Here is a 288,358-nt window from a genome sequence, read left to right on the forward strand (position 1 = left end):
AAGACTACAAGAGGAGTTACTCCAAAGCAACTCAGCACTCACAGATCTGGATTAGCAGACCTTCATTTTAACAGGTCTTGGCAAATGAAGCAAGCTGGACATAACCAGAACATGAGAAATTCAAATACTGGGGTTTTAGGAGAAGTAGTCTAAAAATATGTTGTAACTGTGCTCTTGCCAAAGACGCACTTACTGTGTGGGCCAAAAGCTGCAGAAAGTCGTCAACATTCAACCAGCTGCTTAGAGAACATAGAATATTTAGTATCTCTAGTTACACACACCAAGTGCAGAAGTCACCCAGGATATCACAAGGCCAATGGATGAGAGAGCTTCTTAAATAAACACTCTCTAGGAAATGAATGTTTATGTTGTTGGCTCCATGGCTCAATCCTGACACCATGGCCACTCCATTTATATGACCATCTTTCTCTTTCCAAAATGGTGTATCATGGTGGCTAGCTAGCGCTAAATGAATGAGTCATCTATGACACCTGGCATTTCTATATCTCTGTGATGAGATGCTTTCTGGCAGGCACTGACATACAATAAATCTTTTGTGCATCACCTATATGGCCATATAGGTAATGCCTCTACCTAATCTTGTTTATATTTAATAATCTGGTCCATTATTTTTAGGTTCTTTACCATCCAGCCATGCTATCAGTCTTAACCTAGTAATATCTGTGCAGTCTGACCTTTGGCAACTTCTCCATCTGTGGCAGTTACTGCAGCTGCATACTGATCAGTGGGACTGTCTCCATTCTTTTTGAAGACCACCCATGCATGTGGGAGACATGGAGCCACCATGTAGATTTAACTCACATGCTTAAACTGAATCAACCAGTATGTAAACCTAGCTTATTTTTCTTCTTCAGTTGCTTGTGGGCCATCACTTACCATATGACCCAAGTGTCACCTGGAGAAGGGGTAACATGGATCCGTGCATGCTGACAATGGGATCTAAGCCACTTGTTCACGTGCCTCACTAGTATTTAGTCCTGCTCAGGCTCAATTTTAGATGGACCCATTTTGATATTTACTGGAGTCCAGTCGTGAGTTTTTCCCCAATGGCATGATTCTCTCCCTATGGCATAAACTTCAGACAGAGATGGGCATTTTATGTAGTCTCTCTCCTATCTAGGCTTTCCATTAGCTACATACTATCTCTTTCCTCAACAAAGAGCCTCTCTCACACCATCAGGTCAATTGGACTTGATGGCTAACGCATCAAGACAGCTTGTCCTGACCTGCCGCAGAGCTCTCTCCTGCTCTAGACTGCACAGAAGGCAGCCATCTGTAACGTTCCCTGGCCTAAGGACCAGGGCAGTACACCTGTGTGGAGTACGTTCTTTCACAACTTAAAGAGGCTTAACTGGCTGTGCTCTATGGGAGAGAAAGGATGCTGGGAAGTAAAACAATTGCTTTTTGTTTTAAAAGGAGCATCCAGGCATGCCAGGACCACTGGGTCCCTAGCACGCTTCGAGATGGAAAGTCTCTGAGTTTTCACACAATATGTCAGCTTTCCAACATTGTAACAAAATACTTGAGAAAAACAGTTTAAAGATTTGTTTTAGCACAAGATTTCAGAAACTTCTGTCTGTGGCTTCTTAGCTGGTCACACAATTGTTCCCCTTAAGTCGTAATGTGGGGGTGTTGTGTTAGTCAGGGTTCTCTAGAGTAACAACTTATAGAATGAATGAATGAGAGAGAGAGAGAGAGAGAGAGAGAGAGAGAGAGAGAGAGAGAGAGAGAGAGAGACTTAGAGGATTTATTAGAATGATCTACAGACTATGGCTGTATCCAACAACAGCTGCCTCTGAACAGAATGGCCAAGGTTCCAATAGTTGTTCAGTGCAGGAGGCTGGATCTCTCAGCTGGTCTCCAGAACATATTGGAATCTCAAAGAAGTAGGCTCTCATGCCAGCGAAGGAATGAATGGATTTGCCAGTGAGAGCAAGCAGGAAAGAGGACAAGCTTCCTTTTTTCATGTCCTTTATACAGCATCCAGCAGAACGTGCAGCCCAAATTAAATGTGGATCTTCCCACCTCAAAAGTTCTGGGTTAGAAGTGGGTCTTCCCACTTCACATGATTTAACTAAGAAAAAAAATCCTTCTCAGGTGTGCCCAGCCATTTGAGTTTTAGTTAATTTCAGGTGTTGTCAAGTTGATAACCAAGAATAACCATCGCAGGCATTTTATCATGTGATATAAAAGTAACTAATCTGAGAACTAGGAGCAGAGACTCTTCTTAATTATTCTCTCCCTTTGCAAAGATATGAAACATCCACTGGAGTCTAACGTGCTCCTGGTCAGCTCCTCCTCAGCCCCTTTCTCTGCTGTCATTGGCACTTTATCTGATAAATCTTCTGTCTTTTATTAATTAAGACTGTCATGCAACGATTTCACACATGTGTAGCATTCTGGGTCCTCTCTTCTACACACCCTGTCTCTATCTGCTCACATTTCAATCAACCCATCTCTCTCTCTGCTTACCAATCTCTTTCCTAAAATCATGGCATTTTGTTTTTGTTTTTTCTTTTTGATGTTTGCCTCATTTAATTTAACCAGGGCTATCTGCATGATCACTGGATTGGAACCATCCCCTGGAGCCTGGAGGAGTCATCACTGGATACGAAACTGAAGATAATGCTTTCCCCTCTTCCTGATTCTATCAGTAGCAAATAATTCATCAGGGAGGGCGAGTGTCCCCGGAGCCTCCCTTCTATGCATGCCTGGGTTCTCTCTCTCTCTCTCTCTCTCTCTCTCTCTCTCTCTCTCTCTCTCTCTCTCTCTCTCTCTCTCTCTGTGTGTGTGTGTGTTTGTTTTCTTTTTCTTTTTCTTTTTGGCTTTTCAAGACAAGGTTTCTCTGTGTAACAGCCCTGGCTGTCCTGGAACTCACTCTGTAGACCAGGCTGGCCTCGAACTCATAAAGATTCACATGTCTCTGTTTGAGTGCTGGGTTTAAAGGCATGCACCACCACTGCCCCTGCGATCTTTTATTCAATAAATCCTTTTATACAATGAACAGGATTTTTAATCCCCTTAGGAGACCTGAAAGCCACCACTGGAACAGTAGTGTTGGGAGACAAGTGGTAAGATGAGGCTGCAGACCGAAGCTGATGGTAGGTAAGGCAGACATACAGTTGGGTTTATTTGCTAGCCTGAGATTGGGGCCATCTGGTAACTATTGAAATCCAGGGAACTACCATGATCATAATGACTGCAAGGGCGGGAGGACATTAAAGTGGATTGAGTCATAGGAAGCTGTGGAAATCAGTCACACACCCTGACTTTTTTAGGGACAAAATATAGAGTCAGCCATCACCAGCGCTTCTTAACTCCTGTAACAGTGGGCAGGAGAAAAAGAGGCTGGTAGCAATCATGTCATGAAAACATGTCTATCTTCTGCTCAGTTCTCCCACTTGAGATGATTTTCAGGTTCAGGACCCAGCAGGGAGCTTACAGGGAAGTTAATTTTTATGTAAGTTAATTTTTTTTTTAAAAAGAAAATGATAATTCTGAAACTTTGGGACTTTGAGAAGTTAAGAGAGAGGCCATCAGAAAGATTAAAGGATACCCCCCCCCCCCCCGCCAGAGGTACAGTCTGAAAAATGAGAAAATGAAAGACCTGGTGTCCAAAAGTTTTTAGAAGATTTAGGCACCCCTTTTAAGTACAGTTAGTTACTTAAGGAAATGGTTAAAAAGAATTAACTTACGTAAAATATAATTGCATCATTTCCTCTAACTCTCCTCCGTCCTGCCTGTCCATGGCCTCTCAAGGACTTCTCAAGTTCACAGCCTTCCTCTTCTTTAGCCGTTGTTATTAAATTATCTCTTTCTCTTAATGCTACCTCATCTAAGCGAATTTTCTTGACCTTATTGTTTTCTGTTCCTTTAATCAATCCTGATTGTCTCTAAAATGCTTTTTCTGTAACACACTCATTCCCACCTGTTATTGCACACTTCTGCATTTGGTCATTTGGACACAGTTTTATATGGCCTCATTAGAGTGTAATTGCGTGAGTTCAGGAGCCTACTTTGTCTGCTGCACTGGCATATCTTCAAAATTCTGTAAATACTGCCTGGTAGTACATGCTTAATAGAAAAGTATTAAATTAAAAAAAAACAAAACAAACAAACTCTAAGGCAGGCCATATAGTCACACTCTAAAGAATGTTCTTAAGGTGAAAAATGGGGGTAAAGAAAAGCTGCCCCATGAATCCCACACAATCAGTCAAGCATTATAATCCCCACTTTATAGAGGAGAAAACTGATTATAGAAGTTAAGGAATATTGACAGGGCCATCCAGGTAGTAAATCAGGAAATTGGGACTTAAATCCACTTCCAAAGTGTGTTATCTCAGCCATTATAAAAGCCTAATTGAAAAACAAAATCAAAAAACCAAAACAACAACAACAAAAAAAAGTAACAAAGACCTTCTACCTTGTAACAGGTTGAGGTTCTGAGGAACATTGAACTGTCAATTTTCAGACACTGAGGATAATGACTGTTGCTATCAATCTGCATAATTGCTAAATTACAAATCAGGCCTTAGGAGTAATCCTGAAACACACTGGTCTCCCAGCCTTCCGTGGGTCTCAGCCATTTTTTGCAACATGAAGTGAGCCTGTTTGCTAATCAGGCCTCAGAAGGGCTTAAACATTCCTCACAGAATATTAGAAATCTGGAGAACCATTAAGTCATTACCAATGCCAAATGGAGAGCTACAGTGTGTTTTTCTGGTATTTTAACCTGTCTAGCATCTAATGACTCAGAAAATGTTTCTCTTATTCAGTCCCTCTCAGGACTTTTTCCCCTCACTGAGAAGCCTCTAATAACCTCCCTTGCCAGGGAAGTGAGTCTCTACAGATACCTGTCAAATGATTTTATGTGGTTAATCTAAAGCATAGACGAAGGTGGGGGAGAACACAGTCACTCTGCAAAGCAAACAAGAAAAGACCCTCAGCTGGGGAGAATTTAATTGGTATTAGTACAACCAGTGCCAGCAGGGCCTTGAGAAATCAAAGGCCAGGGTCTAAAATCAAATGCATGTCAACTTTAATCCTCATCTTTGGTTAACCTAATCAATTACTCAGCCTTCTCTTATACATTTAACAATGCTCTGAAACAGGATCTACAACATATTTGCATGTAAAATACTATTTGAGAAATAAACACAGCCTTTGGGGGAAAACAGAGGTTTCACCCCAGGTGACTCTAAAGACCTCAAAGCCACCAGTGTGAGTCCTGTGGATTGCTGACATACTTCAAAGGGTCCGCCCTTCTAGACTGGGAGGTTTGTTAAATTCCTAGATAATGGAACCTGCTTGGTTTACCAACCAGAGTCTGGCTAGTGTCTTTTGCCAACATCTTCATAGAAATATTTTCATAATAGAAAATCATCTTTCTAATAAGAAACTAAGAGGGTGGGAAAGAAGCTGTGGAAGATGAAGGAAGGAGAGGGGAGAAGTGAAAAAGGAGAGAAGAAAATGGGGAGGAGAGAGATTGGACAAAAAAAATTGTTTTGGGGGGTTGGGTCAGTGGTAGAATGCCTGAGTTCTATCCTTATCCCTTTGCCTGACACACCCTTCCATAAAAAGGATTTCCTTAAAAATCTCTAACACCACTGAAGACCTTTGCCTGAAAAGATTGTTTCAAATAAGTAAAGACATTGAAGAAACCACTACCCATTCTTCAGATAGAATTGATCTTACGACCAAGAATGGCATGGCCTTTGTAGTGTTCAAAGAAATACTGACATCTACTGGCAGGTGCAGAAATCACAAGACCTTTCCAAGGGCCATTATTAGTTCAAGGGAATTGGGATTAAAAATCAATGGGTATAACTCAGCCTTCCTGAGGACTTGAGGTGAGAAATAACCATTAAGATTTTCTCTATTGTTCTCTTATTTATTAAATATGGACAGTTGTTGACCCAGTTGCTAAAATATTTAGCAAGAGAAGCAACCATCCTGGAAAGAGTAGAAAACAAGATTCCATTTCCTTCATGAACTCAGAATAGACCTTGTGGAAATCAACACTTCAAAACACATAAAGAACAAGAAGCAACACTTCTCAGTCAGAAGATAGACTTGTCCCCTATGAGCTGAAGGTCCCAGGATAAAAGGCCACATCTATGTCGAAGATTCTACAAAGTTGATTGACAGATTAGAACTTTGAGATTTCTGTGAATTGAACTGTTAAAAATCTAAAACCAAAATTATCCTGGGCAGTTGTTAGTCCTCCTAATCATCATTCATTGCCCACCTCTTTGTCTGACCTAATATTCTTGGGAGGATCCCATGAAAACCTCTAGAATATATTAATTTAGCAGAGCACTAGCTTCCACTAGACCCAAAGAGAGGAAGGTCATCCGTTAGATAGCATCTAAAAATTATAACAGAATTCTCTCTGCTTTGCTGCAATTCAGCCCACCTGAGGTCACCACCAACTTATTTACTAAATGTTTTTATTGATGACTTTTGAGTTTTTGTTCTATGATAAGTTTGTGTAATGACTTTCATTTGGAACATGTCATTCAGGGCAGCTGAGTCCATGGTCACTCATATATGGCTCAGAATAAACTCTTTTCTTCCCTTTGAAGTGAGAACTGTGATTTTCAGGAACTTCTATCTATTGGCTTTGTCATTTCTGCCAAATTACTTCATATCTCTAAAGTTCCATCTTTTTATCTGAAGAGGGGGATTAAAGATATCTATCCTGGATGACTCTGGTGATAATTAGAGATGATTAGCAAATGCCTTGTTCAGATCAAAAGATCAATAGTGGGAGCTGTTATTACACTTAAAGGATAGAAATATTCTGGAATCATTTCATATTCACTGACCAAGCTATGCTTGAAGAGGACATTTCTCAAATTCTGTTGCATGCACAAAACACCAGAGAATCTTGTTACTAGAGAGGTTGTGGTTCAGCGAGGCAAGGGGCAGAGCCAGAGCCAGAGATTCTGCAAGTTCGATGCTGTTGATGCTGCTCTTCTGGTTCTTGTTCTAAACCCAATGAGTCCATGGGGTCCAACCTCTGCTAGTGATCAGGCAAATCAAGATAATGGTTGCTTTCTTTTGTAAATTTTTGAAACAAAATCCAGTGGGTCTGAAAACATCATTCATTGCAATCCATGGAGGAAGAATGCATAAGAAGTGAATTTACAAGGAGCCGAGTATAGATACACATATCTGTAAACCCAGCTACTAGGATTCCAACTGAGACAGCTCACCACTAGCCTGAGCAACATAGTGAGACAACTTCTGAGAGAGGTTGGGAGTGCTGTGGAGGTGGCTCCATGTGTAAAGTACTTGTGCAAGCATGAGTTCATATCTCTAATACCCATGTAAAAAGCATGATAGTTCATGCCTTTAACCCCAACACAGGGAGTGGTGGAGCCAGAGGATCAATTCCTGGGGCTAACTGCCCAGACAACCTAGCCAAAACAGTAAGCTTCAAGTTCTGTGAGAGAATCTTTCTCAGAAAAAAGATAGCAAAGCAATTGAGGAAGACATCCAAATGTCAACTTCCTGCCTTCTCACACTCCCACACTCATGTGTACTGTATAGGTAAACACACACACACACACACACACACACACACACACACACACACACACACACACACGGAAGGAAGGCAAGCTGTAAGAAAAATGAAGTTCCAAATTAGAAAAATTCATTTTCATTTCTTATCAATTCATGGATTACACTTACCATGAAAGATGGTTTGGTTTTAGCCAGAAGGGTCCTTTAAGAGACAATTGGTAAGTTAAAACATGGCAGTAAATTTATTGTTTCCATTTTAAGTTGGTGCAGAATCCAACACTTATCAACAATTAAGATTACAAGGTTTGGGGTTATTTCTTTTCAAGTTGTTGGTCAGTGTAGTGCCATGGATGCCCCCGACATAACAGGCTACTACTATTGCTTTTAGTTACTCTCCAGAACTTGAGGGTGAGATCTTATTGCTGAAGAAATTTGTAAGACACCAAGTTTGTATCAACCTAGAAGCTTCATCCCTACTGGCTACCTTTCATAGTACTGGAAGGTTCTACATATCCTGCCAAGGGAGAAAGGTCATCAACAATCTTACCAGGCTCTGAACTCTGAGAGCTACATTAGTGACTGGCCTAGAAAGATATGACCACTAATTCAATAGTGGAACAAATGTATGGGAGCAGCCAACCACTTTCTGATTGAATTTAAAGCCCATTCCACAAGGTGGAATTCATGTCTGCTACTGTTAAGTGGACCAAAAACCTGTGGCTGAGTAGGTCACAGGCCCTAAAAGGGAGAACCTAGTACTGTTATTATGCTAAATAGATACAGTAATAAACTTCCTCTTAAGCTCTTATTTCCTCGTACCTATAGATTAGTGCATCTATCAACCCTTATCAGAGAAGTTTCTTTTTTTGCAGTAGATGGTAATTAATATAGTGACTCACAACTGGTCCATATGGAGAAAGTAAGAAATTATGAAATGCTCGACTGCAAATGGGGTATCTATATCACATGTCTCTCCACTTAAGCTTCGGGGATCATCATGGGAGAAGCAACAGAAAAATTGTAAGTGCCACAGGGAGTTGACATTTATGGCAAAACAGTATTTGAAGACCATGACAGGGCTGTTGCCCACATGACTCACAACAGCCAGGACTCCATGCACAAGATCAAATATGATAAAAAATACCAATATGGATAGGGTAGGGATCATGAAGTCCTGGCCCTCTCTGAAGAGCTATTGGCAAGTTTTGGCTGCTGGGAGAGGGAAAGTCCCTTTTATTCAGAGAAGTGGCACCTGAGAGGCTCCTCATGCTCCAGTAAATGGACCTATACCGTGAACACACAGGCAGCCCCAGGGACCCAGTAGGAGTTGGGAGGGAAAAATTGGTGGTGCTATTTCCTTTGCGGTGCAGCTTTTTAATTTCACAAAATCACACTTCTTACACTCTGCTCTTTCCTGAGTGATTAGATTAGATTAGATTAGATTAGATTAGAAAAAAATCTTTGGCTATGGTTATAGCTTGAAATTACTTGTTTTCTTCTAGTAGTTCCAGAGTTTCAGTTCTTACATTAAGGTCTTTTAATGCATTTTAAATTTGTTTTTGTACAAGGTAAGAGAGATCTCTAATTATCCCATAAACAAATGCTCAGTTTTCCTGATGCTGTTTGTTGAACAAGTTGTGTTAATGTTTTCTTTTGCAGTCACAAAAAATTAAATTATGTCATTGTTTCAGAAAAATGAATGGAGCTGAAGATTACAATGTTAAGTGGAAAAATCCAGCCTTATTAAAAAAACATTACTTTTTTGCTCAAATATGGAATCTAGATTAGGTATATACAGTATCTATGATGTGAACGTATAAGGGGGGATATCCAGGAAGAGGAAAAGGACTAGTGGAAGGGAAAGGAAGGACAAAAGGGGTACCTGGGGGGGTGATATGAGTAAAACACATGACTGTATGACTGTAGGACATGTCATAACACCGTGGCTCAGAAAATATGACTGGAGTCATGACATCCTATTGGTGATGAACAAGCCACTGTGCTGTGTGACATTCCCCTGGGAGACATGAACAAATGTTTGCTCAGTTTTCCTGATGCTCCAATAGGACACAGCTTACAGACCTTAAACATATTCAACCTTGGTTCTAACTTAGTGCACCAATAAGTTTATTGGAGTTACAGGAATATAGGTAAAATGCTTCTAATAGGGATTTACAGGATAACTCACAAAATCAGTATTCTTGGATCTCCCCACAGGACCTGTAAACAGTTCAGCCAGTTGAAGAGTCTCTTCTCCCCAGTAATTAATTATTATTACTTAAATAATCTTGGGAAAGAGCCTTATGACTCTTATAAATTTCAAGTTCTTCCTGAGCCTTGCACATTTGCTGGGCTTTTATGTTTCATTTAATTCCTGAGCCTTATAGTCCTCCTTCTTCCCTACAGGAGATCATTAAACTCAGGGGAAATAGCTACACAGCACTCTACCCCCTCATCCTGCTCATACGTTCTTTCTGCCTCCTCTTCTGTGATGTTTGGTTGGAGGGTCTAATATGATAAGTACTGGGCCACAGTGTGTCACAGCTAGAATCACCTATCTTCAAGAGCTTGACCAGTTATGAGTCTCTGTAGTACAATTTCCATTGTAAAAATAAGTCTCCCCCAATGACTATGAACATAAGTAATTTGGCAGCATATCACATTCACTTAGCAAAACAACAGTAGTTATTTCCCTATTGCAGCCTATGACCTTCCCAGTCACAGACATTTGTCATGGCTTACATTGCTAGATGTGAGCTCTCTCCTATGAGGCTGATCTTAAATCTAATCAGAAAGTAGTTGGTTGCATCTATAACAATCATGCCATTATTGCACCAGTGAGCACATCTTCCCTAATATGTTGATACCATAGTTCACAGGTCCATAATCAAGCAGCATTGTTGGTGACTAGTCTCCTCAGCAATCTGTACAGTGCCTTTCAGGGTCTATGAAATCCAGTCCCCAAGTAGGAAGAGTTCACTTCAGTCCTTCTTGACTTCTCCAGGTCCTTTAGCCAAAGCTTGCAGTGTCTTTAAGAATAGAGACTTATCGCCTATTTCAGGCATATAAATAATAGCAGTAGCAATAGCCTTCATGGATTTGGGGGCTTGAGGGCCACTTTGCCTAACAACTCAGAGGTAGCCCACCCCAACAACCATGGGGCTTGTGGGGACAGCCTTTCTACTTACACAGGGTGCCTTTATTTGAACTCCTTATTTGTTGTTTTACTATTTCTCCATATGTGTTTGAAAATCACACTCAAGGACAAATATTCTATAAATAAATCTTTATTATTTATCTGTCTACATATTTATTAATTTACAGAGAATGGGCAGGACTTCTGAAAGGCCAATCAGCATGCATTCTAAAAATATGTTAGCTGTTCTGAGCAGATAAAAATACTTAAAAATAAATGCTAGAAAACTTTATTGTAGCATGAAATGAACTTATCATTTGTATCAATTATTTTTGTCTGAAGACCAACAATGTTAGGGCCAGCAAGATGTCTCAGCAGGGTAAAGTACATGCCACTCAAGGTACTTACAGAAGACCTGAGTTAGGTCCCTTGCACCCATGTGGTAGGAGAGAACTGACTCCTTCAAGTGGTCTTCTAATATCCACACACATGCTGTTGTAATGCCTGCATACATTCATGCGCGCGCGCGCGCGCGCACACACACACACACACACACACACACACACACACACACACACAGAATAAGTAAATGTTTTAAAAGAAGTGCTGAATGTATCTGCATGAGTCCAAACTCTCTCCTTCAGTTTCCATAACATTGTAGTAACTTATCTGTATGTTGAGGAACAGTCCGCACTGGGAACTATGGTTGGCTGGGAAGCCCTTGACCAACCAACCTAGAGATGATCAGCTCCATTGCACCTCCTTCCTCGCTGCAGCTACTGCCAACATCTTGTTCCTTATTGCCTGAGATGCTCAAGGCAGTAAGCACGTGGGGGTAAGGAATTAAAGGGCAATTATCCTCCTTTAAACATTTTTAATTTGAATATCATTTCATTCTCTGTTGAGTCAGGCAAATAGTTATCTCCCTTTCTCAAAAGGTGCCAGCACATATAAAAGCCTGCTCAAAAAATTTATGTCTGTGACTAGCAGCTCACAACGCTCTGCCTAGCCGAAAACTGCTGTGTGCTTTGTAAACCTAGAACTGCATTTCCTAAATGTCAAGTGTTTATTACCTGGAGAAAAGAAAAACAACTATACATTAAAAGAAGGTTCTATGGCTTCCTTGATGAGACATTTTAAGGATCATTAGTTGTCTAAATAGAAATTGTATTTCTGAGAGGGAAGAAAATGAATGATCGTTCTCTAGTTTAAGGGATTCTCCTTTACCTCGCAGTTGAGACAAGCTCTAAACTCAAGCAGCCGTCTGGCATCTGGTGAGTCTTAGGCCCCCTTGAAGTTTCCTTCTCTGCTCTAAAAACAAATACATTAAAAAACATCCAGGTGCAGGGGTGGACTGACTAGGTCTTGGTTTGATTTCCAGTTTTTCAAATGGGCAGAACAATTTCTGTTAATGTAGTCTAAGGGTTGAAACCAATCCATGTCTGGTTTTTACACATGTTCTGTATCTTCTACCATGCCTTCCAAGTGTACATTTGTCAGATGATAATGGCCACTGTGAAAAGATTCTGCTCAAGGTTTGCAGAAAGGAAAATAACTAAAAATAGTAGTAACAATTATCGGTATGTATAAATGTTTTCTATCCAGCAAGCCACCAGACAGCTTCTCATCTGTTTCCTTTCCATCCTTTCTGCTTTTCTGTAGGCGTCTAAATAATATACATGCCTAATTGTCTCAAGGTCCATTTCTGAGATAACAGACTTTACAGACATTCTGTTTGGTTTTGCATGAAAGTAAAGGATATGGGTAATGAAGGAACCCCCATTCCTCATTTGTGTTCTTCATTTTGATTTTGATTTTGTTCTGTGAAGTCTGGGGTATAGTCAGACTTGGAGCTGATATTTTGTGGATACTAACATCAAGACACTGGTTCTATGAGATGTGCTGCTTCAAGGAGAGCCATCCATAATGGGCACATGCACCAGACATTCATGCATAAGCAAACACAGCATCACTTTAGGAAAGAATGTTGCAGCCTCTCCTTCTGCAGAAATGAGAAGGACACCTAGCTGTACCAAGGGTACAATGAATGATATATGTCAGACCCTGGAACTGTTACAAAGTTCTAGCCATTTATCAGTGTTTCATTATTATCGATGTTTGATATATTGGGAAGAATGGTGTCTGATTTATAAGCCACAGAAGAGAAAAATATTGAAGGGAACTAATGAATAATAGTGCTGTAAATAATTAAGGATGGTGAGATTCATTATGCCCCTTTCAAGTCCATGAGATTGTGTTACATAAAAGCTCTCAGAAGAGAGAAAATCTACTGGACTGAGGCAATGTGAGAAGAGAGCAACTACTTCCTATCAAATACACACACCCAACCTGACCAGCAACACTGCCAATCCCAGCACAGTGTTGCTCTATTAGCTGGATCACTGAAGGGAGTTCTTTGTGAAATCACTACCAATAGGGAGGTGGATTGTATCTTAGTTTTAGAGCACTTGCCCAGCATGCACATCGCAAAACAAAAACAAAAAACAGATGCATAGTTCCTGTTAAAAACAGAGCAAGTATGTTTTTAATGTGTCCAGTGGTATAGAGTTTGTGGCAAGAGTAAAGAAGGATCAACATGAAGACTTTCTTCAAGAATAGGAGTTTCCCCTTAGCCTGAGGAATAAAACCAGGGAATGATGACAGAACCCATGGTTAACACTCGAAGAACTCTAAAAAAATTATTCAATATTTTGAGAAAGCCTGAAAGCAACTGCACAATGGACCATGTTACCAGGAGATTAAATCCAATTTATAGCGCTATTCAGAATGAAAATTGGCTCTGTCAACATAACTATTTCTTGCCTCTCTCTTAAATGCCCTAATTGCTTCCTTAACCTTGAGCTCCATTCAATTTACAGTGATTTTTATTAGAAGTTTATTTGAAATAACTTCAAAGTTAGAGGTGAACTTTATGAATTTTTTCAAACTCTTTACATTTCAGAGTTTAAACTTTTAGAGAAGAAAAAAAAAAACCAGTCTCTCAACGGAGCTCAGTTCTTTCTTTATTTTGATTCTCCACAAAAAAACAGAGTCAAAGACAGTCGTGAAAAACTCAGAGTTAAAAGAACAGCTTAAGCTGTGACCCAGAAGGAAATGAGAACCTTGCTTAAATTCTTTATTTTAAAAAAATCCTACGACCTCTACTTTAATCTTACAAAATATCGGTCTTAGTTTTGACTGTTTTCCAGCCTAAACTTTTACCCACTTGCTGATCTTAGACTAAGACAGGATTCTCTAATATTTATTTCCGGTCCTTGGTGGATTCCTTTGTTTTGTTGTTGTTGTTTTTCCAGACAGATTTGTCTGTGTAGCCCTGGCTGTCCTGGAACTCGCTCTGTAGACCAGACTAGCCTTGAACTCCGAGATCCACCTGCCTCTGCCGCTCCAGGGATGGATTAAAGGTGTGCACCACCGCCGCCGAACATTAATCCTTTATAGGACTGCAGAAGAAGTTTGCTTTTGCCTGTTTGGCATCACATTTGTCACTTTTCATCACTGTGACCACAACTTAGAGGAGGAACCATTTACTGTGACCATGAGGTAAGGTATGGCAGATAGTTCATGAAAGCGGGCCTGAACAGGACTGTGAAGGAGGCTGCTCACATCATTACGTACTAGGAGCTATCCAGCAGCCACAAGGCTTCTCCTAAAGACTTACTTCTGCCAGCTAAGTACCGCCCCCTGAAGGTTCCAGAACCACCTATGACTGAGTTCAAAATATGGGCCCGTCAGGGACTTTTGGAATCAAATTATGCACTATGATGTGTATCATTCCCCGTGTGGGGCCTAAAATACACATTGCTTGCAGTAGGTCAAGGTTACAGCTCATTTTTAATCTTGTACTTGCTTTAAACTCTTAGAAACAACTTTAAAGATGTGAAAAAGATGTACTTTTACCAAACAGATAGGATCACAACAGCCCTAAAGTTAAAAACCTTAACTACAGCTATTGCTTAAATATACTTATTTCTTTTGTAAAGACCAGAAGGTGGCGAATAGGAAAGACATTTTGGAAACAAGAAAAACTTTAGATATTCACCCAAATTTATACAAATTTCCCTTCTTTACACCGGATCCTTGCTGTATGCATCATCATTTACTTTTTATTTTTGTTTTCCCTGAGTGATGTCAACTGCCCAAGTCATGTGAACACAAACCCTGGAAATGATATTTTTAACTGATAAAGCAAAATGAATAAAGATAAGGCAAGATGTAGTGAAATAAGAGAATTAAATAAAAGCATGAGGAATCAATGTGTTCATTTATAGTTTACTGCTCTATTCTTGTTTTATTCAGCTAAGATTGGATTTGGGCTTTAACATCTGGTGGAGAGTCCTCCTTGGTGATCAAAAGATGTTAGAAAAGGAAAATGTTTGGCTCAAATAGTTAAATCTGTAGCAACAAGATCTAAGAACAGATTCAGAAGAGTAGAATGTCACACCTTAGGTAGGCTCCACTATGTGCCAGGTTACTTTTAAGATGTTAAGGGTGAAAGTGAGCAATAGGAAGACCTTGTTCTAGGTAACATATTTCCCTCAGTGGTAGAGTACTTACTTGTCTAGCATGCACAAGGCCCTGGAATCAATCTCTTGCCCCACAAATCAAAATCAAAGCAAATATTTCTCTCAGAAATCCTGTCCTTCAGAAGTTTAGACAGTAAGCACCAAATATCTCTCTCTCTCTCTCTCTCTCTCTCTCTCTCTCTCTCTCTCTCTCTCTCTCACACACACACACACACACACACACACACACACACACACATTTTCCTTTCTGAGTCTATGATCATAACATGAAAATTTGAAACAAGATAATAATGGCAATATACACCAAAAGATATTTCAGAGAACATATGGAAGGTGTTTTTAGGAACCTTAGACTGAAGGCATTTGGAATTTATACCTATGATTTAAAACAAGCCAAGGTTCATATTCAAGACAACCCAGGTCTCTGTATCATATGTGAGGGTCTTCTTTGAAAATAAGTGTTTTGTTTTGACTTAAAGTGTCAACTTTTTCTGCTGCAGTTGAAAGTAGAAAGGGCAATGATCCATACAATTGCCTCCCTTTAAATTCTCTCTGGATCTGGCAGCTGTTTTCAACACCTTCCCATTTCTGGCTTGGAAGAACATCCCGATGTCCTTTTTGTTTGCTTGAGGCAGGGTCTCGCTGCACAGCCCAGCCTGGCCGTGAACCCATTTTCTCCACTTGGCTTTCCAAGTGCCAGGGTTGTGGGGTGTGTGCCTCTGCCCCACCCCGATGCTCTCTGCTCTGCTGGCAACGTCAAGCTGGATGCCATTGTTTTCCTCACTTTGCTGTCTCTGCTCTGACCATGGCTTCTGAAACTGTGGGCTGCGTAAGAGGGGGTGGGATCGTGGAAAAGTTGGCACCAGAAAAAGATTCCTGAATACACCACAACCAAAAGTTGATTCAAAATCAAACAGGTAACAAGCCCAAGGTGTCTGTGGCAGCACTCCTCACGCTGCATTCTGTGATTTCACTGTAGCCTGGTTTCTGACCACAGGCTGTCCCATGTCTCCACATGGTCACATGTCTTCAAACCAGAAAGTGCAACAGGAAACACCTTGGCTCAGATGTTATAAACTACAGTGTTAGAGCATAATTTAAAAATTGTGTGAGTGTGTGTATGTATGTGTGTGTGAATGTGTATGTGTGAGTGTATGTATCTATGTGTGTGAGTGTGTGTGTATATGTATATGTGTGTGAGTGTGTGTGTGAGTGTGTGTATGTATGTGTGTGAATGTGTATGTGTGAGTGTATGTATCTATGTGTGTGAGTGTATGTGTGTGTGTATATGTGCATGTGTGTGTGTGTATTTTTGTATGTATGCTACAGAATATCTGGAGGTCAGAGACAATTTGCAGAAACTGGTTTCCAGGAATCACACTCAGTCCTCCAGCTCAGAGGTAAGCACCTTTACCTGATGAGCCGTCCTGCTGGCCCCCTGCAACTGAGTCTTTTATAGTACATACAAAGTTTTCTGTTCTGATAGAAGCAATGACTCAATTATAGGAATCAAAAACTACAGATAGTTTCCTGCTGCCATTTCTCAACATTCAAGAATCAGATTAGCTCGTGTTGTGGTCAAATGTTTGGATTTAAATTTTGGTGTTTGAATGGTAGATTTTATTTCATTAAAAAAATCTAGCAAATTTGATTTGGAATTCATGTGATATTTCAAAATTTTCTGAAATGGCTCTGAACATCCATTATCTTATATAATAGATTTGTATGTATATACATACTATATATATATGACACATATATATATAACATTTTCAGCATTGATGATTATAAAACCAAAATATTGTTGAACTCTGAAAAATGTTAAAGATATACTGCATTCATCAAACATTCAGCCCAAATCTCTTTATATCACCTCATTATTATTCAAACAGCTTTGTCTTTAATAAATGGTAAGATATCTATGTATCAAGGAAGTATTTTTCATTTTTAATTTCCCTGAGTTGCTGTCATTGTTTGATTTGTGTCTTATATTAGGTATCTATATACCTGGAGTCACATACAAATTTCTTGGGCGATGAGGATCTCCTGTGAAAAATCTTAAGAGAGTCTGGTCTAATCAACCTTTGTACCTTCTCAGACCCAGGACTGCCTCATCTCCACGGACTCAGGCCATATCTGGTTCTTCTCTCGTAGGCCATTTACTGTTTTCCTCTTAAACAATAGTGCATTCTTTCCTGAAAATTTGATGATATTTTACTTCATTCCTTAAATGCTATTCTCTTTCAGTCTGATAGCCTAGAACATAACCCTAAGCCTTTGACTTATTTTTGCCTGTGGTAATACAAAGTTTTGATAAAGAAATGTGTTTGAGAGCACATCTCCTTCACTAAAAACAGTTTTGTTGCGTATATGCATTTTCAAGTCAGCATAATTATTGCTAAATAAAGCAAGACTTATAATTAACAATCAAATTCTAAGTTCTCAATGGTGCACCAGACAAATTAATTTGATTTGTTGTTTTTTAATTCTGTGTGGGACGTCTTAAGCTTGGCTCTTTCCCATCCAGTCAGTTCTTCTCTCTACCTGATCTTGCTCGCACTCTAGGTCAGTCAGTCATTCCCACTAATTCTCATTGGCCTCAGGAGAGGCTGTCTTAACCTACCTAGGTCAGGAAATGCCAAAATCTCTGACAAAAACTTCCAGTTTTATCTCCCAGACAACAAAATCAATACCTGAAATGGCTTTGTCTGTCTTTTTTAATTACATTTTACTTACGTGTGTGTGTGTGTGTGTGTGTGTGTGTGTGTGTGTGTGTGTGTGTGTGAGAGAGAGAGAGAGAGAGAGAGAGAGAGAGAGAGGTACACACAACACACACACACACACACACACACACACACACACACACACGAGGTTGGGGTCAGGGTAGGAGGGTGTGGGTGGGGGGATGAGAGGGGAGTGCAGGCCACTGTGTGTGGGTGGAGGTCAGAGGACAATGCCCAGGGTTAATCCTCTCCTTCCACTCTGTGGGTCCTGAGGATAAATCTCACCTTCTCAGCTTGGTGGCAAGTGTCCTCACCTGCTGGGCCATCTCACCAGGCTGGATAAATCTCACCTTCTCAGCTTGGTGGCAAGTGTCCTCACCTGCTGGGCCATCTCACCAGCCTGGTTTGTCTTTCAGAAACTTTTATCTTCCCTCTTTTCCCTGCTACCTCTAAGTTTATAATAAAACTGAACACTCGAGTTCAAACAAACACTGCGAAAGAACCAGCCTGAAAGAACCAGCCCTAGCCTGAAAGAACCCGGGGCGAATGATCTCCCAGCTAATGCAGAAGGGTTTGCTGGGAATTAGCAGGAGAAAAGGCAAATGGAAATGGAAAGGGCAGCCAGACCTGGCGGTACCTGCCAGTCACTCCAGCAGTAGGCGGTTGCAGCAGGAGAACTCACTAATTGAGGCCTTCCTGGACTGCATAGTCAGTTCCAGGTCATCCTGAGCTGTGTAATGAGACCCTTTCTTTAAAAATCGCCAAGAGGCCACCTGAGTATTTTCATGCTGGCCTCTTCTCTTTTTAATTTTTATTATCTTGAATATGTGTTCATTTTCATAAGTATGTGAATATATGTGCATGTGTGTATTGTGTAAATGTGTGTGTATGGTTTCTGTGTATATGTTTATGGTATGTGTATACGGTGGATGTATACATATGTATGTATATATAAATGTGTATGTATACATGTGTATGTAATTGTGTGTACATGTGCGTGCATGTGTGTGTAAGTGGAGTGTGTGTATGGGTGTGTGTTTATGGTTTGTATATGTATGTTTATGGTGTGTGCGTATGCACATGTATGTGTATATGTGTATATGAGTGTATTGTATATGTTCATGTGAGTGTGAGTGTGTGTGTGTGTGTGTGTGTGTAGGTCAGAGGTCAACCTCAGATACCATTCAGGAACTGTCTGCCTTTATTTTTGAGATAAAAGTCTCTCACTGGGCCCTGGGGCTCACTAACTAGGCTGACTGACCAATGAGCCTCGGGGATCCATTTGTCCCACCTTCCCAGCTCTGGAATTAGAAGCATTCACTACTATGACCGTATTTTTGTGTGACTCTGGGGGTTAAGCTCAGCTCCTCATGCTTTCACAGAAAGCACTTTAGAGAGAGACAGAGCCTTCTCCTCAGCCATCGTCTCCTCCTCCTGACTTCACTTTCCACCTCTTTATCCACAGCTTGGAGTCTACAGTCACTGTGGCTGTGGAGATACGTGCAAAACCTCAGGCCAAGTCAAGGACCAGGCCCAGGCAAGATTCTTTTTATTCTTCTATCAACTACATTCATTTCCTACTACTATTGTTGCAAATGCTCACCAGGTTTAAATCATTTTCTGGTCTTGGAGTTCAGATGTCCAAACTGGGTCTCAGTGACTAAAAATTACAGAGTCATACCAGCAGAGTTCCTTCTGGGAGAAAATGCAGTTTCTTGGTTATTCCAGATTTCAGCCTTCATTCCTCGGGTTTGGGTCCTCCTTGAAGCTGGCTTAGTAACATCTTTGAATATTTGTAGGAGGACCAGAGATGACTTAGTGGTTAAGGCAGTGTGCTGCTCTTGCAGAGGACCTAATTTCAGTTCCTAGTACCCACATAGGGTAGTTCACAACTGCCTGTAACTCCAGCTCCAAGGGATCCAGTGCCCTCTGCTGGCCTGTGTAGGCCCTCCCTCACACACATTTGTATATGCACACACAGAGATACACACACAACATATAAATAAAAATAAAGTAAAATTTTAAAAATATATATTAGTCTGCCTCTGAATTTTCTGTCTTCTTAACTCAATTTAAAGGATCCTTGTGGCTATTGGATTCACCCAGATAGCCAAGGGTAATCTCCAATCTCAGGGTCATGTGACTATAGCTTTAATTCCACTTACCACTTTATTTCCTTCTGTAATATCACAGAACATATTTATATTTCTCAAAATGGGAACATTTATAGGAGTTCCTTATTTTATTCACTACATAAGCTGAGTCTGATTCAACAACTGAGATTCTGAACACACACATCCTTGTGTATATCTAATGAAAATTAATGTGCATGTGGAGGTCAGAAGACAACTTTTGGAAGTTGGTTGTTCATATCTTATAGGGCAAGGGCTTTTATCCACTAAGCCACCTCACCATCCCCACATTTATTCTAGAAACATAATTAATGAGCCTTACTCCAGGAAAATACACACACACACACATACACACACACACACACACACACACATACACACACATACACACGCACGCACGCACGCACACACACTTTAAACCAAGTAACAAATATCTTAAATGAGTACCAGAAACTAGAGAAGGGCAAAGAGAAAACAGAGGTTAGTGCTGTTATGATTTGAAACTGAGTGTCCCACACAAAGTGTGCTGATAGTTTTAAGTCAACTTGACACAAGCTAAAGTCATCTGAGCGGAGGGAACCTCAATTAAGAAAATGCCTCCATAAGATTGGGCTATACAGAAGCCTATAGGGCAATAGTTTTCAACCTGTGGATTGTGACCCCCTTGGGGGTCGGATGACCCTTTCACAGAGGTAGTCTAAAACTATCCTGATGGGGGAGGGCCCAGCCCATTGTGGGTGGTGCAATCCCTGGGCTGATGGTCCTGGTGTCTATAAGAAAGCAGGCTGAGCAAGCCACAAGGAGCAAGCCAGTAAGCAGCATCCCCCCGTGGCTTCTGCATCAGCTCCTGCCCCCAGGTTTCTGCCCTGTGTGAATTTCTGCCCTCACTGCTTTTGATGATGAACTGTTAAATGGAACTGTGAGTGAAATAAATTCTTTCCTCCCCATGTTGCTTTTGTCACGGTGTTTCATCAAGAATAGTAGCCCTGAGTAAGACACAAGGATTCTCATGTTTTGGATGCTTCGTCCTCAGCTGATGTGCTACTTTGGAAGAGTGGGGGCCCAGCTGGGGGAGCGGATTGCCAGGCACAGGTTTTCTCTGTTTTCTGTGGTGGTCTCCGATCTCTGTTAGCCATGATGTAAACAGTTCTGCCGGGCTTTCGCTGCATGTGCCTAAGCACCCCAACCATGCCTTCCTGCCATGACAGACTGAAAACCTCCCTCAAAACAGATCTTTCCTTAAGTAGTTTTTTTTATCAGGGATTTTAGCCACAGTAACACTAAACTAATATAGTAATGAACCATGAAAATTAAATGTTACTGAATTTCAGTAAAGAATGGTAGACTATGAAGATTAGAAGTCTGAGATTTATTTCATTTATTTCACAGAAATCTAACTCATCGTTTGATAGTAAGCCTGGGAAGAAAGTGAATCTTAGGGCCTGGAGCCTCAGGAGCTGCACTGATGCTACCTTTCCTAGCAAGACCAGGAAGAGAAAGGTGAGGAATCCTTACACCCTGGTGACCCCAGAGCTTGTTAGATAGTAAGCAAGCAAACAAACAACATTGGATACTTGCTAGAAGCATCCACAGTCTTCAAGGTTAAACTGCATGCTAAATGAGATGCTGTTCCTAAATGAGATAATTATAAGAAAGAAAGAAAGAAAGAAAGAAAGAAAGAAAGAAAGAAACAAAGAGAGAGAGAGAGAGAGAGAGAGAGAGAGAGAGAGAGGGAGGGAGGGAGGGAGGGAGGGAGGGAGGGAGGGAGGGAGGGAGGGAGGGAGAGAGAAAGAAAGAAAAAAAAAACACACAAGACTTCCCGAGAAACAAGTACTTGACAACCAGGCTTATAAGACAGTAGCTTTGCCATAATACTTTAAAACGTCTGTTACAGGAAACTGATTTTCTTCATTTCAGCTGTAAATGAACTCGTCCTCTGTGTCACAAATACCCTACTCAGAATGTGACTGTTCTGACCCTGTGACACTGAGTCTACCACACTGTCCTTGCTCTTCTCTTTTACTAAGTTGCTTGTGTTCCTCTCCCACCTCCGACCTCCCACTTCTCTTCCTAACAACTTTATAAATGACTCAACCTGCCTCTGAAAAGCCTGAGTTGTGTATGTACTGTACAGAGCTGCTTCCTCCACACACCACGAGGGAAATGTCAGCACAAATTATAAAAGACAAAGACTAACCTGGGTGGGGCTGGAGAGAGGGCTCCGTGACTAGAGCACTTGTTCTTGCAGAGAACCCGAGTTCAGGTCCCAGCATCCGCATGCAGTTCATAGCTGTATGCAAATCCAGTTCCATAGAACCTGATGTCCCCTTTTAGCCGCCACGGGCGTGTGTGATGCCTGTGTGTGATGTATATACATGTATACACACAGGCACACACACTTACATACATATACACACAAAGAAATGAATGCATGGAAAAAGAAATCAAGTCAAACCTGAGACTGAAGGAATGAGAGGGAGTCAAAGAAAAATAAAACTATTCCAAAGGTATTCCATTTCTGCTGCATCATGGGAAGCAGCAAAGAAACAGTGTGTGAGGTGTGTAGACACCGCTGTAGTGTTTTCATATAACTGTAAAGGGATAGTATTGGATTATGAAAAGTATTTGTGCACAGACAAAGGAAATCAGTGTGTTTTTCAAAAGTGAAAAATGTTAAGAAATCATGTTCTCTGATTGCTGTCCAATAACATTAAACAAAAAAGAATGCCCCACCTGCTTACTCTGGAGGTAGGAGATCCATTTCAGAGACTTCGCAGGAGGAAAAAAAATCAAAATGAAAGTGTGATCTGTATGGAAAGCAGAGAAGGGAAGGTTGCTGCACTGTAGAATCGATGAGCCCAGTGAAAACGGTGCCTGATGAAAGATGGCGGCCATGGAGGCTGGGCATGGGATGCTCAGCGCCAGCCTCGGAAAAGTTACTGTCCTCAGAGCTGTCATTTGTCACAGGGACAGGGTCCATATTAAATCAGCGAAGACAAAAGGCTTATGGGGCAAAGACCATGAAAAACCAGGTGAAAACTGCAGATGTTCTCACCCAGCAGAGTCACAGGGATGCACTTAATTCTCCCAGAAATGCTGTCAGACGCTGCAGCTGAGTTCTTAGCAGCCAGGGGAGTGCACCTGAGCTTTTGAGGGAGTCTGTCTGTAAGGAATACATTTAGTATCTAAGAGAATGGCCTCAACCTTGCAGAATAAAAGCAGGCTTCACCAGAAATCACATGACTAGCATAATTATCTCACTAAGCTAATCCCATATGGCCCAGAAATTCAATATGCAAAAAAGCTTGGATCAGGTGAATACTCCAAAAGTTCAAAGTTCATCTCCCAGGAGCCACAGAAGGGCCAGACATGAAGACAGTCCTTTCCAGAATGTACAGGGTCAGTTGCAGGATGTACAGAAGTTAGACTTCCTTGGGCAAGTGTCATCCTTGAGTATGAAGCCTACTCCAGAGGGACACAGAGATGTTTGTTGTCCTAGGAACCTAAGTGACAGGGGAAGAAAACGGTAGTGATGCCAGTGTTTGAGAAGGAAGGAAAAAGGAGAGAAGAGAGGAGACAGGAGAGAGAAGAGCGGAGAGAGGGGAGGATGGAGGAAAAGGAGAGATAACGAGGAGAGGCTCAAGACTGACTGGATAATCTTATGATACTTATATACCATTTCATATGTTTGTATGTATAAAGACATGTCTGAAAGGCAAGTCTTCAAACTTAAATGGTAAGGAGTTATAGAATATTAGGATATGGATTTTTAACTCTCCCAGACTTTGTTAATATAAAGCAAATAGTAAATTTGCCTTCTCTGGGTCAGATTTTCTCAAATAAGACTAGTTCTATGAGATATTGATTAGGTAAACTGGATTAAGAATTTCATAATAAAGTAAGTTTGGGAAACACTGAAATAAATGAACATGAATAAGTATTTTTACTTGGCTCTTTCAGGGCTTTCCATATGTTAATATGCACCATAAGTTCTACCAGTATAGAATTTAGCATAGATGTTTCCAGATCTCATTTATTCATAGACTCCCTCACCCCCTCCTTTTTGGGGGGATGAGAAACTTTGAACTCTTGTGCTCTCCTTACCTTCTCTGCGGAGTAAAAGCTACTGAAAGTATTTTGAAAGAGTAAATGTTCGTGGTAAATTAATCTAGAAAAGATGCTAGACACTAATGGTTGTCTTCACAAAGTCATAAATCCTCCCCTGATAGTGGAATATTTCAAGACTGAGATCATTAGGAGAACATCTTTTCTCTGTTCTGTCACTGGGCTGTTCTAGGTGATTTATGGAACTTCACCGCTTTTCAGTTTTCCTCTCTGCAGAGCAGGGGATGAGGGAAAGAAAGAAAGAACTAAAAAAAGATCTGCTGAGTTACAGTGAGAAGGAGGACCCCAGAATCCCAATGATGAACTTTACTACAGTGGTATTGACATGAACAGAGCATCTCTGTGACCTCAAAGAATGGTGTTGGCGCTCATTGTCATTAACTGTTTCAGACATGGTTCCAAATGTGCCATAGGCTTCATTTTGATTTTACTTGTGTCTGGTCCCAGATAGGCCCAGCTCAGATGTTCCCTTCTGTGCATGATATAAATAGACTGATCAGTCTCCTGAATCTTCAGGCTACTGTATCTTTAAACGTCAGTTCAAGTGGTCTAGGAGAAATGTCATGATTGAATGAGGTATGCAAGAGATTTAGAAGATTTCAGAGTGAGGAGGTATACATCCTCCAGACCACACTCACAACCTGATATCTGTGATAAGAGAAAGGAAAATGGAGGGGAGCAGAGTGAGGTGCCCTCTGACTTCAGTGAAGTCTCATCAGGCCCATGGGGATGCCCAGATCAAAGAATGGCTACATTCTGATACCCTAGTGCAGCCAGGAACAGAACAGGGTGGGCAGGGTCTGAGCAAAATCTCTCTAGGGCACTCTGAGCTACTTACTAATGACATTTCATACTGTGGGTGCCCCAGTGGGAGAAAGAGTGACGGAGATCTGTGACACATGCAATGGCTGCCACACTTTTCACATACCATGCTTCCCTTCTGGGTTCATTAGAACTCTTTAGTCTATGTCTTTCTTGACTACCTGGCTTGTTACATTCTTGAGTGCAGGAGACATTTCTGATTGTTCCCTGAATATGTAACAAGTGACCACACACTTGGAGATACCACAAGTCTTGTAGTTCAAAACAAATAACGAGAGGTTGATTTTTTACAGCAATAAATATTCCCCTAATTCACGATGCTCATGAACCTGAGGATTTCCTCTGCTACCGCTATTGCCCTGGACACCTTTGGAGTGTGACATCATACTGTGTCACAGCACTCTATTGACTTCACAGTTAAAGAGACCACATGATTCCTAAATACTTGATTTCTGACAGTAGCATGGAGTTGAGCTAGGCCACTCAGCTGTAGGAGTATAGGCTTTCTCTATGCCACATTCCCCATCTGTTCAACATCAATATGATGCATATTTAATAATTTTATATGTCCTACAAAGTTTACCATGTAGCCTGTTAGGATTCAGCTTACAAGTGTAGCTGGTATTGACTGTGGGAAGTGCTTCATAAGTAGTTCCAGCTTGAACAAAGGACAGAGATGATATATAATTGATTTGGAAAACCCCAGGTAAATCTCTTGATAGTCCCTGCGTGTAATATTGGGGGAGTATGGTTAGGGCATGCAATTAGCTTTTCGTTTTTCAATAAAAATATAGAAGTGCTCATTGGAACTACTGGTGAACTGCCACCTTCCTGAAGAACTCATGAAAAAAAATTATAGGTGTGGGGATCATAAACATGATTTTTACGGTATAGGGTCAATATTGCTCATGTCGGCTGATGGTACCTGTTTAGTAAGTCAGAATTCATTATAATCAGTTACAGAAAGTAGTTCACATGCACCCAAATGTACATATGAATCTATAGAAAGAGAGAGGCATTTCCTTTGAACTACCATATTTCCGGATGCTGGAAGCATTAGAGGATTAAGGCATAGTCTGAAAAAAGAGAGGAAGGTTGGGGAAACGGCTCGGTGGATGAGTGCTTGACACACAACCTTGACAGCCTGAATTTGGATTCTCGGAATTCACATAAAGAGCTAGATTTGGTAGCACACATCCATAATCCTAGCATTCCTAAGGTGATATGGGAGACAAAGACAAGTGAGACCGAACAGCAACTCCTGAAATTGCCTTCTGACCTGTACATATGCACCACAGCATGCACATGCCTGAGAGGGGAAGGGAGAGAGGGAGGGAAAAGAAGCAGAGGGAGAGGGAGAGAGAGAGAGAGAGAAGAGCATTCTTTTCATTGAGTATTATTTCAGTTAAAATCAAACACTTTATGGCCACACCTCCCTGAATGTACCCAAGCTTATCTAAAAAGACACGCTATATTTACTTTGCCAGTCACTCATACCACATTGATGAAATTATGAATCCACAATGTTTTTTGAGTTACCCTAGATCATTTATACTATGGAAAACTCACTAAAAACAGATACAGACAAGGCTGCTTAGAATTGTCTTTCCTAGAGCTCAGGTGAGCTGAAGTTCATGAGTACTGGAGGCTTAGGGAAGTGCTCTAATGAAAATGAATGGGGAACCTTCTATATTCCATTTATTTATTTATTTATTTATTTATTTATTTATTTATTTATTTATTTATTTATTTATGTGAGATATTGTTCCTACTCAAGGTAAGAATTTCACTTTCCCATGAAACCAAGAGGAACACTGACCTATCAGCAATCCAAACTATCCCCAGAAAGCCTTTAAAGATTAGAAGCCAACGAATATCCCTACCAATCCCTGGTCACCAGCCAGATTCCTCCACCAGCGTCCTGTGCCTGTGACCTACAATCTCTCAGTTTCGTTGAGTTGAAAACTTGTTTGTGACATTCTGCATATGATAAAGAGGAACTGTCTACTGGAGCAAATGCTGTTCCATGCGGCCATATTAAACATTCTACCGGGCGCCTCTGGGGTCATACGGAGCCAGCCATTCCCAGCTCTGTCAGACTGCAGAAAATAGAAGCTTACATCCAATTGCCATTTCAGTGCCTGCAATTCCACTAATCCTTCATTTCAGTGGAGGAGCAAAGCTGATTTCATCACAGTTCGCGCTGTCATGCGATGGTGGCGATTGGGAGACTTCTGTCCCACGATAGCTATTCTCAGCTAAAAGAGTAATAATCCTTTAAGAAAATCTGATGGTGTCTCCTTCTTTTATCCCACAGATGTTAGCCTTGCACCCAGTGGATGAAAGCAAATAACACATTGAGGAAAAGCTGTCGCCGGCAAGATTGAGCTGCAGCCTGGTCTGAACATTTGGTTTCACCTCAGGTTCTAGGGTCTGATTGAACGAGTTTCTGAGATTGCAGTTCAGTCCCTAGAGGGCCCTACAGGATAGTAAATCCACATTAAAAAAAGCCATTGTATGTTGAATTCATACTGATTTTATGGGACAGCCTGTTTTCATTTAGATAAGTTCAAACTGCACAGAACGGGATCACTTCTCTCTTGCGGGGGGTTACAAACTTGTGCTTTCCTGAGTGGAATCCTTATTACCCAATGTTTTTCTGGAATCATAAAATGTTTCCTTTTGACAGCAAGCATTTCACTATCCATAGCCTTCACTTTGCCTTGCAGACCAGAAGTGTCATAACCAGAATACCAGTTGGTTCCCAATGGCTTCCCTCATTTCCATGTTAGCAGAGAATTGAGAACCATGGAGGAAGCATCACCTCTCAAGCAACATCATCTGCCCCAGAGATCTCATGTTTCTCCTTCTCCATGGATTTAAAGTTTTTTTTTTTAAATATGTGTTTAATTTCTGTGCCATCCACTGGATTCAGTAGGCCAATAAGAAAGACAGCTCACTGAAAATTTATTAAAACATCAGAGTTAACAGGGGATTCTGACCGCAATGAGTTTTCTATTTCTTTGGGATTTCTAACCATCTGACATGAGACAGTAAAGGCAGAAAATGCTGAGTCCTAGATCTACCAATTAGTACCAAGCACGATGCTGAGCAGGGACTCAGGGAACCCAGGCTTTGGATGCCTGTGATCCTAAAAATCCTGCTGGTGTCTGGTCTTAGTAGTGTTGCCTGTATTGTTTAGACTTTGTCTGTCTGTCTGTCTGTCTGTCTCTCTCTCTCTCTCTCCCTCTCTCTTTCCCTCTGTCTCCCTCCCTCCCTTCCTTTTGTGATTCTGGGTGTGTTACTTTTCTCACTGCTGTGACCATATCAACCTAAGGAAGGATTGATTCATTTTGGCTCACAGTTTGAGGACAGAGCCCATCAAGGCAGGGAGCCATCATGCAGGAACTCGAGGTGGCTGATCACACTGTGTCCAGTTAGGAAGCAGATAGTGATGAATGCTGGTGCTCTTCCCACTTTCTTTATACCCAGTCCAGGACCCTGTAGAATGGTGTCAGCCACACTTCCCACCTAAATTAATCTAACCTACAAATTCCATCACAGTTGTGTCCAGAGATTTGTCTCCTAGGTGATTCCAGATCTTGTCAAGTTGACAGTATTAATCCTCGTACTTGGGATGAATCTCAAGCAATCACTCTACCACTGGCTCTACCCCCACCCCCACCTCTATATGCTTAAAATGGTGGCTGTCATGTCTCTCTTTATGGTGTGGGCTTCACTCGGTGTTCTTCCTCTATGTGCAGTCTCCCCACTCATGTCTTCTTCAGGATAATGTTGTAAGCTATGTTTTTTTTTCCTTCATATTGAGGTAAATAGAATTTTATCAATTGACAAATAAATATGTAAATTTAGGGTATACAGTATGAGTTTTGATATTCAAATGCATTGTGAAATATTTACCACAATCAAGCTAGTGGACAAACACACACACACACACACACACACACACACACACACACGTAACCACTATGCGTATGAACGTTGTTGAGAATTCTTGAATAAATTATTTTGTCAATCATCAAATAAACAATTTGTCACTGTTAAGTAAAATCCACTAAACTACACATTAAGTGTTCAAATATTTTTTAAAAATTAAGTGCTGACATTTAATTAATTACCTAATTTATTTGTTACAAGCTTTCATATATCTGAGGCTGTCCTTAAATTTATTCCACAACTGAAGATGAACTTCAGTTTGGATCATGTATATCCCAAGTGCTGGGATTTCAGGCATGTGCCACTATGCCTGGTTTCTGTGGTGTTGGCAATCAAACCAAGGGCCTTGTGTGTACAAGGCAAGCACTCTACCAACTGACCGTATACTCAGTCCCCAGGTCTTATATTCCTCAAGGTTAGTTCACATTCTTTAGTCAGGTTTTGCTCCCCCTCTGCCCCACAACCATCACTCTGCCATCCACACGTGTGAGTTTGACTATTTAAAAGTCCACATGCATGTGAGATCATTCAGTACTTGTTTCTATAGCACTGTATCATTTTGGTTATTTATTGACATTAAAACATTTTCATACACTGTACTTTGACTTTATTCTTCTCCCTCCTCCAGCTCCTCCCAGATCCCTTCAATTTCCCCACCCACCCCAGTCCATATTTTCTCTTTCTTTCTCAAAACAAAACTTCAGAAAAATCAAAACAAACAATACCCCAAAAGAAAAAATACCCACCAAACAAAAGAGGTAGCACAGACTGGTCTGGATCTTGCTGTACAATAGCCCGGGCTAACCGTGAAGCCCTGATCCTCTTGCCCCAGACTCCTGAGTGCTGGGATTAGAAGTGTGCCGACCGGCCAGCCACAGTTTTCTGTGCCTGCTTCTATTTAACAGTAACTTATCTACACTGTCACAAGTGTCAGGATTTCCATTTCGAAGGCCGAATAGTATTCTGCTTCATGTGTATATATGTATTATGCATTGTGTATATTTATGTATATTTATTTTCCTCATCATTTCATCTGTCTGTGGACATTCAGGTCATTTCCACATCCTGGCTTTGGTCAATGTTTTGGCAGCCATGTTTTGTCCAGTGTGACTACTACCTACAGTGGACATGTGACCTAAAGCAGGCCCATCAGATTTCTTCTCTGAGAGATTAGAATTTAGAAATATTAGGGGCTAGAGAGATGGTTAAATGGGTAGGAAATCTTGTTTCAAAAGTATGAAGGCCTAGCACCCACATGAAAAACCAGGCATGGCTGCATGGATGGGCCTGTAAACCCAACACTGTGAAGAGAGAAAGGTGTCCTTGGGACTCGCTGGCAACATACTTAACTCCAGGATCGGTTAGAGATCCTCTCTCAAAGGAATGAGGTCGAGACTAATAGAGCAGACCACCTCAAATCCCCCTCCCTTTGCATGGGCAGAGGTGTGTGCACCCATCTGTACACAGCATACATGCACCATGTGTGCACCCAGGTACACACAAACAAATACACATAAGAAAGAAAACCTCAGTCCTAAGTCTTTGTTCATGGCTGGAATCAGGATGCGATGGGGTAGCATGTGTCCAAGGGAGAAGTGGCAAAAGTCAAGCCATACACAGAATGACGTAAGAAGCTGCATGCATGGTATCTGTGGCCCAGAGAGAGGGACAACAGCTAAGGCAGTGTCTGTCCAGACATCAGGCACTTTTCCATTCTCTGCTTTAAAAAAATCACCTCATACATGGAGCTCTTAAATATGTCTGAAGCTTTAGCAAATTTCTTTTTTTGGTGTGAGGTATTTTCCTGCTAATGGAAGATAAAATGCTCACACACACTCCAAAGATAATGGGATTTGGATAGAGGGGGAATTGTGAAAGTTAGGTAAGCTATAGATTGTTAGCAACTATCTTCAATAAATGGTAATTATTGGCATTATGCTTCTTTTCCTGTGACTAATCTGGGATTATACTTAATAAAGCCCCATGTTGGAGAGAGATTTTGAATTAAGTTAAACACTTAAGAGGGATAAATAGTACACTGGTAGAAAATATGATTATTATCACTCATGCTGGTATACTTTTCTAGAAACTCAGGTCTGAAATTGCTCTAATGTCTCCTCAGTGGCACTGCTGATGGGTCACAGGGCTATTTAAAAGTGTTTGCATGTCCATATGCATATCTGCATGTGAAGATGTAAGTTAGGTGCATGACTTATAGACGAAAAGCATGTGTTTTCATCTCTTACTAAATTCTGATTGCAGCCATGAGGACATTATCATGTAATGAAGACTGCGATAGATTTAATTAGACGCTTGTTTCATTTATGCAATTAACTAAATAAGCTGGAAATTACCAGTTACACTCACGAATCCTCCAAGTTTCTGTTAAAACCAAGCAGTTAGCAAATTCACGGTGCTTTGAAGTCATGTGGTGGTAACCTCAGAACAAAAGGACACCAGTCTCATTTATTTGAAAAGAGGGAGAGGAGGGACAAAGAGAAGGAAATTGAATTTCTGTATGTAGCAGTAGCAAAAAATTAAAAAAAAAATATATCTACTTTCTGGAGACTGCCGGCTGCTCAGAACAGCCTGGTCTTTTTTTTTTTTTTTTTTTTTTTTTCTGCCTGGTTACCATCTTTGCTAGATTACTAGAGGGCAGATGGCTCTTTCAGTCCATGCAGGGAGAATCCTTATTCTTCATACATGTGTAGCCCTTAGAAGGCAAAACAATAACAACAAGGAACCTCTCAAACTTGCATTTGTCCCTGTCCATTCTCTTTCTGTGGGGTGAGTATGGATGGGAAAATTTAGAGACCGAGTGCTGAAGACAGACACACCCTCAGATGGGAAGAGACAGTGGCTGATGTGTGGGAGTGGCCTGCCAGCCAATTGCAAACAGATAGTCCTAACCTTCCTGAGCTGGAGATAGCCATGACTGGAATCATTACACATCTGGAGATATGTTGGGTATTCTTTCTGACCTTATTCTGAACTATGTGTTTAATGATTTCAATGCATTTGACTTTTTGCTATCGTTTTCTAAGTTTTTTTTTTCCTCATTATTTTCTGATAAAGTGACTGGGCTACGTTCCAAAAAATCTCCTCTAATCCAAATGGCAAGAGACTGAGAATGCTGCCACCTAGTCATAGTCCATGAAATTAGATATCTGGGGAAAGTCATCGGGCAAACACTCTGCTTCTGGGTTTGCATCTGTTTACATAAAAATGCACCCAGTCTATGCTGAATATTATACAACACAAACAAAGAAAAGTCAATAACAGCCACAGAGCCAAGAGAAAAAACGACAAGGAGCCAGATAGATCTTTGATGTGCATCAAGAATTTAAGCCCAAGGCATAATTACCAAAAATTTTAATAATAATAAATTTTACTTTAAAAGCAAACACCTATGCGTTAATTTCATCTCTCTCAAATGTTAACATTTTCAAAATCTTTCCAGTTTACTATTTCTTTCTTTTTCTTCCTTTCTTTCTTTCTTTCTTTTTTTTTTTTTTTTTTTTTTTTTTTGGTTTTTCGAGACAGGGTTTCTCTGTGTAGCTTTGTGTTTCTATTTCTTTGTAACCAGTTGCCACTAATTTATTTTTAGGGGAAAAAGTTTTCTTGAAGTATAAACTCCTGAAAGCTATCAAAGGTGACACTGCATTAGAACAATATTACAGTCGTAGAAGACAGGCTAGCTAATGAAAATTCATGGAGAAATAAGAACCAGGAGATAGCCATTCATCTGCTTAGAAGAAAGAGGCTTAGGGTACTTTATAATAGGTGCAGGAAAAATATGTTTTCTTTTAGGCTATAGTTTTTCCCTCAGATATTTCAATGTCAATGCAATTTTATAAATAATAACTGACTTTATTTCCCTAGAAGCTGCATTTGCCCATCATCAGCTTTTAGGATTTTCTCTTTAATGCATCACTACTTCATGTGTTAAAGGGTCCAAAAATAATGGGAGATGGGAATAACAATGGCTAAATATATTGAAGTTTTATGTGCTGACTGCAAGACTTTCTAGTTGGCCTAATGTCCCCCACAGCCCTAAGAATAAGCATGGTTAATATGGCTGCCACATTTCAGGAGGTGCCATCCATGGGGGCTGACTGATGTCATAGTACTTCCTAGACTTGTACAGTGTACCGTCTCCACAGCTGGCTGTGGTGGCCCGAATTACCAATCTCACACCCCAGATGAGGAAACAGGATCAGAGAGTAGGAAGTACAAAAAACATTTAAGTGACATCTTGTGCCAAGGACTCTCTTCATTGAGGAGGCAGGATGAAAATCAACTAATTAGGGGAAACGTAGTTAAATTAAATTTAGTGAGTCTGGACTATAACCTCTGTCTATTCCCGGGTATCTATCTGCCTTTAAATGGATGCTGAAAATTCATCATCTACCAGGTGTGGTAAAGGGATATCCTTTCTAAGTCCCCACAATCCTCAGGGCATGACCCCATTATAAGATTACTAAATTATACTATATTTTTCCTTTTGTAAATTATATTTATTTTAGGAAACTGTCCATCTTTTCTTTTCATTAATACTAAGTTGTAAATTCTCTTATGGTTAAAACATGTTGACCTTAATTCTAGAATCTGAGTTTTCTTTTTTTCCTGGTGCTGGCACCTGACTGTAGGGCTTTTCACCTGCTACATACACACTATACTACTGAACTCCACTTCCAGCTAAGTGTCTTGAGAGTACACTGGATGGTGTTGGTGTATCTAGCTACTAGCACAGAGAGTAGCTATTTTATAAATATTTGAAGAATTAACAAGAGAGCAGTTGTTTTTAATGTGATTGTACATATTAGATCTTTAAATTGGTTTTCTATCTCATTGCATATTCAAAAACCCCAAAGCACTTAAGAAGTTAAGCTGAGAGGATGGGCATTTAGGTTGGTCAGTTGGCAGAGTGCTTGCCTAGCAGGCATCAAGCCCTGAGTTCAAACCCCAGCAGGGTTAAACTGGGCATGGTGGTAAACATCTATCGTCTCAGCACTCAGGGTGGAGAGGCAGACAGACCAGAACTTCAAGATCATCCTTGGCTGCAGTGTGTTCCAGACCAGCCTGGGATACAGGAGACCTCTTAAAAAAAAAAGAGGGTGGGGTGGGGTGGGGGGCTGGAGAGATGGCTCAGTAGTTAAGAGCACTTGCTGCTTTTGCAGAGGATTCAAGTTCATTTCCCAGCACACAAATGGCTGCTGAAAACCATCTGTTAACTCCAGTTCAAGACGGCCAGACATCGTCTTCTGGCCTTTGCAGGCACTGCCCGCATTTGGTGCACAGGCACAACATGCAGGCAAAACACCCAAACATAAAATAAAAATAAATAAATCTTTTTAAAAAATAAAACTGAGAGGATATGGAGAAAAACACGATTTAAATCAAATAAGCAACTTTCTATCTTAAACTCATCAAGAAATCTTAGGAGTTGAGCTATATAGAATAATTTGGCAACGAACATATCACATAGCTCACATTAAGATGGATTTAATGGTAAAAAATGTGCTCTCTTATGACAATTCTTGCTGCTCATTTCCTCTGTCTTGGACTAATTGGCCTTCTCAGATTATTTAATGTTGAAGACAAACATATTTATTTAAAGTTATAGCCAATTACTGTAGAAGATTTTTGTGGCAATTTAAGGAAATAATTAGCTGTATCAGAAATTCTTCCAAGAGCCATCTGCTTCTAAAGTGGTCTGTTTTCCTTTTCCTTGTTTCAGGCAAAGTACTGCCCTTTGGCTTCGTGGTTTAGGAGAGTATAGAACTTTAGAGGCTAGGACGACAACCTTGTACAAGCAGGTGTTGCTGAGAACTGGCTGCTTGCCAAGGAGGTACCATCTCCACCTCTAGCAGGGAAGGAAATCTAGGTTCATCAATCCAGTAGGTCTGATGTTTAGTTGAAACATTAGAAACTTCAATAATATGACACCTTTGGGGTCAGGGTTATAACTAAGTGGTATGTACAGAGCTCTGGGTTTAATCCCAGCACCACAAATTAGTAATAACAATAAAACATCTTTCAGCTCTGAGACTATAGTAAAATCAAATAAGAATGACATAATTCCTTGGGAATGTGCCTCAAGCGTAGCAGCTGAGAACGGCCAGTGTCTGAATCGAGTTCATGATGCTGATCATAACCAAGATGCTTTGCACCTAGTGACAAGTCATATCTCTAAAGACCCAATATTATATATGTACTTTTACCATATATCTGTCAAGGATCTTGAGTTAAAATTCGTAAGAGCGTGACATGGTTTTATGTCTTCCTTTGTGAGCTGGCTAGTTTCCTCATTTTTTGGGGAAAGGGAATCTTAATTGAAAAGCACCTCTGTAAGATTAGCCTGTAGGTATGAGGGTAAGTATTTTTTTTAATGATTGGTGTGGGAGGGCCCTGCTCATTGTGAGTAGTACCATTCCCAGGATGGTGGTCTTGGATACTATAATAAAACAACCTGAGTAAGTCATGAGAAGCAAACCAGTAAGTAGCACTCTGCCATGGGATCTGGATTAGCTCCTGCCTCCAGCTTTCTGAGTTTCTGCCCTGATTGCCCTCAGTAATGGACTATGACCTGGAAGTGTTGGTGAAATAAATGCTTTCCTCCCCAAGCTGCTTTTAGTCATGATGTTTTATCATAGCAATGGAAAACCTAATGAAGATACCCTCCATGTATCAATGTTTTACACTCACAGAGTTCTGGTGGGTATGTGGCTTGACAATTGAGTGTCAGAACCGCTCAGTTCTCATCATTCCACATCTGGATGGAAAGAGACTGTGTTCTGAGAATGCATGTCTCAGGGAGACTACAGTGTTCCCTCTTTGGTCAGACCTGTGAAGCAGGACTAAGCCTGCTAGAAGAGGGATGAAGATGTGGGAAACCTGTGGTCTTTAGTAACAATGTTGAACACCCATGATGACAGCGTGACCTCAATATTCGCTAAAGATGCCCCGAAGCCCAAAATACACTTAGAAGACCCAAGTGTATTTTGACTACTCCAGTAAGTTCACTTGATGGAGTTGTTGAGTGGGGGGAGAATCTGCTGTCACCATGCTGGATTTCCTAATTTACTTCTTAGAGGTCAAGAAGGTGGTTAAAATGCTGGCTACAAATGAATCATCATGAAAAGGATTTTCTGAAGTGGTCTCACCTCATTTCCTGACAACTCAAAATGGCACTAACTAGTTGATTACAATATAGCAAACACAACAAAAACACTGTGAAAATACTTTACAGAAACTTCTAAATGATAGACATGTGCATGTGTATATATCTATATCTATATAGTTATTCTTTACTAAGAAGGAGGAGCCTTCTAGCATGTTGCTTAAGAAAGACAGTTATCTTCCCTGAATTCATTGCTAACTTTATTGGGGTTATGTAAAAGGACAGCCCTGTCTTAGTCTTGGGAAACACTTGCTGATTCGGGCCAAAGAATCATGACCTCATCCATTTACTCTCAAATCAAGTGGCAATTCCTTGTGAAGAGGTTAATGAAGAGCTTATTATGTTCTTCCTATAATTTTCTTGTAAATACAAACTATTTCAAAATAAAAGCTACAACGTGTACCTTCCCCAGTCTCTGTTTTCAGCTATGTAGGTTAGTTCAAGTTCCTATTCTTTTGAAATTTCCTCATCTATAAAAGAGGAAAAATTAGTCAATAGCAATTTCAAAGAAGTCAATGAAATCTCAAAGAGATCATGAACTCAGGGAAAATTAGTTACAGTTTAATAAAATCTTAAAAGTTATTTTCTTAGGCTTGAATTTGGTTTTGGTCATTTACAACCAGTTAATTCATTACATGATACCCCCCACTGTGGTAATACCATGTGCAAAAACTATATTTATTTAGTGGACATTTATACAAAATAATACTTAACTTTTGTAAATGCAAGCACTGTAAACATGTCATGACAAGATAACAAGGCAAATTATTTTTTAAAAATATATTAATCCAAAGATATTTACTAACTGAAACCAAATATAGAAGCTGAAGGTATTAACATTTAATTAGACACTGCAGAATTTTAGTAGCCTTTCAAAAAACAGGAAAAACAGACCAAAGAAGAAGACAGACAGACAGAAAGAAAAAGAAAGAAAAAAGAATGAAAGGAAGGGAGGGAGGGAGGGAGGAAGGAAGGAAGGAAGGAAGGAAGGAAGGAAGGAAGGAAGGAAGGAAGGAAGGAAACAGGTATCAGAGGGCTGTTTTCCTAGATACAGCCCAAATGTTAATAATTATTTTCAACATGAGCAGACAAAGAAACTTTTACATCCCCTCAGTGTCATGCAAGTGGAAGAAACATTTCATCAACAGGGAAAATAAATACTGGTGCCTCCCCTTGAGCAGCTTGGCAATGGGGCTGTGATTCAGACCAGCACTGGTCCTCACATTGCTGGTTTTCTTTTTTCTTTTCTGGTTCTTATGGGGTTATATAATTACCCCAGCAGCATTAATGTCTAACCGTAATTTTACCTAGAAATATTTTGAGGAGCTGACAAAAGTTAAACATTAAGATTTTTGAACATCAGGCGCTTTCGCCTTTAAATCATTGAAAACATTTAATTTGTGAAGGTAATCCCTGCAGCACATCTTTTAGCACAAAGAACAAGAAAATAAATAATACTTAAAGTTTTCACCTTCCTCAAAGAAACCCACTCTAGATAATGCAAAACACCAGACTGGCCTCCGATATTTATGGAGTCTTTCTCAAAAATGGCACATTCAATATACAAAATCCTTTCCCCCTGGTAGGCAAAACACATCCAAAACTCCCACAATTCCCATGACAAGGGTCATACTCCTAGTCTTATTTCTGCCGCTGTGATAAACTACCTTATCAAGAAGCAACTTAGGTGAGAATGGGTTCTTTTTAGCTTCTGTTCCCAGGTTTCACATCCAAAGTCAAGAGCAGATGCTTCCTGCTCAGCCAACTTGTTCTACTCATGTAGTCCAGGGCCCAACTCCATGGGTGGTGCTGCCCACTTTCCCGCTGTGATGTGAAGAGAGTCAGCTAAGGCAATTATGACCATCTTCCACAGACATGCCCACAGGTCACCCTGATCTCCAAAGCACTTCTCTCCCTTAGACTCTTTCCCCAGGTAGTTCTATGGTGTGTCAAGGTGACAGTTAAAACTCAGATATGACCAAATATCCTTTTTTATATAATTTGTTTTTATGTGTATGAATGTTTTGCCTGTTTGTTTGTTTGTGGACCATAGGTATGTATGCCTGGTGCCTGTAGTGGCTAGAACAGGCATTGGATTCCCCGGGGCTAGAGTTACAAATGTGGATGCTGGGAATTGAACTTGGGTCCACTGGAAGAACAACCAGTGATCTTTACCACTGACCCACTGAGCCATCTCTCCAGGCTCATCACTATCTCCTTGAATCCCAGAGAGGTAGAAATGTTGCATTTCTATGTTGCCAAGAGGGGCTGTGCATATGTTTTATGTGCTCATTTTCTGAGGTGCATGTGTACATGTGCATGCATATGGAGGCTGGAAAATGACATCAGACATCTTTGTCAATCATTTTCCACCTTATTTTTGAGAATGGTCTCCACTTAACCTGGAGTTCACAGAGCTGGCTCATCAGTATCGCATAGGCAGCTGCCCGCTTCCGTCTTTCTGGCACTGGGATTATATACACGTGATGCCATGCTGGGCATTATATTTATGTTGGTGCTGAGCCTCTGGGTGAAGATGCTCATGCTTGCTTGGCAAGCACCTTACCAGCTGAAGAGGTCTCCAGAGATTTTAAAATCTGAACATCAAACTTTCTACAAGGTTCTCTGCATAACATAAAGAATCCTGTCTATGAAAACCCAATTTAAAAGAACATAGATGATCACACACAATGTCATTAAAAATGGATACTCCTCCTCCCCCCCCCCCCCGAGAATGAACAGGAATGAACTAAGGTGGTCTGGAAAATGCAGGACATGAGATTATATGTTAATAATAAATTTTCCACAAGCTGACACATTAGTGATACAAAATAGAAGAAGAAATTACTAGAGACATTTATTGCTTAGGACTAACCACTCCCTAAAGACTAGGCTATTATGGTGCTCTCAAGATGCAGAGAACTTCATGATTCTTAAAAGAGAAACATGTGAGTACATAATAAAGAGTTGCCAACCCCTAAAGCTATCAGCTTTAGACAACATATTAAAATATATATTTACCCAAAGATCAAAAGCACAGAGTCTACTCTCGAGTTTTAATAGCAATTTCTCAGACTACACTTAAGAGCAAATATTTCATTCCACGTATTTGATGTAAAACTAACCAAGTCATTTTATTAAAAGAAAGGCAAATAAGAACTAGTCCTATATATTCCATTTTGATTTAGCTCAGAAGAGGGATCCATGACCCTAAGGAATTTTTAGAAGGTAGTTTTAAATCAGCATTGCTTCTAAATGACTGTATTTTGGGTCTAGCGACTAATGTTGTGAAAGGAAATCTAAGTATTATAGCATATTCTCTCATTGGCAGGGTGGTATCCTAGTAAATTTCAGGGTGAGAATGGCCATGGAATTTGGAATCAGTGATGCTGGGGTTCAGACACCAGTTTGAACTCTTTAGAGTGACACAAGAAAGTTTTCTTTAACCAACATGGTTGAGGCCCACACAGCATCTCTCCCACTGTTCCTTCTCTGCCAGCATAACCCTGTTATCTATGCACACCTGCCCTCCTTAGACACCTATGTAGCTGGAATAGGACCAAATGTCAAGTTTATATATAAAATCCTTTCATCAGTGACTGATTCAGCTGTGGGCTCATGAACACTTTGAGGCAACTAGAAATAAGGGTTTGCTGGAGTTTGTGAAGAAAGTTAATTCTTTCCATCTCTGACCTGGTCCAGGAGTGGTTCTGTCTGCTTTGGGCATGTCTCAATTTATGATGTAATCCCTGAAGGTATGGCATTTATCCAACAGCTAGACTTAGGTTGAGATCAATACACTGAGCTAAGCTGGGTTGAGATACTCATGGGAAAATGAGGCCAGGACCAGAGGATTAGCTGTTCTCTCTGCACATAGATCTGTGGACCAAGAATGCCAAAGAGCTCAGGACACATTAGTGGGGCTTTTGATATTTGTAGCGGAAAGAACTTGAGTCTTTCATGGTTTCTCATCTGTGAAATCAGAAAGCTACCTTGAGATCTTGGGAAAATTCATAGTAACACATGAAAAGCATTATCTAGAGAGCTTGTCATGGCACAAATCTTTAATGCATGATAACAAAGTTTGGATATTGTCTGCCTGCATTCTACAAACTTGCTATTAGTTTTGTTTACAATTAGCCTTGATTTTTGATTATCCATATTTCCATATCAAATGAGACCAGTAGTATTAACCACCAAAGAACACAGTACTAGGTGAGCTAAAAATGTTAAAGTTCTTTGAGGTCAGCAAAAGACAGAGAATATGATAATAGTTCCATGATATTTTATTGGATTTCTCTCTACACACACACACACACACACACACACACACACACACATACACACACAAACCTTTAAAAGCACCACGGGGTCTTAATTTTCCACACTAAACACTCATTTTTGAAAAAAGAACTCTGGAGTATATAATACAATGGATGCTTCAAAATATAAAATACACATAGTAAAACATATAAAATTATAAAACATATATAAATTGTTATACAAAATATATAGCCAGGCGGTGGTGGTGCACGCCTTTAATCCCAGCACTCAGGAGGCAGAGCCAGGTGGATCTGTGTGAGTTCGAGGCCAGCCTGGGCTACAGAGTGAGTTCCAGGAAAGGCACAAAGCTACACAGAGAAACCCTGTCTTGAATATATATAAACACATATAAAATATATAATTGGTCCTAACATGATAATGTCTCAAGCTAGAATATAAGAATATAAAAACTCTGATAAAGAATATGATGGTAAAATAAAAATCCAATGTGATGATGGTAAAGTTCTAAAATTTTAAACATTGCAGTAATATTTCTCAAATGAATACCACCAGTAAGTAGCAATAAAACTGAACAGTATAAAATTCTGCCTCAGCTCACAGCCTTTGGGCATCCATTCTGTACTTGAATCTTGGTTCTGATACTTGAATATCATATGATATTAGGTAAATTTCTTAGCCTCAATTTTCTCACTTCTGCAATGAAAATAATACAGACAATTGTGATGGCACATGCCACTTGAAAAGTGGAGACAAGAGACCAAGAGTTCAAGGCTAGTATGAGCTACAAAGTCTGCCTCAAAACAAGCAAAGATATTAGAAGCACAGATTGACCTAAAAATCACCATAAAAAGTGCGTCAGAAAGAGAAAAGAAAAAAAAATAATGCACCACAAAGACTTTAGTTTTAAATAAGATAATATAGGTCGAGTTTTTGTGTAGTTGCCAAGTGGACTGTGGAATGAGCCAGCTGTACCACCTTTAGATATGTATCATAAGGTCAGCATATCCAATACTCCCCCTTGCACCAACTGGGAAGAGGTAGGGCCCTGATCCCCAGACTGGACAGTCCAGTTCTCTAGCCATTAGGCCCCAGAGGCACATTCCATGCCCCTCCCCTGGGCAGCAGCACCAATTGGGAAGAAGAGCGACCATAGGAGCCACAGGTCCCATCTGCAGCAATTGGAAGAAGAGCGACCCAGAGCTCCACCTGTATAGATTAAAGGAAGAGATGGGTAAATGGCAGTGTAAGAACACATTAAACAACATAAAGAGCAATAGGGCACCACTGGAACCTAGTGACTCTACAACAGCTAGACCTGAATATCCCAAAGCAGATGATCCAGAAGAAAACAAACTTAAAAACAACTTTGTGAAGATGATAGAGGCCCTAAAAGAGGAAATGAAAAATTCCCTTAAAGAAATGGAGAAAAAGGGTTGGGGATTTAGCTCAGTGGTAGAGTGCTTACCTAGCAATCACAGGGCCCTGGGTTCAATCCTCAGCTCAAAACGAGAGAGAGAGAGAGAGAGAGAGAGAGAGAGAGAGAGAGAGAGAGAGAGAGAGAGAGAGAGAGAAACACAAACAAAAAATTGGAAGAAATCCCTTAAAGAAAGCCAAGAAATTCCCCAAAAAACAATCAAACAGGTGAAGGAAACAGTTCAAGACTTGAAAAATTGAAATAGAGGTAATGAAGAAAACACAAACTGAAAGAATTTGGGAAAAGGAAAATCTGAGTAAACAAACAGGAACTACAGAGGCAAGCATAACCAACAGAATGCAGGAGATCAAAGAAAAAATCTCAGGCATTGAGGATATGATAGAGGATATAGATTCATCAGTCAAAGAAAATGTTAAATCCAGCAAATTTTTAGCACAAAACATCCAGGAAGTCTGGGATACCATGAAAAGACCAAACCTAAGGATGACAGGGATAGAAGAAGAATTCCAGCTCAATGGCACAGAAAATATATTCAACAAAATCATAGAAGAAAACTTTCCCAACCTAAAGAAAGACATGCCCATGATGGTACAAGAAGCGTACAGATCACCAAATAGACTGGCCCACAAAAAAAGTCCCCTTGCCACATAATAGTCAAAACACTAAACATACAGAATAAAGAAAGAATGTTAAGAGCAGCAAAGGAAAAATGTCAAGTAACATATAAAGGCAGACCTATCAGAATTACAACCAACTTCCCAATGGAAACTCAAAGCCAAAAGGTCCTGGACAGATGTTCTGCAGATACTAAGAGACCATGATTCCAGCCTAGATTACTATACTCAACAGAACTTTCAATCACCATAGAAGGAGAAAACAAGATATTCCATGACAAAACTAGATTGAAATAGTACATATCCACAAATCCAACCCTACAGAAAGTACTAGAAGATCAGCATAACTAAGGATGCAGGCCCATTCATGTTCATGACTTCTCTATTTACAATAGGCAGAAAACAGAACCTGCTTAGATGTCCACTAATAATGAATGGGTAAAGAAAAAGTGCTACATATACACAATGGAATCTCATGAGACCATGCAGAAAAATAAATAATGGAATTTTGCAAAAAAAATGTGTGGAGCTGTAAATGATTATTTTGAACAAATAAGCCTGATCCAGAAAGGCAAATACCATGTTTTCTCTCATACGAAGAAGTTAGATTTAAATTTGTATAGGGATGTATATATAAATATATTTACATGTGTGCGTAGATATAGGGCATGAACAGAGAAAGGGAACCATGAGTGATGAGAAAGAGACCGTAAAGGGTAGCAGAATGCATGTGTCATGAAAACACAGTGGTGGAATAAGGATGGAAGAGAGCTAGCCAGACATGGACTTGGGGGAGGAAACAGAAAGGAAACCAAAATGCATCAGATTTGTTTGGGCTGGGGAAGCTGCTCAGTGGAGGAGCATTTGTCTAACATGTGCAAGTCCTGAATTTACCCTCTAGCACTGAAAAAAAAATTGTGGAGAAAAGGATCTAAATAGCATGTGTTTCCCATGTTAAAAACAACTTAAAAAAATAAAAGAAAATGAAACTGAAAGAAAGAAAAATAAACATTGAAGATCCCCTCAGGAATCCAAAGGCTGGTTCTCTGAGATGGTCAATTGAGAAAGAAGAAGACACAAGTATTTCCAAGAAAAAAAGGATGGAGGGAATCACAGCAGACAACACAGCATTAGAGGAAAATGGAAGTTATGAACAACTCTGCAATGCTCAGTTTCGCCACCTACAGTAAGAGGATACACTCTTTTCAGGGCACGCATTATTCTCTAGAAAATAACAGGCTGAATTGTCCCATGTCTATTCAAGAAATTGCTTGAGATTAAATCTTCCCTCATGGAAAATTATATCCCAAGTGATTTTGCTGGTAAATTTTACCAAACATACAAATGGCAAAACAATAAACTTACACAAAATCTTTCAGAATAGCAAAACACATACACACAGTATATGATTAGTATCCATATTTTGTTATTTCAAAACTTATAAAACATTTGACATAAAACAATTAAAATATTGACATAAAAACAGATAAATCAATGAAAGTAGATAGAATCCATAAGTAAATAAGTCTAAATATCCCTTTAGTTTAGTTTACTGGATAAGTTGTAGATATGTGCCAACTATTTTTGATATATGTAAAATACTAACTTTGAACTTTACCTCATACCTTAAATATACACAAAATGTAATTATCTCAAAGTGGCTCACAGACCTAAAATGGAAGAACTAAGCTATAAATCCCCTAAACAAAAACGCAGAAGATCTCAGTGACCTTGGATTTGACAAAGAGTTTGTAATTTCAAACAGAAAGTAGGAAAACTCAGCAGATTAGAATTAAGTAAACTTTAAAATTTCATCAGTCAACTAGTTGTTAAAGATGTTAGTCATACACTGACCATGTGACCTAATCATTCCCACACTAGATTTTGCCCCATAGAAATAACAATGCACAGTCAAGGAAGCTTGGACATGACTGTTGGTGATAACTTTATTAGTAGCATCCACAACCATTAGACAACAAAATTGTATATAAACAGGTGAGGGTATAAACAGATTGTGGTACATTTACATAACAAGATTCCACCCAGAAAATAAAGAAACAAACTACTGATACACAAACAAAAATCAATCTTCATAGTATCATTTTGAGAAAAAGAGCAAGACAGCACATGATTATACATAACATGATTTCATTTGTACAAAATTCTAAAAAAATGTAAACAGTCTATATTGTAAAAATGTAAGCTAGTCTATAGAAAAGCAGACCTTAGGAACAAGGGTAGAAACATCAGGCAGTAAGAAGAACTGATTACAAAATAGCACTAGGAAACATTGGGGGCGGGAGGGGGAAATGGATGTGCCTATTGGTAGTGGAGATGGCTTCATGAGTATGCACAGGTCAAAACTTTGCAGTTTGTACACTTTCAATATACTTGGTCAGTTATATGTCAGTTGTAGCTATGGCCTTGGCTTTTCTTTTCCCTCTGTACTTGCATACTGGGGGGAAATGGCTTTATAGTCAGACATGAGAGTTTGGATGCTACCTTTGCTCCTATAATGCAACCTTATGTAAATTACTTACAGTTTTGTGTCTCAGATTCTATTTTTATGTTAGTAAAATACTTTATATGAGAATAAGAATCTATGTGTCCATGGCTGTGTGATGACATGTTTTATCCCTAAGCTCACTCCCATTACCCTCTCCTAAGTAGACACGCTTCTTGTATTTCGCATATGACTTTGATAAATATGCATTGAAGTATATACTTTTAAGTAACGGAATGCATTGATAAAGCTCATTTCTCCATTATGCTAAAACTTTAAGACCTATCATTATTATATCTCCCTATAGCAAGTTGCTTCTAACAGCTGTATTATTTTTCACATTATATAACCACCAAGCTTAACTCGTTAATTTCCCAAGATGAAAAATTCTTTGTCTAATTGTCTGTCTCAATATTTGTCTCCTAGAAGTTCTCTGGCACATAAAGCCTAAAGTGAGATGGCTGGGCCATAGGACAGCTGTGGGATAAATTTCACTCAGCATTTCCAAACTGCTTTCCAAAATGTGGAATTAATTTATACATCCACCAACACTAGGACTTAATGATGTCACTAACTTTTGCCGAAAAAATAAATGTAGCATTCACTCCAATTTTCACTTCTCAGGATATTAGTCAGTTTGAATACTTCTTGTTCTAATTAGCTACCCAAGTTTTTCTTTAGTAAACCACATCCATGTCAACATTTGCTCATTTAAAATTTTTACTTGTTGATGGCAGTCCCCTGAAATTTTGGTCATGAGGCTATGAGTATTGATAGGTCATTTAATAAGTAGAAATATTGCATTTTAATATAATCACATCTGTCATTTGTTAGCTTAGTTACTTAAAATAATTACCCTTGGTCATGTGTAGAAGTGCAACCTTTATGTATTTTTTTTCTTTTAGCTTTATGCTGTTACTTTGCTATCATCTAATCTATCTGGAGCCTGACTTCTTGTCTCCCATGGTGCTGTAGAGGCATACACTTCTTCCCATGTAATGATCTTTGTTACAAAACTCCCTTTTAAAGAGTTTGACTGTCTGTTGTGACTGGAGAGATGATTCAGCAGTTAAGACCATTGGCTGCTCTTCCAGGGAACACTGGTTCAATTTCCAGCACTCACATGGCTGCCCACAGTTGTCTCTACCCCCAGTTTCAGGGGATCGGATACTCTCACACAGACATACATGCAGGCAAAACATCAATGCACATAAAATAAATTTAAATAAATTGCTTAAAAAGGAGTTTGACTGTCTCCATTACATAAGCAATACATCTTTATCATTCACCACTTGAATATTTTTATAGAAAGATGAATGATCCTAGAAGAGTAATGAGCCAGAGTAATAAAAGTCAAGAGGTATTTTTATCCAGCCTTCAGAACCACACATAAATAGGAAATATTAAACAATCTGTGTTTTTGGATTACGTATAGAGAAGGACTCTTCCTATGTCTATCAGATATAATAGATCCTTGCAATGTCTTCAATGTTTAATAGCAAAATAACATTTTCATATAATATTATGTAAATAAAATATTGTATATGTCACATCAAAACTATACTTCTGCAATAGTTTAAGATCATAGCATACCTCCTAGATGCAATTTTTTTTAAATTTTCCCAAAGTTTCCTAAATTTCCTGAAATGATTCAGAATACTTGACAAGATAAGTCATTTAACTAGCAAGAATTTTTGTAAGCAAGAAAAAAGGTATAAGCAAAAGTGGATCTGATTTATGGCAATTCAGTATTCTATACAAAGAAAGTGCTCAGGGAAAAGAATGTCCTTGATTATCTGTTGAAAGTCCATACATTTACTACGGTTAAATTTACATGTGGTATGAAATCTTTCATGAAACTCAGGCGCTGTCTTTGTCTTTCTTGAGAGTTAAAAAAAAAAAAAAACAAAAAAAAACTATACCTTTATCCACAGAGTCCTTCTCACGTGCAGCACTATCAATGATGAACCAGAATGTGTATTTCTTATTTTCCTTTGGATTTGGTAAGAAATTATTTTGGAATTTTATTGTTCTGTTACATTGTCCAATGATGATGAACAGCAAACAGAAAATAAAATCAAACAACCTAGTATTTCTCTTAGAACCTTGAAACACGTGGTATCCTAAAATTCCTAACTGAAAATCTACCATTACCTAGCACTAGTATTCAGACTACCTATCTTTAATGCCTATAGATAGACTGGAATTTAGTAGCAGAATATCAAATTCAACCCACCTACCAGCAGTTAAGCAATGCTCACCACACAGAGACTCCTTGACAGTGTTATCATATTGTTAATTTATAAGTCTACAAGGAGTTGATGGTCATTGTGTGTGTGTGTGTGTGTGTGTGTGTGTGTGTGTGTGTGTGTGTGTGTTGATGTTGGTGGAAGCTTGAGATAGTATTATACACCATTAAGAAACAAAAAGAACTGAGTTTGGTTTTACAAATTATTTAGCTGATACACAGGAATTACCACAATTCATATGCTGGCATATTTTAGAATGTTTTTAGCCATTTTGATTTTGAGAACCAAAGAGCATTATTGGCAGATCATAGGGAACAGAGGGATAGTGATGATCACCCAGGTAGGAAATATCAAGATGCAAATGAGCCACCCACTCTTGTTAGATATGGACTCTTTTAAAGAGAGTTTGAGTAACAGCCAGAAGCCCCAAATTATGGTAAAATCACAACTACAGACCCATGTGGGATGTAGATTCAAAGTAGGAATGTGTTGGAGACACGCAGGTGGCCTACAATGCATCCAGTGCCCAACACAAAACATAAGATTTTAAGAACAGCATACCAGCTTTGGGAACTGCAAACTATTAGTCATAGTTCTTTTTGCCCCATGGCAGTGAATTGCTGCAAATTTCACACTGATCAAAGCACCAAAAAAGGCTACAAACTCCATCCTGTAGTTCTGTGGACGAGGCACCAGAAGAGCTGACTACAGCACTCAGGGAATCTCAGGGACTCTTCTGACCACAGCCTGTGTTCATCCAGGTAGAGCTGTGAGAAAACTTCAAACACAATCCGGTTTGGCAACACAGACATGAAACAAGAAATGGATCGATGATTTGCATGTGGAGAACTCTGTGCTTTTCAACACAGAAGTTTCAAGAATTTTTTTTTCTACTGAATTTTTGTTGAAACAGAGCTATCACCAGGATCATTAATCTCATGCTATCTTGAGAATTTCTGAAATCCACATGTGTGACACTGAAGAGCTATTTTATATATATATTTAAAATCTCCTGAGTTAAAATAGCATTTTATATGGAAAAACACTAAGTAAGTTCAGAACTTCCTGGCCATACATAATTTTTGCTAGAACATTTTATAACATCTCTACATTGTTTATTTAATAATTTAAGTCAGTATAGTCTACCACTTTTGTTCATCAATCATGTATTTCTAATACTATCAAAAAGACTTTGTTTCTTCTAGCCATAAAATATTTTGAGAAACATTTTTATTAACTATAAAAAGGACAGTTTTCTGATCTACTTTAAAAAATATTTCTTTGCTAATAGCATGATTGAAACATGACCAATGTTGCTAGGAGATATTTAAAGCTAATTAAATCCATTAGCAGCAGCATAAAAGAGCCTCTATTCACCAGAAGAAGAAAGATAATAAATAAATTTGATTTTATGTAACAAAAAGCCTTTTACCTTTTGAAAAATATTTATATATGAACCTTTGATAAATTTAAAAGCTAGTAAGTTTAATTTGCTATAAAAGAACAAAAGAAATGTAAACTTGAAATAACATCACAAATGTCAAATACAAGGTTATATCAGAATGAAGAATTTATGGCACAGTGTTTCCTCAAAAAAAGCATTTGATATACAACAACCTGGCTCAGCTAAGAATTAAAAATGAAATTTATAGTTATCTTGGCATGTGGACCTCATCTTCTATACTCCTACTCGATTTCTTGGAAATATCCATGGATAAGCAGGAATGCATGCACATGAATATTTGTCAAATAACTTAATAAATGTGTTATGACTTACATTAAGGGGTGTCACTGGGACATCAGCAAAGAGTGTAAAATGCTCATATTTGTTTACTCAAATTTTACTCTAGACTGATGCTTACAGGTATAATTTCTCATGAAAACATTCATCTCTCCTGGAGAAATATGCTCAGTGTTTCCATCCTAAGTCTTCCTCTTGAAGCAACTGTGTCCGAATTACTCCCACTTCACCGGTGTGTGCAAAAGCCATCATCCCTACCCACTGTACCCTCTCCCAGTATGGAGTTTGTAGGGCAGCTTTCTGCTCTGCCTTTTAGCACACTTGTTTTGATGATCAGAATCAAGGGAACAGCATTCTCTTCCTGTTACATCCCCTCTACCTAGAATCCTCTTAGTTTGTTAAGTAAGACTTGACTATTTTCTAGTCTTAACTCTGAAACCATCTCTTCTCTGAACTAGTTACAATGACGTTGATTCCACTAGATCAGACGTCACTATTCTTGTCTAGGATCTGTCCAGCACTGTGCTTGTGACAGTCATGACGACAACTGTGGTATCTTATCCATTAATGACATGTACCTGCTTTTCTGCCAGTGGCAGTATCTTCATACCCTCCCACAGAGCCTGGTCCCAGGGCTGGGCATCAAATAGCTGTTCCACATTTTTAAAAACTGGATGAGTAACTCCACAGACAAGATAATAGGTGAGAAGTAGTGAGCACTGTAACTACTTATGTCATTGAGTGGATCCTTTCAGTAGTGGTGGGGGTACGGGGAGAAAAGCAGGTAGTACAAAATGATATGAAACGATAAAGGCAAAGAAAATGTAGACAAAAGGGGCAAGAAAATGCCCCAAATCCAACCAACACCTCAATGCAGCTAACGTCATAAGGAAACTGAACCAAAGACAGGCACAATGCCAAGTAAAAATTTTTTTTTCTTCCTGAATAATCAATGCTTTCTTGTTTAATGATATATTTTTGTATGTACTCTTTTAGAAGAGAGAGAATAATGGGAAGATATTATTAATAAAGGAAGGGCTGTGAGTAAGAAATGTGTCCTCGTGATTCAGACATTCTCTTCAGGAAGGGTCTTTGGCTCATTTCATTACCACTCTGGTAAAAGTGGAAATGGCTATTACAAATAGTAACAAGGAAACATTCAGTGAGTCCCTGCCTCAAATCAAATTCTATGCCAGGAGGCTTTAAAAAAATGACCTCATTTTACTTGTCTGAGACTGATATCATGATCTCCATTTTCAGAGAAAGTTGAAGGTTGGAATGAGTGGTGAGTGGAGGCTGCAAAGTTAGTGGGGAGCTTTGGTCTAGCCAAGTGGGGGAGCTCTTTTGTGATCCCCCACTCTCTGTGCCTTCCTCCTTCAGTGTTTGGCAAAACCACAACTCACCTATCACATCCTATGAAAACTATTCTCATATTAAGAAACGTCAGGGCATTTCACATTTGTTAAATTGCACTTTGAGGATCCCTTTCATATGGAGCTGGAGCATCTGGATATATTCTTTGGGCATCTGGTGGAAACCACGCTTAGGTAACTTGTTGTCATAGTAGTGGTGACTGACAGGTGTTTCTTCTACAGTCTTAGAGAAAGGCCAGAATCCATAGAGCTTCACATTTTCACACAGTTCCACAGCGACACTTGCGATCATCAAGCCTGAGGACAGGCGGTATGCTGTCACCCCTTTAGTTCTCCAGAAGGTAGCAAGATGTCTCAGGTACATGGGATGGAAAAAGAGAACCTTTTGCCTAACTTTAGACTCTTTGAGGGTTTCGTAGACTTTAAAAGAGATGCCTGTGTTGGCCCTGTAGGAAAAGGCTGGCAGGAGAAGGAAGGCATCTCCATAGTTGGAAATATCTTCCAGAAACTTTGCTTTCTTCTCCTTCAAGTTCTTGTATCTGCCAGATTAAAATTAAAATTACAAAATCACAATCATCATCATCATAATAATAATAATAATAATAAAAGCAATAATTTTATATGATGTTAAATATATATCTGGTCAAAAATGCAACCATTTATATCCATTATATTAAAAAGTCAAACCAATGACTTAGAACATCAATCAAGTATCAAGTCAATATCAGTACCTGGTCTTCAATCCTCTTTCTTGATCTACAGAGATTTTATTAGTAGATAGACATTTATTCTATTTTTTATATTACAACCCAGCGACATTATCTAATGTTGCTTTGGCTTTTTAGTACCTTTAAACTTACTTATAACCAAATACCATGGCCTATATATATTTAAAAGTTATAAGCTATGCATCTATTATACATATTTAATCACCAAATAGCTTTGTTTAGAGAGTCTATGCCTGCCTGAAAATATACATGTGTATATTCTGTTATAATTTCCTTCCCAATTTGGCCTATCACCCTCTTATGCTCCACATGACACCTCAGGAAGAACTCTTCTAGTAGTTTTTTAACAATTAGCTTTTGGAAGGCAGCTACACTGTTTAGTTTTCACTCAAATTCTAGAACAATTTGAGGAGTCTATTCAATTACTAATTATTAGCAGTCTCTCTCTCTCTCTCTCTCTCTCTCTCTCTCTCTCTCTCTCTCTCTCTCTTTCTCTTAGCTTTTCTTTTTAGTTTTTCAAGACAGAGTTTCCCTGTGTACCCCTGGCTGTCCCAGAACTCACTCTATAGACCAGGCTGGCCTCAAACTCACAGACATCCACCTGCCTCTGCCTCCCGAGTGCTGGGATTAAAGGTGTGTGCCACCACCTCCTGGCTAGCAGTCTCTTTTTGACAGGAAAAAATGGAGCAAAGTATATGTGGAATGTTTATGAACAAATCAACATTCTGTAGCAGGTACATCACAGAAGCCATGGGACAGTACTCTGAATAACTAACCACAGAAAGTGAAAGCCGACAGTGCTTCGTCCGGCTATGAAGCCTTCCTCCCAAACTTTCATAAACAGTTTTGGCCAAAAAGCACCAAGTACCAAGGGGAAAGTGCACATAACATGAAGACTCTGAAAGAAAATGGAAGAAACCATGTCCCCTAGCTTTTAAGTTGAAGCGATAAATTCTCCTTTGATTAGAAACATGTAGCTCAGGACACTAGAAATACAGCTGAGTCATTCTTCTGATGAAAGTACAGCCTGGATGAGGTGTCAGACTCTGCAGATGTATTCTTTTGTGTGTTTCCCCAGAAGCTGGCTCAGCTGTGCAGCATGTCAGCCTCAGAAGGGGGAGAATTGTGTGAAGGATCAGAAAGTGTTCTGAGGCGTTATGCAACTTGCGGGCACTCACTTCAGTGTTATGATGCTGGGATTGACAGTCACAAGATTCGTTTTGCTTCCAACATCTTTACTAGCATTCCCTGTGATTGGGGGGAGGTTGCATCTGGAATAAGGAAGGAAAAATATTTTTAAAATACAACCTATAAAAAGCAGATGCACACACACACACACACACACACACACACACACACACACATACACACACACACACACACACACACACACACACACATCCGATAAGTGTTGTAATTGCAGAGGAATCCAATGCTGTTATGAGACCTTCAGATCCACCTGATGGCCACTGGAAAATATCAAGAAGTACTGGACTATAAGATGATGTTTCAACATTGTACAACATTTCATGTGATTTTAACATTTTCATTGACAATTTTAAGTATCAAAACCAGATATGACAAATCATTTCTTGCCATGCTTCTAAAGGATTTCAAGGCTTTTTATTAAATTGTGACTTAGATCAACTATACTGATTGATGGTGATTATATTCTCACAATGATCAGTACAAACTGAAAGAATCTGAGGCACTGAAAATACAGTGATAAAGTCTCCCAGAAACAAAGCCTATATAGGAGTAGTAGTATCTTTTGATATCTATATGGATAACTGTCACCAAATTAGGTTATTAATGAAGGACATTTGTGGCAGTTTTCATCCTGCTGTCCTAAACCTGGAATACTAATTTTCCATTGGAAAACCATGAAAGATATTAATTTTGGTATATTCCAATCACAGAAAAAAGGGAATATACTCTAAATTTCAGTGAGACCATCTTTTTGAAGGAGAGCATGGAAAGGGAGAGCTGAGTGTCTCAAAAAGTGCTGTGTACAGCTGACATCATCTGTAATATAGATGGGGCTGCAGGATTCTGCTCCACGTTCTATGAAACACAGTAATAAATGAAATATGTACTTCCCACTTTGATATAAAATATACATCAGAAAAAATGTACTCATTATAGATAGGAGGCCACAGAATGACCTTCACGGTGCCCTCCTGAAACAAGTCACAGACATACATTCTTTTGAAGAATCCAGAGGGGTTTTGCTGTTGTTTGAGATAGGGTCTTACTTACTTTGTAGCCCAGGCTGACTAGAGCTCACTCTGCAGCCCAGGCTGGCCTTAAATTCTCAAAGATCCTTCTGCCTCAGTCTTTCAACTGTTGAGATTACAAGCATGAGCATGTGGTTTCTAACATAACTGGAGACTTCATGGGAAACATCAGGATGTACACACACACGCGTGTGTGTGTGTGTGTGTGTGTGTGTGTGTGTGTGTGTGTGTGCATCCTTTTATATGCATAGGTGTATAATATGTGAAATATTTATATAAAATGCATACACAGACGCAACAGTATAGATATAGCATACGATATAATATAGTTATGGCCATGTTTGTTCCTTATACACTTAATTTGTAGATCCCAATGTTTGAAATGAAAACAAATAGGCAACTTATATGTGTGACCAGCAAGCATAGGCAAAGTAAGCACAGACTTAAAAATCTAAATACATTTTAACGACACCAACCATATGTAGCCCTAATTTTGTTTCCAGTTTGAATGGGCAACTTCAGAAAAGAGTATGTTCAGAAAAATCCCAGCGTCAGCTAAAGTAGAACCTGGAAACCCAGGCCTTGTCTTAAAGTTATCAATCAAATATCTGCTGAGACTTTTTCCTAGACTTTAAGCCTAAACTGTTCTTTCTATGGCTGCTATAAAGTAAAATTAATGTTTTTGCATAATACTCACCACAGATGTTTGGGGAATTTTAAGTCTATAAAAAGCCAATTACATGAACCATAATTTGCCTTCATTGTGACTCCCCCACCACACACAAACACTGAGAATATGAACAATGGCTAACCCATTCCAATACTGGCCGTGTCAACATGAAACATTAAAAGTGTGAAAATTGTTCCATCATGAATTCAATGAGTGTTCAGTAATTTCTGGACCATCATATCGACCATTGTGTAATTACCTCCAATATAAATTACCAACATGAGAAGAAAGTGAGGGAGGAGCTATTTTTAACTTCATGCGTAGTTGTTGTTAATATGTAGAACAAGTAGCATCAAATCCATGGAGACCAAAGGGTCTCGATATACAAAATTGATACTCTCAGAGAGTAAGGATGCAGACATCTGCTGCTCCCTCTTTTAAGTCACATTACAGCTGGACAAATCAGTGATTATTAGCATGAGGCACACACAGAAACCAACTTTGTGTCTGTTTTCATAAGCTACCTTGTATTTAGACAAAACTGCTTTACAAGTCCAGAATTGAGCAGATGCACAATATGAATTAATTTTCAAGCTGGAAAGCAGTGCTGTATGTGACTATAAAATGTCTAGATCAGCATTTTTCCTAGTGTTACTGAAGAGTAAATGCCCTTGCAATGGTCTGTGAGAACCAAGATCTTCCAGGACAGAGAAATGATCCTCCTGGGAGTCTTTCCAAGGGAACCATGATACTCATCCACAGGCTGGAGGCTCTTATAAATCCTGCAGTCCCAAACCTTTCATGGCAATTTCACAGTTTCTTCTTACATATCCTTAGGGTACTGGTGTGACCAAGCTGAGGAACTCACGAGTTCGGTGACCTCAAGGAAAGCATACCTGCATAACCTATAGATGCTAACAATACAATCCCAAAGACAGACAAAACTTGACACATGTGTCTATTTCCCTTTACAACAAACGTCAAGAGCTCCTGGGTTTTCGAGAAGAAACCGTCTTGACAAGACTCACCTGAAAACGAAGTCAGCTTTATCAATTTCCGCTCCACAGAGAGACTTGTTCAGAATTCCCCCATTGCCAACCACTGCACACTGGTTATAGGGGTAGTTCACAAAAGGCTGGGTCTAGTGGGAGAGAGCAGAAACCAATCATGACACATGATTGCTTAAAAATTAGAACCAAGGCTACAATGTGGCTATGGGGAAGAGATCTAATTCCCAGCACCCCCAAGAAAAAAGAAACCACAAGTATTATCAGCTGGACCCCGGAAACTTAACTCTTTATGTGTGCTTAGGAGAAGAAAAAAGAGAAAGAAAAAAACAAAGACAGACTTGGGGGGCAGGGCTTTAAAAAGCAGTACAGGGGCGAGAGGTCTGACTCCTTAAGTAGGAGTATCAGCTGTGAAAACAAGAACTGAGTCCAAATCCTCAGCTCTCATGTCAAACCCAGAGACATGTCGGCAGTCTAGCATGGGGTAGGAGGAGGCAGGGGCATCCTGGGAGCTCCAGTCTGCTGGCCAGCCAGTCTAACTGAAACAGTGAGCTCTGAGTTCCCTAAGAGCCTGTCTCAGAACATAAGGTGGACAGCGATTGAGGAAGGCACCCAACATCTGGTGTCTATGTGTATGAGTGCCCTCAGATATGTGTGCACATACATTACATATAAACACACACAATATCTAGTTAATTAAATAAATAAATGCATAGCATTATGATCAACTTTTTAGAATATAATTTGGAAGCCATCATGTAAGTTTGTTTCATTTCTCTTGGGAGGGATAAACACTACATAAAATGTAATAAAAACATAAGACTTAAAATAATATTATTGTATATAAACTAATATATATTTTTTTTGGTTTCTACAGAGTTTCTCTGTGTAGCCCTGGCTGTCCTGGAACTTGCCCAATGGACCAGGCTGACCTCAAACTCATAGAGATCTGCCTGCATCTACCTTCTGAATGCTGGGATTAAAGGCTTGAGTCACCACCACCCGGCTTAATACAATGTTTCTGTTGAAGCTATTTTACCAAGTAATCCAGGCTGGTTTCAGTATCACTATGAAGCTGAGGGTGGCCTAGGGTGTCTGATCCTCCTTCCCCTACCTTCCATGAACATACCATGCCTCTTACTACAGAGAATAATTAAAGAAAAATGGGAAAATCCCATATTGTGTCTTTCCAACAAACAGGAGCAGTTTAGAATTAAAAAGAGAGAAAACGAAGTTAGAAAATAATCTTTTGTTTTGATGTGTAGAATTAAAGATAATTCATCAAAACTTTCTTTACTTCACTAATCCTTAGACATACAGGCTCAATGAAGTGATTGGATTTATGCTGGCCAATCCTACAGATGGCCACCAGCATGCTTTAGGAATCCTCTAGAATGGCATTTTTTTCATTTCCTCCCAGGACTTACCCATTTTGTTTACCCTAAAACATTGCCCATTTTCCCCACATCCTCCACATGTAAAACCAAACCTTGTCATTCAATGGTACATGTTTTCCTTGCTGCTCTATTTCCCTTCATGTAATAAAGTGTCCTAGGCCCTGCACTTACATCTCACAGTGAGGAGGTCTGTTTGTCCCTCACATCAGAATGTACATCCTCGTGAGCAGAGCACACATTTCTTCATTTTTTGTTTCCCCTGATCTCTCACCCCAGAGCTAGAATAACACAGTGCTCATAGTGTGTTTTCTATAAGCACTTGCTGGTCCAGTGCCTCCGCCATCGTACAGTCCCATTTGTGTGTTAGAGCTGGCTCATTCAACATCACAAAAGATGAGTGGGCAACACTCAGCAGTTCTGTGAGCCAGCCGTTAAATCACCAGGAACACAAAATTGGCCACGATGTTAATATCTAAACCACAGAGTATGGGAAAGGCTACAACACCAAGGCACCCTTCTTCCCAGAGCCAAGACACTGGCACTGCTGGCAAGATCCTAGGTCTGCTGTGGTTCTGAGCTTCTCAGAGTGCTGGCAGACCCCTGAGTCATGATCACAGCCACTTGCTCCTGATACTGTATCTGGGAGATGCCCAACAAGCACACAGAGCTTTCCGTAAGCTTGTCTTTACATTTTAATTGCCACAATACATTTATTGTATGAGAGGCATTGTTCCACATGTATAACTTACTAGCAGATTTAACTCATACAACCACTGTGTGAGCATTTTACAGATGGGAAAGTAGAGGAGCAAGCTGAAGCAACAGCTCTAGACAGGCAGAACTGGGCTACGACCCAGTTAGGCTGCTCCAAGCCACTGCCCAGCCCACAGTTTCTTACTAGCTAGTGGATTAACATGTTTATGAGGCAGTTCATGCCTCTCTAGCCAGAAGGTCCCGTATTGTGTCTGGCTTTTAAATGAATGCTTCGCAGATAGTGAAAGCTATTTCTCATCTTCGAAATTCAAACCCAGGATGGCTCCAGAGTTTTTACTCTATGGTTTCTCAATAAATTCTGAATTTTATAGACAGGGTGGAATGCAATAATGCAAATATGCTCTTTATGGCACAATAGAAAAGATTACTAAGGGAAACACATCTCAAATTAAGTCCTCAAAATAATGACTGTTTTCTCCGGTTTCTTGGTCAACTGGGAAGAAACAGCCGTATGTTTGGGGAGCTGGTGTTCAGTAGGAGCTGAAATAAATTACAAACCTCAGTGTCCCCTAAAATAAACCAGCATTTAGAGGCAGTACTTCACATTTTTTTTTTTTGATGGAAGGGTTTTATGGCAAGCTGCTCTGCATCTGGTGGTCCTAGGAGCTGTGGGCACAGAGGAACAAGGGAGACCATGTGGACCATGGGAAGGAGGGTAGGAAGGAGGTCCATCCTAGCCATGGAAGGGGACAGTGGAAACAACACAAGGTGACATCATTTTACCCAGGTCACCCAGCAGAATTTCTTGTTTGCCAACTAAAAACAAACAACAACAACAAAAAAAAAATCAGGATAATGCGAAATGAGTTCAGTTGTTAATATACAGAATTACCAGCTTGCATCATCTTCTTTTCAGGATGCTGTGTGAAAGGCATACACAGCAGCATCTCTGGACTGGGTGGCAGAAAGCAAGGCAAACACCTGCAAAATGTGCCTGGATGGAGAGATGCTGCTTACCCAACTCTCCCAGGCTTCCCACAAACTTAGAAACACCTAGTTACTAGCCCGATTTCATTTGTTGGTAGTTTCAATTGCATCACAGAAAGGTTTTTATGAGGATCTTGTTTTTGCTTTGGATTTTTTTGGTCTCTTTTTTTTGTGGTTAGGGGATGAAATTCAGACCCTTGCACCTCCTGTGCAAGAGTTCTGCCACTAAACTGTATGGAGTTCCACTTCTTGGTGTTTGGAGATAGTCTCATTTTGTAGCCCAGGCTGTCCTCAAACTCAGGATCTTCCTGCCTCTGCCTCCCAAGTGCAAGAATTACATGCATAAACTACCAAATTTAACTAAGATTTTTTTTTCGTAAACTTTCTTCCCCCCCCCCCAGGCAGGGTTTCTCTGTGTTGTTTTGGTGCCTATCCTGAATCTTGCTCTGTGGACCAGGCTGGTCTCAAACTCACAGTGATCCGCCTGGCTCTGCCTCCTGAGTACTGGGATTAAAGGCATGTGCCACCACTGCCCAGCCGTAAACTTTCTTGAGGTACACATACTTACAACAAACTGCATTCTTTTGTTAATCACTTAAAAACATCAGATTTGTCTTTATTTGAAAATATTTTCTGTTTTATGAGACACCTTTCTGCCCTCTTCATCTAGAAAATTTGCAGTATTTTTGTCTATCATTTTCCAGTTATTTCTCATTTATTCTCAACAAATTGTTCTTTCTCTGAATTGTGACACAAAACTATTGAAATAACTTACATGAGCCACAATAAACTAGTTTTGAGAAGTCAAACATCTAACAAAGAAGGAATTAATTATGAAACCTGTCTACAGATAGCAAGCTGCATAGATGATACAGTGATCCCATCTGATCATATCAATTTGGCCTGATTGATTTTAAATATCATCAAAAAAAGACACCTGTGAATTTATGATCATAAGGTATGAAATGATTCTCATGACAAAAACTCCCTCAATTCTGTACTTGTATTACATGAAAATTACATTTTCCCACTGTGCCGAGCAGCGGAGTACGTGTCACTTACTCATGTTTATTTACAGACATGTAGTGAGTGTATATATGCACTGGGAAATGTTCCAGGAGCTTGGAATACAGCAGTGACCACAGTAGACAATGAACTTTGTCTTGGCGGATATCACATGAACTGACCATGAATTTCTATGTTGTCACGTCACAAAGGTAAATCACTTAAGCCTTTTGTACAAGGATGGCCTTAGCCATCCAAAGTGACAACCCAAAGAATCTGATCCCCGGGGAAATGTGGTAGTCACCTCCCCAGCCCCAGTCAATATAGCTCTGAAACACCATGTCTCAGCTCATTCACTGAAGAGTCAGGGGTAGTGGGGAGGGCTGAAAGAACTTGTCATTCATGACATAAACACTCTTCTTAGGGAGCCACCCTGCATTCAGAATTGCTTCCATAGGGACTCGGGGTGTAGCTCAGTGGTGGAGTCCTTGCCAAGCATGGGCAAGTCCTGGGTTCAGTCTCAAGGAGATATAATATAAATTTAAAAGAACTGTCCAGGAGGCAGTGGCACATGCTTTTAATCCCAGCACTCGGGAGGCAAAGCCAGGTGGATCTCTGTGAGTTCAAGGCCAGCCTGGCCTACAGAACAAGCTCCAGGACAGGCACCAAAACTACACAGAGAAACCCTATCTCGAAAAACCAAAATAAATAAATAAATAGATAGATAAATAGATAGATAGAGATAGATAGATAAAAATAAAAGAACTGAATTCTGCGACAGGCCCACCACTCTACATGATCTATATGCCATAACATAATACGGTAGCTTTAAACTTACTCATTCCCTCCTCCAGGTTACAACCTCAAGCCATCCTTACTCACCACTGGGAACATGTGGAAAAGGTTCTCTCGAATGGGGATTTGCCTCTTGTTTTCCACCTCATAGCTGATGTTCGTCCCCAGTGGAGTGTTGTTCTGGGAAACCACGAAGCTCTGAACCGCGTCACAACAGGAAGCCAGCTTTGCTCTACAAGGGATGAGAAGGGAAGGAAGGTGAGGAATCCGACGAGGACCCCAAACATGGCCGTGACAGTGGATGCAGCTAACGCGGAATCGGGCTGCTGCGTTCAAAAGGAAGACAAGCCGGGCCCCGACGTGACATCACTCCTCTGCAGCCCTGGGTGGGGGCATGGTGACGGGTGGGGTGCACACCCTCAGGGAGAAGCCCACTCCACAGAGGTAACAGCTCTGAACACAACAGTTGCAGAGATGAAAAACTTCTTGCAATGAGATTGCCGAGAGAAGCAGAGAAAGGAGAGAACCCATCCCAGCAGTCCCCTTAACCACTGTCAGGCTTTGGGAGGTTTCAACTGTCCAACAGAAACTCTGCTCCAAGACAATTTCAAGAGGGCAAACCCATTTCATTCGACTTTAGTACAAAACATTGCTATGACTGCATTTTTATTTTTTATTTTTTACATTTTATTTGTATATGCACGGGTGTTTTATTAGCATGTGTGTTTGGGCACCATCTGCATACAGTACTTGCAGAGGCCAGGAGGGGGCATCAGGTCCCCTGGAACTGAAGTTGCAGATGGCTGTGAGCTGCCATGTGGGTGCTGAGAATCAAACCTGGGTCCTCTGGAAGAGCAGCCAGCGCTCTTGAGCACTGGGCCAGCTCTCCAGGCCCAGATTTTTGTTTTTTGTTCGTTTTTTAACTTTTACTCTTCTCTCATACTTTACATCCCTACCATGGTTTTCTCTCCCTCTACTCCTCCCAGACCCTCCCCCCTCGTTCTCTCTCCCAGATCAACTCCTCCTCTGTTTCCCTTAAAAAAAAAAAGAGCAGGCCTTGCAGGGATACCAACTGAACATGGCCTAATAAGATACAATAAGACCAGGTACAAACCCTCATATCACAGCTGGCTGTGGCAAGCCAGTAAGAGTCCCAAGCACAGGCAAAAGAGTCAGAGACACCCCCATTCCCATTGTTGGGAGCCCCAGGTTATACAACCATAAGGTATATGCAGAGGACCTAGCTCAGACCCAGACAGGGTCCGTGATTGTCACTTCGGTCTCTGTGAGCCCCTAAGAATCCGGCTTAGGTGATTCTGTGGGTTGTGTTCTCATGGTGTCCTCAACCCCTCTGGCCCCTACAGTCCTTCCTCCCCCTCTTTTCCGGGTTCTCCTGACTCCACCTAGTGTTAGGCTGTGGGTCTCTGCATCGGCTCTCTGCGGTTGCTGAATGACGCCCTTATGACAACAATTGTCTAGTCTCATTCTTAACTGTATTTTATCATGAGTTACTATTGTTAATCTCTTACTGTGTCTAACTTATAAACTAAACATATATGTGTACAATACTGTTCATATGTAATATATATATATAAACAATGTGTCTATACATACATATATACTATGTATATTCAATAAGTACTATGTATATACCATATATTCCAAGTATTTGTACACATATGATATATATAACATACAATACTATACTATATATTCCATATATACATATCTACTATAAATATACTATATATACACACACATAACATACATATATATTATTCACATACATATACGATGATATAGTTGAGGCCCAGCACTATCTGGGGTTTCAGACAGGCACAGGTTGGGTGGGATCTGAAATGGGTCTCTCAAGGACAACAGTGGAAAATATTATACCATTGTTTTACAATAGGCCTGCCTGAGCTCCTCCCAACCCACCTCTGTCCCTCGGGACTTGGCCTTGTGGTGAGGACTCAGGGCCCTCCTAGTTCTTTCCCACAGACCCTTTCAGCCCTTTCTTCTAGCCCATCTCCATTCCTCTGCGACTTCCCCACCAACCCGCAGAATCACTCTCTAACAAGGTTCCACAGCAGCCACCCGTGGCTGGGACTGAGAGCAGAATACCCACCCATCGAGATGAAACCAGAGATCTACATCAAGATATATACCGCAATCACTACAACTCCAGATGCCTAGACCCCAGGACAGAAACACAAAGGTGAACACCCAAGACAACATGCCGCCCCCAGAAACACACTAGCGGCTGAGGGTGGAGCGCAGCCCTGCACGGTGGCAGGGGGTCAGTCACAAAGGGGTGATGGTGGGCTAGGAAGAATGGCTGACAGGGGCTGCAGGGAGGATCTAGGGGACCATGAGGCCTATTGTAATAGGCCCTGAGCTGAGACATAAGGTAAGTACTTCAAAAGAGAATTATGAGTATGTTCAAGGACTTTAGAGTGGATATGTATAAAGGCCTTAATGAAGATCAAGAAAACACAGTTGGGGGAGATAATGAAAACAGTACAAGAAATGAAAGTAGAACTTAACAACTGTTTTGTAATAATTATGAGATTATGAAAACTAAGCTAAGTAGCATTACAGTCACCTAAGCAATAATGTATCGCCATTTATTTGAGAACAATCGAGAGGTACAGTGATTTTTGAGTGGAACAATTTCAAGGTGGCCATTGCTAGTAGAAATCCCAGAAAGATGTCAATTGCTATCCAATGTAGAAGTCCTGGTTATTATAGCACAGCCCAGTGTCAAAATTTCATGTCTTATATGTTATTTATGCAATTCTTCAGGGATGTAGATGTCAAAGCATTTCTTAATAATTATTCCAGGATTAATCAACCTTAAAGTTGGGGGACACTTCTATTTACACAACTAAGCTATCTTTTTGCTGAAGTCTGTTTTCTCTGTTCATTTTCTTAGGAACTCTTTTCTTTTTTCTTCCCAGACCAACTTTTTATTGAACTTATGCAACTAACAGACTTGTAAACAGTGCCAATTGACAAAGTTATGCTGAAAACTACCGCTTGTGTCCATTAAACACACTTCTCTCTTGAGATTAAAAACAAAAACCCAAAGTAAACAAATACTGAGAGAGAGAATTAAGAGACACATCTTGAGTCTTCTAGGAAGGCAAAGTAAAAAAAAAGCCACAAGGCTTGGTCCCAGGCGCTCACCATGCCTAGAGCTAGAGCGTTACTCCTATGACCCTGTCTCCTCCACCAGTGACTAGGTAGAGGCTCAGGAGCAGGGTCATCTTAGGCATGCTGCAAATACAGCATTTGCTGGTGTTGACACCCTCCTGGGGCTGTGGCGGCAGACAGCTGTGTCAGCCCAATTCCTGGGAGCAGCAGGGGGGTCCTCTGCTGACCTCCAGTCAGCCCACACACCTCAGCGGGGTACCTTGCCCCTTTTCTCCAGTGCCTTCAGCTTTCAGCATTGAGGTTGTCTATTCCCAGTCGGCAATAAAACCTGAGCTGTTTTCCTCACAGGTTCCACCCCTGCTCCCCAACTTAGGGGATCATTGAGGAGGCAGGGGGATTCCCCAGGGATCAGTGACCTGGCTCTCTTGCAGGTTCTTCACCAGCTGTGCAAGCCAGCGTTTCTTGGTGGTGTCATCTTTTAGCACCTGGGCAAAGGTTGTGTCCTTCAGCTGGTCAGGGAGGCATTGTCTGAGTGCTTCACGTGCCCTGGGATTATCTGAGAGTCGAAGGTAGCATCTTACTACATGCTTCAGTAGACGGGCAGACGGTTCTTTGGATAGCTGCAGGACCATTTTACCCAAGATCATGGCAACATGGGAAAAACACTCATCTGTCTGACAAATATAGGCCAAACCAGTGTCATCCAAGAGGATCTTCTGGAGGATAAATGTGGCAACCGTTTTAGAAAGTTCACGTCCAGATTCCATAATGCGCAAACACAAAGGGATGGTTTCTGTTGTCAATAAAAAGTTGATTACTTCTTGTTCGTCTGTTTTAACCAAGGCCCCAATAACTCTGAGGCTGGTGAGCCGAAGATATTCAAAGGGACGAGTTTTGCTGACTGTGTGCAAAAAGGGGTACAAAAAAGTGGGATGTGTGCTGCAAGAAGAGCTGACCTGGTCTCCGGGTGTGAGACCACACACTGCAGCAACGCTAAAGCATTGCAAACTCTGTTAGACTGGCGTGCTGTCGAAGTTGGAGGGTTGATAGATGGATAAATATTTACAATTTCCTGTAAAAGTGCTGCAATAGTACCACATGAATGCCTCAGCATGGGTGCCAGGTCAGGGACAGACTCTCGCTTCTGGCTTAGCTCTAGCAAAGCATTTTCCCTCGTCTCAGGACTGGACAGTTCATTGATCCACTGATAGATCTTCTCTCTGTCCACTTGGGCCAGTGCAGTAGGCACAGGCCCTGCCATCGCCAGGCTGTGCATGTTGGGAGCAGCCACCGCTCTCCTCCTTCCACTGGACGGACGCGCCGTCTGGAGGGACGCGCCGTACCCGTGTACCAGCTTCAGTGGCTGTGCAGCCCATGATGAAGAGCCGCCATCCGCCTCCGGCTTGCTCCTCCCCCTTCGCAGCCCTCTCTTCTTAGGAACTCTTAAAGTAACTGACCAAGCAAACTGATTAACCTTTCAACCTTGTGAGCGTCTGCAGGATTTCCTCTTCCTTTTGTATTTCCCGGATAGTACCCATTTTTCATTACTTTCGTCATCTCATCACTATTGAAACTTGTCCTTTTTCCATATTACTTATGAACTATGTATGCAGTCGCAACCACATACTGCAGAAAAGGCATGTCTCTGCAGTGGGACCTGGCTGTGGTGAGAGTCGTTATAACTGGTCTCTTCCAGTCCTACATTTTTATTGTTGGGTCGATTCTAAATCGCACACTTTTAGACACATTCCTACTGAATTTTGTGCTTTTGAAGTAACACAATGCTCTAATATGCTGTGCTCATTTAAAAATTACCTCCTTCTGAATTCCACCAATTCTCTGAGTATGGAAAGTGTTTTTTGTACCCATGGTCAAGGCTTTTCTTCCTTTTTTTTTTCTTTCTTTTGGTTTTTTGAGACAGGGTTTCTCTGTGTAGCTTTGCGCCTGTCCTGGGACTTACTTTGTAGGCCAGGCTGGCCTCGAACTCACAGAGATCCATCTACCTTTGTCTCCCGAGTGCTAGGATTAAAGGCGGGCACCACCACCGCCCGGTGGTCAAGGCTTTTCTACAACACTCATCTGGTAACCTGCTTCATAAAAATGCTATACACTTCTTAGTTGATTTCTGTTAGCTGCTTATTACTTTCTGTCCCTTAGGATCTAACATTTCTAGAAGATAGTTCACCGAGATAACCAAACCAAATAAGACAATGAAAGCAAGGGAAATAAAAATACTAAGTAGTTTTTTATTCCTTTGTCACTCTGCAAACTCAAAACTTCATATGTACTTATCACTTTAAATGTCTCCTTAATCCAGTATCCTAAGAAAGGGCAATATAATAAATTCTCATTTACTTTTGATAAGTAATTTATTAAAGAATTCAGTGCTTACAAGAATACTACAAAACCACAAACATTAGTCAGAGTTCCCCATTAGTGATTTTTTTATATTAGTAGGTATTTCTGGGATTATACTATTTAAGTGTATTATAATAACATTTTTAAACTTATAGGAAGGTTGGAAGTTGAAAAATGAGTACCCACCAGCTAGAGTCTACAATTAACTCTTTACTAAACATACACTACTGTATCTCTGTCTGTCCATTTTGACTGTTGTAGATGTTTCCATCAATCTAAACTGCAGGTCTTATTATGATTCAACTTTCAACACCTTCCAACCCCAGCGGTGCGGTGGTTTGAATACGAATGGCCACCACAGACTCACGTGTTTGAATGCTTGACCCATAGAGAGTGGCACTATTAGGAAGTGTGGTCTTGTTGGAGTAGCTATGGTCTTGTTTGAGGAAGTGTGTCACTGTGGAGGCAGGGTTTGAGGTCTCCTATTCTCAAACTATGCCCAGTATGGTACACAGACTCCTGCTGAATGTTTGGCCCATAAGGGGTGCGACTGTTAGGAGGTACGGCCTTGTTAAAGGAAGTGTGTCACTGTGCAGGTAGGCTTTGAGATCTCCTATGCTCAAACTACACCCACTATAGCACACAAAAACCTCCTGTTGCCTGTGGATCAAGATGTAGACCTCTCAGCTCCTTCTCCAGTACCATGTCTGCCTGCATGTCACCATGCTTCCCACCATGATGATAATGGACTAAACCTCTGAACCTGTAAGCCAGCCTCAATTAAATGTTTTCCTTTATAAGATTTGCTGTGGTAATTGTGTCTTTTCACAGTAATAAAACTCTAAGACAAGTGACAACCACTTCTGTGGTAATTTTTCACTTTCTACTGGTTCTACTATTAGAGAATACCAAACGCTATATATGCTCTTGTGTAAGATTTCTTCCCACTCAGCAATGTGTGTTTTTCTTCTCCTTTCTGCAGTGGTTGGTATTCTGTTTCATGTGTGTACTAAATTTGTTTAGCCATTGATCTTACATTCTTTAGGAAATCACAATAAAAATGATCATCATTAGATGCATGGTGCATGGTAATTTAGTGGTGCATTCCTCCAAGCCAAGCAATCAGGAGAATGGAGAGTTCAAAGCCAGCCTGAGTTGCATAGTGAAGCCTTGTTTCAAAACAAAAACAAAACAAAGAAAAAGCCCAGTATAAACATCTAATGATGAAAAATGCTCTCCTAGAAAATATCAACATAACAGAATAACATTTCCATGCCTCCCTTTAGGCTTATAGGACTTAACAAACCCCTCATGGTCTATAAGAGAGTGATAACCAAGCATCCTTTGTTTGACCCCAGCTTGTCTATGCAGCAGAGAAGCATCCAGAGGTAGCACTAAACTAAGCTGCTTGTAATCATGAAGGGAGCCAGAAGGCAAACAAAACAACAACAAAGAAACTGTTATTCCATTCCCATCTACCTAAAAAAAAAAAAAAAGTCAGTCCTGATCAGGGGTGATTTGAAGTCAACCATGTGTCAAGATAGGTTTGCTGATTTTTCCTTTCTTGTGAAAAGTGGAAATGGAGACTATTGCTGATGTCTACTTAACATCACTTCTGGGCTACTTACCATCTGCCATGAGAGATTTCACAGCCTTCTACAGTAAACGTCAAGAGCCCCACACCTGTAAGCCCTGTGTACTTTCCTGAGCATTTGCAGACACATGCTATCCCACTCAGGTCCCACAGCTGAAAGGGTGCTAGACAATATTATTATATACATATATATTATAGAGAGAGAGACAATAATATATATATATATATACATTAGTATATACAGTTGATTGTTGCAGAATATTTGTGTACAGGGTGATGATGTGTCTTTGCCAAGGCACCTTCTGATTGATTTAATAAAGAGCTGAATAGCCAATAGCTAGGCAGGAACAGGATAGGAGTACTTCAGAGGAGAGAGAGAACTCTGGGAAGAAGAAAGGTGGAGACACCAGCGAGACTCCAAACGAGTCAGACGTACAGTACAGAGGAGAGGTAACTGAGCAATGTGGCAGAATGTAGATTAATAGAAGCAGATTAATTTGAGTTATAAGAGCTAGCTGAGAAAAAGCCTAAGCTAAGGCCAAGCTTTCATAATTAATAACAAGTCTCCATGTCTTTATTTGGGGGCTGGCAAGCCAAAGACAGTCCAACAAGAAAGCATGCTGCCGTTGATAGAGAAGTGAGCCAAGCACTCTGGCTTAGCCCTGCAATGCCAGCACCCAGGAGGCTATGGCAGATTAGGCAGTCCAAGCCTGGCTATGTGGTAGGTTTGAGGCCAGCATGGGCTACACAGTAAAATCTTGGTGAGGAAAAGGGAAGAAGAGAGGGAGAAGAAGGGAAAACCAAGAAATGTAGATTGTGAGCAACTAAAACTATCTGATGATATTCTCTCCAGTGTAGCAGAACATATAAAAATTAGGGAGAAATGCTGGTGCTTCTTATGCTTCCTGGATTGAGCATCTTCTTTGGGGGACACATTTCAAAGCATTACCATGAGGGAACAGGTACTCACAAACTCATGCTGGCAGCAATTCACCTTGCTGCAAGCTATCCAGGCATGCCTTATAGGCCGCTGTACAGCTTCAACATGTTAAACACCCCCAAACTCTCTGTATATAACTGCAACACTTGAGTTCTGGTTTCCCATGGAGAAGGTACAGAGGCCCGTATAAAACTGTCAGGTGACCCTGTCACTGTGCCCTACACTCTTGCTGGGGGCCACTTCCTCCATACAAAATTTAAAGAAAAGAGAGCATGCTGCCCTCCCCACCTGGAGCATGTGAGTTTCCAGGAGTCAGGAAAGGTCAATCATGAGTTCCTCAGCAGAATTTTGCCCTGGAAAACCCAGCCAAACATGTATAGCCTTGCTCTCTAAAGATGAGCTCTGAAAATGTAAAAACTTATCTTTGCTTCTCAGACGGCCTCATATATACTTTTGAGAAAAGAATGTATGTCTTCAAGATGGTTGAGATGAGATGCCTTTTCCTCTCCATCAGAGGTGCTGCTTCCTTCTATTTTATTTTATTGGGTTTTTTTTTTCTTTATTTCATTGTATCAGTTGTATGGAATCTCAAACAAAATTCTCCTTTAGTTCTAAGAGGAATACTGCTTGAGTTCCTGTGAAAAACCTTCACCATCACTCCTTAGGGCTGACAGTGGGCAGGACAGTCTGCATACTAATGACCTTCCAGCCTGGGCCCAGGGCTCCCCGCTTCCCTTCTGCTTGCTGCTCTGTGAGATTCCCTAATGAGATGCGGGCCACTTAGGGTGAGAAAAAGGCTGCGGGCTCCTTCTAGGTCTTAAAAAAAGCTACATTCCCAGGATTCACTCCTTCTCTATAATTCTAATGAGAGTCTTAAAGGGGGGGGGGGTAAAATATAACAATCCAAACAAAGGCAGAAGATTTATTATTTACCACTCTAACCACTGATAACTAATAATCCAATTTCATTTTGCCCTCACCTAGGGCAAGCAATCCTCCGTCTGCCTCTCTTCTGTTTATTTTCTCTACTTTTCTTACTAAAAAAAAGATTAAAATTTTTTTTTTAATCTATGGATGTCTGTGTGCCTGCTATTTGTGCAAGCAAAGACTAGAAGAGAGCGTTGATCTGGAGTTACAGAAGGTTGTGAGCTGCCATGTGGAAACTGGGAGCCACATTTGGGTTCTCTGCAAGAGCAGCAAGACCTCTCAACCGCTGAGCAGTCTGTCCAGCCCATCTTTCCATTTCTTTCAATTTATAATGAGCAGAAATGTACTGATGCCCCTTTCTTGTTGCCTGCCCCCACCTCACCAAAGACTACCTACAGTTCATTGACTGACCAATAATAACCCACCAGTATCATAGCAAACGTTCAGTGAGGTCTCACCCTGTGCCAGTTTTGTGCCACATTTAAGTCCAACAGAGACCCTACAAACTGTATACAGTTAATATTGTTTTTACAGAGGAGGACAATTAAAAGCTCCCAAGGTTAAGGAAATCACAAATTACATTCATTTGGTCTTGCACATTGAGCAATCATTCTTTTCATTCATTCCTAGATGTATTTAGCACCTATTAAATCTTTAGTATTGTAAGAGGCTGTCTGTACATTGGTAAATAAAACATCACTGTCTCTGTCTTTACAGTGTTCAGAGGCTATTAAGGAGAATTACAAGGATGAGTTTATTACAAGGAAGTAAATGACAAAGCTGAGATTAAAACCCCAAACTCAAGCCTATATTCTACAACCCACTGCCTACCTAAAACCACGGTGTGCAATGTGCCCTGCAAAGAAACTAGAGAAAATTTACATGCATACACTTCTTCTCTGGTCTAAACTTCTGTGTCTCAATAGATTGTTCTAGAATCTTCAAGTTCATGTTTGGAAGAACCTCCTAAAAGTAAAGAGATCCACATGAACTCAAAGGGCTTTCTTACTTCAATTCAAGCCACATAAATTATGCAAGGAACTCCTGCCTGGCCTCTACACACAGGCCTCATGGCTCAGGACTGAGGGGACTATGTGTCTGTATGTGTGTTTGTGTGTGTAGTGGGGTGGGATGAGATGCAGGGAAGGTAGGACAAAGGAAGAACTTAGCCCTGGATGCTGACACTAAGTGATCTCTGAGGTCAGTTTGGGAATGCAGAAGACAGGCAGGTTTTTTAGCTGTCTTTCTGTAAATCAGCGTTGTAGGTCATTATTAAACTTGAATGTGGTCTGAAACTGCATTATTAAAGGAACATCAGCTAGGAGGATAGGGAATGAGACCTTCTACAATGATGAACCTCGGTTGCTGTGTAGGGTCTGTTGGGAAGCTTTTCTTTGGAAGGCACATTAGCCAAGGCCTGTCTGGAGAGAGCAGGCTGAAATCCAAGGCAAGTGAATTCCCCACATCTACACTGGAGCCACAATAGCTATCTTTGAATATTTGAAAGATTGTAATATAAAAGAAGAATACATGAACCCACAAAGCCTCAAGGTACAGAATGAAGAGGGTGGGATCTGAATGCATGAATCCCCCCAAAATGTGAATATGGAAACTATAGCCTTTTGGTATTAGGAGAAAGAGTCTTTGGAAGTTGACTATGGATAGATGAGGTTCTGAAGATGGAGCTGTAAGAATATGAAGTTGGTTCTCTGTGCTACCCAGAGAAGGGACCTAATTAGACCTTAACAGAGCGATGCTGGCACTCTGATTTTGGACTAGCAGCTTCTGGAACTGTGAGGGATAAGTGCTGCTTAAACTCCTCAGTTTGTGGTATTTTGTTACAGCTGCTGGAGCTGACGAGAACAAGGGTCAGTGCATGGCAGCGATCCAGCACACATCTTACTGGGCAGCCAGCAGGTAATCTCCAGAGCCCGAGGCCATGGGAATTAGAACTTGCAAATTATTAAATGCGGACATGGATAAAACATGACCTGCCTTCTGGGCGCTTGCTTACATAAGGGGGCTGTAATTAGCATGTTGGTGTCATTTGACATAATAGAGATTGAGGTGAGAAGGCCTGATGCTACCTGGTTAAAGCCCCACCACTAAACTGGGGCTCAGGGAAAGACCTTATAAAGGCACAGACACCATCCGGCAGATCAGAGCCTCAGTATACATTTGTTGAACTAACGGCCTGGGCTCGGGACAATACTGTATGTTGTCAGAGGATGGAAAGCAACAAGAGACCAGAGAAAGGAAGTGACCGTCAGGCTGATGCAAGAAAACCTTCCAATCAAACATTTACAGGATTGCATTTTCAGTTTTCTTTTTCCTTTTTTCTTTTTAGGAACCTCCATACTGATTTCCATAACCTGGACAAGTTTGCATTCCCACCAGCAGGGAAGTAATCAAGCTAAGCGGCTCCTGGAAATACATCCAAAGGAGTCTAAGTCAGCATGCGACAGAGATAATAGCTCATCTGTGTTTATTGCATCACCACTAACAATAGCCAAGTTGGAACCGACCTAGGTGTCCATCAACCGGTAAATGGATACAGAAAATGTGGCATACAAACACAGTGGGGTTTTATTCAAAAAGAAGAAAGAAATTGTACCATGTGCAGGACATGGATAACACTGTATGTTGTTGTCGTAAGCAAGATAAGCCAGACCCAGAAAAAACAAATCATGTTTTTCTTTTATACGTGGAACCTGCACTGTATGTGAATGATATTTATATGCACAGATACACATCCATACATACACCATGGAAATAGACAGGGGTGGAAGAGAAAGAAGATTAGCAGGAAAAATTAAAGGGGACTGAAAACAGAGAACATGATAGACTTGAACAAAAGTATCCTTATGAAGCCCATCACTTTGCACAATGACACACACTAATAAAATTTTTTCCCTGGGTGGGGATGGAGAGATGGCTTAGCAGTCAAGAGCACTGAGTGCTCTTCCAGAGAACCAGCACCCATGTGGTTACTTGCAACCATCCATAATTCCAGTTCCATTGGATCTGACACTCTTTCTGACCTCTGTGGGCATCATGAATTTGCTCACAGGTCTGTCTGTGGGAACTACACACACGTGATACAGCGACACCCATGTGAGCAAAGCACTTCTACACATAAATTTTTAAAAAAGTTTTCCAAGCCTTAGCTGACACCAAGTAAGTGGTTTAGGGTACAAAGGGGAGAAGACACAGGTCTGAGGAACACTTATTGAGTTCAGAAAACAAAGACAGAGGATAAAGGATGCTAGGGGACAAGGAAACTGCTGAGTGACAAGAGTTTGAGCACAGTGGTTCTCAACCTTCCTGAGGCTGTGACCCTTTAATATGGTTCCTCAGGTTGTGGTGATCCCCAACCATAAAATCATGTTCTCTGCTACTTCATAACTGCTTTTGCTATGGTTATGAATCGTGATGTAAATATCTGATATTAAGGATATCTGATATGCAACCCTGAAAGGGGTCATGACCCACAGGTTGAGAACCATTGTTCTAGGCTCTCTCCAAAGACAGGTGGAATCCGTTCATTTCACAAATACTCTTCAAGAGTACCTCCCATTCCTGGGCTGCTCTGGGACAGGGAACCTGTCAAGCCCATCTCTGTCTCCATCTTGCACCTGTCACAGAACAATTTGGATGAAAAGAAAAACAGAAGACGCCCCAGCCAGAGCAGAGCAAGTGAAGTGATGAATGGTTTGTTAACTATGGTTAGCAGGAAAGGTCAGCCAAATGAGCAATCTCCTTTTCCTCCAAAGGGTCAAGAACCACAGGGAAGAAAATCAATAGACGCTTGTGTAAGCAAAGAACAATTTGATTCTCCTCCCCAGAGAGTCATAGAGAGTACTGTATTCATAAACTTAATAAATTTTTGAAAAGGTAATAGAAAAACACTTTAATGAATGCAGGAGGTTTTTTATTTGGGCTGTTAAATATTCTGCTCTGTTAAGGGCAGAAGATGGGTAGAGCAAACCAAAACTGTAGCGGACTCAAGATGGAAAAGATACGGATGGGCGCAGCACAAGACAAAGAAGGAAAACAGAGAGACACGGGAAGAGTTAGAGAAAGAAAGTACCAAGAAAAGCAGCGGAGGATCAAAGGCAGCACACAGAGACAAGAGAGACATGCCACACATGAAACAGAGAGACAGAAACACGTTTAGAACCACAGAGACAAGAGAGACATGCCACACATGAAACAGAGAGACAGAAACACGTTTAGAACCACAGTTCTACACAGGCAGAACCAAACACAGAAGAGCAGGAGGAGACACCACAGACACCCAGGCAAGAACAGGAAGAGAAGGAATACGAGCCCGAGGCTCCTCTATGTAAACAGATGATAATAGCAAATACAAACAGAATTCCTCTAAGCTTTTATGATATTAACTTATTTAATCCTCAAAACAGCTGCGGAAGGGAAAAACTTGTAATCACCTTCTTCGCCCCAGTTTCAGATGCAGAAGCCGAGTTGGAGGTGGAGTGGCCAGTCTGAGTTCACACGGCTAACCTGACTAGGATTTGAACCCAGGTGGCCAAGCCGATGTCATTACATCCTTCCCTCCTTCTCAATGCTGTCTCACAGGTGTACAGATAAAACCACAGCAGAAACAAACACACAGAGAGAAAAGTCACAGACGGCCCACCTGGCCACTGCCGTAAGACATGGACTGACTTTGATTTCATGGGGAAAATACATCTTGAGAGATTTTGGAAACTGTGATGAAATATTTTTTAAATTTTTATCAGATTTAATATTTAAGCAAATGGCTGGAGGTTGAATGAATCAGAACCAGAACAATATGGTGAATTAAAATTTTATGTTGAAGAAGACAAGAACAGGGGGGGTTGTACGGATTTGAAACATATTAAGAGTAAGAAACGGGTAACATTTGGTGATTGCATAGAAACTGGCAATGACAGCCAGGACCAAGCCTGAGCTTCCAGCTGACATCCCCATGGCCTCCATGGAAGATGCAGACATGATAGAGCAGAGTAGTCTTCAGCCCACAACAAAGCTGGTGACTTACTACAGCTTTAATTCATACTGCATTAAACAGGGCACCCAGCACAAGCAGAAAGGAGGAGCAGAGCTGTAATGTCATTGAAAACAGGAAAGAGATTCAGCAGCCTGGCTGGCTTCAGATACCTTTTGGAAAGGGCTCAGAGCCGGTGCTGATGCTGAATGGAACTCTCTAGAACATCCCCAGTGTTGCCATTGCTTGTTTGTCCCCTGCTATTGACAAACTGTTAAAGTCAACTGTGAATTACGTAAGTGAGGAAAAGCAAGCCTAAAAATACAAAACCAACCAAGATGAGTCTTGAGGTGTACTTCAATCTCCAGACCAAACAAATCCAGGTCGTTACCGCGGCTGGGGTGTGAAGTGGATGTAAAGAAGTCATTTGTGACTGCAGATCTTCACCTCTCCTCCAAATCCAATCTCCCAGGCTCACTCTAGCTCTGCTGCAGACCACTACTGCACCCTCTGCTCTCTTCCTGCCCCACCCCATCCACAGAAGACCACATAGGTCTCTTCTAACCTCCCCTCTCACATTCATCCTCTTATTCCAGCTCCCCATCCAGCAGGCCTTTCCTGGGAATCCACCAGACACACAGGCCAGCAAAGCAGATAGGGCAGTGATGTAGGCTAGCTTCATCTCTTCACTCTCCTTCCTTCCCTGGAAATTCAACCCCCCAGTTTCATCCCCAGTTCAATAGGAGACTACCTGCTGTGGCCTCTCTTCACTCTCTGCCCCGTTCCCAAGGGAGTAAGTACATCCTGGGGGGAAACACCCTGCTTTCCTCCCTCCTGTGGACCCTTCCAACACCCTCAACCTATCCTCATTGCTAAGCATCATCTCCTAATACCTAGAGACACATTGTACCCAGAGCCCCCAGTAGCCATACTAAGCAGGATCTCTGAAACATTCCCTACTAGGCAACACACAGCCTCCAAACTCTTATAAAAGAAAAACATTTCATTGGGGTGGCATACACTTTCAGAGGCTTAGTCCATTATCATCATGGTGTGATACGGTGGTGTGCAGGCAGACATGGTGCTGGAAAAGGAGCCAAGAGTTCTATATCTTGACCTGCAGGCAACAGGAAGTGGTCAAAACTGGGCATAACTTGAATATAGGAGACCTCAAGGCCTGCCCCCAGTGAGGCCATACCTACTCCAATAAAGTCACACCTCCTAACAGTGCCACTCCCTATGATCTTATGGGGGCCAATTACATTCAAATTACCACAGGCCTAGACAAATTATCAGCAGATTAAAAGAGATCACAGGTGCCAATCCAGTATGCTACACCCAGGAAAATGTTCAGTCATGGACATGGAGAAAGAAAGGCATTCCAAGATAAAACCAAATTTAATCAGCATCTATCTACAAATCCATGTCTACAGAAGGTGATCGAAGGGAAACTCCAATGAAAAGAGATTAGCTACATCCAAGAAAACAGAGGGAATAAATAACACCAGACCAGCAAAGTCAAAAGAAGGGAAATAGACATAGACACACACACACACACACACACACACACACACACACACACAACTTACTACCACCACCACCACCAACAAAATAATAAGAATCAACAATCATTGGTCACTGTTATCTCCCAATATCAATGGCCTCAATAAAAAGACACAGACTATCAGAATTGATGTGAAAGCAGGATCCATTCTTCTGCTGTATCCAAGAAACATTAGACATCACTATAGGGTAAGAAGATGGAAAAAGATATTCCAAGAAAATGGACCTAAGAAGAAAGCTGTTATAGCCTTTTTAGTATCTGGCAAAATAGACTTCAAACCAAAACTAATCAGAGAAATAGCAAGGACACTATGTACTCATCAAAGGAAAAAAATCACCAAGAGGACATTTTAATTCTTAACATCTTTCTCCAAACACAAGGGCACCTAAGTTTATAAAAGAAACACTACTACAGTTTAAATCACATATTGACTCTCAGACTGATAGTGGGAGACTTCAATATCCTAGTCTCACCAATAGCCAATAGATAAAGTCATCCAGAAAAAAACTCAACAGAGAAATGCTGGATCTAACTAACATTATAAACCAAATGGAAATAACATGTTTACAGAACATTTCACCCAAACACAAAAGAATATACCTTCTTCTCAGCACCTCATGGAACTTTCTCCAAAATTGACCACATATTTGGACCTAAAGCAAGTCTCATCAGATACAAGAAAATTGAAATAACACCTTGTATCCTATCTGAGCACCATGAACTAAAGCTGGATATCAACAACAAGAGAAACAACAGAAAGCCTACAAACTCACGGAAACTGAACAACTCTCTACTCAACAAAAACTAGGTTAAGACAGAAATGAAGAAAATGAAATACTTTCTAGAATTGAACAAAAAAATACATAACATATATACAAACATGGGACACAATGAAAATAGATATACAACATATATACAGACATGGGACACAATGAAAATAGATATACAACATATATACAAACATGGGACACAATGAAAATAGAAATACAACATATATACAGACATGGGACACAATGAAAATAGAAATACACATATATACAGACATGGGACACAATGAAAATAGAAATACAACATATATAAAAACATGGAACACAATGAAAATAGATATACAACATATATACAGACATGGGACACAAGGAAGGCAGCTCTTAGAGGCAAGTTCTTAGCACTAGGTGCCTACATAGAAGCACAGCAGGCCCAACACACATATGAACTCTCGGGACTGAGGAATGCATAGGGTCTCAGATAAGGTGCTAGAACTGAAAGAAGTGGACCCTTGTCTGGAAGCCTAACCAAGGAGCTATCTCCAAATAGTAATCCATTACAAGTGAAACCCGAGGCCTCAAAGCAGATCAATGCCTCTTTGTAATAAACACTTGCAAGTAAAGATACATGGACAAAAGGGTTTACTGAGTGACTTACTGTGTTACACTATAGCTTCCATGATGAGATTTTTCCTTTTTTCTTTTCTTATTTTTTCTCTTAAATTTTATTTTATTTTGTGGGGGAGGTTGCAAGAGCAGAGGACAGATACAAAGGGACAGGGAAATGAATGGGATTAAGATGCATGATGTGAAAGACACAAAGAATAAATAAAGAGAAAGTTGAAAAGAAAAAAGCTATCTAGGTGACACCATGAAAAAAAGTCAGGTAACTGAATCCCAAAAATTCACCTTTGGGTACAATTGTTATAAAAGCCCTGGGATCCACTTTAATGACTCTCTAAAATTATTCCAAAATAAGAATTCGTTTTGCCAAGGGAGTCTCACTGGGGCACAAACTACTCTTAAGGGTAGATCACATGCCTAGCAGTAGACGGCCAACAGAAAACAAACTCAAGGGTATCTTTGGAGGTTCCTTGTCTCAGAATTTTACCCCAGCACTTTTTGTTTGTTTTAATTTAACTTTTACTTATATTTTATTTATCTATTTTTTTAACTCTACGGTTTTTGTGTGTGAATGGATAGATAGATTATATATATATATATATATATATATATATATATATATATATATATATATATAGAGAGAGAGAGAGAGAGAGAGAGGTAGGTAGGTAGGTAGGTAGATTATGGCTTCTGGTTGTGAATTCCTGAATGTGTGAACAAATGGGTCTCTGTTTCTTGTGCCTTTTCTTGGGATCTTTTCCTTCTGTTTGTGTTGTTTTGCCTATTGTGATTTGTTCGGTTTTATTTTATCTTATTTTATTTTATTATTATTCCATAGATGCCTGTGGATACAAATGGGAGGAGGAACAGGGACGAGTAGATAGAGAGGAAACTGTGGAAACTGTGATCAGACTATCTTGTATGAAAAAAAAAATCTATTTTCAATGAAAGAAAAAAAGAAGAAGCTGTGTGTGCTGGACTTTTGTTGACAGAGTTCACAGTTTTACTTAAGGAGTTTTTTTAGGGAAAGAAAAGGGGGACTAAGAAATGTTCTGTTGCTATTGCTGTTTTGCTGTCCTGGACCCGGCACCATGTGCCATCCTGAATGAAGTCCTGTTCTGTGAAGAATTCAATTATTTTAATGCTGAGTGAATTGACACCAATGTGCTATTCTGCAAAGTATTCTTTTAAAACTATTCTCTCCTCTCTCTCTCTCTCTCTCTCTCTCTCTCTCTCTCTCTCTCTCTCTCTCTCTCTCTCTCTCTCTCTGTGTGTGTGTGTGTGTGTGTTTGCATGTGAGAACACACACAATCCACAGCGCGTATGTAGAGAGAAGCCCGGGGATGACCTCAACTGTTGGTCGTTACCTTCCGCTTGCTTTTGACGCGGGTTCTCTCATTTCCCCTGTGCTGCACATTCTAGAGTAGATGTACCTCAAGCTTCCAGGGAGATTTTCTTGTCTCCTCTTCCCATCTCACCACGGGAGTACTGGGATCATATAAACATGCTAATGGATCCAGTTGTCTTACATGGCTTCTGGGGATTTGAACTAAGATGGCTTAGCTTGTTCAGCAAGTACGTTTTGCCCACTGAGCCAATTCCCTGGCCCTGTGAAACATTTTTTTTAAAGAGAAATAGTTTGGTTTATTTTATATTGATGCTATTTCCTTTTCCAAAAGCTTTCATCATTTTATGAACTTCCACCTACTAGATTAAGTCTGAATTGAATGCACCTGTCAAAAGTAATCCATGCCTGCCTCAAGAGGCTTTGTATTGCTCTCTGGATGGAAGTCCACATCTTGCACAGGTGGAGGATGAGGTAGGTAGGTCATTCCCATGGTCCTTTATGGCAGCTGGCTCGAATTCACAGATGTCCTCTCACTGCTTAGACAGCCAGTACTCATCTCCGGCATTCTTCCAAAACAAATATCAGGATTCCCTGTAAAATTTATCATCTGCTCTTTGGATTTAGTCCCAAACTCAGCTTCTGTTACTGCCTAGCCTCTGGGAACTAGACACATATTCCCCCTTTGGGTCTCTGGTTCCTATATAGATCCTTACTTTGCACATCTGCCCTCGGGCTTTGCCCAACAGCATTTCAAATATAAATGAGCAATCCCCACCTTGTGCTTTCCATCTCCCTTTTATTCCCAATTGTGAGCTAAATAATTCGGGCACACAGAACTCTAGGATCTTTCTATAATTATGCTGATTAATGTTCAGGCATTTCACAGTCACTTCTGTTTAGACATTAGAACAAGGGATCTGATCTTCCATATTGAAGAGGAGGGTCAGACAGCCAATGGCTCCTACAGTGGTAAGTAGAAAATAATGCTCAAGATAATTGTAACTTAGAGAGCTGAGGCTTTATACTTGATGTTCAAGTGACCTATTTTTCCATCCTGAAAGGATCAAAGGATGTTGTAATGGAACAAACTGAATAGAAAGTTTTGTTCCTCATGGCAGATATGGTTAAAAAAAATCTATATGAAATGATCACAGAAGAAAAACTGGGGGGGGGTGTTCATACTTCTCCTTATGCAGAGGAGTGGATCTGAAGTTAGTTAGTTAGTTAGTTAGTCAGTCAGTCATTGCCCTTTTGCTACCCCACAGACATGCCATATCTGTTATCAATACCATGAGTGTTAAATATTCTTAGTGAAATGTTAATAGTAAGCTAACAAATTATTTCAAACTGGAAATAACAACAGCGTCATGTAGTGAGAGGCTAAGAGATAACGGGCTTCCACTGAGTATTTTACTATAGTGAGTACTTCTTTAAATAAAGGTAAGTATCATCTCCATTTTACAAAACAAGGAGACTGGAGATGGGAAGTATACTAGCTTATAATAATGATGATGTCATGAACAGTCAATGGCCAAATGCAAAATGTGCCTTTGTGATAGTCCAGTGGGAGATGGACATAGAAGTTAGTCTACATAGAAAATTCTATGCCAGCCAGGGCTATATGGCAAGATTGTCTCAAAAAGGAAAAGAAAAACAGGGGTTTGGGGAACAAGTTCAAAGCCTGTATAACAAGTGGTTATACATACACTGAGCCATCTCCCTAGCCCAGAATGTGATTTTTTTTTTCATAAGGCTTTCAGAACAATGCAGTGAAAATAGTTTTATCAATAAATGGTACTCAGGTTAATGGATATGAACTTGGAGACCTATCTTATGCCACAATATTAATTCAAAATGGATCATGGGATCAAATGTAAAGGCTTAGCTGAAACTCTTCAAAGAAAATATAAGCTGTTTTAGTTTATTTTCCATCACTGTGACCAAATTACCCGGCACCAGACAAGTTAAGGGGGAAAGACTTACTTTATTCGTACATTAAGAGATTTCAATGTATCATAGCAGCTGATAGTGATGATCACAACAGCATGCTAGAGCAGTTCAGTTTATATCACAGTGGCCCAGGAGTCAGAGGCACAGGAAGTGATCAGAAAGGTTCCAAGAGCAGTTGCCAGTTACTTTCTCCAGCAAAGCCACATCTTGGAAAGTTTCACATTCCCAAAAATATCACCACCATCTTGGACCAAGCAATCAAATCAAAATCCTTTAAATCAGTGGTTCTCAGTGTGTGGGTTGCAACCCCTCTGGAGTCACATATATGTCTTGCATATTAGATTTTTACATTATGATTCATAACAGTATCAAAATTATAGTTATGAAGTAGCAATGAGATAATTTTATGGCTGTGGGTCACCACAACATGAGGAAGTGTATTACAAGGTTGCAGCATTAGGAAGGTTGAGAACAACAGCTCTGAGGAATATTACATATTCAAACCATGAGAGTCTAACACTGTCATCCAAATATTCAAGGCCACCTCATAAGGTAAATGCCTTTAATTCAAGAGTCTCTATCTTACTTTGCTTGCTACCACTACGATAAACACCATAACTAAAAGCAACTTAGGGAAAGAAAATGTTCATCTTATACTTCCAGGTCACACTTCATCACTGGGGGAATTGAGAGCAGGAATTCAAGGTAGGAAGCCAGAGGCAAGAGCTGAAGCAGAGACCATGGAGGATTGTGGCTTATTGGGTTGTTCCTCATGGCTTGCTCCGCCTGATTTCTTATACAGCCCAGGACAATCTGCCCAGGGGTTATGCCATCCTTAGTGAGTTGAGCCCTCATAAACCAAGTAATAAAGTTAACGTTCTACAGACTTGCCTACCAGCAATCTGATGGAGACATTTTCTCAATTGAGGCTCTTTCTTTCCAGAGGATAGGTTTGGTTCAAGTTGACAAACTAACAAGCATAGTCTCTACAGCACTATGATTTCCAGCATTGCTGGAAAGTCCAAAGTTTAAAGATCATCTGAAACCGAAGGCAAACTCTTATCTCTGAGACTGTGAAATGAAAAAGTTACATACTTCCAATATACAGTAAGTAGTCTCATTCCAAAAAAAGGAGGGGAGAGTAGGAACATAGAAAGGGATAAGTTCATAGCAAGATCCAAACTCAGCAGGGCAAGAATAATAAATGCTGGAGTTCCAGGGGCAGCATCAGGGTATATGGTATTGTGATGTGGTCTAGGAGGGGCTTGAGTAGCATCACTCTTACAGCTATAGTATTTGTAGCCTACATGGTCTCTATCTTAAGCAGTCCCCACTCATTCCCTGCAGCTTTCCTTAGGAGATGTTCTATGTTGCTGGAATTCTGCCATCCTGAGGTCTTCACTGAGGCTTAGGCTCCACCCTGGGAGGGTCATGAATCACTCTCTCAGGGTCTCCAGTAAGAGGAGGTTCTGGTAATCCAAAAATCTATTAGACAATGCTCATTTTTCCATACTTCCCAGTGCTTATCACCTATGCCTCTCAACAATTCAATGACTTTCTGGAGTCCTGGAAGATTTCTCACACCACAGGTATCCCCTACAGCCCACAGAGACAAGTCGTTGTGGAGAGGACCAACAGAGCTGTTGACAAGGACTGTCTTGCCAGAGGCTAGGGGAGATCCTCATCTGGCCTTAACAGAGGCCATTTTCCATAAGAACTTTCTCAGTTTTGATGACAAGGGGCTCATCCCAGCCTACCAGCTCTTGGCATCTCTGCCAAGGAACACATCCCTGCCCCTGGTGAGATGGAGAGATCCTATCTCCTTCCAATGGCAGTCACCAGCCCCTCTGCTAACCCATGGGAGAGGGTATGTTTGTGTTTTCCCTCAGAGTGCCACAATGCCAGTATGGGTTCCAGCAAGAGATGCGCACCTGGCCATAGATCAGCCTGCTTCCATCAAGGAGGAAATAACTCAGGATGGGTAATGTGTATACTCCCCTTTCTTGCTCTCACTGCCCCTGTAAAGGCTGAAGACTTGTGGACTCTTGCTTGTAGCTAGAGCTTTCCTGCCTTGCCCACAGTCAGGACAAATCTCTGTCACCCACCAGTCCCACAGCCGCTCAGACCCAACCAAGTAAACACAGAGACTTATATTGCATACAAACTGTATGGCCGTTGCAGGCTTCTTGCTAACTGTTCTTTTTTTTTTTTCTTTTTTTATTTTATTTTATTTTTTTTCCATCACAGGCAATTTATTTTGTTCTATTCATTCACGCTAACTGTTCTTAAAGCTTAAATTAACCCATTTCCATAAATCTATAACTTGCCACGTGGCTCGTGGCTTACTGGCATCTTCACACGCTGCTTGTCCTGGCGGAGGCTGGCAGTGACTCCTTCTGCCTTCCTGTTCTTTCTTTTTCTCCTCTCTGTTAGTCCCGCCTATACTTCCTGCCTAGCCACTGGCCAATCAGTGTTTTATTTATTGAAAAATCAGAGCAATTTGACATACAGAACATCCCACAGCACTTGCTTTTCCTCATTTTGTATGACACCTTTTCAGATGAGGAATGTTAATTTAGCAGGCCAGGAGCTAGCTAAATATATTAAGGGCCCATGGTCAGCTAAGATTTTATATTATTTATCACAGATAACACATGAAAATTTCCGATTAAATCAGACAAGGGCAGAGGTTATGGCCTTTGACTCTTTATTTTTTGAAAAGGCTTGGCATGATTTGGCAAAAGGTTGTTTGATCCCTCCTGGATTTTCACTTACATTTTGATTGGCAAGGTGGTGCTTTTAATCTTTCTCCTTTTTAAGTGCCTCCTACAGTACATCGGACAACAGTGGGCGGTCACTAAGGTGACTCTACAGGTGTTAATGGCTCTTAGAAATCTAACTCATAGCCCTCCACAGGAGGTTATGCATGCCTGGCTTTCTGAAATTCAAAAGGTTACTGCCTGAACCCCTCCACCCAGGATGATTCCCCAGGGATGGAGACTCTTCGAGGGCTGGTAGTCAAAAATGGGTAAGAGCTTGTTTGGCTAAGAGCCTGTTTGGCAAGCCAATCTAATACAGGTGCAGTCCAGTTGCTGAGTCTCCCCAAGGCGAGGTGGGGTCAACAAGGCCAGAGCAAAGAACTCTGACTCCCGCTGAGTGCCCATGCAATAAAATAAAAGGGTGGATATGTAGTAGGATAGGCACGGAGGGCTGAGAAATTGGCTCAAACCAGTTGCCAAGGCATGCACATAATGTACTTCCTTGTGAGCCAACCTGAAGTCTGCCTGAGGACCTAGCAACAGGCACTGTCAGAGTTTCTGATCACTGTCAGAGTTCCTGAGCATGCCCAGCCAATGAGGGATGACTATGCAATGCCACCAGATTTGGACATAGCTTGGGTACTGGGAAAAGAGTATATAAGGCCTTCCCCATTATTGAATAAATGAGTTGCGGTTTGCCTTCAATTGATTCCCAGTGTCTGTGTCATTGACGCCTTGCCTTCTCACCCCCTCCCCCGAGGGAACTGTTAGGATCCAGCAACATCTAATATTTCCGTAATTCCCCAAATAACTTCATGTTGGGCCAAGTTTTCAAATCATGAGTCTATGGGGAAGCCATTACATATTCACACCATACCATAGTCATAAAGCTTGAGTCAGGGAGTATTTTCTTAGATATAAAACCAAAGTATCAGTGACAAAAGGACAAATTGGGTTATATCAAAATTTAAATGTGTTGTGCTTCATAGGACATGGTCACAAAAGAGAAAAAGCAGCCTACAGAACAGGAGAAAATACTTTAAAATCATATATATCATTAGAAATTTGCTACCAGAATCTATAAATTACAGTAGCAACTCAACAGTAAGATGATAGTTCAATTTCAAAATGAGTAAAAGACTGGATTAGACATTGTGTTAATGTAGATACAAAAATGACTACTGAGCACACCAAAGATATTTGACCTCATGAATGCCTAGACAAACCCAAATCAAAACCACAATTCAGAAATGTCATTGAGAAAATTTCAATCTTAACATGCTGTCAGGACTATAAAATGGTACAGTCACTTTGGAAAAGAGATTTCAGCTCTTCAAAATAATAAACACAGAGTTAACATGTGACCAGTAATTCCACTCCTAACTGCACAGTAAGAGACATGAAAACATACATTCACAAACAAAATGTCAAAACAAACCAAATGCTCATTACCTAATGAACAGCTGACAGTCCCAATCATCAACCTGATGAGATCTAGAATCCCCTAGACAAAAGTCTTTGGGCAAACCCCTGGGGTAATGTCCTCCTCTAGGCATGCTTGGGGAGGGGGTGATTATCTCGATTGGATTAATTGAGTTGAGAAGACCCACCCACTGTAGGTGGTACCATTCCCTGGGCTGGTATTCTAGACTGTGTAAAGGTGAGGAAGTGCGCTGAACAAAAACATTCACTAATCTCTGCTTCATGACTGTGAATGTAATATGACTAACTACCTCAAGCTCCTGCTGATATAACTGCCCTCCCACAACCAGCAGTAACCAATGAGCCGAAACAAATGCTTCTCCCTTAAGATGCTTTTGATGAAGTATTTTATCACAGCAAGAAGTAAAGTACCTAAAACGGACAGTAAACAGAACAGCATGTCCACACAACAGGACATTACTTGACAACTTAACAGAGGGAAGTGCTGATTCATGTCACAGTGGGTAGATCTTAAAAACATCACGCTAAGTAGAAGAAGCCAGTAAATAAAGGGCAGCATGTTGACCATGTTGTATAATCCCATATATATTAAAATTTTCCTGAGGGGGCAAACCCATATAACCAGAAATTAAATAATTAGCCGCCAAAGTCATCTGGGAAGGAAAAATAGGAAGTTACTGTCAATGGGAATATATATTTGGGGATGATAAAAATATTCTGGAATTAGTCAGTACTGATTGTTGTATAACTATGTGAATAGGCTAACCACATTGAATTATACTAAATTATTTTGTAAAATAATACAGTGTGCCTTTAAAATTATGCAATATTCAAATCATCATGGCAACATGGGGCAGGCACTCAGTATGTCTCCATTTCCTCCCTCTCCTTTTCAGAGCAGGCCACCAATCCCTCATGGGTGACAGGAGTTAGTGTATCAGGCCAGTGAGTTAGTTCTCCACAGAGGAACTGGGATTTTGAAAATAAAAAAAATAATATTTGGGAGGATGAAAACATGACATGGTGTGATGGTGTACCCCTCCCCCAACCTGCCCAAGGCATTGCATTGAGAAGAAAAAAAAAAGGAAGGACTTGAAACAACTTATGGGTGAGTCATAAAGTAGGAGAGGGAAATGGAACTCAGGAACCTGATAGACAGCAAACGCTCAATAGTGCTATGGACATAACGAAAAATATAAAGTACGATACGGTTTACAGTTTCACTGAGTGTTCAACCTGGTCATACCTCAATCCACTCAAAGTTCTTCGTAACCCGTCAGCCACAGAGAAGCGCAAAACTGTGCTAATGACATGGCTCAGTGGGTAAACACTTGTGTAGCTCTGAAGACCAGGGACCCACATAAAGGTGGAAGCAGAGAGCCAACTCCATCAAGTTTTCCTCTGACCTCCACACTTGTGTTGTGGTATGCACCCCTCTACACACACATCATGCATGTATACACAATTTTAATTAAGTTTTTAAGTCGAGGAAGAGGCTGGAGAAATGACTCAGCAGTTAAAAGTGCTTCTCGATCTTCCAGAGATCCTGAGCTGGGGCGCCAGCACTTATTCCAAGCAATTTACAACTGACTGTAACTCCAGTCCTAGGAGACTTTACAGCATCTTCTGGCCTCCACAGGTAGCACACACACAGGCACCCTCACACAAGTGGTGTGTGCACACACACAAATTTTTTTCTTTTAATGTGAGCCAAAATTCAATAGAATTATTTCAAGTCTCAAAGATGAGAAAAATGTATAAACACCAAACTCAAGCGGCAACAGGTAACTGGGTGTTTCCCTTCTTGGCTTGTTTATGTACCGGTACTTTTAAGTATATGAAAAAAGAGCTCATCTGTTTGAGAAATGAAACCAAGGCAAACTAAAACATGAGAGAATGATTATCAAAGCAAAGGAGCAGAAGCTGATTGTGACGAAAGCCCAGCTGTAAAGGGGCACTGTTCAAACAGTGGCTAGACCTATCTGCAGGGATGCGGCAGCAATGCGTAGCTTGTTGCTACGCAGTGCTGAAGACACTGTAGGCAATGTTATAAAGCCAAGAAGATTTGAATGACAGGGCAGCCTGGAGGGAGGCTTATCCGACATAGGCAAGTAAAGCAATGTAGTTAGTCCTGAGTACAACCTGGCAGACAAGTTTTGAAATGGAATTTAGAAGGCCAGTGAATCCCACATAAGTCTGATGCATTTTTATGGAAAACTTTATATGCCAAAAGCTAAGAAGAGGAACTAGTCATCATACACAAGAGCTGGTTCCTATTATTAAATGCTGCAGAGGTAATGACATGGTGTGGGTTTTGTTGCTTTTCTAAATGCACAGACATGCTGAACGGTGTGACAGATAGAAGATGATATGACAGGGTATTAACAGTGAAAAATGGTCCTGATGCAGAGGAAGCGAAAAGAGGCTTTCTCAGTCTGACAACTGACCCAGAACACCTAGCCTAAAGTGCATGCTTCGGCTTAAATTCGAACAAGAATAAAATATGCATTGCTTTTAGCTGTCATCACAGTCATCATGCACAAATCATAAAGGGCAAACATTTAAAGGAATGGAAAGGTGGAAAATAGTGGCTCAGAAAAAACGAGCATGGTCTTGTATAATCGGAAGCATATAATGGAGAAGACGCTTCCTTCTCGCCAAGAAATCTGTGCTTCAGAACAAACTGCCTGGAACATGAATATGAAGTGCTGGCTGCACAACAAAGAATAAACCCACAAGGTGGTGATGAGAATAAACACTACTGTTGCTTTTGAAGAGATGTTTCAAAGAGAAGTGAAAAACGTGGTGCTAAAACTCAGTTTGGTTTTCCAGTACAATGACTTCTTGCAAGACATCAAGTGACTTATCTGTCTGTTTATCTGCAGATGCAGACATTGTTTAACACCAAGTTCAATTCAATGGTACTTTTATAAATACTTTTAAAAATTATATATATATATACACACACAGATTCTATATGTGTTTATTTTGTTTAACATATACTTTTTAGGCCCGTCAATGAATCTACTAAACAACATTAAGGTCTTCAAATTTTTTTTTTTTGGTTTTTCGAGACAGAGTTTCTCTGTGTAGCTTTGCGCCTTTCCTGGATCTCGCTCTGTAGACCAGGTTGGCCTCGAACTCACAGAGATCCGCCGGCCTCTGCCTCCCGAGTGCTGGGATTAAAGGCGTGCGCCACCACCGCCCGGCAATTTTTTTTAAAGTATATTTATTTATTGTGTGTTTGTGCACATGTGTATGCGCTATGGTATACATGTGGAGATTGGAGGGCAACTTGAAGAAGTCTGTTCTTTCCTTCCACCCTCAGGGTCCTGGGGATTGAACTCAGTTCATCAGGCTTGGTGGCAAGTGCCTTTACAGCGGAACCATCTTATTGGTGAAATTATTTTGGCCACTCCACGTAGTTAAAAGAATATTTATTTAATGGCGTAACTCACAAATTAAGTAATAGGTAGGTTGCAGGGTCTGGGGAAGGTGTATCGCAATCCAGCGGTGTTCTCTGGAGCTCTGCTCAGTCAACCTCCACCATTCAGCGTCTCAGCACAGAGAGTGCACAGAGAGAGCACTGGCCCATCCAGCTCTCAGGTCTCCAGGCACCTCCCCTGGCCCCGCCTCGTAGGTGTGACAGTTGCCAGAGTCTCAATGGGGGTTGGAACTTCCAGATCCAAGCTGGAATGGCTACCACTACACCATCTCACTGTCACCAGCCCTAGGATATTTTCTTATACACTCAACACAAGAATAGGGATGACTTTTAGTATATTTTAATTTAGTCAAACCTAGAGGTTAGCACAAGATTTAATAAAATTGTTCTCATGTAATTCTTGTCGCTAACAAAATAATCAGGCACGAAATACCTACTTTCCAAATCATTTGAAAGGTATCTCATTTGCATGAGTCTTAAACACCAGCACTTCCACAATAGCACTGTTTTCAGCCATTAGGTTTCCATCTTATGTCTCAATAACATGGTTATGTTTTTAATAAGTCAATTGGTACTAGAGAGCCTCCCAGATGTAAATTCAGTATAACAGTACATGTATTTCTAGGAGAGAAAAGGTGACAGTAACATGAGGAATCGGTGTGGTTGTTGTACTTGCTAGCTTTCTGTAACTGATTACACAAATGAGTGGGTTCTTTTAACTTAGGAAAGCTAATGTGGTAATTAACATGCAAGTTACCTAGAAACTAACAGCTGGAGCTCAAAGATCTGTTGGGAGGAAAACTGCTTACCACAAGTTTCCAGAACCTTATAAAAGAGTTTTCAAGGGTGAAATTGAGTAAGTGGGGAAGGGGGAGCATGTTTAATTTCAATGAAACATCTCAGTGTCATACTCAAATATCTCAGTGTCATGTTCAGACATCTCAATGTCATGCTCAGACAATGAGTAGACATTGGTTTATCAAAGTGAGAGGGAAAGCCATGAGGAATGGCAATTTCTCAGGTTGAAATCCAGGTAGGTTTTATGTACTGCCTTGGGGGAGTGGGAAAACTCCTAATAAGAAGATCAGCAAATAGTTTTAAAAGCAGAGACCGTAGACACCTCAATATGGTCGACTTTGTGCAACTATATTGAAGTTGGAGTCAAGAGAAAAGACACAGAGCATCTTCAACTCTTCCTTAAATCTCTCTTGAACTTGGTTCAATGGGAACCTCATAAAAATGATCCACAGGTACAATGCTGACTGTCTAGAGGAGAGGAAGGAGTAAACAGGTTGTCCTGTAATGAGCATGTCTACACAGAAGGGGAATCAACTGTCAAATCCCACAACAGAGGAATCTCCAATGCAAAGAGGTGCTTGGAATGCTTCAGTCCATTGGGAAAGAGTCTAATTATCTGATGATAATTCAGTAATCACGGGTCTTTGATTTTTTTTTTAGATAAGCTGGTCTGAAACTTGCTGTGTAGACCAAGTTGGCCTAGAGCCTGCCTCTGCTTCCTGAGTGCTGAAATTAAAGGCTTTGGGAAACCAATCACATGGACTTTGATTAAGAACCTTTCCTGTAAAAAACTTCTCATTTCCAGGTGAAATCTAAAAGAAGGAACTGATGCCAACACCATGCTTCAAAGTTCTCAGGCTCACAATTAACTGCTAAGTGAGTAAAACTTAGGCATTTATAAAAGAAGAAAAAAAATCATAGTAAAAAAGAAAGTTTGCTGAGAATAGGGACGTTCCTGCACTTGTTTTTCTGGCTTGGAGAGTACATTTTCTCTTAGCTTCAATTTATTTCCAGAATAAGGAAAGGTCTTCTATGCCTACTTGTACCAGGATCACTTCAAACACAGCCTGTCCAAGATGGGGTTCTCTTCTCAAAAAGCATTTTCTTTTGAAAGTTGTTTTGGTCAGCAGTACCATGATTTTCCCAATCACTCACATCTAAACTTTCATATTTAACTTTATTTTTCTTCTCCTTTGATCGGAAATCAAAACTAAAAGGGCCTGCTGACTTTCAATCACACCGACTTATATAATAGACTACTGTAGACACAAGATAAGATAGGCCATGCCCAGAAGAGTTCAAAGTCAAGTGTCCCACTTTGCATTTCATAGATACCATTGATACTTCACAACCTCATTCTCCTGTGGTCACTTGGCTCCAAGCAGCCCCTAACTGCTCTGACTCCACACTCCCACTTAACACTCCAATTCACACAATGGTATACTGACTGAGTACTTTCCCTAATACAAAACATCTGTTGTGTAATTCTTCTGCTAGAAATATCTCTGTAGGTCCTTTGTATCCACAGAATGCCCAGAGTCTTTCCTCTAGTAACCAGCACCCTGTGCATCCTCAGACCCTTCCCACTCTACCAGAAGCATTTCCTTTATACCAAGGACATGTTTATAGCTCCCACTCAGACACACTTTCAATTAATTCCTGGCCTCCTCATTCCCACATTGGTCCCTCCCTCCTTTTCTATGTTTCCTTCTAGAAAACATTTCAAGAAATTATACTTAGAGTGACTTTGTACTGGTTTATCATAGCATTTGTCTAATATAATCTTTCTGACATTAAGTCATAAGTAAATTCATATTTTTTTGTTTATTTATTTTTGTCTTTCTGAACTAACCAAAAATTCCTTGAGGTCAGAAAGAAAGTACATTTTTGTTGATTATTTTCACGTATCCTTCCATTTAGCTATTTGTTGAGGTCTTCTTTGTATACATAGTAATTCCTAAACAAATATTTGTGGGTGAATAAATTGTACCCTTCTCCTAGCAAGTAGCATATTTATTTAAGAGGAAAAAAAACACTTTTAAGCTCTTATATTTTTAGCTCATTTGGCCACAGAAATCCTATAAATTTTAAATAGTCCCCAGGAGTCAACCTTAGAAAGTCTCAACAATTGGGTTTCAGATAGATTTTATTATATATTCACTTGCTCATATTCTTGAGAATTTAATGTCACTTTTGTAATGGCTGCTAAAAGAATGTTATTGCTGTTTTAAACCATACATTTTATTCTTCGGTTTGACATAAAATGCTATAAATAAATCAGATGGAAAACTATTTAGCTACTTGACATCTATAATAACAGGGGGGTGTTTCTATAAGGCCAGATTTATAAATAGGAAGAGGCTCCAAGATTTGGTTATTATAATTTAATTGCACAAACTTCTGTTGAGGGTTTGCATCATTTAGCTAACAAATATGTCCATAAAATAAGCATTATAATATAATACATATTCAAGCAAATGAATAAATGTCACTGTGACTAGTCTCTTGAATTGCAACAAACAATAAGTGGTATAGCCCCAGATGTTTACTTCAATTGGCCCTGAAGGGATGGATAGGCTGCTGGGTAATCACCATGGTTACTGATTCACTCTTTGTATGGGAATGGTACTAAGGCAAAATGGTACCATCTATCATATAGCTCCCATCCATCATAATATACAGCAGGGATGCTCATCATGCAGCTTTAGGTTTAAAGAGACTGCTGATTTCATTTAAGGGGGAGGGGAACTAGTGATGTAGCTCAGCTGGTAGAAATCTTAGCTAGTACACATGAAGGCCCGGGTTCAAAGTCCTGTACCACATAAACACAGTATGGTCGTGGTACACACCTGTAAGCCCAGCACTCCTGAGGTGGAGGCAGGAAGATCAGGAGTCCAAGGTCATCCTTGATTACATAAACAATCTAAGGCCAGCTTGGAACAAAGAGACTTGATCTTTAAAAGAAAGAGGATAAATGGAGTATCTTTAAAGAGAAAATATTATTTTAATTGTGTCCAATTGTGTGTGAGAACTTGCAAAGCCACTTCCAGTCTCTGAATAACACTCCTTTCTTCCAGGGAGGATTTACTTTCTGCTTCTATTAGTTATCTAGGCTAAGGGCAGATCTCCTAAATCCAGCTGAGGATGGAAATAATTCTAATTTAGGTTCCAGTCCTTTTGAGAACTGGCCTTTCCAAGGGATTCTGGAAGCTCTGCTTCGCTTCTCTGTCTCTTGGCCCTTTGACATTCAGCAAGCACCTTGTGAGAAAGGGCAGTCCCAGAGGCTGTGCTCCTTCTTCCTCCTGCTCTCAGCACCCTCCTCCTCCTCTACCTCCTCCCCTGACTCCTCTGCCTCCTCAGCCTCCTCAGCCCCCTGCCTCCTCAGCCTCCTCAGCCTCCTCAGTCCCCTGCCTCCTCAGTGCCCCCCTCCCCTGCCTCCTCAGCCCCCTGCCTCCTCCCCTGCCTCCTCAGTCTCCTCAGTGCCCTGCCTCCTCAGCCCCCTGCCTCCCCTGCTTCTCCCCTGCCTCCTCAGCCTCCTCACTCCCCTGCTTCTCCCTGCCTCCTCAGCCTCCTCACTCCCCTGCCTCCTCCCCTGCCTCCTCAGTCTCCTCAGTGCCCTGCCTCCTCAGCCCCCTGCCTCCCCTGCTTCTCCCCTGCCTCCTCAGCCTCCTCACTCCCCTGCTTCTCCCCTGCCTCCTCAGCCCCTGCCTCTTCTCCCTCCTCAGCCCCCTGCCTCCTCCCCTGCCTCCTCTGCCTCCTCAGCCCCCTGCCTCCTCCCCTGCCTCCTCAGCCTCCTCACTCCCCTGCCTCCTCAGCCCTCCCCCCCCCCCGCCGCCTTCCACCCCCCCCCCCGCCTCCTCAGCCCCCTGCCTCTCCTGCCTCCATAGCTTTCAGGTCCTCACACAGGTGGCCCTGCACCTTCTTTTTCTTGCCTTACTCTGGGGAGGCTTGCTTTGAATTCATGACAGGAAGAAGAGGAGCCCACAGCCCTGCTTTGATGACTGCTGTCACTTTCCCTGTCCGCCCCCCCCCCCTTTTTTCAAGACAGGGTTTCTCTGTGTAGCTTTGGAGCCTGTCCTGGAACTCACTCTGTAGACCAGGTTTTTATAACCCACTGAAGTGTCATCCACTTGGCAAAACAATGCTTCCTGGAGAAATTCGAGCTCCTGAATGTTGCTTGTGTTATAAAAACTAGAGAAAAGTTAGAAGACGATATGTAGAAAGCACAAATAAATGATTCGTTTTCAATTAAAAATTTTTAATTTTGAGTATATATTGCGTGTGGGGGTATAAGTGGTGTGTTAACTTGTGTGTGTGCCTGTATGTGAACATGGAGGCCAGAGGAGGAGGCTGAGTGCCCGACTCTATTACTCTTCATCTTATTCCCTTGAGACAGGGTCTCTCACCAAACTTGGAGCTAGTCTGGTGGCCAGCAAGTTCAGTGATCCTCCTGTCTCCACTTCCCACAGCATTGGGGATATCAGTGCACAGAACCATGCCCAGCTTCTTATGTGAGATTCGAACACAGGTCTTCATGCTTATACAGCAAGCCCTTTAAACTCTGAGCCATCTCCTCAGTCCAGTCTGTTCCAAAGTGATGGGATCACAGTCAGTTCTCTTCCTTCCACACTTTCCCAGAATTCCCTGATGCTATAACACTTTATTTACAAAATAAATATTGAGTAAGTGGAAATGACACAAAGAACTGACATCAATCTAACACACAGTAAATGACATAATAAAAGCTTTCCTTTGAACACTGGTTTCCTTGGAGGTAATTCCAGTAGCAAACTTATAAATGCTTTTATTAGCTATTGGCATAGAGTACAATAGTTTCACAAGACTGTAGAGTTCAGCTTTTCTGGTTTCCCGTTAGCCCCTCCCACCTTTCTGTTTAACAACATGCTGCTTTTATTCCCTAAAAATCCAATGAATGATGCATTTTTTTCACTCATATTATTTATGAAAATTTGTTTTTTACCTGAAATTCTCATACTCTTCTGCTTGTCGTCTCCATGGGCATCTCTGTATGTTTGTGATGATCTGAATGTAGTCATCCTCGGAATACCTGGGAGTTGAATACCAACCAGATTAGACAAGAAAGTCTCACATGGGGACACTTCTATAATCTTCTCATTTTAGCCCTGAAATCAAGCAAAAATCATTAAGTATCATACTAACTCCCAAGCATCTAGGAACATACAGCCTGAAATTTGTTATTATTATTATGCTGGTTTAAGATGTATATACTGCAAACCTCCTAAGCCAAGTTCAGGATTACAACCGGTGAACATGTTCTCTCTGTGTGTCTCCTTTTCTCTGTCTGTCTCTCTCTCACATACACATACACAAAACCAATCATATATTAACTTTAACTGAATGGCAGATAAATTCTTTCTAAATGTTGATCATGAACATATAGTTGTTTTTTTTCAGGTTCTGTTAGTAGCTTCACGTTGGAATATGTAGTTAGAACCCCCTTACACACACACACACACACGTAATCATCTGGTTTTAATTTTCTGTAATACATTCAAAATCCAGACTAGGCTGTGGTGAGAAAGCTGTATATAGGCATAAAAAGCTACAGACAGCGACACAGTCTGATAAGACAGGCATGGGACAAATATCCCAGCGCCCTTAGATCTCTCTCAATCTGAAATTCCACCATTAAGTATTAATTCCTAAAGCACAGAATGCTGTTTCATCTTTAAGGGTGTTCATTTGAAATGCAAATATTCCTCTGAATTGAGGGGAAAAAGAGAAAAACACCTTGAGTTTTCCTTCCATTCCTCTCTCAGCCATCAGGTTGCTGCCATTAAAGATCAAAGCTGTGCAACAGAGCGGGGGGAGGGGGAAGATGCGGGGGGGGGGGCCGCGATGAATGTGAGACTGTGTTGGTGAGTCTGTGGAGAAGAGAAAGGGAACACACAGCTTTACCTGGGAGAAAGAGTCCATTATCCATAAGGACGCAATGAAGATTCTCCAAGGTTATCTCTAAAAGGAAGCATTTCTGACAGGTAGGGGTGTAGTCAACCACAGAACTCCTATGTAGCTGAAATTTACCTTCCCCTTGGGTTTCTCCCTCCAACAATGCTAGCAACAGGAATCAACGTGGTTCCCACTGACTCACAGATGAACCCAGAAAAATCTTCTAAGAACATTGTGAACACTGAAAGCTAAGCAAACAGAGAGCTTCCACCATAAGGATTAAAAATAGTTTAAAGTGCGCAGTTCCCCAACACAGCAGACTCAGACAGATCACTACATGGGTCTAGTACTCTTCTTAGTACACTACACCATAAAAGCCCCATGCTCTGACCCCCAAACTGTCTAGATATTTCCGGGCTGAAGTGTAGAACCTACCTCTACAGAGTTGAAGACAGCCAAAGACCTTTTACAAATGACTGTTAAAACTAAACTTGAAAAAACACCCATTGAGCAATGTAGCGAAAGCATTCTCAATTCTGGATCCTTAAGAGATTCACTGCTGTGACATCTCTCCTGTCTAGAGAAGTCTTATCAATTACTAAGGCATGGCTTTAAATCTTTTCAGAATGTTATCAGGACAAGCAGAGCACTGTATGTACAAAAGCCCATGAACCTTTGTTCACTGAGCTCCATCAGAGAACGAGTTTAAGGGAGAGGGAAGACCAAACATATATCTAATTAAATCAATGAGAATTGCAACTGCATTTGAAGCCAATATAAAGTGTAATTGGAAGATAAAGGAGATAGAAAACTATTGTCTCTTCATCAAACTAAATGCATCAGACTCTAAATTTTATTGGCATGCTATTTATAAGACAAAAGAGAAATGAAATGTTTTATGATATATGGCTGAAATTAGTGAACTTGAAGATTGAACAATAAAAACTATTGAAAATTAAAAACGAATGGGGAAAACTAAAGGAAATGTAAACAAGCTGAGCCTGGTAGTACAAGCCTATAATTCCAGTATGTAGGGGGCACTGAGGGAGAAGGATCCTGAGTTCAAGCTGAGCCAGGCTCCATATCAAGACCCCATATTGCTTTAACATACTGACAAGTAAGTATGAACTTTCAAAAGACGAGAAAAGTTAGCAACAAACAACCTCAAATGGTTTGATATATGTATAATTATAGCCCTCATAACAGAGAGGAAAAGCATCTTTGAAGTCTGATGGGATTTATCACTAAAGCTAACGAAAACTATAAATCTACACCCCTGAGAATTCCAAGAAACACAAAGCACAAGAAACCCGAAGAAAACGACAACGTAAGAATTAATTCTTAGCGGCAGCAAAGAGAAAAACCTTAAATGTAATGAAATCCAACATAATATGTACAAAGAAACCACAGCCTGCAGCGTGCTTCTTGTTAGAAAGAATGGGAGCTGGAAGGCAGTGAACAGTGACATAAACCGCAGAATGGGGCTGAGGGAAAGCTCATTCTAGAATTCCCTACTCAGAAAAGTCTTTCAAAAAATGAAGTTAAAATAAGCACGTTGTCAGCAGCAATGTTGGAGGAAGTCTCCCGGCAGAACAGCCATGAAGGCCAATGGGTGTCCGGGTTGACAAAATGGAATGAAGAACTCTAGGAATAGAACATGTAAACACGCGCAGGAACCTTGTCCTTTCTTTCCTACATGTCTTTAAAAGGCAGCTGAGGGTTGGGAGACGGCTCAGTCGGTAAAGAGCTTGCCTGGCAAGCAAGAGGACCTGGGTGTGATTCCCAGAACCCAGGTAAAATTGACAGTCAGGATGGCACACATGTTTGTAATCTCGGCAGGAAGGTGCAGACAGCAGGACCCCTGTGGCTTGCTGGCTGCCAGTCCAGCCCGTTTGGTGAGGCCAAAGTCATAAGAGACTCTCTCAAAGGAAGTGGACAGCATTCCTAAGTATGATACTCAAGACAGATCTCTGTCCTCTGGCATGTGCACACACACACACACACACACACACACACACACACACACACACACACACACAATTTCTTTAAGTTAAAAAAAAAAAGCAAAGAAAAAATTGACAGTTTAAAGATAGCAATAATAGGTGGAAATGGTTATAGCATTTGTAAAACAAATATAATCATGATTATGGAACCTAGGGGGCAAGGGTGGAGAGGAAGAAGCAGGAACAGAAGATGTAAAAAGCTTCTGAAAGGAGACTACAGTGGGAAATGAGATGTTTGCTCTATCTAAAATAAAGAAAGCCACACAAATTCAGCCATAAAATACTCAAAGCAAGAGGAAGCGGATAAGGCAGGTAAATCTAAAACAAATAGCAAGAGAGTAGAGTAAATACAGCCATATGAAGAATAATAGTAAATGTAAATGATCTAGACACGCCCATCAGAAGGCAGAGAATGATAGACTGACTTTTTTTTTTTTTTTTTTTTTTTTTTTTGAGACAGGGTTTCTCTGTGTAACAGCCCTGGCTGTCCTAGAACTCACTTTGTAGATCAGGCTGGTCTCAAATTCACAGAGATCCACCTGCCTCTGCCTCCCAAGTGTTGGGATTAAAGGCATGCACCACTAGACCTGACTCAGATTGAATTTTTTAAAAAGCAGTAAAGTATATGATTTTTTTTTGCAAGACCAACATCATACAAACAAGCAAACTTTGTAGAAAACAGCAGAATGATAACCACAGTGGAGATAATTAAAACAAAGTATGAGTGGCTAAAGTCACAGTATAATTCAAAAAAGAAATACTACCTTATAAAATCAATATTAATGAGGGAGGACTATTATCGTGAAAACAGGGTAATATCAGAAATAAAACTTATAAACCTGTTGTTACCATGCCTGACCAAGGAAAAGTGAGAGAAGATACAGACAAACGGTGTTGGGGACAACAGCCCAAAGAGCAGCCGTCCTAATGGCCTGCTAATGTGTCCAGAACAGTTTGGCTGACTTAATGTAATGGTTGTACTTACTAAAAGGTAAAACTACCCAAACCTAGTGGATGAATAGTATCATTGCTATTTTAAAACTGCAATGAAAATACTTTCTGAACAGAAAACAGGCACACAAACAGCTTCAGTGGTTTTATCAAACATTTTAGGACTGTTAATACAGACTGTTAATACAAACTATACATCTATGCAAACCCCAAGAAACTTGAAGCGCTGGGTATCTCCCAACTCACTCTATAAGAACAGTATTGCCCTGGCCCCAAAGTCAGGATAAAAATACTGTTTTTAGAAGTACAAATATCCTTTATAAGCCCACATAATAAAAATGTTCAACAAAAGCTTGGTGAATTAAATCCATGGTACATAAGAAGAGAAAATTCCATGGATAAGTGTCAGGAATACAAGGCTGGTTATGAGAAATACCAACCAATGCAACTTACTACATTAAGTAACAATGAAGAAGAATTAGTCATAATTTAACACATGAAAATAAAAACAGCTTTTAGCCCAGCCTAACATTCAACCATCACAAAAATTTTCAACAAATTTAAAAACAGAAGGAATTTTTGCAGTTCAATGACAGGTGCTCATAAAAACAGCCTATGGCTGAAACCATATTCCATGATCAAAGTTCCCAAGAGGAGGAACATGGAAGGGTTCCTACTCTCTCCAACTATCTTCCATTTGCACTGGGGGCCCACCCAGTATAATAATGTAAGAGAAAGAAGCAACGCCACCAGATTAAAAGAAGGAAGTAAAATTGTCTCTACTCAGAGCTCAGAGATGATACCATCATCTATCAAATCTATAGAAAAGCTACTCAAAGGAATAGCTTAGCCAATCTGAAAGACACAAACTCAACACACTTATCAATTACATTGGAAGCGATGACTGGAAGTAAAATTAATATTTACTTTCACTGTGCAACAGCCTGAAATAATTGGAACTAGGACTAGCAAAGTCCCTGTGTAGATTAACATTTAAAAACATGGAGGGATAAATCTGATCAAAAATGTACTAGGCTTATGCAGTAAAAGTACAAGATATTGTAAAGAGAAATTAAAGAACTAAGTAAATGGAGCCATAGCTCATGTCTGTTGGTCAGAAGACTCAAGACTGTCAATTTTTAAACTGTAAAGAGATTTGGTGAAATTAAATAAAAATTACATCAGTGTCTTGTTATTTTTAAGATAAATTAAGGAACTAATGATAACACTCTAGAGAAAAGAGGCAGAAGACCCCCAAGCCTGAGGCCACTTCAGATTACCCAGCATGTTTGCAGGTCATCAGGGATGCATAGTAAGACCCTGTTTCTAAAATTTAAAAAAAAAAAAGGGAGGTCTAGAGTTCCTATGGAAACTGAAAGACCAAGCATAGTCTGCAGAATCAGAAAACTAACAAAGCTAAGTTGCACTTCCGGAATTTGGGGTTCACTGCATCACCCCAGTGACCAGGCGATATCTGAACTATTGAGAGAATGGGAAATCTAGAAATAGGGGTATTCAACAAGACAGCGGCAAAGGAGACAATAATCTTTTCAACAATGATTGCTGGAACAACTCACAGTCATGCCAAATACAAACCAGCAACTCTCATCATGCCCAATATACAAATATTGACTCTAAATGGTTTACTAAGAGCTGTGTGAGAAAAAAAAAATCTCGACTGTGCCTCTGTGTGTGTATGTGTGCACGAGCGTGTGTCCACAAGTGTGTGTGTGTGTGTGTGTGTGTGAGTGATGTGTGTTGCGTGTGTATATAAGAGATGTATGTGTGCATGGGAGGCTCGTGTGTGTGTGTGTGTGTGTGTGTGTGTGAGTGATGTGTGTTGCGTGTGTATATAAGAGATGTATGTGTGCATGGGAGGCTCGTGTGTGTGTGTGTGTGTGTGTGTGTGTGTGTGTGTGTGTGTGTGTATTTGGTGTGATAGGTACATTTGTGTATGTGAGATGCATGTGTGTGTACATGTATGTATGTGGTATACATGTATGCACATGTATGAGCAAGTATGCTTGCCTGTGAGTGTATTATAAATCTACTTCAGGTGTCTTCCTCAGTGACTCTCCACCTCACTTTTTGAGACAAAGTCTCTCACTGGACCTGGAGCTTGTTCTTTCGGCTAGACTGGCTGGCCAGCAAGGCCCTGAGATGGCCTATCTGTTCCCTGAGCACTGCAGTTACAGGCTCAGATCGCCATACCTGCCTATTTAATGTGTGTGCTGGAATGTGGACTAAGGTCCTTGGGCTCACTAAGCAAGCGCTTCACCCACTCAGTCACCTGGCCCAGCTTTATACATAGCATGTACATAGTACACACACTAAAAGAAGAAATCTATAAATTAAACATCAAATAAAAAGATTATATGTGGAAAACATCATAAAGAAAAATTTAAAAGGTGTATGAACCAGGATGTAGTGAACTCTCAAAATTCATAATGACGCAAATAAGCCTATAAAAATATGTAAAAGATTTGAATTGACACTTGTCTAAAGATAATAGGCGGCAACAAAACCAAGCATGGGAAGATACTTAACAGTGTCAGCTGCTAGGAAATTCAAGTGAAAGCCACAATGCTATGCCACAGCACATCAACTAAAATGGCTAAAATTGAAAATATGAATCACACAAAGTTTGGCAAGCGCAGAGCAACCAGAACTCTTGTGCTCATTGTGGGAATGTAAAATAGACGATTACTTTAGTAATCCATTTTGCAGTCCCTTCAAAAGTTAAACATATACATATCGTGAAAACCCTGCTACCATCCTCCCAGGGTGTTTAGTATTCAAGAGAGACAGAAACATGGCCACACAAAGATCCAAACACAATTGATGAAATCAACCTTATTTGTACCAGGCAAAAACTGAAAGCAATCCAATGTAATCCAAAGGGGTTACACAAAATTGTTTTATATACATCTTCATGGAATATGTTGCTTTTGTTCAGCAGTACAAAAGAATGAACTATTGTTATGGCAGCAAAATAATTGCCACAAAGGGGAGAAGCCAGAAACAAACAAACAAACAAACAAAAAATACATGGCACAGACTGCATCAGAAACATGAAAAGTTGACCAGAACAACAAAGTGTCCAGAAGTCACCTGGGGATGGGGTTGGCATTTGGAAGTCGGGAAGCCATGGGAGAGATGGATGTATTGCAAAAACGGCCCAGAAAACTTCTGCAGATTATTGACAGGTTCAAAACCTTTGTAATAGTCATGGTGGATGTGAATGCAAAGATCCTTCAAATTGTACACTCAGTTTGGGGTATACATAACTTATTTATTTCTTAAAGACCTTTTAAAGCGTTTATAATTGCTCTAAAATGATATTTCTGGGATATCTGGAGAAATGGCTCAGAGGGTAAAGGCGCTTGTTTTGCTAGCCTGGTGGCCTGCCTAAGTTAGATCCCCAGAGGTGGAAGGAGAGAACTGATTCCACAAAGTTGTCCTCCACATATATGCCATGACGTGTTTGTCCATACCTGTCTACACATTTCATATGCACAAAAATAAAGTAAAACTTTTAAGAACTGTATTTTCCTATGATGATGATACATGGCAATAAGCAGTATTCTATCAGCCCTTGTTCTGGTTCAAATATCTAAAATTTGGAATTTTATCATGAGCTTGTATATTTTAAATGATACGATTTTTAGAGTTCCTTGGACAGCTAATGCTGGTTCTCATGAACCCTTGGAGTGCCTTGACCAATGTTCCTCAACGGCCCTTCTCACACCTAATTTATAACATCTTGGTTGCCTGCCCTATGTTTTCCCCAAAGAACTTGGCAAATTGATCATCCCAGCCTACCGCAATCTCTAAGACATACTGACATCCTCATTACCTGAGGAAACATGTATTTAAACACAAATGTGAAATGTAACAAGGTCATCAGCTACTCTGAAGAAGCTCAAAGCAACATTTCCTGATCTCAAGCTTTATGCATTCTACTTAATAACTTCCCTAGCTGACTTCCACTGACTTATCCAATTCATAAGTCATTCATATGATGACTGAATTTAGCTTCCTTTTGGAACTCCAAGCAACCATTATAGAATTTGCTCAATTCTTCACACAGGAAATGGAGGAATGGCTTTTGCTGCTATGCAGTGGGGATCTAACCCCCAAGAACACTCCTTTTCACTATGACAGATACTTGACCAAAACCACTGAAGGGAGAAACTGCTTGGGCTCATGGTTTCAGGGAGAATTAGTCTATGTGCCACAAAGGACATAAAAACATTCCGAGTGGCAGAAGTGTGTGATAGAGCCACCTCCTCAGCTCTCAGTGAACCCAGAAGCAGAGAGGACAAAGTAGGGAAGCCAAACTATAGTCCCCAAACCTAAATGCACCCACTTTTGCTGACCAGGATCCCTGTTCCAAAAGTTCCAAAACATCCACCAACAGTGCCACCAGTCAGGGACCAAGTGTTTAAACACAGAAGCCTGTAGGGGACATCTCACTCAGCTCATGGCTCCTATAGCTGTTTGGTTGGCATTTGGACTTGCTAGTAAGTCTTGACCCACGTTGTTGGGAGTAGGGTGAGTACAGGCAGCCTCTTTCCCCTTCCTCCATGTTCTTTTGCTAGCTGGAGCTAGCTCATATGAGCTTGTGATAGCCTGGCTGTTTAATTTTCAAGAATGTTGTGAACAGGTTGTTAAATCACTGGTGGCCTGAAGCTGGCCAGTGTGGGACCATTTCCACCACAGAAGTTGGCAAATGTGAGAATAAATGGCTCTCTTCTGCTCCCTGTTTCCAAGTCCACTGCAGTCCCTCCACTTCCTCCTCGTTATGTGATGTCAGCCTAATTCACAAACATTCCCTCTCCATTTTAGTTCCAGCCTTACAGAGTCCTGCCAAGGAAGCCAGGTGTGGGTGGCTACACCTGACTCATCAAGCAAAACTGATTCAGAGTAGTCCAATGACTCAAACAAAACTACCCTAAAAGATCCAAGTGGCAATCATTACCCTGGGATATTAAAGGTGATTTTATGTTCATTAAGATCTGGTATGAATTCTCTTGAGGTGATTGCATTTTTAATAGTTTTTAATAAAGAAGCAGTCTTGGAACCATTTAAAAATCATTCCTGCCTCTACAACAAGTTTCATCTGTAAACATTAAATTTGCTGTTTTCTACTAAAATAAATGTATGACAGAAACATATATAGTTAGAGGAAGTGTGTCACTAGGGTTGGGGTTTGAGGTTTCAAAAGCCCAATGGCACTCTCTCTCTTACTGCTGCCTGAGGATCTAGACGTCGAACTCTTAGCTCCCTCTCCAGCACCATGTCTGCCTGCATGCCACCATACTTCAGCTGTGATGATAATGGACTAAACCTCTGAACTGTAAGCCAGCCCCAATTAAAAGTTTTCCTTTATAAGAGTTGCCATGGTCATGGTGTCTCTTCACAGCAATAAAACCCTAAGACAGTATTCGAAACATTTTGTTTTTGTGATGCACATCTTCTGTTAAATTGGAGCGGGCTCCAATTTAACTTAATATTTAAAGATGCCAATCATACTTTATCTCACTTTGCTGATAAAGTAGCTGCGTGAAACTATGATTTTATAGTGGGTTTTCAGTTTACAAAGTACAAACACTACCCTAAAGTCTCGAGAAGCAGCTCTGTGGCTTACATTTTTACAAAAATATAAAGCTAAAATATCTGTGGAGGTAAACAGCTTCCTCAATATTGCATTGTAAGTGGATGAGCTAAGAATAAAGCTCTTTTGATTTACATTCTGGCTCTCTTTCTAATATATCATGTCGTATCTCATCTATTTTTATAATGAAACTGAAAATTAATCTCATCAGAAGCATTTTCTGGTCCCAAGACACACAGTAAATCACACTAAATAATGTAGCAAGTTATTTCAATAGAATAAATACTGTCTACTTAAGTCATCATTAATAATACTCAAAATGAGACACATTATAAATAACATAGTAAACGGTATTAAATAAATATCATATCAAGTGTCTCAGTATTTTTTCAATAAATGAGTCTTTGAAGATGAAGATTCACATGCTGTGACTAGTTTTATGTCAATTAAGATAAAATTAGGCCTTTAAAATGCTTTAATTTATGAGTAATTAATTGAAGCATAAAATATGTATTGGGCACTTATTAGGTGCCTTGAAGTTATCCTGGGGTCATTCATTTATTAGTCCCATTCGGCCATCTGTGGTACTCATTTAATTTCTTCTTGTATCTCTTCATGTTGAATGCCAACCTACCATGCCCATTGATATGGGGAGGAGCAGCTCAGGACTATCATGTCAGCTGCTGTGTAATGTTGTGTGACTCAAAATCATTTGCAGCTCAGCTTTGTTGCACAAATCCTAATTGGTCTTAATAAAAACCTAGAGCTAGATATTGGGGTAAATGCTGGAAGATCAGATAGAGACAAAGGAACAGCCATTAGAGAAACTTCTCACCACTATTAAATCCTCAGGCCGAAAGGAAGGAGAGATCCTGTCTCCAGGAATCCTCAGACTAAATGTCTCTGAGTCCTCAGCTGAAAGGGTGCTGAACTCCTGTCTCCTCCTGCCTTATATTCCCTTCTCTGCCCAGCCATATCACTTCCTGTCTTCTGGGATTAAAGGCATATGACTCCCAAGTACTGGGATTAAAGGTGTGTGCCACAACTGCCTGGCTTCTATGTTTAATCTAGTGGCTGCTTCTGTCCTCTCATCTTCAGGCAAATTTTATATGTTAGAGTACAAACAAAATATCATCACATAGCTCTGCATGAAATAAGACCTTTAGGGGCTAGAAAATGACTAGTCTGTAAATTGCTTGCTACCCAAGCATGAGGAACTAGGTTTGATACCCAGAACCCACACAAAAAGTAGGCATGGCAACACACATTGCAGTCTCAGTGCTGGAAGATGAAATAGGAGGATCCCTGTCTAGCTGCATCAGTAAGCATCTGGATCAGTGAGAGACTCTGCCTCAAAGAACAAGGTAGAGAGTGATTGAGGAAGACACCTAATTTTGACTCCTGGCCTCTGTATGAACACTTCCTGACACATGCACACAAACATGTACACACAAACATAAATAAACAAATGCATAAATAAACGCTTATAGTTAATACAGTGCTGTAAGACTTTTAGTCCACTCATCTAATTGTTTCTACTGGGCAATACTTTTTAAAAGCATGGCTGATGAGCACATGGAAGCTAAATGTAAAGGAGCATGTGGCCACTGAATGAGTGGAACCATGTAGCAGCCCTATTACTTATTCTATAACAGAAGACTTTGATTTACATTGGTTTTCAACTCTATATGATGCTGGCTTCCAACGAGAATGCTGTGGGTATTGTCAACCAGCACGCAAGGTAGGTCTCTCAAACTTTCATTCTCTCCATACGTTTAATGTCTCTCTAACAAGTTAAATTAATATTACTGAACAGCTTCAGAGATTAACTCCTAAAAGTACCAATGTACTTGTTTGCAGCCCAGGTGAAGCCTCCAGGGGACTACAGCACATTATTTGAAAATGTCTAACATTGATTTTTTTTTAAATAAAAGGATGATTTATCTATCCTAGGAAATAAAAATTTGGAGGTATCTTTATTTACTATGTAGATCCATGGGAGGAGATCCTACAAGCTGTGACTAACCTAAGCAAACTAGGAGGGACTGTTCTAACTCCTATCCAGGTGGGAAGGTGTGATAAAGGCTGCACTCATTGGTGATGCACACAGTAGGGCTAGGAAAGAGGTACACCAGGAAAAGCTGTTGCCATCCCACATCTATAGCATCCCCAGAAAGAGCTACTGTAGCAGGTGAAGAGGGCCTGTCTTAGTTTGTGATAAACATCATGATCAAAAGCAACTTGGGGAGTAGAGGGCTTATTTCAGCTTACAGTTTGTGGTCCATCGTGGAGCTATGTCAGGGTAGGAATCAAGGCAGGGACCTGGAGGCAGAAACTGAAGCAAAGCCATGGGGGACATCACTCACTAGCTTGTTCCCTATAGCTCAGTGTGCTTTCCTATAGCACCCAAGACAATCTGCCTGGGGGGTCATTGTCCACAATGCCTGGGTCTTCCCACATCAATCCCAATCAATCAAGAAAATGCCCTGCAGGATTGCCTATAGGTCAATTTGATGGAGACATTTTTCCAGATGACCTGAGCTTGTGTCAAGGTGACAAAAAAAAAAAAAATCTAGCCAGCATAAGACCACTTATCAGAAACTGTGGACCAAGATGGAAAATACAGTTATGCCCCGCCTAGCCTAAAGAGAGATCCAGGGTAACGTATTCCACAAATCCTTCTACTTTCTCCTTTTCTTGCCATTTATTTCCTGAATGATCCTATCTAGAGAATCCCAACTAATGCAATCAGTCCTAACTAACTCCAGCAAGAGCATAAAAGGTAAAACACAAGATCAGTCATGGATGGACAGCAAAAACTACAGAAGACCAATGCAAGCCTATTTGCGATGGTATTTCTCAGGAGTACTTGGGAATAGCTGAATTTTGCTTCAGTGGAATCTTTTGTTACAATGTAAAAATAAATCAGGACCTCACAGAAGAAAACAAAGTGTAATCTTCAGTATCTGGGAAAGTTCCTTCTGCACATGCAAATACATCAACAGGATACAAAGAATAAATAAGCAAGAAATGAGCATCCTGTTAAAGATTTTCTATTTACTCTTAAAATATGACTAGTATAAGATTTTTGGAAGGTAAAAATGATGGCCTCTTTTTTAAAATCTTATAGAAAGGAATTTACAGACATATAAGTGGATATTCAGAGATGAAACCAGCAGGCTAGTATCAGATTGTAGAAATATCTTCTATATTGCAAACAGTCTGAGAGAACCAATAAAATATAGTATTTCCTGCCCCTTGAGCGGCATCATATAGGAAGAGTGAGTTACAACAGTCAGAGGGGCAGGAGGGTAAGATTTTTTGGCCTTGTGTGGGTGGCTCTAAACCCTTTGCCTCACATCCACCTGACTCCCACCACAGAGGTGACCCTTCCCTCCTGTGTCTTTTGCATCATCCATTCTCTACGTACTCCTACAGTACTTATCCTTTTATTTGCAAATATTCATTTGATAAATATTTACTGGGCACTTGCTGTAGATTAGTCAGTGTTCTGAGCATCAATAATATAGCAAACTAAACATAAAAATCCATGTTCTCATGATGTTTGTACTGCAATAGGAGAGGGCTGCAGTAAATCTAGTTAAGACATGGATTAGTACTGTGTTTAAGTTTTTCTAGGCACTAAGTAATGGAAAGCAAGCAAGCAAGATAATAGGGGGGGAACAGGATAAGGTGACAATTTTTGTATAGTGGCTAGGAAAGCTCTTAAGGTTAGGAAGAAAAGGTTAGGTGGTGATTTAAAGGAGGTGGTCAGGATGTGCATATATGATGTGCAGGTGTGAGGAGGACATTCTGGGCAAAAAGAAGAACGAAAGGTATGCAGGTACAGTCAAGGACCAAGGTAATCAGGGTGACATTTACCAAGATGTCAGTAGATAGGTCAGAAAGAAGAATAATTCTGATGTCATGGGCCTCACTTAAGTGCCACTCAGACTAACAATCTTGCATCACATAGCACAGGCTTGTTGGAAGTGTAGAACCTCAGGCCTTACCCCAAGTCTACAACCAGAAGCTGTGTTACTACAAAGTCCCCAGGTGAATGTAGGTGTGTTGGTTTGAAAGAAAATGGTCTCCAAAGGCTTCTAGGGAGTGGCATTAGTAGGAATTAGGCCTTGTTGGAATAGGTGTGGCTTTGTGGAAGGAACTGAACCACTAGGGGGTGGGATTTGGGGGTCTCAAATGCTCAAGCCAGGTCCAGTGTCACTCTCTCTTCCTGCTGCCTGAGGACCTAGATGTAGAACTCTCAGCTACCTCTCCAGCACCATATCTGCCCGCATGCTGCCATGCTTCTCACCATGATGACAATGGACTCAACCTCTGAACTGTAAGCCAGCCCAAATTAAATGTTTTCCTTTATAAGGGTTGCTGTGGTCATAGTGTCTCTTCACAGCAATAAAACCCTAAGACAGTAGGCATAGGAAAGCTTTAATGTTAACTGCTTTATTGAAGTATAATTTGCATATGTGATTCACCCATGCAAGTGTATTAGTCAATGTTTTCATTACATTCACATATATATTCAACAATGTTACAATTTTACGGTACTTTTATCACTCCCAAAGAGAAATCCTTGATCTTGCCTATCATCTGTCGCTTTTCATAAATTTGGGCTATTGTCTTCATTTTCATTCATGTCAAATATGGTTTATTTATGTATTGGTTTACTCTTGGGTGCATTAGGCATTAAGAAAAGTGTTGTTTAATTTTCACATATTTGTGAATTTCCAAAGTCATTTTTCTGCTATTGATTTTGAATCTCATTCCACTGTGATTAGCTAGTGCACTTGATATCAGTTCTGTTTTAAATCTACTGCCTTTTTAATGAGCTAGCATATAGACTATTCCAGACATTGTTTCCCATGTTTTGAGAGGCACATTCTGTTGTAGTTAAGCATTCCCAGGTATCTGCTCAATCTACTTGATTTATAGTGTTCTCTGAGCAGGCACTCCTTGTGCCTATTCAGTTGTTCCTTCTACCACTGAAAGTGGGGTAGTAGAGTCTTTCTATTGGCAGATGAGAGATGTGTAGTTCTGAGACAAGGTCTCATTCTGTAGCTCAGTGTCCTGAAACTCACTGTCTAACCCAGACTGGCTTCAAACTCACAGAAACTCACCTGTCTCAGCCATGAAAGTGCTGATATTACAGACATGAGCCACCATGTCCAGCTCTCATTACTATGGTTGAATTACCATTGTCTTAGAACCACATTGAGCTAGGCAAGCTCTCTAATGAAGGCTATGCACCTAGCCTTTGCTTCTTACACTGTAATGCTCTGCTGCTAGATGCATATTTGTAGTTATTATACAATCCTGAGAGATTAGTCTTTCAGTTATCATGAAATCTTTGTCTAATTAACATTATTTTGTTTTAAAAAGACTATTTTGCTGTAAAAATGGTTGTGAACACAACAGTCAGATGACTGTGGCAAGAAGATTGCTAGTTTGTGGCTATCCTGTGCTACATTGGGAGATCTTGTCTCCAAAAATGTCATTTGTCTGATATCACTAAAACTATTCCAGTTCTCATGTGGTTTCTGTTTGGGTGATATCATCTGTTAATTTCAGTCTATTTTATCTTTTGAGTCCAATGTCCGTCTTTTGTAAACAATAGACAGTTGCGCTGTGTCTTTTAATCCTACTTTGACAATCTCTGCTCCATTCAAATGGAATGACACTGTTTATAGTTATATTTGCAGCTGCTGTTTGATTTGTTGGCTGTGTGTGATGACTTTTCTTTTGTGGTACATGCATCACCCCTTTACATCTTTCTTGCCTTGAGGGCATATGTCTAATCTAATAGAAAATTCTAAATATTTTAACCATTTTTACCATCTTAACAACAAAATCAGCTTCCTATTTATGTTATGTTTATGACAATGATGGATAGAAACATTCTTCCTATATGGATCTATTCCCCTTTTTGTGACATTACTATTACATAAAATTATTAATGTTAAGAATCCAAACACACATTGTGTTAATTATTAGCTGATTATTCCCAGCCATTTTCTTAGCACACTATAGCCTTGTTCTGCTATTACTGGTGCATTTTATATATGTATATTTGTAAATGTAAAAAATTTATATATGTAAAAATTTTGTAAAAAAAAAACGGTTCTTATAGTCTATATAAAACACTGACTTTTATTTTAAGTGAAATTAGAAGATATTAGAAGCAAATATATCTAATCTGACTATCAAAAATAATATTTCTCTGTTGTGTTTGTTAAGAATCTCTAAGGGAGCAGTAGGTGAAAGAGAGAATAATTAGGAGAGATGAAAGAGGTTCAGACCATGGTATGTCTCCCTGGCTTGCCTGGATCTCCCTATAAAGATAAGCTGGCCTCAAACGCATAGGTTTGCCTACCTCTGCCTCCTGAATATTGGGGTTAAAAGGCATGAGCCACCACACCTAGTCCAGAACATACTTAGTGTCAAATATGAGGGAAAATGAGGAGAAATCAGCAATAAAAAAATGAGAAGGAAAACCAACATGTTGCAAATATCTGTTTAAATAATTAGCTGTCTTAATATACTGTGAACTGAGAAAAAAAATGACATGAGCTGTGGATGAAGCTCAGTGCTAGACTGCCAGCCTAAGACTCTGGGTTCAATGCCTAGTACTATAATTAAAAAAAAAAATGTCTTTACAGACATTCTCCTGACTCAGGAACTCTCAACCACATATGCTTTAAGAAAGCTCCCACATGAATGAAAGGCGTATTGTATTGACAGGGTACAGACTGAAAACATTTCTCCCTATTCCTATTATAGAGCCAGAAATACACGATTTGCTATATGTCTCTGACGTTAAAATGTAATCTATGACCCGAACATCGAGTTTCAGATATCAATTCTGAACTATGGCAATAATTAGCCACCAACCATGTTCTAACCAAGAGAAGGCCCTGGATCACGCAAGTTGCAACTAAAGTAGTTCTACACAAGGTAATAATACTATGTCAATGTAGTTACAGTATAGAAGTTTAAGTAAAATAAGTATGGAAGAGGAAATGGATAGCGTTTTGGATGAATTCTTCTGAGTAGCTTCACATTATAAAATCAAACACCTTTCTCTGCCAAAATTTGTGAATTATGATCCTGTACTCACTATGAGTGGTATCAGAGAGATCTAAGAACAGAACCTACAAAAATGAATCCTGGCTCAGCCATGATAACTATCTGATGTTCTGCAAGCCAAAGAATCATTTAGAGCTCATTTGTCACATTTGGGGTTTTACAATAAAAATCTACTCTGGTGAATGACCACAAGCATTTAAAATAGCTGGAAGATCATGGAGCCACAAAACAGGAAGTTGTGGTCATCACTGTTGGTGACTAGGGTCATAACAACTGTTGTCATTATGATGAAAATATAATTATCTAAAGCATTATGAATTGAGAATGAATTATGAATTAGTTGTCCATGAGTATGTGGTCAATTAATACAAAGTTTAGTCATTTAAAATGGTAAGCATCTATGATGGCATAGGTCAGGAATTTGTGAGCCACCTAGCTGAGTGGCTATGCATCATCTCTCACTACGTAGCAGCCTCAAGACATTGTTTGGTACTGAAGGTCCACTTCTAAGCCTCTCCCTCACATGGCTGACAAGATGATGCTTGCCCTTGATAGTAGGTGGCAGGTCCTTGTCATGAGGACCGTACTGAGACTCATGGCATGGCAGCTGATTTCTATCACATCAAACAATCCATGGGGCAGCCAAGCAAAGGCCACAGTCTCTCATCACAATCTGGAGAACCACCCATCCCATCTCGCACTAGCCTAATGGTTCTGTGGGATGGCAAGTACCACTAAGATGACCTTCAGAACTGTCTTGGAAGTCTGACTATCACATGTAAAACACATGTGGGAGATTTTGAAAACCAACATTCATTTCCTTTGTAGCTATTCTAAAATTGGAAGTAATTCTAATTATTTTTCAGTGACTTTACATGTGATGCTTTCTATTGTCATAATCTTCCTACTAAAGCCTTTTTATCAAATTACTGATGTGCACACTCATAATAAACCTTAACCAGAAAGTCATTTTTTTCCCATTTTCCTTTGAAACAAACATTTAAAATAATACAGTTTGCACTGTGAAAATGACACCGAGTAACTACGACTGAGTATTAAGGAATTCGGGACCATGATGGTTATCTTTCAATATCAGGAAATCACACACACACACACATATACACACACACACATATACACACACATACACATACACCCACACCCACACCCACTACACACACACACATACACACACACACATATACACACATACATATACACATACACACACACACTACACACACATACACACATATACATACACCCACACACACTCCCCCACACACACACACTCCCCCCCCCACACACACACACGGGGCGGGGGGAGGGGCGGGGAGAGAGAGAGATCTCATTTTCACCCCTTCCTTGACTGGGTCAGCTGATTTTGAATAAGTCATAATCCCATTTTTTCACTTCTTTTTAACCTTATGGAGTCAGATTTCTTCAAAAGATAAGCAAATGTACTAAAACCAAACACTGTGTATTGGTTAGAAGCACTTAAGAAATTATTGCTTCAAGTTCTCCAGTTTGTGATTGTTCATTCTCTTAAGCCCATTAAGGTGCAAGGTATCATTAAACACCCTTTAAAGAGTGTTGAAGAAATATGTTTTGTTGAAAATGAAGAAAGCTGTCACAGAATTCAATATCAGTTCGTGCGCCTCCCAACTTAAATTTTGATACCAGCAGGAGGAGCAGCCCTTGCTTTGTCTCTGAGAGAAATGTAAGATATGGATCTCTTTTTGTGTGCATCCCACACGGGTGCAGGTGCCTGCTGAAGCCAAAAGAGGGCATTAGATCCTCTGTAGCTGGAGTGACAGGCTGTTGTAAGTTGCTCAACATGGGTACTGGGAACCACATCTGGGTCCTCTGAAGGATCCGCAGGCACTCTTAGCCACTGAGCCATCTCTCCAGTCTCTCTTTTTTTTTTTAAACTTAAAATATTTATTAGTATGAATCATACCAATGGGTTAAAATCAAAAGCAACTGATACAAATGAGCACAAGGGAAATGCTTTACCATAGAACAGAGTACAAGATGCGAAGGACTCTCCAGTCTCTTAAGATGTGAATCTTATTTTCTGTTTGTTGACAGGCTTTTTGGTCTTCACTTGCTGTTTTCTGATCTAATTCTCTTCACCAATAACAAGAAGGCATGCTAGATGTTGGGGTCCTTAAAAGCTAATCAGAAAGGACCAGTTTAAAAGGTCAGAGAAGAACAGAGAGACAAAATTGTGTATGCCACCTTCAAAGTCATCATGGATTTAAAGTTGAAGGGATACAAGTCATTTAAAAGATCTTGCATAGGACTAAAAAAATATTTCTTTCCCCCAGACAACTTGAGATTCAGGAATGCTTGCTTTGTTAGCAGGCTGTCAAGTGGAATGCTCACACTCTGGCTGATCTGCTGTAATTGACACCATCTCTTTTCACACAGCAATTCAGGTCATGTTGTTCTCTCCAGGGTAATAAAGAATGACAACGTTTTAGGGGCAGTCTTCAATCCACTTCAGATTTCACCCTGCAGTACAGAACCTCCTTAACAAACACTTCTATGCCGTCCCACGAAGGTGATATCCTTCAGAAAATTCTATTGTAATTGAAAATGGAATGGCATACAAGAATAACGTATATACTGACTAGGTAGTCTATGGTCCAGTCACAGCCCAGCAGTGCCAGACAGAAGTTCTGAATCATAATTCTGAGCATTGTACCTTACCTCAGAAAACTGTCTGAATACAAAGTGGGTCTTTCATGCTTTGATGATTTTGCAGAAAGTTACAAGGCAGTAGCTTATACTTACTTCTGAGGAGGACCACTAATCCTCTCACTAGAGATGCCACATAAAATGCTCAAGAAGTCAAAAAATGTACAAGATTCTTGTTACACTTTCACCTTGCTTTAAAATTTTTTATTTTATTATTTGTATGTAAGGGTTATTTTTCCTGCATGTATGTCTGTGTTCCTCATGAGTATGGTGCCCTTGGGGGTCAGATAAAGGTGTTGGATCCTCTGGGACTGGAATTACAAACAGTTGTGAGTCATTGTGTGGTTCCTGGGGATTGAACCAGGGCCTTCTGGAAGAGCAGATAGTGCTTTTAACCACTTAGCCATATCTCCAGATTGGTTTTTTCTTTCTTTTTTTTTCTCTTTTTTTTTTTTTGAGACAGGGTCTCTAGACCAGGCTGGCCTCAAACTTCCTACAGAGCTGAGGAGAATCTTGAACTTTGGATTCTCTTGTTTCTGTCTCCCAAGTGCTGAGATTACAACCACTATTCACAATTTTATGTGGTACTAGAATCAAACCCAGAGCTTCTTGTGCATGATAGGCAAGCAATCTATTGATGAGCCACATCCTCAACCTAAGCTGTTGTTTATAAGAACTAGATCTTTTCATTTGAAGAGACACCTTAGGAGGCCTGTGCTGGATAGTTTTATGTCAACTTGACACAAGCTAAAGTCATCTGAGAGGAAGGAATCTCAATTAGGAAAATGTGCCCATAAGATCTGGCTATAAGGCATTTTCTTAATTAGTGATTGATAGAGGAAGGCCCAGCCCATCATGAGTGGTGCCATCCCTGGGCTGGTGGTCTTTGGTCCTATAAGAAAGCAGGCTAAGTAAGCCATGGGGAGCAAGCCAGTAAACAGCACTCCTCCATGGCCTCTGCATCAGTTCCTGCCTCTAGCTTCCTTGCCCTGTTTGAGTTCCTGTTCTGACTTCCTTCGTTGATGAGCAGTGATAGGGAAGTATAAGTCAAATAAACTCTTTTGTCCCCAACTTGCTTTTGGTCATGGTGTTTCATTGCAGCAATAGAAACCCTAACTAAGATAAGGCCTATAATTAATATGATTATTGGAATGGTAAAGCTACTGGAAACATATGGAGTAGAGATGCCTGGTTTACATCCGCTGACAGTAGTCTCCTTTTAGAGTGTCAAGTTTTTGTTGCAAGCAGCTCCCTAGATAGACACTACATCCCGAACACCAACCCCACATCAAACCCATTCATGGTTTCTTGACTCAAAGCAGTCAGTAGAATGTGAGTATAACTGGAGTCTTCTGTAAGCAGTATAGAATACAGGATTTTCCTTTGTCTTTCCGGGGCACTGCCTGTTAGAGGTAACTATCAGAATCACTGAGTCAATATTCAGGGGGAAGACTCCCAAGGGAGCTTCCTCATCAGGAAGGAATATTGAACACTGTGAGTTGGCAAATAGAAGTTTGCATTAAGACATTGCGTTCTGAGAGATTTCACTAGAGTAGTTCATCATTCTGGCCAAACAATGGAAACTAAATAAATATAACTATAATTTGTAGAGGGAGTTGTGGACCCACAAAGAAGAGAAAGTTCAAAAATTGTTAGCGTTTAGATGTTAAATGTCCCTCAAATCTTAAACATGAAAGGCTCAGTCCCCAGCTTGGCACCCTTGAGAATGCTAGAACATTTCCTGGTGGAGCCTGATAGGAAGATTTTGGTTACTGGAGGTGAGCCTTTGAAGAGAACTCTGGGATTCTCTTTGACTTTGCATTCCAGCCATGTGGGAAACAGTTTTGCTTTGCCACAACATGCTGCTTTCCCATCAGAGGCCTAAATGCTTTGTATCTGTCTAATCGTGTACAGGAGCATCTACAACTGTGGCCCCAGAATTCTTTTTCTCTTCTTAAGTTCCTTTGTCTTTGGTACTGGTTACAACAAAGAAAATCTGAGTAATAACAACAGAGTCAGAAAAACAGTGGACAGCTTGGACATCCATACCACCATTGTTTCTAGACATATGAGCAAAAGATATGTAAATAATGTTTGCCATAATGAGAAATGGGAAAACTAGCAATGATAAGATTGTATTTTTAATACAGTTTAATATTTCTACCTGGTAGAAAACCCAGTGAAAAGGATTATACTGGAGAAACCTGGAGGCAGTCAGGGGCAATGGATCAGTTAGAAAATCAACCCCCCAAAAGGCACAAGCCCAAAGTAATGAGAAGAGCCACAGAAAGGGAAATTGGCATCAAAAGAGTTAAAACTTCTGGTTTGAGTGATTAATTTTTAATATTTATAGATTATATGGTATAGTAGTTATTTTGCAGACTTAATTAATTTACTTATTCCATAAATGTTTATGAAGCAACTAATTCATGTCTAGGCATGAGAGATAGAACTAAAAACAATGCCCTGCTCACCTAGGAGCTCATGGTTTTAAACAGAGAATAAAGAATCTTGGGGCTGGGGATGTAGTTAAAGTGCCTGCTGTGTAAGCATGAGGGCCACAGTGTGGTTGGTCCCCAGAATCCATTTAAAAAGCAGGAGAGGTGTTGTATGCCTGAACCCCAGTTGCAGGAAGAGGAGGAAATAGACATATTCTTGAAGCACAATAACCAGCCAAATTGGCTAGCAAAGTTGATGAGCTTTGGGTTCAGTGAGAGACCTTGTCTCAGACTGAGAATGGAGAGTGATTGACAAGACATTCAACATGCACCTCTGGCCTTCATGGACAAGCACACAAATGCATGCACAGGTCCACATAACCTCATTAACAAGTACATATAAATATAACACACACACATGCATGCACGTGCATGCGCACGCGCACAAAGAAAGAGACAGAGAGAGAAATTGCCATGCATAAGACTCATTCTACTGATTATCCTAATTCTACTGCTTAATTGTTCTTTTATTCAAAAATGTAGTCAACACTAGGCAGAAAAAAAAGGGTGCTTTTTTTCCTCCCACTGTAATTCTGCCTCCTAAACCCTATTTTAGCAACCTGAAAGGGACAAATTGCCCGATGAAAGAGAAAATTCTAAGTCTTTAACAGACCATGACAAAAATAGGGCTAAATAATTATTTCTAAGAAAATGAAATTGCTTTTTTTTTTTTATCACCATACACTGAATGGCTTTCCCAATTGTCCCCTGCAAGTTTCCTAATTGTCCCCTGGTTGTAGAACGCACAATTCCTGACAATAGACAATACAAATGAAAAAAAAAACAAAAAACATTAGTCTCCTGTGTGCAAGAATAACACTTTCTTAGCAGTGGGCCCTTTGTGCCTGCTCTCCCTAGACCTCTGCTGCACAGAATCCTAGCGCAGGCTAATTATATGGGCTCGTTGAAAATTGTGTGTGTGTAATGGGAAGGCAAGTCCCAGAAGAGCGGCTAGGAAAGGTCTTGCCATCAAACTGCAAACAACAGGGCAAGACTGAGAAAATGCACAGGAGAGCATGTGCCCAGTCATTCTCATTAGCATGCTGCAGTTGACTGCTCTGTCCTAGCACACCCGGAGGTGTCAGTTCCCTGACCTCAGGTCAGAATATTAGAGAACTTCCCCCATGCTGACTCAGTACTGTGCCAGGATGTGCAGACAGGGACTATCCTTCCATTGGGGACTTTAAGAAGTAACACTGGACAACATCAGTGAGAAAGACAGTGAGTGGCAAGGGCCATATGCTGACATGTATTTGAGGGAAGGCGTACACAGATTTCCACAGGGCATGCTGGAGCCAAGAACCATGTTTTCTTCTTTCAGTTTTCTTGTTTCTTAGCCTCATGTGCCTGCTTATGTGACAGGAACTACAAAAGGTTTAGAAGTGAGAGTATCTCTGGAAATGCTAGACCAAAGCCTTGTAACATCCACAGGCCCCAAAACAATACAACAGGTCGGACAGGATCAAAACAGATGTGAAGTGCCATCTACAATGCAGAAGCCACTTTGAGTCTAGTGAGGGGACGGCACAAGGTGAGAAATCTTGACACAGGTGTTCCAAGCAGTCTACAGTAAGCTCAGGCCACTGCGGGACCCACAGAGAACTCAAACTGTGTAACTTAAAGAATTATAGAAGGGACTGCTCTCAAGGGTGAGGGCAGATTTCAGGGACTTTTAACAATATATCACTGAGTTGATAGGAAGGGAGAGGGTAGTGAGGAAGGAGGGAGGGATGGAGGAGGGAAGGAGGGAGAGAGAGACAAGAGATTCAGAGAGAAACAGAGAGACAAGACAGAAACGGGGAGCAGGGAGACAGTCATAAAGTCATGTTCCTCTTTTGACCAGTGATGTGACCTGGAAACCTGGAATGGCTGTGCATGGAGAGCACTCTTGTTCCTTCCCCCTGCTTCTTGATTTCTTATGCATGTTCCCACATGTTTGAATCCAACAAATACCACAAACAGTAAAAGATGAAGCCTGGGTAGGTCCACCTTTCTGAATAACGATAGCTGAAAACTGGGGAGCTATTATGGGCTAGAAGGGTGAGCAGAGCACCAGCATCGGGTGTGGCATAGGGGCCACACAGCATGGGCAATTTCTCCAGGAACCTTAGCACTCATCTGGATCAGAACAGAAAGAGGGTAAGTCACTAACAGTCCATCCTTTGTACAGGATTAGGATGTCCAATGAGATCAACTCAACTCAGAGCCCACTAACATTGTTACACTTTCTAATAGTTTCAAGGATCTTGTCAGGAGGTTCAGACAAAACAAAGAGACGCATGGGACATCAAGGGTTACCATGTTGGTCCTGCCTTCCCTCGGTGGACCTGGTCTAGAACAAGGTTTCAATGAGGTTTCTATGTGAGGTACATGAGAGTCTTCACAAAGCAGGCACCATTGTGAAACATTTCCCTGTTATACCCAAGAAAGTGCACAGCCTGCACAGCATTTTCTAACGGGTCCTGTCTCCTGGATCCTGGTTAACACTCAGCTCTACCTTAGTCAGGAAGCAGCCTGCTGGAGGGCTCAATGTATTAAGTGAAAGTCCTAAACTGGTTTGTACCAAGGTGCAGTTGTAAAGCAGGCTGGACCAGGCCACCTACCTTGGCTTCTCTGCTCAGGTCAGTCTCCCACACACTCAGGAAAAAGAGAAAGTGGATTACCTGCTCAACGTCTTCCTCCCCCAGCACCATTTTTATAATTGAAAGGTAAGGGGAGTATTAACATAAAGAATGGAAGGAAAGCATGAAGATGGACCCTGGGTCAGTCTCCCTGGAACAGATTCCTGGGAAGAAATCAGCTCCATCTCTTACCTGTTACTACCCCCCTCTCCCGCCCCCACCACCCTATCAGCTAAGCACACAGCAAAATGAAACTCAGAACACGTCCTTTCAGGAAGATTTCCCCCTACACACACGCTTCATTTTCTTTTTGGCAGTACTGGGATTGAACCTAGGGCTTGTATGTGTTAAACAAGCCCCTACCACTTGAGATATATCTCCAGCCTCCTTAAGGGGAGTTACAAGCACAACCCAACTCCAAGCTTCATGCACAGAACCTCCTCAGTCCAACACTGCTAGCCTTTCCAGCTATGATCCAAGCAGTGACCCTGATACCAGAATCTCAGGTCACCGATGCCTCTTCCATGCCTCAAGTGTAGAGATCTTGGTTTGCCTGTTCCCTAGTTTGAAAAAGAGGATGTGGTAGATTATTGAAAATTGGAGATTGTAAGCTCCAGTCTGTGAGTGATGGGAGAGCCACAGCTGGGGCCAGAGGTAAACCATGAACTTGAAGTTGTAAGCAAAATTTTGTTCAAGTGAGCATTTTCCCAGGATAATGCCTCAACCACACATCAAATTCAGAAGGGTGTACAGGCTTTAAATTTCAGCTAGAATACATCGGGCATAATAAATGTGGCTCTGGGACAGATAAGCTGAGTCCTACAGCCAGGGGACGACCTTGCTCTGCACGGGTCATCCCTCCCCCATCTTCCTCGACAAGGGGACATTCTCAGAGCCAACAATCCTGCTGTGAGCACAACCTTATTTTCCAAATGATTTCAAATACGCTTCGGAATGCTTTGAATACAAAACACTTACTTAAAATTGAATGTGAAGAGTGGAACTTACCGTCTCGTTTTGTTAAATAAAGACTTCAAGTCAGACTGCATATTTTTGCATTTCTCTGTCAGCTGGGGTGACTTCTCCTCCAGATATGTGCTGTTTCGTGAAAGAAAATGAAAAAAAGATTGATTTAAAATGAAAGTATGTAAGATATTATTAACAAAAATCAGATTTCATTGATAAGGTATATATCCAAATGAAGTCTGGTTTTCATTTCATTATCGAATTTCTCACTGGAAAAGGAAATTGATATTTTCACATCTGATGGGTCTAAATTTTTAAAAAATTACATTGTAAAGTCAAACTGAAAAGAAATCCATGTTGAAGGCATTGTATTTCCATTTATTTTTTGTATTTTTTGTATTTTCATGTTAGTATCTTTAATGAAGACGCTACTGAGTGGTTTTAATCACTCACTGTATGTAAATAGCCTTTTTAAAAAAAATAGCTGTCTTGGGTAAGAGGCTCAGAGACACAGGAAATTAATGTTTGCTCCATGAAGAACACAGGCGGAGCTGGCCTCTGAATGTTGTAACGAGTCCCACATGCTTGCTTTTATGAACTCAGAAAATCAGAGGTAGACATAAGCAAACCAAAAAACAGCATAAGACAAAGGACATGGACTCTAGCACACGAGGAGACACACACACACACACACACACACACACACACACACACGTTGTTCAATTGACTCTCAGAAATAAAGGAATCTCATGGACACAAGCATGCTAACTAACTGACTCTTAGACACAGTGACGGTCATGGACACAGTGTTCAATGGAGACACACTGCGTCCGAGTCAACCAGCAGGGAGCCCAGCAAACAGATTGGAGATCTGGACAAAGACACGACAGACCGCACTTCTTTAGACCCTGGGTATGCGAGGCGAGAGAGAAGGGGGCACGCAGGTAAAGAGGAGAGCAAAATAGATTCACGACTGACTCTACAAGATCTCTCTACGGTGCATTCTGAAACTACTGGGTGTGGGTTACCTGTGGGGTCGCAAAGTCTCTCTGAGGGCCAGCAAGATGGCTCCAAGCCTGGTGACCCCGATTTCAGCTCTTGGAATACGGGGTGGAAGGGGAGACCGACTCCCCTAAACTGTGGTCTGCCGTTCCTCCTCCCACCACTGCCCCTCCTCCACTCTTTCCCTAACAGGACTTCCTGTGCAACTCCCATGTATTATCGCACTCACAGGCATTTGTTTATTGCTAATGTGTAGTGTGTTTTCTTCAGGCAGCACCGTTAATGAAGTGAATTACCCAGTCAGCGATGCTTTAAATTACGATGGCTTTGTAATGTTCAATTGTGGAACGGTGACAACCAGGTGCCAGCAGAACTGTCTCATACACCTTTCCTTAAACTGGAGAGGATCTATCTTAATAAAAACAAACTAGCTTTGCTCAGCTGCAGACCAGACAGGCTGCATACAAATCAGATGAGGGTACCTGATGCACAGTGGAGACGACAGGATGGATTCTGGAGAAGCCAAAAAGGGTCTTTGGGGTTAGTGGGGCTGACCTTGCCTTATGGGCTTCACTCTGGCCTTAGCCTTCAGCCTGTGAGTTTCTCTTTCTTAATTCTTCCCAGTCAAGTAGCTAAAGGGATTAAGTGGGGTATGTATGTATGAGAACATCTGATACACAGAAGCCTATAAATAACTGTTGTCTTCTTGCTCTAAATTCATCACTGAAATCTATCTTCAGGCCACTCAGTTCAGGCCAATTATTCTTATCATCACTGGGGCTACAGACACCTCTCTTTGCAGGGAGTCCCTCAATCCCCGGAGAACAGACAGGGGACCTTTCTACATCCCTTTGCTTTCTGTGTCTCTCTGTCCCTGTTTTTCATTCAAAATCTTCAGTTTCTTCCTTTTCCTCCTCCTTTCTAAAACACTCTGGAGGAAGGGAACAAAGGCCTTCTAAGCTCTGAGATGAAAATACTCATGACTGGATGACAGATTCCATCTTAGGTAGTGGCATGCAGCCCAAAAGGGATGTGACGGTGAGCGCCCTTTAACATCTGATTGGCAGGCAACTTTCGGATAAGTCAAAGGGAGCAGAGAAGGGGAGCAGTCAAGATGAAAAAGTAGGAACTCCAAAGGCTCTGAGTCAGAAGCAACTGGTAAAACAAGCCGTGAGTCCATGCAGGGCTGATGTGTAAGCTGCTCCCCAACCCAGAGACCTGCTCAGAAGAGTCCAGTTCTAAGGACTGGTATCAATAGGGGTGGAGATGAAAGCAGTCCTGGCTATGGCAAGCCACAGAAGCAAATGGCATCATAGTCCTCTACAAGGATCTCATTTTAAGAGATGAATAAGGAGATGTCCACCTGGCACTAGTTCACAGTGTGGTCTGAGCTGCTGGCGAAGAGAAAGAAAGAGGAACAGAATTCAGAGGCACTGTCTAAACCACCCCAAACATCAAGGAGAGATTCTGCAAGCTCCAAGTATGATTTCTGTTTCTGTCCCCTCCAAGTCTTATTACTGCTGTTTAATTCCAGTTCATTGTAATTTTCTGATGAAAACTTCTTATTCAATTATCTCAAACAGAAAATTACGGGCTTATATATTCATGACCAAACTCTACAGCAAGCATCTCTGCCACGCCACCCCCTCCACCACCAGAGAGACATGTCCTGGCTAGCACAGTGATTCTCTCCCAGGAGATGTGCTAGAACATGGAGACTAATTTGGTTTGTAAAGCTTCCCAGACCAACAAGCTGAGATGACTACAATGGTCCTCCTTGACAATGCTCCTCTGTAAGATGGCCATTGCTGCTCACCTGCCTCTGTGCAAGCCTGTCTCACTATGCACCTGTAGCATTTAGCGCATCTGTCACATCTTGCCAGCTCCCTTGATTCCTGCCTCCACTGACATCCCCTCACACCTTGCAAAATAAGTGACTGAAGAAATGCAGCTCCAACCATAGATATCCCTAGACCTGATGCCCATAGGGCTGGGACTTGATAAATCCATGGCATCCAATTTGCTAGGCCTTCTATAGGCCTTAACAATTCTATTTCAAGCCCCAGTTCTCTCAGTGGCCACTCTGCACATTCAGTTCTCCTACTGTCTTGACCATTCACTGCCCTTCTAACATCTCACTCAGTCATGCTGCCTGTTTCAGAGGACACAGTGCTGCTGGGTGTGATTAATCCAAAGCTGTCAGTCCTGACCTTCCATCTGAAAGAAAGGCCTCCTGTCTCACATGTGATAATGCACCTGCCATCCCACCCCTCTACGTCTTCTCTGAGATCAGGTCCTTCCCTACTGCTCCTTCTGAAAGCATCCTTACCCTCTTGCTCTCTACCATTGCCATCATCAATTCACTCCTGTCTCAAAATCAAAAGCAAAATAACTCACTTTGCCATTCCCCTCACTTTATTGCCTATTCTACTCTTCCCTGTTTATAAACTCACCAACTGGCTCTCAGAGAGCATCACTAAGTCAGAGGAGACCTCAGTGCCTCTCTTTCGCTTCCCAACCTGCAGCAGTATCCGGTTCCGCCCACAGTCAGGGCCCGTCTGCAGCTTCTTTTCTGGGTCATCCTGTATGTCTTGGTATTGCCTGTCATTCATTTTCTGATATGACTTTAGAGTCATGACTGGCATTCAGCTACAGCTGTTGTCCTATACATTGCCTCTGGGTCTCCTGCCCTTGCCTCCTGCCTGCTCTCCCTAACCCTCTCCACGGGCCTCTTTCCCCCATTTATTCTCATTGGCCCACAGTGGGCTGTCTCACACGGACACTTGATGGGATCATGCCACTTCTCTGCTCCAAATCTTCCCCCTTGGGACATGCAGCCCGCTCCTGAGTGGGATATCCAAAACATCAGCCACCTAGCTGGTTGGCCTTTGACTGTGAGTTTAATGGCAGTTTGCTAACCACTAAATGATACAAATTTCCCTTTCTCTCCATTCCCTGCAAGTCTGATACCATGAATTCTGACGGCCTTTATTACTTAATAATAGAATTTGTTTGCTTGGTGCCAACAAACAAGCCTTTAGGCACATTTTCATTACTTCAATGTGTCGGGAGGAAGGACTCTTTAATAAGACTTGGGGGAGAAGAGACCAAATGAGGCATTTCTCCTATCAGTGTCATCTCTGTAGGTGCTGGGTTTTTGTGAAAATGCTGTTTTGATAAGTCATCTTTGAGTTGAAAATGGTCATGCTACAAGTCCACCTGGCAAGAAGCTGGGGAGACTGCACTGGTTCTTGCCAAGAATTAAACAGTACAACTCTGATAACGCAGAGAATATCTCTCAAAGGAACGATGGTACACAAGTCTGCAGAATACCGCCATTGGCACTTAACATCCACCACCACCTCTAAAGCACAGAATTAATGTCACCTTCTGAGTGTGACCTGTAATCATGCAATCATGCAATCAGTCCCCCCGCCAAGTAAAACATTCCAAGGAACAATCTGCATGTAAGGCTCTCAGGAACTCCAAGAGCGGCTATGCTCTATTTATGGTAACATAATGGGTGCCACAACATAAAGCTTAAAGTCTAATCAATTTTTCTCTCTCGGAGGAATGGATGCATTAATAATAGGCAGAGAATAGTTTCTAAAAACAGAAGGCTCAAAGAATGAATTTTTTAGGTAAGTATTTCTAATATTCCTTCTTCATCCAAGAGTGATAAGATAGGACAGCATGCTGACCACTAGCGGAAAACCCTACGCAGAGGGGTCTAACAGGCTGGTCAGTCTCTGGGACTCAGGTTATGATGACCGCCAGGGTCCTACCTCTGCACCTAAGATCACCAAGCAAATTCCTTATGGTGTGCTCCCCTACCCCTGTGTGGGATTCTGATAGGAGAAGAGCAAGTGTAATGATTGATCTTGACTTTCAACTCCATAGGAACTAGAATCCACTAAGAGACATGCCTCTGGGTGGTCTGTGAGGGTGTTTGCAGCAAGGGTGAAATGAATGGAGTAGATTCCCCCCACCCCTAAGTGGACAGACCTTTCCAGAAGGCCCAGATACAAAGATTTGCAAGGGGGAAGTTGTTCTGTTTGCATCTTGCTAGTCAGTGCTTCCATCCTTTTGTGGTCGCTGCTGCCGCCATGTTTTGCTTACATTAGAACCCATCTTTTTGTGAAGGCAGGAGCTCATCAGGAATTCTCCAGGTCTTCAGCATCAGCCTGGGACTGCTGAGGCTCAGGGTTGTGGGTTGAGCAGCTACTAGGTTCTCAGATTCTCTAGTTCACAGACAACCATTGCTAGACTAACTGGTTCCTTTGGTATAAGCCAACCTGATAAATCTTTTATAACAAGTGTTCACTCCCTTAGTTCTGTTCCCCTAGCGAAGCCCGTAGCAAGTACCCAGCCCACTGTGTGGTTGGTTACTCCCCACTAACAAAGTGTAGTGCTCTGTCTTGTAAATCATTCTTAGATGTGTGTTGATGAATGTTGCTTCTGAAATGCCCATACTCAAAAACAGATAAAATTGGGGTTCGGTGCCTACAAAGATGAGGGACAAATCCTGATCCTTCTCTTTGCTCGGTCATTCATCAGTAATGTGTAGAGTCCACACCATGTGCCTGGGAGAAGGATGGCACTTGAGATACTCCAGTGAACAGAGCCACGGCACTGCTGCCTTGGAGCAAGCCATCTGCTGAGCAGGATAAGCAACTAAATGTACACATACCATCTGACCAGCAACATGAGAGCCAGCTCTTTTCCATAATCATATTAATTTGAAGAAACCATGAATCTGTGCATTTAATTCAAAATACGGGAACTGCTTTTAAAATGACAACATAGATAGCGACTTATTCTTTTAAACATGAACACTGCTGGCAACCGAAATTTTAAAATATTCTGCAGATCATCTCTGTTTACTTGGCTCTTATCTGTTTCCATTTACCATCAATGAAGATAAATTAGCCACCCCTCAACTATTAAACCAGTTATCAAGATGCATTTTCAAACATTCCCATTATGGAAAGACAGTTTTCAAAATTATAAATTCAGAGCTGTTGTACACATATAAAATGATATACACTAAAGATTTTACTTTGCTCATAAGGGACCCAGTTAAAGGAAGAATCCATAGTATGAACACATTTATAAATCAAGAATATTGAGATGAATGTGTGGAGGTAAAGCTGGTTAAAAAGGGGTAAGATAATTTGCATATTTATAGGAAAAAATTAGTTTGCATGATGCGTATAGCTAAGAGTTCTCAAATAGCTCCCAGAGGATCAGACTAAGATAATTCAGAGTTGTGGGATCTAAACACAGCAAACTTATTAATGAACCTGTTGGCTAGATTTCATGGTCACTGGGAGAGAAAAAGCATCCATAGACTTACTCAGCTGTGAACGCTATGAACTGTAATGCCAATCCACCAGCCAACATGTGCCCACAATGGAAATAGTGGGATCACAGTTATGGGAGCAACCAACTATTCTATGATTGGATTTGGGGCAAGATCCATGGGAGGAAATCATGGAACTATACATCTGGTGACAACCACTGGCTGGGGAGAGCATTGGTCCTATACTATGCAGGGGGCAACATATTATACTTGTTTAACTACCTTAATGTGGCATCAAACTGTCTTCTAACCACAAACATTTACACCCGTAGACAATGCTACTCTGTCTTAATCAGAGAAGCTTCACTCTGCAATGACAGTGGTGAATGCATAAAATAGTAGTTGTTTAAGATGCCGAGCATAAGGAACAGCTGAGTGTTCAGCCCTAAAAAGGACATTTACCAGCCCCTTTAAGACCAACATCTGGACAAAACAACAGAATACAGAATGGAAAAAGATTTTTTAACAACTACACATTGATTGAGGCCTAATATCCAAAAGACATAAAGAACTTTAAAATCTATAAAAAAAAAATCAAGAAAAAAAAAACAATTAAACACTGGAGTATAGATCTAAGCTAAGAATTCTCAATAGAGGAAATTCAAATGGCTGTGAAACACTTAAAAACATGTTCAACATTGTAAATCATCAGGGAAATACAAATCAAAACTACTTTGAGCTGGGCAGTGGTGGTACACGCTTTAATCCCAGAACTGGTGGGGGAGGGGCAGGGACAGTTATATCTCTGCCCAAGGCCAGCTTGGTTTACAAGCAAGTTCTAGGACAGCCAGGGCTACACAGAGAAACACTGTCTCAAAAAATAAAAATAAAAACAAAAACACCAAAACAAACAAACAAAAACAACAAAACTGCAATAGTCTGAAGAAAAAACTGCTTTGAGATTTCATCTGACACCTGTCAGAATGGCCGGGAAACAGAATTAAGCTATGGATGGATTGGGGAATGGGGACTGGGACAGAAGGAGGGGTAGGGAAGATAAGGAAAACTGACGCAATACAGGGAGAGACAGCTAAAATTAAGAGCCATTTGAGTGATGATACAGAAACCTAATACAGGAGAAGCTTCCTAAAATACACACCTATATAAAAGCAATCTAAATGAAATCACCAAGTAATAGGGGAGACAGAGCCCCAACTGGTCATCTCTTGTCACCTAATGAAGCTTCCAGTGCCTGCAATGGGCTACATCTAATTGTGTTGTTGGTCAAAAGACTCCCATGAGAACCCCCAAACAACCCAGGCTGTTGCCAAGACTATAGGTTGCTCTCCACAAACTGACCACAAGGCCCCATTCCTGAAGACACCACCTACACAACTCATTGAACATGGAGAAGCCAAGCTGGTGCTTCTGTAGAGCATTCATCAGTACATTCTGGTGTCTTTGGTACCAGAAGATACACTGCATGCTACCAAAAGAGACACAAACACCAACTCAACCACAAACCCTCTGATCTACAATGGTGTCTTGCCTACAAGATATGCTAGGACAATGGTGGCACAGAGCCTGCAGGGCAACCCAATGCTTAGTTGACTTAAGGTCCACTGTATGAGATGGAACCCATATCTGACACTGCTTGAATGACCAGGAACCTAAGACTATATAGCCTAGTCACTGAGGGTAAAACTAAATATTAAAAGCATGCAGCAATAAAATAATCCCTAATGAAATTCTGCTATACCCATAGATCAGTGCCTTGTTCAACCATCACCAGAGAAGATTCCTCCTGCAGCAGTTGGGAACAAATACAGAGACCCACAGCCAGGTATCATGCAGATCACCAGAGACCTCAGAACACTCAGCTCTAAAGGGATATCTCCATCAAATCTCTCTCTCTCAGAGCTCAGGGAACCCTATGGAAGAGGACTTTTAGGATAGAAAGAGAGAAAATATGTATCAGTTTAAAATAAAATAAATAATTAATAAGATAATAATAAAGACTTAACATGACATTATGAGACAAGGAACCTCCAAAGATACACTGAGTTTGTTTTTTGTTGTTGTTGTTGTTGTTTTTGTAGTTGTTGTTGTTGTTGACCATCTACTGTTCCTCCAGTTAAGATTCCCTTGGAGAAAGCTAAATTGATCTTTTGCAATTGGTTATCAATTGGAGATTGTGTTTGGGTTAGGGATGAGGGCATGTGTCCACTTCTCCTTTCAGCTTAGGACCCCAATTGGTGCAGACCCATGCAGGCCCTGTGCATGCTGTCTCAGTCTCTGTGAATTCATATGTGCATGGACTCTGTTGACTTAGAGACCCCTGTTTTCTTGGTGTCCTCCGTCCCCTCTGGCTCTTAACACTCTTTCTGCATATGGAGGCCAGAGTACAACCTAACATGTCATTTCTCAAGAGCCGCCCATTTTATTTTTTAAAGACAGGGTCTTTCACTGGCCTGCAGCATGTCAAGCAGACCAAAGCAGACGAACAGGGAACCCCAGAGATCTGTCTGTCTCCTACCCTGGCCTCCACCACTAGGATTACAAGTATGGACCACTATGCCCAGCTGGGTTCTGAGGATAAAACACATTTTCTCATGCTCACAAGGCAAGCACTTTACCAGTGCAACCATCTCCTTAGCCCTGTATCAACAAATTCACATATATTAGCATGCTTAAGAATGAAAGACGTAAGAAACATATATGGTATGGTCCTTAGGTACACCTTCCTTAGGTCTGTTTCATTTATTCCTCACCAGAAACCTGTAAGTGAGTTACTGGAAACATTCCAGGAAATGAGGAAAAGAAAGCACCTCTAAAATCCCTCTCCTGGTTAAGAGTGGATTTTCAAATCCATATGCTACAATTCTGTGTGCTCCACCCAGCCCCTTCAGGGAGCCCCATTTTACTGCAGCATCACTACCTCCCCCTTCCGGTGAGTTTTTGAGAGGTGACAAGGACTCTCTTTTTGATTAAACTCCATTACGTCTTACCCTGAACCCTTTTCAATTAGCTCCTATTATCAGGAATACCCTTAAGAGCCCAATTATAGCAATAACCTTGCTAGGTTAGGTTATTCTGCACCCCACATTTTTCCTGAGTATCCCCGCTATCTCCTCAAACTCACTGTCTATTGTCCTAGTTAGTTTTCACTGCCAACCTGGAATAGACTAGAGTCACATGCAAAGGGAGTCCCCCTTGGAACTTTTCTCAGATGAGATTGGACTGTGAGAAGATCTGTGAGAGGTTGTTTTCATTGTCCATTGCTGGAGGAGGGCCCAGCACACTGTGGGCAGCACCACCCCTAGGCAAGTAGTCCTGGGCTGGATAAGAAACGAAGCGCAAGCCTTTGAGCGAGCCAGCAAGCAGCCTTCTTCCATGGTTTCTGGGTCATGTGCCTGCCTTGATTTCCTACCCTGACTTACTTCAGTGATGGGAGGTAATCTGGAAGTGTAAGTCAAACAAACTTTTCCTCACCTAAGTTCTTTTGGTGAGGGTTTATGGCAGCAACAGAAGAACACCTAGAATATCTGATCCCTTGGATCTGCCTTCAGCAAAATCCTAAACTTATACTCTCCTTACCTTAAATGTTTCCTCCTAATCATTTCCCATACATTGACACTCCCCCACAATGTGTGTGTGAGAGAGTGTGTGTGTGTGTGTATGTGTGTGTGTGTGTGTGTGTGTGTGTGTGTGTGTGTATGAGAGAGAGAGATCCTGATACTTATAGTTTTCTGCTTTTCCTTCTGCTTGCAGTTGAACCCATGTTTGTCTACTGTAAAATTCCATGGTAATAACACCCACCATGATAGATATCTAAATAAAATCTGCTTCACCATTGTAATAGGTGTTACGAATGGCTCTGTTTCTTAGAGCCATTTTTCACTTTTACACACTGTAGTTAACAATGGCAACACAGAAGCATTCTTGTTTAAAGGCATGCCAGTGAGTTATTTCCAGTGGAGAGACAGCCCCTGCCATACATGCACACTGAGGAAAAGTTAGCTTTGCCTTGTTTCCATACACATCACTCTTCCTAATTTATAAGTGTGTCTGTTCTATAAACTCTCTTTTAAATCAGTTATAACATCTCACAAGTTTTCCTCACTGGTACATTACATAGAATCCTTACAGTGTTCATTCTCATATCTGTGTGAGATGTGTTCTCCGCCTTCTTATAAAAAATATCTTAAATAAGTGTACTGAAATCATATCTGAATTGAATAAATAGAGTATACTGATCAAGATTAACATTGGTGGTGAAAAGACATTGATTCCCATCTCTATTCTTCCACATATTGTACCTTAACCTTAGGGAAGTTATTTAACCTTTCTCTATCTGGAGATAATAGTATCTCTCACATGGAAGTGAAGCAAAGGCTGTAGGAGAGAGTTCATGAAAAAGCTCAGCACAGTGACGGGAATGGGTAGCCCACGTACTAAGTGGCATTCAGGAGCAGTAGTCCATACTGCACCATCTATCACTGTGTTGCCTGCCTCTTGCAGTAGAGCATATCCAACTGCATCATGCCCTTGTTTCTCCTGGATATTTTTATTAAAAATACAAATTTTATTGTTAAGATAAGAGTTGTATCCATGTCAATGGATGCCCACACACTCTAGAAGAGAATTTGACATTGCTGCTGCCGTGGTTGCTATTATAGCAGAGGCAGCCATCACTGCTACTGTTTCTGGAATTACCATTTCATAATTGCTTACTACAGCTAGCACAGTGGAGACCCTGGCAGCAAAAGTAGCTACCACAGTTAATTAATCTTTCATTCTATTGGGCATGATAAATTTAATTTAATAGTTATATACATTTCGATTGGCTTTGAAAATTATAAATTTATAAACTCAAGTTCCATTTGCTTTTGGGATACCATCTTACAAGGACTCTAATTTGCAGTAAGGCTCGTTAAGGAAGGGAATGGCTCAGTTGCCTTTAGCCTACTGGCTATGGGTGGGTTAGGACCTCTGTTGGTCTTTTCTGTGTCGAACACACAGATTGCAAGCCCAGTGCCACTTTGAGATCTTTGGCAGCAGTTAACTCTGCAGCCAGTTTTCAGAGACGGGTAATGCCTGGGGGGCTCTCACCAACCTAAGATAGAGTGCCTGTGTGGCCTGGGCAGGCGTCTCCATGACGGGTAAGGTGACCTGCTGACATCCCATGCAACCTAAGTCAGAAGCTCATTTATTAGTAAAAGGGAGATCTGTAGGGCCCTGACCCCCGTTTTGGATAACTGTTGCCTTGCTTGCTGACCTTGACCTTGATATCCTCCCTATGCTAATTCCCTCCTGGGTTTCACCCTCCTGAATGCTTAAGGGAAATTCCTTGTCTATGTATCTTGCACAATGGGTGTTAACAGCTTAGATGCAAGATTGTAAAACATCTGTAACAAACTTCTGCCCTCCAGGGTTCTCCCATTGTGCTGTAAGCCTATATTTAAGACCTCCCTCCTTCAATAAACGGCATTTGGCATGAGAGGGAGAGGGAGAGGGAGAGGGAGAGGGAGAGGGAGAGGAGAGAGAGAGAGAGAGAGAGAGAGAGAGAGAGAGAGAGAGAGAGAGAGAGAGAAATACAAATCTTGGTTTAGTAAATGGGGGTGGGACCTAACGTGTTTCATTTCTAATAGACCCCCAGGTTGTGCCGCTCGGCTGGACTGATGAGAGTGGTTCGGGTAACAAGGTCTTAGAAAGCACAGAGTCAAGTTCTTCTGCCCTCAGGTCTCTGTTAATAGTCCATGATGGTTAAAAATTGGGTGCCAACTTGATGGTATTTGTAAGCACCACATGAAAACTTTCTGAGCCTGGGTATGTCTGCAAAGGGTTATCTAGATAAGGTTAACTGATGTGGAGAGATCTACTCTAATGTGGGGAACCATTCCATGGAACAGGGTCCTGAATTGACTGAAAAGGAGAAAGTAAGCTAGGCAGAAGCATTCCTCAGTCTCTGCCTCCTGACTGTGGGTACAATGTGAGCAGCCATCTCAAGTTCCCCACCACAACCACTGAACTCTCCAACTGTGACCCCAAACAAACCTTTCTCCCTTAAGTTCCTACTGTCAGGCATCACAGCAATCAGAAAGGTAACTAATACACAACCTATAGCAAGACGTGGCAGACCAGTAATGTGAGAGACTCTTACAGCTGAAGTGCAGTGTTGGTGGGAAAGCAATAGAACAACTTGGAAATCATGAGAGTGAAATGAGCTACATCACATGTCACTAAATGGGCATTGTTTTCCATAAGAAAAAGCACAACAAAGGAACTAATGTAAGAGGAGTCTTGCGTGCTGAGAACACAACATAATTGCTTTTCTGACTCAGCTACAGGCTTGGTCTCCCAGCAGCTCTGTATCAATGCAAATCTCCAGGCAGCCCTGAACAGAATCTAGTCCTGTGAATGCAGCCCTTGAATGTCCATTATGCAAAATCTTGGTGACAGCTCAAGGACACAGGTCAGCTCTGAGAAGTCATCAAAGGATGCAAGCTCCGGGGATGCCTTTCGATGTCAGTTATAGCCACACTGAAGCATCCATCTTGTTTCTCTAATGACAATCAGCATGTTCTCAACCACTTAAGTGTATTTCTGTGCTAACTGAATAGTTTTTATTCCATCTTGGAGAATCAACCTTTGAGACAAGAACTTCAATAGGAAGATACCTTGTATTTTTATTTTTTCCTTTCCTTTTTGTTGCTCAAACTGGTCTCAAACTTGATATTTAGCCCAGGCTAGCTTCAGACTTGGATGCTCCTGCCTCAACTTCCTGGATGCTGGAATTACAGATGTGCACACCTACAGCAGTGACTGTGTACAGATGTGCACTCCTACAGTAGTGACTCTGTGTACAAGTGTGTACTCCTACAGTAGTGACTTTGTGTACAGATGTGCACTCCTACAGTAGTGACTCTGTGTACAGATGTGCACTCCTATGTTACTGACTCTGTGTACAGGTGTGCACTCCTACAGTAGTGACTCTGTGTACAGATGTGCACTCCTACAGCAGTGACTCTGTGTACAGATGTGCATTCCTATGTTACTGACTCTGTGTACAGGTGTGCACTCCTATGTTACTGACTCTGTGTACAGGTGTGCACTCCTACAGTAGTGACTCTGTGTACAGGTGTGCACTCCTATGTTACTGACTCTGTGTACAGGTGTGCACGCCTATGTTACTGACTCTGTGTACAGGTGTGCACTCCTATGTTACTGACTCTGTGTACAGGTGTGCACGCCTATGTTACTGACTCTGTGTTACTATTGAAAGTTTCTGTGAATGGAGCGGTCTGTTCTTGGATCGCTGTAAGAAAAGATGGGACCAATGTAACCAGGGGAAAAGCTGTGGGTCAACCTGATGGTGCTGTCTAATGAAGGTAGAGACTTCAGGGAAGTCACAGAAACTTGAAGCTACAAGAACTAGCTGCTGACTACACATGTCTGAAAATCTTCTCATGGCTTCATTGAGTTCATCTGTAGAGTTCAGAACAATGATTGCAAAGAAACTTTCAGAAATAATGTTCAAACATTGGGGGGATACCTTGTATTCCAAATAAAGTAAGAAGATTATGTTAAAAAATTAATAAAAATAGCAAATGGAACATCTTGTCTTCCTGTGATTTCAGAAATATCAAATGACATGAAAGATCTTAAAAATGATGATTTCCTGATTCAGGGATGTAAAGACAGCACTAGCTTATTCAGTTATGGGAAACTGCCAATCTTGGCGAGATTTCTGTTTTTTCCATGAAACCTATATTTTATAAGATGATGATCACAATTTGTTGAAGAAAGAATTCCCCTCATCTCAAGTTTTTGGCTAGGATTGAATATAAAAAGAGAGTTGCCGTCTCTGTCCGTGGGTCATGATGGACTGTCCCATACCCGCCTCTGGTGTGACTATTCTATCGTATTTCCTAACTCTCTAATAAATTCAAACCAATGAGTGAATAAATAACCAAACAGAAGTGAGGACTCATGACAACTCATCTAGGGAAAAGTAAATTCTGAGGCCAGTTGCAATTTTAAAAATTGAATATTCTGGGGGGGGGGGGAGGAGGAAGAACTCTTAGAACAAGGGTCTTCTGATGAACTCCTTGCTAATCATAAGAATTAGTTAATCTGATGGGCCCAATCTCTTAGTTCTATTTAAGTGAGATTTTTGTGATATTTAAAATGAAGTATTTAAATTTTCTCATTAATATTTAGTGAAAGTCTAAGGAAAATGTGTAGCCCAATTTACTGTGCTTAGGTACACTGTAATTAAGAAAGGTTAGGAGAGTGTCCCGAGAGACCTATCACTCACAGCCTGAAGCAATATAATTACAGATGAAATCAGACCAGGAAGCAGAGCAAAGACTTAATCTTTGAAAAGATGGAATAAAAGTGACTCAAATGTGGTATTAGGTTCTGAGAAGTGCAGTCAATCAAATGTCATTTCAGGCAACTCAGGAGCAATAAACCTCCTTAACAAATCTGAACTACATCCAAGTGTATTAGTTTCTCATCTGCTTATTCACAATTTCCCAGCCAATACAGTGTCCCAGTGTGACTTCCCTTACAATCTAGGATAATCTGACTCTAGGTAAAATGGAGCGACTTTGTCTTGTTGCGGTTTTATTTGGGGTGGGCTGAGTCTTTCCCTTTCAGCCTTGCTGTCTCCCCTTCTGAGGTGGCAGGGCCCAGAAGCTGTCTCCATTGGTCATCAGGACTTCTTTTCCAGCCCTGTAAGGCTGGCCTCTAAAGCACCTCCTCCCAGGAGGACCTCCATTCAACCGCTTACTACTCCTATTTCCTATCCATCTGAAAAAGGAGTCGAGATCATGCCCAGCAGTGAGTTCTAGTGAGTGTTAATGTCTCATGCTTCAAGATGAACAGATTTGCATTTCAAAAAAAAAAAAACCGCTTTTAAGGAATGTTTTTTTCTACTCCAAGCCCTGATGCTTTTAAGCAAACCCCAGAAGATTCCTGGCTTATCTGTTTAGAGTCACAGCAGCCTTTGGGCCTCTCTCTTTCTCCCTCCTGTATCCCATCATGCCGCTGCTCCAGCCTGCCTGAGTCTGTACTTCCAGACCTTCAGCTGGAAGCCTTTCTCAGCTTTCACTGTCTTACGATTTCTATCGCTGTGAAGACACACCACGACCACAGCAACTCTTATAAAGGAAAACATTTAATTGAGTGGCTCACTTACACCTCAGAGGTTTAGTTCATTATCATCATGAAAGGAAGCAAGGCAGCATTCAGACGGACATGGTGCTGGAGAAAGAGCTGAGAGTTCTTAACATCTCGACTCACAGACAACAGAAAGTGATCTGAGACATTAGGCATGGCTTGAGCATGTATTAGACCTCAAAGTTTGCTTCCACAGTGACAGACACACTTCCTCCAACAAGGCCATACCTACTTCAACAAAATCATACCTTCTAATAGTGCCATACCCTTTAGGGGCCATTTTCTTTCAAACTACCACACCAATGAAGGTTTTGCTGTTTTGTTTTGTTTAATTTTGGAGTTTTCTTTGTATAACCTAGGTTAGCCTAGAACTCATGACATCTCAGCCTTCAGAGTGCTAAGATAACAGGAGCACACCACTATGCTCAGATTAAGACCTTTCTTGGTGAGCTTTAGCCATTATTGTGACCACACTCATACCACCCATAGTTCAGATCTTGTCCTGAAAGACAGCTACTTCTTAGGCTCCAACATGGACCATGCCTTCCACAGTCTCATTCCATCCCATCTACTGGCCAGCTGTCCAGGCCAGCTCCAATCCCTTGCCTAAGACTCAAAGAACTTATTAATCCAGTGAGAAACCCTAAGGTGGAGGTTCTAATCGGGAAGCTGATTCTAAATTTGGAGGCAGAGAGCAGCTCCCCAAGTCACACAATTTTGCAACAGTTATCTGGCCACAGTGTGACATAATAAGGCCATGTGCTGGGATGGGCTTAAGCCAGCTTGCTGCCATCCTCTGAAGGTTCGTGTTCTCCTGAGCCTGGGGTACATATCACTGCTCTATCAAAATGACTGCATCATGGTGTCCAAATTTGAATCAAACCTGTACTCTCCTGACATACGGGGTTCCTAAATAATTTTACAAAAATGGACCCTTAGCCAAAGTAAGTGTATATTCATAAAAGAGAATTAAGAAGAATTTGAAATAAATGCTGACAAGTACTAGCATTTTATCTAAAATATTCCCCCCTCCAACTGTCAAGGACAGAATACATTTTTTTTTTAATTCAGGTAATAAAATACTCAGGATGATAATTTTTATCACAGCTCTGTTTTTTTCCTTCGGGGTTGAATGCTTCCACCTACTTCAACTACTTATTGTCCTTTTTGGTTCTTAACTTTGTTTCTTTCCCAGTAATAATAGATATTTGCTCAACTTCTTAAATCTCTTTATTAGACACAATGGAAGGTAATTTACTAGTCCTATCCCAATCTCCTTCTGTTGGAGAAAAACTGGATGTACGCAGTACTGACTGTCCATCTATCTCTTCAGAGATGAAGTAACTCTTTCCAGTTTCTGGAAAGATGAGATGATGGTCCTTTGATGGGACTTCCATCTAATCACTGCTGACATTTAGAAAACATCAAATGTCTCCCCCATATAGTGTCCCACTCAGAAAGGTCTCGCTCATCAGTCCTCTAATACAGAGCAAAGTATTGACCAAACAATGGCCTACGGCTAAAATAATAAAATCAACAATTGCTTTAAAATTGGTGGGGTGGGGGTAGGGGGCAAAGAATAGAGTCACTCCAGTTCAAGCAAGCCAAGTAGCCAGGTAGCCAAGGCTGCTTCCCATTCAGTCCCTTCCTGTCACAACCTTCAAGTGCTAGGGTCACAGGTATGAGGGTCCATGCCTGCACAGAATAAACAGTTTAACATTTTGTGACACATTTATTCAACTAGTCATAAATCCATCTAAAGTGCCATGCTTTACATAGTATGGTTTTGTCTGTGTGATAACTATACTAGAATATAAGAGAATCAAGCTGTATCTACCACAGCACCTAGTTCACCAGTCTCATAACTCACCTTGATAGTTACCAAGTAATTTTCATTTGATTTTTGAAAGAGCCCTATCAAGAGACTATTTTTTACCACTTGTTCCATGTAATGAATAGAATTTGTACTACCAGTAGTAGTGAATCTTTTTGGTTCAGCTCACTTATTCTTGTATGCTCTCTGCAATGATCCTTTAATCTCATTGAGAATCACGCCCGTCTAACTCATAACGCCTGTCTTCACCTATCTCCTGCAACTTGCACCCTTCAAAAAACACTCCTGACTCTTGACTCCCTTGTTTCTGTTTTTTTTTGTCTTGACTAGCAAGTTTGGAATCCTGAATATATCTAACCCTGTTTCTAGGTCTGTCTCTGAGCAGACAAATTCATAATGCAGAAAAAAAAAAGATTACACAACTCTCTGGGATGATTTCAGTGTAGCTTTTGAAAGGACCAACTAGATGCCATAACAGGATGCTCAGAGATCAGCCCTCAATTTCAGTTTCCTGAAACTTGAGCAAGCAGTTTCTGGGAGGGCTGTGACATGGTCCTTGCAGTAGCTTCCTTTCTGCACGTACTCTGACTGCTCAAGGTTCAGCCAGTTGTTTACTGTCTGGGACCCCTCAACTTAGAGCTACATGGATGAGTCAAGGACAGAGCCTAGGCCACTGAGTCAGGCCCCACAATCAGTATTTGCTAGGCCAGTCAGCCTCCATGGCAGCTCAAGGACAAAGGCTGGTACTTGTCCAAGCCTGCCCAAAAATGGATAACTGTATCCCCCCAACTAACCCTAGTCAATTAAAAGTTACTAACTTCATTGTCACTCGCATAAACCAATCCTGAGTCTGTTCCTATGTAGTCTATAGACCCCAAGATCCCCTTTCTTTAAAAACCCTGCTCCATTGCTACTCAGGGTCTCTCCCGCTCTGCTGTTGCACCAGATGGATGGAGAGTCCCATGTTAACGTGTGACAATACAAAGACTCTGTGCTTTTGAATTAGATTTGGTCTCTTGGTAGTCTTTGGGGGACTCTGGGTACAATACTTTAACCCCATAACCTTCAAACAGTACTTGATGATACCGAGGAATCCTACCATGCTTCCTAAATGAACCCCATACTTCTCATGCACATTTGGCTTTCTTCTCTGTTCTCCTTCAACACCTCACACCCACAACTCCACACTTTGGGCAGATAACCGTACTGCACCCTTTACTGAGAATACAGAAGCCTGCAGAGGGCAGCATGTCCATAAAGCTTACATTGTGTCTGAAATCCTCCCAGTTCTGACCGGGGTGGGCACAGTAGCCTTAACTAAATAGCACAGGACAGGTAGCTGAAGCAACTGAAATTTGTTGTCTGTGCTGGCGAGTTTTATGTCAACTTGACACAAGCTGTAATCCATTTAAGAGGAAAGTCTCAACTGAGAAAATGGCTCCATAAGATCAAGCTGTAGGCAAGCCTATAGAGCATTTTCTTAATCAGTGATTGATGTGGGAAGGGCCTGCCTATTGTAGGTGGTAACACCCTGGACTAGTGGTCCTGGGTTCTATAAGAAGCAAGTCATGAGGAGCGAGCCCGTAAGTAGCACTCTTCCACACCCTCTGCATCAGCTCTTGCCTCCAGGTTTCTGCCCAGTTTGAGTTCCTGTCTTAGCTCCCTTAGTGGACTGTGATTCAAGATATATAAGCCAAATAAACCCTTTCCTCCCCAAGTTGCTTTTGGTCATGGTGTTTCATCATAACAATAATAACCCTAACTAAGATATTGTCTTTAATAGCTCTAGAAGCTGAAATTCCAACATCAACATGCCATGAGGGTTAGTTTCTGATAAGGTCTCTTCCAGGCAGCTGGTCACCTTCCCTCAGTGCCACAACATGGCCTTTCCTTCTTTGCCCATGCATGAGAGATAGTAACAAGGTCCTGACTGTCCTTTTCCTGTAAGAATGCCATTCCAATTGAATCAAGTCTCCACTCACAAAATCTTTTTAAGTTTAATTTAGTCCCAGTTGTGACTTGAGTCTGAAATGCCCCCCACAGCCTGATGTGCCTGAATGCCTGGTCCTCCACCTCCTTTTGGGAGTTGTCAAATCTTTAAGACATACAGCCTGGCTCTTGGAGGGAGGATTTTGGATGTAGGCCTCTGAGAGTTATACTCCAGCTCCTGTAGCTCCCTCTGCTTCTAGCCAGGTGCCATTATGTCACCTGCCACCTTGTGCTTCTACTGACATGGAGTGAATAGACCTCACCATCATGCTTCCTTTGCTATAATGGGCCAAAATGAATCTTTCTTCTCTTAGGTTGTTTTTTCTGGGTTTCTGTCACAGTGATGCAGAAGTAGCTGACATGCTTGCTTAAGATCCAGTCTCTAACACAGGCACGGCAGCACAGGCATGTAAGCCCAGTATAAGGGAAGCAGGGGCAGGAAGATCAAATTTCAAGACCATTCTCCATTACATAGAGTGTTTGAGGGTAGCCTGGGCTACACAGCACCTTATCTCAAAAATAAAATACATAAATAAGCAAATAAATGATGAATAAACAAATAAATAAATGATGAATAAATAAATACTCTGTTTCTAAATATAACCAATCACATTGAAAATTATACTTTCAATATGAATTTGGGGTGGGGGCATATGATTTAAACCATGTCAATGTCCGTATCCTTCATCTACCTTAACACATTACAACAAAAGAGATGTCCCTGCTCTCATTAAAAAAAAAAAAAAGGCAGGCATCCCCAATGTTTTCTGAGTCTTGGACCCTCTGGTCTTTTCATTTGTACTGTTCCAAAACAAGGTCTCATGTAGCTCAGGCTAGCCTCAAATCACTATGTAGCTGAGGATGACCTTGAACTCTTGAGCCTCCTCCCTCTACCTTCCATGTTCTTAAACACTATGTTGTCATCTCTTCCTCTCCTTAACCAGAATCTTCCTCTCCCCTGGTTCCTTCTCACATGATACAAACATGTTCCTCCTTTGACTTCACATGACTCCCTCTTCCTACGTATCCTTTTCTTTCTCTTTTCCTTTGAAACACCTTTGAGGGAATTATTCCCTTCCTCAACAACTCATGCAACTCATCGGAAAGCCAGATAGAACTCCTTGTCTCAAACTCAACAGCCCCATGTTCTAACTTCCTTCTTCTCCATCTTTAATAAGAGCTGACCAGGGGACCACCCCTTACCTGAAAACCCTTCTCCAGGATGCATGGAATCATGCTCTCCCAGTATTCCCTGACTGATCATTGCTTTTCCTTCACCAGCTCCTCCTGCTTTACTTCCTAAACCTCTAAATCTTGGAAAGCATTAGGACTGACTCCCAGGTCCTGCTCTCTTCTATCACTGTGCCTCGTGCTAAAGAAGCCCATCTATTCTCTGCTTTAAATACTCTCCCTGGCCATGACGGATTTATCTGTGCAGCTCCAACCCCTCCATTGAGCTCTTCGAGCTCCAGATTCATCCAGGCAGTCCTCGCTGGCCTATGCTCTTGATGACTAGCAGTCTTGTCAAATGTAGCACTGATACAAACATCACCCTTGACTTCCTTCTTCCTTCTCATTTATGTCTCCATGGATGACAATGAACATCTTAAGCCAAAAATGTATTCTCCATGGTCCCTCTACTTCTTCCCTACATCTACACTCTGGGCTATCCTGTTTCCAGTCTGTCCACATTACTTTGTCTGTTCTTCTGTCTTATCAGACCTTGTCTAGACATTCTACTAACTAGTTTTTCAGCTTCCATGTGCCCCCAATAGCTGTCCATTCTCTTTGCAATGTTCGTGGTCACCTTTAAAACTTGCTCTGAATTATTATTGGAATAAAATGCAAGATCCTCATCAAGGCTTGCACCCCATCACATACCCTAGCTTAGGAACTGCTTTTACTGTGTTTCCACCTTTTTTCTCTCTGTGTCCCCAACTCTTTCTACTTTTCACACACATTAGCTGCAGGGTTGGTGCATTCGTTTGTTCTGTCTTGAACATTCTTTTTCATCCTGTGGGTCTTAACCCAGATGTCAGCCCCTTCAAGCAACTTTTCTTCCCTCTTGTCTAAGGCTGATCTCTGCATACACCTGAGCATTTTCCTTTTGCCTCTTATACTAACGATTCCTCAAGTGGGCATGGCTTTCTCTGCCCTGCTCCTTGCTGCTACTCCAGCACCAAGCTCAGCCCTGGCATAGGAGTGCTCATTGAAAGAATGAGCTCAGATCCTTCCTCTCCATCAGACTGCCAAAAGAAGCCCGTAACTGCCTTCTCCCAACTCTCCATTTGCTGCCCACCCCCATTTATCTCCCGAGGAAAGCTGGCTCAGCAAGACTGGTCCTGGGCTCTTTGTGCATCTGAGGTAAAGAGTTGACAGAGAATTAATAGAGGAAGATGAAACCTGAAAGGTGTAGGAGGCATCAGACTCAGAGAAATCGCTCGCCAGTGGAAAGTGATAAAGAACAGAGGAAGAATGAAGTAGTAGGAAGAGAAAGAAAGCATTGCAGAGGGAATTAAATCCACAGGATCCAGGTGGAAACAACGGAATTCTTGCAATGTTTCTCAAATTTGAATCTACAAACGTGTTGAGAAAAACTAAAGGAAATGGGATTTAAAAATAAAACCCAGCATCACTGAAGATTATGAGCTGAATTACTATTTATGTATTTTAATTTTTAAAAGTGGCAGAATTCCTATTTATGGGGCTGAGTTTCACACCAAGTTCTCCTTCCTAGGGCTGAATTACATTGGCCCACATGAAAAGACTTTGTTTCTGAGAGGCGATGTGACCTGACCAGTTATCCAGTAAATGTGGAAGACAGGATTCAAATGTGAGGCTTCTGCTTCAAGGGCCTTGTTCACATTATACTCTACCTGTATCTCCCCCAAACCAGAGATGAGAATGTATATATATGGCCTCTTGTTGTTACTATTTTCCTTTATGTTTTTTCATAGTAGTTCAAGTCAAGATCATAGATTTCTGGTTTCCAAAATTTCTTTTTAAAAATCTTTACTGCCCTTCTAGATATTAGCACAACATTTGGCTTCTTTTAGTTAGGTGTTTTGTTTGGGTTTGGGTTGGGTTTTGGGAGTTTTGGTTGGTTGGTTTTGACTAGGATCTCCTGTATCCCAGGCTGGCCCTGAATTTTCTATATAGCTGAGGATGTCCTTTTGATCCTCCTGCTTCCACCTCCTGAATTCTAGGACCAAAGACATACACCACAACACACAGTTCATCGAGTGGTAGGGATCGAACTCAGAGCTTCATGCACGTAAGGTAGACATCCTACAAACTGAGCCACATGCCCAGCTCTTGTAGTTTACCATACCCTGTCCTCTGTGATTCCCTCCAGCTCACCAGCAGTGAGTATCTGGTGTTACTTGTGAAGAACAGTTAGTACCTGGCACCTAATTTGTCTCCACCAGAAGAACAGAAATGGCTTACGATGGAGGAAACCTGACTCATTCTTCGCTGTCTTGGATTTCTATTCTCTCTCTTCTTCCCCTTCGTATTTTCTATTTGAAGAGCATTGGGCTTAAAAAGTCACAAACAGCATAATTCTAGTTTTCTTACCAACAGAGAGCGATATCCAATATATCTCAAATGATGAACATAGGTCCCTTTCCTGTTTTTGCTTAAAGCTTCCCTGTCAAAACCATCAGATCACGAATTAGAAAGGTAGCTCGGTGATTAACAGAGCATGCTGCTGTTGCAGGGGACCCAGGCTCAATTACCAGCACCCGAGTAATTTCAGTTCCAGGGGATCCAATACCTTATTCTGCCCTTTAGACCTTCCTTCATGCACATGGTGCACATAGATTCATAAAAGCACAGACACACATGCTCACCTGCACACAAACCAAATTGGGAAAAAAAAAATCCGAACTTCATTTTCTTACTTGACATTCCTACACAGTCTTCTCACTCTTATGGCACTGTGGTATATACAATGCTTTTTATAAATTCCTTACCTGTCCCCCTGACTTTTCTGCAAAGGAGACCATGCAATCACTCTAAGTTGAAACACACACCCTTCTAGCAGCGTTTGCATCTGTGTTGTTGGGCTTCACTTTGAAGGAGACTTCTGTTGTCTGCTTCACCCAGGAAGTCTTAAATATACAGATATACAGGTTTTCCAAACAAGAATGAGGTACCACGATGATAACTGATACTGTTAATTTCTTAAAATTATAACCTCAAAGATCAAAAATTCTGAAATGTATTATAAAAGAAATAGCATGCTTTCCTACTCTGGTGAAAGCTTGGTGGATATCTGTATTTCTTGCGAACCTCTCCAGAAATTCTATGAGAATCACTCATGAAGATGCCCATGAGTACCTCCTGGAGTCAACTGAGATGCCACAGAGGGACAACGCTGTGTGTGTCATCCACACCTCTCCTTCATTCTTCCAGCTGCTGGGCATTGGTCAGACAATGGCCCACACTGGCTTTAGCCCCATGGGCCTCAGTAGAAAGAGTTGCTCCCTCCAAGGTCTCCCACCCTGGAATGCAGTCACATGCAGTGAGTGATCAATACTGGGCTCCAACCCTCAACTTGGCACAACACAAAAGGGCCTTTCCAGCTTCCAAAATCCTGGCGAAACAAATGGTGTTCTCTTTTGGACTGTATGTTGACTTCCCTTTCCTTTTTCCTGGCATTCTAAATTCCACAAAAAGGCTATGTCTAAAAAATTAAGATAGCAACTGCTAAATAATTCTTTAGACTTAAAAAAAAAATCCTCAAAACATCTGGTGACAGTGAGATAACATCAGAATGTGTTCGGTTCCTCCTCATTCCAATCCTGCCTATCAACATACACACACCAAGCATATTGCTGTAAGGTTTAACATGCAGATCAACACATGTCATGTACATTGCTGTAAGGTTTAACATGCAGAAAAGGAATGTTTGTCTTAAGAATTACAGAAATTGGTACAAGGAAGCCAAGGTCAATGCCAAGTTCTGGCCAAGGTAGGAGGGGTAGAAATACATGCCCGAGTCTTCTGGCCCCACTCCCCGCTGCACTTCTTTCTCATCTCTATAAAAGCCCTGTCACTGTCTGAGTTACTAAGATGGCTTTTGTGAGAGAGGTCCTCTTCTGTCTTTTTGGGATGCTGGCCTTTGAATAGAGCTAATGTCCTCCTCACCAGCTCCATTCTCCTAAGTACTTACTGGTTTTGAAGGAGTCCACTGACACCTCTGGAATTGCAACTGCCTGCTACAATGACTTACAGTCCATCTTCTCTCTGCTTCCTTCATGGGTGCTGTTCCTAAAGATACTTTCTAATCCATTTCCTACACCAAACTCCATCCTGGATTCTGCATCTGAGAGAGCCTAACTCATAATACATCCTGACCCAGTACACATTGTGCTGAGTGCAGTTTATTGACCTGGGCTACTAACAGACATAAAAAAAAATTGTGCATATAAGTTGTCCAATTAGCTCACCCAGAGTAATGGTGATATCTTAATTGCACTGAAATGTGATTTTATTTGTATGTTAATAAATAAAGTTGCCTGGGGGTCAGAGCTAATAGCAAGCCATAGCAGAGCTGGGCGTTCGTGGCACACACCTTTAATCCCAGCACTTGGTAGGCAGAGCTAGGTATATCTCTTTGTGGTCAAGGATACAGCCAGCATTGGAGACACATGCCTTTAATCTCAATACCATAGAAGACCTGGAGGGCTGTACAACAGACAGTACAACCGTCATGTGGTTGGGTTTACAACCAATGAGAAGGCAGAACAGAAAGTCTATATAAAGACAGACAGATAGGAAGTAGGTGTCTTTCAGAGAGGTGTCTTGGCTAAAGAGGCTAGCTGCAACAGGCAGGTAAGGCTCTTAGCTCTTTCTTCTATGCATTGGTTCTGTGTTTCTTATTTAATAAGACGGTTGGTTACATCTACAGCAAGATCTAAGAACAAATCTTAATTTTATTGTCTTTTAGGACAAACATTCTCCATAGACACACAGCCCTCTGAGTACAATGGAAGCAGACCAGAAATACAAAGGTGATGATCTGTTTTACATAGTCCTTTTCAGATATGTTTTAGGATATAAGATGAAATTTTACATCTTTCATTCCATGATAATTTCCATCTTAAATTTAATTACTTAAAGTAGTACATCTAACAGTGGTATTAAGTCCCTTCTTCCACTTTTAACCAAAATAACTAAAACCTTTAAGCCAATCAAAACAGTATTAGTTCCTGTGGCAAAAGGAAAATCTTGGGACTAAAGAGATGGTTCAGTGGTTAAGAGCAGTTGCTACTTCTGCAGAGGACCCGGGTTTGATTCCCAGAAGCCATGTCAGGTGATTTGATGCCCTCTTCTGCCTCTTAAGGGGCAGAGAGAGGGGGGGTGGGGAGAGGGAGAGAGGGAGGGAGGGAGAGAGAATTAAAATAAGTATTTTTAAGGAAAATCTTATTTAAAAAGCAACACAAAAATACCTTTAGGGAAGCTTACACTTGACAGGGTTACTATTCCTAAACTTATATGAGATGTCATTTTTGTTTTGCTAATTAATGAATTTATGGTCTGGGTTAGCAATTTGCCTAAAGCACCCTAATAAGTAATTAAGAATGGGTTTATGGGATAGGATTTAGCCCATCAGGTCCAATTACTGTGAATCAAAAATGCAATCTTTCCACACTCCTGTCTGTCCTCCCACAGTACGAGTCTTCTCTTACCCCCAAGGTGGCCAGTAGCTACTTTAATCATGAACTTGACAACGTACCACTCCACAGCAAACAGAGCCTTTAATAACTCTAGCCCTTTCTTGCTATCCCTGCACTGAATACAGAAAAATCCATTGACTTTGTCATGGTTCATGACACATTGATTAATCAGGTAATACACATTCTAAACACTTAGTGAAATGGACTGTAAAAAAACTATTTTACTGACTCTTCGGGGCAACAATTTATCTTCCTCCACTTCAATGATGAGGCTGTGTCTATGCCTTTACAGTCAGTGGCACTTAGACATTGTCCAAAATGCCTGGTTTCATTGATTTAATACCACTTAAAGTCAACTGAGTTTTGCTGAGATTTTTCAACAATTAAACAGGGAAAGCTGAACACTATTAAGCAACCTGAGAGACGGATGATAAAAAGTACAGAAATGGTTTAACAATTTATGTTTGACAGAATGAGAGACAATGGCAATTTCACTTTGAATATAGTCAAAGAGAAAATGATGAAAACCTATTTCATTGTGGCAGAAAATAAATATGCATCTGAGCAATTTCTCACTGGATACTGGTGACATTCACTGGGCAGCACCAGAGCCAAGGACATATTCAGAGAGTCCTGGGTAACAACCACAAAAAAAAATGTGTGTCTGATATATCATGCAGCCAAATTAGCAAGTGATTACACAGAAATACTGACATTGCACCAGAAACAGCAGCCACCACACAAATTCCGACCACACGGAAGTGGAAAAGTTATGAAATCTCTGTGCATGAGTGCTCTTTCCTCTTTTCCCAGTCGCAATAGACTTCCTTAGGGAAATTCCCAGTCCCCCAGAACCACTCCCTCTGGTACATGCTTTCACAGTGTCTTATTTTCTTTCCATTTATGTTATTTTACATCCCTAGGATTCATTAATTAATATTTCCCTGCCATGACAAGACTGACAGACAGCCCCATGAGGCCAAGGGCCCTCTATCTATCTGTTCAGGCATGCCTAGTATACTGCAAGACGTAGTTACATATGCTCAATATATATTTTTTAATTGATAGGGAATTGTTCATGTAATGAATGAATAATGTATCAGACACGTATTGTTTCTGTTGCCCAGCACTCCCTGAAGCTCTTCTCGGCTCTAGTGCTGCCCAGTGAATGTTGACAAGTCCAACACTCTTTTTAGTTGTTCCTTGCATTGTCTCTAGACACTCTTACTTTCTTTTCTGCTACCACTCTGATGGGAATACAATAGCAGACAGCATTGCTAGAATAATGTGACATTTACAGAAATGGGGCAGTTTTACCCACCCCTGTGTATTATGCACACCAAAACAGATCACATGTTCTGGCGTGTTCAGACATCTGCAATGGGCCCTGAAGCACATAAACAATAATCTTCAGATCTCTCTCTCTCTCTCTCTCTCTCTCTCTCTCTCTCTCTCTCTCTCTCTCTCTCTCTCTCTCAGAAATCATCATGAGAACAATACCATGCATATTCTACTAATCTGTTTATAGGGAAGTAAAGTGATACAGAAACCACAGCAATTATCACACAATCACTCAGCATCAGATATACAACCAATCTCATTGAGTTCTGTTAGGCTATCCGTGGTCAGGCTCATAATTTACATCTGTTTGCTGTGACTCAACACCCCCACCCTCTGCTCCGTGATGATTTCTTAGCCCTGACAAGGTGAAAGTTTCCTCCAAAGCATTGTTTCTAGGCTCTGTCTTTGCATCACTTTTAAGCATGTGTGTAAGCGTACACCTGAGTGTGTATGCACATGCAGGTATGTGTGCGTGTGCAGGCCAAAGGACAAACTTGCGTGCCATCCTCGGAAAGCATCCACCTCTTTTGTAACAAGGGCTCTCACTGCCCTGAAACCCACCAACAAAACTGGGCTGGCTGGTCACTGAGTCTCCACTTCCCTGGCACTGAGATCATAAGTGCACAGCACTGCTTCCAGCATGTTTGTGGATTCTGAGGACTGAATTTAGACCCTCAAGTTTGCAAGGCAGGTGCTTTACCACTAAGTCAGCCCCCCTCCCCTCACAGAGCCCTGTATGGACATGATTATCATTTAGCAGATGTCATTGTGCAATCCTGAGTGTATCCAATATGGTGGAGGGGTCAGCCTTGCCATCTATTAATGTATTCATTGAAACATTTTCCTCTTCTTGTCAATCATAAAAGGAAAACCAGATTCTCATTATAGAGGACACTTTGACAGGTTTAACATCAATTTCCTCTCAGTCCATTTATTCATACTCATTCCATTATCTCCCTTGTTAAATTTTTACTGGCAGCTTATACTGTGAGCCACTAATCATTTCCTTTTTTCCTTAGAGAGAAATAGCATGTAATATCCTCAGCACTGCTCTGTCCGTGATGCTAATCTCACCTCACCTCCCCCTCACCTCCCCTCCCCCTCCCCTCACCTCCCCTCACCTCCACCACCACCTCCTCCTCACCTCACCTCCCCCTCACCTCACCTCACCTCTACCTCACCTCAACCTTACCTCACTTCATCTCACCTCACCTCCCCCTCACCTCACCTCCCCCTCACCTTACCTCACCTCTCCTCACCTCCACCTTACCTCACCTTACCTCCCCTCACCTCCCCTCCACCTCACCTCCGTCACCTCCCTCACCTCACCTCACCTCACCTCCACCTCACTTCCCTCACCTCACCTCACCTCCACCTCACCTCATCTCCCCTCACCTCCACCACACCTCACCTCACCCTCACCTCACCTCCCCTCACCTCCCCCTCCCCTCACCTTACCTCATCCTCACCTCATTTATACCATACCTGGCCACCAGTTGTTTGAAACTCAAATTTGAAGTAATAATCTAAGGATTTGTTCTGTTTTATTGCTTTTTTTTTTTTTTTTTTTTTTTTTTTTTTTTTTTGAGATGAGCCTAAAGCCTAGGCTGGCCTTCAGTTTGAAATGCTCCTGTCTGATTACCAAGTGCTGGGACTATAGGCATGTGTCCCACACCCGGATCCCTAGGAATGTTTCCTAAAATAGGATAGCTTTCAGAAATCACGTGTGTGTGTGTGTGTGTGTGTGTGTGTGTGTGTGTGTGTGTGTACATATAATATACACACTATATGAAGAATATGCTTTCATGTATACCTAGTGTGTTAGTCAGGGTTCCCTACAGTAACAGAACTTACAGAATGAACCTCTCTCTATATATATATAGAAGGGGGATTTATTAGGATAACTTACAGGTTGCAGTCCAGCTAATCCAACAATGGTGGGCTATGAATGGAAAGTCCAAGAATCCAGTAGTTCCTTGGTCCATGAGGCTAGATGTCTCATCTGCTCTTCAATAGAAGCTGGAATGCCTATGAAGTAGGCTCTAACACCAGTGAAGGAATGGACTTGCTAGCAAGACGAGGGCAGGCAGGCAAAGATCTAAAGCTTCCTTCTTCCATGTCCTTCTATAGGCTTCCAGAAGAAGGTGTGACCCAAACTAGAGGTAGGTCTTCTTGCCTAAGACCCAAATTAAAGACAGGTGTCTTCCTGCCCCAAGATCTGGATTAGAAGTGTGCTTTCCTGTGTCAGATTGAGTTAAAAATCCCTCACTGGCATGCCCTCTGTGTTTTGATTTTAGTTCATTCCAGATGTCGTCAAGTTAACAGCCCAGAGTATCCATCACACCTAGTGTCATCTTGATTGGAAAACAGGCCATGGGGCAAAGACTAAAGTGGGAAGGGATGCTTGGGAGATGATGCCAGGATGATGAGGAGGAGGTAAGAAGATTACTGCTGTAGAAAGCCCAACCCTGAGGCCCAATAATATGCATCTCTTGATATCAGGAGGCAAGCTAAAGAATTTGGTGACTTAATTACAAGTCTCTATCATCCCCCTGCTCCACAGACAAGACTCCCCATCCAATGACTCCCCATCCAATGTCCCCTAATGCCCCTTTGTTCCATTGATGAGGTTCCCCTATTTAATGCCCCCTTCCTATCACAAGAACAAGGTCCGGTTCCTGCAGAACCCAAGGAACAATCTTCAGTTTCCCGCAAGCTTAAGAAGTCACTCACACAGAACAATCACACCATCCTGAGAGAGCTGGGGACATTCCACACTCTCCTGGTCATTACAATACCTACCTCCCTTCCCCTGTACTCATTCTGATCTCCACACGACCCTGTGTGGTATGTAGTAGCCTCCTCCCATCAGCTGTGAATACGGAACTAACAAATTAGCATCAGTTGTCTCTACTGAGGGTTGATTATTGCACAGGCTTCTGTGAAATCCCGAGGTGGGAATCCCTTCCTCACCAATGGGATGCATGGAAAGCAATGAAAACAGATATGGAAGGAAAAGCATGGAATAAGACATGCACTGTCCCCAGAGTTACTGTTGTGGCTTGCTGAGTAAGTGGAGCAAAAGCCCTCCAGGGAACCCTGGCAGTGGTCAGAACCTGCCTCAGTCAACTAGGGAGTACAAGAGCTGGTTTTTTGTTTTGTTTTGTTTTGTTTTGTTTGTTTTTTAAAGCCAGCTCTTGTCAGTCACGGATTAAGGACTGCCTCCAGGTCATTCTTTTTCCCACAACTCAGCCCTCAGAAAGTGAGATGCTGAGGCTGTCAGGGGGAGAAGTTGACCTTGCAACACTATAGATACACTAAGGCCTGATGGGATACAGACAGAACCCTGTCTGCCACCATGGGAAAGAGTGCTGGTCCATTAAGCCAAAACTCTTTTTTTTTCTTCCAGTCTTTTCCCCACAAAGTTCACTAATCCACATATAGAACTCTTGCTCCTTAGTTAAAATAAAGTGTCATATATGAAAAGAGGAGAAAAAAAACAGGGAAAATGCTTCATGCTAGGGTTGGAATGAAGTATAGTGTCAATGCTCCTTTTACCCCAGCATTCAGTAGTGAGGTGAGTCTGGGAGGGGCATGTACCCGAGTCTCAGTCCAGAGGCTCTCAGTAGTCTTAGAACTGATGTTGATATTACCAAGCCTGAGGCCACCAGGTCCCAGACTAAGACTCTGCAATGGAAAGTCTTCCAAGGTAGACTATGCTGAGTTATATAGATATGATGGTCAGAATGATGCCATAGTAGGCTTCTTCCATGGGGGACAGGCCATCAAAGCATAAAGGAAAAGACAGAGAAGAAAACTCAGTGACTTTGTCTAGTCTGTCTTCTATTTGATGAGAATGTCTTTTCATACATTAAGGTCAGTAATAAAGTTAATGCCCCAGTCAGTGGCAAGCTGCATAGACAACAGTGATCCCATAAAATTATAATGGAGTTGAAACTGATTATTGCCTGGTGATGATGTGGCCACTGCAATTTAACCATGTGTATCATGGTGCTTGTCTAAACAAACCCACCCCACTTGTGATCATGAAAGAGTACAGCAAACACAACTATGTTCCATGAGCAATATTTGAGGCTAAAGAACTTTATTACCACTGTCCTCATTTGCTTTCTGGTACTGTGGTAAAACACTGACCAAAAGCAACTGAAGAATAAAGGATGCATTTTGCCTACTAGTTCCAGTCTGTCACTGAGGGAAGCCATGGCAGGAACTCAAGACAGGAACTGAAGAAGACACCCAGGAGAAACGCTGCTTACTGGCTTGTTTTCTATGGCCTGTTCAGATTGATTTCTTATATAATCCAGGACTACCTGCCCAGATGGCCTACAGTGGACAAGTCCCTCCCATATCAATCATTAATCTAGAAATGGAGGCAATTCTACAGTTGGGAGGTTCCCTCTTCCCAGGCGACTCTAGTTCATGTCAGATTGGCTAAAACTAAACAGAACAACTACTTTATGTACTTATTATGCTACACTTTTGTGTATGTACGTTGTATGTGTGTGTACAGTCTTGTAGACAGTTATATTCAATCACACGTGCATGTGTGGAGGTCAGAGGTCAATGTCAAGTATCCCTCTGTGAATTCCCATTCTAATTATTTTTCTCTTTCTGAACCTAGAATAGCACTTTTGGCTAACCTGGCTCGCCAGTGAGCCCCAGAGATCTGTTTGTCTCCACTGCTAGTAAAGGGGTAACAGATTTGCCCCTCAGTGTACCTGGCTTTTACTTTGGGTGCTCAGGATCTGAACCCAGACCCTCATGCTTACAAAGCAAGCACTTTGTGCTCGGACCATTTCCTGAGAGCACACTCTGCTAGGCTTTATTCAGATTATTACCTTCTCCCATGTTATGGCGAAATACTGTGCCATGTTATGTAATGGTGACCCCTAGTCATGTGTGTTTGCCATTTCACTTGACTGCAAGGAGAGCCCAGGTCAAGTGACTAACTTAAAAACACAAGATTGTATAAATATACTCTGTGGTGTTTGCGGTGACGTAACTGCCCAAGACTGCATCTGTCACCACCATGGTCCCTTGTTGTGAGGTAACACATGATGAGACTCAAGGACGACAGGTGAATGAGTTCAGCCAAGATCCTGAGGGACATGGCTGTTCTCACCCAGAAACAGAGTAACGAGAGATTCCAAAGGAGAACTGGAGTCAGAGTCTCCCTCATTCCCGGGAAAGGGCTCTTCTTGGTGGCTCAGGGGGCACCGTGCTTTCACCCTTTACTCCCAAGGAGACAGATGCAGGAGTCTCCTGAAAATGGCCTGGTATCTAAGTTTCCTGGAAGTACAGTTGCTCAGAAAGAGAAGACAGCCCTGAGTACTTCTTGGTCTCTTTCTTCTGAATTCAGATTGAAGGACGGGAGATGGCAGAGCCCTTCTGCTGGTGTGAAGGAAGGGAATGAGATCATTTTGCAGATCTTCAGTGTTTCGAGACATTGTTTTGGCTTCATTTTAAGCCCCGTTAACTTTAGTATTATCTTTACCAGTTCTTCTCACTTACTAGCTGAGTGGCTGAATTTCTTTCCTTGTCTATTTCTTTCAATACTAGAAGAAAAATACTATAGCATGTATCCTATGGATTGCCGTGATAATAAAATTACATGCATTAGATGCCTGTCTGGATCTGTCTCACTGCAGCCTCCTCTGTCTTGCCCCTCCCCTAGACTCTGTCCTCCTCCTTATCCATCTTGACGATTATTTATCCTTGTACAATTATATGCATTATAAATTCTAACACTTTCATCTGGCCACTATTTCACAAACATTGACCTTTATTTGTCAGGATATCAGATGGTAAACACAGGAACTATAAAACTATATAGTATCATAAAACTATAAAAATTCTTCCACTCAAGATGGAGGGAAATGAAGATGTGGTTTCTCCGACTGTGATGTACTCCTTCCATTGCTCAGCATTGTTACAAACTACCCAAAAGCAACCACTGAACAGAGGAAGGATTGTTTTGGCTCACATTTTCAGAGGGATTTCAACCCATCATGGTGGGGAAGTCACAGGAGAACTCATGGGGGCCAGAATGTATGGGCAAGATCCCCACATCTTGATGGAACAGGAAGCAGAGACCACAGCCTGAATGACGAGTAGTATCATCTGAAAAGTCCTGAGCCTAGTTGCCTTCTTCCCCCAACCAGGCCCCACATCCTAAAGGTGTCAAGCCTTCAAAATAATGCCACATGCTGAAGGCCAAAGGTTCAAACATGAGCCTTTGGGGGCATAGACACTTCAGATTCTAGACATACTGTGTGATGATGAGCTCTGCAGAGAAACCCAAAGAAAGAGAGAAAGCAGGAAGAAAACCAGATTTTCTCGGGGGCAAGGAAACTGAGCTATGCCTCCAGCACCAGTGGGATACAGAGGAAAGCAGCCAAGCAAGTTGAACAGGAAACACAGAGCAAGGGTACAGAGGCAAAAATCCAGATTATATCTGCATCAGCAGCAAAGGAGTCAGAGCAATACCAATGAAGGGCAGGCCAAATATAAGAGAGGCTGCACAACTTGACACGGGGGCCCAAGGAAACAACTGGTTTGGGAAGGAAGGATGCTAAATTCAAGGAAGCAAGTGCTACAGGGGTCAACAAGTGTCGACTGATTGTGTTGCTAAAACCTCTGCAACGATGGGCCATGCCGTGGGTGAGAGCAGAAGTCGGCTCGTGATAACTTGAGGAATGAACTTCAGTTGAACATAAACACACTCTGTGGTTTTTGTGGCCTGGGCTGTACCACCATGCCATTTCCTGTTGTGTTGGAGTATTCATAATCCTAACAGAGGAGTCTCTAGAGATCACAGAGGCTCACTGCCGTTACCTTATATCTGCCGTTGCCACTCAGCCTCTGTATACCTATATAGCCTAGAGTGCGTCTATGATCCTTAAAGCTACACAGCCCATTTTTCACCTGAAGAACACAATACACCACCAACCACATCAACAGTTCTCTCCTGTATGTTTATTCCTGTGCTTTTGAACTTCTCCTGTTCCTCACATTTTATGATTTAGGGCTGTGTTTAGCATACCGTACTTGGTGCTGTAATAACCCTACTCTTTCATTAATCTCTGTTATTTAAACAGGGTTGTACTATCAGGTTACGCTAATAACGCACTAGCTCAGTGTGATCAGGGACTCCCTCTTGTGGCAGAGCAGGGATCTAGAGCCCCCAAACCATCCACAGACCCCTCTCCTTTGTCTTCCTCTCGACCACAAGCTACAAAAGCTGGATCACCTCTCTTCTGGGTTGTTCTGCGGGTAGATTGGGTAGACAACAACGACGACTGGAAGGATTCAGGCAGAAATATCTGGGTTAGAATTTCTTTGCAGCTGGGCGGTGGTGGCGCACGCCTTTAATCCCAGCACTTGGGAGGCAGAGGCAGGCGGATCTCTGTGAGTTCGAGGCCAGCCTGGTCTACAAAGCGAGTTCCAGGAAAGGCACAAAGCTACACAGAGAAACTCTGTCTTGAAAAACAAAACAAAACAACAACAAAAAAGAATTTCTTTGCAGCTATAAAGCAACACCTCATCACTAGTTATTTTTCTTGTTGCAGTAGGAAGATCCCTGGGTCATCACTGGCTTCATGGAAATCCACTTGCTCCTGAACAGAGGAACAGCCTTAGTGAGTGCTTTATCTTCTGGTTCCTGAAGGTTTAGTTTGGTTAGTGGTTTGATTGTACAGTCCATCATGGTGGGCAGCAGGGCAGCAAGATCGAAGCGGCTGGTCTCATTATGACCATAGTCAGGAAGCGGAGAGGTGAATGCTCAACTCACATTCTCAGATCCAGTCAGTCCAGGACCTCAGCCCATCATGGCATGGTGCAGACCACAAGCAAAATGGATCTCTCACTTCAGCTCAGCCTCTCTGGAAATATTCTCATAGGCAAGCCTGGAGGTGTATCTTCGCGGCGATTCCAGGTCCCTCCCCAGCAGCCTCACGATCAAGATTAACCATCACAGCCTTATTAGGAGAGAATCCTGTGCTCTTCCCCGCCTCTCCTCTTTCCTCCCAGATGTAATATGGACTGTACAAAGGGCAGGCACACCTGGCTAACTGGAAGATGAGAAGCTCTGCTGGGCACAGTGCAGCAGAGACTGAGGTGTGTGGGATGCTAACACAGGAGTTGCTAAGACCAGCTCAGGACTGCTGGCTAAGAGAGCCATAGCAGGATAACAAAACCTAGAGAAAATCTGAGGGTTATTTACCCTGATGGTCAGGTGCAGGTAGAGAGCAAACAGATTTTAGAGCACATTTGTTATCTTTGTATGGAAGGAATTTCTTCACAGTGTTATTTTGAAGGTATTTTAGGCATGTTACTTCAGCGTGTGACCAGAATCATGATATACTGTTTTGAAAGCAGTCATTTTAGTAAATAATCAAAGTTTCATTTTAAGAGAGGGGAGGGGTGTGAGTGCACTTTAGAGTCATTTAAATTGTGAACTATATAGGGTGTGAAAACTCTAGTGAATAAAGGATTAACTCGAAAAGCATCAATAAAGAACCTGCTGTAAAAACAAGGAATAAATTTAGAAAGTCAGTGTTGATCTTATTGATTTCTTAAAAATTGCCATGGAAGGTGTGCTGAGTTCGAGTCCTAAGTCTCACACCTGTCTCCTGCGTGACGATATTTCTTGATGCCTCACTTTCTTTCTCTATGAAAAAGTGATTGACATAACAAATATTGGCTAGTTTCTTCTGTGCCTTGGGTATTATTTGAGGTACAGCTGTAAAAGAACAGTAAAAAGCCATGCCCATGTAGAACATCCTGCCTGGTGGGTGGAGACAGATAACAACTGATAGAAAGTAGATCTCATGCCACAGATGCCGAAAATGAAGCAAGAGGGAGGGTGAGCCGTGGGTCCCTTCCAGGGTGGAGAGGAAGTTGGGTGGGGAGTCTTCCAAGCCTAAAACCTGAAGAAGGATGCAGGCTAGATGAGTATTTGGGGGTGAAGGGTAGGAAACAGTAGTCTAGGCAGAGAACGTGGTCGGAGACAAGATACAGAATGATCTAGAAATAGCCTCATATTCTTTATGGCTGAACCCCATGAGCAGATAGGAGAGCTATAAGAATGAGGTCAGAAAAGCAGCTGGGCCAGATTTTGTTATGACTCAGGCTATAGAGTGGACTTTGGCCTTTGCTATGAGTGCATCAGGGACTCAATAAAGGAGAATGACAGGCTGGAGTTTTTATTTAAAAAGAATTTTGAATATGTTAAGAATAGACACTGAAAGGGCCTGGGCTCTGAGGCAAGTACAAAGATCTGGAAGGCCAATGGTTGTGAGCCTTTTCTGGTCCACCAGTTGGATATGATATCATGCCTATGAATCTAAGTTGCAAGGCACAGCATGCATTTAAGATGCATTTTCATTGTCAGAGTATGACCTTTACGCTAAAAACATGCAAACAGGAAAAACAGAGTCAACAAATACAGCTACATAGTGTGAACTCGGAGATGACAAAGATACCCTTAGGTGTCATTTTTTGGGGCCTGCTTTATGACCCAAGGCAATGAATGAGTGAGGCTATGGACAAGTCACACTCAATTCCTCTGGCTTTTTTGGACTTTGTCCCTTTCCAATTTAGTGATTTTTTTTTTGCTGTAATGTTTTTGTTAGTACATATTAATTATATACAATGGGTTTCATTGTGACATTCTCATACATGTGCATAATATATCTCAATCATATTCACCAACCATTACCTGGCTTCTTTATGTCACACAAGGAACTCGTGGTCAAAATTTGAAAGTTGAAGACCACCTAGAACTATGTGGGGTCCTCCAGACCCAGAGTCCTCAAAGAATCTTCTGAGAATCTCCCGTGTGAGCTCGATCCTCAGAGTCCAGCCCCTTGGCATGGGTGCCAGGAATCCACCTGTATAAGCACTTTCCCCAAGACCTTCCTGCTCTGGTCTAAGTCCCAGTGTAAACCCCGACTCATGGCACAGGGTGGGAACCCAGGAAGAAGAGATAGATAGTTTAGTCCACTTCCGTCTTTAATTTGTATTTCACAGTCGCAAACTGGTCCTTTATAGTCACCATCTTTTGCTTTAAATGGCATGTATGAGAAGAAGATAGTTTAGCCAGAGCAGTGAGTACCATTTTAGACTTGTTCTGTAACAATGGAAGATCAGTACTGATATCATCCGATATATGAGTCATTTTAGCCTTAGATGCTAAATAACTGGGAAACATGGAGGAAGTTTTGAGGTAATCATGTAAAAAAAAATCTATGTATAGATGGTAAATTCCCACTGGACACCAGATGCAAATAGGCTCAGACCTCAAGGAAGGGGTTGGAATGTCATCCGGAGAGAAGGGAGGGAGAACATGAATTGGTCCCATAGAAGTGATTAGTTGAATGCTGGGAAAGCAGAGATACTTATCTATTCCACTGCTGCCCATATCCCAAAGGGGGCCTGGCTACACAGAAAAGGTGAAAACTGCTTCTATGGATGTTTGTTGGGTGAATAAATGAATGAGCTCATGAACTAATGAGAGATCTGAATGGTGATAGACTCAACAGCAGCACCAGGAGTCTGAGAGCTGATTGATGTCTTTAATATCCAAGTGAGTGCGATTTCCCACTTCAGATTTCAGACTTAGCTTTCATGGAGAGGGAAGGTGGGATAAAGTTTTCAGGTATACAAAGGTTTAACAAGTTTACTTCCCTTATAGCCTTCCTGAGAAGTCTCTTACTGGGGTCATCCATCAGAAAGAGGTGGCATAGAAAAAAATTGGTCAAGATCCAAGAGACTGAGGAACACCAAAGGGAGTCTTGGATGATTCTGAAATGCATGTCGGACCACCACGTGGACACTAACGTGGGTACAGGCTGTCCTGGTGGGGGCAGGGCAGCGGATGGGCTCTAGAAAGAGGTATTTTCCAGAAAAAAAAGACATTGAGGTTATTTGGGTGAATGACTGCGCTGGGTGGGATTTTACAGCTCTTTTGGAGAATTTAGAATAAAATTTACGTCAACTATTCATAAAACCAAGCAAACAAAAATTAAACTGGAGAAAAACAAAGGAACAAAGACGAGATGTAATCAGTGCACAGTTCAGCTGTGAACAATATTTACACTCACAGTAATACAGCTGAATACAGAATTAATTGGAAATTGGCATGACAAAGTTGGAAAATGAGGAGAATAACAATACATGTGTATGAGCACACGTGCATCTGACTGTCCTTTAGTGGTGGCAATGCAGAGGAAGACTGACTCTAGCCCCATGCCCACCAACCAGCACTAGTCCAAGTCACAAGAGTATGGGATATTTTTTTTCCTAGAAAAAAACATTCATCATACTTTTTGGCTTTCTAAACATTTAATGAGTTACTTAGCAAAAAAAAAAAAAAGTAATAGTTTAAATAGCTTAAGCTATGTAATTTAAGTGCATAGGATTCAGATATTCTAAATATAAAGTGTAATTATATTTAATTTAATTTAGTTTAAGATAAGAGTGTATGTAGCCAAAGCTAGTGTTGAATCTGCTAGGTAGCTGAGACTAGCACTGGACATCTGATCCTCTGCCTCAGTCTCCCAAGTACTGGGATTATAAGTTTGCAATACCATATTTAGCATTATGAAGGGTAATTTTTAAAATATTTACTCTGTGTGTGAGTTTTTCTGTCTGCACAGACATGTACATGCCATGGCTCATGTGTAGAAGCCAGAGGACAATTCATGAGAGTTGGTTCTTTCCTTTCACCATGTCTGCTGGTTCCAAGAACTGAACTGAGATTATTAGGTTTGGTGGCAAGTGCCTTCCGCCACTGATCCCATGTCAGCCCATGGAGGGTAATTCTTACACCAGACACCACGGACAGAAGCTGAACAGACTGGAGGCAACATTTGCTTTGAGGTAGAGCAGACATTCTTGCTGATGGAAACTCTCCTCTATGCCGAGCTCTGGGAATATTCCATTATCTCCTTTACCCCTGCCTACAAAAAGAGGTGGGGAAGCAGTGACCATGAAAGGATAGGTCAGTTTCCTAAGGCCACAGAGTTAGGAAAGAACCATGGCATGAATGTCTGTGTTCCTCCCACCAAATTCATAGTTTGCTGCTCACCAGCTCCACAGAAGTCAGAAGCAGGCCTTCAGGAGGTGAGCTAAAGCCTTACGATGGGATTAATGCTGGTCTTGCTTTGAATCTGAAATGTTACCCACAGCCTCGTGTTCCAAATGCTTGCTTCCTAGCCGGCAGGGCTAGTTCAGAAGAGGGGCTGTGCCAGCAGGCTCACCAGGAGTGGAACTTTTGATCCTATCTTCATTCCAGTCCCAACATGTGTCCTAGTCCACCATGATGTGAGAAGCCTCTGGCACAAGCTTCCCTGCCAACATCATCACCTGACCCACCATGATGGACTGAGACCCTCTGAAACCGTGTGCCAAAATAAACCTTTCTCCTGCAAGCTGTTTCCATCGGGTATTTAGCCACAGCAAAGCAACAGTCACTGATGGAGAGCCTTTACAAGAGAGACCAGAAGCAGCCTGTCAAGCCCTTCTGTCATGAAGGGATGAAGCTAGAAGGTATCCCCCATGAGGAAAGATTCTCACCAGACCTTCATCTTGACTCTCTCTTTCTTCTTTTTTTCTCCTCCGCCTCTTCTTCTTCTACTTCTTTTCTTCTTCTCTTCTCTTCCTCTCTTCTTCTCTTCCTTCTCCTCCTCCTTCTCTCTTCCTCCCTCCCTTCCTCCCTCTCTCCCCTCTCCCTTCTTCCCTCCCTCCCTCTCTCCTTCCCTTCCTTCCCTCCTCTCTCTCCCTTCATCGCCCTGTCTGACTCCTCTCCACTGTCTACCACTCTTCCCCACATGAGCACACATGAAGAAAGCAGCCACTTGGGAGCCATGGGGAAGCCTTCACGCTGACACCTTAATCTTAGGCTTGAGCTCCAGAACTGTACTAAGATGTGTGTCTATTGTGTAAGTCACTCCAGCTGTGGTGTTCTGTTTTGATGACCTGAGCAGGCTATGGAGGCCAGAAACAGAAGAGAAAATCTAGGCTAATGTTACTCCATCCTGTCTTTCTAAGCATGCTTATTTCATTTGCATCAAAAATCCCCTACACACACACACACACACACACACACACACACACACACACACACACACACTATATGAAGAGGCAGCTACACACTCTCCAGAGTTCTAAGCCTTCAGCTATGGCTGCACTAGAAACACCGCACTTATATCCACGGGCATTTGGCTTCTCTCTTCCCACATGACTCACCTGGTGAGTAACTTGGATTCCCAGACCATGCTTAGCTCAAATGACTTACTTAGGTCAAGGGACTTTTTCTCTGGAACTCATGCCTGAAGCAACCAGTCTAGCCCAGTACCAAAGCCCTTGTCTATCATGCCTCAGGTTCTGAATCAGCTCCAACACTCCCCAAAATAGTGATCTCAAATGTGCTTTGCCAAGCATGGTGGTACATATCTGTAAATCTCAGCGCTCAGAAGGCTGACCCTGAAGGGTCACCACAAGTTCAAGGCCAGTCTGAGCTACATAGTGAGTTCAAAGCCAACTGCAGATAAATATAAGTGTAAGAACCTGTCTCAAAAAAAAAGAAAGAAAATGATTTTTTTTTTTTTTTTGCCTAAAATTTTCCTACTACCACCATATAAATAACACATCAACTCTGCTATACAGGAAGTACAGGCAAGCCCAGCATACTGCTCTTCGAAGCAGACAACTTTCAAAAGCTTGCCCATCCTGTTTTATGATTGTATTTGGGCTAAACCATGCCTGCTATAAGTATATGTGCTGATATCCTGTCCCCATTACCTCAACATATAACCCTAGTGGGAGCGGAAGCCTTAAGGATATAGTTTAGTTAAAATGACATCATTAGGAGAACCCTGGACTAACAGGACAGGAGTCACCACAAGAAAAGGAATCCTGAGCACAGACACAGAGGGAAGACTGTGTGAAGACACAGGGAGAAAACAGCCATTCATGAACCAAGGAGAAAGGCTGGAACAGACTTCACAAGAACAAGAAGGTTCCATTTCAGTCATCCAATCCAGAGTGCTTTGTTACAGCTGCTGAAGGAAACTAATACAGTCTGCAGTTGTTCATCCCCAAACTGGATTATGCTCAATTTATGCCCTAATTTTGTTCCATGGCCAACACCCCTCTCATGGGTCTCCTTAGAGCCACACCCCCATCCTCAGATCATGGATGATAACTCAGCCATGCCCTTTTCTGGCTATAACAGTCTTCTGAGCATTTTCTCAGCCTTTGCTTCCTTCCCCCTTTGGTCTAATTTCTGACTGTGGGATGTTCACATGCTGGTTCAATGGATTCCAAACAGATGCTAAGCCGAGGTTTCAGACTAGGTACCTGGCATCTGCTCAACCAAGCACCCACTTCACAGGACAGGGGCCTAGTACAGCAACTGGACTCAGGCCTGTGGCTCTCCCAAGATGTAATAACTGGGGTGACTATCCCGTGGGCAGGAACCTTGCTTCACACAAGCCAAATCACCTCTCCTCTCTGAATTAGACCCCATCTCAATGCTTGTTTTGAAAACTTTCCAGTTGATTTCCAAAGCCTGTGAAAGAATGCCTGAATTACTTCACAAAGATCACCTGTTTGCTTGCTAACAACTGTCTGCTTTTCCATCTCAGGTCCCTTGATCCTCAGCAGACATCATAGACTCAAACTGTGCTAATTAATTCTGTGCAGCCATGACCAGATACACGATAGAGGAAATGAAGGGAGGAAAGGTTTGTTTGGCTCATGACTTCAAAGGGTTTTAGTCCATCACAGCAAGGCGATTGTATCAGAACAGATCAGCCAATGGCAGTGGGAACCAGTAGGCGAGGCTCTTCACATCTCAGCCCACCAGGAAACAGAAGAGCAAGACAGAAATCAGGGAAGAGCTACAGTCTTCAAAGGTCCATCTGTAGTTATCTGCTTCTGCCATTCAGGCCCCACTTCCTAAAGGTTCCCTGAATATCACCACCCACTGAGGAACCAGCATTCAGAATAGGAGCCTATGGGGAACACTTTAGATTCAAGCCACACCACCAGGCATCCTGAAAGGATTTTTGTCTTAGTTGGGGTTTTTATCGCTGTGAGGAGACACCATGACCACGACAGCTCTTAAAAGGAAAATATTTAATTGAAGGGGCTCACTCACAGTTTCAGAAGTTCAGTCCATTATCATCATGGCGGGAAGCATGGTGGCATGCAGGCAGATGTGGTGCTGGAGGAGGAGCTAGAGTTCTACATCTAACAGGCAACAGGAAGTCAACTGAAACACTGGGCTACCTATCCTGAGCATAGAAAACCTCAAAGCCCGCCCCACGGTGACACACTTCCTCCAACATAGCCATACCACCTCTTAGCACCCCTTCCTATGAGATTAGGGGGGCCAATTGCATTCAAAATACCACGGGGTTCATTCTCAAACGCACCTCGTCCGTTACGCCTGGACTTTGAGTGTCTGGTTTCCTCTGGTCTCTGTGTGGAAGTTCTGAGATTTGATCAGCTCCCTGGTTGCTTTCCTCCGGCTTCCCACTTCCTGTGCTTGGACACGTTCCCAGGACAATACTTGCTCTGAGTGGTCACCGCATATGCTGCATTTTGTTCCCCACACAGGGGTGGGGCCCTTCCTGAACATGGAGGGACACTCCTTCAGGAGTAGGTCACAAGCCCTGCCACTCTAGGTGATTGTGTCATAGCCTCAGACGATCCCTAGAGATTAAGTCATTGATGTGCTCTGCGGCAGATGCTACAGAGTGAACCTGGCAATCACCTCCCTAAGGCGGCAGGGATGTTTTCCCCCCAAATCCAATTAGGTCCCACCTGCACAGCCACGCTCCTGCAGTCCAGGCTCTGTGATAACAGCCCAGGTCTCCGGCAGCATAAATATCCACTGAAGGGATGAATGAAGTCATTAATAACCTTTGACTGTGTGCTGGAGACGGTGCTCTGCTGGGAAGAGCATTTTCAGAAGAAAAAGGGAAATCACTCCTTTGAGTCTGGATGGAATTGTTTGGTCACAAATCATCCTTTCCTTAGGGGACTGGCTTTTAATGAAAATCACAGTGAATGGGTTGGACATGCTTGTTCCTTGGGCCTGGCTAAAAGGACAGAGCGGTCACACACAAAGCTGGTACTCAGTAAAACAATGGGATCTCAGAGTAACATAAGCAGAAGGTTTAACACTTCTTTCATAGCAGAAGAGGGCTACCAGAAGTGGACACCAGAAACACAGCCCTGACCTTTAGGGGTTTACAAAGTTTTTCTGAAACATCCAGAAGTCGGGCAAGGTAGCTCTGGCTTCCTTGGTTCATCGAGGACTCCTGTGCTGAACCCCCAAAGTGTACTCTGGGGAAGGCTGCCCCGGGGTTGCATGCAGGAGATGCAGACAGCTCTCTGAAATGCCCCTCTCCCTGTGGGCTGTTCTGTATTCTCTGTTGCTGTTCCACAGCGGACTCATTAAGTCTGACTTCACAGTCGGAAAGATTCAAAGATTCCCTAGGTTGGTCAGCCAGCTCCAGGATGATATATGGCACATAGACCAAGTGTCTTTACCCCACATCTCCCCCAGATCCTCTGTTCCTATAAGCCTAAGTCCTTTGTGACCACCAACCACCGGCCACCTCAAGACCACATAAATGCCTTGGGAAATCACCCTGCATGTCCCATGGGACATATAACTCAGGGCTGTTTCTCCAAACTGAAGCTTAAGAACTGGAGCATGGGCTCTGACATTAGTACCCTACTCAGCTGTGTGGCCAGGGCTAGGTTACCAGGACATGTCTGTGTCCTCATTTTTCTTGCTATGAAATGAGAGTTTCACGAGTCCCACATAATATCATTGCTGAGAAGTCTGAATGATGTCATGTGCATAAAGCCTCAGAAGCCTGACACAGAGTACTAAGAGCTCAGTAAGTACTAACACTGCCTAAGTCCACTGAGCTTCATGCAATGCCCAGTGCATCTCAGGACCACACCTCTGAATGGCTAGTCTCTATCTTATGAACAGCAATTCAATCCCAACATAAACGGCCTAGAAACGTGGGAGGAAATGTAAGAAACTGGAATGGTAGGTATTTTGGCTAGATTTATGTAAACTTGACACAAACTACAGTCATTTGAGAGGAGGGAACCTCCATTGGGAAGATACCTCTATAAGACAGGGCTGTAGGCAAGCTTGTAGCATGTTTTCTTAATTAGTGATTAAAGGAGGAGAGCCTAGCCCATTGTGGGTGGGGCCACCCCTGGGCTATGGTCCTGGGTTCTACAAGAAAGCAGGCTGAGCAAGCCATGGAGAGAAAGCCAGTGAGTAGCACCCCCTCCATGGCCTCTGCATCAGCTCCTGCCAGGTCCCTGCCCTGTTTGTTTGAATTCCTGTCCTAGCTTCCTTCAGTGATGGACTACAATGTGGAAGTGTAAGCCTAATAAGCCCTTTCTTCTCCAACTTGTTTTTGGTAATGATGTTTCATCACAGCAACAGGAACCGTAACTAAGACAGGGAAGACGTATCACCTCTGTCTTACCTCAGGATGTCTCTATATATTACTTTTGGACTCTTTGGCTTTAATTTAGACCTCTTTAAAAAGTACTTAAACTTCTGCATAGCCCAACAACATAACATTTGCTTATATAATGTATCAGCTGCGATATAAACTCAGCCACACAGGCACATAAAATAACATGACACTTGTATGCTCACAGCCATCCTAATGCAGATGTGGTTATATTTTTCTATAAATTTTCCTGTGTATAGTAAGTATAATTGCATGACTGATGATGCTTAGTGACTTTACAGTGCAAGCATCAGCAGTACCTGGTTTTATAATAGTCCCATCTTCCCAAACAGGCCCCTTAAACTCAACTGCACTGAACCCCAAATCTGTCCTTGAGCCTCAAACAAAGGCTGTGCTGCCTTTTATTCTGAATGTTATTTGATGTGCAGATCCTTTCTCTTAGCATGAGGTGTGTAAAGTCTATCTGTGTCTACGATGGCAGCATGTGTCAGTCTTCTCTTCCTGTTCATTGCTGACTAATATGCCATGAATAGATATACCATATGCTGGTTATCTATTCACCAATGTGCATTGCTTCCATTGTTTGATTGTTATAAATAATGTTTCTGTATGTGCTCAAAGTAAGTCTTTCAAGTATCAACATTTATTTTCAACTTATCTTCAACAGATACCTGAGAGTGAATCATATGGCAGGTTTAACTTTTTAAAGATACTTCCAACCTTAGCCAAATTAGCTGCACTTTGAGCTGCCCTGATGCCTGATTTCAGGCAAGTAACCTCTGGACCTTATGTTCAATCCATGTCTGTCATGCCTGCAAACTCTTTACAAGGCATGTTCCTCCCTGACCCTTCAGTGTGTCAAGGCAGGTGGATTGGCATGGGAAACAGAGATGTCCCTATGTGTTGGCTCATTCTCCCAAGGAAAACGATTCATTGGTATTCAAAAGGTGCTGAGATACCATGGCAGCTTTCCTGAAAAGTGTAAGGACACAGGTGTAGACATCTTCAGCCATGTAACATGAACTTACACCTTCCCAGAACTGACTTCCCACTGCCAACACTCTGAAGTGGGATTCCAGCCCTGGTTCCACTCCATGGCAGGTATTCAGGTAGGGGATTACTACAGGATTTGGAGACAATGCCCATGGTTTTCAAATAATAAGATAAAAGAAAATAGTCCACATAAGAGTATTGATTTTTTTAGTCACTTCTGTAATAATTTCTCAAATATAAAACCTTGCCTCAAGGTCTCAGGGCTCCCCATGGACTCCTAAAGACGACATAAAGTTACTGGACCCTGACTAATTTCACTGTGTGTCCAGAACCTGGACTATCATCTCCCTCCACCTCCAGGTCTGCCCTTCCTGCCTGAGTAATAAACCTTTCTGTGATCCTATCAAATTGCTTCCTTCCTGAGGTTCAGGTTCAGAATCTATTAGGGAAGGAACTTCCCCACATCATAGTGTGATGCAAAATAGCATTCTAGAAAATAGATCTCACTGGATTTGCATTTCCCTTGTGACTAGTGATGTGAAACATTTTCACAGGAGCATATTAGACGGGCGTGTGTGTGTGTGTGTGTGTGTGTGTGTGTGTGTGTGTGTGTGTGTGTTCCTTGGTGAAATATTATTCAAACCTTCTGCCCCCCCCTTTTTCAGTGCCGGGGTTGGAACCCAGGACTTCGTAAGTGTTAGGCCCATGAGGGTTTTGAGGCAGGGTCTCACTCAATAGTTCAGGTTGATTTGTCTTCATGGTTCTATCTCCCTAGTCCTGGAACTTATAGGTGTGTGCCACATACCTGTCCCTTCTGACCATTTTTAAACTGAGTTGTTGTGGTCATGTAATTGAATTTTAAGGGCTTTTTCTATCTTCTAGATATATGTTAGTTATCAAATAAACAATTTACAAGGATTTTCTACCAAATCCATGGCTTTCTTTTATTGCTATATGTTGAGCCAAGGAGTATTTAATTTTGGTGAACAAAAATCATCAACCTTTTCTATACTTTTAGTGTTGGATGTAAAAATTCTAGCTGATCAAGTGTCATTTTATCTTGCCTAAGTCTATGATTTATGCTCTTTTTAAAATCTTGTGTGGATATCTGTAAGTATATGTGTGCTCATGTATGTGAATGCAGACACACAATGCCACAAGTTCATGTGTAGAGATCAAAGTACAACCTCCAGTATCAGTCCTTGCCTTCCACCTTTTCTTTCTTATTTGATGCTGTGTATACCAGGCTGATTAGCCCAGGCATGCCCAGGACTTCTCCAGTCTGCCTTCCTGTCTCACTACAGGAGGTCTGGGATTACCAAGCATCCATCTTTATATGGGTTCTGACTATCTGAACTGAGGCCCTCACTCAGGACAGGAAATGCTTTACCTACTGAGCCGTTTCTCAACTTGAGATATTTTTATATATAATATGAAATACAGGACTAAAACTACTGCTTTGGTTTGGATGTTTCCCCCAAATTCATGTGCTGAAAAATAAATCCTCAATGCAAAGGTGTTGGGAGATGATGGCCAATAAAAGGTAACTGGGTCATGCGGGCAGAGTCCTCCTGGACAGGCCACTGTCAATGTCAAGGGAGCAGGTTAGTTATCATGAGAGGGGAGGTGAGAAAAGCAGGCTCTGCCCTGTCCCGCTTTTGCTTCCACATACACTGGCATGCCCTTCCACCCTCCACCATGAGGTAACCCAGCAGGAAGTCCTTGGACTTCCCAGCCTAGTGAGGTGTCTGTGGTGGTATTGTGTTCCCCAAAATATTGTGTACCCTAATAAATTTATCTGGGGTCAGAGAACAGACAGCCATTAGATACAAAGGCTAGAAAATGGTGGCACTCACACCTTTAATCCTAGCATTCCAGAGATAGAAATCCCTCTGGATCTCTGTGAGTTCAAGGCCACATTGGAAACAGCCAGGCATGGTGACTCACGCCTTTAATCCCAGAAAGCCAGCCTTTAATCCCAGGGAGTGGTGGTAGAAAGCAGAAAGATATATAAGGCGTGAGGACCAGAAACTAGAAGCTTTTGGCTGGTTAAGATTTGGCCTGGTTAAGCTTCAGGCTTTTGAGCAGTAATTCAGCTGAGACCCATTCCGGATGAGGACTCAGAGGCCTCCAGTCTGAGGAGACAAGACCAGCTGAGGATCCGGCGAGGTGAGATAGCTGTGGCTTGTTCTGTCTCTCTGATCTACCAGCATGGACCCCAATAACTAGCCTTGGGTTTGATTTTATTAGTAAGAACTTTTAAGATTCCTGCTACAGGTGTCTATTCTCTCTTTTTTTAAAAGGGTCTAATTTCTTTATTTACTTAAAATGTAAATGCATCAGAATAACAATTAAGCTAGGTTAGTAGTTAATGGAAGATGCTACATGCTGTTTTTCCCTTCTTACTTTATGCTTCTTTAATAAGCAAGACCTTTTGGGGGTGGGTCTGAGTGAAACACTTTGGGAACTGAAATTGTGGCTGCACAACTTATAATAACATTATTTTTAACATTCTGAATGTCTTTAAGCATTTTTAAGTCTTTTTTAAAAAGACTTTTTATTTATTCTCTGTGGCTTTCACACCATGCATCCAGATCCCATTCGTCTCCCCGGCCTTTCGTATCTGTCCTCCGCCCTTGCAACCTCCCCCACAAAATAAAATAAAATGAAATTTAAGAGAAAAGAAAAAGAAAAATCTCAGCATGGATGCTGTCGTGTGACACAGTGAGTCACACAGTAAACCTTTTGTCCATATATATCTTTACCTGCAAGTGTTCATTTCGAAGAGTCATTGGTCTGGTTGGAGGCCACTGGTTTCTGCTACACTATCAATGCTGGGCCCTCACTGGGAGGACTCCCCTTGGATATTCTGCTGTTGCCCAGTGTTGTGGAGACCCTGCAGCTTTGGTTCTACAGGACTGGCCCCCTCACGAGCTCCAGCAGATCATAGATGGGGTGGATGTTGGGATGGGTGGTTACAGGGTGGGTCAGCCCACCAGCTCTTCCTGGTTCTCATCACCAGGGTGAGCTCTCCAGCATTGCCCCCAGTTAGTTCACCCTATGCAATAATCAGCAAGGGGTGGGGCCCGTTCTCCTGCTCCCCTGCCCTGGGGCCTGCTCACCCACACCTACACCACCAGGGCCAGCTCTACTGTGTTGCCCTGGGGAGGTGCAGGAGACACTCTCCTGAGTGCTGTAGCTGGTGAGGGGCAGGGACAGCTTTCCGGCTCTCATGACCTCATGGCCAACTCTCCCACCTACCACAGGCGATGAGGGGTGGGATGATGAGAGAGGGTGGGGGGGTGAGAGTCAGTTGGTGAGTGGGAGGGACATGGAGGAAGGCCATCTCTCCCTTGACCACATCACCTTATGGAAGATGAGGGTCATGGCCAGATCTCCCACCTGCCACAGGTGGCAAGGGATGAGGAGGGTAGGTAGGGCATCTTTCCCTCACCCACGATGCCAAATGGCAAACAAGGGGCAGGACCAGCTCTCCCATTCTCATGCCCTCAGTGCCAGCTTGCCCAAGCCCCGTGAATAGGGTCAGCTCTATTGTGCTGCCCAGGCAAGATGTAGGACCCGCTCTCCAAAGTGCTACAGCCAGTGAGGAGTAGGGGCAACTCTGTGGTGCTCTATCCTCTCAGCCCTCAGAGGTAATAGGAGCCACTGACATCGACCGTGCTGTGGCAGAGCCACAGACCCAGACGTGGGCCTTGGCAACATCCCAGACCCCAGACATCATCATGGCCCCAGGTGGCAAGCAGGTCACCTACCTCAGCCCACTTCTCACAACCTTCACCTCCTCAGATCTACCTGTCTCCACAGGACATCAATTCTCTTTTTCTTTTCTCTGTCTCTGTCTCTGTCTCTGTCTCTCTCTGTCTCTCTGTCTCTCTCTGTCTCTGTCTCTCTCTGTCTCTCTCTGTCTCTCTGTCTCTGTCTCTCTGTCTGTCTCTGTCTCTCTTTCTCTTTCCCTCACACACATACTTCACCATGTATTTGCTCACCATAATAGTGCCTGACCACCTGTGTTTTCTCCTGCAGCCTGGAGCAGGCTGCCCCAGGCAGGCGTGTGGGTCTCCTTCTCCAGCTCAGTCTTAATTGTGGTGTCTATTCTTTATAAATGACCAAGCCCACACTATTCTGGTATAAAGGCAGGAAAGTGATAGACATTTATATCTTTGCATGAAGTGATCCAAATGTGCCACAATTATTTGTTAAAAAGACTATCCTCTCTGCACCATCTGGAAATCTCACTTCCAAATGTGTTAAGTCATTTAATTAATTTCACTTCAAAGATTCTGTCATACCCAATAAAACACATTTATAAAAAAATTAATCTTATCTGAAAGTTCCACATTTAAGATGATCTCTAAGCAGCAGTTGTATTCTGATTTTGTTTCCATAGTAAAGATCACATGAAAATTTCAGTGTGATGCAATGTCTTATTGTCACCAAAAAGTACTTATAAAAAATGGATGTCCATATCATGTTGGGGTCATCAATAGTACTTTTTTGGGAGCTGGAGAGATGGCTCAGTAGTTAAGAGCACTGGCTGCTCTTCCAGAGGACCCAGGTTCAATTCCCAGCACCCACAAGGCAGCTTTTCAATTGTCTGTAACTCCAGTTCCAGAGGATCTGAAACCCCTCACATAGACATACATGCAGAAAAATAAAATAAAATACATAAAATAAAATGAAATACATAAAATAAAAATTAGCAAAATATTTAAGAAATTGAGAAAGTCATATAATATTCAAAATGTTACAATATCAAGATCTTTTTTTTCAGGGTTCAGCTTTTTCTAAGAAAATAGTCTAAGATTAAAATGTATAAGAACAGTGCACATGCAGTAATGGTATACTATAAAATCGAAAAATTTATGTGGGCACCTCCTAGTTTAAACACGTCATTTTTGTTGGAAGTAGTATTCTACCAATAGCCCAGCATAAACCTGAGTAACATTGATACTTTGCTCTGAAGATTCATTCTTCTTCATTATGTATCTAAAGTTGCATTCCAACCAAAAGTTTCTAGTGATCTGTGGCTTCTCAGAGTGTTTGAAACTCAACAGAAGCAAGTAAGGTTAACACTGAACTGATGGCTAGTCTCTAAAGCTGGAAATGGGAAAACCATGGAGGAAAGCTTCAGTTGGGGAGGAAGTAATCAAGCCAATAGAGAAGGAGATGGAGAAGGGGAAGGACAAAAAAACAAAAAACAAAAACCCAAAAAACCAAGACTGTTTGATAACATCTCAAGGAACCATATTACTTTATATTTACCTAAAGTAATATAGTACATACAAGTATTATACACCTTAAATGAAAGTATGCCACTCAGGCTGACAATATTCCCTCAAGAGCCACAGACTATCTAACAAAGCCCCCAGAGCTAAGCATGAGAAATCTCCTAAAACAATGTAAGCTATTGTTGTTGCTTTTGGTTGCCTCCCAGCTGTTGACGATAAACCCCTCTTGCTGAAGACATCATACACTCCAGACATAGGAGTCTAAAGATTTGAGCTGGATCGGACCTGAAACCCTCCTTCCTTCAGTGATCATAGTACAAGAAGATACTGTGCAAGCTGCCAAGGGAGGGAAGAAACCAATGGTCCCATCCAGCTGTGACACCTATGGATCTCAACAATGACCAACCCCATGGATTTTAGAGGAGAAACTACTCACGCCACTTCACTAGACCAGCAAAATTCCCAAAGGCATTTGGAAACTTACACTCACAGAAAAGTGTAGCTCTCATCCCATGTCATAGAAGCTTCTCTTTTTAGCAAACAGAGACCATCCCAGAACACCAAAACTGGTCGTAAGGCAGAGATCACAGACAGAGCTGTGACACCACTCCTGTACCTACAGCTCAGGGGCATTTCCGAAGATGTGACAGAAAGATTGTAAGGGCCAGGGGGCCAAGGAAATCAGCTGTGAGACTGTGCCTCCTAGAAAGGACAGGGAAGTTGCACTCATGGTAGTTCAATACCATGACTGCCTAGACAAGACCCACACAATGGCAACAACAGTAAATGACATGCAAACACGAAAGGGGAAAATTTCATGAGGTCCTGCTCCAAGCCAAAAAAACGACAAGCAACTAATGTCTGCTGAGAGGGAAAATTAATCTTTCCCAGGGATGAGCCTCCTAATTAGTTATCCAATACAAAGTGGTCAGCCCTGAAATTAGACACAAATCAGCACTAAACAGATTCAGCAGGCTTTACACACACACACACACACACTATATATATATATATATGGACATCAATTTGAGAGTGTGGGGATGTGGGAGGAGGTAAAGGGAGGAAATGGAAGGCACAAATTGATGTACTAAAAATTTTTAAAGAATCTTCCTATGTACAAATGCCATGTGTGTTACGTGTATATGCGTGTGTATGTTTGTATGTTTCCCCACCAGAAATTATTATAGATATGAGGTGTTTTCTTGAGTATGTGGGTCCAGGTGCGGGTGTATTGACACATGTGTGTGCATGTGTGTAGAGGCCTAAAATGGACTTTGAGTATCTTCTTCTACTGTTCTCCACTTTGTTTATAGAGAGAGATGTGGTCTCTAGCTGAATCTGGAACTCGCTGACTTCAGGTTCGGGGTAGTCTAGCCAGCCTGCTTGCCCAAAGGACCCCCTGAATGATGAGTTATAGGCAACTGCTACCTTTGCCTAGAGTCTACACAGTTTCTGGGGATGCAAACTCCAGTTCTCACACTCATGTGGCAGTGCCTTACCCACTGAACCATCTCCCCAGTCTCCTAGACACGAGTCTTAACTTCCCGGGATTGATTCATCCTCTGCCAACAACTATTAAGTTATTATAGTCACATGCAAACTAGAAACTCAGATTTTGTTGTTAATCATAGTTTGCCACGTAACTCTCATCTCATCTCTGTCTTGCATCACTGAGTGATAAAGATTCAACTCCACTGTGAAGACAAGGCAAGAGGACAAATGCCAGCATGCTGCTGCTGTAGATCAGGGAAGAGATACAGTGATGAAAGAGACAGACCAGGTAAAGACTACACAGTACCACTGTCTGCTGCAATAAGAGCATTTCTCAAACAGGAGCGGTATAGTACTTTGGCGTTCCCCAAGTACTCAAGTCAAAAAATACAAAAATATGTCCATAAGGTTAACGTGCAAATAGTAAGTCTATGCTTATAAATAGGAACACGCTGCATTCTCTCCACATGAAGAAGCACAAAAGATGTTATCAGGGCTGCAGAGATGGCTTAGTCAGTAAAGCCCTTGCTGTACAACATGTGGACCTGAGGCTCCTGCAGCCATGCATGAAAGCCAGGCATGGCAGCACATGTGTTTAATTGCAGTGGGGAGTCAGGACAGGAGGCTATCTCTGGCTTCCAGCCAGACTAGCCAAAGCAGTGAGTACCAGGTTCAGTGAGACAGCGTATCTCAGAAACTAAGGTAGAAAGCAATTGAGGAAGATGCCCGATGTCAATGTCTGGCCTCCATGGGCACATTTATGCATGCATGCATGCATGCCTTCACACATATACAAACATACATCAAAAAAGGGGGGAAAAGGTACCATAATATCAAGTTTGGTAATTACGTATTGTATTCCATAAAATATATAATCTCAAAAAGGAACATGTAAAATATTACATCTTCCAAAAGCTAGCATAGGAAGCATCACCTGTGCCCCAATCAAGGCTCCAGGAACCAGTAAAAGACTTCAATCATTTGCAGAATTAATGATCTGACTTCAATTTCATGGGATGCTACAGCTTAAAAAATTATATGTTAAAGAATTATAGTGTACGTTACAATAACAACTAACTAGCAAGGTAAGATAACACAATTATTTTACAACCACGGCAAAAGAAGAGGTTGTGCCCTATGAATTATCTTCAGAAATAATTATAGTCATGGATATAAATGTTCCCAAGAATTACTGACAGATTATCTAGAGCCTGTATAAATCATTCACCATGCTTGGTGAAAAACATTTTGTTTTTTAAGAAATGTAAAAGTACTGCAAAGGCAGACTGAAGTGTCCTGGCAAGCTAACATCCAAAATGTGCACCAATAAGCACACTTCAAAACAGCCATCTTTGGGGTTTGAATCTAAAAGATCCCTGAAGGATGGATATCTAGGACTTGGTTGCTAGTTGATGGGCTTTTGAGACATGACTGAATCATGGAGGAGATGAACTCATCATCAAATGGATGAAGAGAAGGTGGACCTGGCTGGAGGAAGCAGATCACTAAGGTGAAATTCTTTGAAGCATCTATATTTTTCCAAGATCATTCCTCTGTGGCTCTCTTCTTTTTGGCTGCCATGAAGTGAGCAGCCATGCCTCACCACATCTCCACCATGCTACTATGTCCCACTTCAAGCCTGAAACAGCAGAGCCAAGCTGACCGTGTACTGAACCCTCCGAACTGTGAGCCAATATGTCTTTCCTCTTTTACATTTTTTTCAGCTATTTTGTCGGCAACAGAAGGTTTTAGCACACCATCATAAGGACAAAAGAAGCCATAAAATAAGACATCAGGAATAAGAGTCCTTCTCTGCAGTTTATCCTCCAAGTCTCAAGGGCTCTGGAAGGGGAGATTCTCTTTCTGCCTCAAATGAGGTGTTAAAACCTTAAGCCACATAGTACCTAAAGACTGACTAAAAACAATCCCTGCACCTGATATACATTTCTTTCCTTTCTTCTCTTCAAGTTCTTTCTTAGTGCCCAGGTCTCTGTTCATTACTTCTACCATCGGCCAATAGTCTCTCAACATGTCTGTTCTTCTCTCAACATTCCATCCATCCAAGAAAGCTCTTTCATGACTCCCGGGTAACCAGGGACTTTAGTCTTTCGAATTCATCCTAATCCCTTTTAGTTCAAGGAAGTGGCTATTAATGGGCCAGTGGACTAAGAAACGCAACCACAGAGCACAAAGACCGTTTGGATTAATAAGAGATGATAATAGCCTTGGCTGTGCCATTCCTGTGAATGGAATTATCTGATGACAATTGTTTTCAAGTTGTGGGAAACCATCCCAGTACTCTTGTTGAGAGACGCATGCTCAACTCAGTGCAGCTGGGCCGCCCTATCTGTGGGTTCCATATCAGTGAATCCCATCAAACACAGACTGAAACTATTTGTGGGAGGGCTGGGGATATGGCGCACTGAGTAAAAAGAACCTGAGTCTAAATCCCTAGCGCTCACACAAAACCCAGATACACAGCATGAGCATCTACAATCCCAGCACTCTGGTGGGGGGGATGAGAATTAGAGACAGACTCTTCAGCAGCTCATGGGCCAGCCTCATATTTACAGTGGGAAAACAACAAAAATGATGCTCTCAAATAAGGTGAAAAGAGAAGACTTACACTCAAGGCTGTATTCTTCCTTCCACATGTATAATGTGTCAAGTGTACCTGCACTCACACATGAACATTCCCTACACACACACACACACACACACACACACACACACACACACACACCACACACCACACACACCACACACCATGGGAGGAGTGAGGAGGATATGCACCTGTATTAAGTATGCACAGGTTTCTTTTTCTTATCATTATTCCCTAGGCAATACAGCATAACAACTGCGCACAGCATCTGCATTGTATTACACACTCTTGAGTCGTGGTGAGGTGGTTTAGGTAGGCAGAAGTCGGGCATACATTGTGCACAAACATTACATTCTGTATGAGCAACTTGAGCATCTGGATTATGATATTCACTGGGTTTCTGGGAACCCATTTCCCTTGGACACCAAGGGACAATTATAATGAAGTTCCATGAAACTCATATTTTCAACAGCCTCTGTGGACAGATGGTCCCAGAGACCCCACTTCTGCAGGAACTCTTGCTCTACATCCACCCACCTGACAAAGGAGAAAGCACCAGGACGTTCCTTCCTGTCCCTCCAACTCCCCTGGCACTCCTGCCATGGGTGAACAAATGCAGAGAGAAGCCAGGAGGATGGCAGCCCATGCTCTAAAGCCTCTCTCTGGACCAGTTTCCTGGGACACATGCTCAGAAGATTTTGCAAAACAGGACAGCTTAGGTAGAGACACAGAGGTCAGAGCATGGACATGAAAAAAAAGATGTCTGTCTCAGAAGCCACAGTGAAAGCCACATCCAAACCAGAATAACCAAGAGAGAGCCTTCTGGGAGAAGGTTAAGATTAAGGTACAGAGCATGGAGAAGACAAGGAGACAGAGTACAAGACTCCAAGCCTCCATTTAAAGTCTTTCAGAAGCCAGACTCAAGGAAACTTTAAACCATTCTGAATTTTCAAAACCAGAGCACATGAGTATCTTTCCTTCTCATCACAAAGCAAAGACACAAAAGCGAGGAAGCTTTACTGCCCTGGAAAGTGAAATCCTGCAGCCTTCATCTGTCTGTGAGGCAGGGCAGGGTGATGCTTAGTTACGGGTTCCTGCCTCCAGCTTCTAGTTCAGGCTGGTCTTAAGTATTCTACAGCCTGCAGTTATGATGCCAGTTTGAACGTATACAATAAAATGTCAAATAAAACACTGTTACAGTTTGCAGGATACAACAATAGACGGGAGACAGTAAGTGACTTTTTTTTTCCTCTCCCAAACTGTTCACTTTCTCAAGAAGAAGCACATGTCTACCCAAAATGACAACCCCAATGATGGGTGTCAACTATCAGCTGCTTCAGAAAAGGCATCCCCTTCAGGGATAGGAAATGCTATTCTACTCATGAGCCGTGGAGATGAGGCACGTGGGGGAAGTGCCAGCAGGAGGTGCAAATTTCACCTGTGAAACAGAGCGCGTCCAGAGAAAGATGCTAGAGAGGCTGAGATTCGCTTCCCACCCACAGTCTACCTCTCCTTCCTGCCCAGACCAGAAAGTCGGGTCACTTCTCTCATGCAAGAAGGGACCTGCTTCCTGCAGCAGGAAGAGGGCTCTTTGGGAGCTGCCTTAGTGAAGGATCATTCCTTGCTCTCTTTCTATAGGCCCTTGAGAACATGCCACAGTTGTAACGTATTATCTATTAATTACATTGATGTTATGGTGTTGTTATTATACATCACATAATACAGCAACGACAAAGTCAGGGAAAGAATTAGAGAGGAAATCCGTCCATTACTCTACCCTGGCTTGTGGAGGTGCTGCCAGAGACCCAGAGAACTGGGTGAGTTCATTCCTCCCAGGATGTCAGTGACATTTGTCATGCCCCATTCCGGGCAGCAGCAGGCATCTGGGATCACCCAGGAATACATGCGTGTGGCAGGCATCAAAGCCAGAACATGACTATCAAAGGCAGTGTTGGACTCTCGAATTTAAAAGCTTATAATTAGCAAATTAGTTTATTGTATTTTTCAAATTCACACTTTTAAAAATTTAGAAATCTATTGGAGAGCTTTGTGGCTCAGCCTTGCATGGGTCTGTGCTCTGAGCAGGGGGCTCTTGATGGAGAGCAAGAAAGAGGCCCAATTGTCTCTGACCTGGCGGCAGAATGATAGGGAAAGGCCTCCTCCTTTGGTGGTACCTAAACTAAAAGGAAACGATTTTATAAAAAATAAAAAAATTAAAAAAAAAAACACAAAACTCTAAGACGGCCTTGTAGGAAGAGACGATTGCTTTTAAACTGCAGGGGAAAGTCTGACTTTTGAAAACAATTTGCCGTGTGAGAAACAGAAGAAACATTTAGGAAGCAGGTGTTTCACGTTCTCCATCAATCCAAGTAAACATGGAAGGAAGTGGGGCAAAGGGGAGAAGCTCGGTCTGTACAATGTTGTGAGAGCTTGGTTGACAGCACTCACATGAAAGGCTGGGTCTGGTGGTGTGTGCCTGGAATGACAAGATGAGGAGGCAGAGTCAGGAAGACTCTCTGAGCTCACTGGCCAGCCAGCCTCGCTGAATCGGTGACCTCCAGCTTCAGTGAGAGACGCTGCCTCAAAAAAATAAGATGGAGAGCGACTGAGGAAGACACCCCATGCCAACCTCTGGGCCTCACACACACTCATACACGCATGCGCAGACACAAACACAAATGAGTGCACACACATAAATAATATTTTTAAGAAAAAGATAAGAATGAGACAAGCTTCCTGCAGTAGAAGCTTTGGTTATAGTACAGCCTGAAGGAAAAAGTAGTAAAGAACAAAAATGCAATCCGTTTACTAATTTAGCTAGGGCAAAAAATGAGAGTTGATGCTATAGATTAATAATTCAGTAACACTGAGAATGCATATGAGACCCATCCCCCGAGGCACCGCAAAGGGCAAAGAAAAGCAGAAATGTGAAGGAGAAGGCAAGGGGTGTGCATAGGGCAGAAATTGATGACAGAAATGGGAGACAGACAACGATGAGCCACACCACAAAGCTCAAGCCCACATGGCAACTCCTGAAATAGTCACACACAGAATTACAAGGTTTTTTCCTAATTTCAAATGAGCTAATCCTGATGCCTAAAGAGACAACATTCATCTAAAAAAGACTACTGTGAGAGATCTGGGGTTCGGGTTTCTCATCTTTTGTTTTTTGTTGCTGTTGTTTTGGGGTAGTTTTTTTATGGTTTGGTTTGGTTCTTTTGGTATTTTGAGCCAGTCTCTTGTGGCGCAGGCTGGCCTTTAACTCAGGATCCTCCTGCCTCCACTTCCCAAGTGCTGGATTGCAGGTGTGATACTACGTCTGGCTTGTGAGTTTGGATTCTGTTTCTTTTGTTCCCGTGTCTGTGTGGTGTGTGTGTTGTTATACGAGTGGAGGCTGAGTGTGTATGCATGCAAGTGAAGGCCTGAAGCTCACATCTAGAATCTTCCTGAGTCACTCTACTACTTATTCCTTAAGGAAGGGCTTCTCATTTGAGCCCGAAGCTCACTAAAACAGTTAGACTCTCTAGCCAGCTTGATCTGGGAATTTCTTGTTTCTCTTCCTTCTGGGAATTGGGAATCAGCAGCCACCATGCCCATCAAGCACATATGTGAGGTCTGGGGATCCGAACTCTGGTTCTCAGGTTTGCCCAGCAGGTTCTTTCCCCCTGAGCCATCTCACCAGCATGTAAGTTTTGTCATCAGGATTGTCTGGGTCTCTCAGAGGTATACATGTCAGAAAATATGGAACAATGTCTACAAACGTTTTAGAAAAAGTTTTTTTCTTTTTTAAGTTTTAAAAGAAAAAGTGACAAGAGTTCCTGCCTAGCCTCCACAGAGCCTTAAATCCCAAAATAGCAAAAACCAAAAGTATTCAAGGGGGAAAAAAAACAATGAAGTGAAATTGCTATCCTGGAACTGAGAACCGGGTTTCAGGGAGATTGACAAGTATACCCCATGGCTAAAGGTATTGGAAGGTGTGTGTCGACTGACCAAGAAAGAAATAAAAACAAAGCAGAAAAAAAGGAAAGCATAATTTAAGATGACATATTTCAGGCATTTACAAAGGGGATCTCAATGAGGCTTCTAGATTTTGAAGCTATAACTGGATTTAAATTAGAAAATAATTTTCAAAAGAGAAAGCATTTATGAAAATAATAGCAACACTCGAAATCCCACTTCTGATGTTGCATGCCAAAATAAGCTCTAATAGACCAATTTAAGAATACTCCAATTAAAGCCGGGCGGTGGTGGCGCACGCCTTTAATCCCAGCACTCGGGAGGCAGAGCCAGGCGGATCTCTGTGAGTTCGAGGCCAGCCTGGGCTACCAAGTGAGCTCCAGGAAAGGCGCAAAGCTACACAGAGAAACCCTGTCTCGAAAAACCAAAAAAAAAAAAAAAAAAAAAAAAAAAAAAAAAAAAAAAAAAAAAAAAAAAAGAAAGGGAGCGATAGTGTCCTGCGCCTTTGAGTTCGAGGCCAAGCTGGTCTAAAAAGCGAGTTCCAGGACAGCTAGGGTTACATAGAGAAAAACCCTGTCTCAAAAAAAAAAAAAAAAAAAGAATACTCCAATTAAGTATTTTTAAACTAGAGCTATGCACTTAGTGTGTCGAACATTCAGGACTAAAACTTGGAGGAGAAGGTAAAGATGAGGGACAGCAAGTGTGAAAACGTCCACAGAGTAAAACAGCAGCAAGCACAACTAGACATTCATAAACGCTAGAAGACACTTGAAACACACAGCACGCATCTTACACGTGCAGTATACATAAGCTTCTCATAAATCAGAAAGAAAAACAGAATACCAATGGAAATAGAGTTGATATTAAAAAGTCAATTTAGAAAAAAGAAAAAATAAATGTTAGAAATCTAGCCCAATGGGTAAACGAACACAGAGTAAGCCATCACTTTTGTTTCTTAAGGATGAAGTCTTAAAAGTGGAGGTGGGGGTACAAACTATGTCCACGTTAGGGTCAGCTGTCACTCTTGCGTGCTGCTAGAAATGGAAGCGGCGTTACAACAGACTGTCGGGCAAGTCACAGCAGCATTTTCAACGCTCTATGACGAAGCACTTCTGCTTCCAGGGATTTATCCAGATCATCAGAGGCCTAAACACACTTGGGGTACATGCCAACATCGAAGACAATAAATAACCCACATGGCAAAGGGACAAAATAAGTACATTAAGGAAACATCTCTGTGTTCTACTACTGTGCTCCAAAACGTAGACGAAGAGTAATTATGTCCACATTATGTTATAGCTGCACAATACAAACGTTGTGGAAGAAAAGTAATTATATCCTCAATAGTTCTGATGTTGTTTAATGCTGTCATGCTGTACCAAAAAAAAATGCACAGCTAGATATATTCATATAAATACATTAAGAAGGAAACAAAATATGAGGAGTAGCTGTCTTCTGGGTGTTGAAATGACTGGGAATTTTTCTTTTCTGTGTATTCATTTAAGAGTTCTCAGAAATACCCTTGAGGGTCATGTGACTAGGAACATAATACAATTATGTACTAAGAACTCTGCCTACTCCCGTTTCTCAAATTGGCACAAACCGAGCACAAGGCCAGGTCACAATAACCAAAAAAGAAAGGTTATTAAAGTGAACAGCAGGCAAACTAAAAGAAGAGCTGAGGTCCCAACACTCTAGAAAATTCATTACCCAGATATTTCAGATGGGCCAAGACAGGCACCAACTAACCAGAAAGTCCAAAGAAGCCTCAGGATCCCATTCAGTATCACTGATGTTGAAGCCCAGTGGAAATGGCTATAAATGGGTACCAAGCCACAGTGAAGGATTCTGGGAACTCCAGATCAGCTGTCACAGATGTCTGAGCTAACCACACAATTTCTAGTTTCTAAACATTGACTACTTGGGAAATCACTTATTGATTCTGCAGCAGAAGTTTACTACATTTATCTTATAATAAAGATGAAATTAATATCATTCAAGAAAATATTAATATTTAAGAAAAAAATCAACTTAAAAAATTTCAATTAATACCCCAAATAACTAGGAGATAAAACAAAAATGATGTAAGTGTTATTGCAAATAAATGTTCCTATCCTCAACTGAGAATAGATTTAAGATTTGCTTTACTAATATTAATTATGTGGTATGGGGTGCAGGGATTTGTATACGGGCATGTGCTTGTGAGTGCTGGTGGTCACAGAGGCCAGAGGTGCCAGATTCCCCCAGGAGCTAAAATTAAAGGTAGCTGTGAAACACAAAAAATGGGTGCTGGAACCGAACCTGGGTCCTCTGCAAAAGTAGCACATGATCTTAACCACTAAGCCACCCTTCAAGCCCCTGGAATATATGTATTTATAATATGCATAATATATAATTGTTTTATATATTTAAAGTCTGAATACTATGTATCAAAACTTAAGAAATGAGTCTTTGGCTAGGAATATATCTCAGTGGTACAGCCTAACATGCGTGAAGCTATGAAATCAATCCGTAGTATCACATGTAAAAAAATTTTTTTGAAATGAGCCTAAAGCTGCATTCAAAGGAACATTCATAGTATTAAATATTTTCATTATAAAGGTAATGGAAAAAGCACATAATAACTCAAGCCAGCACTTCAAGAAATTGGAAAAAAAAAAGGGATAACTTTTTAACACAAAGAAAATAGAGCACAGAAATACATTCAAGTAGAAGCAAGTCTAAATGCTCATTGTATGAGCCCAAAAACCAAGGACAGATTTTGACAAAGTTTATGTGAAAAAGAAAGAATTCATTGTTATATTTTGAAATTTTTTAGTATATCTTATTTTCTGTCTTTAATATCTGGCCTTCTCCTCATTGATTTGACATATCCTGTGGGGAACCTGAGGAGTTTTTACTGAAGGGAGCAAGGAGAACTGAGAGGTATTCCCCTTTAGATGACAGATCTTGCTGCCGTTTCCAGAGAATTGCCCAGATTGCATCACTTCTTTTCATACTCAACCACCTCACCAGAAAGACACTTTCCTGGTCCCTTCCCTCTGCATCCCATAACTTCCCATTAAAACTGAAGTTTTATCAAGGCTGAATTTGCATTGGAGCAAAAAGGTCAGGTATGGGTCCTGGCTTAATGAGAGAAGGTTGGGACAATACCAGCCTAAGTTCAAGGTAACAATGACAGAAGGCAGTTGCCACCTCCTCCAAGTTTGGCGCTGGTACTAGTTAGCTGGAACTGAGTGACAGAAGCAATGGTTTCAGTGACAGGCTAGGACTGAAAGAGAATCTTCAGTAGATCCCAAAAGGCAGCATCAGGATGCTCTCCGGCTGCTGACACTCCAGCAAGGGGACTGTCGAAAGAGAAAGAACCAGCCACAAGCTGTGGTTCTTATAACTGCCACTGACTGCAAGATGGCCACCAGATAGAAAAGGGACTGGATGGCTGACCATCAAACAGAAAAGGGACATTACTTTGGAGGTAGAGGCATTAAGGCATACCATGCTCCTGGACTCCAGCTTCCATGCACCTGCCCCCTGTATGCAGATGTCATCTTTGAGTGACAGGAAGTGGTCTAAAGCAGTCTGATACACTGTGAAAGGCTCTATCAGGCCTGGGCATGGCAAACATGGCTCTGGCTAGCCTCACTCTTCTCCTATTGCCTCTGCCTTGCTAAAAACCTTTACATTACATTCTTAAAGCTAGCCACAAGGGTCTGTGACCTTATTTGGCCATTTCCTCCCACTGAGGCTGACCACTAAAGTCCAGCTATCAACATACTGAAGTCCAGCAATCAAAAGCCCCCTTTTTGTCTGCCCTAATTAACCGATCCGATCAAAATTAAATATCTCATCCTAACATGGGATTTCCCCTTTCCACTTTATAAGCTGCCATTTTCTGTAGGCCACAAATGTCTCCTCTGTATCCAGAGGCAGTCAGTCCTCTGTCCCTCGGGGACAAACACCCCTGCCCCGTCTCCCTTGTTCCCTTCCTTCCCCTTCTCCCTCTTCCTCTAGCTCCTGTCTTTGTCTCTTACTCCCTGCCCTTTCTCTCTCTGGGATAAATAAATCTCCTTTGTGCTAAGAACTTCCTCTTGGGGTGTCTCATGCTGATACTGGTCCTTCTTTCACACTGAGTTTGTATTTCAAGAGAGATGGATGTTATCAGAAAGAGATACTTAAATTCACACACACACACACACACACACACACACACACACACACACACCACTTCATCCAGCACCTCTTAAAACAAAAACCACCCAGGATGAAGTTTGAGATTGGGCTTTTTGCTCCATGTGGCCTGGGTTTGACACTTGGCGGCACAACTCTATGACATCAGGAAATTCATTCGTGTGTTTCAATTTCTTAATCTATAAAATGAAGACAACCATTTCTTTTGGCATTTTGAAGGCACAAATGAGTTAATAAATATAAAATGCTTAGATCTGTGGCTGCTGCACAAGAAGCATTCATGGCATCTTGGCTACTCTTATTACTGCTAACATCAGTAATAAGGAAAAACAGACCGGCCACCGAGAAATGAAGAAATGGCAATTTCTCTACATAGCCAAGCAGTAGTGAATTAAAATCTGCTCCCCTCCCCATGAATAATAAAAATCATGAATGAGAAATATATAAAATAGATCAGAGGACAAAGAGGTTTTCTACAAACACAGCAGTCTGGTTGAAAAGAGAAGAATCTTCATAAAATGGACCACATTCAGTAAAAATATGAATTACCTATATCAGTTCAGGAAGCGTGCCAAGAAGAAGAGAAGGATGCCAAAGAAATAAAAATTCATCAGTGGCCTCAGGAAAGACTTGGGACTAGATGACTGAAGGAGTGCACGCTTTTGAACTTCCCAAAGGGAAAACCCCAGGACAAACAATACTTGGATGACATGCAGACAGAAGCCCCACCCCCCACCTCAGTTTGTAGAGAAAGCTATGCCTTTCATGTACATAAAGTTGAGCGAAATCAAACTATATACCAGCGTTCTTCTGAAAAGTGTCTTTACTCCAGGATTTCCTACGCCCTTAACAGACTATGGAATCCAAATGAGGTGTCTGTGGCAGCCTGCAATAGTTCCTCACTCTAGAGTTCCTTCTAGGTACTTCCAGATCTTTCTGAGCACCAGGCCCAGAGCCTTGTGGGAAGGAATGTCCAGCCATTCAATCAGAAGATTAAGGTGGAGCCCAGAGCCAGGAATACACAGAAGGAAGGAGAGGAAAAGAGATAAAAAGAGAAAGGGGGGACAGTCCACAAAATTGCCATCGCAAGAGCAAAGCAGAGCAGGACGCAGCACGTTCCGCTTGTGGAAGCAGAAATTGATTCAAACCTTCTAGGAAGCAATTGGAAGGAACCGTGATTGGGAACATTAAACGCACGTTCCCTTTGACCCAGTAATCTAACTTTCTATCAGTCCTTCTTAGGAAATGGGTCTGAAACAAAGATAAAGATTTACACACAAGGATGATGGATTCAATGGAATATCTGCTAGCAAACAAAACAAAATGAAAACAGGAAAACATTTCAGTAAGTAAAGACGAAATTATTTAAGTAGACTACAGAATATTAATATGGTGAATAATAACAAACAACATTGGTGGGGGAGGCAGTAAAATCAGGTCCAGGTCTATGATCATTTAAGGAAAAGGGACGGCACACGAACTACAAAGTACAATCTCACATGTATTTTTCACATGTAGGAAACAGACATTACATGGACATAAAATAAACCAATCCCAACCTGAAACTATCTGGGTCTGGGGCTCTGAGTAAATACTTATTTCTTTTATATATTTCCCCTATGTCCTTTCTACATTAAGTTGTGCTATTTCTATAACCAGAAAAATAGATATCCAATAATTACTGTACATAAATACACATTCGTATAATAAGGAAAAAAATTTAAGTCCTCATTCACCCAAGACAATCACACTCACAACACACAGAAAAATTGCATTTCTCCAAGCCTGAACCTCCACACAGATGCACTTCAAAGCACAGAAAACAGCACACCAACCAAACCCCTCAGTGAAGACAGGAGGGTGGCTTCTCTGGGCTTTTCCACACACCATTATCTACAGAATTCAGCACCAGTCTTTTAAAGTATGGCTGTTTTTTAGTGTCTTGGTTGAAAGAATACTGACACAGAGAGATGGGTTTAAAAGACTGACGTGCATAGAGTTTCTCTCCTACACACACACACACACACACACACACACACACACACACACACACCTCAGTAGCGTGGCCCCAGGCAGACCACTCAAGCGAGTCCCACAGGTGCAGCCTTGCCCAGTCCTTGCCCACTCGCCCCTAAAGGCCCTGGTACCTGTTCCTGGTGAGCGGTACTGAGGTGACCGGGCTCCAGATAGTCCTCATTGCTGCCGAGGTGCCACGGGTGTCCTCCCTGCTTTCCTCCACCGACAGCCTGAACAGCCAGCGAGAAAACTTAAGTTATTACACCACCTTCCTTGGGAGCCACTGGCTGGCAGGCTGGGCATCATACTCTAAACGTAACCAGGGCATCTTTGCGCACCCCGACTCCCAGGATGGGTCCCCAACCTTAGAGTTAGGGAAGAAAGAAACCTTAGGATAAGAAAACCAGGAGCACAATGGGAAAAATCCTAGAGCCTGGCGGGAAACCTCGACGGCAGGTTCCGCTCCATAGCTTCCTCGCCCACAGAGACTCTGTCTGGAGCCCTCCCAACCCGGACAGGTCCCTTTCCACTTCATACCATGACATCCAACCAAGTGTCGCCTTTCTGCGACCCCAAGCCCTACCCCACCCTCAAGGAGCCTTTTGGCCAAAAGTATGCGAGCGAGCGGCCGGTCACAGGAATTTGAGCTGGGGCTCCCCGGGAAGCAGCGCCAGGCGCGCGGCGTGGGTGCGCGGGACCTTGCAGGTGGGGCGAGCTGATGCCGGGGAATTACCTGGAGCGAGCGGGCGTGTCCGCAGGGCACCAGAGCAGACGCAGCAGGAGCAGCAGCATCAGGCTGGCTACCAGGGCGAGCAGCGTGCCCCCAGGTCTCATCCTGAGCCACGGGAGCCCTCGCCGCCAAAGCTGCCTGGGCGAAGCGCATCCCGGGCGGCATCGACTCGCCGCTCCGGCCGCCGCCGCCGCCGCCGCCGCCACCGCGGCCGCTGCCACGCACACCCCCAGCGTTCAAAGGCGGTGGCGCGGGCCCGCACTCTCGGGGACTGCCCCGAGCCCAGCCTGCAACAGTGTTGTTGAGCACTGAGCCGAGGAAGCAGCGTCCCGGCTCGCTCGCTTCTTCCAAGCCAGCCCCCGGCCGCCGAAGCTCGCTATCGGCTAGCGGATGAAGATCCTTCCGAGCTCTCCGCCTGTCCTCCCGGAGGCGCTCCGAGCCGCTGCGGGCTCTGGTCGCTGCAGCCGCTGCTGCTTCTGCCTCCCGCCGCCGCCGCCGCCACCACCGCCGCGCGGGGTCACCTGAAGGTTGGGGCACGAGCTCTCAACTCTGCGCTGATTGGGCTCTAACTTTTCGGCGCTCTCACCTTCGCCCGGGTGCGCGCGTGGCTCTTGGGAAGCTCCACGCGGCCCACCCAATCACACTGCGGCTCTGTTGCGTTGCTGGCCCCCCCCCCCCAGCCTAGGACCTAGAGGGCTAAAGAGGAGAGTAGAAAGGACCCGCTTCAAAAGTTTGCAAAGGGAGTTGTTAGGCTGGATCCTGCCACGTACCTGGAAGCTACCAGGGACGTGGTGATGTTTGAGTAGACCTTGGCATAAGATAAAGGAAATTACCTCCCGTCGATGAAACGCAGATTCAGAGTGACAGCTGACACGTTACCAGGAAATCTTTAAGGGTGGCCAATCCTTCCACCTTTGGCCAGATCCACCCCCACCTGCTTTCTAAAAGCTGTTTTTCTTGGACATCTTCGCGTCCAGTACTTTGTATAGTCGACGGCCATGAGATTGTGTGACTGTATCATTATAAAGGCAGAACTGAGGAGTGACGACAGGGAGCCTATAGCTTTCTATATCTGAAATATTTACTGCCCTATTAATTTCCAGAAAAACGGGTTTGCCTACTGCCAATGGAGGCAATCTCTGCATTTTGAATTCTTGCCTAACTCAGAACCTAATTGAAAATATAATGGACGCCACCGAGAGTTTCAGCCAATAATGGGAAAATGGCATCAGCCAATCATAGGCAGCCAACTCATCACACCATGCAAATAAGTCAGTTAAGGAGGGAGCCAATCAGGTGCGCAGTCTACTAAGACTCTTCGTGCCTGCCCACCAAAAGCTTGCCGCCCCTACTGGGCAGATAACCCCCCAACCTCTTCTGTTTCAGAATGCTGCCAAATTCATGAACCCTCCTTTGTTCAAATAAATCGTTGAAGTTAATTTGTATAAAATATTTCTTTTCTCATTGTTATAGGTTGTTAGGCAGTTTGTGTGTTGACACTCTAGTCTCCCGGGTGACTGGATCCAAAGGGTGGCTCTCTCAAGATGGGAGTAGCAGGGGCTTTCTCCAAAGAAACATGAGGCTGGAGAGATTGGCTCGTTGAGCAATAAGGTAAAGGATGATAGAGGAAGGCACAACACCAACCTCTGGTTTCTGTACATAAACACACACACGCATGCGGGAGGTGGGAGGCAGGACTTTGCTTTCTCACTATTCTGTGAGGGTACAGCCAAAGGGCAACTAGGTGCCCACCAAGAGGAAACTTAAACTTCTCCTCCACGTCTTTAAAGACTTTGCTGCGTCATTCCCGCCCCCCTCCCCAGGCAATAGTATGTCTGAGCAGCTGTAACTGACCAGGACAAGGGTGCTTATGCCAGACCATGCTGAGTAGTATCTCATGTACTTGTTAGAATCTCACTTGTTGCAGAATTATGAGCCAGTGGTGAGGTGACAGAGTATGGCTTTCCAATTATTCTTTTAGAAAACGGTCTCAACTCTTTCAGCCTTAAGTTACCCTGCCCAGGCATGGTCAAGTATCTGCCCTAGCCCCCAAGGGTAGGTAAGCTTCCTATGCGGTATCTGTTAACTCTAGATCCCTGGAATACACCAACAAAGCATAAACCTCTCAGCATTTGTCAAGTGGGAGCTTGTTTTGATTACTCATTCTACTTTCAACCAGATGAGATTATTTCAAAAGCAACTTTAATGCTCTATCATCATGGGAAAAATCTTAATTTAAAAGATCTTGAAGGGCCAAAGAAATGGCTCGGTGGGTAAAGTGGAGGACTGGAATTCGGATCACCAACACCCACATAAAAAGCTAGGCATGATAGCTCGCTCGAGCCTGTAACTCCAACACTGGGATAGGGAGGAATGGCAGATCTCGAGGGCTCACTATACAGCCAATCAAACCAGGTTTACTGAGAGACCCTATCTCATAAACACAGTCGAGAGCAACAGAGGAAGATACCCATTGTCATTCTCTGACCTACACACACACACACACACACACAAACAGAGAGAGAGAGAGAGAGAGAGAGAGAGAGAGAGAGAGATTTCCTAGTCCCCTTGTGCTAATCTGTATCTACTGTAAAAAATACTTGTCTGAAACCGAACCAGAGGTATGCACAGAGTAGTTAGTTGATCAGTAAATAGCCAATGAATAAAACCACTTTGGAACTAATGTTATTCTTAATGAGGAAAAAGCAACATGAAGCCGAAAACAAATGTGACTAAGGATATGATTTCCTTCTCCAGCCCACCACTGCCATTAAAATACGTACTAATCAAGAAAGAAAAAGCTGCTGCTTTTACACAATGCTGACTTTTTTAGGGATTCAGTTGCTTATCGTGCATATGATATCAAGGAATGCGACATCCCGACAGTGCTAAAATGATGAGGCAGAGCTGACGAGGTGGCTCGATGAATAAACACACTCGACGTGCAAATCTAACAGCCTGGGTTTGATCCCTGAACCCCTTAGTGGAAGGAGAGAAACAACTCCTAAGAGTTGTCTCCTGGCCTCTGTACACACGGGTGGCACACATGTGTCTACACTCAGGCATACCACATCCTGTGTATATCCATACACACAAAACATTGAAGTCAAAATTTTGAAGAATAAAGTGTGGGGCGTTTATCCACCAACCCCACAGCTCCCCCGAGTTTTCTTGAGTGCGAGCAGCAGGAAATATTAGATAGAAGGATTTATATTGCAGAGAATATTGCGGAGATAAACAGATAGAAAATAAAGGATAGCCTCGAGAGGGCCTGGAACCTATTCCAATGGGCCCCCAACTGTCTCTGCCCCAGGGTATTCATAGAGACGCCAAGGGATGGAGCAAAAGACCTCCTCCCCCAGCACAGCCAAGTGCAGACCATTTCAGACACCTGCACTCAGGCCCGTGGCCCTAATCATCCTCTATGAGGATCTGCTGAATAAAGCCATGAGGAACCTGAAAACAGGCTCCCACAATAAAGATTAAGTAATGTAAAGTGAAATGGTGATACAGTTCTACATAGTTAAAAGTTTATTCCATTTTTTTTTTAAGTGCATAGGAGTCGCCTGGCTTTGGAAGATATCCTGAGTTGTATTTCTGTGCAGACAACTCATACTAAGAATGATCTGCAGAAAAAGAAAAGGACATTAGGATATCAAACAGGAAGCTGCAACTTCACCTGATTTACTAAAGTTTAATATTTCAGCACAGCTGGGCTCAAGACAACTGCAAGAATCATCCTTACCCTGGGTTCCCTAAACACCCTCACTGCAAATTTTTATCATGCCAATGGTTACAGTCAGGGGACTCACAAAAGCCCATTTTAATTGGAAAACCAAGTGTGAATTTGCAATGGGAATTCAGAGCTGAGCCTCAAAATTTGACAGTGGGGAACTTTACCATAAGCTTTGGCATTTAAACCTTGGTTGGTAAGATATGAATTATCTTGCTTATCCTTGAGAGACAAGAAAGTAGTGAAAACAAAAAGTTTTAAATATTATTTATCAGTTGAAAATTGATGCCAAAGAAGTTATGAACTTTCTATTTATAGGTTTGACCAGAGATCTCTGCCAGGTAAGATTTGAGATATGGTAAGACCATATCCAGATGAGAGTTCAAGCCTCCATGTTGAACTAGTGTGTGAGCAGACCAAACTCAGCAAATCTGCCTCTTGTGGGTGGACAGTGGAGTCCAGGCAGCACCTTCTGGAATTGCCCGGTTTCTTGTGTCCCAGAACAAGGAAGTAGACCAGGGACATGTGGATAGTGGCAGAAACAGTTCATTAAGAAAGGGAACATTCTGAGGACCAGAGAACAGGAAAGGCTGGAAGTTCAATGGCTCTGAGTGACAGAGCTGTGTTCTTTTATGGGTCTTTTGTACAGCGCCTGCCTTCTCCTGCATCTGTATACCTACTGTATTAATCAGGGTTCTCTAGAGTAAGAGAACTTAAGAATATACATATGTATATACATATGTGTGTATGTATATAATATGTATATATATATATATATATATATATATATATATATAATAGTGGGTTTCCAGCCTTTTCATATAAATATAGATAGATATAGGTATAGATAGAGATAGAGCTGTGGTCTGGCTAATTCAACAATGCCTGACTATGAATAGAAAAATCCAAGAATTCAAGCATGAGACTGGTGTCTCAGCTGGTCTTCAGTAGATGCTGGAAATCTGAAGAAGTAGGCTCTAATGCCAGTGAGGGAATGGATTTGCTAGCAAGGCGAGAGCAAGCAGATGAAGAGCAAACGCTTCCTTCTTTCATGTCCTTATATAGGCTTCCTGCAGAAGGTGTGGCCTAGATTAGCGGTGAATCTTCCCACCTAAAATGATCCAGATTAAAGGTGTGTCTTCTCAACTCAAGATATGGATTAAAGGAACGTCTTCCTACCACAAAGATACAAATTAGGAGTGGATTTTCCTACTTCAAATTAGGCAAAAAAAAAAAAAAAAATCTCACAGGTGTGCCCTCCATTTTTGGGTTTTAGTTCATTTCAGAAGTAGTCAAATTGACTACTGAGAATAGCCATCACACCCAGCATGCATGCTGTGTCTCTTGGCCTTGGTAGTGGTAGTGGGTTTCCAGTCTTTTCTTCTGTCAGTGGCTTTTTTCATGTGCAAATTGTGTTTGGGAGGGAAGTATTCACACATGTGCATGTGGGTGGAAGTCCTGCTCTTTGACTCTGTCTTAGTTCTTTGAGACAGGGTATCTCACTGCAGTTTGAGCTAGTCTGTTGACCCACAGACAAACTCCAGTGACCCTCCTGTCTCGGTTCAGCACAGTGCTGGGGTTGCGGGTGCAGGCGTGGCCACACCCAGGTGTTTGCTCCAGGGCTAGGAGTCTGAACTCAGGTCCTCAATCTTTCACAGCAACCACTGCTACCCACTGAGGTATCGCCCCAGGTCTACTATGTCAATTTTGATCCCCTTTCTCTGTTTCATTATTCTGCCACCATTGGCTTCTTACACGGTCTTTACTGTTCTTTATTCATTTCTCCCCGACTGCCCTCACTTCCGGAAAATGACTTTTAAAAGGAATAGTGGGGCATTTTTATATATTAAAAATTGTCTGAATAGTTGAAAATCTTCAGGAAACTTGAAGGTGTTTCTATTTGGGGCACATGGTTTTATATAATATTAACAAGTAGTATTCAGCAGCAGCAACAACAACAAAAGACAGCTCAAGAAAAACTAGAGATGTGTACAATTTCCATAGGCACAGATTTCAGGATTCATGAAGATGGACACCAAGTACGAAGTGTCTAAACAATGTGTGTGTGTGTGTGTGTGTGTGTATGTGTGTGTGTGTGTGTGTATTAGAAGATAGATGAGAGAGAGAGAGAGAGAGAGAGAGAGAGAGATATGCAAAACTGTACCTATGTACATCTGTCTAGACAACAGATAGATGGAGAGATCTCCATGGAAATATGAACAGGAGTCATCAACATAAGGAAAGGAATGAACGTTGTGAGATATAAAGAACTAATGCACCAGGGAATCTGCTCCCTCATTTGGGTGACATTTTTACCTTTCTGTCATGAAAGGAATGTATCTGATGTCTCCAGACTGCTTGATCTGTTTTTGCAATATTAAAGATTTGTGAGAACTGCAGGACAATACCACATTCATAACATTAAAACTACTCCTTAGAGAGGAAATTCATAAGAATAGTATAACCAAGGCTGCATATTTTCAATAAATCATAAGATTATAAATAAAAGCAGGAAATCAATGACCTTGTGTGAGGGACATCTCTTCGAATATGTCTTATTGCGGACTTTCGTCCACTGCTAACTGAATGTAAAAGGTAGGAGGGATTCAAAGAATAAAGCTGTTTTCACTTAAAAATAACTAAAATTACATAAGAAATAAGGATTATAATTTACTTCACAAATTATATTTTTAATATAAAAACATTCAAAATTCAAAGACATTGTTCTCTGAAATCCACTGAAGAGGTGATAAAAGACCAAAGAGAAATAGAAGGCAGTTACCAAATCCATAAAACTGATACAAGGCTCTGAGGTCTGTGACCTCACTGCCCAGTGACACTGTGTTTTATAAGAAACAGGGAAGCAGAAATCAGTTTAAAAAAAAAAAAGAATTTATTATGGTGTCACTTAAAGGAAGAAGCATCTAATCCCTCCCATGGTGAGCCTCTGGCCAGCATACAATTTGAAGAAAGCCTAGAGACAACGAATATATGTAAATTTGACTCTGGGGCTAATCAGTCCTTTCCTGGGAAGAAGGAACCTGTACCCTGTGTTGCCTCCTCTTTTGGTTAGATAAATAGTTTGGGTGTCTAAAGATCCTCCATTTTTAAGAAAGGAAAAAAAATCAAATTCTCCATTCCAGGCCTGGCAGAGTCCTTTGCTTCTAAGCGCGTTCCTTTGGCAGGGGTGTGTAGAACCGCTTACTCTATATCAAGGGTCAGCTTCAAGACACAGGCTCCTACACTCCTGATAAACACACTCATTCTGCAAAGCAGTCTTAAAGCTAAAGGGGGGGGGGGCACAGGTGCCTCTCTTTACAATACTTCTTCTCCCAGGGCTTCAAATAAAGTCAGAGGTACAAAAAGGTCATAATCCTATACCACAGAGTCTTAAGAGTGTCTATCAAAGTGGAACCAATTGGACAGAATGCCAATCCCATATGTACTTCCTCCTATCCTCTTCTCTTTCTGTCTGTGGGAATGACTCAGAAAAGTTTACTAAAGTCCTATAATACTCAACGTGAAAGACAAAAGGCTACAGGTAGGCGCCCACACCCACACCCACACAGCAATCATTGGGAATGGTCAGGGCTGATACTGTCAGGTGTCAGGGTTCAGTGGGCACCTCCTGAGGTCTTATAGGTTCCTAGGTTCCAGAACAAGGAACTGGACAGAGAGAGAGAAGTGGGTAATATCTGACGTATGGCCAGTTTATTAGAAAAGGACATATACACTTCCACGGGAGGAGCAGGCCAGAGCAAGGAGAATGTGTAGAAGTTCAAATAACAACTCCATTCAAAATGGGAGCTTTCATTTCATATTTTCTAGGCTTTGGCAGTCATATGTATAGCACAAGCTGTCTCACAAGCACTCTGTTGCATGTAATTCCACACACAACTTCATACATTACATGTCTCATTAGCATCTTCCATCTCCACCCCAGGGGTGTAGTAAGCTTTAGTGTGATAATGAGGTACAGGTCAGCCTCAGACAATCCAGTGTGTCTCTGCACCTAAGAGACTATCTCCAGTCAACTCTAGTCAGCCTCATTGAGCAAAGTCCACATGTCATTAAGATCTCACACTGGGTCCTCTTGACTCCCCAGCCCTTGTGACCTCCCTTGAAAGAATTCAGAGGAGACACACAAAACAAAGTGAAAAAGACAGGGAATTCATTGCAGAGTACAGAAGAGAACACTCTCAAGGAGTGAGAGTGGGCATGAGAAACCACCATGCTGACATATATTCTACCCAGACCTACCCAGACTACTTCGAAAGTCTCTGGACAGACAGCGTTTCCTGAGGCATGGCTCCTGTCCGGGTGCTGCAATAGGCTCACTGGAACAGCTCGTCTGGAAAAGGGCAATGGTGTGTTCTTGATCGTTTTCAGAAAGCCTCTGACTAGATAGTGATTTTATGACATTTACATGGTTATTAAGGACTTTCCAGACAGGCATGTCTCCATTCAGGACCAAAGTTATTAAGGCAAGACAAAAAGGTAGAAAACTATGGGAAAGCAGGGAGGGAAAAAGGCTCTTCCCCGAAGATAAGATTTTCTAACAGAGTCAGGAGATATCAAACACCACTGAGAAAGCCAAAATTGTCTACAGAGGTAGTGTGTTTCCTAAAGACATCTCAAACAGAGACATCAAAGACAATAAAGAAACTGTGCTTAGGTGGTATAGCAATTATCTGTAACCTTGGATTTTACACTCTTTCTCACTCCTAATTCTGAACCATATTCCTTGTAAACCCACCTTACAACTTTTTCTCTTGCAGCGGAAAAATCATTAACCTTTAAACTTTGCTGTAAATTATACTGTCTGAGCAATGAAACTTGAACAGTCATGGGATCATATACCGCTACTGTGGGGAAAAAAAAAAAGGTGGGCTCTCCTTTAAAAGCTCATACTCATACTCGGTTACTACCATTCCCAAGGACTTCTTTATCTCCAGCTTTGGTTTAAATTCTATACCACAATCTCCTTAATAATCAATAAGAATCCTGGGTTTACCTGAACAGAAGTCTAAAAAAAAAAAAAAAAAAAAAACAAATGCCAAAGCCTGGCACTGTTGCCTATGACAGTGTGGAGCTGTGTCATCATGCCACCACCACTGATAATATGACACAGGTCTATAGGTCTATGCTCAAGTTATAGGCTACCATATAACTAGATATCTCAACATTTACTGTGGAAAATTAGCACCTATCCCATCTATCCAGACAAGGGAGACCTGAATCATTGGCTTTTATATGAAACTGACTTCTGTCATATGATCCTGGTTAATCCTAGGGTCTGTAGGGCCAGGGAGTGCTCAGTTAATGCAATGGATTAAAGACCAAAGGTTGGGTATGCAGAGATCATGTACAGAAACTTGCCATTTTCCTTCCCCACCTATTCATTCTATACAGTCTGAACTCTAAGCAGATAGTAACGAAGTCCAAAATGTCAAAACATAGAACTTCAGGCAAAACCATGTTTCAATAAGTGGAGCTGTGGATATCCCTCTGTATGTTGTAAATGTGTTGCTCTGATTGGTTAATAAATAATGTGCTGATTGGCCAGTAGCCAGACAGGAAGTATAGGCAGGACAAGCAGAGAGGAGAATTCTGGGAACAGGAAGGTTGAGTCAGGAGATGTGCCAGCTGCCACCACCATGAGAACCAAGATGTAAAGTACCAGTAAGCCACAAGCCATGTGGCAACTTATAGATTAATAGAAATGGGTTAATTTAAGATATAAGAACTAGATAGCAAGAAGCCTGCCACGGCCATACAGTTTATAATATAAGTAAGTCTCTGTGTGTTTATTTGGGTCTGATTAGCTGCAGGCCCAAGCAGGACTAGAGAAAACTCCAACTACAGAGAAGGACTACAAAGTGGCAGAAAGAAACAGACGTGACTTCTGTCAAGGATGAATGAACAGAGAACACCATTCAAAAGTTCTGCAAGGTGTATGGCACAAAGAAGAGGACTGAACCAAAAAAGGGGAATGAATGAGGTGTGTTGGGAAAAGATTTACTCCAAGAGAGTTCAGAAGATAACTTAAGCAACGACCAGTTCATGATCCCAAGGGAACTAATAGGATGTAGCTACTGCTCAGGAGACTCTGGAGAAGCAATATGAATAGAAGATGATAACAACTAAGCTGACAGCAGCAACAAAACCATCATTGCAGAATTCAGAATTATCACAGAACTCCAAGAAGAAGAAATACTACCGCAAAATCTAAACCAATGTCGTAGAGATCAGACTAGGGACCTTCACATACTCAAATCACTTAGAAAGAGACAAGGAAACACATTAATTAGGGGGAAAGTATATGCACCATAGACAGATACTAAATACAAATGTATATGTACTGGATTATCCTTTAAAATTAAGCATTAAAAATTAAACATTGGAAACTTTCTAGAGACCAAAAAATATGGGGATCTATGATGTTTTCCATTCTCTTTGTCTGAACTTATTATGCAAGCTCACAGAGTTACTGAAAAATTTAATAAAGAACAACTAACCTTAATCCTAAAGGTATACAGACAGAAAAGTTAAGGGCGAACCGATCCAGCCTTCACCCAGGTAACAGAAGAAATAGAATGAAACAAAACTGTTGTCTTGTTTTGCTCTGTTTTATTCTGGTTGGTATGGCCTGGCATTAAAAATAGGTTATCGGTTATCCCAGAATGTCCTTGACCTTGAAATCCTTCTGTCTCAGTTCCTCAAACATTGAGATTATAGCTGTGTTTCCTCATACTTGGCCATTTACAGACTTTTAAAGCAGAGGCCACTTAACCCTGAATTTGATACTAAGCAAAGATAATTTTCATAAGTAGGAGCAGTTATGTTTTCACATCAAACTTTAAAATGTGTTTAAATATTCAAATACTCAGGAGGTAACATCCATGTGAGTCTCTTAGAAAAAGAAACGAACCTGAGTCCTAACCTAAGCATAAAACACAGATAAAATAACTCAAATCAGCCATTGTATAAAAATGTTTCAGCCATCAATAGACAGGATATACCAATATGGTCCCACTAGTTTATAGTGAAATTTAAAAATCCCTATCATTAAATTTGTATCATACCTATTCTGTATTCAGATTTATAAACTTATGTCACTATGTTAAAATTACATACTTTGTTCAATGCAGGGGATAGGCTACATCATATAGCCTAGGTGCGTTGTTGCAGGATAAATCATTTAAGTTCGTGTTTCACACTAACAAAATTGCCCAGTGATGCTTTTTCGCAGAATACAACCCTACTGTTAACTGACTTGTGACTGTAATTCACAACAAGGAAGTCTTGATCTTGAAGAATTCAAGTGACAGATAATTTTTATGTAGAATTATGAATAAATAATAGAACTGTGAAAATATTCTGTCTCCTTTTAAAACAGCTACAGAAAAGCTAGGGATGTAACCCAGATGGTAGAGTACTTGCATAAAATACATGAGCCCAGTAGCCCAGCTTGATCCCCAGCACTTCACATAGCCAGGTTTGGTAACTCATGCCTGTAATCTCTGCACTCAGAAGATACAGGCAGGGAATCAGAAATTTAAGGTCGTATTCAACTGCATAGCAAGTTTGAAGCCACCCTGGACTATATGAGACCCTGTCCCTATCCCTCTGAAATATAGCTATGCAAATATAAGATTTGTAGAAGCAAAGTCTTGGAAAGAACATTTGAGTTCAAGGTTAATAATGAACAGATTAAAGAAAAAGAATGAAGGATGGCATGAAAGAATTCACAATTGCTTTTCTCTTATTTCAGGCTGAATATATATGGGCTAAACCACAAAAGCTTATCAATCAAGGAAGCAATAACTATTTTACTAAGAAAATACTAAAAGTGATAATGTCTAAACGTCTACCAAATTAAAGGGAAGAGGAGGAAAGCTTCAGACTGCTTAGCCAAGAGACAGAATACCTGTTTAGGTATGTTTGGATCTTGTACATTTAAGAATGTTTTATAAAATACAACAAGAAAAAAACTAACGTGTACCAAGCATAATGTATTCTATATAATGCCAGCATTAGGAGTAGCTGAGACAGGAGAATCATAAATTGAAGGACTATCTGGACTATATAATGAGATACAGTCCAGGCTGAGCTGCATAACAAGACCATTTCTCAAACTAGTACTGAAGAAATGGCTCAGAAGATAAGAGTTCTGGTTGCCCTTGGAGAGGACCCAGGCTCAGTTCCCAGTACCCCTGATGCTCACAACCCTCTGTAACTCCAGTTCCAAGGGATCTGCTGCCCTCTTCTGACTTCTGTGGGTACCAGGCATTCACATAGTATACATATATGCAGGCATAACACTCATACATATAAAATCTTTGAAAATATTAAATAGATTTCTGAATAAATTTAATACAAAGATGAACTCAATTTAAAGACTCTCAGGGGCTGTGGAGATGGCTCTGTGGCTAAGGTGCTTGCTGTGTGAGCATGAGAACCTAATTTTAGTCCCCAGGGCCTACACCTGAAACTTGAGTGTAGGGAAGGAAGCTCAGTTGTGATCCTAGCTCTGGAGAGGTAGAGCTCAGCAGATTCCTAGGGCCCACTGGCCTGGTAGCTTACCATGCTGGGCAAGAGATGGAAAAAATGAATAAGAAGCCAACAGCCATGCAAAAAAACAACTAAGAACCCCTATGCCCTTCTCATCCATTGCTGCACAGTGGTGCACTCCACATCTAGTGATTTAAAACAGCGACTCTTTTATTGTATCTAAATATGCTGTGGTCCACGAGTTCAGGCAGCACTCAGATAGGTAAGACCATTTCCCACGATGTCATACATGATCAGCAGGGTCCAGTACAGTTTCATTGCCCAGATGGCTAAAAAGCCAGGCTCACCAAGTACTGCCAACTAGAGTGTTGGCATAAGTATCATGGGGTAGCCAAACTCCTTACACAGAGGTCCATGGTTTCCCAACAAAATACTCAAGGAAGCCCATGAAGAAGCTGAGAGCTTCGGGAAACCTATCCCCAAACAGGGCCAATGCCTTACTCGGTTGTGTTTAATCATGTAACTCCCCAAATATGGCCAGATTAGACCCACCTGTCATATAGACAATTAAGCTGGTAGCTATCTTTAATCTACCACAATCCAATATTCAGGTAAGAGGAATTCTGGAAGGAAAAAAAGAGAAAGAGAGAACAGAGGGAGTGGTAATAATTGAAGAGCTGGTTACTGCCAACAGTGCCCACGAGAGGACCCTGGGTAGAAAGAGAAACTATGGCTGGAGTACACCAAGAGGAACGACCCTGACCCCAGAAGAAGAGATGGAAGAATGATGGTAAACATCATTGACTGAATAAAATAAAAGGATCGCCACTGTAAAGGAAACCATAAACGGGGCTGAGGTACACCCTCAGAGAGAGTAGCAGGAAAACAGAGCCGGAGGAGCCTGTCAAAGCATCCACCATGTGGCCAAAGAAAGCAGTTACCTTTCTACCTTAAATACAGACTTTTAAAATTGTAAGACAGCTGACAAAAATATTTCTAAATGACTTTGAAGACAGTAGAGGAGAAGATGCAATTAAAAAAATTAAAGAAAATCAATCCATTCGGTAGAAGACAGAAAATAAAGATAAAGGGGTTTTTTAAAGAAAAAAAAAAAAAAAAAAAACGAGATGGTATAACCTAATCCAAATATATCAGTTATTTTACTAATGTAAATAAACTAGGATTACCAGTTAAAACTAAGAAATCCACAGACTAGATAAATATAAATAAAATTACATAGAAGGTAAAGAGTTGTCTGTAAAATGATATACAAAGGAATTGCTACCTAAAAGAAAGCTAAAACAGACACAGGGGTAAAAAGCATAGTGAATAAGCAAAGGTCTCTCCATAATGAAAGGCACCATTCTCTAGGTGGAAATAATAATGCTGAATCCGTGTGGAATAGCAGACAGCACAGATTCAAACTCTACACAAAACAGTCTTCACAGAGTCAACGTTCGTCTTTCTGAAGAAGACAAAACATGAAGGAAAAAAAACACATAGATTTCATAGCACAATCTGAAAGAACACATTCTTCTCAAACTGACCTATATTCCTGAAAACCAGCCATGTTTCAGCCTCTAAAGCAAGCCCCAACAAATCATAATATGTAGATAGATAGATAAATAGATAGATAGATGATAGATAGATAGATGATAGATCACAAATCAGAAAATGTATAATCTAATTTTTAAAATATTAATAAAACTATACTTATTCTTAAATGCACTTTCTAATAATTCATAGATCAGAGAAGTCATCTTAAGTTTAGGAAATGTTTAGACGTAATAGTGATGAAAAGAACATATTAAGTTGTGAACCATAGGGAAAAGAGGGAGATGTAGTATTTAAATGCATGTATTGAAATTCAATATTGAAAATCAACAGGTCAGGCATTCAACTCAGACTCATAAAATCTGGCAGAATAAACCCAGATAATGTGAACTACAGCACCCCAAACTGACTCTAAAAGATTAGGACATTAGATTAGTCCAAGAAATATTTTTAGTTTTGTTTTGTTTTTTCTACAGTAAGCTGTCTTCACTGGCCCTGGGTCTTTCTTCCACATCTGAACGCAGAGCCGAGACAAGTGCTTTTGTGCAGTAGCTTATTTTAAAATACATCTCCAGGAGAAAGGATTTTTAATAAAAGACCTGAAGGAGGAAAAGCAGAAGAAAGCAAGCCAGTACAAAAATACATCATCAAGTTAGACACTCCGTGAATGACCCATGCTGGGGATTCTCTGATGAGCCTGGTAGCATATGACTGAGGATTGTCTGCCAGAGAGAAGCCTGGCGTTTCGCCACTGGCTCTTGTTACATATTGCATTTTCAGGTTGCCCAAGAATGAGTGACAGGTGTCCTGCAGCGTGTCATATCCCTAGATCAAACTTGGGTTCACAGAAGAGTGTTCTTTTATAAATAAATTCTCCCTTCTTCCACCTGCCCCAGCACTTTTGAGATTCAAACCCAGATGTGCACCGCTGGTGTGCTGCACCACGGTTGGTAGTCAGCATTTCCCTCCGCCGGTGAAGATGGCATTGTCTTGCTGAAGGCATGCTGTGGACCCTAGAAATTGATCTGAAGGCCATGAGGAAGGTGAGGGTAGATCTACAAGAAGATACCACGAATTAATATCTACCTTTAAGGACTTTGCAGTGGGTGAGGCAAGGAGAAGCTACTCTCTCTTAGCAGTGGGAAGGAGCGGTACCTGGCAGCCCAAAGGGATGCAGATATGTTCAGCCTCTTCAAGGGGGCAGATGTATCTAGCTTTTTAACACTGCCACATGATGTTGCCATCTACAATCATACTCAAGGACATGCAATACCGCCCCCCTCGTTATTTCAAGCAGGGTTAAGATTTTGTGTTGGTCTGCATTCATAGCTATTCTTGGTCTCATGTAGTTCATAGGCCACAAGTCAGACATGATTGCTAGGAACCCCTGAGGGCTCAAGATTCCTGACTAATGCTTTCAAGCATCCCCAAGACAGCCTTCAAAGTCCCACTCCTTTCTATCCTCGTCTTGATATCTGCACAGGCTACTTGTCCATGCTGTCTACTGATGTGATCCTCCGTGTAGCTCTTTATGAAATTCAATCCTGAATCAGAATTCACTGCAGCCGGAAGTGATGCTCTCTTGAAACCTTACCTCAGGGGTCCTCTAGCATTCAAAGTCTGTTTGCTTCTAGCTGAGAGCAGGCTGATTTGTGCCTTCCACTTTCTTAGCGTTTCTAAAGAATTCTCAAAAATCTACCAGGCCATGTTCCTTTTAATCACCAGAAGCCTACTACGCGGAGGGCTTACCTGTCTGTTTCCTCTTCGCTGGCACCTTACAGCTTACTCCAGTGAAGTCCCAGGACTTGTGAAGGTTCCTCATCCTTCACATCACACTAGCACAAAAACCTGAGTGACTGAGATAGAAGATAATTCACATACAAAGTACCCTGAATAAAGATGCCAGAAGAGGGGGCAAAATCCTGCTGCTAGGAAAAAAGTTACAGGGTGGGTTTCTACAGGAGCCATTCCATTTACCTGCTGGGAAAGTCTCAATATCTTTATGTTAAAATGGAGCTAATAAGAACAGTACCCACTTCCTAATGCTGCCATAAATCCCTGAGATTTCCAAGTCAGAACTGTTAGTATTTATTTGCATGATGCAAGGATGGTTCAATGTGAGAAAATCTAATTTCTTGCCATGATTAAAGTGAAATTATGACCATGAGAGCAAAGGACTTCCCTGAATTGAAAACATACTTTGGTAGTTGAAGATGAATTTGATAGCAGGTTCTAATGGAATAATAAATATCTAACGTTGAAGGGAGGCCTCAGGTTTAGTTCCCTTTAACAATAATCAGTTTGCGGAATGAATTGATCCACATAGGTCCTTCATGGACCATGAGACAACTCAACACTCTAAAAATAAGTTTCTTAATATCATTAAAACTTTAAGACTAAGTGAAACCATCTAAAATATTCAAAACCTTTATTCATACTCTAAGAATCAGTATAATTGAGAGATCATCAATTGTTCTGTTCCTATAATAAGTCTTCAGGGTTAGAATTAACGTTACAGATGTATCTATGTAAAGAGAGAAAATTGGAAAATGACTGTATAGTCAGTCAGTGGCAATGAACCAGAGTGACGTTCCTCACTCTTCACTCACATGGCAATTGGTCCCCAGAACTTTGAATAGAATTTAGATTTAGAGGAGAGTTTGTAGCTCTCTTGACACAAGTGATTCAACTTTTAGTTTTCACTGAGGACATCTTTCTCCCAGACACCCCTTCACTTCGTGGTCTTATCTGTCCAGATTGAGGGGGAAAATACCCAGAAACACTTGTAAATGATAATTTCCTTCTTTACTTTTGTCTTTCTAGCACCATAATGGTAAGAATTCATGAGGCTCAGGGGAAATGAAATCAGCATGATTTTGCCACTGTCCCTTTGCATCTGCTATCTGTCTCTGTTCCAGAAAAGTTGTCTGAATTTACTCTCTCCCCCTTTCATCTGATAAGATACTATCTGAACAAAATAAGAACTGCCCTTCAAACCTAGATGCCCAGGCCTTCCTACCTCCTTTTCTTGCTTCATGTCTTCCCCAGAACTTACACTATCAAGAAGCTTTCATATTTATTTTCCTATTCTCCATATCTCCTAGTTACACAGACACTTCAAAAAGGCACAGAGCACTTTGTCCTATTTCTATATTCTCAGTGCTTAGAACACTTCAAAAGATAAAAACACAGGTATATGCTAAATAAGAAGCAAATGTAAGTTCCTGAATGTTTACAATACATAAATGACTTTTTTCCATGCTACTGATTTTCCTCTGAATATTTCAATAGTCTTCAGTGATGGTAGATATAGTAAGAGTTACAATGAAAGAATCAAGACAAGAAGAAGCTTCCATCACTGAATGGTGCAGAATTAACTAGAATGAAAAAAAAATCCAGAAACTAAGCATTTGGGCAATAGAATGAAAAATTCTGTTGGGTTATTTTCTCAATACTTCTTTTCATTAAAAATTTCAGTTGGACATATTTTCTTAGTAAAAAATAGGATGCAAGGGTAAAGTGTTGAGATTTTAATAGCCTTTACCATAGTCTGTACTATGGTCTGTACCATAGCCTGTATCATGGTCTGCACCATAACCTGCACCATGGTCTGTACCATAGCCTGTATCATGGTCTGCACCATAGCCTGCACCATGGTCTGTACCATAGCCTATACCATGGTCTATACCTAGTCCAACATCCAAGCCCCTTGTTTAAGTGAAAAGGTATAAGGCTTCTATCCAATCATATCCGGTGTATACCTTAGCTGGATGTGTGGTGCTCAGCAGGATGTTTGTTTACCTTCTCTAAATTTTCTCATTGGCAAAGTAGGGCTAAGCTCATCTTGTCAGAGACTCCCTTCATCCTCCTGGGCCCTCTAAATAAAGAGAACCACCCACACACACACATGTGCTGGTGTGTATACATCCTGCATACACTTAGCAAATGGAATCACAAAATTTTGCCCTATATCCTTTTGAGGTAACACTGGTATTCCTTTTTTGGAGTATAAGTGTGCTTACATCCAAAAGTTAAAGATTGAGTAAGCAACTTCTATCTTTTCCATTCCTGAATACTCGATCTAATTGGACCTAATAGTTCTAAAGATTGGAAGACTGGGAGAGGGAGATAACTCAGTCAGTGAAAGGCTTGGCTACATGAGGGCAAGTTCATCCTTAGAACCCCAACTAAAAAATTTCAGAGCCCAGTGATCGGGGGTGGAGACAGGAACCAAACATGACTAGAGAAAAAAAATGTCATTGTAATGATGCCTAATGATATTCTGCTATATTCATAGATTGGTCCCTAGCCCAATAGACATCAGAAAGGCTTCATCCAGCTACTGGTAGAAACAGATGCAGAGACCCACAACCAAATATTAGGCCAAGCTTGGAGAATCCTGCTGGAGAGGGAGGAAGAATTGTATGAGCCAGAGGGGTCAAGGACATCACAAGAAAACCCACAGAATCAACTAACCTGGGCTCATAGGGGCTCACAGAGACTGAACCGAGAAGCAGGGAGCCTGCATAGGACCAACCTAGGCTCTCTCTATATATGTTACAGTTGTGTAACTTAGTCTTCTTGTGGGTCTCCTAAAAGTGGGAGGGGGGGCTATCTCTGACTCTTCTGCTGGTTTTGGGACCCTACTCCTCATACTGAGTTGCCTAGTCCATCCTTAATACAAGGGGAGGTGCCTAGTCATCATGCAACTTGATATGCCATGTTTGGTTGATATCCATAGGAGGCCTGCCCTTTTCTGAATTGAAATGGAAGAGGAGTGGGGGTTAGAGAGACAGAGGGGAGGTGGGGGAGCTAGGAGGAGAGGAGGGAGGGGAAAAGAAAGAAAGAGAAAGAGGGAGGGAGGGTGGGAGGAAAGAAGGAAGGAAGTCCCTCATTTTCTTTTTTTTTTTTTTTTTTTTTTTTTTTTTTTTTTTTTTGGTTTTTCGAGACAGGGTTTCTCTGTGTAGCTTTGCGCCTTTTCCTGGAACTCACATGGTAGCCCAGGCTGGCCTCGAACTCACAGAGATCTGCCTGCCTCTGCCTCCCGAGTGCTGGGATTAAAGGCGTGCACCACCACCGCCCGGCCGAAGTCCCTCATTTTCAATCACCTGCTGAATGTCTGTCAAGTATCCCCCACAGGTCACCCTTATGCTTCCAGCTCCAGCTCCACATCAATAGCATGTTTGTCTACTTGTCCATGTTTCTACTTCCAGAAAAAAGACATGAATGTGCAGAAGAAAGCAAGGTTCTTTTGACAACAACAACAACAACAAAATACTGACCCAGAGTGACTAGTATAATGTGAAAACCACTGTGGTTTACCAGCTGCTCTGATGAATAGAAGCAAGCACAAAAGATGTGTGATGGCCAAGTACCTGTAAAAGGTTATCCAAAGTAATGGCCCAGAAACATATCAAGTATGTGTGCTGTTTTTATAAACACTGTACATATTTCATTTGCTACTGAATATAAAATATTCATTTTTTTCCTTTAAAAGATACTTTAAGTTACTCAAAGTGCAGTACATCTCACCATTTCTTCCCACAGGTGAAATAGGTTTTTTTTTTTATTTTTTGGATCAGTAGCAAAGTTTTTAAAAAAAGCAAGCTGGAGAGCCCAGAAAAAGCACAATAGAGCAAAATCAAGTACCCAGAAGGAGTCTTAATTTTTCCAACAGCTAAAAATGGGAAATTGGCTATCGAAATGGAAAATCAGAGGTAGTCATTTAGGGATTAACAAATGGCCCTATTGTGATTGGAAAATAGCACAGAAATTAGATACCCCTTCTTTCATGCCCAGTGGGGTAGAAGATGAAAATTAAGGTTTGGAGGCATTTTAAGTTGAATCACATGAATGGCACTCAAATTCTGATATTTAAGAAAATCCTTATTGTTGTATTTTTAATTTGAGACAGGGTTTCAATGTAGATGGGACTAGTTTGAAACTTATTAGGTAGTGAAGGATAGTGTTAAATTCCTGATCCTCCTGCCTCTCCTCCCAAGCACTGGGCCATAACTAGCTTAGAAAACTCTTGAAAATGAAATGTGTAATTTCAGACCTTTTATCTCTTTTATGTATGGTATAAACAGCATTGCCCTAAGAGTGCAGTGGATAAGGACACCCACTTTTGATTTGTCATACTTCTGAGAGTATTTTCTTATGTTCTTTCTGTCATTGACTTCCTGGGGATCAATGACTCCATGCCAGATACATTGATCTCCCCAATGCTACAAAAACATTGCCTTTATAAACTAGAATTCTTATTCTCTTGGAGTCTACATGATATGCAAAGTGGTAATTTTACATTTAAGTTATGAGATAACCCATATGTTTACTCAGTTTAATTAATTTTCCCTTGGAAAATGTTCCTTTAATTATGTTTTGCATATTTGAATGATTCCCATTTTCTACCTGTGTTCAAAGGCACCTGATTTTAATGGCTTGATTCTCTGGGTTCTGGAAAGGGTACCATTACATTTTTTCTGTTTTGATAATAGACCTTATAAGTTTGACCTAGCTAGAATTCTGTGCCCTATTTTCTCACCTCATTAACTTGATTAAAATGTTTCAATGACATTTAACATCTTATGACTATCTAATTAAAGCACAAATTTAATTAAAGTTACTTCATAACCAAAATGACAGAATCGAGACCACTCCGAGTTCTCTTGCTGCTTCCTCTGGGGGACTTAAACTTGCATCCTCTCTCAGCCAGTGTTGTGCACTGTTCCCTGACCCTCTCCACAAAGCTCATTCTTGTTTGCTTTTCACAATTTTTATCTGAGTATCCCTCCCTTTCCCTCTATCAAGCTTGCAACATGTACATGAAGTATGAGTGACTTATTAAGAACATTTGAGCCCACATCATGCTTTGTGTTTGGATTGCTGCAGAACAGTGAACGGCTCTAGAATTTCCTTCCCTGCCTCATCCAAACAAAAGCCTCATTACCCTTTCTGTTCCAGCTGTGAAAGGCAAACCAGTAGGAAGTGAAATGATTTCTTTTCCTGATCCCAGAGCAAGTTATTAGCAGCAATGGACTCAGGCATCTCTTCTGTCTCCTCGGGTAGCATCAAACTTTACCCTCGGTGTCCACTTGAAGGAAGGTACCTATTCCTTCTTCCTGGGAGCAACTGCCTGTTACCAAGGTCCTACAATTTCATCCTAACTTAGAATTACTAATGTCCTAATTATTTTTAAATTTATTCTGAAAAATAGCTTACACAAGTACAGTAAAGTTGATACATTATTGCCGCCAACACTTTCAGTTAAAAAAAAAAAGCCTAAAAATTAAAAATTTTACTTAGGTGTTTTTTTAAAGTATATTCATACAAATTGGAGGAATTTGTTCATAGTGTAGAGACAGAGAGAGCAGAACAGACCAATGCCTCCAAAAAATGTTTAGAGATTTAATTAAAGGCAAGGACAGCTGGAGAATTAATTTTTAATACAAAGGATTGAAAAGTCTAAAATTGAAGGGGGTGGATGAGTTGCCATTTTAAGAAATCATCACTTTCTAGAGCCAGCAATGAGGTCTGAGAAGAGCTGGATGGACAAAGGTCACCCCACACAGGTATGATTCCCCCACCAGAAATGAGCTCGTTTTTAAACAACTACATTTCAGAATGTATGGTATTTCAATAATAAAATCAGAATAACATAACTTATTTTGAGGCACACATTTCAAATTCCCCCCCAACCACTGTGTGTATGTGAGTGTGGTGTGTGGTGTGTGTGTGTGTGTGTGTGTGCGCGTGCTGGGGCACTCTAATCCTCTAACCCAGTAACCCAAGGATAACTCAAAATGCTTATCCACTGAGCTACATTTCCCTTCTTATCTCCCTTTTCATAAACCATTTCACCTAAGGAAATTGGTTAAATTTTGGAAGTCAAGTGCCGCTGGAGATGAGAATGTTGACCATCTTGTATACATTATCCCCATCATTCAAAACTGCACTGTTATTAAAATAGATGATACTAAGCATTTGCGGAATGAATGGGTAAGCGAGATTCTGTTTGTTAAACACTGACTATATGTTTCCTTGTAAAATATGCATTATTTCTGGTTATGGTGGCACACAACTGTAAGTTCAGCACTCAGGAGGTAGAGGCAGGGATTATGAATTTAAGGCTAGCCTGGGCTACATTGTGAGATCTTATCACCAAGGATATATGCAATCATTATGGTTCCTTATAAATAATTTTTTTGCATTATTTAGATTTTTTAAGTATAGTTGTAAGTCTCACAATGGCAGAGCCTGTGGGAATCCCCACCACAGCAGATACAAAAAGTATGACGTTCTCTTCTGAGACCATGGGTGAGCCTGACTAAAACATTACTTTTCCTAGTCAAAAGAGACAAGTTCTATTTGCAAAGTGGTAACACCTACACAGGAAAAGTGTTTTCAGAAACAGGAACCCCAGAAAGAACGATAAAAGAGCTTATTCATGAAAATCTGCAGCCAAAAGAGGTGGGTGGTTTGACCGGTTGTATGCACACCTACACATACCACAGGAATGAGCCACAGAATGAAGAAAGAATGGCTCCTTTACAGAAGAGAGAAGACAGGTGGGTGGTCAGCACCTAGAAGCAGCTCTCTCGGGGACTCTGGTCAGCATGCCTTGTTACGTGCTGGTCAGTTAAAGGGTGTGTTAGTGAAGTGAGCGTGATGCATGTTGGAATTTGAGAGAGAAGGAGGATGAAGACGCATCAGAAAACTCGGGCATTTCCCTCCAAGCCCAGTCCTCATGGCGTCCCTCTATGATTCTCAGGGGCATCCTTTCTGTTTCTAGACGCTTCCTGGGCACCTTCACCTTGATTTTCCACCAGCACCTACCTCCGTCAAGCTCCTAAACTCACCTGCTCCTTTTCTTCAAGCTACGCCTTCCCGACAGCCTCTCTAGTTCACAGGACGCCACAGCCACTGGCCATCTTGTGCATTTCCCATGTTCCTCTTTGATGGCTCTCACGCTCTTCCCACCACTTCATTCCTCTCCACCATGTCCCTCCTCCTCTCCTAAAGCACCACAGAGGCCCCTTGACTTCACTCATGCCCTACCTGACCCATTCCACATTCCGCTCCTAAAACATGCCTCTTTAGGGTTCCTGCAAAGCCATGTCCTGTGCCTGACCTGAAATCAATACATCAACATCTCTCAACTGCCAATCAATTGGGAACAAATCTGGTGTTCAACACAACACTCAACCTTCCCTCTCTTGTGATGATTGGGACTCAGACCCTTGAGTTCAGCATCTGCATCTGTGGCTATCTGTATCACTCCAGTTGTTAACTCTTCATCAGTTCCTACACTTGAGAGTTTCCTATTTGAGCTATGTAAAGCAGTACCAAGTATTTGGTACTTCTCACATCACTGTTTCTTAGGATGGTCAAACTTATAACCTAAATACTAGGACCACTTACCATTTCCCAAACACGCCTTTGCTTTTGATGATTTCTGAACTTTCCTTCAAATCGGTCCCTTTGCATTAAATGCCCTTTTCACATCCCCAAGTCTACCTATTTTTCTAAATCTACCTCAAATATCAACTCTTCCCCAGAACCCTCACTTGAAAGATTTGTCATTTTCTGAATTCAAAGTAACATGCTTTCCTTACCTGCTTGTATTTACTGGCGGTATGATACAGATTTTGGCATCTTTTTGATGTCTGTATGATATGATAATCTATAGAGTTTATGCTCTTCCACTGTGGTTTTTTTTTTTATTTTTTGCAGCCATGCTCAGTTATTTTTATGATGTTACTTAGTTTCATTTGTCTGTAACTCACAACGTGAGATTGTTTTCAATAGCAAAATCAGAGACAGAAATCACAGCTTTAGGAAGAGCCTTCCAAAATCATAGCTCTTTGGGGTTTAGGAATATTTTTAAAGGAGTACTTAAATTTTTTTTTTTGAAGTATAGACATAGAAAGCATTTTTGTGGAAAATTGAGCACTGTGCCCGTATTGTATCACTTAATGCTATTTCACAGGTAATTTTTAAAATTGAATGACTGTGTTTTCCTTTCAACCTTCCTTTTCCCTGCTGTATTTGATACCTTGCAAAGTTTTAAAGATTGATCTCTCATGGTTAGACAAATTATGCCTGGGGAAATTAGTCCAGGTGCAGCCAATTAATTGTGGATTCGGAAACTCCACGGTGAGGTCGGCTGGGCTTCCCCACTGTCTTCTGTATTCCAGGCTTCAGTGATAGATCTTTCCTTTTAAAGGAAGAAAAGTGACCCTGTGTGGTTTAGTACTTCACCTTGGATATTTTTTTTCACTCTAGGTATCATTCACTTTTCTTATAACTAGCTGGAGGAAGATGATATTCACCCTGGCTTCTAGTTCCTTCCTTGACATGTAGCTTTTCCTGGGGAGCTATTAAAAAATGTCTATCCAGGCAGGGTGGTGATGGCGCATGCCTTTAATCCCAGCATTCAGGAGGCAGAGGCGGGTGGCTCTCTATGAGTTTGAGGCCAGTCTGGGCTACAGAATGAGTTCCAGGAAAGGTGCAAAGCTACACAGAGATACCCTGTCTTGAAAAACCAAAACCAACCAACCAAACAAACTATCCATCCCATATAGGGCACTGATAATGGGCCAAAGAACCAACTCCAGTCAAGTCTACCTTAGCAAACCAATGAGTTTACAGGGATTACATATGGTAATATGGGCAAGGGATTACTTATAGGTACATGAGTGATTCGGAAAGATACATCACTGAAAAGCCTACCACTCACAAAAGCTTCATCCATGGATCTCCCTGCATAGCTTGCAGGCAGTTCTGCCTATTAGAGATTCTCCTCTCAAGAAATTGTTATTGTTCACATAATCTTGGGGAAGGATCTTATGAATTTTCTAAGTTTCAGGAAGCCTGAGACTTATGAGTTGTTTACTTCCTGAGACTTAACTATAAGCCTCTCTCCAGGGTGGGATATTTGAAGTTGGAGGAAACTGTTACACAATCTCTTCAATGGGATTCTTATGAGTGGCAGGTCTCCTACTCTCAAATCGATGTGCTTATACCATGCCCCATCCATCTGCACCCGTGTTTCTTCAGATCTAGGAAATTTTCATGAACCAATCCATTCTAATATTTTTCACAAAACAGAAAGTCTTTCAGCAATGGTCTGTGATAGGTCCTCTCCTTTCATCTACTGTATTCTCATTGTTTTACTTGACCACTCTTTTTTCCCTACAACTACCCTGCCAACCCTTACAATGCCTCTGATGAATACTCTCCTGCTTGTGTTTATCCTTATAAATTGTTGATTTTGATATTGTATGTAATTCTTACGGCTTTACATATGTAGTATTACATATCAACGCTACAGATCACATTTCTTCTTATGTTAGCTATTTAGGACTCTGGTTTAAGACTGGCTGGCATTGTTCTGTGTTCATCTAGTGCCTTGCTCTGGCCACTCCTCTAAATACTACAGTAGACATGCAGAACATCATCCCTGGCCTCTAACCCACTGCTAGGTACCTTGATTTCTTCCAGCACTTAGAAAAAAAAAACCAACATGATGAACACACCACAAGCATGTTCCTGAGTAACACTATGCATAAGCTTCTTTAGGAAATCATAAGGAAGAGCACTCCTGAGCCTTAGAGTACACATATGGTTAATTTGATTGTTTCCTTCCAGAATTGTTCTGTAGCATGGTTTTGTCAAATTACATTCCTATCAGCCATGCATAATCACAGGATTCCATATCCTATTGTTTTTTTCGGGGCTATTGTGTGTGAAATCTTTCATTGTAACGTAACTTAAATGCTGATGAATAATGAATTTAGGCAGCTTTTTAGTGTGTGTCAACCTTTGGGGCTTTCTGTTCTGTAAATTGCCTATTCATGGTCTCAGCCTGTTTTTATGTTGGGTTCCTCCCGTCTAGTTGGTTTGCAGAACTCCTTAGTTCATTCTGTATTCTAGGTGTTGGTCCCTTGTCAGTTTGGGGCATTGTCAAACAATTTCTTAATACCTGTCACCTCTACTTTTGTTCATGGCGTCTTTCAGGCTATGAAAACCTTGTGTTATCTAATTTGCATGTTCTTTCAGAAAAGAACAGTGCTCAGTGCAGCTAAAAAAATAACCAGTTCTGGCAGGAAATTGTGTCCATTGGCCAATGAACACAGAAGGGAAGCTTTAGAAACACCATTTTCCCAAGCAGGCCTGGTGTCTGGTACACATGCTGTCATCAGAGCCTTGCACGGGAGGGAAGAGATGCCCAAGGATCAGCCACAGCTTCTGTCCTTCCCCATTTGGACATTATCAGCTCTGTTATGGTGCTAGTGAGTCTTTCCAGGTAGCTCAGATAGGCTTTTAGCTTGCAGCTCTGCTACTGCAGCCCGAGTAGCTGGGTGCTGTTTGTTGTTTTTCTTACACACACACACACACACACACACACACACACACACACACACGCACACACACACGCACACGCACACGCACATGCACACACACACACATACACACAAACACATACACACACACATACACACACACACATACACACACATGTGGACACACACGCACACTGTGCTTGGCACTTGGTGAGTGCCTGTTCTGGTAAGAGAGTCACCTGTAAACTACTTGAAAGAGTAAGTGTCATGATTTAACAGCATCTTGACTACAGTCTGCCTACTCCATGGTTTTAACAAGGACAGGATAAAGAGAATGTGGCTGGGTCACTCCTCATTTAACTTTACAGATATCCCACTCCTGTAAGGATCTTTCTCTACACTGGCATTGCCTCCAAGACCCTAGTACCACAGGACTGGGTTATAAAGAGCTGATGTCTGCAGCAGAGTATTGGGCAACCATTGACCCAAGGTCAAGAAAGGAGGAATCAAGAACAGCCCATGCTGTTCTCCAATTCCTGTGCCTATAGTGTTCTCCTCAAGCTACTCTTCCTTCCCAGGCCTGCCTCCCAATCCATTCCATGTCCCCCATGCTCCCAGGAGGTTCATGCTCTCTTCGCACTTGCTTCTCAGTTTCTTTTCCTTTCTCCATGGCTGATTTGGAGAGAGAACCTGCAGACCCATCCCATTACACTCTGCTAACAGGAAGCCAAAAGCAGGAGAGTTTTAAAGTAGCTTTGTGGAGATGCTGGCATTCAGCAGTCACCTCTTATCCATACTTGGCTTTCCCTGTTTTCAGCTACCAGTGATAAGCAAGTAGAAGAAATGTTATGGAGGGGAAACATAAATAAACTCTGTAGTATTACAAGCTCCTAGCTGGCTTCTAAATACCACTCACTGCCTTTGGAAGTCACACAGCTGGACAATGTGTTATTAGTTCCCAAAAAGCTTTTCTGTACAGAATACCTCTGATGCATGGGTCATGATGATAATGGTAGCCTAGGTGACTTTTCAGGGACTCAGTGTCCACCTTTCCTGGAACCATTGACTTTTCCCGTGGGCCAATAGACACTACCATGTGACTGAATGAGCAGAGAAGGATTGGTGTCTCTGCCTTTGAACTGACTACGTTTCTTCTTGGTATGAAAAAAAATACCAGAGAAAAGAAACTTAAGGAAGGAAAGGTTTATGGCTCATACTTTGAGGGTACAGTCTATTGTGGCAGAGGAGTCATGCCAGTGAGAACTTAAGGCAGCTGATGACATCACATCTGTAGCCAAGAAGCAGAGGGATGAATACTGTCACTCAATTCACTTTATTCTTTTTATTCAGCCTGGGACCCCTCCCATAGGATAGTGCTGCCCACATTTAGATTTTCCATTCCTGAAAGCGTTCTCATAGACACACACGTGTGTTTCCATGGTAATTATAATCCCATCAAATTGATGATGAAGGTTAAGCATCATAGCTTTTGTAATACATTCACTTTCTTGGCCGCCTTAACCCTTGGATCAGTTCATACTCAGTTCTACTTACAGACATACGGATCACGTGAGAAAGGTTGTGTCTAGACATCTAATACAGTGTTAGTTTGACCTACGTTTGTCTAATCTTTCTCCTTCCCCTTTAAGACTTAAGATGCCTACCTGATACCATGATTGGAAGCTCTCCCCTTCTTGCCAGAAAAGGCATGAATATTCTTCCCATTTATCAGCCTATGTGTCCCTCGTTATTCCTGCCCCATGTCTGTCACTTGGAGCTGAGAAGTTGGTTTGTAAGGACCACTTCATCCTCTCCACTCTTCACCCACTGACTGAATCCTCAATACTCTTCTTTCGGACATTGCTCTTCCTGTAGGATGAGAGTCCAGACCGCAGTGAATAGAGTATAAGAAGGTATTTTAAAAAAGAGATAAACCACAGCCACATAGATATTATGACAATATTATAACAATTGCCCTACTTTATTGTAGTTTTTATTGCTACTCTCTTATTGCACCTGGTTTAGACATTAAACTTTATCACTGGAGATCCTGAAATGTACCCCCGAAGTTAATAGAAAGGACAATTCTTACATTAGTGAAACTTTTAGGCTAAAAGGGGAAGTGAAAAGGCCATCACTAGGGTCTGAAGAAAGAGAAAAATTCATCCAGATGAAACATTGCTGGACCACTTTATTCATCTTTATAGATAGATACACATTACTCAAAACCATCCATGTCTGAGAAAGACTAACATTTGAAATCACACAGATGGCCACCTAGCCAGGCTTTACCTTAACTGTTAAGGTGAGGAGAGAGAGAGAGAGAGAGAGAGAGAGAGAGAGAGAGAGAGAGAGAGAGAGAAGGAGGAGGAGGAGGAGGAGGAGGAGGAGGAGGAGGAGGAGGAGGAGAAGTCTGATAAAGCTTTCTTCCGCATCACCCATCAGTGAGTCTCAGAAACTCATCACATATCGAACGCAGCCAGAATAAGTTTTCTGTGTGCTGTGGGTGTTTTCTGAAATCTCTGTGGGTTGTTCATTATCGACATAGAAAGTGATTCAAGGACTTTAGGAGAAAGTCACCATTCAGACCATCTTTTAGCACATGAAAGTGCAAGGTGAAGTAGTCAAAGGAATATGAATGCCTCATTGCTCAATGCTGCTGAGTCAACTTGACTTTGATTGAGCACAAGGACCATTGGAAATCAAGCCTCTGGGTACTGTCATAGCCCAAAAACCATAACCACAAAGAACCTGTCTAGGACAGGGATAAAACTGATGGATGTCAAGAATGCGAGAAACAGTCCTAAAATATTGCATAAGAAATTTGATGAGTCTAAGTGTGGTTTTCCTACCTTTTCCAAAGAAAAGGTAGGGCTGTCTACAGTCTTTGAAAATAAGCATTAAAAAAATACGAACCACAGAAGAACCCTTCTAAAAACAAATTATGGAAAAGTATCAACAAGGGATAATATTATTAACTATGAGACTGGATTGATCTAGAAATAATATGTTCACACACTACCTTTATTATCTGTTTCCCAGACATTATCCTCCCTATCACATCATCTCCCTCTAGAGACAGCTTTGCTTATTAGTATTAATTAAATGTGAATGTTAACATGTAGGAAGATTTATAACTTCCTTGGCCTGACAGCTGTGCAGTAGCTGAAATGCAATGAAGAGGATGAATGGCCCTGCCTGCCACACATGAATTATGACCCACTTCTCCAAATTGGCCAGAGTCTTTTTAAAAGTATTTTGGGGAACTTGCCAAACAAGCCTTTTCAACCCCATCTCCTTGCTCTGTGACCACCGTTAAGTGGCCCACATCTACATGAGGCTGTGAGTAAAATCAGGGCTCAAGTTTAAAAGGGGGAAAACAAACACACTCCAAGAGTTTGGGGAAGGAAGATCACAAGTTCAGGCCAGCCTGGATGACATAGTGAGTTTAAGGTCAGCTTGGGCTACATGGTGAGACCAGGTTTAAAAAAAAATCATCAATATGAAATAAAAGGTAGTAACAATGTGATCTAGTGGTAAGTATTTTGGCTTCAAATACAATCCTTTTGGACCACAATCAATTTGAGTGAGTAAAACAGTGCATTTCCATATACTTTATTTCTATAGATTTAGGATGGGACAGATGCAAACTTCTTGTTCTATTTTTTACTATAAAGGCTCCTGACACAAAGGATGGCTGTCAAAATATCTCTGAAATGTTAGAACAGGAACTGACAATCACTTGGAATCATGACATTGCACATATTTCCAAACCTGACTCTTTAAAACTTGGGAAATATAGCTCATATCATAATTTTTGGTTATCACACAAAGCTTTCAAACTTTAGTTTTGCTGAGGATTTGACTCAGTGACAATGTGCTTGCCTAACAAGCCCAAGGCCCCAGGTTCAATTCCCACTTCAATAAATAAATAAAATACAGTAGTTTGGCTATATTATTATAATCAGAGTGATCTCATTAACACACCTCTTATTATCCCTTTGTCTTTACACCTTTATTAGCATAACTTTACTATTCCAGAGCATTCCTATCCTGGGAAATGATTTGATTGCTCATTATTAAAAATTCCTGATAGACCCATCAATGTTTCATAGGAAACACCAAAAGAAAGATTTATGCTGCCAAAAACACTTGAGCCCCTTGTCTCAAGTTTCCTGCTTCCTGCTCCCACCAATCCCAAATTGTCAAACACGATCTGTCCTGTAACCAGATCAAGCTCTGAAAGTCTCACCAGACTTCCAGTTCTCAATATCAATCCATCTTTGCCCTCTCCAGAAGACCCTTAGGAACCTGGTGGAGGACGTTCCCTCCCTTCCTGGACACTAAAACAAACTTGGCTTTGTCTAATCTGCAGACTGTGATGCTGAAGTTCAGGGAGCATTCTTCTGTAGGTACTGCAACATGCAGAAAGGGTACTTAGTGACTTAGAAGGGAAAGAATGACCTAAAGGACACACTTTTCATATAGTAAAGACAGATGTGGTAGGCTGGTGGAAAGATTAAGTTGTCAGACATCGTAAATGTGTGGGTCTCATTCCCAAGCACTCCCTGTCCCCCATATCTAGCTGTCATGGCTGGGAGTAGTTTTATCACTTACCACTGCCTGACATGCTGATCACACACATACATATTTTCTTATTTATTTTATAACTGTCCTTAGTCAAACATAAACTTCATAAAGGACAGAATCTTGGCTTATTCTCTGCTGTATTCTCAGCATCATAAACAGTGGAATGGGAAGGGAGAAAAGAAAGAAGGGAGGGAGGGAAGGAAAGAGGGAGGGAAGGAAAAAGGGAGGGAGAGAAGAAGGGAGGAAATGCTTTGTTTCTTCTTCTGTATATCATGGAACTGGATCCCTACAATTAGATGGACAAGATACAGATTAACAAAAAAAGGGGGTCATCTAGATGACCAATTCCAAGGGGAAGAATCCACCCTCTTCATGAATAGTGTCAATCCCAAGGGAGAAAATTCAACCCTAAGCATGAATGGTGCCAAATCCCAAGGTAGGAGTGGGGACCATTCTCAGAATAGAAGGTGTCCAGTCTTAATCAGTAAGGTCTATCTTCAGTACAAGTGATACCTAGTTCCAAGGCAGAGAGTTCAAGTCCAGTGGAGGAGGAAAAGTCTACTATCAAAATTTGAGGAGCTTCTCTCCAGGGAAAGTAATGATGCTAAGACACCAAGAAGGAGAGTTCACTCTTGGCATGGCTGGTGCCTGGTCTCAAGGGGAAAGGGTCTATCCAGAGCATATATGGTACCCAATCCCAAGTTTACCCTCAGCATAGATGGTGCCCATTGTCCAGGAGATGGTCTTGATTCCAGTAACCCAAATTGGGAAGTGCCTCTGCAGGTTCAAGATCCTCTGCAAAAATCTCAGATCAAAATATATTTTAAAAGATAAGGAAGTCTTTGTGATTCTAAAATTCATGTAAAGATGAAATAGTATTTTTATGCATTCAATGTCACCTTAGAAAATTAGGGCAAATCTTCATACCACAGGAAACTGTAAGGCATTGTGTGGAAACGGAACAGGATAAGGACACCAAGGCAAAAGAGAAGAGCCAGACCACAGCACATAGGTCTGTCCCGATGTACAAACACAGTATACTGGCAACAGAAAGTGGGGAACTACAGCACCAGATCTGGAATGTTGTCTGTTTCTGTGCTCTCTGGGAACACTCAGAACCAGAAATAATAGGAATGACTGGTTGACTCTTGTGTCATATTCTCTTAAGAAATGATAATAACAGAACAGTATTCCTATAGACAATGAAATTGTGTCATAAAGACAATAGCAGAAAACAATGAAAATCTTTACCTTGTATTTTCACATGAGCTTATAGAGTTTGACAACAGTGGGAACCGTGGGACAATAACAGAGGCTGAGTGGTTGACAGAGATGAGAAGCTTATTACGGTCATAGTTTGGAATTAGAAAATGAGGTGCCTAGAAAAAGTTTGAAAAGTGGGCTGAGAACATTTAAGGAAGAATTCAAAGTAAAAGAAAAACACAGGAATTCAGACTAAAGTAGAACAAGGTGAAGAGCAGATGTACATAATATAGAAAATGGTGGGAAAGGGGAATTGGAGAAACATGAAAAATTAGAAACAAAATTTGTAAAAAAAAATGGAAATGCTGAAGTGAAATGCAATAAATGGTCACCAGGAGCTGTGATTTGAAGGCTCTCTCCAAGACTCAGCTTGAAACTCAACTGAATATTAAGAGGGACCTTTAAGTGGTGAGGTCATGAGGACACTGTCCTCATCCGTGAATGAAGGCCTTTGTGGTAGGAATGGTTCAGCTCTGCAGGAAATGGGAGCCAGAGAAAGGAATAACTTCAGACACACAGGGAAGACCCTTCTAAGATGCCAGTGGTACACCCTTGAACTACACAACCTCCTAAATCACAAGACAAATAAACACCTATATTCTGGTGCTGGAGAGATGGCTCAGAGGTTAAGAGCACTGACTGCTCTTCCAGAGGTCCTGAGTTCAATTCCCAGCAACCACGTGGTGGCTCACAACCATCTGTAATGAGATCTGGTGCCCTCTTCTGGCCTGCAGTCATACATGCTGTATACATAATAAGTAAAATAAATCTTTTAAAAACAAACAAAAAAAAAAACACCTATAGTCTCTGTCACTCATCCCCAGGTATTCTGTTACAGCAACACAAAATTGATTAAGATAGTTATGTAGTAGCATATATCTACAAAAAGAGTTCTCAAAGAAGAAAATCAGAGTAGGGATCAAATACAAACTGAAATATCTCAGTATACAGAAGATCTAAATCTACATGTTCACAGAGCACAGAAGATTCTTTTGAATCATCCAGAGTGGCCAAAATGAAATGCTTTAGCAAATCTGTTGAACATAAAGAAAAGGAAAAGATAAAACAAAACGTTTAAACCCTAAAGAAAAGAAAAGAAGATGGATAAAGATTTCTCAGTAACATTTCACCATAGTGAGGAGCACAGTAATACTGAAGAGGGTTACAAAATGTAGACAAAGATTTTGCAACCAGATAAACAGACATTCAGATTTAAAGTTCTTCACAATAAAATTAAATCAATTTTTTTAACATTGAAACTGTTATACTAGCATTCAGTTGGGGATGTACATATGAACTATAGATAATGAAAAAGCTCCTTGAGTACATACAAGTCCCAGTTGTATTCACTAATCCATGTAGCAGTGAGCACTCACAGTGCCCAAGTTGTAGAGCATAAATATCATTTTGCCTTAAAAGAGACCACACTCTGTTCCCTCAGATCCAATTCCCCAGTCTCGTCCCCAGCTTTGCAGCAGAACATCTGTGACAGCCTTTCCTGACCCCTGTTTCCCACCTCCTGTGGATCCCACAGATCTCTTCCAACTTCCCTCCTCTACTCATTTCTTTATCCCAACCCCTAACCCCATCAGGAACCTCCTGCTAACTCACTGGCTTCTCCTGCCAGGGCAATGAGTAGACTGAAGGTGGATCCACAGCTCTCCTGCTCCTCCAGATCCAATTCCCCCCAGTCTCATCCCCAGCTCTGTAGCAGAAAACCTGCTATAGTCTCCTTTCCTGTCTGATCTTATCCCCAGAGGATCAAAAAGATCTTCTCCAACCTTCCTTCCCCCAACTCATCCCATTATCCCAGCCCTCAACACCAGCAGGCATTCCCTGAGAACACAGCAGCTGAGCAGGTCATCTAAATGGGTCCACAGAAGATTTCCTACCAGTCAGCACACAGCCACTACACCCTCCTAAAATCAAGGGAGGAAGCAGAAACCAAGGAACAAACAGTTACCCAACAAAGACAAAACCATATACTATCACCCAGACCTTTAATCATCCTGATCCTAGATGTCAACATAAAAACATAATCAATAACAGCCAGGACAATATGTCTCCCATGGAACCCAACAACCCTACTACAACAGACACTGAATATTCCAACATATCTGGAGCCTAAGAAACCTTAGAATAGACTGTATGAAGATAATAAAGGAAATGAATAAATGTCTTAAATAAATCCAAGAAAACACAAACAGTATGAAAAATGAATAAATCCCTTAAAGAAATCCAGGAAAACACAAAGAAACAATGCATAAAAATGAATAAAATTATTCAAGACCTAAAGATGGAAGTAGAATTGATGAAGAAAACCCAAACTGAGAGAATTCTGGAAATAAAAAAATTGAGGAATTCGAACAGGAGCTACAGAAGCAAGCCTCACCAACAGAATACAAGAGATAGAATCTCAGAGGGGAAAAAAACTCAGGCATTTAAGATATGATTAAAAAAATAGAAACATCAGTCAAAGAAAACATTAAATCTAAAAATCTGACACAAAACATCCAAGCAATATGGAACACTACAAAAAGATCAAATCTAAGAATAATAGGAACAGAGAAAGGAGAAGAAACCTAGCGCAAAGGCCAAGAAAATATTTTCAACAAAATCATAGAAGAAAAATTTCTTCACCTAAAGAAGAAAATGCCCATAAAGATACAAGAAACATACAGAACACCAAATAGGTTAGACCAGAAAAGAAAGTCCCCTCAGCACATAATAGTCAAAACACTAAATGTACAGAACAAAGAAAGAATATTAAAAGTTGAAATATTAAAAGTTACTTGAAAAAAGACCAAGTAACATATAATGGCAGACCTATTAGAATGACACCTGACTTCTCAATGGAGACTCAAAGAGTCAGAAGGGCCTGGAAAGATATGCTACACACACTAAGAGACCCCACATGCCAGCCCAGAAGACTATACCCAGCAAAACTTTCAATCACCAGAAGTGGAGAAAATAAGATATTCCGTGATAAAATCAAAATTAATCAATGCCTATCTACAAATCCAGACCTACAGAAGGTGCTAGAAGGAAAACTCAACCTAAGGAAGTTAACTAGAACCATGAAAACAATGGGAATAAGTAATCTCAGATGACCAAGTTCAAAGGAAGGAGAGTCAAAATTACAGGAATGAACAATAATTGGTTATTGATATCTCTCAATATAAATGGTCTCAATTCCCAAATAAAAAGATACAGACTAACAGAATGGATGAAAAAACAGGATTTCTCCTTTTGCTGAATTCAAGAAACACATCTCAACATCATAGACACATATTACCTCAGGATAAATGGTTGGAAAAAATATTTCAAGCAAATGTGCCTAAGAAACAAGATGATATAGCCATGTTAATATCTAACTTCAAATCAAAACTAATCAGAAGAGATTTGGAAGGAAACTACATACTCATCAAAGGAAAAACTCCACCAATATCACATTTCAGTTCTTAACATCTATGCCCCAATACAATGGCACTCACATTGGTTTAAAAAAATACTATTACAGCTTAAATCACATACTGACCCTCACATACTGATAGTGGGGAACTTCAATAAACTACTTTCATCAATAGACAGGTCATCTAGACAAAAACTAAACAGAAATGCTATAGATAACAGACATTATAGACCAAATGGACCTAACAGATATTTACAGAACATTTCACCCAAACACAATAGAATATACATTCTCCACACCTCATGGAACTTTCTCCAAAATTGACTGCATACTTGGACACAAAGCAAGTCTTAACAGATACAAGAAAATTGAAATAACAGCCTGCATCCTATCTGACCATCATGGTTTAAAGATGGATATCAGAAACAGAAAGCTTACAAACTCATGGAAATTGAACAACTCTCTACTGAATGGAAAATAGGCCAAGACAAAAATGAAAAAAAAAATGAAAGATTTTCTAGAATTGAATGAAACTGAATACACATCCTACTCAAACTTATGAGACACAATAAAAGCAGTTCTAAGAGGCAAATGTATAGCACTGTCTACATAAAAAAAATGAAGAAAAAAAACTGAACAGATTTCATGCTAGCATCTAATAGCACCTGAAAGCTGTAGAACAAAAAGAAGAAATCAAACCCAAAAGGAGTAGACAAGAATTAATCAAACTCAGGACTAAAGTCAATAAAATAGAAACAAGACAATAAAAAGAATCAATGAATCAAAGAGTTGTTTCTTTAAGAAAATCAACAGGTTCAACAAACCCTTATCCAAATTAACTAAAGGGGACATAACAACAGACACCAAGGAGGAAGGGAGGCCTGATGGAGACCCTGGTTGATCAACTCAGCTACCACCCAGGCACACGTCCAGGGCCTTGAGTTGGCCCACCCTGACACCTACCCAAAAGGGCCAGTCCTGAAGAACCATAGCCACAGGATCTCCATGACCCTGGGCAACAGCAGGATATCTGAGAGGAGTCTCAGTGAGGGCCCAGTATTGATATTGCTGGCACAGCAGAAGCCAGAGTCTTTGAACCAAACCAATAACACATTGCAATGAACATTCGCAAGTAAAGCTGCTTGGACAGAAGGGTATACTTCGTGACACACTGCAGCTTCCAAAGCCACTATGATGAATGAACATGTGATGGAGAGGCAGAAAAGAGGGAGGAGTAGAGTGGTACATGTGTGGCAGAACTGTAGACACAACAACTCTGACTGATATGAGAGAAGGCAGCAATTGATAGAGAAGCAGGTCATTGCCCAGAGGGGTCAGGGAAAAGTTTTTTTCTGTTGTTGTTGTTGTTGTTGTTGTTGTTTTTTGTTGTTGTTGTTGTTGTTGTTGGGAAGGACAGATATGGAAGGACTGGGGGATGAGGAGGATTGGGAATGTGTGATGTGTAATTCTCAAAGGATCAATTTTTAAAAAGGAAAGAAATAAAGAAGCCACACTGTTCATATAAATGGTTGCTTTGAGGTCTAGAGCAAGGAATGTACAAGGTAAGCCTAAAATATTGTGATACTTAAAATAAGCCTAAGATATCATGCCAAAAGGACTTCAAGAGCCAAGTTGAAGAATCTCCAGTTGACTAATGATGGATAATTTGAACATCAAAGAAATAATAGCTGTAGTTAATTGGAATACATCAAACATATATTAGGCCATTAGTCAATGATGAGCCTAAAAAAAAGTCATTGGCTGCATGTAGAAGATGCTGGGCACCAACTTGCTAATTTGAAAACTGGTGACAGTACTATGAAATCAAAGAGTTACCTTGGTTTCCGTGTTTTAACTGCACCTCATATTTGTAATTAATGAAGGGAAAATTTGGAGACGTTGTATGGCTAACACATGAAGGAAAAAAAATGGTAGCATCAGAACATCATGCCATTGGCAAATCTTGGTTTTTAATCGAGGATACATTTTTCTTTTCTTTTCTTTTCTGGTACTTTGGACAAATAAAAAACTGAGAAAGCATAACAGCATGTAGCCGCCAGCTTTTGTAGGAAACAGGCCACAGAACCACATTTGCCTCCAACAAGTCAGCAACGCTCTGTAGTCTTCAAAATCATTATCCATGACAGAAAGTAATCCCTAGTTTAAAGCAACCACTTGAGGCTTCTTTTCACAGAAATATGGGTTCTCAGTAGAGGACATGGTAAACATTATTCCTTCTTTAAAACAAAAGATTTTTATTGGCTTACATTCGTTAAGCAGCCATTTGTAATCTATAACAAGTAAATCTGGACCCAGGCAACAATCATTATTGATATCACGGAGCGCCACCTTGTGAAGAGATGCAAAGATACTTAAAAAGTATTACCATCGAAACACTGAATTTGAATCATTAAGCCTCTATGCCTTACTACCCAGCTCATGGGAAATGCAAAGAAGAGACGCATTTTACAGCAGACACTATGAAGATGAAATCAGAAAATCATAGATATGGAAGCGTAACAAACAAGGATTCTGGTTTCCTTAATAAGTAATGCATAGGTGGGCATGTTGGCACACACTTTTAAACCCAGCTTTCCTAAGGCAGGGGCAAGAGAGCCATGCTTTGAGGCAAGCCAAGGGAAAATGAAATACCAATAGATTAAAAGAATATGAGATATGCCAATAAATTCTATAGACCTTATTTGTATCTCAATTCAGAAAAGTTACCTATTTAAAATTATGATATAACCAGACAAATTTCAACACTAAGAGCTGCTTAAAACAAAGAATCAATAAAATCAAGTTAAAAAAGAAAATGAGCAAATAAATAAATAAAATTATAAGTCACCAAATTTTATATACTTTATACATAAATTATGTATGAAAAAGGGACATTGGGGCTGGGGAGAGAGCCCCAGTTTGTAAAGTGCTTGTCACACAAATATGAGGACCTGAGTTCAATCCCCAGCCACCGTGTAAAAATATCTGAGCATGGTGCATGTGCTTGTAATCCCAGAGCTGGGGAGGTGAATGCAGAACAATCCTTGGGTTTCACCAGCCAGCTTGTCGACCCTAATTCATGAACTTCAGGCTCCAGTGAGAAACCTTGTTTCAAAAGACAGGGTGGGTGAAACTGACTTTTGGTTTGTACATGCACTTACACACATACATACCATACACAAAAAGTAATTTGTTTTTAGTGTGTGTAGGCTTAATAATGATGTTCCAGTTATATTTCAAGAGTTCTTATGCTTTAAGGATGCATACTAATATCTTTTTGGGCCAAAACATAAAAGATTTGCTTTATTGCAAAGTGCGTTCGAAGAAGAAGAAGAAGAAGAAGAAGAAGAAGAAGAAGAAGAAGAAGAAGAAGAAGAAGAAGAAGAAGAAGAAGAAGAAGAAGAAGAAGACAAAGAGCCCAAATTGGCCTTGAATTGGTAAGTGTTACAAACAAGTGATGGGATATGAGGTTTGTATACTATGTATACATGTATACTCTATGCTCAAAATTTTGCTTAAAATTATATATTGGGAGGCCTATGATGGTTAGTTTTTGTTTTTCGTCAATTGACACAAACTAGAGACCCTCAACTGAAGAATAGACTCCATCGAATTGGCCTGTGGGCATATCTGTGGGGAACTTCCTTGTTTAATGATTGATAGAATAGCCTGGCCCACCATCCACAGTGCCCCCCACTCCCAGGAAGGTGGTCCTAGACTATATACAACACAAGTAACTGAACCCCAGCCTGGAAGCAAGCCAGGAAGCAGCACTCTGCCTTGGTCTCCACTGCAGTTCCCACCTCCAGTTTCCTGCCTTAAGTTCCTACCTTGGCTTGCCTCAGTGAAGGACTGTGATCAGGAAGTCTAAGCCAAATAAACCCATTTTCTCCCCAAGTTGCTTTTGGTCAGAGTGGTTTATCATAGCAACAGAAAGCAAAGTAGTACAGAGTTTTAGGCCCACAGGTTCATGTCCCCATTTTACTATTCACAGTTTGTCTCAGCCGGTCCACCTATAATGAGCATGTTAAATTAATGGTCTGGGTTACCAAGCCATTTGAAAATGGGCCCCACATTGGAGGAATAAATCATACTGTAAGTGTGACATATTTCCCTTGATGATGTTGTATATCATTTGTCAATGAATTTTAATAAACGCTAGGTGGCATAGTGATTGCTTTTTTCTAAACAGGCAAGAGAGAAACCAGATTATCTCACTAACATGACTAACATCATCTATCAACATTGTGGCATGATGACATCACTTTTGAAATTATGTCATTTTTTTTAATAGATGAAAATATATTTTTTCATTTTAAAATGACAATATTGCCTACATATTACAGTTCACCTAAACTTAATCTTTTAAAACTTTTCTTTACATAATAATTATTCTTGCATTTGTTCATCTTCCAATATTTTAAAACATGACTGTAAATGAAAATACCCTTTTTCATTTTAAAATAACAGTGTTGCCTACATATTACAGTTCACTTAAACTTACTATTTTGAACTTTTCTTTACATGAAAATTATTCTTGAATTGATTCATCTTCTAACATTTTACAGCATGGCTGTACCCTGGCAGAATAAAACTAAAATTGAACTCTGCATAGCTAAGTATGAAGGAAAATTTTGTATCCTTCCAACTAGATAGGCACAAAATATTCCATATGCTACAAAAATTAATATGAAGTAGCCCGAAGCCTTTTCTCTAATATCTGCATATTGCTTCCCGTTTCAAACTCTCATGTTATTAATTGATCCCAACTCTTAGTTTAGAGTTCCTTCCAGCTAATTTTTCCACAACCAAAGTAATATATCATTCTATTTTTAGAGCACATGACTAATTTAGGTAACCACTGAGATTTTTAATTAATGGCGTTTGATTTAAATATTCCAATTCCAAGTACATTATTTTAAACAAAAACATAACTTTAGAGTCCAGTGATACTGGAGAAAAATCAGCATTTGGATATCTAGAGATTCACTCTGCCTGGTGGTATTGACCCATTTGATTTACTTTATTCAATCCTAAATATTTATGTACTTCCCGAGTGATCAGATCCAAGCAGAAGTTAGGAATACACAGGTGAGCACAGCATTGAATCCCCACAGAAGGACCTGAGGGAGAAATCTTGGAGGATTGTCAAGATGGAGTAAGGCAGAAGTGTTAAGAGCAAAGGTAAATTCAGTGACATTGAGGAAAAGAGCCAGTGTACAGTGGAGAAGCATGGGTTAGAACAAAGAAGGAATAGCAGAAAGTGGAGAGACACACACAGAATGGTGAGCCCGAATGTGACGACCCATTAGGTCTCTTCACATACAGAATTGTGTAGCAGGATCGGCATCAGAGAATCTTGGCTTCTCCATTGGCCAGTTCCATGATTGTTTGTAGATTTATTTTCCTCTCTGAACCTCAGTGTCCCAACCCATCAAACAGTGGTGCTGAAGTAGGAGGAGACACTTGAAGCCCACATCTGGCATATGCTAAGTATTCTGTACCTAAACATAACAATTAATATTTGATTATGTATTTCCCTCTCAAAACAGCTCCTGTATGTGTTCTTACTTTATTTCCTCCCCACAAGTGCCCTAAGAGAGACTTGGGAGATTTTTTGAACAGCTTTTATCATTTTTGTAGTTACAAAAGAGAAGACTCAGACTCAAACAGGGTATGTCTGACATGAACGCCGAATTCCCCTGACCTCCTCCCATTCAGCCCGATTTTGACCAGCACACGGGATTCTATTTTAGCTTCTGCTTGAACAAACAAGGAACTTCAGCCCCTACTGGGGACTTGTACACATTTGTTCATTCACAGCTCGCGATGTCAGGTTCCCCTTTGGGTTTTCCCTACCTTTCCAACGATTGATGTTACACAGACGCAGTTTCTCTCCCACTAAGCCGTCTGGTTCGGAGGTTCAAGGTTATGAATGTCCTGCCAGTCAACGATCAGCTTGAATGAAGACCGGAAAGTGTTTTTAATCATTTTTATGTGCACTAAAGTCTCTCTCCCGTCTTTCTTCCATTACTTTGGATTTTCTGAACTAAAGCTTTCTCTACAAGCTGTTTCTTAGGAGATCCTTAAAGCTTCTGCTAGAAATTGCCTCAATAGGGTGACATGCCTCAAATAAAAAGTCACACCATCTTATAGTAAGTTCGTCTTCTCTTGAAAATTCAGTCACAAAGCCATGCCTAGCCTACTTTTTACTTGAATTGCAGATAATAAAGAGAAACCTAAAAAAATCTATCACGGCTTTAGGAGACAGAGAAAAGGATGGTGATGGCTCTGGGGACACAGTGCAACGGTCTCTTCTCCATTTAAACACTTCAGAGCTGACCTCTCTGCCAGCTCAAAATGTCAGGACGGGGCTTGCCGTCTCTAACTGCTGTGCACACGGTGTGTAACGCTGCCTTAATTCTCTCCCAGACAGTTCCTTCATGATCCAGAAGGAGGAATAAGATGTTTCCTTTTTAAAAGCCACTGGAAGGTGGTGCTCGATGACATTTCCATAACTCTGTTAAGGAAATATTTATGCCAGTCACCTAATAATGGATGATATGGAGTCTGTGGCATCGTCAAAGATGTCTCCTAACACACCATACCTATTTTGACTGCGGCAAGTGCACTTTAATATTACTAAAGTCCCTGCTCCTGTTTGTATATGTCAAACCCTCCCACTGCCCCAACACAGGGATTTTCCCTTAATGCTCGCTATCCTGGTTGGGTTGGGAAGATGCCTGGGGCCTGTGCTTCATGCCTGTACTCATGGCTCTGTGGATCTCCTCTCAGCTCTGGTTTCCCTTCCTAAGCTATGCCAATGCTATCTCACTTCAAGTCCTTAGCTCCCTGCATACGGTAGGCAGGAGCTGAGAAAATGTAAACAGAATTGAATTCTCCTGTCTTAAACTCAAAGGACTTTATGTACCAGAAAGACGATGATGCTTAGAAGAAAAATAATGCATTCCTTTGAAGCCTTTGGGAGGAAAAAAATGATATTAACAATGAGACAGTATACTTCAAATTATGGATCTCAGAATCCTGAGCTTTTAATTCAAGCCATAAATTTAGGCATCAAATTGTTCTTGCTACAAAAGAAAAAGAGGGTGAGATGCAGGGTGGGGGTTATATGCTGATGATTTGGGTTCTTTTTATGATGGGAGAAACCTGTCTATCATGGGATTCAGACAGCCGCATATGACAGAGTCATTACTGCTCAGCACAAGGCTTGTCAAAGGTCTCGCTTTAAGTGTGTTTCCCTGAAAATTATCTCTGGTCATTTGTCTTGAACAGTTATATTTCAAAAACAAGATCTTTGCTGAAAAAAATGGAGCAAAGTGAGAAGAAATGAATATTGATGATGGGCATCAATGCTGACAAGAGATTTCCAGAACAGACAAGAGCACAATGCTTGGCTTTGTAGGTTTCCTGACTTCTCGGGACCTTGTAATGATTTATTCTATAAAGATAAAAATGCAGGGAGGATACCACTATCACTGGACTCTTTGTTCCACATCAATCAGGTAAGCCAGATGGTCCTTTACAACCTTACACTGTTACAGTTTATATCAAAGACCATGAGAGGCAATGTAGTCATTAAAAGCTGAGTCATACCATAAGGAAGCAGAGTCACTGGAGGGGTGTCCTTGAAGGGGATATGCAGACCCTAGCCCATTCTCTGTCTCTTTTTGCTTCCTGGCTGCCATAAGGAGAACAATTTTCTTCCATCACATGTTCCCACCATGGTGCCCTGTACCATGACAGGGCCCAAGCAACCATGAGCTAAAACTCCTGTGACTGTGAGCTAAAATAAAGATGGATTCCTTGCAAATAGTTTATTTCAGGATGCTTGTCATAACTATGGAAATTTAATTCATGGGTATTGTAAATTAAATAGACACATAATAAAGGATTTATAAACGTTCCTGAAATGCCGTCTAACATGTTTTAAAACTGCTGATACTGCTAGGCATGGTGGGCCAGGCCTTTAACTCTAGCACTTGGGGGCAAAGGCAGCAGATCTGTGAGCTTTGTATGATCTATGATTTATGCCTTCAGATTCATGACTCCAAGTCACTTGGTTACTCATGTGTTTTGTTCCATGATAATTTGAATTTTAGAGCAGTCTGAGTTTCTCTTTTTCCATTACCTACCAGGATGCTCAATGTTGATCTTGTAATTTAGCTTAATAAGTTTACAGAGCTATCTTAGATGCATTTTTGAAAACCTATAATATTGTTTCTTCTTAAAGGCAACATTAAGTAATTGAACTAACTCTAAACTCAATGGTCCCTGCTGTCCAACCTGCAAATATGCTAGGAAATGAAGATTAATCACAGGAAGGTGGTGCTTTGAGGCTAAGGAAACAGTCCTAAAGGGAAATAGGGGGAAAGGAGATAAAACAAGACTAGTTGGTGGTAATAAAAAGAAGGGAAGTTTGTTTTATTGTTATCAAATAAAATATTCATGATCACTAATGAGTCAACTTTCTTAAAATTAACCCAGTCTAGAAAGCACACTAAGACAGAAAGAAAGTCTGCCAGAGCTATTTTTGTTTGTTTTAAGTGTTTTGTAGTTGGTCTTATGCTGCTAGTGAGCTTGTATTTGGTATGGTCTCCACCTTTAGTGTTAAGACTATGACCACATTATACATTACTTTTAAGCCATATGCAAATCTTTACAGAGTAAATAATGGTAAGAACTTATAAATAATTCCAGCTGCTAGAGAATACAGTTGAGATGGAGCTTTCTAGAAAGGTAAAACTCGGGCAAAAAAAAAAAAATTAGCAGAAAAATAGATCAGAAGTGAAAAAGCATCATGCTTAATAACTGTCCCCTAGGAGTTGGCCGGCAGTCTTACCACACAATAATCCATCTAGTATCTTGAAATTAATTATCTGTCTTAAACACAGATTAGATCACATTACTTACCTAATTTACTTAACCATATTGGTTCTGTAATTATCTGTCTTAAACAAAGATGAGATCATTTTGTTTTTCTGCTCAGAAGCCATAGCAGCCACTGTTGCAGAATGACGTGCAAGTTCCTGAGGTGACATTCAAAGACTTCACAACGAGCTAGCTTACCAGTCAGACTTTAATTCTTCCCACTTCCAATCATTATTGCACCCCCCATAAAATTGCTTTCAAGAGTTCCTGGGTATGCCCTGCCCCGTGACCCACTTTTAAGACTTATTCCCTCCCCTCATTCTCAACCATATAAAATTAACCCTTGTTGACTTCCTTTCTGACCCAGCACACTTCCCAGCCTGAGCTAATTTTAAGTCAACTTAGCAGCTAGAAGCAGAGTATATGGTATTGAAAACCTCTGGGCCTGGTGGCAAAAGACCAGCTATACAGGAGGCTGAAGCAGGAGGATCACAAGTTCAACGCCTCTCTCCAAAACGTAATCAGACTGTTTCAAAATAAAAGGTCAAAAGAGAACTGGGGATAGGACTCGGTGTAGAATACTTGCCTGGTGTGCTGGTTAGTTTTCATTGGATTAAGACACTGTCATGACAGTTGTGCCTGTGAGGGACTTTCTGGAGAGTATTAACTGAGGAGAGAGGATCTACACTGAGTGTGGGTGGCTCCATCCCACGGAATAGATGAAAAGGGGAACGGAGAATGCCAGCTGTGTTCCTCCTTCTCTGCTTCCTGATCCACCAAGATGTCAGCAAGAAGCCCCCTCCCACCATGAATAGGAGCTGGTCCACACCATGCCTCCCCTGCCATGAACCATGAACAGGAACAAATTATTCCTCCCTTAAGTCACTTTTTCTCAGGCAGTTGGTCACCGCCATAAGAAAAATATCTAAGACACCCAGCATGCCGGAGGCCACGGGTTCAATCTCCAGCACAGCAAAAAAGAAAAAGAAATGAAAACCTAAAGCCTGAGAGCACTGGTGTCGAGGCCACTGTTTGTCACCGAGTGAGTGAGTCTTAAAGCAGTGGTTCTCAACCTAAGGGTCCTGACCCCTTTGGGGGGTCACATATCAGATGTTTACATTACAATTCATAACAGAAACAAAATTACAGTTATGAAGTAGCAATGAAAATAATTTTATGGTTGGAGGTCACCACAGCATGAGGAACTGTATGAAAGGGTGGCCGCATTAGGAAGGTTGAGAAGCACTGGGCTTAAAGACAGTGTTAGTGGAACCTGACAATTCAGGAGCGGTCATTAGAAGAGGATTAAAGAGAAGCCAGTGAACTGTTCTAAGAGGTTAGAAGATTAAAGCAAACAAACAAACAAAACTTTCATAACCTAGTAGTAGAGGGTTGGGCCAAAGTGTTTACATGTGGTAATGCACCAAACCTAAGCAACATTCCTGAGGAATTTGATGACCTAGTTAAACAGACTTTCCTGTGAAATATTAAAAGAGCCACCTGGCTTCTGCTTGTTGCCTATGATAAAAACACAAAAGTAGAGAGTTGAACTAAAATACAAACTGTTTAGTTTTCAAACAAAAGCTTAAGTATGAAAATGAGGAAGAAATTGCTGGATGCAAAAGGAAAACTGCTTCTAATTCCTTATACGTCCAAAGGGTCAAGTAATGGCTTAAGTGTGAGATCCCATCTGAAAGAGGAACTAGGGGAGCATTTGTTACATCCTCAAAAAAATAAAAAGCAATGCCTATTGGGATGTTACAGATGTACACAAAGAAGCTCTCAGGGACTGGAGAGGTGGGTCGGTGGTTTAGAGTGCATGCTGCTTGTCCGTAGGACCAGGGTTTGTTTTCCTAGAATGCATGTCAGACAGCTAACAACCACCTGTTAATAACCACTTAATAATTGTATGTGTGTGTATGTATACGTGTGAACATACAGAGAGCGTGGGAGTTGAACCTGTGGAGTCCAGAAGAGGGCAAGAAGGCATCATGCCCCTCAGGAACTGAACTTCCTGGTGGTAGTGAACCCTGACATGAATGCTGGACACTGAACTCTGGTCCTCTGGAAAAATAGCAAGTGCTTTAACTGCTGGATCAGCTCTCCATGAAGTTGTGATGGGGTTATAGTCATGGAAGTAGGTCAATTTCTCCTAAGAGGGACAGAAACAATGCATGATGAAGGGAAACCTTTGTCCTAGAACCACAACTACTATGAACAGAAAATAAAATCTCATTCGCAAGCATGGATTAAATCCATGAAAAATAAAGCATGTCTCAAAGGTGGGCCAAGGAGCTCAGATGGTAGAGGCAGGACCTGGAGATGTCAACTCAAAAAGTCAAACTAAACTCTACTGAGAGAGCGCCACCATGTGCCCCACTGCTTCTTAGAACTGTATTTGCGAATGTATTATTAGTCCCTGTGCTTGCCAGTGTCACAGAATGCCTTACAGAAGGAACTTAAGGCAAAAAAGCTTTAATTTTTTTGGCTTGTGATTTCGGTTTATTACACTGGGTAAAGGCATGGTGGAAGGGCCCTCTTATGGTGGGAACATAGGACAGAGGCTCCTTGCATTTTACTGGACCAGGAATAAAGACTAGAGACCAGACCAATAGGATGACAACATCCAGAGGTGGCCTCCGTTGGTGACCTACTTCCACCACTAATGCCTCACCTCCTAAAGGTTCCACAGACTTCAAAACAGCACCACAGGATGGAATGAAGCATCCAGGACACGAGCCTATGGAGGCCAGTTCAGGTCCAAACCACAGCTGCCAGTGATTGCTGTGTGCCTCCCAGGTGTGACCGTTTGGAACCAGAACATACATAGCAATTAAGATGTGCCCATCTCATCCATGAGAGCAGGGGGTGTACCATTTGTTCCTTACTTCATAGGTCTCTGGATAAACAGGAACTGAACTCGAAGAGCCTTAATGGAGAAGCTGAGCTGATGAGTCATCAGCTCACACGCATGAATAATGATGATAACATCCTAGATCTCAAGCTTCAGCCCCATGGGTTATAGATGCCAGTTTGAGGAGCCCCTAGGATGAGACAAGTGCTATGCATGGTATAGACTGTATCTATTCTAGAACAAGTCTGAAAATTATTCCATCCCTCCTTTCAAATAGTGTGATCTCTGTTCTCCCTCCCCCCAACTACACACACACACACACACACACACACACACACACACACACACACACACGCAATTCAGCTGTGACAGACAGAATGAGTTTCAAACAACTGCAGGTTTTAAGTATTGCTACAAGACACTGAGGTTATTCATAAAAACCAGTACACTTCTGTTAGCAAGGTAGGAGAAAGGACAGGCAGGGCTCACAGGCAGAAAGACTATATAGAAGGAGAAATATGGGAGGAAGGAAGAAGTAGCCAAAGAAGGAGGAGGACCCAGGGGGCTGTCACCCAGCTATACAACAAGCCATGGAGTAAGAAACAAAGAAAGGTATACAGGAATAGAAAAGGAAAAGCCAAGAGGCAAAAGATAGATGAGATACTTTAAAGTTAAGAAAAGCTGGCTAGAAATAAGCCAAGCTAAGGCCAGACATTCCTAAGTAAGAATATATCTCCACGTATATTTATTTGGGAGCTGAACGGCAGGGCCCCCACAAAAGAGCAAAAACAAACAACACACTTCACCCTTTGTTATCTAGAACACTCACTTTGGGAAGTCTTTCAACCGTCATACTGAGAGGAAGTTCATACCACCTGGAAAAGCCATGTATAGATGGTCCATTCAAAATCCTTAGGTGCCAGTCAATATCACCCTCCAGCCATATGAATAAGGGACAGTTTCTGGTGACTCCAATCCTTGAACTCTCAAGTGAGTGATGAGACCAAATTAATGTGTCATACACAGACCACTTCCCCTGTGGTCTAAGTTCTAGGCACAGCTGTGAGCACAACGTTATGGTAAGCTGCCCCAGAAAGGAGTTCTGTGCTAGACAGCAACAGTTTTCAGGTCAGCGCCTCCTGTGACTCTTGTGAGGGTTAAATAAACCATGCGTGTAAAGCTGAGGGCGCAGTGCTTAGCAAACTAAATGTTCAAAAGCTAGATTTTCACTTATTTTTGCTTTCCTCAGAATATCTTGCATGGTACAGAACTATGCAAGAGACGCTCCATCTGGACTTGTGGACTCTAGGTGGTGATAAACTTGGGGAAGCTTCCAGAGAAAGGCCACCTCACCTGCCGGCATGAGAAGGTTTTCAACGTTACGTAGAAGTGAAGTACCTTCTGTTGCAGTCTATCACATTCTGACGGTTATGCTGGGGAAAATCAGACCGTGTCTTTGGTTCTTGCCCTCTCAGCTGTCTTGGGAGCAAAATTACAGATGTTTGGATGGCGTGAATAATAATTAATTTAGGAAACGAGAGACCGTGTCTGGCAACTGTAGGGCATGGATATAAAGGGGCCCACATGTGTTCCAGCTTCCAAGGCATCTCTAAAGCCAATGAGGTTGTCTTATCCTCTCTCGTCAGCTATTTCCTCCCCTCAAGCCCAGTCCACAATCCAGCCTCATCCCTGTCATTCTCTGTCTATTACTGTCACCGTGTCTCATAGTGTAGAGCCAATATAGGAAGAGATTTTTGCTTTATAGTAACTATTATATTTTGTAAAATAAAAACTCCACCTAGAATTTTTGGGTATGTGCACCATCTTCAAGAAACACTTTGTACCACACTGGATCAGAAAATCACAAAGCCCTTCCCTAACATCTCCCCTGCTTCCTCACAGTTTATTCAAGAGACAAGAGAAAAGGACAAACGCGCCTTGTTGATTCCTACCTAGAGGACCATTACTTCATAGGCATGGGAGGGATTGCACTGGTCTCATCTTATTTAGAAGGTGTTTGTTTGCATAATCTGAGCTCAACCAGCAACCACACATACTGATGACTATGCTTGTGCCTGATAAATGATCAATACCTCATTTTGACCTTGGGAGCCATAGTTCCTCCTGGACAAAGGTCTTTCTTGCACTGACCCAGTGGTTCTCAATCTATGGGTCACGAACCCTTTTACAGAGGTCACCTATCAGATATCCTGCATATCAGATATTTACAATTCATAACAGTAGCAAAATGACAGTTATGAAGTAGCAATGAAAATAATCTTATGGTTGGGGGTCACCACAACATGAGGAACGGCAGTATTAAAGGGTCACAGCGTTCAGAAGGTTGTGAACCACGGCTCTAACCCTTTTGTTCCTCTGCTTGGGAATGTTTACTCTCCTTCTGTGGCAGTCCACATTTTAGTTTCTCTTCCATTATTATAACAAAATATCCTACAGATATAATCCATAAGAGGAACAATGTGCTTTGGGTCATGGCTTCAGAGGGCTGCAGTCCATGATGGGGAGGGCACAGTGGCGGGGGGTGGGGGGTGGGAGGTGGTGGGGGGCTCCTGTGGCAATAGTTGTTTACGTGACAAGAGACCAAGACACAGAAATCTAGGCTGGAAGAAGATCTGGGCTATAGCCATAAAAGGCCCAACCCTAGTAACTGCCTTCACTACCTAGGTCATACCTCCCTCAAGGTTCCACAGCCTCCCCAATGCCCCAGTAACTGGAAAACAAGTATTTAAAATGTGAACCTTCAGGAAGTATTCCAGTTTGACCATAACCATCAGCTTTCCATTACTATAGAAAAAAAAAATGCCTGCAACAGTCAATTTATAGGGAGAGAAGGTTAATTTGGTTCACAGTGCTGTGAGGCAGAGTTCTCTAGAGACACAGAAGTGGTAGAGTGTGTGTGTGTGTGTGTGTGTGTGTGTGTGTGTGTGTGTGTTATAAAAGAGGGTTGATTAGATTGGTTTACAAGATAGGGACTGATTAGTTCAACAATGGCCATCTGCACATCGGAAAGGCCTAGAATCAAGGAGCTGCTCGGTGCTCAGTCCCTGGGTTGGATCCTCACCAGCCACAATCCAGCTCTGAAGATCTGGAGCTCCCTGGACAATCACTGCCTCTGAGTCAGGATGAGCCAGCTGCAGAGGCTGGAGTGTAGGGTCAGTGGAAACTGGCAGCAGGGCCGGGGCAGAGATGCACAGCTTGGGAAGAAGAGGCAAAGCAGGCAGACACACATCACTCTCTTCTCTCACCTGTGTAAGGTGTCATCTGGAAGGTACCATCCACTTTGAGAGTGAGTCACCCCCTCAGTCGGTGGACCTGGGATGGCTAATTTTCACTGTCCCCTTGGCTGATTTAGAGTCGCCTGGTAGACACACCTTGGTAGGGACATTTCTGGAGAGGTTTAGCCGAGTAACACCAGCATTGTAGCATGAATCTTAAAAGTTCTTATTAATAAAATCAAACCTGAGGCCAGTTATTGGGGTGAAATGCTGGATGGTCAGAGAGACAGAACAAGCCACAGCTAACTAACCTCACCTGGCCAACTTCTCAGCTGGTCTTGTTTCCTCAGACTGGAAGCTTCTGTGTCCTCATCCCAATGGCTCTCAGCTGAACTGCTGCTCAAAAACCTGAAGCTTAACCAGCTAAAAGCTTCTAGTTTCTGTTCTTCACGCCTTATATACCTTTCTGCTTTCTACCACCACTCCCTGGGATTAAAGGCTCGCTTTCTGGGATTAAAGGCGTGAGTCACCATGCTTGGCTGTATCCTTGAACACATGGATTTCTGCCTCTGGAATGTTAGGATTAAAGGCGTGTGCTACCACTGCCTATCCTCTATGTTTAATATTGTGGCTCTTCTGTTCTCTGACCCCAGATAAGTTTATTAGGATACACAATAAATTAGGGAACACAATACCACCACACAACATTCATCACTTTCTTTTTCCTGACTTTAAATACAAGCCACTTCACACTCCTGCTGCCACACTGGGACCACTCTTCTCATCATGCCTTCCCCGTCATGATGGACTACCCCTCAAGATATGAGGCACAATGAACTTCCTTCCTACAGTCCGAAGCAGTAGAGATGGGTTACTGTGGACTGAAGCCTCCAAAACCACTGCACTGAGTCCTTTTCTCATTGCTGCCCCAAAGTGCCCGACGAAAGCTTTAGGAGGGAGGCTGATGTGGCTCATAGTTGGAGGATATAGTCCGTCATGGAGTACAGGACCTCAGGCTGAGATCCTGGAGCCGTGGAGGCCTGTTCACCCGCTGTACCCAGGAGACAAAGACAAGAAAGTAAGAGGAGGCTCTGAGTTCAGTATCTACTCCAAGTGCACACTCTCCCAGTCACCCAACTTCCTTCCTCTAGTCACCACCTACCCACGGTCCACCTCTCACCCCATTAATGCCAAACACTCAACACATGGGGCTTTGGGAAAACAGTCAAGAGTCCAGTTAGTGCCCACTTAAATCCTTTGTGGCACCTGCATGATGTGCTAGCTGTGACAGATCTCTAGGTCCCTAAGGGTCCACAATGAAGACTCCAAAAGTTGCTCATACCAGCCTTCTCCCTTGCCAAGCCAGAGAAGTCATCTGAGCACTCCGATGCCTTTGCCAGGTGCCTCCCTGTTAGCTTGCCTGCTAACATTCCCACTAATGAATTTCTGATACAATATAGTGCTGTGGGATGTTCTGTATGTCCTGTGGGAGCCCTTCTTGGGTTCTTTGTGGCATTACCCAGCAGGTCCGCATAGAGGATGATTAGGACCATGGGCCTGAGTGCAGGTGTCTGAGATGGTCTGCACTTGGCTGTGCTGGGGGATGGTCTGTATGTCAAGTTGTTCTGATTGATCAATAAATAAAACCTGATCGGCTGTGGCTAGGCAGGAAGGATAGGCGGGACTAACAGAGAGGAGAAATAAAAGGACATGAAGGCAGAAGGACTGACTGCCAGATGCCGCCAGCACAAGAAGCATGTGAAGATGCTGGTAAGCCACGAGCCACGTGGCAAGGTATAGATTTCTAGAAATGGGTTACTTTAAGATATAAGAAAAGTTAGCAAGAAGCCTGCCACGGCCATACAGTTTGTATGCAATATAAGTCTCTGTGTTTGCTTGGTTGGGTCTGAGCGGCTGTGGGACTGGCGGGTGACAAGGATTTGTCCTGACTGTGGGCAAGGCAGGAAGACTCTGGCAACAATATAGAATTCTCCCAGCATCCACAGAATGAGACCCATTTTGTTGTGGTTAAGCAAATCACGAGAAAAGAAATGGTAGTGATGAGATGAGGAAAACTTCAGCTCTTTAGAAAGCTCCATCCCACACTCACAACGTGACAAATTAAATATGCAAATGCCTTTGCTCCTTGAACCAATCCTTTGGAGATGAGATTCCAAAAATATCTATAAATTGAAGCCAGAGGACATAGCTTCTGGTCATCTGGATAATGATTTCTCTGCTGAAGAAAGGGCAAACAGTAAATAATTTCTTTTTCTTTAATACTAAAGATACAGAAAATAGGACTTTTACATTTATCTCTAAAACACTGTCCAGAAACTGTCTTGACTCTAGGGAAAGATTTTAAATACAACCAATAAATAACAAAGGGGAAGAACGCTCCGAAGATTGGATTTTATACTTATTTTGAATTGAAGAATCACTCTCTGAGGAGAGGGGTAGGGAAGGGAGAATAAATGTTAAAGTCCATGGACCTCGCCCATCGGGACCAACTCCTGGAGATACTGGGACAAAAATGCTTGACAGGTCTCCCCAAGGAGACAGCCAATAAAGCCCTTTAAGCAGCCACTGCAGAGGCCTAACAGCAAATTTCTCAGATTTCTCACCCCTAAAATTCTAAGAAAATAAAGCAAAATTTGCAAGTAGCTAATTCTAACTTCAGGCCTTGCATCGCTCTTATTAAATGCCAAGAAGTGGGATTACAATGACAAGAACACTTGACTAGTTACAGCTATGTTCCCAGTTATGCATAAATATTTGGTAGGTTTAATACGTATTATTTGGCATATCTGCAACTACTGGCTTAAATAATTAATTAGAATGCCAAGCACAAAAGTACTATTGAAATCAATGCAGTTACATAGGACAGTCCTCTCCTTGTGTACCCACAGATTCTGCAATGCCCTGGGGAATCGGTGTTGAAGAAGGCTATAACATACCATCAACATTGATAGGATGAACATTCCATGAAAATGGAGAGAAAAACCTCTGGCTGAAAATGAGTTGAATAATTAAGATAGTAGAAAACACAGGCTGTTGACCACCAGTGAAGATGACTAGATATTAGGGTATACAACTTTCAGCAATTTCCCTGCTTCCTGAAGATGCATGCAACTCCTTCCATCAACAGGGAGAATCTATCTCCTTCTTCCTTAAATCAGCGCTGTCTAAAAATTAAGTGTGAAAGCTAAGGCTGTGAGGGGATTGACTGTCCCCAGGCCTTCAGAGCAACAACCCCAAGATTCATTGCAGCTCCCTCTTCTACCGTCTCGGAAGGAAGCTGCTGCAAGTAAGGTCATGCGAGGCCGCGTGAAGAAAGAGAAGCTGTTACAGTGTGGATAGAACACTGCCCCTCCCAGGCTCATGTGTCTGACCACTTGGCATCCAGCTGACAGTGCGTTTTGGGAGGTCCTGGAACTCTTGACAATAGATGCCTGACTGGAGGAAATGGGTTGCTAGGGGAAAACCTTGGAGTTTCTACCTTGTCCCCACTTTGTCCCATCTCTGCTTCCTGGCCCACTAAATTGTTAGCAAGCCGCTGTCACAGACCCGCCACCACCAAGCCTCCTGCTACTGTGAAGTAGAGGTCTGTATCACCTCAAGCCATGAGCCTAAATAAATAATTCACCCTTGAAGCCACTACTTGTCAGGTACTTGGTCATAACAATGTGAAGAGAAAACAACAACAACAACAACAAAACTAATACAGAAAACTAGGACCAAGAATTGAGGTCTTTGCTGGAATGGACCTGATCATTGTGGTTCATGGGCCTTCCGAACTGATTTGAAGTTGGGAGCCATGGGCTAGAGAAGCCCTAGAATGCTGCCAGCAGTGCTTAATGGGCCCTTCTGGAAAGCCAAAATACCTGTAGAAGAGTGGTCAGTGAAGTCTGTGCTCATGAAGTTTTCAAGGGGAACAAGGACTCTCAGGACCATCCATGTCATATTCTGGTGAAACACCCACTTGAGCTCTGTCTGTGGCCTCGAACTTGAGGGAGAATGAATTCAGAAGTAGAGCATCAATTCCCACGGTGGCAGAAATGTCGTAACAAGGTAGTATTCAGGCTGTTCTATAGTTACTCTCGCTGCTCTTTGCCGCTTGAGCAGCGAACAGGGCAGAAAACTATGAATAATGTGCAGTTCAGCAAGGAAAGGTACGTGAGAGGAAGTAACACCGTGGGCAGAGCATTTGTAGTTCCTAAGGATGTTACTGCGAAGTTAAAGAGCAAGCACAGACTTTGCATTGAAATAGTAAACATGGTGAATTAACAAGGCTGCACCCACAGAGAGCTCCGGGGTCCAACAGTCAGCACACAGGTGAAAGAAGAGTGCCTGAAAACGTAAAAACTTCAAGGCATTCTCCTGGAAAATGGTCACACTGAGAAAATGTTTTCCCAGGCTTAGCCACAGAGGCATACAAGGCTGAAGAGTCTGGAGACCAAAGGACCCATTCCTTTGGGCTGGGCAGCTTGAGCTGGCAGCAGTGCTTGGCTATGTGTCTGACTTGTGTTGCTTTAACAAGCATGGAGGCATGTATCAGAGCTACCAAAAGCTGTTGAGGTTAATGATGCACATTATAGCTGGAGTCTCTCTGCATGGCACTCCTGAAAAAGTTGTGTATGGAGCTGTGAAGGTGACGCTAAGTTACAATAGAGACAAACTGGGATTGATTTTCCTGCTGTTGTGCCCAGATCGTGACCCCCAGAGAGACCACCAAAGACGAGCATGTTGGAATGCAAAAGCAAGGTTTAATTCTGGATATCCAAAAGCAATACAAGCCTAGGCAGGGACTTCGTCCAATACGTCCAACGCAGTGGAGGCTGGAGGAAGCGCCCACCTGTCTGCAAGCTCAGTTTTTAAAGGGAAAAGTCACAAGGTTACATCATTTAGGGGTGCTAGTACAGGTACAATTCTGATTGGCTCGCTTCTAGGGACTTCTAGAAATTACTTCTAAGGGAGTGGTTGCCCGCCACCATTTCTCATTGGCTGCCCTCAGGTGGGGCATTTCTGTGATTACACAGTCACTATGGAAACTAGGGTTGGGGCATTCTATGGTCAAGCAGTTGCCTAGGGGGCCAGGGAGAGGACATTCCATAGTCCAGCAGCCATTACCTCCTGACTACCTTGTGACTCTGTATTTTTACACTTCCTGGTTTCTGGAATCTGAACTGACTGGTTTCAGTAACTAATGGCCTATTCCCAAAAGGAGAATTCTTAGGCCTTAATTTTAGGATGAAAGCATTTCGGTCTTATTTCTAAGATGGCTCATTTTGGTCTCACACTGCTAATGCTAAAGCCAGGCCACGTGATGGTTAATCTTAATAGTCAACTTGGCTGGATTAAGAAATAGCCAGATTTCTTTAAAAAAAAAAAAAAAAAAAAAAGCATACCTCTGGGTGTATCTGTGAAGGCCTATCAAGAGACAATTATTGGTTCATAGTTCATGTGAGACAGTTGATTAGCTTGATCTGTTTGGGAGGCATCCAGGCAGTGGTACCGGGACCTGTGCTCATTGCATGTGCTGGCTGTTTGGAACCTGGGGCTTAAACAGAGACACTTGGCTCAGCCTGGGAGGAGGGGACTGGACCTGCCTGGACTGAGTCTACCAGGTTGAACTCAATCCCCAGGGGAGTTTTTTCCCTGGAGGAGATGGGAATGGGGGGTGGGCTGGGGGAAAGGCGGGGAGGGGGGGTGGGAGGGGGGAGGGCAAGGGAATCCGTGGCTGATATGTAAAATTAAATTAAATTATAAAATAAAAAAAGAGACAATTAGGTCATTGTGGCTGTGATTTAATGAATGGACTGGTACCTTGAAGGATTTACATAACAATGGCATTATTGAGAGGTGGTGAAAAGTAGGAGGAGGGACCCAGTTGAAGGAATGACATTCTAAGCCCATCCCTGAGGGCTGTGTCTTGCCTTGGGTTTGTCCTGTTTCATTTGTCTGTTTCCTGGCTGCCACCATAATGTAAACTGCTCTGCTCTGCTCTGTCATGCCTCCCTATCACACTGGACCAACACCTCTGAAACATGCATCCGAATAAATCTTTCATACTTTAAATTGTTTTTCTTGGGTGTTTGGTCACAATAAAGCAAAATCCTAATGAACATATACCTGCTGGTGGGATCCCAGAAAGTCTAATGACACAACATGACAAGAGGTACTTTCCAAAGTCAATCACACAACTCTGGGTAGCATGAAGAAACAGAATGGCAATGTATTGTGGATACAGAGAAAAGAGAAGAGAAATTGGTAAGTAGGCATAAAGGTAACCAAAGTTATTAATTACTAGAGCCAGTGATTAAAGATCCCTAGGAAACTTGAGGAAGTATATCTCAGAGTCATTCAAGCCACTCTGGAATGAGTAAACGTGCGCTCACACACACACAAACACGCATAACATGCACACACATAGCTATTGATGCCTTTTCTGGGAGCATTGGGAAAGGAAGTGGAATGTGCTTCTTGACATGTTCTAGGTACCTAACATCTGGGAAAAGGCACATACACTGCTTAGGGTTTACATGTAAGCTCCACAGACCTTCTCAGTGAAATAGACCTCACATATCTTGGCCAAGTGCTCGACTAGACAAACAATGACCATATCTCAGAATTGAAGCAAATTCCACAACAGAAAAGATAAGTACAAAGCTAATGTACATGTGAGGTTTTGCACCGCGGAAGGCATGTCTCACTTCTGTATGCCACAACATCCTATAGGCTGTCAACTGACAAATCAATCAACACATCAAAACACTTAGAAACTTCTAGGACAATAAAAACTATTTCATGGGGACATAAATTTTATTTGGTAATGAGATAAAATATAATAGCCACAGAAGTCTGCAATTTCAAAACATCTGACAAATGAATTACTGTTTTCATGACAGAAATCTTCCAGGTGACAAGAAAAAAAACTGAGTATTAAACAATTTTAACAAAACATTCTGCATACAGTAAAATTTAAAAAAAACTTTAGATTGGAATTGATGCTTTCTAGTGCTTGTTTCTAAATTGACTACTTATAATCAACCTATGTACTTGATATTCACTAAAATACAGCCTGTAAATATTAGCCCACTAGGTCGTTTATAATTTTCAGATATTGGCATGGTTTTATTGTCAAAAGCATATACTTAGCTTCTAATCATTCTATAAAAGTTTCCTTAACTGTATCCTTCTTACTGTACTTGTGTACCAATTAATTAATTCATTAGGTAGATAATATTACCTTAGAGAAGAGACTCAAGTATGTGATATAATTGGATAAAAACGAAGTAATGACCACTTGTTCTTGATGTTTTGATTCTTTCGATTTTTCTCTGTCTAAAATATAACTATTCTAATAAGAGCATCTGAAAGAAGCAAAATAGAGCCAACACCCTGCTGTGATAATAAGGCTTGAGTCTAAGGCATATCAAGAATTATTACAAACAAAATAACTGCTACTCTGTAGTCAGAGAGGATGAGAAGAAAACAATAAAACTATTTTTATAAGAAGAAAAAAACTACAAAAGAGAAGAATTGATTATAATCAATTGATAAATATCTACATTTTATAGCCTGCCATATCCTATAAGCAGATGCGGTTATGATAATATACCTATGAAATGTACTTTGTAGATGAAAACAAGGTATGAGAGACTAAGAAAACAGGGACCAACAACAAGGTCCATGCTGACCATTTCAAATCAAAACAAGAATTTTGGAGGCTTTTGTAACATCAGGAATTCCTTCTATACTGGAGCATCAGGCTGACATATTCCCAAGGGTTTAGGATCAAAGTCATACCTTTTTAAAATAATATAGAAACCAGAATAACGTGAGCAAAAAGATTCTTTAATTTGCTAACGTTTCAGCAATTCTTTAGCTGGGAATATGGAAGTACTAATGGTACAAATTCCTTATTAAATAATTTCAATTAGCTGTAAATGTGCCTTCTGTGGTATTAAAATGAGGATAATCTTAAAAGATAATAACCTTTGTATTCAAAGACATAGTACAACATTGTAAAAACTATACAGACAAAGTTCCTTTGGAAAGAACCTTATGGGTATTTGGTCCAAAATCATGAGTTCTCAAACTGTGGGTCTCAACCCCTTTGGAGGTTGACGAACTCTTATAGGGATCACCTAAGACCATCAGAAAACACAGATAGTTCATGTCTATCTTATATGTCATGATTCATAACAACAGGAAAATTATAGTTATGAAGTAACAATAAAAATAATTTTATGGATGGGAGTCACCACAACATGTGGAGTGTGTGTGTGTGTCTGTGTGTGTGTGATGGGGGGCGTGTGATGTGGGGTATATATATATATGTGTGTGTGTGTGTGTGTGTGTGTGTGTGTGTGTGTAGTGTCTGTGTGATATGTGTGTGTAGGGTGTATGTGTGTGGTGTGTGTGTATGCGTGTGGTGTATGGTATGTGTGTGTGTGGTGTGTGTATATGATATGTGATGTGTATATATGTATGATGTGTGCGTGGTATGTGTGTGGTGTGTGTGTGGTATGTGTGTGGTGTGTGTGTTAGGAGTGTGTGTGTGGTATGTGTATGTAATGTGTGGTACGTATACATGTGTGGTACGTGTGTGTGGTGTGTGTGGTGAGTTTGGTGGCAGTGGTGGTAATAAGGATCAAACCAAGAGCCACAAGCATTCTCGACAAGTGCTTTACCATTTACATACCGCTGAAGTTCTCAAGCAAACTTTAAATCTTAGATTGGTTCCTTCCTTATTCTCCAGCCTCAGTGCTACTACTTCCAAGCCTGAATGTACTCGTTTGGTAAAATAATTGCAATATCTGAAGTTGGTGGTGTGAGTTCCGGAATTCTGCAGAAGAGAAGGAGAAAGGAGTATAGGAGCCAGAGGGGTCAAGGACACCACAGGAAGGCTCACACAATCAACTAACCTACGCTCACAGTGGCTTGCAAAGCCTGAACAGACAACCAAGGAGCCTGCATGGGACTGACCTAGGCCCTCTGCATATATGTTGAAGTTGTGTAGCTTGGTCCTCTTATGTGACTCCTAGTGGGAACAGGGACTGTCTCCGACTCTTTACTGGCTTTTAGGACCCTACTCCTCATATACCTTGCCCAGTCTTAATACATAGGAAGGTGCTTAATCTTACTGCAACTAGATATGCCATGTTTTATTGACACTCATGGAAGACCTTTCCTGGATGGAGATGGAAGAGGAGGGGATTGTGAGGTAGGAGGGGGGGTGAGGGAGGGAGGGGCTAGGAAGGGAGGATTGGGGGATAGGCTGCAGTCGGGATGTAAAATAAATAGATGAATAAAAAATAACTATCAACTAAAATAGTTTTGCAAGTGTGATCAATCATATTGCCACCTTCAGGCACAATTAGGGCTATATCACTTTAATTTTCACATGAATTGCTCAAATATCCACATGGTGTTTAATCTTCAGAGTCAACTTGGTTGGATTTACAATCACCATGGGAACATACCTCTTTGTGTGTCTTCAAGAGTATTCCTCAAAAAGTTCAGTTAAAGTGGGAAGACCCAATTTTGGGGGTGCAATACCATTCCATGGAATGGGACCTCCAACCAAATTAAAAAAAAATAAAATGAGCTTGAGCATAAGCAATCATCTGTAGCCAGAAGTTTCTCTGGTCCTGCCTGGCCTGTGGTCGGGACGAATCTCTCCCATCCACGTCCCTCCACTTGGTCCCAAGTAAACACACAGAGGCTTATATTGTTTACGAACTGTATGGTCAGGCTGCTTGTTAGCTAGCTCTTATAACTTAACTCAACCCATTCCTATTAATCTATATGTTGCCACGTGGCTGTGACGTCACCAGTCTGCTGGCACCTTGTTGCTCCTTGGACAGCAGCTGGCGTCTCCCTGACTCTTCCTCTCTTCTTCAGTTTGAGTGTACTGCCTCACCTTGTCCTGCCCTACCATAGGCCAATGCAGCTTTATCAACCAACCAGAGCAATACATATTCACAGCATACAGAAAGACACTCCACACCAATCATCTCTCTCTGCTTCTTGACTGATATAATGTGACCAGCTGCCCCATGCTAAGATAGACTGTACCCTCAAACTGGGAGGGAACACACACATACATATGTACGGAGACATATGCACACACACATACACACACATATACCTGCTCACATACACTTACAGAAGCACACACACATACACACACTCATATATATACACACATATAAACATACACCACAATAACAATAAAATCAACACCCTTCCTGTTTTCATTCTTAAGTTGTTTTTGTCCTGCATTTCCTCACAACAGCGAGAAAAGTAACTAATACAGAAAATTGATACAATGAACCTGGCCGTGTGGTTTTTAGGCCTTTGGACTTGGTTTTATGGGAAAAATGGCTGAGATAGAGCTCAGAAACCATAGAATGTTGTGAGCAGAGCCTAATGGGCCAATCTGGTGAGAGTTCAAGACCAGAATGTAACACGAATCTTAAAGGGTCTTATTAATAAAAAAAAAAAAACAGGAGCCAGTTATTGGGGTGAACACTGAAAGATCAGAGAAGCAGAACAAGCCACAGCTAACCTCACTTCACCAACTTCTCAGCCAATCCTGTTTCCTCAAACTGGAAGCCTCTGAGTCCTCATCCAAATGAATCTCAGCTGAACTGATGCTAAAAGCCTAAAAGCTTAACCAGCTAGTTCCTGGTCTTTACACCTTATATACCCTTTTGCTTCCTGTCATCACTTCCTGGGATTAAAGGTGTGTGTCACCTTGCCTGGCTGTTTCGAGTGTGGCTTTGAACTCACAGAGATCCAGGTGGATCTCTGCCTCCCAAATGATATAATTAAAAGTGTGTGTGCCACCATTTTCTGGCCTCTATGTCTGTCTAGTGGCTGTTCTGTCCTCTGACCCCAGATAAGTTTATTAGGATGCACAATATAACAACCACACTAGAATGCCAAGAAAAAAATGTGGACAGCGGAAGCAGCTCGTGGGATTTCGGCGGGGAACAAAGACTCTATCAGGAGATGGACAAGAGTCATTCCTGTTACATTTTGGCAAAGGATCTCATCACATTCTGACCATGTCCTTGAGTTATGCCCTTCCCACCATGATGGATTGGACATTCAAACTGGGAGCCAAAATCAGCCCTTTCTTAAGTTGTTTTTGGTTGTCACCTCGATGAAAACAATAACAACCCACTTTATCAGAATGATCCAAGAACTCTGAAAAATGTCTTCAACCTAAAGTGGCCAACCTTGCTTCCCAAGAGCAGGAACAGAGAAAGCAATGAGCCTGGTAAGTTCTGTATTTCTTCCTTTCCTCGGCACTGTCACCGAATACTCAATGAAGCAACGTAAGGAGGCAAAGATATGTCTGGACTCACAATGTTGAGGGATACAAAATGCCACAGTGGGAAAAGCACCATGCCATCTCAACACCAAACACGTCGCTTTCAACCCCATAGCAAGTCCTAACTGATGGTCATTTTGTTGTGTATTGCTGCCAGCAAATTTTTCCAAGTCTGTGTGCCACAGTCCTCTACCTGTGATTCCGCTGCTCAGGCTAGTGGTTTCCTAAAGATGCCTTCCCGTGGCACTTCTTTTTCTTATTTGCATTGACCTGTTCAGTCACTGTGCTCCAAACTCGGCCAGTGGAAGCAAGGGAGATCTCCGGCCCCACCCAAAGATTGCAGTTGAACCAACAAGCAATGCCCAGACATCTGCTTCCTAATGCGAGTCCCATCTTAGAAGTCCTTTTCACCTTAGCAAGCTAGCCGGACATCCATCAGTGAACCACCTTCATCCTCAGTGATGCTCCAACAAGCTGACTTACAATAACGGCAAGCATTTGAGTCTGTTCTATACAGGTTGTTCGGTCTTTATAGGGATCCCTTGAGGCAAGTATTTTTAGCCCAGTTTTTTTATGACAAAGGAAGAGGGAAACAACCCGGGGACCTGGCATAGCTACTAACAAGCAGTGATCGGGCTGCGGATTTGAACCTAAGAAAGCTAGCTATAGAGTCTGCATTTTTTAACCACATCTTGCTTAAACTCAGAGAAAGGAAGTGTGCGTGCTTCCTGGAAGTGTCTTAAGTCCTACATAAGATCGCCCCTTCCTCAGCAGCATCTCTCCCCAATATCCAAAATTTAGATCAGAAACATTTTCACACAAGACAAAGAGCAATACTCCGCAGAGTAATCAGCACTTAGGTGCCCTAGTGGGTAGAGTCCTCCCTAATGATCCCTTCAAGGATACAGAATTAGTGACCCACTTTATAGATCTTAGGTCTCCACCTGGATGAGAAATGTCTGGGAACTTTTAAAGCAATGGTTTTTAACATGCATCCATGAATCCTGCACCACCACCACCCCAAAAAAAAGTATCTTTATTTTCACGGTCCTGTGACTGAAATCTGGCATCGTCTTTAGTTATGCATATTGCTGACAAACCGAAGCAGTATTATCAAAAGCTGTGACTTTGTAACCAATGGACAGTGCGTCTGCTCTCATGCCACCATGGCTTGCAGACATCTCAAAAAGAAATCCTGTTTATCTGGCCACTTCTTTGAAATTTCTGCTAGTTCACTGGACTTAGCGCAGAATTTTGTTATGAACATGTAATAAAAAGATCTACATTGCTAAATCAGAAATATATGTTAGGGGTTTTGGGGTTTTTTTGTTTGTTTGTTTGTTTGTTTGGTAATGATACTTCAGTGTAATTGGAATACTTTGAAATGTCATTAATTGATTATTTATGTATGTTTTATGCAAGTGCTTTGCCTGCTTGTGTATAAGTGAAGCACAACATGTGCATGCCTGGTGCCCTCTGAGGCCAGACCACACAGCGCTGCGTTCCCTGGAACTGGAGTTACATAACTGCCCTGCAAGTCTGGGAATCAAGCTGTGGTCACCTGCAAGAGCAGCAAACGCCCTTGACCGCTGAGCCGTGTCTCCATCCCCAGGGCTGTGTGCGTACCACTCTGTGTATAATAGATTCAGTAAGATCGTTTGAGAAGAGACCTCCAGGCATGGAAAGCTTCAGGTGTCACCTCCATGCTATTTATTTTCTCAGGCCACTGTACATGCCAAGCTAGCACTTGTCACTGAGATACACCCTCAGCCCCACATCCCTGTTGCAAATAGATTCCTCTCATCCGCTCCATAGCCTAGGTCTCTTCCCATCTACAGCACACCTTAGATCTCATGTGCTCAGCAAAAACAGTTCTTACGTTCCATTTTTTAGGTCAACTGTGGACCTTGTCAGACTCCAGGAAAAATCATAATAAATTTGAAGTTCCCCATAGAAAGTTCCAGAACCTGGGCTTAGATCAGAGAAAAATCCCTGTGAAGAGAGAGGAAGAACTAGACTGAGCTGGCTGTAAGGTGCTCTTGTTTTGTTCCTTTCTCTCCTGTACCCCCACTCTGTCTCCTTCTTCTGCAGGTACCAAAATGACCACCTGTAACTCCTCCTTTGTCCTTCAGAGATGGGGGACAAAGTAAGACTCCACCTAGCTAAACTCATCCTGGGACCTGCTCTTCAGAGGCACTGAAATGACCCAATTTATTTATGTCCTGTTGGTTTTAGAGAATCGTTATTGCTGTGGCTGCATCCCTTAGTTGTTATAACTAGGAAAAGCATACCTTCTGGTTTGCCCAAGATAGTCCAGTTTATATTTGCCGTCAGACATAATTGCTTATAGTCCCCTGCACACTCTCAAAGTCTCCCATATTCATATAACACATTCTACAGTTATCTCACGTATAACCTGGTTTCAAAGACTCACCCAATAGAATGTTTCCCACAATATATTTTTGTGGAATGCAACTCTTAAAAGATGCTCTGGGGGTTTAAAAAAAAGGCTCACTGGATGAATCAATGTGGGAAATAAGCCTGTAGATTCACAATTACTACCAGTGTGTTAAAATCTGGAAGAGGTCTTGAAGTAGAAAATCTTTTTTTTTAACGTTAGTATTACTCAGTATTTACTAAGCTGGTTTAACCACAAAGCCATTGTCCCTGGAATCCGTCATGCACTTTTGGGTGGATCTCTGCCAGGATTGAATTCTCTCCATCAGCAGCTGCTGCCCTTCAACACAGCTGAAGGTGCTGGGGTTGCAGAGGACAGCGGCTCACTCATTCAGAATCTCTGGCTGAATGCGTCGAACAACTGGGTTCCAGTCTGTTCTGGTTCCCAGTTCACCACTGAGTGCAATTCACATTAACAACTGTGATCCACAAAGCCATTTTGGCCCTTTGGTTAAGTGAAGTAATTTGGATCTCAGCGGTGCTTTTAATGGCTTCTAATTTCACTCATAAAATTTTTCAATCATAAAAATCCTCATTTTTAGTACCAAATGGGGAATTTTGTCAGCAAATCACTTGATCTACAGTCACTAAGGTGATTTCAAAGAGCCCCTTCCATCTGCCCAGTTTTCCTGCTCCCAGCCTTGCCAAGACCACAACACTTATTCAGCCTTTCCATTTGGAAGCAGGGGATAAAAGCTTCCATATTTAGTACATAGCTCGGTCATCTCTTGGTCTTCCCTGGTATGCTGTCCTCCCCCTAGATCCAGGTCCTTAAAGGGTAAACAACATGCTACAGACTTTTGCTCGTTCCATTGGTGCTGTCGTTTGAAGCTGCATTTCCCTGACAGTTCATATGTTAGCACTTGAACTACAGTGTGGTGATATTACAAGGGGGGGCCTCCATGGGAAATTATTAAGTAGCTCCCAGCTTGGTATGTGCTTGAGTCTGTCCCCAAAGATGGGGTCAATGTCATTACAAAAGAGGTTGCAGACAGCTGCCTGGCTCTTACCATAAGGACCCTGACTTCATTCTCTGCTCCTTTGTCCTTTTCACTCTGTAATAATGACACCTCGCCAGGAGAGCAGAGAGAAGCTGTTCCCAGACACTGAATCTGTAAGAACCTCAGGTTTGGGCTTCCTGTTCCCCAGAGCATGAGAAATCGATTCCCATTATTGGTAAATTACTGAGTCCAGGATATCTTTGTTATATCAGCAGCAATAGATCAAAGACTCTACATATTTGGTCAAATGCTTTGAACTTTGTGCTTGTTTTGCTGTTGTTTTGTTGTTTGGTTTGGTTTGGTTTTCAAGGGGAAAGGGAGAAGAGGAAGGGGGACATGAAGAATAAAAGAAAGCATGGAAGGGAACATAGAAGGTAGCTGCTAGAAATGAAAATAAAACATGGCCTTCTGCTTAAACTTAAATGACCAATGACACGGGGTCGCAATGGTACTTGTGGGGGGTTGTCCCATATTTTACAAATTATATTGGAAAAAAAACTATTTTCATAAGTGTTCATAAAGCAAAGACCCCAGGGGAAAAGATTAATAAAAAGTACTAGGGCCCACTGGGTTTTCATAGAAGGAACCCTGACAAAATCCACATTTATTTGCTTCATGCTACCTTTTGCCATATTCCAAACTACTAATTAGACAAAGTGATTGTGAGCTGGCAGGAAAGCTATATTGTGTACTATTGATATACATGCAGAAAGGGCCAAGTTCTGAGTAACACCCATGGAAAAGAAGGTAGTTCTTGTGATGATACACAAATGACAATACCTTCACTTAAAAAAGATAGAAATGTATATTCGTATTCATGAGAAGGAAGGGGACCAATGAGAAGGAAGAGAAAGGACAAGAGAAACTACTAGGAATTTTAATGTGAGCAAAGTACATTCACACACGTAGCGGGAATGCCAGAATGGAATTCATTATTTGATATCCTAACTAAAACAATTAGTAGGATATTATCAAAAATATGATGCCAAATTCCTTGCTTTGAAGGAAACATAACAATATACCATTATATTATTTCTTTAACTCCAAGTCCTCTGATAAAACAGAAGGATTCATCTATGCTATGTGGTGATCTATCACTATGTAAACTGGAAAACAAAGGATGTAAACCAAATGTGTAAACCAAATCATGCCCTGTAATGTCAACAATCAAAAAATAGTCAAGAGGATTACCGCAAGTTCCAGGCCAGCCTGGGCTGAATACAGCGTTCTAGGCCTGGGTTTCAAAGCTAAATACTATACTGTGCATGCTAGGCAAGCAATCCACCAACCGAACTAGAGACTCCTAGGACTTCAGTTCTTATCATTACTTTCTGTTTACTATCTTTAAATTTCTTAAACTGCAGCCCTGTTTTTCATGCAGCGTTTAAAAAAAAAAAAAAACAGAAAGTGAGAAACTAAACCACTCGGTGCACAATGATGTGTGTCTACCAAAGTAAAGGGTGACTTCCTGAGCCTCCCTTCAGACATGTTTATGCTGTGCTGCAGAGAGGGCTCAGCAGTTAACAGTGCTTCTTGGTCTTGTAGAGGGCCTGGGTTCAATTCCCAGTACCCACATGGTGGTTTAAAACCATCTGTAATTCCAATTTTAGGGCATCCAGTGTCCTCTTCTGCCTTTTAAGAGCATCAAACATGGACACGGCACACTTAAATACATGCAGGAAAAATACATATAAAATAAATCTAATTTTTAAAAAACATCTAAAAGTGTTATACAGCAAAAGGGAAATAAAACATTGCATTGCTCTCTATGACCATATTCAATGCCTCCCACTCCGACCACCACCACCACCCTCTCTTGTTCCTCTGACTGCCTCTTGCTGTCCCCATTTCTCCCCTTTTCTACATTATTGCTGTTTTTAAACATCTGGGTCATTCTGTTTAACAGGAGCCCAGTGGAACTGCAACATAATTGAGCCTCAGCAACTGAAAAGAATAAGCAAACTCTGTCTGACTCTGTCTGTCCCAGGTCCCAGACATAAGGCCGCCGCCAGGGAGCCATATGTGCAGCTGCCGCTGTTCTGCGTGAGTCCACTTTAGAGATAAAAGATGCTATTGGGCTCTCTCACCTCCACTCCATCCCTCCCCGGGTGTTGCCAGGTCCTGTCTTCTAATATCTAACTGGACGTTGGGACCTCCATAAAATCAACTTGACAGAAAAAGCAAGCTGCGGGCTGAAAGTGGTGCCTTCCATTTTAAAAAGTCGTCTGGCCAGATTTGGTCAAAACCAAAGCGCATCTAAGAGAACAGCCAGACCTCACGCCTCACCCCCAAACTGTGTGCTTGACACCGCTTCACTAGAAGCCGCTGCCGACCTCCAGAGTCCGCGGTGAGCTGAAAGCCTTCACGCGCTAGTCTGCTAACCCACCAGTGCGTCTCCCTCATCAAAAGGCACCACATTCGCCCAGCTAATCATGCTGGAAGCCAGAGATTCTTCATTCCCCTCTTTGTCAGAGTTAGTTCTGCCTTGTATGTCTCTGATGAAGGTATCTCCTACCCCATCATCACCACCTCACCTCCAGTCAGCATTCTCAATTCTCTTCAGTAGTGATCGTATGATTGTTAGTACTATATGCCTACTTGACTAGGCTACAGGCTGCTCAGACATCGGGTCAGTGTTATTCCAGGAGTCTCTGGAAGTGTATTTCTGAATGGTATCAGCATTTATATCATCAGACCCTCTCTGATGGAGGTAGAGCCCATCCTTCAGTTGAAGGATAGAACTGAACAGTTAACTCTTTTAATAAAATAATGTCTTCTGCCTCAATGCCTCAGTTGGGATATGGTCTTTTCTTGCCTTTGGGTTTGAACTGAAAAATGTTGGTTTTTCTTGGGCTTCTACCTCCCAGCCTTCACAGTAGAGCTTAAACCATCATTTCTGTGGGGTCTCAGACCTGTGGACGGAGTTGGGAACTGTTGCAGCTGGCAGCTGTCCTCGGCCTCCAGCTCCTGACTACAGACCTTGAGATACGTCAGCCTGAATAACCAGATGGATCACTCCTTAAGACATCTCTGTCAGTCCGTGTGTGGACACTTCCTGTTTTCTGCTTCTCTGGAGCAGCTGGCTGCTGCAGGTAGCCTCCTAAGTGTCTCAGGGCCATTGCCATCTCTCTCTGTCCCACTTCCAATAGGACACTGAGAAGAAGTGATCTCAGACTACACATCCAACACAGCACCACCCTGCCTCAAATCCTTACAAGTTCCTGGTTCATCTCAGGGAAAGGCATCCAAGGCCCCACAAAGGCTACGTGGTCTATACAGTTGGGCCCCTTTCACTTGGTTTTAGCCACATTTGGCCTCTTTTGTCTGATGACCCTACCTCAGAAGCTTTGAGATGGTATTAAATCTAATTCCTCCTTTATCGCCTCTTCCTAAAGACGTCTCCACAATGGCCCAAACTCACAGTTCCATGACAATGAAGTTGTTACATTGTGTATGCTTCACTTTCCATCCCAATCATATGCAACTAAAAGTGACTCATGAATGTGATTTATGGGACAGCTTTTCCCACAGCTTGTCTGTCATCCCACGGCTGTCCTCAGGGTAGCTCCAGTGCCACCAGACACTGCACATAGGAAGCTTCCAGGAAATAATAGCAAAAACCCACAGATATTCTATCTCAAAAACCCATGTAAATAAAACAGTACAGATCAATATAAAAGAATAGGGGGACATGAATTTTGTTTAAAGTAAAGGGCAAATAATTTAAGCAGCAGGACATAGAATCCGTATTTCAAAAAGTTCAAGGAGTTTCTGATGTAGACCACCGTTTGAGAGACACCAGTACAGACCCTCTACACAGACCTTGATACAGGTCTATGCTTTAAAACCACTAATGGGAGCTGGAGAGATGGTTCGGTGATTAAGAGCACTTGTTTTTCTAGAGGACCCAGATTCAGTTCCCAGCAATCACATGCCAGCTAATAACTGTCAGGTAGCTCCAGTCTCAGGGGATCTGATGCCTTCTTCTGGCCTCCTTGGGTACTGCATACACACAGTACCTTTAAATTCACACAGCAGAAACACCCTTACACAGAAAATAAAAATAAAATAAATCTTAAAAATCAAGCAAAATAGCACACCACACATGAAATACCATGGTATCAAACCATCAATAAATTAGCCTTCAAGAAAAAATAAAGCTGTGAATGAAGGAATTATTAGCAATCTTAACTTTCCCATTCAAATTTATTTTCTATATGTCCTAATCTTACACTGATATGAAGATCTCTCTCTCTCTCTCTCTCTCTCTCTCTCTCTCTCTCTCTCTCTCTCTCTCTCTCACACACACACACACACACACACACACACACACACACACACGTGTGTGTGTGTGTGTGTGTGTTATATGTGTGCATACACATACACAGAAATGTGGGAGTCAGAAGTCAATATTGAGTGTCTTCCTCAATTGTTCTCCACCTAGTTTTCAAAACAAGGTCTTTCACAGAACTTGAGGCTAGACTAGGCAGCCAATGAGCCACAGGATCCCTTGTCTCCAGTTCAGTATAAGGTGACAGGTGCACACCAGCATGCCTGGGTTTTTATCAGGCCCGCAGGTCTTCACAACAAGCACTTTGCCCACTCTGCCACCTCCCCGTCCCAAGATGCATGTCTATAAAATAAGAAAGCAATGTTTTAAAGGCGATTCATATATGCTGTTTTTAGTATGTGGTCCACTCACATTAAAGACTAAAACACAGAAAACATCTAAAGAAGACAGACTAGCATATTAGAGTCAGGAAACAGCCTTTAGAGATATATCTTTTCTTTCTTAGTGCTTGACCCATCTTTTACAGGAGAACATTAACTTTGTTGCTTTTTTTTTTAAAGAGAAAGTAAGGATGTTTGCTATCCAAAGACTTCCCTTCTCAAGCCATTGCATAAAGTACCTGACAGTTTTGACAGATGTAATGCAAAGTCCCCATGACAATTTCTGCTCAGGCATTGAAAATAAGCCCAGGCGAGGCTGTGATGGATGGGAAACTGGTTTTGATCTATGCATGTCTCCAACATCCTCCTTTACTTATGCTCTCCCTCGTGAATAGCCTTAGCTTCCTCCATCCTACCCCTCCCCCCTTTTCAGGCATTATCTTTTCCGACTTTTCAATCCTTTATTGCTTTCCAAGCAGACAGATAGTATCATTTCATTTTTATCAAGAGGTGATTCACGTTCAAGTGTTCACTCCCCTTATGCCCAGAGAACACACTCCTGCCCCGACCCTCTCACCTCCACACTTCCTTGCTTCTTTGTGCAGAAATAACAAGGTGTCTAGAACTTTTCCCTTATCCCAACACTCACTGCTGGACCACCACAGTCAACACCTCAGAAAAAGCCTCATTTCTCCTTTTGTCCTTCGCCTAGTCTGCTGTGTGCTGTGTACAGACCAGGCAAAGGACAAAAGCACACCTTCTATCTGTATTTCAGTCTACACACAGCCCCAGAAGCACACCTATCTGTATCTGAGTCTATGCACAGCCCCAGAAGCACACCTTCCATCTGTATCCTAAGTTTGCAGTTTTCCAAATGTCTTTCCATCCTTTACTCCTCCATGTTCTCGCCTAAAACCCAGCATAAGAAATGGAACTTATAGCCTATTTGTTTGCAAGTCCCCTTAAAGCTCAGCCTCTCTCTAAACATGGTCCATTCTGATAAAACACAGTGTAGATATTACAGAAGATCTCTGCACTCTTCAAAATTACCTTGTGTGTCAGCTTTCTGTTGCTATGAACAATACTTAAGAGAACTAATGCGGAGGAAGAAAGGTTTACTTTGTCTCACAGATTCAGAGGTTTCAGCTGATGCCCAGCTCATTCTGCTGCTCTGAGGGTAAGGAGACCATCACAATAAGGAACACAGAGCAGAGAAAAACTGTCTCCTCATCGTGGTAAGGAAGCAAAAAGAGAGAGAGAAAGTGAGGAAGCATCTAGGGATCTGATTAGCCCCTTAAGAACACCCTTAGTGATTCAGTTTCTCCAGTGAGGCTCTGTACCTTCTAATGTCTCACCACCTAACAAAGAGGATCACGAGCTGACAATCAAGGCTCCAGGACATGCTTTTGGTGACGCAGTCCAGATCCAAAACACACTTGTCTCAGTTAGAGTTTCTATTGTTGCAATGAAACACCATGACCATAAAAGCAAGTTGGGGAAGAAAGGAGATATTCAGCTTACACTTCCACATTGCTGTTCACCACTGAGGGACATCAGGACAGGAACTCAAACAGGGCAGGATTCTGGAAGAAGGAGCTGATGAAGAGGTCATGGAAGGGAGCTGCTTACTGGCTAACTTCCCATGGCTTGCTCAGCCTGCTTTGTGGTGATATTTTGTTTGTACTCTAACAAATAAAGTTTGCCTAGAGATAAGAGTGTAGAACTAGTCACTATTTAACCACAGAGGCCAGGCAGTGGTAGCACATATCTTTGATCCCAACACTTGGGATCTCATACCTTTGATCCCAGTACTTGGGAGGTGCATGCCTTTAATCCCAGCACTAGGGAGGTGGAGACAGGAAGTGATATGGCTGGGCAGAGAGAGAAATGTAAGGTGGGAGGAGACAGGAGCTCACCCCTTTTGGTTTGAGGATTCAGTAGAGATAAGAAGTCTCTCTGTGGCTGGCTTCTTTACGTCTCGGATCTTTCAGCATTTACCCCAATATCTGACTCCGGGTTTTTATTAACATCAATTAGAATTCCTGTTAGAATTTTTTTTTTTACAGAACGCAGGACCACCAGCCCAGGATGGCACCACTCCAATGAGCTGGACCCTCCCCCATTGATCACTAATTGAGAAAATGCCTTACAGTTGGATCTCATGGAGGCATTACCTCAACTGAAGTGCCTTCCTTCCTGATGAATCTAGCTTGTGTCAAGTTGACACAAAAAAACTAGCCAGTACAATGCCTTATAAATCTGATATGCTTTATGTGAATAATATTGTTGGATCTAACAGATAAAACACTCATCAGTGACTTTTTTTAAGGCAGTGAAAACAGTGGCATCCTTTTGTATGTACTAAATGGCTATGACGCATATTGCAAGAGAAGTGCTTCTTTACTTGAAAGAGTCTGAATTGTGCCCATAGAGTGGATTACAGGAAAATAAGACCCCAAATCAATGAGGTAACTAGAAAATCCCATGAATAACTGAAAACCACTTAGAATACTTGTTGGTAAGCCATGGATCCAAGAAGAAATCATGATGCAAAACAGAGACCGTTTTAAATCCAGTGATAGTAAAATGTAATACTTCAAAGTCTGTGGGATACAAGGAAAGCAGCATGTGAGGAAAGTTCTACACAGCAGAGAAGATGGCTCGGTTAGTCAGTAAAGAGCTGGCCACGTCAACACTCAGACCTGAGTCCAGAGCCACAACACCTACATGCTGGTAATCCCAGTACTGGGGAGGCAGAAAGAGGCAATCCTTAGAACCTGGCCCATCAGTCTAGCCAATTGGTGAGCTCCATGTTCAGTGAGAGAACCTGAAGAAGAAAGTGAGCAAAGAGAGAAAGGGAGGGAGGGAGGGAGGGAGGGGGGAGAAAAGAAAATTATATAGTATATATTCAGTATTACATAATGATGTTTCAGTCAACAGCACAAAGCACATTTATAAGAGTGTCCCCAAAAGATTGCATCACTTAATGATATTATACCATTCTGGTCTGTGTATGGGCTCACTATGGTGCTCACACAACAGCAAACATCACAATGCATCTTTCAACAATGTGTCTCCATAGCTGAGTGTCACATAACTGCTTCAAATAAAATAGCCAAAGTCAGCTAGCTAAAATTTGTCCCAAAGAAGCTAGAATCCTAACAGCAAAGTGACCCATGGACACTATGAGAAACAGCAGGTGTGGATAAGAAGAGTCTCATGGAATAAAGGCAAAGGCAGAAGGCAGAGAAATTAACAAAGCCAAGGTTGTTTTTGTTTAAGATTAGTAAGGCCAATAAAGCTCAGAAAGAAAAAGAAAAATGATCATGACTGACATGTGGGTCCTGTGATGCTAATGCAAAGTTAAGCGAACAATGTGAAAACCCTGCTGTCAGAACACTTGAGAAATTCCCTGGAATTGGACAAAACCCTTTAAAAACAGAACTCTGGAGAAAGTTTCACAAGAAGAAACAAAAACCCTTGAGAATATAACTCTGTTAAAGAAATTGAATGCTGATTTAAAGAAAACCCTACCAGGATTCACTCATGAATTCTAGTAAAATTTCAAGAAAGAAATAATTGCAGCAATATTCAAACCCATTCAGTGTATGGAGAAAAAACATTTCCCAGATTCATTTACAAAAACCAGTACAAACACTGAGAAAAAGACATCATAAGAAGCTACAGATTGATATTCCTCATAAACAGAAAGAAAAAAATCTTTAATAAAATATTTAAAAATCAATTCATCAAAATTTCAAAAGGAAAATCTCTCAATACAAAGTGAGATTTATTCTAGGAATGCAAATCAGTTTAACATTCAAAAGGCAAATTATGTGCAATACCATTTGAATGGATCTCCACCACAATTTATATGTTATAAATTAATCCCCAGTGCAACCGATTATGGTATGCCAGGAGAGTCACCCAGGTCATGAAGGCTCCACCTTCATAAGTGAAGAATGTTACTGTGAAATGGGCTATCTCTCCCTTGTCCTTCCACCTTCCACCACATAAGTATTCACCAACAAGGCTGGCACCTTGATCTTGAACACTCCACCTTTCAGAACAGTGAGAAAAAAATTCTTCTTTGTAACTACTTACCGATGACAATCTGCTATAACTACACAAACTAACACATTGTAATTTACCACATTAACAAAATAAAAGATCAGAACATATAATGAACTTAGAACATAAAGAAAAGGCATTTGAGAAAAAGGCAACACTAGATCATACATAAAGCCATGAACAAGCCTGTAAGAAGAAGATATTTTCTCAGTTGGATAAAATATGTCTATCAAAAAAACTTCAGTTGCTATCATTCTTAATGTTGGACTATTTTATATATGTATATATGTACATACATATATACATATATATGTATCTTTCTTTTTTACACTCAGAATTTTTATTTTTAAATTTTTTTGTCCTTTACATATTTTTAGTTCTTTTTTAATTGTATTTTATAATTTAATTTAATTTTACACATCAGCCATGGATTCCCTTGTTCTCCCCACTCTAACCCCTCCCCCCCGTTTTCCCCAGCCCATCCCCCATTCCCATCTCCTCCAGGGCAAAGATTCCCCTGAGGATTGAGTTCAACTTGTTAGATTCAGTCCAGGTAGGTCCAGTCCCCTCCTCCCAGGCTGAGCCAAGTGTCCCTGTATAAGCCCCAGGTTCCAAACAGCCAGCACATGCACTGAGGACAGGTCCCAGTCCCACTGCCTAGATGCCTCCAAAACAGATCAAGCTAATCAACTGTCTCACTTATCCAGAGGGCCTGATCCAATTGGGGGCTCCTCAGCTCTTGGTTCATAGTTCATGTGTTTCCATTCGTTTGGCTATTTGTCCCTGTGCTTTATCCAACCTTGGTCTCAACAATTCTCGTTCATACAAACCCTCCTTTTTCTTGCCAATTGGACTCCTGGAGCTCCACCTGGGACCTGGCTGTGGATCTCTGCATCCAGTTCCTTCAGCCATTGGATAAGGTTTCTAGCATGACAATTAGGGTGTTTGGCCATCCTATCACCAGAGTAGGTCAGTTCGGATAGTCTCAACCATTGCCAGTAGTCTATTGTGAAGGTATCTTTGTGGACTTCTGTGGACCTCTCTAGCACTTTGCTTCTTCCTATTCTCATGTGGTCTTCACAACAAGGCAAAGCGACAGCCTACAGAATGGGAAAAGGTCTTCACCAACCCCACATCTGACAGAGGACTGATATCCAGAATATATAAAGAACTCAAGAAATTAGACATCAAAATGCCCAACAGTCAAATTAAGAAATGGGCTATAGAACTAAACAGAGAATTCTCAACAGAGGAAACTCAGATGGCTGAAAGACATTTAAGGAATTGCTCAAAATCCCTAATCATGAGGGAATGCAAATCAAAATGACTCTGAGATATCACCTTATACCTTTCAGAATGGCTAAGATCAAAAACATTGAAGACACCTTATGCTGGAGAGGATGTGGAGCTAGGGGAACTCTCCTCCACCGCTGGTGGGAATGCAAGCTTGTACAACCACTTTGGAAATCAATATGGCGCTTTCTTAGAAAATTGGGAATCAATCTCCCCCAAGATCCAGCTATACCACTCTTGGGCATATACCTAAGGAATGCTCAATCATACCACAAGGGCACTTGCTCAGCTATGTTCATATCAGCATTGTTTGTAATAGCCAGAACCTGGAAACAACCTAGATGCCCTTCAACTGAAGAATGGATAAATAAAATGTGGTACATATACACAATGGAATACTACTCAGCAGAGAAAAACAATGACATCATGAGGTTTGCAGGCAAATGGATGGATCTAGAAAAAAATCATCCTGAGTGAGGTAACCCAGACTCAGAAAGACAAACATGGTATGTACTCACTCATAGGAGGATACTAGATGTAGAACAAAGATGACTAAACTGCTACTCACAACTCCAGGGAGGCTACCTAGAAAACAGGACCCCAAAAAAGACACAGGAATTGTCCAATGACAGAGAAATGGATGAGATCTACATGAACAACCTGGACATGAGTGGGGGTAATGAAGGGCAAGGGTCGAGGGAAAGAGAGCTTAGGGGAGCGGGAGATCCCAGCTGGATCAAGTATATGTATCTTTCTATGATGGGAATAAAAAGACAATGAAATAATGTCCACTCTTACCATGTCTGTCCAATATTGGACTACATCAAGATAGTTGATCAATTAGATAGATACATAGATAGATAATTATAACAATTGGAAAGAAAAGTTAAAACTGCTATTCACAGATAAAGTACTTTTGTGCTTAGATACCCAAAGGATTCAACAAACTTCTAGAACTGATTTGGTTTAATATGATTGTTGGATACAAGGTCAGCTCACAAAAATCAATTGTATTCCTCTATACCAGAAACAAACAATTGGAAATTAAATTTTAGAAAGCTACCATGTATAACAGTATCAAATAACATAAAATGTTTTGAATAAATTTAATTTTAAAACTATGTAAAAACTCTTAAAGAAAAACAGTGCTGACGTGAATAAGACATAACAAATGGAGACACACATATTGTTTTGTGGAATGCAAACCCCAGGAGTATTGAGATTTTATTCAATCTAAGTTGGTCTTTAGTTTTGCTGCATACCCAACAGATGTTGGAGAGTCAGGTATCTATTTCCATTACTACAACAAACACCTGAGAGAATCAACTTATAGTGGGAGAGGGTTTATTTTGACTCAGTTGTAGAGCATCCAGTCCATGCTGTGTTGGCTCTGTGTTGTTGGGCCCATAGCAAGGCAGCACATCATCATGGTAGCTCATGGCATAACTCTTATTATGGACATGGAGCAAAAAAGAGAGGAGGCCAAATCCCCAAAATATACCAAAGAATACATTCCCATGAGCTGAAGTCCTCCACAAACCCCACCTCTTAGAGATGCCTTCACCTCCAGTAGCACCACTCAGAGGTCAAACTTCCAACATGCATGCCTTTATGAAACATGTAAGATGAAATCTTTGCAAGGAAATGGGCGGATATTAACAGTGTGATTGTAAGATGATATAAATCCATCTGGATGTTTGTAATAAAGTTAGACAAGAGTTGTCTTAGGACTCAGAAATTCTACTTCTACCCAAGAGAAGCAAATAACTGTGTTCACTATAAGATTCCTCCAGAAATATTCATTCATGTTTTGTACATAATGGATCAAACTGTAAATAACTAAATTGTTCTTTTACAAAAGAACATAAAAACCTATCATATATATATAAACCTATTATGATATATTCTTATAATGAGATACCTCTCAACGTTAAAAAAAACAAGGTCCATGACAGAATCAACCTCAGTCCAGTGAATTGACTCAGTGAGTAAAGAAGCTTGCTGCCACACCTGATGACCCTAGTTCAAACCCACATGATAAAAGGAGAGAATCTATTGCTACAATTTTTCTTTGACCCCCACTCTCTCCCATTGGCACATGTGTGCACACATTTAGAGAAAGAAAGAGAGAGAGAAAAGGGGGAGAATAAACAAATGTAAAAAATAAATTAATATCAAAAGCATTACTTATGATAGTTGGAAGAAAGCAGACACAAAAAATATATACTGTCCTTAAGGCTTAGCTTCCCTGGACCCTGCTGTCCACCTGCACTCATAATGGGCTCATCAAAGCCTATAGGCAGAAAAGTTCACTGCCCAGTGCAGGGCACAGGCTGCACCCCAGGAAAGAGAACAGAATTACAAAGGTCAATCCTAGGGGTAATCTTGGCCCATCACTCTTCCAAAGGGGGGGCTGTCTGATAACTCGGATTTTTTTTTTAAAGGCAGAGAAATAGTGATTTTCATTCTGATTACAGACTCAGGAGGACTCCAAAAATGAAAAGCAGAAAGCAACTGTTTTAAAATGGCTCATTGTGCAAATAATACCAGTTATAGTCATTCAACTGAACTAATAGCCATTTCCATAATCTCCATGCAGCTTATTAACAATAGTCTACAGCAGCCCATATGTGTCTGATTAAGTTTAATTGAACACTGTGAACTGGATCATCAGAATCCATAGCTTGTGTAGCCTAACCTAGCCTATCTGCCCTTAGGGTTAAAGGCATTCAGTGAAGAGTAGTTCCATAATTTCTTTTTACCTCCAGTAAAATCTGAATGTGAGGAAGCTTTGAGCTTTCTACAGTTGAGAGGTTAGTCACTGTTTGTGTGTGTTTACAAGACCCTCTCCACCACCATCCATTGCAGCTGCTGCTGGGCTCCCATCTGTTGGAACTCCAGCTGACTTTAAGAAACACAATAGAAACTGCTGGTATTGAAACAAGAAATTGATTGGTGTGATAATTAATCAAGGAGGCAAATGCAAGCTCTGCCCTCTGCCTCGATTATGTAATTACCCATCAACTTTGGCAATTATGTTATCACTTGCTGAGCTATATTTATGGCAACAGAGTCTAGATTTCCTAAAACTGAAGATTTTAAATACTTCCATCCTCCACTCTTTAGCTTGGAATGTTTGGTTTCTGTGCTCTTTGCTCATGTTCATCTTGAAGTTTGTTTCCCAAGTAATGATAATTGAGAAAACAATGAGTTTTCATTCTGTTGCAGAGCAGAGCACAGCACTCTGTGATGCTGTTCAGTGATAAGACTTCTCCATGGACAGGAAAGCGATGGTGGGGGTTGGTAGACACAATCCAGGACCACCTTGATGGCCAAGTCATGGAAACTGGTCCCACTCCGCATTCATAAACTGAACTTATAAGCACTCATAAGCCGGGTCCATGAAGACCCAGCTGCCTTGATTCAGTTGCTATTTCAGAAAGTTTGCTCTTGGGAAACAAAAATGGGTTGGAAAATTGTGATTCATTAGGCCAATAATCAAGCACATTTTATCATAATTATGTATGCTGCTTCTTGCTATCGTAGCAAATTAATACAAATCAATGGTTAAATGCAAGTTATCCTGGTGGTCAGAAGTCTAAAATTGTCAGTAGGGCAGTATTTTTCATTGAAGGTCTAGAATATAATCTGTTCCCTAACTTCCAGCTTTCAGATACTCCCATCATTCCTCAGCCCTGATCTCTGCTTCCAATGGTCACATCTCCTCATGCTCCCCTGCCTCCTGTGGTGGAAGTTGTTTGTTTGTTGGTTGGTTGGTTTCTTGGTTGGTTTTGGTGGTATTGAAGTTGGAACCCAGAGCTATGTGCATACTAGGCACATATTCTCTACCACAACTCACATCCTGTCCCTTCATCAAGCCTCCTGTTTTTACACCAGGCTCAGGCACTTTATCAGGATAATCTTTCCATCTCAAAACCCATACTGTAGTTTGGATCTTTAATGCCCCCATGTGTTAAAAGTTTGGTCCCCAGAGTAGCATCTGTAAGAGGTAGGTCCTAGAGGAGGTACTTAGGTCACTGGAGGGGACAGTAGAACCCTGACTCCTTCCTCAACCCCTTTAACCTCTTTCTTATTTTTTAAAATCTTTGTTGAGCATCAAACCCATAAACTTTCACATTCTTTGAAAGGGCTCTGCCACTGGGTTACATCCCTTGCCCAATATCTTTCACTTCTAAACCATGAGACGAGTAGATCCATTCTTCTGAAAACCAAAGAAATGGGGCCAGACAATTGTAAGCCGAAGTCCATGGCCAAGGATCAATCTTCTTTTCTGTAAAAATTGAATTAATTTGAAAAACTTACTTACTTCTATGTGTAAGGGTGTTTTGCCTGCATGTAAGTCCTTGTACCACATGCATGCAGTGCTTGTAGAGACCAGCAGAGGGTGTCAGCCCATCTGGAACTGAAGTTACAGACAGTTCTAAGTCTCCACGTGGATACTGGGAACTGAACCTGGATCCCGTAGAAAAGCTGTCAGTGCTCTCAGTCACTGAGTCATCTCTCCAGCCCCTAAATCTTTTATCATTGTAAACTGAGTACAAGATATACCTGTTATAGCAATGGGAGTCTGGCTTACAGAATGCCCAATCTATTCTATTGAAAAGTCTATTCTATGTAAGGTAACAGTCACAGACCTGGCACGAGGATGTAAACATCTTGCAGAGGAGGTGATTATTTTTCACACAATAATGATTATGAAGGAAGTAGAGAGCTGGCTCTGCAGGTAAGAGTCCTTGCTCCAGAATCAAGAAGACTGGAATGTGGATTCCAACACCCATGTTTCATGCCCACATTCCCTGCAGATATCTGTAGCCCCAACCCCAAGAGGGGCAGAGGCAGATCTCTGGGGCTTTCTGGCTTCTCTGCTAGCCAAGCAGGAGCCCAGAGTTTGTGGTTAGACCCTCTACAGAGAAACCAGCAGAGAGTGATGATGTAGGAGGCCATTGGATTCCCTCTTCTGGCATCTGTGCAAGCCCACTCACTTTACACACATAACACATGCGTGCGCGCGCGCACACACTCACACACAGTGAAAGGGAGGAGAGAGACATATGTACATACACAGATAAATAAGGTTTTTTAATGAATTTGAAACTTATACCAACAAAAAAAGAAAATCCCTGATGTAAGGTTACTTGAAGTGAAATATAAATCATTTGAATATTTGACATATGCAAAAGTATGGATGAATAATGTGTCATGGCTAATGTGCAAGTTCTATGGGAGGAACAGGGCCATCTTTTCTTTCTACTATCCTTCCTCTTCCTCTGTAGAATATATTTTCTTTCCTTCCATCATATAGGTCCCAGGAATCAAACATGTCAAGTTTGGTGGCAGGTGCCTTTATCTGCTGAGCCATCTCATTAGAACAAAACATTGAATTATCTTAAAACTGTATCCTGACAAACGCTGGACATTTATCAGAGCACCAAAAGAACATTAACATTGTAATTGACATTGACAAATAGTGTGTTTCCTTCATCTTGACAAAGTCCCACTGTCGCTCCTAATTTTAAGAAAGCAAAATAAATAAATAAATAAATGAATAAAAATGAGGATGAGGTTGGTCAGATAACATTCAGTCAATCAAACAATGGTGGCACAGTTATTCACAAGATTAGAAAACAAAGAATGTCTGGTACAAGACTCTAAACCTTTGTTCTGCATTACTTCTCAAGAAATTGTTTAGAGTCAAGTATTTTCATCTTTTTCACAGTCTTCTCAAAATACCATCCACATACCACAAAATCTATATTTATAGATTGCATGGTTCCTGGTTCGGAGCACATTCCTGAAGTTCAAGAATCATCAGTATTTTATCTTAGAACATTTTCGTCATCTGTGAAAGAAACCACAGGGCTCATCCATGGAATATTTTATTCACAGAACTGGTGTTTACTTACTACTTTCAAGCATCATCCACACTGTAGTGTGGATTTGAATCTCATTCCTGTTTATGGCCCAATAATATTCCATTCCAATAAGAACGTCCTTGCATCTGTTCACTCATCCATTGATGGACTCCTGCATACCTCTATTTGAGGGCTATAATGCAGCATTGCTATGAATATTCATATACAATTATTGATGTGACATTGTTTTGATTTCTTTTGGGCATATACCTAGAAGTGGAATTGTTAATGTTTCACATCTTGAGAAACTGATAAACTGTTTTTCAAAGTGGCTGTACATATTATAAGTCTCTTGGCATTGTAAGAAGGACCCCAGACCTAGACACCTTCTCCAATACTTTTTATCACCCATCTTTTTAACATTCTAGCCATCCTAGTAGGTACTAATAGGTATCTCATTATGGTTTTGATGCCTTCCTGATATCATAATGCTTAAAACATCTTTCCTGTGGCTGTTGGCCATTTGTGTGCATTCTTCTGAGAATTGTTAATCTAGAGATTCCAATCATCTGTCCATTTTAAAATTGAGTTTTCTTGTCGTTAATGAGTTTTAAAAGTCATCATGGGAGCTGAAGAGATGGCGTAGCAGTTAAGAGCCCTGGCTTCTCTTCCAAAGGTCCAGAGTTCAATTCCCAGCTCCAACATGGTAGCTCATAACTGTCTATAACAGTAGTCTCATTGTATCTGATGCCCTCTTCTGTTGTGCAGATGTACATGCAGACAAAACGCCTGATATACATCAAATTATATATATATATATTGAAATATATAAGAAAATAAATAAATAAAATGTAAGCTATTTGAAAAAAAATGGCTTCATATATCCTAAATTGAATTCTCTGACCAGACATATGCTTTGCAAGATTTTTCATTTTATGAACGTGTTATAATTTTTAAAAGCCAAGTGACATCATCACAAGTGCTTATTCAAAATTATAACAATGCCAGTAAACTCACACTTGGATATTATTCTTTACACTCAGGTTTTTCTCTCCAATTCTTCCCTCCCTGTTTAAATTTCTGTGTTGTCATTCTACATTGCTTAACATGGGCCTGTCAAAAGCAAACATTGCTTTGACATCGCACACATAGTGGAAGTCCTCCCTATGATACACTCCTTCTTTTCATCTTACACTACAGGTTTCATTTCTCTGTATCAGTAACCAGCCTAAAAAGCAAAGGGGAAGGATGCTTCTAACAAGGACTGTCATCTTTTATCTCTTACTTACAGAACTGAGGCTAATACTCCATCTTATAGCTCTAGGCAGTCCCCACAGGTTGCTGCTGTCACGTTCTAAACAACTGAGGATGAACTTTCTGCCCTGCTTGGTAAGGCTGCTTTTCACTTCTTTCCTGCTGTCAGTGTTCACTGCTGCGCTTTTCAAACATGAAAATCTTCTGAGGAGCCATAATCCTTAATTGTGCAGTGGATAATCTCTATCCAGGCTGCCTTGGAATTTTAATAGCCTATAAATTTATATGAAAGGGAGCATCAACCAAAATAATCGTCATGGAATAAAGGAACCACTACACTTACATGTCTGTGATTATCAGTGCCTGCATGGCACCACCCTCCCTGCGTGCCTCCCTTCCTTCTTTCAGCTTTGTCCATTATTCCCCTTCATCATCAGAAAGCTAGTCACAAGGTACCACATCTAATCCCTATTTCTTTCTCTCTCTCTCTGCCTATGGAAAGACCTGACCTGAGCCTTTCATTCTGCTTTTAATGCTTTTTCACTCCCGGGGTACTTCTTGAACTCCAACTGTTCCTCTCTTAGGTCCTGTCTTAACATTTAAGGAGTCATTGAGAATTCTGTGCATTCTCCAATGGTCATACAGCATGAGCTCAGATTATCTGATAAGGCCAAGAAAGAGTTCTTTCTGTATTGAAGAATGTGTGACCTCCTTTGATTCAATTCCTTGATTTTTTTCTATGAGTTTAAAGAACATTTAATTTCTTTGAAGAAACATTTGAAAGCTTATAGGTGTAATTATATAAATAAAAACTAGGGGAGACTCGGGATGTAGTTCATTGGTAGAGCAATTATCTAGCATGCTCAAGGGCCTGGATTCAATCTCCAGTAATACACACACACACACACACACACACACACACACACACACACACACACACACACAATGTTTTTTGAAACAAAGGAAATATGAACTTGGAGAGATGTTCAGCAATTAAGAGCACTTGATGCTCTTCAAAAGGACCTAAGTTTAGATCCCAGCACCTCTGTGGGGTGGCTCATAACCTCCTATAACTCCATCTCCAGGGGGTCTAATACCCCCTTCTGGCCTTTGCTGGACCCTGCACACCTGTTCTCCACCCCTCTATTTGAAAGTAACAAAAATAAATATGTTTAAAACAAAGGAAATATAGAAAAGTACTCATATAGTTGACAGTACACATTGTCTTCTTGTTAATAATTTCTAAGTTTCCACAAATGCACATTTACTGGCTTTAGAGCATCCTTTGTAATGACCCATCTTAACCAAGCATCCTTTGTAAGAATCTGTCTTAACCTGAAAATGACCATTCTCACTGAGTAGCATCCCAACCACCAGGTGATCCTGACCTGCATACCAAGAGAACTTAGGGTTCTCTAGAGGAATTGAATTTATAGAATATATATATATATATATATATATATATATGAATGGATATGTATGTGTATGTATCTGTATATACATATATATGATATTTATTAGAACGGTTTACATGCTGTGGCCCAGCTGACCTAACAATGGCTGTCTAATAATGAGAGGTCCAAGAATCTAGTAGTTGTTCAGTTATGAAGCTGGATGTTTCCACTGGTCTTCAGTATATGCCAGAATCCTGAAGAAGTAGGTTCTAATGCCAGTGAAGGAATGAACTTGCCATTGAGAGCAAGCAGGCAAAGAGATAAAGCTTCCTTCTTCCATATCTTTTGTATAGACAGCCAACTGGAGGTATGGTCCAGATTAAAGTGGATCTTTCCATCTCAAAAGATCTGGATTAAATTTCATCTTCCCACCTCAGAAGATCTGGATTAAAAGTGGATTTTTCCCACTTCAAATGATTTAATCAAGAAAAAAGCCCTCAAGGGTGTACCCAGCCACTTGGATTTTAGTTAACTTCAGATGTAGACAAGTTGACAACCAAGAATAGCCATCCCAACAAGCTATAGGACAGAGTTGTTAAGCTAGTCAGTAAATCATTTTGTATTGACTACTGATGGTACTTGAACCGCCTGTTAACAAATATTAGGCATTTGACTGCTTGGAGAGAAAGGACAGGAATTGTAGTTAGCTGTGGCCTTCCTTTGTCTAGGTTAGCATACAAACCCCCTCTTCCAACCCTAGGTGCGTGGACCCAAGTGTTTTTGCTAAAGAACAAGATACACTTCTGTCCATACAGCCATACTCAAACATTACACACAAATGCACATCCTTGCAGCTATTCTCCTGGTATTTGTTTTCTGTTTTGATTTAATAAAGGGGGGCTATGTTAAAGTTAACTGAAGAGATTTAGGTAGGACTATATATCATTAATGAGAATCTTCATAACATTAAAAGATAACCTTAAAAAGTGAGTATGAAGCCAGCTAAGTTTAAAAATGCCAAACAGAAGTATCATGTCCTTCAGAAGCCTGGAATCTGGTTTGCCCAGATGTTTACTATCCATTTAACTCCTTGCTGAATTCTTGCCATGGGTGAAGTCCAATATGGCTGAGGAATTAGGTCTCTGTGGCACTGCAAGATAATTGTATTTGCCGGGGGTTCTCCACAGGAGCAGAATGAATGGGATATGTGCATATACATACAGAAAAAGAGAGAGGGGGGTTTATTTATAAAGAATTGGTTCCTGTGATTATAGAAGTATTAAACTGTCAAAGCATGCCAGTCTGGCTGAGAGCCACACGCTCTACCTAGAGTCTGAAAGCAGCCAGGAAGAAGAACTCTTTCCCCTTCTGGGGAGATCAGTCTCTTTCTCTTATGACCTTTAATTAGATGAGGTCTGCACACATTGTCTGCTTTACTCAAAGTCTACAGATTGAAAGGGCTAATCACATTTTTAAACATTGTTTTATAGAAACATCTAGACTGGTGTTGGACCAAATATCTGGGTACCAGATTGACAGAGACAATCAAATATCAGGATAAGCAAACAGAGCTTGGAGCAAAGGAGTGAAATTAGATTTGGGCTCCTGGAAACAGGAATTGGAAACAATCTTCTAAGTTTAAGTGAACAGACTAATGTGAGTCCCACAAACCTTACTGAGATGAGGAAGCAGTTCCCAGAGGCACACAAGGTTAGGGGGTGCTATTCCTTGGGGCATGGCAGAGTAGCCCAAAACTAACATCCTCACATCTTAGTGTTTTACAGAGCTTAGTCCTGAGAGTGGCAAACTGTTTTCAGAAGAGGTGTCTTAATGGAGGCCCAACCCCTTTTGTGTTGTCAGGGAAAGGGCCCTAGCCATATTGCCCAGGCCAAACTCACACTCCAGAAACTCACATAAGTCTTCTACTATGGCAGACTACAGGTATGTACCATCACACCTGGATCCCTCTTCTCATTGCCTAAAACTCATCTCTTAAATTTAACCAGAGGGAGCTAAACCCCAATGTCTAAGAGATTGCAAACCTCCCAATTCCTACCTGGGGAGACATTGCTTAGAGAGATGTGCTGCATAAAATGAGTATGAGTCACGTAGAGGAACCCACTGTAATCACACTTATCCCAGGAGAGGGAAATAAAGAAAAAGATGCTGGACTCTCAGTGGAAAACACACTGAGCACGTCGTTGGCAGCTAGACAGGTAATTTTGGTGTCAAGTTCCTCAACTTAAAGGAGAGAGATGCTGCCTGTTTAACTCATGGAAAATCTTTGGTCAAATTGTTCTTTTGTTTGAGATTAGGCCTATATGTGTGCGTGCATATGGGGATGTTTATATGAGTGCAGTGCTCACAAAGGCCAGAAGAGGGCAACAGATCCTATGGAGCTGGAGTTACAGGCAGTGGTAAGCCACTCAATACAAGTGCTGATGACTAGCCAGTCCTTCTGAAGAGCAACAAATGCTCTTAAACCACTGAGCCATCTCTCCAGTCTCCTGGTTGGCCATTTTGAACAGGTAATGTGTGAAGAAGGCTGGCCTCAGACTGTGAACTGTACATGCTCAGGAATGTGCCCGCCTCTAGCTCTGATGCCAGGTCTTTTTTGGAAGTGAAGCATCACTTTGAGAACTGCCCTAGGGGTCTGATACTTGCTGTGAATAATTTTTTTTTCACTCTATCATCTTGTTGTACTTGGCTACGCACTCACCCAGTGAACCCATTGTGCTCAATTACACCAAACGAGAAACACTTTAATCCACACACATGCAATGGTGAACAAGTTCCTTGGCTCTCTGGGAGGTTCTATTTCTTAGGAAAAAGGTAAAAAAAAAAAAAAAAAAAAAAAAAAGACAAAATAATATTTATTGAACACTTGGTGTCTGTCAATCAATAAGCTAAGGAGTTTGTATGTATTATTTCAAGTCCATCCTTGACTATTAGTATAATTAATTACATATAACTACTATTATTTTTGTATATACTGTTTATATGCTATTTCATTCTTATATAGTTGAGTATTATTATTAATTCAGTGTGAACTGAAGTTCCCAGAGAAAAAAACTGCACCTGTGTTAAACCTCTCCAAGGCTGATTGACTAATTAGAATGCCTGTGATTGCTGGAATGTTACAGGTCCAGAGTCAAATTATCTTGGGCTATCTTTAGTTCCCATAAGCCATTCACTGCCCACAGTGACCTAACATCCATCCTTGAGACTATTTGATAAATCCTTTGGAATGTGAAAACAAATCCCTTCCAGCAACCCCAAGGTTTTGATGTCACCAGAAAACATCTGAGGATTATAACAGAGACTTCCCCGACTTTGATGTTTCCACAGATGTATTTTCAAAATGCCACGAGTCATGACTTTCTTTCTTCTATCACTGTGAAAAGTTCATTATCAGTTACCATATTGGAACATGTATCTGGGTTGCTTCAATCTGTGTTCTGGGCTGTGGTCTCTTCCATGGCTCCAGGATAAACAATCTCTTATTCCTTTTGGAGTGAGAGCTGTGTTTTTGTTTTTTTTTTGTTTTTTTTTGTTTTTTTTTGTTTTTTTTTTTTTGTTTGTTTTTCGAGACAGGGTTTCTCTGTGTAGCTTTGCGCCTTTTCCTGGAACTCACTTGATAGCCCAGGCTGGCCTCGAACTCACAGAGATCCGCCTGGCTCTGCCTCCCGAGTGCTGGGATTAAAGGCGTGCGCCACCACCGCCCGGCGAGAGCTGTGTTTTTGAGTTGACACTTTTAGGTGCCTGACTGTGGGGCCCCAAGGATGATCTTTCACTGGAGGACTCACCTGGGTGGGCACCAGATGCCAGCATGGCCCATTGTGCCCACCCTGCCAGCATTGCCTCCTTGGGTAGAAGTTGGTGAGGTTTTTTCTGGGGCTCAGACCACCCTTGCTTTGGCTGAGTGTCCATGGGTTCAGTCTGAGGGCACTGGATTTTAAAGTTTTAAGGAATCCGTGTTGCATTTTATTTTTTTCAGAAGATGGTTTCAGAGCATTTGGTTTCTTTTTGGTTTTGTTTGCTTTCAGAACATTAAGTTTGTTAATTTCCTATCATTCAGCCTTTTTTTTCCTGCCACTCCTCCAATATATCAAGGAATGATATAAATATAAAAGAGAAAAATTGCCATTTGGTATTCCAGCTGGTTTTGTTTTTGATAATTGTGTTAATTCCACTTGTAAGTATTTGGGGGGGCAGGGATGAAAAAATCTAACTAGAGGTAAGTTAACTTTATGCTTCTCCTGGCTGAAAACATTTGGTCCTAAACTGGTTCTTTTTTTCCCAGACACACACTAAGCTAGAACTCCTAGGCAATAAAATTAAAGATCATTGTGCCAGCCGGCTTTCTGTCAACTTGACACAATCTAAGGTCATCTGGGAAGAGGAAACCTCAGCTGAGAAAATGGCCTGGTCAGCTTGGCCTGCGGGCAAGTCTGTAGAGCCTTGCCTTGATTGATGGCTGATGTGGGAGTGCCAAGCCCACTGTGGGGGTGCCATCCCTGGGCAGGTGGCCCTGCATTTTGTAAAATATAAGCTGAGTGAGCCATGGAGAGCAGGCTGGCAAGCTGCACTCCTCCATGCTCCTGCCTCCAGGTTCCTGCTTCTGCTCCTTCCCTGACTTCCCTCTGTGCCGGACTGTGATTAGGACGTGGCATAATGTGAGAGGCAAAGTTACATTTTAAGTGTTAATTGCTATGACTAAGCGACCCATGAAACAAAAATGCCTCTGATTTGCAAGGCCTTGCCCAAGGACAGACAGTTCCTGAAATGCTGGAGGCTCTAGTTTATGGGAGACCACAAGGCACATGTTTTTCACTCCCCTAAACAAGTTTGTTTGACCCAACTACACCAGATGTGCTTGATCACATGTGGGCAGGAGGATCACAGGCAGGAAATACGTCAGGATGTATGCTTGCCCCTGATTGGACCTGATGGGAAATACTTAAGCCCCAGAAAGACCTGACTCAGGGCCATTTTCTGGGAACCTGGGTATGGACCTGGTCAGAATTTAATTAAAACTTGCTTCAGTTTTGACTTTAAACCGTAATAGTGGTCTTATTCTCCGCCGGTGGGATTAACATTTTCTTCAGGCTCCCAGGGATATTCAGATTACCCACCCAAATTCTAAAGCTGGTCTTTTGCTCCCATCTCCGGAGCTGATGGGCTGCTTCAGGAGGCACATGGCTGGAGACCTTCCAGGGCTCTGAGGCTGCCTTCATTCTTTGGACTATAGGGGTGAAGTGCCGTGCTGAGAAGTGCCAGCAGGCATCTACAAAGGCTTCCTGGTGAGTCATAGTCTGCATCTGTTTTGTGCGGTCATGGAGGGTGTTCAATGGGACCTCAGTGTGTGTCTGTAAGTTCTGTTGCCAGCATGGAGCTGAAACAGAAATGGGTCTGATACTTTTGCTGTCTCTGTTGCCACTGCTGCCATGACTGCTTTTAGGCTGGGGCTCAGAATTTATCTCTGAGTTCTCTGGTCATTAAGAGTCTCCATCCTGTGTCAATTGATCTCCCTGACCCTGTGGCGGGGAAAAGAAAGCAAAGCAGAACAGCACAAAAAAAAAAAAAAAAAAAAAAAAAAAAAGTGAATATTCTGTAACTCAAGATTTACAAGTTTATTATGTATGGTTAGAAATCTGGAAAATCTATGAAAAAAAATAGTTAACCTAAAATCAGTAACACTGGGAGTTGATAGTTAAAAATCTATGCACAGATAATCTTAAAAGAACCATGTGGCGTGATTCTGTTTTGAGATATAAACAACACTTGGCTTGCCACCACCTTTAAGCAGCCAAGTGGCTGACCAGGATTGGTGAGGGCAGATGTCATGTGACTTCACCACCATCTTGATTAAAGGTAATCACATGGAGTGGGCCTACCAAGGAGGCAACAATAGGTTTCCAAGGTATTTGGATTAGGATGGATTTTTATATGATAATTCCTGCCCTATCCTGAAAACAAGGTTCATGAAAAATAGGATTTAAAAATAATGCTTGTTTAATACGGTATTAAAGCTGTCCCTCCATGCTTTCATATGCAAGAGTAGACCTTGCTCTGGCAGCCAAACTTTGTAACATAAGAGTCACATAGGTGATATTGCTTTGAAAGACATGAAGGGTTCAGAGGGAACAGCTGAGACTTGCAAATGTGTGGCAAGGCTGGAGTTCCTAAAGAGAGCCCAGTTGCAATGGTGGACCCCAGCAGTTTTGGAAATGCCAGTGCCATGTGATAGTCACCAGAAGCACCAGCCACAACGAAATGGAGCAGGCTGGGCTCTAGAAGGCAGGCTATGTGTATGCTGCAAGGATGGGACCAAGGAGGTGATGCAAGCCCCTCAGGAAAGCCTGAAGGGATGTGAATGAATCCCAGACATGAGCTTTGTATTGTTTCTCCTGTTGGACCTTGGTTTTGCCTTATGCAGATTGTGGTTCTGCCTTATATTTTCCCTCTTGAAGTAAAAAAAAAAAAAAAAAAAAAAAAAAAAAAAATTAAAATAAAGGTTTTTGATATTGCAGGAACACACAGTTGAGAGATTTTTAAAAAATTTTAGAGGAAATTTTGGAGTTTTACAAAAAAATTTAAATTTAAAAACTTGCTATTATTTTAAGGAACAGCGTTTAAAATATTTACTTTTATAAGACTATGGAGCATTTAAAGTTTATAAAATGTTTCATATTAATAATATTTCAATTTAAAAATAAAAGGTTAAAGCTTAAGGCCACAGGTGACTTGGGTTAAGGGGAAGCCAGGTCTCTTTTTCGTGGCGCCTCCTAGGCAGTCGGCTGTGTCAAGATGAAGCTGAATATCTCCTTTGCTGTGACAGGCTGTCAGAAACTCATCGAAGCGGACGATGAGCGCAAGCTTCCAACATTCTACGAGAAGCGCGTGGCCACAGAAGTGGTTGCCGATATGCTGGGTGAAGAGTGGAAGGGTGGTGTGGTCCGAATTAGTGGTGGGAATGACAAACAAGGTTTTCCCATAAAGCAAGGCGTGTTGACCCACAGCAGAGTGCGCCTGCTGTTGAGTAAGGGGCATTCTTGTTATAGACCAACAAGAACTGGAGAGAGGAAGCACAAGTCTGTTCGAAGATGCATCATGGATGCCAATCTCAGTGTTCTCAACTTGGTTATTGTAAAAAAAAGCAGACAAAGATATTCCTGGACTGACAGATACTACTGTGCCTCATCAGTTGGGACCTAAAAGAGATAGCAGAATCCGAAAGCTTTTTAATCTCTCTAAAGAAGATGATGTCCGCCAATACGTGATCAGAAAGCCATTTAACAAAGAAGATAAGAAGCCCAGGACCAAAGCACCGAAGCGTCTTATTACTCCATGTATCCTGCAACACAAACGCTGGTTGGTATATTGCTCTAAAGAAAGAACAAACAAAGAAAAACGAGGAAGCTGCAGAGCATGCTAAACTTTTGACCAAGAGAATGAAGGAAGCCAAAGAAAAGGGCCAGGAACAGATCACCAAGAGACATAGCCTGTCCTCTCTGAGGCTTCTACTTCTAAGTCTGAGTCCAGTCAAAAGAAAGTCTTTAAGGGTAACAAATAAATGATCATACCTTAAAAAAAAATTAAGGCCACAGCTATGAACACCAAATACTAAACACCAGTAACTGGGATGTTCCTATCTTATGATGCAGCAAGACAATTGCCTAGGTGTCTGGCAAAGAACTTGAAATGGCATCTCAACCTAGTCTCCACCTTTTGGTGGTTGAAAGATCTTTTTACAGGGGTAAAAGATATATGTGTTTTTAAAGGTTAGGTCTAGGTTTGTTTAGCTCAGATATACTTAATAGATAATGGTTCTCAAACAGAGATCTGATATGACATTTAAAATGTTTAGTGGAAAAGCTTACTATGAAAGAGACCCCCCAGCTCCTAGCAATGACCCCAAGGTCTCCAAAGAAGATGATGGCACATCATGATGACTCCACCTGGATTGTGATAACCCTAACCAATGGGCAAGACTGCTCCAATGCAGCACCTGCGGCCAGGACCCAGCCCAAATTATGGACAAGCAGGACACTGGAGAGTTGATTGCCCCACTTTGCCTAGACAGAGTAAGGTCAGTCCCCCATCTTCCTTCTCCACAGGGAAGCTTCTCATCTTCTGAACATGGTAGCCAAAGACTGATGCTGTCCTAGTACCTCTGCTCCCAATGCCATGGAGACCACAGGAGCTGAGATGACTGTCTAGTTAATGGACCAGTCTCTGTCATTTTAACTGATACATAGACATTTGGATTGTACTTTCTGTTATAATGTATTCTTCTCAGATCTCTGATGGTATTGGACTAACTATAGCTTTGTCAGCTTTACAGCAGCAGGCAATCAGGTTCTTCCCCAAGGCTGCAGCCACCTTGCTAGCTCATTTCATATGTAAAAATTAGACCTTCCTTTCTCTAGAGTTACTAGGTCTCCTGTTGAGAAAAAGTACACAGGTTTGCCTTGCTAATAGGCTTTATACTAAAAGATAAACAGATTTCAGATGTAATTTTCCACTAAAGGAGCATGCTTTGCAATGATTGTTCTCAGTAATAACTACTTCTGTCTCTGGTAAATGACTTGATGTAAAGAAAAAAGGGTTAAGTTTTGAGGGTCTAAGAAAATGTTTTAAGATATATAAAGGTCTGAAGATGTGAAAGCTTAAGTAAGTCCTGAGGGTATCAGAAAATGATTTAAGATATAGAAATGCAAGTTGTAAAGGTATAAGTAAGTGATTTAAGGTATATAAAAATGGGAAATGTTTCATATTTCTTTCCCTTGTCTATGCTATTGTTACACTAAGATTTCAAAAGTTCAGAGTTTTCACATTGACCAGTGGACTTCTAATAAGCTGGGAGAACACTGACTACTTACTGTTCAGTCACAAGTTCAAGATTTTAAATTTCTTTAGGTTGTCTTCTAAGTAGACTTTAAAGGTGCTTCTCATCAGGCTAAAGACATCGCTGTCCAATCTATATATGGCTCTCTGAACAGAGAAAAAATGTTCTTGCTTTTTAACCCAAGTCTATAGCTTTGCTAGGACTCAAAGGTGAGAGTCTACTCCAGCTGTTTTATAGACACCTGTTACCTGCTTTTTCTAAAATGTGGATTTCAGTAGAGACTGGTAATGCTAATATCTAAAACTTGTATGTCTTTTTGTAAACTGAAAAGCTCATGCAAGCTTCAGAGAATTGGGGGGGTTATAAGACTTGGATCCACTTCTCACAGGTCAAAAGGATTCCAGACAAATATGGCCTAAATTTCTCCACCTGTCTATTCCTGAGTATTCTCTCTCTCTCTCTCTCTCTCTCTCTCTCTCTCTCTCTCTCTCTCTCTCTCTCTCTCTCTCACTCTCACTCTTTTCTGGTCTTGGGATTCCTATCCTCCTCCCCCAACTACTAGGACTATGGGCCTGAGAGTTTCAAATGTAAGATTTTCCTATAAGTTCCTATATTTTAACTTCTGCCCATGGTCTATATGTGTCTCAGCAGATTTCCACTCAGTTGACAGATACCATCCAAGCATCAGCTGCTAACTACAACCTGCTCCAAATGACTGTGAGCTCCGGACTTACTGAAAGCTGATGTGGATCAGTCCAACCAATGTGAATGTTCCCTGTCTCATCAGCTGGGTCAGCAACCAGATGCTTCTGATGAATTCCGCATGGCCTGAATTCCCTCCTTGCCTTTGAGTAGCATTATTCTAGTTTCAGCAGAAAGTTATTACAGTAAAGTGTACTTCACCCCAACAGGCTGGAATATTAGATCCAAAGGAAACTCCCTAGCATAGGGGACAAAAATAGCTACCTATGGTGTCTATTGGCATATCAGGAAAGGTACCTGTTAAAACCAATAGACCCAGATCTATCAACAGGTAGATTCATTAGCTGAAATAGTTCTACAATGTGCACTAGTTCTACAAGGGTACTCAACCTGCTCTACGAAAAAAAGAGGTTATTGTATAGCTTTAAAAGAAAACAGTTATTTCTATACAAACCACTCAGGAATCATTAGAAATAATCTGACTGTACTAAAAAAAAAATCATTGCAAAAAGGGGGACCTGAGAGGAAGTAAATAACTGGTCCCCATTCTCATTTCCAGGTTCCTTTTAGATATTAACTCTGATGTTAGTCATCACAAAGCCATTGGCCCTTCTGTTTCTAATTGCTCTTAATTCTTGCATCTTTGATGCCTTAACTAAATGACAATTCCTGTCTGAGTACCATTAAACTGATGGTTATTAGATCCCAATATAAACAGGTATCCTTCAGAATCAAGGATTTGACTCAGAACACAACTCAAGAGGGGAGCATGAGGGCCAGGATGATATTTTGTTTTAATTACTATGCCTAAGAGATCTATGAAACAAAAACACCTCTGATCAGCAAGCCCCTTCCCCAAGGAAAGATAGTTCATGAAACATTGGAGGCTATTGTTTATGGGAGATAACAAGCCACATGTTTTCACTCCCTGGAACAAATTTGTTTGATCCAACTACACCAAATATGCTTGATAACATGTGGATGGGAGGTTCATGGGCAGGAAATTCCTCGGGGGTATATGCTTGGACCTGACAGGAAGTAATTAAGCCCCTGTAAGACATGACTCTGGGTCATTTTCTGGGAACCTGGGTATGGACCTGGCCAGAGCCCATCCACCTGGCCAGTATTTAATTAAAGCTTGCTTCAAATTTGACTTTAAACTGTGGTAATGGTCTTATTCTTGACCAGTGGGATTAACAATTGCTCTCTTACTGCATGGAGCCAGGTAGAGAATGATTCCCAGGTTTCCTCTGCCAACTGGCTCCTTTCATATGTTAATCTTGATATAATTTCTCCATTCCCTAATCTCCTGCCACATTATTGAGCTAACAGCCAATTCAAGCCCTGTCTCCTGCAGAAGTGTGTTAATTAAGCAGGCCATCAGTTAGAGAACCACAGCTAACTGTGGGCCAAAAAAGTTCAGCACATGCTTCACTGCTGTGTGTGTGTTTTCCTGAACAAAGCATGGGATTCCAGCAGGGTGAAAGTCTAGATTGATAAAATACTAACCAAAAACAACTGGGGGTGGGGGGGGGTTATTTGTATTGTTAATCCCACCCAATGAAAATAAGACCACTACTATAGTTTAAAGTCAAATTTGAAGCAAGCTTTAATTAAACACTGTACTGGCTAGGTAGATGGGTTCTGGCCAGGTCTGGACCCAGGTTCCCAGGAAATGGCCCAAAGTCTCATTTTGCAGGGGCTTAAGTATTTCCCATCAGGTCCAATCAGGGGCAAGCATGCATTCTGATGTATTTCCTGACTGTGAATCTCCCACCTACATGTTATCAAGGATATCTGGTATAGTTAGGCCAAACAAACATGTTTAGGGGAGTGAAAACATGTGGCTTGTTAACTCCCATAAACAATAGGCTCCAATATTTCAGGAACTGTCTGTCCTTGGGCAAGGGGCTTGCTGATCAGAGGCATTTTTGTTTCATGGATCTCTTAGACATAGTAAATAAACTTAACATGGAACTTTGGCTCTAACATTATCCGCCCCGCCCCCCCCCCCACACACACACAAACACAAGCACAAGATCCTAGGATTTACAAACATGGAAGAGGCAGGAGCTATGTAAATGACTTATAACAGATGATGAATTTGCTGCCCACCACTTTTGAGTGATGCTTTTCCCCTCAGGTCACTTGCCCACTCTCGTTCTCAGTAGCACTTTCCCTTTCTTAATCAGCTGCCTCTATTTCTCTTTCCATACATGCGACCTTGGTCCAATTCTTTGTCTTTGAAGACAACAACCTCAAAAGTTTCAGCAGGTACCCCCAAGATGCAATTCTATACCTATAACAATAAGAAGATACAGTATAATATTCATAAAATCAGGAAGTGACTATTCTCATACCCTACTCATAAAGTACCCCAGCCATTTCGCTAGAGAATGACATTACTAAATTTTCCCTGATAAACATTCAATGAATGGGAGGTTGTTCTTTAAATAGATGTCTGCCTTGCATTTGTTTGTGTTATTTATTCTCCTTTCCTAACAAGATCTATAAGATGGTGGATGAGAGAGGAAAGGAGGAAGGATTGTTTCTATAGAATGAACTTCTTTTGTAGAAGGAAAGGGACAACCCTTAACAGAGTAATTTTCAGCAAAGTAGCTGGATACAAAATTAATTCACAAAAATCAGTAGCTCTCCTATATCAAAAGGACAAACAGTCTGAGAAAGAAGTCAGGGAAACAACACCTTTAACAACTGCCTCAAATAATATAAAATATCTTAATGTATCTCTAGCCAAGAAACTAAAAGACTTGTACGATTAAAAACTTCAAGCAATTGAAGAAAGAAATAGAAGATATCAGAAGATGGAAAGATCTCCCATGCTCATGAATCAGTAGGATTAACATAAGTAAAATGGCCATCCTACCAAAACCTGCCGCGGACTGGGTCTCAGTAGGGCCACCAGACCGAGGGAGAACGGGATGAAGATGCTCAGGATAATTGGGATTCGGTGATGACAGACAGACACAGACACCAGAGTACGCTGTGAAACTGCCGCAATTTTACTGAACATCAGGCTGAGATTTTATACAATCTTAACACGGAACTAAGCCCAGGGGCAAAAGGAAAGCAATAGATGCAATCTTTTGTGGTCACACAATGTGGTTTTCAGAATGATTAATCCTTTCAGACAGAGACATGCTGTGGCCTGAACCCTAAGAGCCAGATCACGTACTCAATAACTGGTAATCCATTTCTAGTAATTTATTAAAGACAGTTACAAAGTCCTCGCCAAGAGCCTTAGGCCACCTCTTTAGCACAGGTGCTATACCCCTCAATATAGCTGACCTTGTCTGCCTATCATATGTACACCATACCTTTCTGCTTCTAGCCAGCCTTTCCATTAAAGGCAAGTGATTCCACAACATTCTTTTTCCCCGACCTATTCCCTTCATAAGCCCCAGTAAAAGGGAGTGGATCTAAGTAATTCCTACTTCTGGGATTCCAACGAGGGAGTGTCCACCATTTCCCATTAATACGGTATTGAATGTACTTTCCAACCATTCTTGTGGGAGTTGCCCGTTTCCTAAGTTCTCTTTCTCGTGAGTTTGTATGAGTTGAGTGAGGGTTACCTAACAATCTTTTTACTTTTACATTTTCTTCCTTAGAATCTGTGGGAACCTGAATCATTAGCTCTTTCTGTTCTAATCCACCCATGAGTGGCCCCACTGAAGTAGGGGTTTTTTGTGCTATCTGCCCAAGGGCTTGAATCACTGGGGGCAGTGCCTGTGTAACAGGTGAGGAGTTATCAGCTACGTCAAGCGAGCATCTGCGGGAATCCAGGCACAGGGAGGTTGTTCTTGTCAGGAAAGAAGAAGCAGGAGTCCCGCCAACCATCCACGGAAGGCTGGTCTTTAGGGAACAATGTATCCAGAAATCATTGCTCAAGCTGATTGCCAGGGGACCGCCGGGGGCCTAGCCTTGAGAGACACGTGCCCCTCTTCCTCGTGAGACCACCAGATCGGCATTTGTCACACGGGCGACACTGTCACGGGTGTTGCAAAAACCAATCTACAGATTCAATGCAATCCCCATTAAAATTCCAAAATAATTCTTCACAGATCTGGAAAGGGCAATTTTCAGCTTGTATGGAAACAAAAAGAAAACCTAGAATAGCTAAAACAGTCCTGAATAATAAAAGACCTGCTAGAGGTATCACCATCTTGAACTTCAAACTGTACTACAAAGCTATAACAACAACATGGTATTGGCACAAAAATAGACATGTTGATCAATGGAATCAAATTGAAGACCAGGACATAATTCCACACCCCTATGGAGACCTGATTTTTTTAAATAAAGATTCCAGAAATACACACTGGGGAAAAAAAGACAGAATCCTCAACAAATGATGCTGGTCAAACTGAATGGCTGCATATAGAAGAATGCAAATAGACCCATACTCATCACCCTGCAGAAAAGTCAATTCCAAATGGATCAAAAACCTCAACATAAAAACCAGATATACTGAAGCTGATAAAAGAGAAAGTGGGGAATAGCCTTGAATTCATTCGCCCTGGAGAAGATTTCCTGAATAGAACACACTTAGCACAGGCACTAAGATCAACAATTAATAAATGAGACCTCATAAAACTTAGAAGTTTCTGCCTGACAAAGGACATGTCATTCAGACAAAGTGACAGCCTAAAGAGTGGGAAAAGACTTTGGCCAACTCCATATCTAATAGAGGGCTAATACCCAAAATATATTTTTTTAAATTCAAGAAACTAGATATCAATAGAACAAATAACTCATTTAAAAATTGAGGTTTAGATCTAAACAGAAAAATTCTCAATAGAGGAACCTCAAATGGCTGAGAAACACTTAAAAAAAAATGTTCAACATCCTTAGCCATCAGGGAAATGTGAATAAAAGCTACTGTGAGATTTCATCTTGTATCTGTCAGAATGGTTAAGATCAATAATACAAGTGACAGCTCATGCTGGCTAGGATTTGGAGCAAGGGGAACACTCATCCATTGCTGGTGGGGAGTGCAAACTCATACAGCCACTTTGGAAATCAGTGTGATGGTTCCTCAGAAAGATAGGAATTAACCAGCCTCAAGATCCAACTATACCACTCATGGGCATTGTTAAGGTTTCTATTGCTATGAAAAGACAATATGACCACAGCAACTCTTATAAAGAAAACATTTAATTGAGGTGGCTCACTTACAGTTTCAGAGGTTCAGTCCATTATCATTATGGCAGTGAGGGGAGCAAGGCAGCCTGCAGGTAGACGTGGTGGAGAGGTAGCTGAGAATCCTACGTCTTGCAGGTAATCGGAAGTCAAATGGGACACTGGGTGGTATCATGAGCATAGAAAACCTCAAAGCCCACCTCCATAGTGACACACACATGTCCTCCAATAAGCCCACACCCACTCCAACAAAGCCACACCTCCTAATAGTGCCACTCCCTATGAGATTATAGTGGCCAATTAAATTCAAACTACCACAGGCATATACCCAAAGGATGCTTCATTCTACTACAGAGACACTTGTTTAACCATGTTCATTGCTGCTCTATGATAGCCAGAGTAAAAAGCACCCTTGATGCCCCTCAAATGAAGAATGGATAAAGAACATGGGGTACATTTACACAATGGAGTATTACTCAGCTGTTAAAAAAAAGATATTGCCTAGCGATGGTGGCCCACGCCTTTAATCCCAGCACTTGCAAGGCAGAGGCAGACAGATCTCTGTGAGTTCAAGGCCAGTCTGGGCTACAGAGTGAGTTCCAAGAAAGGCGCAAAGCTACATAGAAAAACCCTGTCTCGAAAAACAAACAAAGACATCATGAAATTTGCAAGCAAATGGATGGAACTAGAAAAAAATCCTGAGTGAAGTATCCCAGACAAATAAAATAGATATGGATATAAGGTATTCTGCACAATGTCAAAAAAGAAATGTAAACACCACACCAGCCAACAAACCTTTATATACAATGGTGTACTGCCTGCAAGATATGCTAAGATAATGGCAGCATAAAGCTTGTGGGAGTCACCAACCAATAACTGATTTGACTTTAGGCCCACTCCATAAGATATACCTCGTACCTGACACTCCTTGAGTAACCAAAACCTGATAGCTAGGAACCTAAGGAAAACCAAATAATACTGGTCTAAATAATAATAATAATAATAATAATAATAATAATAATAATATATGTAAGTATAGACATATATTTATATAGTGATCAAAAGACCCCTAATGATATTCTGCTATACTCACAGATTAATGCCTTGCTAAGCCATCATCAGAGAAGCTTCTTCTTGCAGCAAACAGGAACAAACATAAAGATCCACAGCCAGACATTACACAGAGAATGAGAGGCCTTAGAACACCCTGCCCTAAATAAAATGTCTCCATCCAATTCCTCCCCTCAGAGCTCAGGGAATCCATGGAAGAGGAGGCAGAAAGGGTATAAGAACCAAGGGGGAAGGAATACACCAGGAGAACAAGGCCCTCTAAATCAACATAATCAAAGCTCTTATGAATTCACAGAGAATGAAGCAGCATGTACAGGACCTGCACTGGTCTGTGCCAGGTCCTCTGCATGTATATTATGACTTCCAGTTAAGTGTTTTTATGGGACTCCTGTGTGTGCCAATGAATGAGTCTCTGATTCTTGTGCCTTCTCTTGGGCTCTTTTCCTTCTGTTGGTTTGCCTTGTCCAACTCCAAAGTGATAGGGTTTTTTTTTTTCATTTTATTATATTTAATTTTGATATATTTAAAAGATGAATGAATGAAAACCTAGACATTACAGTAAAGGTTAACAACTGAACTGTCACTTATGACTGATGGGAGAAGGAAAATCAGTTCTCTCCAATGGGTATGTCAACCACCAACATATAATGGACTCCACAATTTGCTTGTTCGTTTGTTTGTTTTTTGGGAGGTTTTATAGGTTTGGTTTTTGTTGTTGTTGTTGTTGTTTGTTTTATTGTTGTTTTTTTTTGCATATGTGCTTTTATTTGCTTACAATTTGTTCAGGGTTTAGGGAGATTATTTGTTTTTCTTGGTTTGGGGGGGTTTATTGTTTCTTTTTTTTAGAAAACTTAAATTTGGGTGGATTGGGAGGAGAGAGGATATATAAAGACTTGGGGGAGAATAATATAATCAAAACATATTTAAATTTAAAATTCTTTTAAATAATAAAAATATAATAAAAAAAGACTTACATCAAGGAAACATCTCTTTGCAACAGATAGAGATCACTACAGAAAACAACAACCAATTAGAATGAAGAGTTGTGGAATCCAGTCCCAGTGGCTACAAAACACTCCCATATTTAAGACTAAGGGAACATTGTGGAAGAAGGGGCAGAAACGCTGTAAAAACTGGAGGAGTTTTCTGTGAGATTGTGTCTCCTAGCAATGTCAGAAGCTACACCCATAAAATCTCGCCAACATGACTGCCCAAATGCACTGAAGAAGGACGACACCAATGGACATGACAAAGTAGAAAGAAAAAAGTCCATGAGGCCTCAACCCTATACAACAAATGACAGACAACTGAGGAGAGCTGGGAGTGAGAAAGGTAGCCGTCCCCAGGGAAGAGCATGTGAGTTGGTCGTCCAGTGCCAAACAGTCAGACCTTAAAACATACATAAAAGTAACATTATATGGATTGAGTAGATTATATTTAGGAATGTATATGTAATATACACGTACACATACATTTACCTAATCATACACATCATATCAATATACATATATGCATGCAATAGCAATTAATTAAAGAGGCCATGAGTTTGAAGGAGACTGGGGAGGAGTATACGGGGAGGTTTGGAGGGAGAAAAGGAAAATGTTATAATTACATTATAATGTCAAAAAATCTTATTTTAAAGGTAACTGTGAATATTTTTAAAAAGAACCCCATTCAGTTTATAGTTATATGGACAAAGAGGTTAACTCAAATCTCAGTGCCTGTGAATACTGCTACCACAAAAAGACTGGTATGGCGGAGCAGAGAGTAAACAGAGCCTAGGCAGCCTCCGCATCTCCCATCATCACCTTCATCACCACTGCTGCCTCCACTTTCACTCAAGTTGACTTCTCATAAGCTGTGGTTTGGGGACAAAGAGCAGAAGATAATATGGGCATTGCACACTTGCTTTGATGACTTTCATTACAGGGAAAAAAAATGTGCATCAGAGAAATTAAATCTAATGCTTCCAGCTGCAGGCTGGCCAGAAATGCAAATAAAAGTCTCCACAGAAGTGTCCAGTGATTCAGAAACTGGTGAAAGACTGAGGTCTTAGACAGCTTGGGTGCTATGCTGAACCAATAGGCAGTTAAGTAAACCAGTGGCTGTGACCAACCCAGAGAATAAAATATTAACCAGCACAGGTGGGGATTCTCATAAAAGAGAAGACAAGGAGGGGACAGACAGCTGGCTCTCTCATTTCTCCTCCCCATCTTATCCTCTCCACACCAATGTACAAAGACATTCCCTTCTCCTTCCTAACTTACAGAATCCCAGTGTCTCAATAATAGAGGTTTAGAGACAGCACTATGAAAATTCAGTCTCATCCTATGAATTACTGATGATGACCCACACAGAATATAGGTTATAGCCCTGAGAATTGGATTTGAGGTGTTTGTTTGTTTTTTTATGGAATGGTATCATGGCAAGTAAAAGTGAAGCACAAAGTGTCCACAAATCATATACAGAAGAATAATCAAATAAATATTGGACCTGGAGGAATACATTCAGTCTTCCACCATTTCAAGGGATCTCATGTAGAAGAATTAGACTTTAGAAAACAAACAAGGAGTCAATGTGTGAAAGACAGAAGGATACAAAGTTTGTTTTAATATTGAGGATGAAGACACTTCAGGGTTCAAAAAGCACACAAGAGGTGCCTCAGTAAAACTTAGATGAACATATTTTCTGTTGGTGATATAGATAGGAGATTTTCTAAAGATGGAGCATGGATGGTTCTCTCACTTGAATGTCTATACAGAGCCTGGATATTAACCCACCAGCTACCATAGAGGAAGACTCAGCACTGGAACGTCCCAATTATCTTCACACCCTAGGTCTCCCCGACATCAGATTTATAGTTAGTTGTTTTTTTATGTCATCCAGATTCTAACTTGGTTTCTGTTTATTAATTTCCATGAATGTCAATGTTGTTCCTCCATTTAGTAGAAGGTATCCATAAAGAACATCTTCCATGGATTTAGGAAGGAATGGTAATACATACACATGAAAATTACATATTTGGTTCATAAGATTGTTACTGTTACTTTGTGATCATGAGAAATAGTTAAGACTATCTGGTTCAATTCTTCTCATATTTAAACATTACTTCTTCCAGATGATTAATTATCCTGAATTTTTGAATATGTTTATTGATTCAATAATGGTGAATTTATTGCCACGACATTTTAGGGTCAACTATATCACAAATTTCTGTCAGTTATCTGTGGCTGAGTAACAAACCACACCCCACATGAATGTCTAACAGTTACAATGAATTTTATTTCTGTGGATTGGCTAAGCAGTTCTTCTGCCTGGGATCAATGATGCAGCTGTATGAACTAGAAGATTGTCTTTGACCTAGAAGTGGGGGGGGGGGGGGTGGCCTGATGCACCCATCTAGCTAGTGATGTTGGCTGTCAGTGTTGGCCAGAGCACTTTGGCTCCCTGTTTCATGGCTGCCTTCCCCCCCACCTGCACTGGACTGACTTTGTCATGTGTTTTAGGACAGTATTTCAGAAGGGTGAAGACACAGCTGCTGGCCCTCCTGACACCTAAGCTCCAGACCTCATACCACATTAATCATTCATGTTTATGCTTTTGGTTGAAGTCACAGTGGTGGCTCAGATACCAGTGGATAAAGAAAATGTCTCCACTTCCAAAAAGGAGGAATGGCAAAACAATACTGTGTGGGTCCAACCATAATTGGATGGGCAGATTTTATGTGATCTACAATATTAAAAAAAAAATTG

At 41.4% G+C, this 288,358-nt stretch overlaps 2 protein-coding genes and 1 pseudogene across 2 annotated transcripts; 1 reads left to right on the forward strand and 2 right to left on the reverse strand.

Annotated features, from left to right (window-relative positions):
- Positions 1-44,432: 44,432 nt before the first annotated feature.
- Positions 44,433-185,261, reverse strand: St8sia6 (ST8 alpha-N-acetyl-neuraminide alpha-2,8-sialyltransferase 6). The gene is made up of 8 exons (XM_028870513.2): positions 185,073-185,261; positions 184,471-184,569; positions 119,006-119,095; positions 93,554-93,640; positions 60,000-60,144; positions 55,036-55,148; positions 52,279-52,371; positions 44,433-50,911 (listed from the first exon to the last, which is right to left on the reverse strand). Exons 1-8 carry the CDS (start codon positions 185,171-185,173, stop codon positions 50,443-50,445), a joined length of 1,197 nt encoding a protein of 398 aa, XP_028726346.1. The 5' UTR covers positions 185,174-185,261; the 3' UTR covers positions 44,433-50,442.
- Positions 63,412-64,344, reverse strand: LOC114693938 (CCR4-NOT transcription complex subunit 9-like). Its single transcript, XM_028870514.2, is given in 2 exon segments — positions 63,412-63,996; positions 63,999-64,344. Coding segments are annotated over 2 exon segments (897 nt in total). The 3' UTR covers positions 63,412-63,445.
- A 90,303-nt stretch (positions 185,262-275,564) lies between the features above and the next one.
- Positions 275,565-276,420, forward strand: LOC114693951 (annotated as a pseudogene).
- The last annotated feature ends 11,938 nt before the right edge of the window (positions 276,421-288,358 follow it).

Source organism: Peromyscus leucopus, chromosome 5 (genome assembly GCF_004664715.2).
Source record: "Peromyscus leucopus breed LL Stock chromosome 5, UCI_PerLeu_2.1, whole genome shotgun sequence".
NCBI classification, from domain to species: Eukaryota; Metazoa; Chordata; class Mammalia; order Rodentia; family Cricetidae; genus Peromyscus; species Peromyscus leucopus.

Bases quoted from the DNA above. Each gene is read 5' to 3' on its own strand.
- St8sia6 (XM_028870513.2), bottom strand. From the start codon at position 185,173: ATGAGACCTGGGGGCACGCTGCTCGCCCTGGTAGCCAGCCTGATGCTG. The intron at 60,145-93,553 runs GTAAAAAACAAA...CATCCCTTGTAG, and splicing joins GAAGAGTATGAGAATTTCAG to AGCAAAGCTGGCTTCCTGTT. The intron at 55,149-59,999 runs GTGAGTAAGGAT...CTCTCCCACTAG, and splicing joins TTTTCCACATGTTCCCAGTG to ACCCAGCCTTTTGTGAACTA.